We start from the raw sequence: 279,915 nt of genomic DNA, 5'->3' as shown, positions 1-279,915 counted from the left end.
TAGTGTGGCTCGTTCCCCTTTCCAACAGCGTAATGGGGCAGCACAGGGCAAGAACTACATACTTCCCCTGAAAAACTAAAGAGGGGACCCCTTTTCATTTCCCATGACTCCTTTCCCTAATCCTTGGGTCACCCTGAAGAAGTGGGCACCCTACTTGGACCCAGAAGGACCAGAATGCCCTTTCAAATTTGTGTCTGAGGGCTTTGCCTTGGGGATGGGGGCAGGTCCCTTTCCTGTTTGGTCCCTTTCTCCAAGAACACTTAGGGGAGTGAACCACCCCTGGGGGTTGGGGGGGCCTGTTTTCCAGGATGATCACTAGCTCTTCAGAGAATATTCTCCCCTCTTCATTTCTCTGGTGTCAGGCATATTGTCCAAGGTCTAACCTTCCTAGCCTGTAGCTGGAGGGATTGTTCTGCTCCTTGTCTTCCCCATGCCTAGGGCTTTCAGGGTGAGGCTAGGGTATCAGTGAAACATGGAGGGCTCTGCTGAATGATCACTCTCTGATTCTGTGCAGCCCTGGGACCAGAACTCCTGGGACAAGGTTAGGCCTGGTACCCAATTGGTATTTTTTTTTTAAGATTTTATTTACTTATTTTTAGAGAGAGGGGAAGGGAGGGAGAAAGAGAGGGAGAGAAACATCAATGTGTGGTTGCCTCTCACGTGCCCCCTACTGGGGACCTGGCCTGCAACCCAGGCATGTACCCTAGACTGGGAATCGAACCCACAACCCTTTGGTTTGCAGGCCCGCACTCAGTCCACTGAGCTACACCAGCCAGGGCCCAGCTGGTGTTAAATAAATGTTTACTAAAGAACAGGGAGGGAATCAGGAGCAGTAGGCAATGTGTCCCATGGGAGTGGGTCTAAAGAGGGGAGACAGGCCAGAGCCTGGTGAGTGGACTGTAGTGGCAGTGCCCAGACCCTTTTCTTAGGCCAATCGGCTTAGATAGCCCCCTCCTCCATCAAATCGTCAACGAAGGCAAGAAACTCGAGCCGGATGGTGGCAGCCACGCTGCCTTGTGGGTGACCCGAACCCGATCCTGGCCAGGCCAAGGTGCTCTTTTAAACCCCAGCCCCAAGCTGCCACCTCAGCCAACCTGGCCTATCTCTGGTTACAAAGTCGCTGCACACCTCCCGCACACTTCCTCCTCCCCACCAGGGACCCCCCAGGCTGGTGCTGGGTTCAATGTGTTTTGGGGCAACCCTGCTCTCTGTAGGCCTTAGTCTATCATCTGGTACCAATGGCCCTCTCTCCTCCCTCAGCCTCACCTTTAGGCACTCATCCCTCTCCCCATAGTGGGACCCACTGACCTGTATTCTGATTGAACCTCCCCCGTGGATGAAGGTTCTCCTCCCCCAGAATAAGGGTTCACCCTGCCCACAGAACCTGAAATGTTGGACCCTGACTCTTCGGGGGCCAGAGCATGCAGGCCAAGGTAGGGTGGATGTTATACGAGGGATGGAAGCAGGTTATACATAAGCAGGACTTCCCAGCAGTGAGACTGAACACGAGAAAACTTTCTCTCACCTCAGCGTCTTGCCTGCCTGCCTGGCCTGCTAGGGCAGGGAGAAGATGACTCCAGAGGGAGTCTGGCTCAAGGGCTTGTGGGATGGGGGACTCGGGCACCATTTAGCCAGCCCACAGTGCCTTTCTCCCTCCCCTTCTTGGAGGGGACAGCTTGGCACTCAGGTAGCCCAGCTGTCAGCTGGCTGAGCCTGCTGGACTTGTGTCCACAATCCTTCTTCTACTTTGGGCAGTAGCCCCCACTGGCTCTGCGGCCTGCCAGCCCTACCCCCAGCCCAACAGCAGCACAGAGGGGGGCAGCAGACATTGCCAGGGCACCAGGGGAAGTGAGGAGGCTGATCATCCATGCTGGTTCCCCCCACCCCAAGCTGGCTGGACAGAAGGCCGTCCAGGCAGCCTGAGTACCCCCCACGGCCACACCAGCTCCCTCACCCCCATGCTGTGTAGTCCAGCAGCGAGCTGTTGGCACCAAGCCTGGCGCAGCTGAGCAGTGATACCAAGACTCCTGCCATCACAAGCAAGCAGGGTTCCCTCCAACCTGGCAGTTGGGGCCATGGGGGCTGAGGGGAAAGGGCGCCTCCCATCCTCCTGGGCCTGAGATAGCTGGGGACAGGGCTGTTGTGAAGACTTCTTGGCGTTCCCTGGCTGCCCCTCCAACCCAGGGGGTTGGTCCTCAAGTAAGACCAATGGTTTCCAACTATGGCTGATTTTGCCTCCTAGGGGACATTGGGCCATGTCTGGAGACATTTCTGGTTGCCACAACTGTTGCTACTAGCATCTAATGGGTAGAGACCAAGGATGCTGCTAAACATTCTACAATGCACAGGACAAAGAATTAAATAACCCCAAATGTCAATAGTGCTGAGGTTGAAAAACCTTGGGAATAACTTCCCTGACTAATCTGAGTAGGAGGCAGGAGGTATTCTACACACATACACAAGGGCCAAGGCTCATCATTTCTCACCCCCACAGGCAGAGAGGGTCCTTTTACCACTCTGGCTTCAAAGGCCCCTTGTGGCCTGAGGAATGAGGTATGCAGCCTGCCTGCTTACCTACCTACCCACCAGCCTCTGAGCTTGTTAGAAAAAGTGTGCCCACGATGCAGGGGTTGGGGGTGGGTAGGAGGCAAGAGCTGTCAAAACACTTCACCTGCCATGGAGGGGGACTCAGGCATATCCCACCTACCAGGCAAGCTCTACAGAGCACTCTTCCCAAGAGGGTTCTGCCCTAGGGGCTGCCCTGCCCCTCCAGATCGATTCCCAGAGGGCTGTCCCAGCCTGTGGCTGATTGGAAGTTCTGGCCTCCTCCTCCTCATTTCCCCACCACCTCCCATTTCTATTTAGGAGGCAGCCATGGTGGCTCGGCTCCTGTCTCTGGTTTCCTAGGGAGCTCTGCTGAAGCAGCCCAGCCTCCGTGGGTCCATCTGTCAGGGAGGCTGTTCCGCCCCATCGATTGCTATTCCCAGGGGGCTGTGCTGCTTGAGGGACCCAATGTGTTGGCCAGATAGGAGGGAACCACACCGATAAGAGGGAGTGGGGGCAGCTTGGCAACAGGCAGAGCTGAGGGGGACTGACACTTCAATGAGAAGGAACAAAGCTAGACAGGCATGAGAAATGCAGAGGGCCAGCAGCAGCAAGGCAGGAGGCTGGCTGGAATGACCCCTGAACCAGCTGGTACCCTGGGACCCAGTTTTACCGAACTCCCACCTGCAAAAACAACAGCAATAATAGCTGGCATTTACTGAGCAGGAACAGACTGCCCAGCACAGGATTGGGGGCTTTGCACACCTCTTTCATTTGAGGTGACCACCCATCCAAAGCAGGTGCTATTATTTTCCTGATTGGGGAGAAAGAAGCCCAGAGAGGTTGCAACACTTGCCAGCAACCACACAGAGGAGCTGGAGCTAGACTTGGAGGCAGGTCAGCCTGGCCCATGGCTGTGCCCCAGCCCCAGACAGCCAGCCAGGCCTAGGGGGAGGAGGTGTTGTCTACCCAGGCAAGAGGCCCTGCCCACCCTCCTCATGGAGCCACCTCCTCCCCTGGGCACTGTGACATCTGCCCTGCTTCCCGGCACCAGACAGCTGCCCAGAGCCACGTCAGCACTTCCACTGGGGAGCCTGGAAACTGACTCTGGCCCCTGGGCAATGGGGGACCAGGCGGGGCTACCAGTCTCCGACTGGGTGGCTCTAAAATAAGAGAGGGTGACCCACTCAGCAGAGCAGGCAAAGGATCTTATGACCTTGGGCCATACCTCTCTGAGCCTCAGTTTCTTCTGCTTGCCTGTGCGTGAGTAGGTGGTTGGTAGCTGCAGCTTTGGGAAGGGGTTTAAAAGAGGATACAGTAGCATCCTGGGTAGAGAACAAACATTCCCACGCAGCCAGGGTGGTGGGATGAACTGGTTGAGTAATAGTGTGACCAACTGTATGGTTGTGTGGGACTACCCTGGGCAGCCTGTGGCCCTGCACTGTCCACTGGGGCCAGGTGGTCATGGGCGGGGCTGCTCAAGGGGGTGAGGGGGAGGGTGAGGAAGTGTCTGTACTACCCAGGCCCGCACATTGCAGGCTGAGGCCAGAGATAACCCGGCCTCCTGGAAAATCATTAGCATCTGTTTGGGACGCAACAAAGTTGATGGCCCAGCACCTCCCCTTCCACCCCTCCTGTTCCTAGGGCTCCCAGGACCCAGCTCAAACTGGTGTGGTGACAACATACACCCACCTGGAGAAGGAGGGGCCTGAGTGCCCGGCAGCTGTAGGAGTTGGGGGTGGGGGGGCGTCATGGCATGGTGTTGGTGCTCCAGTCCATGCCCCGGCTGATCCAGGCCGGCTCTTGGCGGTGCCCGCGCTGGCAGCAGCCCAGGGAGTGTGTGGAAATGACACCGCCAGGGCGGCAGAGATCCCCCCTCCTGACATTGGCTGGAAAGTGGAGCAGCTCGTCAGGGACAATCAATGGCGATCGATTGCTGCACGGCTCAGGCGGATGGTGCGGGGGAGGGGAGGCGGGGGCTGAGGTCAAACAACACACAGACCCGCAAAGGGGAACAGCAGCAAGAGGGGTCACATGGACACACAATCTCTACAGGGAAACACTACTGTGGGCCACCACCACCACAAAGGAAGCACACTCACCATACGTTACACCACACCACAACAGTGGGACACACAGTGGGATCAAACAAATGGTTCACATGGATACATTTCATAGGGTCACATACACACAATCATACAGTTGGTCACACCATCACACAGCCAGTAAATTTCACTAAAACAGGGCCTCATACCACAACAGATGACCCTACGCTAGACACCCGTATCACCAGGACACAAAATGAATCAATCATACATTCCACTAGCTGGTCTCACCCACACAACAGTAGGGAGGTATATACTATGGCTGCACAAGAAAGTCACACAACAAAGCAAAAAAGTCACACAGACAAATTATACATCACCACCACCATCTCAAAGAACTTTGTCAAATGGATATTAAACTGTGCAGGAACACAATTGTGCCCCATATAGGCAACACAATGAGATCAAGAGCCCAAGTATACAAAAGACACACATTCAAGTTGTACCCCAGCAACTAAAACATAGATGCAGCTGACACATCCCCCGACATGAATATAATGTTGCACAATAAACACTGGGGCACAGGCGAACCCGCATTAACTCACAGAGCCAGGTAGCCAGTGAGTGCTCAAAACAGAGGGTCTTGGGATTATTAATGGTTATATATATTAGTAAGTCATATCAACATGACTATCATTATTTATATCATAATAATCATTATACCACTACAAACACTTTGGAAACACAAGTGTCACGAACACAACTCACACTGCCATTACAAACACTTTGGAAACACAAGTGTCACGAACACAACTCACACTGCCGCACTCACCCACATAGTGGCCACGCACTATCACTTCCCCTAGTCAACAGCCATAACGGCCACATACACGCTCTTGAGACTCTGGTGGGGAAACCACCCCCCCTAATCTCTCACCAGGTGCATAGCCACTGCCCCTATTTCCTGACACTCTCGAAAAGTTGTAGAACACAAAGCACCTTCCACCCAACAGTGATCCAGTCACACAGGGTCCCAGAGCCTCCCACGTAAACTCCTTCAGGACCATCCCTCCTCAGTCCCTCTCTATTCCACTATTTCCCCATAATAAACTGAGGCATCAGTTCTAAAGCCTACGCCCTCCCTTGCTCAAATCCAAAGCAGAAAACAGGACTAGCTCCTGATCTCAGCCATTGCCTCATACCCCATTCCCAGAGGTGTGTGTGCAAGGGTGCAGGGCCAGATTGTCATTCCTTCAACACACCCTACAGGCCACTCCTGTGGTTCCCATGAAGGGCCAGCTGGGCTGTAGCCCTTTCTTCCTCCAGTGAAGGCCTGGGTCCTCTCAGGGGTTTCCAGGAATCCCTTGCAGCCAGGGAGCTCCCCCTGAAGGTTTCACCTGGGAAGACTTCCAACATTCCCTAGTTTTGCCAGGTTGTGTGACCTTGGCTAATTCCCAAACTCTGCTCCCGGGTCCCAAATCCTGCCTGCTGATCCAAGACTCCAACACCCCACCACCATGCACACATGCGCATACACAGAGGCACTCTTCAGAAGTGGAGGACCACTAGGTGGCCTGTGGCCTATGACGTGAGAAGCAAGGATCCTGGGCTGTGGGCAATGCTACAAATCACTCGTGGCTCATCCCTTACCTTCATCCTTCATGTAGACCTGGGAAACAAATGGGGGGCGTCTTGCCTCCCTTCACATTATCCCCCAAGAGTGGCCCACAGCTGAAGGCCACTCTTCCTACCACCAGCTCCAGGCTTTTATTTACCAGACAGGGTACCTGGACTCCCCTTTTGCCCCCCTCCTCAAGAAGCAGAAGGACAGATGGGCCCTGGGCAAGGACACACAGGCTGGCTAGGCATATCCATCCAAATGCCTACCCATTCCGTCTGTGGATACACTTACAAGCCTTGCCAAGTAGTTCCCAAAGGGGCCTGGACAACTTGCTGAGTCCCTGGTTATCCCAGGAGCCGGTCCAGCCCCAAGAGAAGCAAATCTCTAGCTTGTAGAGGAACCCAGGAAAAATGTCCCACTGTCCATGACTATTTCCCTGAACCCATAAGCATCCATAGCCACAACCCTCGAATTTGATAAGGATGTTTTCCACTAAGCATTACCTATGGGCTAAGAAGGAAGGGTGGCATTTCCTACAGGAGAAAACCAAGTAAAGGAAAAATAAATTGGTTGCCCAAGAATATACAACTGAAAAGTCATGGGCCTGTGATTCAAACCCAGACTTGACTTTTTTCCTCAAAGGCTATACAGCTTAGGCTCACACCCATATGCATAAACACTAAGGAATGTTCATGATCACAATTCTCACACTCTCACAAGTTCCTGCACACATGGGCAGCCCCCTCCTGCACACACACACACACACACACACACACACACACGCAGTCCTATACTCTCCCACGCCTGAGGCCTGTCAGCCACATTCTCCACGGCTCCCTCCCTCCAACAGGGACAAGGGCAGGCAGGAGTCCACATTCCCAGGTTTCCGCCCTGACCCTGACCCCCCTCCCCACTCAGAGCACACATTCCTCCTGCTGCAGCCAGATAACCAGCCCCAGGGGGAGGCCTGGAGGAAAGCAAGGCATTCTGGGGGCCAGGCTGCTGGCCCTACTCTGGGCTGCCTAAGCCCAGCTCTATTGCCTGTGTCTGGCATGGTACGAGCCAGCTTTCCCCACAAGGAGCCCCTGCTCCTCTCGCCAGGCTAGACTCAAAGCTGCCCTCCTTATTCCAGAGACTTTCTTAGGTCCAGAGCTTCATGCTACAGAAAGGGCCCCCAATAAGTTTCCCAACTCACCTTTTGGATATAAAGTCTCTCACAAAACTAGGAACTACAGCAGGACCTGGGGAGCCCCTAGGACCCATCTCTCCCTCACCTCTTAGTCTTTCAGCAGGAAAAGCCTGGGTTCCAGGCACCAACAGCCCCAAGGCAGCTTTCTCCATCTGGGGGTAGTGGGGGTTAATCCTCACAGCTCTGGTTGGGGTACAGCCACTTGGTGAACTCAGCAGATCTGGAGCTATTTGCATACCCAGATGGCCAAGTCTGGAATTTCAAAGAATTCCCCAAGAAGAGGCAGCTGGCTTAGGGGTAGTGGCTCTGGAGGCTCACAGCTGTTGGGTTGGAAGACTGAGGAGTTTGAGACCCCAAAACACAAGACAGATTGAGAAGGACAAGAACATGTCCCAGGCTCTATCACTAGCCCCCAGGCCTCCATCCCTCACGGTATAAGTCATGTTTCCCAGAGTAGGTGGGCAGGCAAATGAATTGGGCTAGTTGGCTGGGGTCACAGGGACTGCCTGCCTCTGGGGGAAATGCAACAGTGGGTACCAGGGAGAGAACTGCCAGAAATATGAGATCCCCTTGTTCACATAAAACAATGGAGAAATCTTTGCCCCCATGCAACCTGCAGCAAAGTGGGCAAAAGCCCTGGCCTGGACCTTACTGACCTGTCCACATACAGGAATATGGCTATACCAATTGAGGGGAGGGGGGATTGGTGGCTTGACATTTCTGGCAGGCCTTAGGCTGGAATACTAATCTGTTTCCCTCCTGTGAGTAAGGTTAGGATGGAGCCTCACTGAACTAGGCACTGGCCCATCCAGTTCTGAATAAACTGTAAACAAAGCCAAGCCCAAACAGGGCTCCACACCCCAACAAAAGCCCCTCTCAGGTTCTATCCAAGTGGATTTACTGACCACCCACCTCATAGTGTTATAGTTGTAGGTCACCACTGCCCTCTGCTGGCCACTCAGGCACTAGCATCCACTCCAAGCAAATGCACTTCAGATATTCTCCATCAGTGGACACAGAAGATTCAACCCATTTGCCCTGGCCATTTGCTCTGGCTGGTGTGGCTCGGTGGATTGAGCACCTGCCTGTGAATCAAAGGGATGCCAGTTTGATTCCCAGTCAGGGCACATGGGTTGAGGACCGGACTCCCAGAAGGTGGCGTGCGAGAGGCAACCACACATTCATGTTTACACGTGGATGTTCTCTCCCTTTCTCCCCTTCTCTCTCTAAAAATAAATAAATATGCTTTAAAAAAAAAAAGAAAAATCAGGGTAGGGAAAACAAGGATCAACCCATGGACAGTGTCAGAGGAGTAACCACTAAGAAACTCAGCACCCCTCACCAAAATTTATACCTGAGCTCAGTGGACTGAATGCCTACATGCAAACCTGCAAACCAAAGGGTTGCTTGGTTCCTAGTCAGGGCACATGCCTGGGTTGTGGGCCAGGCTCCCCCACCTCAGTAGGAGGCAAGATGCAACCACACATTGATGTTTCTCTTCCTCTCTCCCTCTCTCTAAAAATAAATTTTTTAAATAAATAAACAAACAAAAAAATTTATGCCTAAAACTTCAAAAGTGCCCTTTCTATCCAGCTTGGAAGTTGATTTGATCTCACCCTCAAGAAAACAGTACCTGACCCCATAACGTCCCCATACCCCTTTTTTATGCCCTCTTTGTTCTCAAAGGAGGCCAGACTGAGATGACCTGGAGTCATCCTTCCAAAAAGCATGAGAAAGCTTTGGTCTCCTTGGTTCTTTCTGTCACTGCAGCAGACTGAAGTCCTGCATGCCCTCTGAAACAGGATAAGCTCTCCTCAACTCTTAGTGTGACAACACCCTGCAAGCTCCCACACCTTAAATTTTTTTTTCTTTTATTGGTTTTAGAGAGGGGAAGGGAGAAAGAGGGAGACAAACATCGAAGTCAGAAACTTCAATTGACTGCCTTCAGGACATACCCTGATTGGACACCAAACCTGCAACCCAGTCATGTGTCCTGACCAGGAATTGAACCTGCAACCTTTAGGTTTGCAGGATGTGGCCCAAACCACTGAGCAATACCACCGAAGGCAAGCACTCGTACCTTTCAAAGACAGCAGTGATGTTGACTGGAGGTAGGGAAAATCACCGAGAAAGACCTGACCAGTATAGCCCCTTAATTAGCTAGGGGAAGTCCAGCCGCCCCTGCTGTCAGATGGTGCTAGGTCAGGGTGTATTTGTGAGCAGTTTCTAGAAGCCTCCAAGGGGCCCTAAGCTTTGGGGCTTCCAAAGTTGCCTTACTTTCATATGGAAAACTTCAAAGCTGAGAAAGCTGGTAATTTGTGAAGTGGTTGGTCCTGAGGTTGACAAAACTAAACTCTCCCTAATCATTCTCCATCTTTAGGGGCCCTACAATTTAGACCAGGGGCGTAACCTTTATGAATCAAGATTTTTCAGGACTTTGGAAGAAATTCAAATAGGAGAAAAAGTGGCTCAGGTCAGTGAGAGACTGGTGTCTGGGAAAATGGTAGCTAGTTACCACACCTCTTACCCTCAGAAGTCTGAAAGGAGCACACAGCACATTTACCAAGGCTGGCACTGACCTTCCCTGGACAGCAGTCACTGGTGGCTGGCTGGGCACTTAGTGGCTTCTTCTTGGCCTTTCCAAACATAGTCAACCATTTGCTTTCAGAGTACATTGTGTAGGGCAATCATGAGCCCTAGCCCCGAAAAGGCCATTCTACCAATAACAATTTCTACAGGAAGTTAAAAACAGTTTAAAACCTCACTGAATTGAAAACTGTTAAGCTGCTGTCTTGACGCTAAGATATTTATATAGCTCTAACATCTGCTAAGAGGCAGATTACACTTTGCCTCTGATCAGGTGCAGCTCCACAAACAATTCAAAGATGAAAAGTGATCCCTGTTAACAAAAACGTCTACTTCTGCCTCAACCATTCCAGGAGCGATCATTGAGAAAGGGCAAAGCTGATTGGTGATTGTTATATATTCAGCCACTGAGGCCTTAAAGATTTTAGTAGTCAGTCCAAACCTTCAAAATTTCCTGCTTATATTGACTAGGATAAAGTGATCCCATGGCCCGTTTTCATATTCTAAGCCCATCTCAGGAATTGGCCTGGAAATATTCAGAGGGGCGTGATTACTAAACACTTAACACCAGCTGGGGCTATGTATGGTTAGGAAAAGGATTTAAAGGAAGGCTTCTGTAAGGTAGAGAACTCAGAGCCACTTTTCATTTAAGTGCATACAAAGCTAAGGAAAAATTAAATAGGGAACAGGCTCCAGTAGTGTCCCCAAGGAAGTCTATTTTCTCCCCACAGATGTGTATGAATGTATATTTGATAGCTTACTACCTTCAGTTATTTTCATATTAAAAATATGCCTTCTCATATAACATCACACCCACCAAAATAACCCATCACTTGAAATAGACTATTCACAAATGGAATCAAAAGGAGATAATGGGTCCTTGACACTGGTGACAATTTTCTGCAGGGGTAATAAAGATGCTTATTCCAGAGTAGGAAGGAAGAAAAAAATATGTTCATAATCCAGAAGACCCAGGAACTAAAGAAAGCCCTTCTATTAAAACCTAGCCATTGAGTGGTAAGGGTTACAGTACAGCAGACTGAGACAAAACCCAGTTTCACCTTAATTGCAAACAAGGGACAGTTTATAGGCATTCCAACTGTAATTTAGAAATAATTCATTTCTCTTGACAATCTACCTAGGGATCAAAATAACTTGTTGAAACAAAGAATGACTGAAAAAGTGGAATACGGGATCAGAAGTAGAAAGATTGCTGCTACTGCTCAGGGCAGAAAACATGGGATCCCTCTCTCTGAGCACCACCATATCCTTTTCTCTGCAGACTTTCTTGCCACCCCCCACACCCCACCAGCCTTCCTTCCAAGTCTTTGTACTACAAAGTGCAGAAACCAGCAGGACAATGCTATCTTTGACCACTGGCCAGTAACAGAGCATGCAAGTACCTGACATCATGTAGTTTTACCAAAAGAAACTACTTCAACTATGACCAAGCACTCCACGTAATTAAAATGCAAAACAAACCCATACAATAGGCATTCCCTTGTAACCACTGCCTCACCAAGATAATCAGGGTTACTGCAAACGAGCTTTCACATGTGATAAAGTCAAGACACTCCTGTAAAAAGCAATGTGATCCCAGCTGAGAACTATCCTGAGTGACACTTTTTTGTGTGAGTAGGAAAGGTGGCCTCCCTGACTGAGACTCCATTCTGACTACGGTGTACGTGCACAAACTGGACCAAGTATGCTCCACACTCAAATGAGGAAAACTGCATTCAAGAGTCTAATGTTTGTCACCATATTAGCCCTTTCATTAGGCACTTGCACACCAGGATAATGGCTTTTACTTAGCCCTTAAAAAAAATACTTGAGCATTTTTGCAAAAATATTAAAATTATGACCTAATAAATGGTAATTAACTGGCTAGGTTTTAAGATGACAAAGAACCAGTCTTTAGGGTCTGTGCAACTGACCCATAGTCAACAATACAGTTAACAGCATGTCAAAAACGGATGAATTCCTACCTCCCCATGATACTGAGAATACAGGGTAATTTTAGGCTAGAGCTCAAACCTTTGCAAGGTCAAGAACACTATAAATACTAATAAGTAGCCAGCAGCTAAAAATGCAACACTTATAAGAATTTTCAGGTTATGTTACACTTTAGTCCAAGATGGAGGAGTAGTGGACACTGAGAGATAAGACAAGTTGAACAAGTTTAAAACCAAAAGCAGTGGACATTTATTCCTCAATTTTTGTGCAAGAGTGTAAAGATGCATTTGAAAGAACCTGATGGCTAGTGAGCACCAGCCATGGCCTTCAGGCTGGCCTGGTTTACAATTAGATTAGGAGGAGAGGGGGAAAAAAGGTAACTTGCCTAGTTCACATGAATGTTGTTTCTGGCAAACACAGTTGTTTACAAAGTTTTAAACTACATTTTACTAGAGTCAAAGGACGACTTCAAAAAGCTACATACAGTACAATTTGAAACTGAATGAACATCCTACAATGTTAGTGCAAAGTAATTATGTAGACTATCCGATACAAGATTGTGCTCATGTTTCCCAGGTTTGGTCAATGTTGCTCTTTTACAATCACAGAAGCTTAACTTATCAAAAGCAATGCCTTTGTTTTATGCTCTATGTACCACGGGAATGCCACAAGATTTTGGTGAAATGCAGCTTAGTTTCATTAATGAAGCAAATTTCTTATTTAGTTTAACAGTCATGTTCCTGGAATACTGCAACATGTAAGTTTCATGGCAAAGCTTTTAAGCTTATGCCCTCATCTTGTTCAGTAAAATTACTTTTAAGATATCCTTTTTACTATGTAAACTGGAATTGTTTCATGATTTTGAAATGCAACCAGTATAAATGAAAATATTTCAGGGGTGGGGGAAAATCCACCACTAATCTCACCTAGATAAAATTCATAAAATCAAAAAGCCTATTCACACAAAATTATATGTAATGACTGTAGTAATCAGTTTATTACACAGATTAATCATTCTTGAACGTACAAGCTCCAGAGGAGCAACGGGGTCTTTAAATATACACAAGTATTTCCATCAAATGAATTTTCACCCTTTTCCAGAGAGACCTAAGCAGTTAAAAACATAAGAAAAATAAGAGCTATTAGCTATGTATTAACTGAGAAACCACATACAAACCAAAGAATATGGAAGAGAAAAAGAGGGGTTGAAAGGATGAGGGTTAAAGGGTGGGGAGATGTAAGAGGAGGGAACAAAGCCCATCACACTTTATGTACTAATAGCTCCAATCCAGTTAAACTTAGACCTTAAAATGGTAGGTTTTAATTTGGCTGGTCATAACTTTCACCTAAGACGTAGGTCCTTCAGCATAAAATGAGTATAGAAACAGCTTCGTGTTCTTCGCCTTGTTTTTCGTATCTGTTTTGAGTTTAAAAGGATTCCACTTAAAAACCATCTCTAAGTCAGTAGAGCTTTTCTTCCCCATCCAAGCACACACCATACCCACCACCCCTCACCTTGCCGTCATCCAAATTTAAGTCAATAGGAAAGCTTTTAGTCTCACACCTAGGTTACGCCCGAAGAACTGGCTTGTCACACACACACTTCTCTGCTAGGAGGCAATGTTGGTACAGAAGTACAGTATTTCTAGTTTGTTGTTCCAAGTATGTACAACACGCAGAACTGCTGTATCAGGTAAACATGTGCACAGGGGAAGATGAGGCGTGGGCTCATAGAAAGCAGTCAAATGGAAATCAAAAGGACTTTCTCTTTCAGAGTTCCCCTATCTTTATTTGTAGAGGTTATCCAATAATTTCTTTAATTACATCGCATACTTCTGAGTCCATTCCCGAGCTATTCTGTTGTACCTGTACACACAAAGAAAAGCTTAGCTTAACACAGGTGAGGGGTCAGGAGGCAACAGATTTCACTTATTATCCCATCTAGTAACTTTTTACCCCCTCTCTGGTGTTCCTTCATTAAAAACCCATATAGTAACTTGAGGGCAAAGATGTATCATATGTTCAGACAAAGCTGTCTTTTTACCCCAAATTTCTAATAAGCATTTATTCAATGACAGTGGGAAAAGGCTGTAAAATGAAAAACAAGACCTGTAAATTCTACTAATAGAGGATTCTGATTAAATTTTAGCATTTGCTGTTATATCCTTGTTCTATACTTGACTGACCTTACTTCTAAGGAAGATCTTCCACCTATGTTCATATCTGGAGTTCTTTAAACTCTATACTTCTACATTATGATTCTTGAAATCATATATTAACAGTGATTGAATTGATATAATATTTTCCTGTCTTAATAAAATTAGCCCTGGCAAAATGTATTTTAACAATTTGGTTTCTAAAATGAAAGAGTCTATTGCTCCTGAAGAACATTCTAGTAGTAAAATAAGCAAGGCAAAGGGTTCTACAATTCTTTGATTTAAAAAGGGATACAGGCAAGTTCTTCTGAACATTATTACCACAATGTTCAAAAAATGCTTGGCTTAAAAAATGCCTTTTGAGCCCTGGCTGGCATAGCTCAGTGGATTGAGCGCGGGCTGCGAACCAAAGTGTCGCAGGTTTGACTCCCAGTCAGGGTACATGCCTGGGTTGCAGGCCATGACCCCCAGCAACCACACATTGATGTTTCTCTCTCTCTCTCTCTCTCTCTCTCTCTCTCTCTCTCTATTTCCCTCCCTTCTCTCTCTAAAAATAAATAAATAAAATCTTAAAAAAAATGCCTTTTGGTAGGCACTCACGCCCACAGTTCTAGGTATTTGACAAAATGGGACGCCAATCAAAAGATTTTATTTGAATAAAATCTCAAATAGAAAAAAACTTGAGATCTAATTTTATTCTTAATGCAGCCAAAAATACATGACTAAAGATATTATTCATACCTAAACACAGAAAAAACTAAACTTAAGAAACAACTGCTGTAGTAATAATCCCTCACTGCCCCATTTAAAAATACTGTATCTTGTCCTAGCTGGTGTGGCCCAGTGGACTGAGCACCAACCAGCCTGTGAACTGAAAGGTCACTGGTTCTTCCCCATCAGGGCACACGCCTGGGTTGCCCGCCAGGTTCCCAGCTGAGGGTGTGCCAGAGGCAACCGGTCAATATTTCTCTCCCTCTCCTTCTCTCTCCTTCCCCCTAAAATAAATAAATAAATAAAATCTTTTTAAAAAATAAAAACATTACATCTATATGTCTCTCTCTTCCAACAGAATTCAAATAATTCTTTAATCCTTTTAAAAAAGTTAAAATCCTAACTTTAACTTTAGAACATTATCCACTCTTTCCCACCTATTTCTTCCTATTTTACTGAATATACAAAATGAATAACAAAGATTAGAACACTTTTAGTTACTATTTCTTTTGCTATTCTGACTTTTAAAATTTTATTTATTTATTTTTAGAGAGAAGGGAAGGGAGGGAGAAAGAGAGGGAGAGAAATATCAATTTGTAGTTACCTCTCACATGCCCCCTACTGGGGACTTGACCTGGCCCAGAACCCAGGCACGTGCCCTGACTGGGAATTGGACCAGTGACCCTTTGGTTTGCAGGCTGGCACTCAATTCACTGAGCCACACTAGCCAGGGCCTGGCCATTTTTAATATTTCATAGAATTCTAAAATATGTAAATCCTCATCTTTTATTTTTGAAGGAAATTTGGGGTTTTTATGTCTTGTGGCATTTACTCACTTTCTTTTTTAGATTATACCAAATGGCAGAAAAACAATGTCCTTTTCCCATGAATTTTCAATAATCTAAGACAAACAGGCTCTTGATGCAATATGCTTTATATGTAAAAAGCCAAGAAGACATAAAACTCTTTATGTCTTTGACAGAAAAATATACTGTAGAAAAGTTTTCCTAGACAGGAAATAATTGAGATAATATCCATATCATCTACATATAATGATAATCAATACAAATACCTCTCTTTCTCATCCCCAGGACTTCATTTTAAGTATCTGACCCATACCTAGCCCTTAGTTCAGAAAAACTTGAGTCACAAACTTCTTCTCCCACCCCTGGCACTCTTCTGTCTGGAGGCCATACTTACTTTTCTCTATCTGTTTTGTAGATCCGAGCAATCTCAGGCACTAAGGGATCATCTGGATTAGGATCACACAACAGAGAACAGATGGACAAGAGTACTAGAATGAAAAACAAAAACAAAAACCCCTACAAATTAGCACAGAATAAAAGCAAAGGATTCAAAGAATCATGAGATGCCAACACATTAAAAAAATTCTAAGAATGTATTTATATTGCAGTTCCTAGCAGCTTTGTAAGCTCTTCCTAACTTTACAGGAACAGTAATCAACAAATATTCTACGATTTCTCTATGCTTAACTCCTTAAGGAAACTGGCCCAGGCTGGTGAATGAAGTGACTTGCTCAACGTCCCCAGTTAGTGAGTAATTAGAGTGGAATTAGAATCAGGTCTTCCAAATCCCAGACCAATAACACTTTTCATAGCCCATAAAATCCAATTTTTAGGAGCCCACATTCAGGGATAAATGGCTTTCAAAATTCCAAAGACAACCACACTATTGTGAATGTTCTTAGAAATGACAACCATGAAATCCAAGAATTGCTGCTTTCTCAAGGGCAGGTATTACATTCAGATGCAATGGATCTGTTTCATTTTTAGTTGAAAACAATTTAGTCTAAGACCATAAAGGCTAGTACTTGCCCCCAGATGGGGCTGGCCACACTTATTACAGAAGGTACAACATACTTCTACTAAGGTCTCAACTTCTTTTCAGTGATGATTTAGAATCTTATGTGAGCCATTTCCTCAGTGACAACCTGGAATATAGCAGACGAATCTCAAAAGTACAATTTCTTCTGTAAAATCTTGTTGTTAATTTATGTATTCCTCACTGAATGTAAAAAGGAAGCCAAGGCCACTAATTACATTAAATCCAGTGGTCTCTGACATACTGAAATAAACTCTAATCCTTCTATTCTGATGCTAACAGAACTCAGCTCTAATGTTCTCTAGTAAGAGACAATGAATGACTCTGATCCCACTTGACTCCCAAACCATCAAATTCAGCAGGAAAAAGATTTATTCATTTTCCTATCAAATCTGTTCTATAGAGATCAAGGGCTTCTGAGAGGTGAAGAAAAAGTTTACATGCCCTTTATCATTTGGTTTGTTAACAAAAAAGCTATTTCCTTGCCTTAAGAGTATATGGAAAATAAAAAACATCAGGAAAGATGTTTTCTGACTCTTCATTCCTGTTGCCCACAATTCTGGCAGATGGCATTCCCAAAACATCTTCTCTTCCCATTTGTCAGGTGTATCACCTGATGCCCTCTTCAAGCACAGAACATTCTAACAGCAATTAGGAATGATTTCATGTATATCCTGGAAATGACAACAGGGAGTTATAGATTTTTGAATGTTCATGAAATTACTGACTACAGAAAGAAGAAACCTGTCCAGTCTATCAAACTGGCAAGTGTACTATTGATTCTTCACCTAAAACCAGACATACTACCTAATTAGTATCAGTTACAAATTTCCTTTATTCATAATTCTGACTATTTCAATAAAGCTACTTTTAAAAGATAAAGTTTTAAGAAATAACTTGTCTTACTTTCTTTCCAGGAAAGTAAATTGGAGTAGTGGTTATCTGGACCTAGTGAAAGGATTTGTAGTATACTATTTAGTTCCTTTAATTCACAGAAAATTGATTTTGGCTTATAAAGTACTACACCTTCTTTTGCTGTGTAGAGAATAACTCCTATTTCTACAACCTGCATAGACTCTTCATTTTCATTAGTGTCATACAACCCACAGTCATTTTCAATTCTAAAAACATAACCAAGGGGCTTTACGGCACATTTATCTGCTTAAATTTTCTGTATATTTAGCTATATAACATATATACTCAAAGTGAAGGGAATTTTAGAGTCAAAATTATTGCCCTTGAAAATAGAATATGTTAAAGGAATAATTAATATTACACACAGAATTCAGGCCTTTCAAAGAACTGCTTGCCCATCTATTCAATTTACCAAAGAAGAGTCATTAAAACATTAAACCTAGATACTCTGATATAAACAAATCCAATAAAATGGCACTGCAATTATTTTAATAGACAGCTACACAAATAGAATGTAAGTCAAACTAACAGCACTTATGATTTCGAATAACTGAAAAAGCAACACTAGGCACAGAAGCAGAGGGGAAAAAATCTGTGGTAACAATTTCAGCAATCTAGACCTACCGATCCCCCTGCCCAGCCACCCCCCAAAATATTCCACTTCTCTTGGTCCCATTACTTTACTAGATTTATTTCTACTGCTAACTGCTATTTTGTGAAGGAAGAACAGGCAGGCCAGGAAATCACAAGAAGTATATGAACACTTTTACAAGTAGCCCATGAATTGCATGGGGCCTACAAAAAGAAAAGGGGCCACTTATCCGAAACTATTTCAGTCACAATTTTTAAAAATGTAGTCCTCTGGTTTTTTGTTTTTATTTTTGCCTAGAATCCCAGACATTTTTTTAATCTTATTTTTTTTAAATATATTTTTAAAAGGTTTTATTTATTTATTTTTTTTGAGAGGGAAGAGAGGGGGGAGAGAGAGGGAGGGAGGGAGGGAGGGAGGGAAGGAGGGAGGGAGAGACACATCAATATGTGATTGCTGGGGGTCATGGCCTGCAACCCAGGCATGTACCCTGACTGAGAATTGAACCTCTGGCACTTTGGTTTGTAGCCCATGCTCAATCCACTGAGCTATGGCAGCCAGGGCTGGATCCTGGAAATTTTAATTTAATGCCCCAGAGTTCTTATTTCCTTCAAAAAATTAATGTCAGAATATACAAATCTTATAATAGTTACAACAGGACAAACATACAACACTTTTTCAATATCTTTATCCCAGTTATTTGAGTGCCTACAAGAGACTAGTTAACTGTGCATTTTTGCTTTTTTACTTTCATAATAACAATGAAATAATTATTATCATCCCTATTCTACACATGAAAAAAAAGAGGAACAGAAGCTAATGTCTTAAATCTCATTTAGTAAAGAGGTAAAGCTGAAATCTGAATATAGGTAGTTAGAACCAGAATCCATGCTCTTTAGCATGAAACTATACTACCTACTGTCTACATGTATACATTAAAGGAATGATAAAATATAAGGAAAATATTTCCACTCACCAAATTTCACCACCCAAATAGCCAAACTGTCTATTTCTTTTTAGTTACTTAACATACTTATGTATAACTCAAGTTATATTGTACTCTAATTTTATCTTTTTTTCTTCTGCTTTGGGGGGGGGGGGGCTTTTTATTTTTTTTAACTTTTTAAAAAATTGTTGCTCAAGTACAGTTGTTTCCATTTCCCCCCACCACTGCTTTTTTCAAACATAGTATTCTTCCATTTTCCACAATATTTATAAGGATCAATATTCTAAATGCACGTGCTAGAACCAATTTATTTCTTCCTCTATGGTTGGCCCTGTAATTTTTGAAGGGAATTACTCGTGTAATTAGGTCTTATTTAGAAGAGCTGGATCTTTCATCACAAAATTAGCAATTAACTTGCTCTACACATTTTTCAAACAAACACATGTACACATAAAACCATATGCCAAAGATTGTTAAGATGCTCAAAAATTTATTTTCCAATCTATACCTGAGTAGCAAAATGGACATAATCACAACACAAAAGAATACATATGCTTGAAAATCCAACTCTCTCCAGTGGTCTCAAGATCTATTCAAGAATAAGGGAGATTGTTACCTCCTCGTAAAAAGACTATGAGTAATCTTTTCAAAAATAACCTTAAGACTTTTAAAACATAGCTGCTTTATCTTTGATATTGACACCCATTCCATTACCTTTTGAAATAGTTAGTGCTGGAGACCACTGTGACCGTAGAATATCAAGACAAATGCTGCCGTTACTGTTAATATTTGGATGATAAATTCTTGTTGTAAATGCAACCTATAGGAAAAAAAAATTTTTTTGTAAGCTGGTTTATTAGTATCATAGAAAGCATATTAAAAACAACCAACATATTCCAATTACCTTAGGTGGTTTGAAGGGGTAATCTGTTGGGAAATGAATTGTCAAGAAAAATACTCCACCCTGATAGGGACTGTCATTCTGTTAATAACAAGAAAAATGGGATTAAAATGAGTGCATTATATAAACTATTTATTTTGAAATTAATCTGAGTACTTACTGGCCCCATTATTGTAGCTTGCCAATGGAACACTGAAAAAGAACAAAAACATCACCATGAAGCAATATTCACACTGTACCTACATCATAACAACATAACATTCCCCATCCAATACCAGTTTACTTATAAGCAATATGATGAATCCTGGGCAGGGTGAGAAATCTAAATTAAGTTTGAGTCTGAAGAGAAAAAGGACTAGCAAGGGCTGGAACACTGAGAAGATGTTCAGTGAAAAAGTATTTGGACTAAAACATGAAAATTCACAACAGGGAAAAAGAATTCTTGACAAGTGTCCAAGTTCCACTTTTAAACAGGTATTTCCTCACCTCAAAGAGTAAAAAAGAACCAAAAAATTCACCTCTTTGATGTGTTATACCATTTCCCCAACACAATTTACTCCTTTTATAGTACTGGCATAGAGCAGAATGTGAAGTCCAAGGAGATAATACTCAAATTAGGAAAGAATGGTTTTTACAATGAGAAAAAATTTCTAAGAGCACTCTCCTGTGTGGGTCTTTAAAAATACTGGTTCCTCAATTACGAAAACATTAGCTGAAAGCTTGATTACAAGCTGTAAGGATAATCCAAATAAATTATAAAGTTGTTTAATAAGGAAATCTCTTCAAACTGCAAAAAATGATGCTTATCCCATTTCAAAGGTGGTATAACTAAGTACAATACAGAGACCAAAAAGACAGAGTTTTCTTATAAGCAAGCTACTCAGCACTTAACATTCATACTAGGATCTTGGCAAACTAAGGAAACTTGTCAATGAGATTGTATATGAAAAACCCAAACCAGCTAACTTTTGTCAGGAGGAAATGTGAATAAGAAGCCATATGAAAATGCACTGGAACGTCAGTCCAAATCCTTCTGACAAAAGAAGGATTGCATGTGAAGCTGTCCCCATGACTGTCTGGCTCCTCATTGAGGTCCGAACCAGCAAACAGCAGCCTGTTCATTAGGAATTAAAAATAAAGGATAGGTGTTGTTGAGGCTCCCCTTCTTAGAGCACCCAATTTCTGCCAATCAACTTTTTAATGGAGTAAGTAGCTTAAGGAGAAAGTTACTTTGAGCCACAATGATTACAAAGATCCTATAAAAGACCACTAATGTCCTGTTGAAAGAAATAAGAGAGTCTCACTGTTTTTTAATACAAACACAATTTGAGTAAACAAAGCATATTGCTATCTGGAGTAAACGACCCCCAAAACAAGGCTGAAAACCATGTTAGACAAAAGGATGACCAAACTTAGGGTCAAAGAACCCTGTTTTAAAACATGTCTTGTATGCTTGGCCAGGTAGCTCAATTAGTGCAGGGGTGTCAAACTCATTTTCACCATGGGCCATGTCAGCCTTGTGGTTGCCTTCAAACAGCCAGATGTAATTTAGGACTGTATAAATGTAACTACTCCTTAACTACGGGCAAGGAGCTCGGTACTGCTGCCAGGTAGAAACAAGGTGCTGGGCCGGATAAAACAAGGTGGAGGGTCAGATTCGGCCCTCAGGCCTTGTGTTTACCACCTGTGAAGTGGAGCATCATCCAATGTTTGATACCTGGTAAGGGCACATGCAAAAAATCAACAAATGAGTGCATAAGTAAGTGTCTCTAAAAAAAAAATCAATAAATAAAAATAAAAATGGGTCTTGTTTTTCCATTTAATCCTTTTATATTACTTAAAGTTGTGGCTATAAATGGGAGGCTATAATATACCTGCATTCTTGCTCAAGATTGCAAGGGTCAAAAAAGTGAAAGAATAAGAAAGCACTTGGATAATAAAATATACAAATACCAAGACATGTTAAAAAATTAAGTTAAATTTTCTATTACCTATTTAGAAGCCCTACTTTTTTCTTCTAAGTCTTTCCAAGATCAACCCTTTTCTTGTTAAAAATACTACCAGATTTAAGAGGTTACTAGCAAAATTTAAATTAGAACAAAAATTTCTAAAGGTAAAATACTATTTTTTGGTGATTTCCCATTCTTCCTCTGCAGAAAACAAAGCATGTTTTATGGTCTACGATTAAAGTTACATACAATTTCAACAACACAGAACCCCCAAGAGGTTTGGAGCAGAAAGTCTTGCAAACTGACAACTAGAACATTTATGATCAATATTTTCAAGTAACATTGCAATCTCTTTCATGTTTGGCACACCAGGAAGTTGAAGGCATTCTAGTGTATCTAAGTAAGATTCTTATATTGAGAACTTTCATAAGCAACATCAATATGCTATTTCATATGTATTTAGTTAATAAATCATATCTGTTTAACATTCTACAACAAAACTAAATTAACAGTTGGCATTTAAAACTCTAAATAAAAGCCTATTAACATTCAAGTGCTAACCTTTATTTAATGATTAACTATTTGTCTTCACCCTAGTAAACAAAGGTTTAATTATTGCTCCAGAAAAAAGAAAGAAAATACACATACATAGGGGCTACATCTCTACAATAGGTGAGAAAAGAATGAACAAAAACCTGCTAATGTAACGACTGAGATCAATAATATCTGTCCCTGTTGAAATAACCTAGAATCCACAAAAGGCAGGGAAAAACAAACCAAAAACACATTAAGACAAACTGAATTTGAAGATCTACCATTTAAATCTTAATTGAGTATTCTGCCATACTGGTTAAAAATAAGTGTATCTATTGGAATCATTGACTTAGGTCTGCCTCTAGAACTCTCCTAGACTCCTAGCTCTCCTAAGAGGAAGTATAGTATGAAAAAGGGAAAAGGGAGTGAGACAATATCTAACCTGCCTCAAATTACAATGATTTTGTAAATAGTTCAAGAATCACTACAGGTTCCAAGTAGAAGGAACTCCAGAAATCGTTTCCGGGTGAAATATTTGGACATAAGCATAAAATACTGCAATATTTCATATAAAAACTTTCAAACACATTTCCTTTAAGGATCAATCTCAGGGGCTGTTCAAAATAAAATTTTATGGTACTGAATTTAAAGTTTTGGTAGTCAAAAAACAAAAAACTTCCCACTACCACCTTGGTTTGCTGTTGTCAAATTAAATTACACATCTGAAAGCTATACTCTCTCTTATGAGAGTTAAAATGTGAAGTTCACATCTCGATGATTACTCTTCAGTACCCTCAAGGATGAAGCCTCAAGGCCAAAAAGGATAGTAAGATTATTTGTTATAGTCTGAGGCTAAATCTCAAGAGATTTACATTTGAATTCAAGTACAGACCTGTGGAGTTACATTCACAAAGTGTTCAAAAGAGAAAATGAAGTAGATTATATGACAGATAAATCTTCAGCATCTTTTCAGAAAATACAATTTTTCCTGCTTACCAGATCTTTGCAGAAAGAGGGAAAAAATGTAATGGTACTTTAAAATCTGAATATTTAAAAATGAAGCCTTTTATTATGAAATGTATTATTAAATATATATTATTTTAAATGTAAAATAAAGACTATTTTACTCTTTTTTAAAAAAATTTATTTATTTCTAGAGAGAGGGGAAGGGAGGGAGGAAGAGAAGGAGAGAAACATCAATGTGTGGTTGCCTCTCATGTGTCCCCCACTGGGGACCTGGTCCGTAACCTAGGCATATGCTCTGACTGAAAATCAAACCAGCGGCCCTCTGGATTGCGGCCCGTGCTCAATCCACTGAGCCATACCAGCCAGGGCAAGACTACTTTATTCTTACACTAAATATTAGTAACATGGTGCTGAGCAATTAAGACCTAAGATAGTCAACAGGAGTTTGGCTCAAAAAATTTCATTTTGGCCAAGTTTCTCTCTTCCTAGGATTAAATTCTACCTCCTTATGACAAAAGATGATGAAAGTACATTTAGCTATCTAATTATACTTTGTTTTATCCTTATGTGGTTCATCAGGAAGACTTAAGGCTTTTTGACAGTAATTCATCCTCAAATGTCTCAAACACCCACAAAAAATTTAACTGTAACATCAGCAAACACGATCTAGATGACCAAATGTTAAGAAAGTTATTTTGTCCCCCAGGAGATTTTCCATACTCTCTTTTAGAAAACAGGCACTGTTGACAGTTTAGTAGTATGTGACTCAAGACATCCAAAGTTGAATAGGAAGGCTAGGAGTTCAGGAAGAGGTTATTATTTTTTAAACAGCTTTCCTGAGAGACAAACTACACACCATACGATTCATCCATTGAAACCATGCAATTCAATGGTGTTTAGTACATTCAGAGTTGTATAACGACCACCACAATTAATTTTAGAACATTTCATCACCCCCCAAAGAAACTCTATATCCATTAGTAGTCACTCTCCATTCCCCTCCAAATCTTCAGTCCTGCACAACCATTATCTATGTTCTGTCTCTATGAATTTGTCTATTCTGGATATTTCATATAAATGAAATCAAGTATGTGGCCTTTTGTATCTGACTCCTCTCAGCATGTGTTTAAGGCTTACCCATGTTGCAGTATATATCAGTACTTCATTCTTTTTTATTGCCAAGTAATATTCCATTGTGTGTGTGTGTGTGTGTGTGTGTGTGTGTACATACATATATATATACACACACCACATATACATATACACACCACATTTTATTTATTCCTCCACCAGTTGTTGGGTATTTGGGTTATTTACACTTTTTGGCTATTATAAATAATGCTTCTATGAACATTCATGCAAAAGTTTTTGTGTGGACATATCCTTCTTTCATTTCACTTAGATATATACCTTAGAAGTAAACTCACTGGGTCATATGTTTAACTTTTGAGGACCTGCCAGACTGTTTTCCAAACTGGTTGTACTATTTTGTGTTCTTATCGGGAAAATATGAGGGTTCCAATTTCTCCACATGTTCATCAATACTTGGTGTTATTTGACATTTTGATTCTAGCCATCGTAGTGGGTGCAAAGTGGAATCTCTATATGATTTTGACTTGCATTTCCCAACTGACTAATGACGTTGAGCATTTTCCCATGTGCTTATTGGTCATTTGTTTATCTTCTTTGGAGAAATATCTATTCATCCTTTGCCCATTTTAAAATGGGGTTGTTTATATTGTTCATTTTTCATTTTTATAAATATATTTTGGATATTTCTTACCAGAAATTATAACCTGCAATTTTTTCTCTCATTTTACATGTCTTTTTGCTTAAAGTTATCATTTGCAGCACCTGGATTTTAAATTCTGATGAATTCTAATTTATCTATTTTTATTTTATTGCTTATACTTTGGGGGAGTTTTATTTAACTCTCCAGGGTAACAACTTTTCTATCTGAGAAATGTGATAGTATCAATTATAGAAACAAAGGCAAATGACTTTAGCACACTGAAGAGAACTTCAAAAATGAAATCTAATCCTCAGACTTCAAACACTTAAGACCAGCTACTCTCTAAGAAATTTGCTTGAAATAAAACCACTTTTTCAATTCAAAGCGTACACGAATACAGGTTGACTATATAATACTGTGGAATGACAAAACTAGAAACAGAAAACTTGAATGAGTCCACTTTGGGAACTTCCATAAGTTTCTCACTGTATTTTCCTCTAAAACATTTTACAACTTCTACTCCATTCACACAAAATAATTGTTATTGTGAAGCTTTAATGAGACAATGCTGTTTAAGTACTGGGCCTGTCCTATTTGGCATCAAATACTATAGTTACTCATACTGGACCAGTCTGAATGTAATAATGTAAATGGAATCTTTTATCACATGTACTTAAGTCTTATAATTTATAAAATCTGTTTTATCTATAAACCAATCCTTGTAATAGGCCCTTGCTTTGATTCCTAAGCATTTAACAAACTGAAAACACTATTCATAAGAAATATCAGGAAAATATAATTTTAAATACAAGCTAATATGACCTCATGTTTACTTGTCTTAATCTATATACCTCTTTTACACAAATGTTTCCAAGTATGCTCATTTTTTTCTATTTGCTAAATGTTACTTTTTAAAATTAGTTTTGTATAAAAAAGTCAATCTTATTAAAACATCTTCCTTTTAAAGAAGCTAGAAAAATGGTGTAAGGGGTTAAAAGTTATACTGAAACAAAGAACAAAAGGAAATCATCCAACGTGTGTCAGGATTTAATAAATTACTTTAGACAAGATTAAACAGATAAATTGGACTTTAAAAATAAGCAAATCATACTTGTCTTCATCACAAGTTATGGGCCAGTAGACAGGCACACACACATGCATCATTGTCTTTACTATTACCTTACTTAACGATACCTAGTTGTAGGTAAAAGCTCAAATATTCTACCCCAAAGTACCCAGACTGGGTGAAGGATAGGTAGGAAGGGGCCAGAACAATTGCACAGACAATATCTGGCAAAAGAGGTTCAAAATATAATGAGCAAGAAAGATGATGATGGGATACACATAGAACTGCACCTTTCATGGGCAAGTAAGGGTCAACACTGCCTCTGTCCTACAGTAAAATAATCTTAGGAGTATTTATTCATCATTTCCATAGTTCCCCAGAGGCAGATTGTTACGCTGTTTAACTCCATTACTCCTTTTAAATACTTACTATCATCTCCAACAGGACCTGCTGAACACTGTGCAGGGGGGTCCCGTGCCAGGTCATTCAATTCCTTAAGAGAGGAGAAAGAAGAAATGTATTCAACATAAATCTAACTGTTTATCCATTAATGTAATTTTTCACTGTTACCAATATTCTCTGTCTCATTAGTATAGCTTTTTTTAAAAGCATTCCTTCAGACTCAGAGAAGGATAGGTTTAAGTATTTTAGATTCTTGAACACAAATCTATGTTTTAAATAGTGGACCATTTTTACTTATAGTTTAATAGGTAAATATAAGGAAGGGAAATAGAATTATGTACTAAAGCACCACAAAAACAGTTTTAAAGTAAAAACTGCATTTATTAGTTTTTTAAAAAAGATTCACAGCCAATTTTTGTACCTCAAAACAATTGGGTTACACTCAAGACAACCTCTTGAAGTCATAGATATTCCAAATTATACAGGATCATCTAATAAAATGTTGACACGTTTTCAGATGATATCTACTACCAGGGTTCCAAAGGTAGTAGAAAAAAACTAAAAAACTAAAAAAATAAAAAAAAATTAAAAGGCTGGCTGAAGTAATAAAACCCATCATAAAGTTTTATAATCAGAAGTGGTTCTACCTATACTAACGCTCTACAACCAGATGCCAGCTTCTTAGCTATTTTAACATAAGAGCCCACAAACTTGAGATTTGCTCCTGAGTAGGGAAGTCTGAAAAACCCAAGGCAGGAAATCATATTATATTCCTCTCCCCTTAACTTGGCATTTGAGATAAAAATCAAGCTCTGGGGAAGGACTAGTTTTAGATTTTATTTTACAACCAAAACCGTAAAACCTAATATTTTAAAGTACAATAAAAACTACTCAGAATCTTATTGAGTTGATAAAGATAGGGTTTTAATATTCCAAAAATATACTTTTTAATTTGCAGTACCATAGTTAACTCTGTAAGTCTTTTCCTCTGAGTTAACTTATTCAACTAGTCATTTTGGTACATTAAATTATTCTGTTTCATTGTATCTGTAATTACGCTTGGAGGACAAAATATAAAAAGTACAGAAATAAAGTTTGCCTTTTTAAAGTGCTGAAACTGAGATAAAGATTTAACATATTTACTTTCTCTACTATTTCAATTTTTGGATTTTGTACCTCTCTACAACAGAGATTCCTTGCTCATCTCAAGAAAAAAATTACCTATATACAATGCCCATTCCCAAATGTTTTAATACAGTTCAGTGTAACTAATCATGCTTGCTTGATTTAAAACAGTCATCTATTTCCCTTTTCTTTTTTTAAAGATTTTATTTATTTTAGAGAGAGAGGAAGGGAGGGAGAAAGAGAAACATCAATGTGTGGTTGCCTCTCGCATGCCGCTTAATGGGGACCTGCCCTGCAACCCAGGCATGTGCCCTGACTGGGAATCGAACTGGTGACTCTTTGGTTCACAGGCTGGCACTCAATCCACTGAGCTACATCAGCCAGGGGAGTTACCTATTTCTTTTGACTAATACAGCAATAGATTGTTATTGAAATATAATCTGAATTAAACAAGCTGTGCTGAAGTCTTGACATGTTCATTAAATGAAAATTTACTTGTGATTTATCAGTAACATCTTCCTTCTTTCAAGTTAAATCATGGTGCTCTGGCTGGTATGGCTGAGTGGTTGAGTGCTGGCCTGCAAAACAAGAGGTTGCTGGTTCAATTCATGGTCAGGGCACATGCCTGGGTTGCAGGCCAGTCCCCACTTGGGGGCGTGTGATCAATGTTTCTCTCACACACTGATGTTTCTCTCCCTCTCCTTCCCCTTCCTTCCCCTCCCTAAAAATACATAAATAAAACCTTTTTTTTTAAAAAAAGGCATCATTCAAATTAAGTCACCCTTTTCCATGCTGAACGACATCAAAGTTTAACAATGAGAGCTAAATTTACTTAAGTTGAATATAAGATCCATGAGTCCATTTCATGAGTATGATATAATTAATTTTAAAAATCTAACCCAAACTTAGGCTAACAGACATTTAACACACTCATTAAACACTTCCTTGGTTCAAGGCATGGATATGGATTCATCTCACAAGCATAATACCAAGTAAAAGAAGTCAGACATAAAGGCTATGCTCTGGGGGGGAGGAAGATGTTCTGTATGGTTTTATTGATAATGACACTCTGGAAAAGGCAAATTTATATTAACAGAAAGCATCAACAGTAAGCTCCAGGGTAGGGAGGGAATTGGAGGGATGGGACTGACTACAAAAGAACATAATAAAAATGTGAGGGGTGATAGAAATGTTCTATATCATGACTTTGGTAGAGATTGTACAACTGTGTATATATTTATCAAAACTCAAACTGATACTTACAATTGTTGAATTTTATTGTATATTATGTATTTCAAAGTTGTTTATTTTAAAAAAGCATATATCCATTCATCTTTGTATGGATAAAAGATCTCTGAAGAATATGCAAGAAACTAGTTAACAGTACTTGTCTTCAAGAAGGAAAGCTTGCTTTCGGGGTGAAAATGGGAACTGTATATATTCTTTTATACTTTTTAAATTTTTTATATTTAAAAAAAATTTATTTATCTTTAGAGAGAGGAGAAGGGAGGGAGAAAGAGAGGAAGAGACGCATCATTGTGTGGATGCCTCTTGAACACCCCCCAGTGGGGACCTGGCCCGCAACCCAGGCATGTGTCCTGACTGGGAATTGAACCAGCAACCATTTGGTTTGCAGCCCACGCTCAGTCCATTGACTACACCAGCCAGGGCAAATTTTTAAAATTCTTTTAACAATTTTATTCATTTTGTTTTTAGAGAGGGAAAGGAAGAGACAAAGAGGGAAAGGAAGATCAATATGTGGTTACCTCTCACACACCCCTAACTGGGGACCTGGGACACAACCCAGACATGTATCCTGACTAGGAATTGAACCAGGGGCCATGTGGTCTGTAGACCGGCACTCGATCCACTGAACCACACCAGCCTGGGCTATACCTTTTAAATTCTGTAACAACTGTATTTACCTCCTTTTTGAAAAACAAATGACCAGTCCTTGGCTATAAATTTGGATTAAAATAAAATACCTATTAAAAGTAGTAAACATCTGCAGGATAATCGAAATAATGAAAACATAGACTGAATAAATACAAATTTGATGTCTCAGCATCAAGATGAAAAGTGAAGCTGAATCTTAAATTTTAATAAAGGCACTGACCTAGACAGATCACTTGGGCAGAAAAAATACCCCTATATATCAGCACTGTTTTTTGTTTAACAGTTGGCTTTATCAATTGGCTTTACATTTATATAGTATCTTTTTTACTCTAAAAGAAAAAAAACATTACTAGAATTGAGATTAGGGGCTATAAAACGAAAAATCAAGGAACTGTTCTATTTATTTAAAAACTTCTCTGTAGAAAGAGCAAGAGAAATAAAGTATACATAATTAAATTTAGAAAAGAGGGGCAATTAAGATAGAGAATCCTCCATTTTTTAAAAAACATGTTATTTACAAGCCCTGGCTGGTGTAGCTCAGTGGACTGAGCATGGGCTGCAAACCAAAGTGTTGCAGGTTCGATTCCCAGTCAGGGCACATGCCTGGGTTGCAGGCCATGACCCCCAGCAACCACACATTGATGTCTCTCTCTCTCTCTTTCTCCCTCCCTTCCCTCTCTAAAAATAAATAAATAAAATCTTAAAAAAACATGTTATTTACTTTTTAGAAAGAGGGGGAGGGAGAGAAATATCAATGTGTGAGAGATACATTGATAGGTTGCCTCTCACACACCCTCAACTGGGGAACCTGGCCTGCAACCCAGGAATGTGCCCTGACTGGGAAGCAAACTGATGACCTTCTGGTTCACAGCTCGGTGCTCAGTCCACTAAGCCACACCAGCCAAGGCAAGAATCCTCAATTTCTAGAAAGATTATATATTCTTTCTTTGAAATCTAAAAAAATAAAATAAATAAAATAAAATAAAGTAAAGTAAAACTTATTTTGGAGCAAATTATGGATTATACTGAATGATTCTCAATTTACAAATTTCCTACCCTGGCTGGTGTAGTTTAGTGGTTTGAGCACAGGCCTATGAACCAAAGGGTTGCCAGTTTGATGCCTGGTCAGGGCACATGCCTGGGTTGTGGGTCCAGGTCCCCAGTAGGGAGTGTGTGAGAGGCAACCACACACTGATGTTTCTCCCCCTTCTCCTCTCTCTAAAAATAAATAAAATCTTTAAAAATATTTTTTCCTTGATGCTGTACACTCTCCTTGTTTCTAGGTATACAGAATATATTTAAAGATTAAGGTTATAAACTTTCTCTGCAACTTTCCTGTTCCTCATCTTAGTTCAAAGTATGAGATCAAAGTAGCTCACCTTCGTTTGGCTCCCAAACCTTATACCCATTAATCTGAATTTTCTGTGAACTTTTTATTTTTAGATTTTATTAATTTATTGTTAGAAAGAGGGGAAGAAGGAAGAAAGAGAGGGAAAGAAACACATGTGTGAGAGGAACACTGACTGGCTGCCACCTGCACACCCCCAACTGGGGACCTGGCCAGAAACCCAGGCATGTGCCCTGACTGGGAATCGAACCAGGGGCCTTTCAGTTCACACACCGACGTTCAATCCACTGAGCCACACCAACTAGAGCTCTATGAACTTTTTTTTATATATTGCCTACTACTATCTTTTTGGCTCAGGTAATTGAACGGGTGACATTTCAGTTTGCAGGCCAGGGTTCGATCTACTACACCAGTCAAAGTAGGATGTTTTAAAAATTACTTTTGTCAAGTTCCTGGAAATCCTCACAAATGCTATTTATATGACAATGTAGATAGCTTCCAGTAGTGATCAAATATATAGTTGATGTGTCTGGCTTGAAACAGTTTTTCTAGGGAAAAAGGGGAAAAACAGCTTTCTTATGAAGCACATACCTTTTTATTTATTTTATATTACTATTAATATTTATTAATAAGATATACATATACACACATATATTCTTTTTCTCCAGGAGTTTACAATCTAGCCAGATGGAAAAGAAAAGCTTACTAATAATATGAGTACAAAGAAATATCTAAGTGCCCTGAGACACAAAGGCCCAAAAGAAGAAGTAACTTCAGGCTAGAAAGGTCTTATGAAAGAGGTGGCTTTTGAGTGGACAATGAAGCACAAATAGGGTTTCAACAGGCACAGGTTTTAAGCAGGGGCATTTCAAGTGTCTGGGATAGCATGAGTAAAGAAATGGAGATGAGCCCTGGCTTAGTGGCTCCGTTGGTTGGAGCATTGTCCTGTACACCAAAAAGTTGCAGATTCAATTCCCGGTTAGGATATTTACCTAGGTTGTGGGTTTAACCCCTAATCAAATGATGTTTCTCTTGCTGGGTTCAATTCCTAGTCAGGGCACATGCCTAGGTTGTGGGCCAGGTCCCCAGTACGGGGCGTGTGAGAGGCAACCACACACTGATGTTTCTCCCCCTCTTTCTCTCTCCCTTCCCCCTCTCTAAAAATAGTAAATAAAATCTTTTAAAAAATGGAGATGAGAAGAGAAACTATGTTTTGGAAGAAAGCAGTACAGACTCATTTGGCTGAGCAAAAGGAAGATGGTTTGTTTCTTCTGGTTCTTGACCCCAGAAGTTTATCCATCAAACTATCCCTACTTCTCAGAACAGCCCCATCACATTCATTGCCAAATTATGGCCAACACTTCATAGTGGCTGAGATCATTATTTACTTTGTGACTGTTATAAACCCAATACTTTTATTTTTGACTCATTTTAGTAGTGTGCTGGGATTAGGCAAGTACAGCTCAGATTTGTTACATAAGTTATTATCATACCCTAAGACAAAATGCCCTGCATCTTTTGGACTTAATTTGTCTCCGTACTTGAGTTTACAGATATTCTAAGATCATTAATGCAGAGACATCCTCCCCCATTCCTTCATAATATCCCAGATCCACAGAAATGGACATGGCTTCCAACAAGCAAAAGGAAAGAAAGCATTTTATCTTCTTTTCTGTGGAAATTCTACTAGAGAAAATCAACACAGTTATCAGAGCAGGCCTCCCATCTAATCTTTCTGCCATCTGCATCAAATGAGCAGGTGTTCCTTTGGGCTTTTTTTTTTAATTTAAGATTTTATTTATTTATTTTTAGAGAAAGGGGAAGGGAGGGCGAAAGAGAGGGAGAAAACATCAATGTGTGGTTGCGTCTTGCACGCCCTCAACTGGGGACCTGGCCTGCAACCCAGGCATGTGCTCTGAAAGCTTATACAATCCGTTCTCATAACCCAGAAAGTCAAGCCTGTTTATGAAATAAGTATGATCTAAAATTCTGCATAACAGAAGAGATCCCAATTAACCTAAGGTAAAACAGGAATTCAAAGAATTATAAAATCTTAAAGAAAATCCTTTCTCTAGACTCCTGTTGACTTTAATTATACAACCAGATTTACAGTTCAATAAGGGGGGGGGGGGGGGTCCCAGGAAGCCAGAGAATAATGAGGTCTGTCACTATTTGGCAAGTGGGAAAAAGTCAACAATAGGAAATAAAGTTTTAAGTAAAAATTAATGAGTTCAGATTTACAAGATTTTTCTATAAAATAAATTACAGTTGAATTATAAGACATTCAAATTAGCTTGGCACATTTTAAGTTTCACAAAGAAGAAACCAGTATGAAATTCTGACAATGCAACCCAATTATGAACCTGAGGTTAAAAATTGTTTTTAAAAGGCTAGAGCCCAGTTTGTTTTTTATCTATCTTCACAATAGCACAGTTATGGTTTAATATATATATATATATATATATATATATATATATGAGGGAGTGGAATGGAGGTAGAAAGACAGAGAGAGAAACATCAACGGGTTGTCTATCGCATGCCCCCAGCCAGGGACCTGGCCCAAAACCCAGGCATGTGCTCTCACAGGGAACCAAACTAGTAACTCTTCAGTTCACAGGCAAGCATTTGATCCGCTGAGCCACACCAGCCAAGGCATGGCACAGTTATGGTTCTAAAACACAACATAAATACTTACAATTTAAAAGATCAGTATTTACATACTACTTTTTGAAGATGAAAACAATCTTTTTTATTCCCCATGGACATCCTTCTTTCTCCAAGCAGCTACTGTATTCATTAATACACAAATCTGTATTATACAAATCTAGTATCATATGATACTATTACTATTTCATGTTCAATTTTTTTGTCCTCAACTGTCAAAAGTTAATTTTTGTATGCCCTCACCTCCCCCATGTAAATGCTTAATGATCAATTCCTTGAGTAGACAAAGTGCATCATATTCTCTACTGCATTTCCCAGACACTAGAACTAGAATGTAAAAGGCACTCATATGCCTGAATGAACAGATAAAATTCCTTTTCCTTTCAGTCAATGTTCTTCAACATTCTATGTTCAAATGGGGGTGGCACAAAGCCAGGTAAATGGGGAGAGTCCATGTGCTAACAGGTGATGAAGCACCTATGCTAAAAGATTCTACCACTCACTAAGTAAGCTCCTGAGAAAATACTGAACCTCTAGGAAAAGAGCTCTCTTCCTGGCATGTGGACAACCATCTGGGTAACCAGAATCTTTACACCAGCTGATTCCTTAGTTAACTACAGTTGACCCTTGGGAAACATAGGAATTAGTATAACTTCTGACTCCCCAAACCTTAACTACTAATAGTCTACTGCTGACTGGAAACATTACCTATAACATAAACAGTTGATAACACATTTTGTGTGTTATATATATCCTATACTGTATTCTTATAACAAAGTCAGCTAGCGAAAAGACAAATGTTATTAACGAAACCATAAGGAAATATGGTTTTCCATATTTCCTAATTTCCTCATTTACAGTACTTTATGTAGTTACTGGAAAAAATCCACACAGAAGTGGACCCCCACAGTTCAAACCTGTGTTGCTCAAGGGTCAACTCTAAGAAATGGAAACCTAAAAAACTTATTTTATCAACAATCACTGTCACACTCCTCTGTAACACTAATCACCACGTACCATAGTCCCAAAATTCAGAAAATGAGAAATAAATGAATTTTAATATTATCTTCTTGTGCTTCTGTGCTAGAGTGGTGAGACAATGGGGACCTCAAAAAGAGGTAAAAATAACATCCTATTTCCCATTGTATCCCATAAAACTGTACCTCTACCCCCTAAAAAAATCACACATACTGTTTTTAGTAAGTAGCATATGGTTAAGTTTTGGTATTCTGATGTTTTGAAACATATGAAAACTGTTAAACTATAACTGTAAATCCTTGAAACTTAGAAGTAATACTTCTCATGGACTTCACTCTTCTAAAGCAGTCAGTTTCTGTGTCACAAGTTCTCTAACACTAACCTAGGGAGTTCAAAATGATGAATCTTCCCAGTTACATCAGTCTTCTATAGACCAGGGGTGTCAAACTCATTTTCACCGGGGGCCACATCAGCCTTGCACCTGCCTTCAAAGGGCTGAATGTAATTTTAGGACTGTATAAAATGTAACTACTCCTTAACTAGGGGCAAGGAGTTCGGCGCTGCCACTGGGTGCTGAGCTGGATAAAATAAGGTGGAGGGCCAGATTCAGCCCACAGGCCTTGTGTTTGCCACCTGTGCTACAGACCAACAAACTCTACTATAGAAAGTTAGGTAGGTGACCAACAGTCAAGAAAGCCATTAAATCTTACTATGCTAGAAGACTGGCTACATATTTGCAAAGCTATTTCATATGATGAGTCAAAGCACAAAAAAATACAATTCAAGTAAAAAAAAAAAAAGCCTGAACCAAGTCTCAGGTCTGAGATTGTATTCTAGAATAATTATTCAAAACACCAGCTGACTTTAAAAAAAGATTTTTGCATCTCCCTAGAACAGCCCACTCTCTAAAACTAAACACTAGACAATAATAACAAGTGTAAATAGGTACATTGGAAGAAATGCCTTTTCAAAATTACCTTTTATGTAAGCTTAGAGATAGGAGCTCTTTGTCCATGTTGAAACCACTTGAGATGCTATCTAATCAAGTATTTTCTGCAAAGTAATAGAAGCATTTACTACTGTCTTGGGGGTGGATATTACAGTACCATGACAATAAGAAAAATGAACAGTTTCTGTTTTCCTAGGATAAAATTCACAATCTAAATGCACTTCCATTTTATTTGCAGCAAGAGCTGGGAGGGGATTAGACAGAAAATTCAAGTCTACAGTTAGGCTGGTAAAAGGTCTGGTACCACAACTAGCATTATCTGTTTCAAAAACATTTATAATTTCTGATATTAAGAACAAAGCATAGCACTTGTAAGCAGGTTTTTTAAAATTTTAATTTATTTTTAGAGAGAAGGGACGTGAGGGAGAAAGAGAGGGAGAGAAACATCAATGTGTGGTTGCCTCTCTCGTGTCCCCCACTGGAGACCTGGCCCACAACCCAGGCATGTGCCCTGATTGGGAATTGAACCAGTGACCCTTTGCTTCATAGTCTAGCACTCAATCCACTGAGCTGCATCAGTCAGGGCTGTAACCAGTTTTTACTATGGTAAATCTGACCAATTAACTCACAGGGAATGCTTAACTCAAATAATCACTACAGTGGTGCTACTTCAGAATTCTGAGATTTTTGAGATTAACAAAGAGGAGGTGGCAAGCAGAGAAGTTCTTTGGTATGAAAACATTCTGAATCAAGTTAAAAAAAAGAGTACAGCCCCGTCAGCTTCAAGTTTCCTAATATACGTGTGCTATCAATGAGTTAAGCAAGAGTTTTAGTAGGAACAAGGCTGACAGTAAGAAATTCTTTCTTCCTGTAACTCAATTTTGTCTGACATTTTCCAGAACAGGCAGACATGCAGGAAGAGGACCACCTCCTTGGTCATTAGACTAGTAATCTTATAGGGAAAACTAAATAACACAAGGTAAAAACTCAAAAGAACCTAGTGATTACATTTTAATGCTGCAAGAAATAATTTAATCCATGTACATATATGGCTTTTTTTAAAAATATATTTTATTGATTATGCTATTACAGTTGTCCCATTTCCCCCCTTCTCTCCCCTCCACCCTGTACCCCCCTCCCACCCACATTTCCCCCTTTAGTTCATGTCCATGTGTCATACTTATGAGTTCTTTAGTTTCTACATTTCCCGTACTATTCTTGCCCTCCCCCTATCTATTTTCAACCTACATTCTATGCTACTTATTCTCTATACCTTTTCCCCCTCTCTCCTCCTCCCACCCCCCTGCTGCTAACCCTCCATGTGCCCTCCATTTCTGTGGTTCTGTTCCTGTTCTAATTGTTTACTTAGTTTCTTTTGGTTTTGCTTTAGGTGTGGTTGTTAATATTTGTGAGTTTGCTGTCCTTTTACTATACATGTCTTTTCTTTATCTTCTTTTCTTAGATAAGTCCCTTTAGCATTTCATAAAATAAGGGCTTGGTGATGATGAACTCCTTTAACTTGACCTTATCTGAGAAACACTTTATCTGCTCTTCCATTCTAAATGAGAGCTTTGCTGGATAGAGCAATCTGGGATGTAGGTCCTTGTCTTTCATGACTTGGAATATTTCTTTCCAGCCCCTTCTTGCCTGTAAGGTCTCTTTGGAGAAATCAGCTGACAGTCTGATGGGAACTCCTTTGTAGGTTACTGTCCCCTTACCTTTTGCTGCTTCTAGGATTCTCTCCTTCGTTTTTACCTTGGCTAATGTAATTATGATGTGCCTTGGTGTGTTTCTTCTTGGGTCCAACTTCTTTGGGGCTCTCTGAGCTTCTTGGATTTCTTGGAAGACTGCTCCCTTTGCCAGATTGGGGAAGTTCTCCTTTATTATTTGTTCAAATACGTGCTCAATCTGTTGCTTTTCCCCTTCCGATTCTGGTACCCCTATAATTTGGATATTGGAACGTTTAAAGGTGTCTTGGATGCTCTTAATCTTTTCCTCAATTTTTTGAATTCTTATTTCATCATGCTTTCCTGCTTGGTTGATTCTATCTTCCTTCTGGTCCACTGTATTGTTTTGAGACTCATATTCCTTCCTTTCACTATTGGCTCTCCTCCGCGTGTCTTCCTGCATCTGTTTTATGGTAATCTGCATTCTTTCATCTAAATTTCGTCCAAAATCAACCAGCTCCGTGAGCTTTCTGATCACCAGTGTTTTGAACTGCGCATCTGATAGATTGGCTAATTCTTGGTCGCTCAAAAGGATGAGTCCTGGGGGACTGATCTGCTCTGTTGAAAACATATTTTTTTTTCCCCCTGTCTCTCCTTTTTTTTTTCCGGTCTGGTTGCTCTTGTTACGGTGGGGAGTGGAGCCTTAGGTGCTCACCGGGGCTGGGCACCCCGGTCGCTAGATTGTGACGTTATATGTGGGGGTGGGGAGGGAGCAGGACGGGAGAAAACAATGGCGGTAGTTCCGTTCCCCTGGACTCAGATCCTTGTCTGGGCTTCTGGGCCGCGAGCTCTGCCCTGGTCCACAATTGCTACCCCTCTGGGTCTGCCAGCCGCAGCTTGCGTACTCAGGGATCACCGCTGCCTTCTTGCGCCCCGGATGGCTTTTGCGCCGATTTCGCGCCAAACCTTCCCCCGACCTCCGCGCGCCGCCGACCCGAGCCAGCCCCGCGCCCGCCCGGCTGTCTTCTCCTACCAGTCCGGCTGAACGCGTCTACTTCAACTTCTTGGCTGTCCGACTTCCATTCAGATAAATCTTCTGCCGGATCTGGGTGTTATTCTGATAGTAAATTATTGTTGTAAATTATTGGTTTTCTAATCTTGGTTGTACGAGGAGGTACGGTGCGTCCACCTATTCCTCCATCTTGCCGGAAGTCCATATATAGCTTTTTAGAACACTTAGATCCTAAGATCTTTTATTGTTTTAATTCCTTATCCTTAGTCTCCTGGCAGTAGCCTGAACAAAGTAACTTGGGGGCAGGAGGGATCGGGGGAAGTGGGGCAATGCTGGTCAAAGATTACCATCTTCCACTTACAAGACAAGTAAGTTCTGGGGATCTAATTAATGTACAGCATGGCAATTATAGTTAGTAATACTGTATTATATACTTGAAACTTGCTGAGAATAGATCTTAAAACACACACACCAAAAAATGGTAATTGTGTGCAGTGATGGAGGTGTTAGCTAACACTACAGTGGTAATCACTCGGCAATGTGTAAGTGTACCAAATCAACACTATATACCTTAAGCTTAAACAATATTACATATCATTTATCTTTCAATGAAGCTGGAAAAAATAAAGCAATTTAGTAAGTTATTCTGACAGGGAAAGACCAAGCTGCAAGTAAATGGCTAGACTTCCTAAAAAAATCACACTTTTGGGTTTCACATCCAATGAGCCTTTCCCTTCCCCTCTACTCTTTCTTTTTCCCTTCTCCTACTGACTAGCCAAACAAATCTTCAGAAAAACTTATTTGAAATCAACATTTTGAAAATGCTAATTTAATATTACTTAACCATTAGAATTGTTTTTAATGAATCCAAAAAAGCAAAATTCTGCCACATAATTAAGTTTACAACACATGACCTTATCCAAGAAGAAAATACTATGTTATTAAGAAAACATTTAGTACATTTTCCCCTGTAACAAATCGTCTCCAGACAGTTGCCAACAATTTCTATCCTCCCTGCAAGGACGTACCACTCCTCTTACCAAGAAGTAGCCTAGCCCTGGGCAGTATGCCCTTTTGGTTGGAGAGAAGTCCTATAAATCAAAAGGTCACGGGTTTGATTCCTGGTCAGGACACTGTGCCTAGGCTGCAGGTTCAGTCTCTGGGGACACATACAAGAGGAAACCAATAGATGTTTTTCTTTCGCATCAATGTTTCTCTCCCCATCTCTCTCCCCCTCCCCCCCTCTCTAAAGTCAATAAGCATGTCCTTGGGTGAGGATTAAAAAAAAGTAGTCTACTTCTCTGCCAATTGACTCTAGGCTGGACATGCGTCTTGAGAAGTAAATATGGCACTGTATCAGTTACAAGTACAGTTTTTCTTCTTTTGCTCTCTCGGAGCTCTGAGCCACCAATGAGCCACCACACAGAAGGTACGCATTATCTTCTTGGAAAGGCCATTCAGGGGTAGGAGGTGCACATTCTAGCCAACAGTCATCATCAAAGCCCGGACAGGTGGGAAGGGTCTTCTTAGACCTTCTAACCCTGATGCCAGCAGAATACAACCACAGGAAAGACTCTGGCTGACAACATATGAAGCAAAACCGCTTGTCAATCCACAGAACCCTGTGACATAATAAATCATTTTTAAGGCACTAAATTTTGGGGTCATTTGTTAATACAGCAAAGCTAACTGATAAATGCCCCTATATGTCTCTAAAGAGGATAGGACTCTGAATAAACAAATTCTTCCAACAATTACCACCATAGCAGTTTCTCAGCAAAACAATGACAAATTTCTAATTCTGTTAAATACTAAAACAAACAAAAAAATCTACCCTGTTACTGAAAGCTATTAGCCCAAGAGAAATAGTTTTAATATTTTAAAATACTGTTAAGGAGGGAAAGTCATAATAAAAGTAGTTTATTTCAAGTGATCCATGTCCCTTCAAATTTAACATTCTAATATATTGCCCATGGTCCTTCACAGCAACACACAATATTTAATCTTAGCAGGTATAAGTATTTACCTTAAAGCTCAAATGAAGTAAATAAGTTACCCAACTTAGCTAAATTTAGAAGACAGTCATTTTAAAATGTTATGTATTAATGTATGAGAATATTACTATTTCCATAATATTTAATGTCCAATACTTTTTTCAGTTATATATAAGTAAATAGATCCACAGGGGTTCTGCATTTTATGACTTTTGAAGTACCTATTCTTTTAAAGCTACAATCCCTAGACACATGAATTTTGATGTAACACTATAGCATGTGTTAAAAAATATATACAGGAAAAACCATTGAAAGTATTTCAGACTTCCAAGCAAAGTGACAAATATTACTTTTACTCTCTCTCAAAATCCTATTACAGTAAGAGGAAACAGATTTTTTTTAAAGGTTTAACCCACCAGTATAAAAATGAGAAAGGAGACAACAGTATCAAAACTTTTAGAACCTAAAAAGCAGATTGATAACTGATAGTAGCTTATTAGCAGTCACAAAAAGGTGAATCCTAGTTCATGGGAAAAACTCAAGAAGGAACCAAATTTAATTTACAATGGCTCAGAAACTGACTGGGCAAGCAACCCCTGGAAGAAGGGCTAAAAACAGGAGGACTGCTTGCAAGTCTAAGCAGACGAGGATACAATCAGCAGTATCTACAGAATGTGGGACAGTATACAGAATACAGAACCTGTTTTATTCAACAAAAAAGTATATGAAAAGAGGGATAACTATATACTAACAAAGACTTAAAAGACATCAACCAATTAATTCACTTATTTATACATTGATTCAAACAAATCAAATGTAAAAAATCTAATTTGAAAGAAAAAATTTAACTAGGCATTTGCTATCAAGAAATTGTTTATATTTTTAGATGTAGTAATAGAATTGCGTGTGTAATTTAAAGAGTCCTTTCCTCCAGGTTTTTCAATCTGGGCACTATTGGCTTTCAGGACAGAAAATTGCTTTGTTTTGTTTTTTAAAGATTTTACTTATTTTTAGAGAGAGGAGAAGGGAAGAAGAAAGAGAGGGAGAGAAACAGTGATCAATTGCCTCTCTCAAGTCCTCAACAGGGAACCTGGCCAACAACCCAAGCAAGTGCCCTGACTGGGAATTGAACGTGACCTTTCGGTTTGCAGGATGACACCCAACCCACTGTGTCACATCAGAGTGGATAAGTCTTTGCATTGTAGGATGTTTAGCAGCTTGCTAACCTCTACCTACTAGATGCCAGTAGCACCTAGTAACCTTCCAGTTGCGAAAACCAAAAACATCTATAACAATGCCAAATGTCACCTGGTGGGCAAAATTGCCCCCAGCTGAGAACCACTGCCTTATCTTTTAGTAATACCTTCTGAATCAGTTACATATAAAAGATCATATGACACACCCTGGCTGGTGTGGCTCAGTGGACTGAGTGCCAGCCTGTGAACCAAAGGGTCAGCAGATCGATTCCCAGTCAGGGCACATGCCTGGGTTGTGGGCCAGGTCCCCAGTGGGGGGCATGTGGGAGGCAACCACACATTGATGTTAAAAAAAAAAAAAAAAAAGATCATATGACATTTGAGATGGGCTTCAAAATAAGCAAGTGAGGGTGGAAGAGAATCAAGAATTAACACAAAAGAACGGGTGATGGGGTACATGGAAATTTTTATAGAACATTCAATGTTTGTATGTGTTTGAAAATTTCACTGAAGTTTATCAGACATCTATTTTGTATCTTTTCCTATAGTGTGTTCTATTTGTCATAAGAGCTTTAAAAAAACCAGTCAGTTACAAATCCTCATATCCTGTAGTTGACTGCCTAAAAATTTTGGAAAACAATTTGCCAATATCTTTTTTTTTTTTTAATTTTATTTTATTTATTTATTTTTAGAGAGGGAAGGGAGGGAGGGAGGGAGTGGGGGAGAGAGAGAGAGAGAGAGAGAGAGAGAGAGAGAGAGAGAGAGAGAGAAACATCAATGTGCGGTTGCTGGGGGTTATGGCCTGCAACCCAGGAATGTACCCTGGCTGGGAATCGAACCTGGGACACTTTAGTTCCCAGCCCATGCTCAATCCACTGAGCTACGCCAGCCAGGTAATTTGCCAATATCTTACAAAAAATAAAAAGCTCACAATCCAGAACCAAACAATTCTACTTCTATATGTGCACTAAGAAACACATATGAGGAATAACAAAGCCTAACTATAGGGGAATACATTTTTAAAAATGTATCTTTGGTATATTTGCATTCAGCAAAAATGCATGTTATTTAAAATGTATACACATAATCCCTGACTTAAAATAGTTTGACTTATAATTTTTTATTTTACAGTGGTACAAAAGTGATACACATTTGGCAGAAACCGTACTTTGAATTTTGATCTTTTCTTTGGGCTACCAATATTTGCTATGAGTCTTGAGATGCTGGGTAGCAGCAGTAAGCTACGTGATCATGAGGGTGAACAACCAATATCTATAGTGTACCATGTTGTCAGCATTTTCTGAAAATTGTTTTGGGTTTTCACATCCCACCACATCTAAAAAACGCCCATCTGTGTCTCCTGCTTCTGGTGAATAGGAAGGAAATTATTCTTGAAATGAAATTCAAGATAACTGCGCCTAACTGTAGGCTAATGTGAGTGTTCTGAGCACGTATAAGGTAGGCGAGGCTAAGTAGGCTATGATATTCATTTCAGTAGGCCAGATGTATTACATGCATTTTTGACAAGGTATCTTCAGTTCACAGTGGGTTTATTAGAATATCATCCCACTGTAAGTTAGAAGCATCTGCACATTTCCATAACATCTATGTAAATTTTTAAAACAACCAAAAAAATGCTATATGTTGTGTATCGATAAAAATCTTAAAGCTTTACTCCCTGACTGGTGAGGCCAGTGAGTTGGGTGTTATCCTGCAAACTGAAAGGTCACTGGTTTAATTCCCAGTCAGGACACATGCCTGGCTTACCGGACAGGTCCCTGGTTGGGGGCTTTCAAGAGGCAACTAACTGATTGATGTTTCTCTCCCTCACTGAGCAATGTTTCTCTCACACATCAAAGTTTCTTTCCCTCTCTTTCTCCCTCCCTTCTCCTCTCTCTAAAAAGAGATCCTTTTAAAAAAATCTTAAAACTTTAAAATTTAAAACTAATAAAGTGATGTTTAGGGTACTTCCCTGACTCTGGACTCCTCCGTTGAATGCCCACTGTCCCAAGCAACAGGCTGGAAGTTTGTTCTCTGGAGAGCATAAAACAGAAGGTCTCAGGCCTGAGAGACCGTAGGCACAGTCAAGGGCATGGATGATGTATGGAAAACAGGAAAGTTAAGTGAACACTTCTATTCGTACTTTGTTCCCAGTGGTTCGGAGAACACTGGAAGCCTGTACCTGCCAGGCAGATTAGTAAATCCTCAGGAAAATCTGACCAATACGATGTAAAGAGCTACACAATTCAGTGGCATTAGCAGTTCATCTGGAGAAATAGCCAGGCCAAACTATATTGCCAAACCTTACCTCCATATGCTCAGACCTTTTAATCAGCTTTTAGTGCCCTCTTCTTAAATTTAAAAGGACGGGCAACTGATAATGAAGGAATCAATCCTATGAATCACCTACAACATGAATGACCAAAATAATGTGGAGAAAAAAAGCAGAAGAAAAAACAAAGACCATGCAAGGAGGAAACAGAGTCAAAACAAAGGAAAAACCATCATAAATACCCTTAAAGAGAAGCTATTGCTTCTATTAAACAAGAATAAAATCCTTAAAACAAACAAACATAGTTTCTGAGAATGAGAAAGTCTTTCAGAAAGTAGATAAAAGACTTCCAGTGTTATTTACAACAGCCAAGATAGAGAAGCAACCCAAGTACCTACCCAGCAACAGATGAAGAGATAAAAAAGCTGTGGCACAGGCCCTGGTCAGTGGCTCAGTTGGTTCAAATGTCATCTTTTACACCAAAAGGTTAAAGGTTCAAAGTCTGGTTAGGGCACACAACCTAGTTGAGGGTTCAATCCCTGGTTGAGGCACATACAGGGAGGCAACCAATCAATGTTTCTTTTTCACATCAATGTTTCTCTCTCCCTTTCCCTTCCCCTCTCTCTTGGAAAAAAAAAAAAAAAAAAGATCAATAAACATACCCTCAGGTGAGGATTCAAATATACAACAGCTGTGGTACATATACAGTAGAATATTACTTGGCCATAAAGAAAAAAAAAATGACCTGGCTGATGTGACTAAGTGGACTAAGTGCCAGCCTGCGAACCAAAGGGTGCTGGTTCAATACCAGTCAGGATATGTGCCTAGGTTGCAGGCCAGGTTCCCAGTAGGGGGTGTTTGAGAAACAACCACACAGTGATGTTTCTTTCTCCCTCCCTTCCCCTCTCTTAAAAATAAATAAAACCTTAAAAAAGAAGAATGAAATCTTATCATTTACAACAACATGGATGGACCTAAAGGGTATTACACTAAGTGAAATAAGTCAGAGAAAAATAAATACCACATGATTTCACTTATTTGTGAAGTATAAAGAGCAAAATAAACACCACAGAAACAGATTCACAGATACAGAGATCAGACTGATGGCTGCTGGAGAGGAGGAAAGTTGGGAGGCTGGATGAAAAAGATAAAGGAATTAAGTAACACAGATTGATGATCATAAAATAGTCATGGGAATGTAAATAAGAGCATAGGGAATATAGTCAATTACTGCGTGTGGTGCCAGGTGGTCACTTAAAATATCAGGAGGACCACTTTGTAAAGTATAATTGCCTAACCACTATGCCATACACCCAAAACTAATGTAAAATAATAATGAATGTAAATTGTAATTTTTTTATTTTTAAAGTAGATAATTTTTTTAATTTTTAAAGTAGATAAAAGACAAAGATGGAAAGTAGAAAATATAGGAGGTCTAGTCCAAATTCATGCAATTGCTATAAAAATTCCAACTGCTTTGTTTTTTGTTTTTACAGAAATGGCAAGCTGATCCTAAAGTTCATATGAGAATGCAGGGGACCCAAACAGCCAAAACAATTTGGAAAGAACAAAGTTGGAATTCTAGCATTTCCTGATTTCAAAACTTAATACAAAGCTACAGTATTCAAAACAATTTGGTAGTAGCATAAGAACAGACATATAGAGCAACAGAAAAGAATCGAGAGTCCAGAAATAAATCTATACATCAATGGCCAATTGGTTTTTGACACAGGTACCAAAATAATTCAATGGAGGAAAGAAGAGTCTTTTCAACAAATGCTAGGAGAACTAAATATTCACAGGCGAAAGATGAACTGAGACTCCTCCTACTTCACACCATATACAAAATTAACTTAAAAAATAAATCAAAAACCATCATTACACCCATCGAGATAGCTACTACCAGAAAAAAAAATCCCAAACAAAAACGGTAAGTGTTGGTGAGGATTTGGAGAAATTGGAACCCTTGTGCATTATTAGTGGGAATGTAAAATGACATAGCCACTGTGTAAAACAGTATGGCAGTTCCTCAAAAAATTAAAAATTACCATATGGTCTAGCAATTCCACTTCTAGGTATATACCCAAAATAGTTGATGGAAGGATCTCAAAGAGAATTTGCACACCCATGTTCATAGCAGCATTATTCAGAATACCTAAAAAGTGTAAGCAATCCAAGTGTCCACCAGCCGAAAAATGAGTAGGCAAAATGGAGTATATACATACAGTGGAATACTGTTTAGCCTAAAAAAAAAAAAAAAAGAAGGAAATTCTCACAATGTAAATGAACCTTGAGGACACTATGCTAAATGAAGTCAGTCAGTCACAAAAAGATAAATACTGTATGATTACACTTACAAGAAACCTAGTCAAAATGGAGACAGAAAATTGAATAGTGGTTGTCAGGGTTTGAGGAAAGAGAGGATGGGGAGTTATTATTTAATGGGTATACAGTTTCACTGGGTTGAACTTCCTCTGTTTTAAGTTATATTCTACATATCTAGCACTATTTTTTAAAGATTTTATTTATTTTCAGAGGGAGAGAGAGAGAAAGGGAGAAACATTGATCGGTGGCCTCTTGCACCCCACCCCCAACTGGGGACCCGATCCACAACCCAGGCATGTGTCCTGAGTGGGAATCAAAACAGTGACCCTTCAGTTCACAGGCTGGTGCCTGGTCCACTGAGCCATACCAGCCAGGGCAGCACTATTGTTTTAAATAGTTTTTATCGAATTTATGTCAAATATGTCCTGTATTTTACTTTTTTAAAAGATTTTATTTATTTTTAGAAAGGAGAAGGGAGAGAGAAAGAGAGGGAGAGAAACATCAATGTATGGTTGCCTCTTGCACACCCCCTACTGGGGACCTGGCCCATAACCCAGGCATGTGCCCTGACTGGGAATCAAACCAGCGACCATTTGGTTCACAGGCTGGCATTTGATCCACTGAGCCACACCAGCCAGGGCTTACTCTGTTTCCTTAAAATGATGAGGACATCCACAGAGGGATGGGCATGATCCAGTGCAGGATATTCTAGTCAGGGCAGAGTTAAGAAGGGTATCCCCAGGAAAGGGGGGGAGAAAGAATGGTATCTATGCAGGTCAGCCAAAGCAATGGGAGGTTGATTACATACAGGGGAACTGATCAAATGAGTAAATATATTAAGAATAATAAAAGCCAGGTTTCTCACTGTCAGAAAAAGAATGCCAATACTGAAAATATTGTTCCTGATCTTCAAATTTAACAAATCACTTATTGATTATAGAGGGAAAAGAAATGTTGGTAGACATCACTTTAGTCAAATAATGAATAAAAATTCTCAGTAACGGGTCAAAGTGAAACTGCATATTACCTGACAGGAAGTAATGAGAAGAATTCAATCAAATCCGTACACCACTTGATAGGATGCAAAGAGTGGGATACAGCACTGCTACTGTGACATTCCTGCCTAAGATGTATGGTCTAGATCTGATCTCAAGAAAACATCAGACAAACCTAAGTGGAAGGACATTCTCCAAAATAACTGGACTCTATTTTCAAAAGTATCGAGGTCATGGAGCCAAGGAAAAACTAAGCAACTGAAAGAAACTAAAGAAAGATAACTAAATGCAAGCTAACTCTAGACTGGATCCTTTCCTATTTAGAACATTATTAGAACAACTAGCAAAACCTGAATGGGATCTAAAGATTAGATGGCAGTAAGATCTCAATGAATTTCCTAATTTTGATGATTATACTGTGATTGTGTAGCAGCACGTCCTTATTTGTAAGAAATACACATTAAAATACTTGGGGTAGATGAGGAATCATGGTGACAACTTACTCTAAAATGGTTAAAGAAGAAATGTTCTATGTATTATATTTGCAACTTTTCTGTAGATTTGAGATTGTTTCAAAATTTTAGAAAGTTTAAAAAAATCAGAAGAGCCCAAAGGCAATTACAGCAGTCACTTTATTAGAATGTGATTATAGAGTATATTGGATTGAATGGTTCCCAAAAAGATATGTGGCACATCTTAATTCTTGGGACCTGTGAATATTATTTTATTAGAAAAAAGTGTCTTTGTAGAGGTAATTAAGGATCTTGACAAGATCATCCTGAATGACATGTGTGGGCCCTAAATTTAATATCAAGTGTCCTTGTAAGAGACAAAAAAGGGGAAGACATACAGAAAGGGAAAGGTAATGAAGATGAAAGCAGAGACTGGAGTGATGTGACCACAAATCTAGGAAGCCAAGGAATGCTGAAAAGAGGCAAGGAAGGACTCTGCTCCCACAGAGCCTCCAAAGGGAGTGTATCCCTACTAGCACACTGGTTTTGGACTTCTGGGTTCCAAAACTATGAGAGAATAAATTTCTGCTGTTTTAAGCCATTCAGGGTTTGGGTTTTGTTTTTGTTTTTTTTTGTAATTTATTATAACAGCCCTATGAAACTAATACAGAGGGTATAAATAAGAGGATGTTTAATCTAAAGAAAATCAATCACTTCCTTTAATATATTATTTTAAGGAATCTATTTCTTTTTAAAAAAATTTTTAAAGATTTCTTTTATTTCCAGAGAGAAGGAAAGAGAGGGAGAAAGAGAGGGAGAGAAACATCAATGTGTGGTTGCCTCTCACGTGCCCCCAAATAGGGACCTGATCTGCAACCCAGGCATGTGCCCTGACTGGGAATCAAACATTCGATCCACTGAGCCACACCAGCCAGGGCTATTTCTAAACTGATACCATTATGGTTTCTGTAAAACAACTCTGATTTCAAAAATGTCATCTGATATAAACCTTTAGGAAGTTGGCAAAGGAGTGCTCTCACTTATACTGGCATGATGCTCTCTCTATAAGCGGTAGGGGAAGTGCTCGAAGAACAACAGCAGATACTTCTACTACCAGATAATGCTAAAGAGAATTGTTTTCACTTCCAGACCAACAAAAATACCACATGTATTAGAAAGACATTCAGGTGACAATATTTTGAAGCTTGTTGAGGAAAAAAATGTGGAATTCAGTCCCTTTCTCCACTTAGAACTATTGTAAGACATTACTTTTACAATACCATGGTGTATGTTTTGCTGTTGTTGTTTTGGGGCTTTTGTTGTTGGGGTGGCGATGAAGTGAAATGCTAAACAGGTAACACTGACACCTAAGATTTCACGATTCTACCCATTTCATGGGGTCAACATTACTGGACAGTTAAACCACAGTGATAATATTAAAAACTACTACCTATTATGTGTTCACATTTCCTTTCAACTCGTTCCCGACAGGCTTGCAGGGTAGAACACTATCCCCATTCTATTGACAAGGGAGCTGAGGCTGAAGAAAATCAGTTAAGTGACTTGACTAAGGCACAGTAAATTAGAAACTGACTCAATAGGCATGACACTTCAAAATCCTACTATTTTTCCCCACCACACCACTTGCTGTTGGCATTTCCTGAACACTGTTGGCAAAAACTGAATACCTACTATGTATCAGACATCCAGTGATATTCAGGGAATATAATGAATAAGACAGGGACTTTGATCAGGAGAACTCAGTCTAGGGGGGGAAGAGTCAACCATGTCCACACACTAAACAGTTTTATAATGGAACCCTACTTAACTGCCTACATGCCTGGGACATACTTCACAGAGCTGCCTTTTCTGCTGGGTCTTCTAGGATGAATAAAGAATTAGAAGCAGGGGGTTAGGGTGGAAAGACATTCTCTGTATAAGGAAAAGTACAAAGACTACAGGAAAATGATTCTGGGTAGGATCAATTAGAACTGTTTCAATTATAGTAATATTTCTCTGGAAGTACTAATATGTAGTATAATAATAAAAGTGGCAATATTTTTGTCCTAAATTTTGTCCATGTTTAATATGTTTTTAAGAAATACTATATATTTCTGGAGATCTAAACTAATAATTTACCTCAAGAAACTTGCATACACAAAGTAAATGATAACCACTGTGTCTGATGCACAAGTAACACTTAACCACAGGCAATACTGTCTATGTGACTCCACTGATCTCCCGTTTCTTGTTACTTCGTACATCTGAGAAGTTATTTAATCAAAGATTATTGTATATTAAATATTTCTACTATACTAACCTATTCCCCATGGACTTATAGCTAGACTTCAAAAATTTTAAATAAAAATCAAAGTCCTTTGATTCTTAAGCCCCAAAATCAAATTATTTTAAAACAAACATGAGCACAGACTTTTTTTTTTAGTTAGGTGACCTGTCCATGAGACAATAATGTTGGTACTGGCCTATATGCATGAATATTGAAAATGTGCAATATTTTTTTGCTACAATGCAACAGTGTGAAACAAATTTTCATATATAATGAATATATACAATAATGTATTTAATGCAACACTTGATGAGGATCCTTTTATTATGGAAGAAAAATACTATTCTTAAAGTGTTACATTATAACAAAATAACAATGAATGATGTACCATCTGAATATATTTTTTTAATTTTGTGCTTGTGATATTTTGATTATATATTTTAATTAATTATATACCATCCATGCTGTCAATTTTAATCCAAGTGTGCTATCAATTTTAATCCAAATGTAAATTATTTCATGAACTCATTTGTATCCATCAATAATATTAGTCGTTTGAAAAGTGTTTTGCCCTGGCTGGTGTGGTTCAGTGGATTGAGTGGCAGCCTGCAAACCTAAAGGTCATGGTTCAATTCCCACTCAGGGCACATGCCTGGGTTGTAGGCCAGGTGTCTGGTCTATGTATTTCTCCCACATCAACATTTCTCTCCTTCTAATTCTCCTTCCTTCCCCCACTCTCTAAAAAGAAATAGATAAAAACCTTTTAAAAATCTTTTAAAAAAGTGTTCTAATGAAGTTGGGAAACATTAGATATAAGAAAGGAGGAGCCCTGGCTGGCGTAGCTCAGTGGATTGAGCGTGGGCTGCGAACCAAAGCATCGCAGGTTCGAATCCTAGTCAGGGCACATGCCTGGGTTGCAGGCCACGGCCCCCAGCAACCACACATTGATGTCTGTCTGTCTGTCTGTCTGTCTCTCTCTCTCTCTCTCTCTCCCTTCCCTCTCTAAAAATAAATAAATAAAATCTTTTAAAAAAATGTTCTCCTTTAAAAAAAATTTTAAAAAGTAAGAAAGAAAGAAGGAGACAATTTATCAAAGCTAAGGGAGCCCTGGCCAGGTAACTCAGCTGACTGGAGCATTGTATGGCACACCAAAAGGGTGCAGGTTTGATTCCTGGTCAGGGCACATGCAGAAGCAACCCACAGATGTGTCTCTCTCATATCAATGTTTCTCTCTGTCTACCCACCTCAACCCTGGTCTCTCTAAAATCAGTAATAAAATATCCTCAGGTGAGGACAGAAAAAAGGCTAAGGGAAATTAGTGATAACCATGTTAACTGTTACAAAAGTTAGATAAAAACTGAGGTATCCACTGAGTCTGGTAATTATCAATGACCTTACTAAACAGTCCCAGAACAGTGAACAGATTATTCTTTTAGTAACCATGGTGCTGAAATGCCATACATGGAAGGGATAAAGAAGAGGAAGGCATTGGCTCTAGTGAGCGAAGGGAGTTAAAGGGGGTTTTTTGTTTGTTTAGGATGAGGGAAATCTCCTGGATAACTTGGCATACTGAAGGGAATTAATAGAGAAGAGACTAGAACTAGGAGCACTGGGACAATTACTAGAGAGCAAGGATCTGGCAGCAAAAAAAGATGAAAAGCAAAAGTTATCCTGGCAAAGGGAAAAGTATAGCTTCTCCAGAGAAAAGAGGAGAGATGATGATTAAGGTAATTTGGAACAATGGCTCTGTAGTTAAGATTGCATATTTTTAAAATACGCTCTTTATAAATTTTGCATATTAACCCTTTATCAGATATATCTGCAAATATGTTCTCCCATTCAATGGGTTTTTTAATCCTGTAGATGGTTTTCTTTGTTGTGCAAGAACTTTTCAGTTTGATGTAGTCCTGTTTATTTTTTCTTGTTTCCCTTTCCTGAGGAGATACATCAGAAAAAATATTACTACGAGCAATGTCTAAGATTTTACACTTACGTTTTCTTCTAGGATTTCTAGGATTTTTATGGTTTTGGGTCTAACATTTGAGGCTTTAATCGATTTTGAATTTACTCTTATGTATGGTGTTAGAAGGTGACCTAGTTTCATTTTTCTGCATGTATCTGTCCAATTTTCCCAACACCATTTATTGAATAAACTATCTTTAGCCTATTATATGTGTGTGCTTCCTCTGTAAAATATTAGTTGACTATAAAGGTGTGGGTTTATGCCCTGGCTGGTGTGGGTCAATGGACTGAGCACCAGCATGTGGAGCAAAGGGTTGCTGATTCAATTCCTAGTCAGGGCACAAGCCTGGGTTATGGGCCAGGTCCCCAGTGAGGGGAGCTTGAAAGCCAGCCACACATTGATGTTTCTCTCCCTTTCTTTCTCCTTCCCTTCCCCCCTCTAAAAGTAAATATATAAAATCTTAAAAAAAAAGTGTGGATTTCTGGGCTCTCCATTCTGTTCCATTAAAAAATAGGCAAACAACCTAAATACACTTCTCCAAAGAGGACAGATGGCCAACAGACATATTAAAAGATGCACACAAGATCACTCATCATCAGAGAAACGCAAATTGAAACCTCACACAGATCAGAATGACTATCATCAATAAATCAATGAACAACAAGTGCTGGTGAGGATGTGGAGAAAGGGGAACCCTTCTGCACTGCTGGTGGGAATGCAGATTGGTGTAGCCACTGTGGAAAGCAGTATGCAGTTACCTCAAAACGTTAAAAATAGAACCCGGCCCGGTTGCTCAGTTGATTAGAGTGTCCTCCTGATATGCCAAGGTTGCTGACTTGATCCCCAGTCAGGACACATACAAGAATCAACCAATGAATGCACAAATAAGTGGAACAACACATTGGTGTTTCTCTTTCTCTCTCCCCTTTCCTCTAAGATCAATAAAAATAAATTAAAAAAAAAAAAAAAAGGAACTGCCTTACGACCCAGTGATTCCACTTCTGGGAATTTATCCGAAAAAACCCAAAACACTATTTTGAAAGAATATAAACACCCCTATGTTGATTGCAGTGACATTTACAATCACCAAGAGCTGGAAGCAGCCGAAGTGCTGAGTAGATGAGTGAATAAAACAACTATGATACAGTTACACAATGGAATACCACTTGGCTATAAAAAAAGAAGAAAATTTTACCTTTTGTGACAGTATAGATGGACCCAGAGAATATTATGTTAAGTAATAAGCCAGTCAGAATGAGACAAATACAATATGACTTCACTCATATGTAGAATCTAATGAACAAAAACTGAACTAATAAGCAAAGTAGAGACAGAGATTCATAGATAGAGAGCAGGCTGAGAGCTCTTGGGGAGGGCAGTTAGGCGGTGGAGGGATCAAGCCAAAAAAAAAAGGGGGGGGGGCTCGTGGACATGGACAACAGTGTGATGATTGGGGGGTGGGGGTGGAGGTGGAAGAGAGTATAAAGGGGATAAATGATAACGGGAAAAGTACAGGAAAAAAAAAACAAAAAAAAAGAATTGCTTACATCTAAATCCTGGCTCGTCTGACCATAACCATATAATCATAGGCAAGTTTGTTTACCTCTCCAAGTCTCCATTTTCTCATCTAACCAGGGAGTACAGAACTCTACTAGGGATGTTCACAAGATTCAGTAATTCTGATAGAGTTCTCTAGAGATGGTAGCTGTGAGGTTTTGTTTTGTTTTGAAAGGCTTCAAAGGAAATTTTTTTTATAATTCACAAATAAGATTTCTATTTTCTCTGTAAAAGAGGTACTTAGGACACCTACTGAGATTAGAGCAGTGTTTAAGGAGGTAGGGAAATGATTCTTAATCTTTTGAAGAGATTAAAAAACACAGCTGACTCTGATGAATATGGTATATGGAAGCACAAACATTCCAAATTTGCATAATTTTGAAGGAGTTAAAGACACCTACCTCTCCAACATAAAGAGACGAGAAAAGATCTTCCAGTTCCAGGGCATAGTTTTAAATACACAATTGTCTGAATAAAAGAAAACCACTGCATACGTAATAGCTCTATAAGGGTACAGGGCCTGCCAGAAAGACAGGATACAGTCAAGAAATCCTGGTTTTTGATCTAATCCTAGTTAGATCACATGACCTTTTCAGAAAATAGCTTCGAGATGTATTGCAGTGCTAAAATTTTTATGATTCTTGTATTTGGAATTTCAATTGACTCTGCAGACAAAAAAACAAATGATACTTTATTTTTCTGTGTCACTGTTTATTATGATTTTGAAGGTTAGCCTAGGAACCTAACCAGCAAAGCTGTATTTCTACAGAAAAAACAGGTGTGCTTCTGCATTTCTGGGATGAGGCTGCAGATGTTCCTGGCAGCATCAGGCATGAGTCAGGTATTCCTGTCCTGGAAATTACCTAGGATATTTTAGCAGCACTCTCTATGGACTAAAATATCCAAAACTGGACTTTGTCAACACTTTCTCTGTCCGTCAACACTACAGTAATACTCACAAGGAGACTTTAAAGAAAACCTGGATTTACTAATAGTTATTGTTCAATGATGGCTGTTTAAATTACATTTAAATAGCAAACTTGAAGAGGCAAAGAAAGTTTCTCGATTCAATGAATCTTTTATAAAGTAAAGCATCCTTTTCTTTAAAACAAAAACACTCTTCCTGAAGATTTCAACAAGCTTATCTTTTGGAGTAAGACCAGACCATGCATTTTGCTTTCCAAGACGGAACTAATTCAGGCATCTTCAGCCAACCATTCATTACATTAAAGTTCTCAGTACTCCACAGGACTATTTCCAAATGTTTCATCATTTTGACTGGAATTCACTCAATCCTTACCTCTGATTTGGTAAGGTTTGGTAAAAATATATGGTATCACACTTCTAGTATAGTATTTTAAAACAGTATCTTTTTAAAATTAGTAAATTAGTTACAGTGTTTCAGCTCCTTTCCCATATCCTTAAGAATCATTCTTTAGTAATTTCCCAGTCTTAGACATTATAAAAGTATGTAGTCTACAGAAAGATAATTCATAACATAAACACATCTTAAGATTAAGATGTAAATTTCTACTATGGGATCAATGCATCCACTAAATTTGCTTTCCCTATAACTACACACATAACCATACAGAAACTCAGTAAAGAATTGGAAGTTTATGTAAACTACCTAATCTTGTCCATCTACATAAAGCAATACTTTGGAACTTTTAAAAATATAGTAAATGTGATTTAAATGATTTAATCCTTATACTCCTGATTACTTATTGAACCTCAATCCTTTGCTACTTCCAATGCACATATTAAACTGGTGTCTATCAAAAAAGTATGGTGATTGTTTTAAAATTTGAATTGGCTGTCAAAAATCTGGATTTGTGGCTTCGAAGAAAGGAAGGGAAGGAGGGAGGGAGGGAGGGAGGTTAAGTGAAGAAAGGAAGAAAGAAAGAAAGATCGATCGATCGATCTGGCAACCCAGGGTCCACAGATTCTGGCAATAGCAACATTTGGAGAAAGCTAGGTAGCAGCTGCCCTCTTCTGATAGCACAAGCAATTTCTAGCTCTTCCACCCTGCCCCCGCCACCCCATTCTCTTAGCTCACTTTGGTTGCGTGCCTGGCTTTTATAGCCATCAGTTTGAAATATCTATTTACTGAGAAATTAATTAATTAATTTAGTTAGTTAGTTATTGTCTCTTAAAGGGCCTTCTTTTAAGAAGCTAGCCATAAAAATCTTTATCAGAGTTGAGAACAAATTGATGGTCGCTGGGAAGGACATTGGGGGAGAATGGGTGAAAAAAGGTTAAAGGGATTAAGAAATACAAATTGTCAGTTACAAAAATAGTCTCAAATATGTGAACTACATCATAGGGAATATAGACAATAATATTGTAATAATTATGTTTGGTGTCAGATACATACTAGACTTATCAGGGTGATCATTTTGTAAGGTATATAAATGTCTAGTCACTATGTTGTACACCTAACAAAAATATTGTATGTCACCTGTAACTGGAATTTTTTTAATCAAATCTTTACCATAAAAATAGACTAACTCAAGTGATGATCCTAGCATTAAAGCTGTGTATAACAAATGTTAACTACAGCTAGCAGGATACCATTAAAATGTACAAGGCACTATTACTGTTAAGAAAAGAGTTTCTAGTATCCTAACCAGTTTGTCTTCAACTCCTCAAAGAATCAAGATATCCAGCCTTTTAGTGTTCCCAAGAATAAAGGAATTAACCTTATATATTTCAATATTATGATACTGTAAGAGCACGAAAAAGCCTCCTGCATCTAACAAAAGTAAAGAAGAAAAACAGGAAGCGAGTTTAAAAGGTCTCTGATCAGCGAAAGAGACCGACCACACAGTTCACAGAATACATGAAGCTCTCCCTCTTCACTCAAGAGCCTACTGGATCTTATTTTAGACATAATTTTAATAAGCTCTGTGATCTGGTTTCCCAGCCCACAACAGATGAGATGCAGCCAACTGGAAAAAGACTGGGGGTGGTGCTGCTAGAGGCAAACACTCAAAGCATCAAAATCAAAGCTCAAGACCTATAAAGTCAGCAGAAAACCTCAAAATATAGCAGGGTGGGCCATTTGGTATACATACAAACAACCCCAGAGGGTCCCAATCCCTGCACAGTACTACACTGGATATTCATAACCACCCTTTCTGGTACGCTGTTAAAGCATAGATCAGGAGACTTTAAAGTGTATATAAAAGTGAAATCCATCAAAAGATTTTTCAAAAAAATACATGGCACTGTCAAATTCATAGAACACTATTTCCCTTTGTCAGAGAAACAAGATACTGAATTCCTCAAGACGTCACATGCCAAATGTACTTTTTCTTAGCAAAATCTTATTAAAACCCAGGTGCAACAGTTCATGATAGTTTAAAGTGTATTTAAGTAGAACTATTTTTTTCAGAGAATGGTAATTGGGAAGACTCAAGACCAAGGTCAATTACATAAGCCACCTAAGTCTTTTAGGGATTCCATTGTGAGTACATTAACAGGACTGAAGATAAGAAAGGATTGATCTCATCCATACCTAGGTAAGTCTGCAACTTAAAATTGGTGTCATATATAAAGTTTGGGGAGAAAAAAAATCTCCATTTTGTTTTCACAATCTTATTGACAAGTGTACCAAAAATAAACGTTACTTTTCTAATCCCTGGTAGTGTCAGAAATTGAACCACACTGAAGGAGGGTTCTGGGTAATACACCAGGGAGGTGGGGAGGTTAATACTGAGCTTCAAAAGTTCAATTTATCATTGTCTAAAGTTGATTTTCCTTATCAAAATGTTTATAAGGGCATATGCCAGAGAAAAATCCAGATTGAGTTACCCATGAGGAGGTGGGTAACTCAAAAGAAACCGTTACTACTGGGGGCAAGTATACTTAAAAATTAAAATGCATGTTTTGAATGCTATTCCCCTCTGAAAAAAACATAACACATGTATCAACCAATGTAGAGATTAAAGGCTACATTTCTTGACTAAATTATCACATTATACATACTCCTCTTAAGGTTTTAAAATAAGAGCACAATTTTCTACAGTAAATCTCCCAACTTCCCCATTATTCTCTATAAGAACCTAGTAACTCCTAAAAGCCTTTAAAATACATATATATTTTTACTTGGATTACCATTCCTCAGTGTGCTGTTGCTCCCTGAATGGTCCTTTTGAGATCTTTGCTTAAAGTTCAAGCTTCTTTTAACAAATAACTTCCTTCACTTCAGTACAAGATCTGCTCTTTCTCAAGTCTGCCTTTTTCAATTTGTTGTAAGTCAAAGGAGTTAAAAGAATTTGGTAAAGATCTAACCTAATTTACAGTAACCATTGGGATTAATTTCACATTAAAGGTCTTTCAACAAGAATGAAATGAGAACCAATTGCTGAGCTTAAGTGTTTAAACTGTCCAACAATCTACATTTTCATTTAGTTTAAGGCAAAGTGAAAATGGGTTCTCTTCCCCTTGCATCTCCATTCCATATTTCAGGGCAGACAGATAATCCCAGCATCTACTTCCAAGTGGCTAAGTTTAATACACCCAAGTGAAACACCAAACAAAAATCACCAGTGGCACTTCCCCACATCTAAAAAAAATTATAGTGAAAGGCACTAGAAAGTTATAACATTAGGGGAGGGAAACTCTAATTTTTAAGACAAGCCTGTATTCTAGAAGCAGTATCAGGAAAACTTCCGTATAAATAACTAAAAGAATAACTCTTCGTCTTAAAGGGCAAAGAAGGCCTTTCTAATGGAAAAATCTAACAAAATCCCTTCTAGGTTAAAAGGGTATCCCTGTAGAAGGGATACCTAATTTAAGCTGTAGAAGGAAATTGTGCGATTTCTCCAGTGGTTTACAATGTTCAGGATTCTACCTCTACCCCTGTCTATTTAACAGCTTTTCTATTACATTCATTCCTTTAAAAATGAAGTGTTAGTTTCTGACTACATTTGGCAACCTCAAGGAATAAATTGCTTCTCCCTCTATTTCCCTCCTCCCTCAAAAGACTCATGGTTTTTGTTGTTTTGGTTTTTTTTTCCTTCTAAACTTCCTACTCTAACAGTTTCTGGACAAGTAGAGTGGGCCGAAGTGTGCGGCCGCCAAGAGGTAAGAGAACTCAAGAAATACTTGTGGATCGGACAAAAAGGCGTCCTCCGTCACTGTGAGATAAGAGTAGCTCAGGCGGTTCTGTGGAAAGAGCAGGGAAAGGGGAGTGGGGAAGGAGAAGATACAGAGATGGGGCGAGCCCTCCCGACCTCTGTCGAAGTGGCCGCCCAATGCCCCGGTCCCAGCCCGCACTCCCGGCAGGCCGGGACAATGGCCCACTAGCGCAGCAGTCCCAGGCCGGAGAGAGGCCCTGGGACTCCATACCAGGCAGGGACCAGGAAGGAGACCCGGGAGGAACGCTGAGCGGACGAGCGCACCTCGGGCCTAGGTGCGGGCTGCGCGCCGGGGCCTCCACGGGCGCCATCACTGGGAGTGGAGTGTCTGAAGGCCGCCCAGCGAGGACATCGCCCGCAGCTGGGTCCGAAGAGGCCGCAAGCCCGGTTTGGCGACGGCGGAAAGTGCAGGCCGCAGCCCGCTCAGCTTGCCCGCCCAGCGACCCAAACGCACGGCCGACTTCCTACCGCTTACCTTGTGGATTCTCTTTAGAGCCATCGTGGGAGGCGGGTGGCGGCAGCCCCCAGGGCGGGGACGGGGACAGGGGAGGGACGGGGAAGGGGCGAGGGGGCGCGAGGCCGCCTCGGTGACCGCGGGTTGATCGGAGAAGATGGAGAGCTCGGAAGCGCGCGTTCAGCGGGACCTACTGAGGGCCGAGGCCCACTGGGCTCCTGCGCCTGCCGCAGCGGTCACCGCATCACCCGGCGGCGGCCCCTTTATGCGCCGCAGTTCGAGCAGCCGCCGCCGCCGCCGCGGTAGTGGCCTCTTCCTCTTTAACTCAGCACCGCCTCCTCAGCCGTCGCGAATCCCTCCGCCGGGGAGCCAGAGCCCAGGCCTCAGGCTGGGCCGGCGCCGCTCGGTCGGACAGCTGGAGGGACGGACTGCCTGCTGCAGGTGGACCGAGGGACTCGCGGGCGGGCGGGCGGGCGGCGCCGCCGGGGTGGGGCCGCCCGAGCGCGGGGTGGGCCCAGGCCGAGGGGCAGGTCGGGAGGCGCGGGGATTGGCGGACCGGAGGAAGGAGGGCTGGGCAGCGTCGGCGGCGGAGGGATACGAGCCGCTCCAGCGAAATCTTAAACGCGCCGTCGCGGCCTCGGCTGCCGAGAGGATAACGCCGCGAAGCTCAGAGGGGACTTCTCGCGAGAACCTTGGTGCGGGTGGAGGGTACTCTCGCGCAACGACCCTTGAGTCCTTTGCTTCTGGTCCCCCACGCAAGTGTCAGTGGAGGTCAAAAACGTTTGAAGGGGAATATTTTCCAGGTCATTTTACCACCCTCATAGCGAAGACCAACCCGAGAGGTGACACTTAGCCCCACTGCAGCGTTCGTGAAGGAGGAAGGGACTTGTCCAAGGTCACACAGCTCCACACTGGCAAAGTTGGGACTCGCCAGATCCCTTTCCCAAAACTGCGTGGTAACAGTCTGGGCACCTACGGGGAATGTGTACTCTCGCATAACGCGGGCAGTCTTGCGATCGGTTTTCCAAATCAAGGCCTCAGCTGGATAACAGCTTAAATGTCTCTCAGCCATTGAAGTGTGCAGACCTCACTTTGCTACGTGAATTGTTACAAACAAGTACTGCACCTATTACCTGGGGGCGGGGGAATTGGAGAGAAGGACTTGCACAGTGTATGCTCCAATAGTTAATACTATCCTTGTGGTTCAGCTCATCATCAGGGGCAGGCCTAGAACACCTATTCTGGAATTGTCTTTTAGGAGGTGAAAGCAAAGAGCTAATTTACCTAGCAACTACTCCGTCCAGCCCTGCACCAAGATCAGTGAGATATAAGGCCAGGCCTAGGCTGGGAGGCGCTTACTATCTGGCTGGAGACACTCATACGGGAGATTAGTAAGGAATATTTTCCTGGGAGTTGATGCCCACATTCTCAAGTGTACCCCGAGGTTTTCTGTGTTTTTTCCTTTGTCTGGTAGAGAACTTGAAGATCATTGATTCTAATTTATGAATTTTAAGAGGAGAAACTGGAGCCCCTAAGACAAGGATCTTGCCAAAAGTCACACAGTAGGGCAGTTAGAAAATTTATACTACCTCATCTTAGCAGAGAAGGTTAGGCCAATAGGCAGGGCCCCTGTGAACTCAGTGAGTCAGAGGAGGGAAAAACTGTATCCAGTCCTCCAGGATGGGTGTGTTCAAGGTTAGAAGTCAAAAAGGAACATTCCACAGCCCCACATTTTTTCGTCCTAATAAATATGAAGGGAGAAGTGGAAAAATGTCCATTGGTAATACTTTCATTTTTTTCTGCAACAATTTGTATTAGAAAAGCATCATATATTTGTGCAAGAAATACAGAGAAGCAAAAGGAAGGAAATAAAAGTCTACCATACTCTCATCACCCAATGATAATTTTTGACATTTGGTTTATGTCCTTCCAGTCTTTTTTCCTAACATATAAATATACATATTTTTCTTTGAAAAGCATCAAATCATAGTACTATTTGGTAACTTGCCTTTATTTAAAAATAAAAGTTGTATATATTTAAGATGTACAACATGATGACTTGATATACGTAAACACAGTGAAGTGATTTACTACAGTCAAGGTAACATATCCATCTCACTTTGGCAGAGGGGTAAGAGCACTTGTAATCTTTGGAATCTACTTTTTTTTCCCCCTAAAGCTATGGTGGCTTGATGTTGAGATTTTTTTTTTTGTAATTGATTTGTGAGAGAGAGAAACATCAATTTGTTGTTGCACTTATTTATGCATTTATTAGTTGATTCTTGTACGTTCCCAAACCCCCAACCTTGGGATATTGGGAGGATTCTCACCAACTGAGCAACCCAGTCAGGGCCCTAGAATCTACTTTTAAAATAAACAATATATATTGAGTTTTTCTTTTTCAATGCATGTTTCAATCATATTTTAATAGCTACATACTCTATCATATAAATGTACCATGTTTACTTAACTGGTCACACTTTGGTGATATTTTAAGTTGTTTCCAATTTTTACTATTAAAAATATTACTGTAGTGGATATTCTGTAGTTAATCTTTGTACAATTTCAAGGATGCTTCTTTAGGGTAAACTCTAGAAATGATATTGCTTCATCAAAGAGTGATCAGATTTTTGCATCTATGTTCATGAAAGAGATCAGTTTTAATTTTCTGTAATATCTTTATCAAATTTTTATGTCAAGGTTATTTTGGCCTCAATAAATTGGGAAGGCCCTAGCTGGGTGACTGGGTTGGTACATCAAAAGGTTGTGAGTTCAATTCCTGATCAGGGCACACACCTAGGTTGCAGGTTTGATCCTCAGTTGAAATGTGTAAGGGAGGTAACCAATAATGTTTATCTCTAACGTCAAGGTTTCTCTTTCTCTCCCTTCCTCTCTAAAATCAGTAAATATACCTTCAAGTGAGGATTTTTTTTAAGTAATACTAAAATGGAAAGTATTTCCTCCTCTGTGCTCTGAAGGACTTTGTATATGATAATTTTTTTTCTTCCTTAAATATGTGGTAGAGTTCACCAGTGAAGACAACTGATCCTGTAGTCTTCTTTTCTTTAAATTTTGCATGCCACCAAATGTGCTCAATTAATTTTTTTAACTTTTTTTTTTTTTTTTTTTTTTTGCTTTTTAGAGAGAGGGAGTGGGAGGGAGAAAGAGAAGGAGACATTGCTGTGAGAGAGAAACAGCAATCGGTTGCCTCTGGAACAGGCCCCTACTGAGACCAAACCTTCAACTCAGGCCAGTGCCCTGACCTAGGATCCAACCAGCAACCTTTCACTTTGAGGGAAGACGCACAACCAACTGAGCCACACAGGTCAGGGCTAGAATTTTCTTTGTGGAAAGTGCTAGATAATAAGTTCAATTTCTCTAATAAATATGGGGTATTTAGATTTTTCTTTTTGCTTCTTGTGCCCATTGTGATACTTTGTGTTTTTAAAGGAATTTCTCCATTTCATTTAAGTTGTTGATTTATTAGAATAAACTTACTCAGTGTCCCAGGTTCAATTCCCAGCCAGGGTACATTCCTGGGTTGCAGGCTATAACCCCCAACAACCGCACATTGATGTTTCTCTCTCTCTCTTTCTCTCCCTTTCTCTCTCCCCACCTCCCTTCCCTCTCTAAAAAAAAAATTAATTAATTTTAAAAAAAGTATCAGGTATTTCTTAAAAAAAAAAAAACTTATAATAATATCTTATTTTTCCTCTTATCATCTGTAGCATATAATGATGTCTCTTTTTGTATCTCTGATATTGGTTATTTGTGTTTTCTCTATTTTTTCCTTGATAAATCTTGGTAGAGATTTGTCAATTTTATTAATCCTCTAAGGAACCAAATTTTTACCTTGTATTTTCTCTATTTTCTATTTTATTGACTTCTGCCCTCATTTTCTCTCTTCTTATTTCGGACATAATTTGTTCTTTTTTTTTTTTTAGCTTCTTAAAGTAGGATCTTAGATCACCAATTTTACACTTTTCCTTTTTTCTAATATAAGCACTTTCTAGTAAAGCATTAAAAGCATACTGCTTTTGCTACATCCCACAATTTTATGTTTTGTTTTTATTTTCAGTCATTTTAAAATACTCATATACCCCCTGTGATCTATTCTTTGACCAAAGGTTATTTTCAAATACTTTGGAATTTGTTAGCCATCAGGGAAATACAAATTAAAATTATACATTTACTGGAATGGCTAAAATAAAAGACATTAACAACAGTAAGTGATAGCGAGGAAGTTCAGCGACTGGAACTCTCATACATTCCAGGTGAGAGCATAAAATGGAATAGCAGTTTGGAAAACCGTTTGGTAATTTCTAATAAAATTGAACATATACCTACCATATAACCCAGCGATTCTACTCTTACTTACTTAAGAAAATTGAAAAAATGTCCACAAAATGACTTGTACACAAATGTTTATAACAGCCTTATTCATATACAGCCCCAAAGTAGAGACAATCCAAATGTCCTTCCACAGAAGAATAGGATAACAAATTATGATATATTCATACAATGGAATTCTACAACAAAAAGAAAGATGAACTATTGATACACTCAACAACATGGATGAGTCTCAAAACAGTTATGTTAAGCAAAAGAAGAAAAACACAAAAGAATATAAAGTATATTATACAATTCCATTTGTATGAAGCCAAGAAACAGACAAAACTAATTTTTGGTGTTTGAAGTGGTTGCTGTTGTTGGGAAAATCATTTGTCCAGAAAGGGATCAAGGAAATTTTCTGGGATAATGGAAATGGTTTATATATTGTTTTGGGTGGATGTTACAAAAATATGAATATGATATATGAAGGCATACCAGAACTTTCTGTACAATTCTTGCTGCTTCCTGTGAATCTATAAATATTTTTAAAACATTAAACTTTAAAACAGTACATTTGTAGAAATTCTATGTAGTAAGAGTCCATACAAGTAAAAAAATTAAAATAGCAATTATTACTTATACTCATTTTATATTTGAGAAAACCGATGTTCAAGTTAAACGTTGATTGTCAAAGTCACCCTGGATTCTTAACCACTATATCATACCATATGTATTGTATGGATATTTATATGTACAATATTTACCTTAAAAAGTTTGGAGAGTCACATATCATTTGCTATGGAGGTTATTCCTGGGAAGTTAGAATTGGGAGGGAGCTTGAAGTTTTAGCACAATGGGTTTCTGTATTGTTTGACTCATTTACGACAAACACATTCCTTTTATAATCAGAGTAAAAATATTTTAAAATTTTTCACTTGAGGGAGGAAGGTAAAGCAAGACTTTCTTAACCCACAAAAAAAGAATTATATCAAACACATTTCACTGCAGTTGCTTTTAAAATTTTTTAAAAATTTATTATTGATTTGAGAGAGAGAGAAAGGGGGGAAGAGAGAGAGAAATGTTGATTTGTTATTCCACTCATTGATGCATTGATTGGTTAATTCTTGTATTTGCCCTGATCAGGGATTGAACCTGTGACCTTGGTGTATTGGGAGGACTTTCTAAACAACTGAGCCACCCAGCCAGGGCTTGCAGTTGTTTGTTGTTTGTTTTTTAATATTTTTTATTTTTAAATTACAGTGGACATACAGTACTATATTAGTTTCAGGTGTGCAGTTGCTCTTTTTTTTAACTTCAGTAATATTGTGATAGTTCTTCCACAGTAGTACATGTGGATCTCATCCTTTTCATGATGGCATAGTATTCTGTCGTGTGAATTACAGTACCCTCTATCTTTTCCCAATTGATGAGTAGTTAGACTCTGTCCAATTTTTTGCTATTACATGTAATTGGATTTTAAAACTTTACAATTTTATTTTTTATTGATATGAAAAGAATAGCTCAGGCTGGTGTGGCCCAGTGAATTGAGCACTGGCCTGCAGACTGAAAGGTCACTGGTTTGATTCCTAGTCAGGGCACATGCCTGGGTTGCTGGCCAGGTCCCCAGTTGGGGGCATGGGAGAGGCAACCAACTGATGTTTTTATCTTCCTCTCTTTCTCTGTCTTGACCCATCTACAATCTTTAAAAAAAATTAAAAATAGGGTGTTGCTTTAAAAAAAATAAAATAATACATATTCAGTATAAAACATTCAACATTTCAGAAATGTATGGCTTAGGAAGCAAAAGTCCTTCATAATCCCTCTCATATAGCCACCAAACAGAGGTGTTATTCTATGCATATACCACATATATCACTTATATTGTCTAGTCTCTATACACTATTGAAAATACAAGTGTGTTATACATTTTGTTTCCTGCTGAAGCCATTGAATTTTAAATTCTACATCCTTATATCTTTCCTAGTAGTGAAGAGGCTGGGCCTTTGTAGGCTATATACTGTGAGAACCACCAGCTTCTCAGAAATAAGGGCTCTGCTGTCTACACTGCTCTGCCACCTCATCTGCCTTATTGTCCTTAGACAGACCCTGCCTTTCCCCTGTGCAGGGCAACATCTCTGTCTTTCTCTCCAAAGGTCCCCTACTCCTCTGGGACTTGAAGTTCTTTTCCATTCTTTCTTTTTCAATTATTTTTTTGAAAGAGAGAGAAAGGAAGAGACAGAAAAATTGATTTGTTGTTCTACTTACTATTTACATATGCATTCATTGGTTCATTGTATGTGCTCTGACCAGGGACCAAACCCACAACCTTGGCGTAGTGGGACAATGCTCTAAACAACTGAGTTACCCACCCAGGGCTCCTTTTCTCTTCCTGTCTTTACAGATTCCACCCTCCCCCCCACCACACACACGATAAATACATGACTTGTCCATATCCTTTGCTATGTAAACCACTTTTACGGATAGGCAAATTCTTTCAAGCAGCAGGGTTAATAACTAACAGAATCACATTTTTAAATTGTTTAAACTTCCCCTTTGAATAGTACCAAATAATAGTAACAGATTTGGTGAACAATTTGTATATGCATAGCCTTCCACTCAAGTGTTTCTTGTCCTCCCACTTCCTCTCCAGGATCTAGAGGGAGCCTGGGGGTCTATCTTTAGGTTAAATAGCCAGACTGTTTGTTTTCCAGGCTGAAAGCCCCCAATATTTCTACCACATGGTGTGTGGGCTGAGCCTGCAGCGAAAGATCTGCCCCTTTGCTGAGGCACTCTCATCCCAGCCACAAGGTCCATGGGAAAGAGTAGTGGTTGAGGGCTCTGAAAATCCAAAGCAGAACACCATTCCCAACTTCACAGGTACTGATGTGGTAGACTTCTTTCAAGGGCAAACAGTTGGCTGGGACCAGCCTTTTCTAATAGAAAAATATCACTATCACCATTACAGGTAATATTTGAGGGGTACTTCCTTCAGGCCAGGAACATTTTACATGGATTTTGTTAATCTTACAGTCCTATGAAGATGCTAACATTATCCCTGTTTTACTGCTGAGAAAAACCTAGTCTTAAGAGGTCAAGTAACTTATGCAAACTTTAAACTATAAATAGCAGAATAGGGCTCAAACCTACTGATTGCAAAGCCCCAGTGCTAAACCACAATGTCACTTATCACATTACCTTTCAGCACTACTGACTTCAATAAGGGAAGAGGCACAAGTGTGCACAAACATCTCCTTCTCCTTTGCAAATGACTTCACCAGGAGGAAGTCCACATTTACACAACGGTATCTTCCCTGAGGACAGAGTAGAAGATGGTATTTCTTCTTTCTACTAGGTTTTGAACCCCTCTGTATTGGATTGAGACTGTAGTTCTGTGATGCAAAGTCTTGGAATCCCATAGAGTGGTTTTGTTTGTTTGTTTTAAAGATTTTATTTATTTTTGGAGAGAGGGGAAGGGAAGGAGAAAGATAAGGAAACAACAATGTGTGGTTGCCTCTCATACACCCTGTACTGGGGACATGGCTCACAACCCAGGCACATGCCCTGACTGGGAATCAAACCAGAGACCCTTTGGTTCACAGTCTGGCACACAATCCACTGCACCACACTAGCCAGGGCTGTTTGTTTGTTTGTTTGTTTGTTTGTTTTAAGGGAGCTTCTGTCTTATTCAATAATTTGTGAGTATAAAGGTTTTCTTGAGCTGCTCATTATTCAGCCAGTCATTTATAAATTCGTTCAACAAGTATCCTTCATGTGCCAGACATTGGGGATTAAAAGGAGGAACAAAAGAGGCAACATCTCTGCTCTCCAGAAACCGACAGTCTATTGAATGAGCCATTTGTGCAACCATTGCAATAAAGTGTGATCCCTCTCTGATGGCAGGACCCTGATCTAAAGGAACTTGACCTAATCTGGGTGGCTGGCAAGGAAAGTTTCCTGAAAGATGACTTTTAGGATAAAATCAGGCTGCCCACAAACATAAGAAAGAGTCAGGTGGCAAAGCTCATGTCATTTCTTTACTTAGCAATTTCTGTAAAGTAGGGCATGGACATGGGACCAGGTGTCCAAAGCAGAATAAAGGATGGTAGGCAGAACACACCCTGAATTGTATATAATGAGACAGAGTGGCTGGACAAAAAGAATGTAAAATTATGTACTATAATTCTTTTGGTAAACCACTGTTCTGATTTTTGACTGGGAAAAAAAAAAGAGCTACTTCAAACTCACAAAATCTGGCTTTCTACAGAACTAGATTAGCCTGTAACAAATATTGTATTTTTCTGTGCATAATGTGCACTTTTTTGCCCAAATTTTTGAGGGAAAAATAAGGATACATTATACATGGGTATAATGATTGCATACCATGGGCACAATAATCCACATATAATGCACACAGAAACATGGGTGCAAGTTATACACTGCAAATGCGGTAATCTCTAATAGCCTCTAATGGTGGTACTATGTTAAAGAGAGTGGAATGTTTGGGGACATTTTTATGTTTTACAATACAATTTACAAATAAAATGCACAGACTTTTAAATGTTCAGTTCCATGAGTTTTGACAATTCTGCATATATATACACATGGTCTGTCCGGAAAATAAGTCCAGTCATTGTTAATGTAATGAGAACAGTTTGCATAACATCAATGTAACCTGGCAGCCAAGGAGAGTGGACTGGAATGGGTATGCATGAACAATGACAACTTCACTGTACTAGTCAGTGGGAGGCAGCAAACGTTCTTGAGTGAGCATGGGTACAGTGTGGCAGTCACATTCAAAATGACTGAGCGAACAGAACAATAAATCCACATCAAATTTTGCATTAAGCTTGAACATTCCTCTACAGAAACGATTCAGATGATTCAGAAGGCTTTCGGGGATGATGGAATAAGTACAGTGCAAATAAAAGCATGGCACAAACATTTCAAACATGGTCTAGAATCTGTTGAAAGTGATCCACATTCTGGAAGGTCTGCAGCAAGCAGAATACCTGAGAATGTTGAACATGTACAGGCTGCAATCAACAAAGCTTGGTGACTGACAGTGTGAGAACTAGAAGCTGATTTGGGAATTCTGAAAACTGTGTCCAAGATATTGATGCAGGATCTTGGCATGAAATGTGTCATGGCGAAATTCATTCCGCATCTTCTGCTACCAGAGCGCAAGGAACATTGTGCTGCAGTTGCTAATGACTTGACTCAAACCGATACCAATGAACCAGATTTCCTCATGAAGGTCATAACCAGAGATGAACTATGGGCCTACAGCTATGATCTGGAAATGAAGGCCCAGTTGTCCCAGTAGAAGACACCTGGTTTTCCACACCCAAAGAAGGAGTAGCGAAGTCACAGCAAGATCAAGACCATGTTAACTGTTTTTTTGATTGGGAAGGTTTATGCCCATCACGAGTAGACCCCTCCAGGCCAAACAATAAGGAGTACTACCTCGATGTTCTTTGTCATTTGAAAGATGCAATATGACAAAAACGGCTGCAGCTATAGGCAACTGGTGATTGGCAGCTCCATGCATCAGATCTCCTGCAGAGTTGTTTTTTTTTTATAAAACATCAAATCACCCAGGTGACTCGGCCCTCACCCACCATAGTCCAGATTTGGTAACCTGTGACTTCTGGCTTTTCCCAAAACTAAAAACACCTATGAAAGGGAAGAGATTCCAGGCTGTTGATGACATTCAGGAAAATATGGCAGGGCAGCTGATGGTGGTTGGGAGAATGGTGTGAGGTCCCAAGGTGCCTACTTTGAAGGGGACTGATGTGTCATTGTCCTGTGTACGATGTTTCTTGTATCTTACATCTTCTTCAATAAATCTCTCTGTTTTTCATATTACATGGCTGGATAACTTCTGGATAAGACAAATCTCATATATTTTTAATATAAAATATATATTACACATATAAAGCTGTATGCTTAAGATTTTCAAGATTTATTCTAAGTTATACCTCAATAAAAGGGTGTTTATCTTCATGAAATTCCAGTTGTGTGTTATCTGTGTGTGTATGTGTGTTAGAATGTGCATAGAAAAAGATCTAGACAGATGAAGACCTAATTTTTAATAGTTTACTTAGTTATCCCTGGGGAATTTCATGGGAAGAGTGAGGAAAGGTTTTGCTTTAGATACTCCTACAGTATTTACATTGTAAAATAATAAGCATGATTTGCTTTTGTTATGAAAAATTCATCAAAAAAGAAATAGAAAAAATATATATACTCTAACAGGGAATTGGTTAATAAACATGCAAGGCTATGAATGTATTATTTGCCTTCTGTGGGGTTCCCTAAATCACTCCACTGGTTTCCAGGGCATTCTACTGCCTTCCCTTCCTCTTCATGGGTAAAGAAGACAAAGTGAGAACATTAAAAATGCTTCAGGCAAATTGTGTGCAGTCCAGATCATGGTATGGCTGATTTCCCTCTAATTTACATTAAGAAAATTAAACTTTTGGTTGAAGTCGATCCTGTTTAAGCGAGAAAGCAGACAAACCTTAATGCTATGTTTCACGACCTTGTAACATTTCCACTGAAATTAGGATTTGGTGACGAAGCTCCACGTGAACGTTATCACTTTTTAAACATCTATTTTTACCGATGCCCTAGAAGCGTTCCTTGGGAAAGGTTCCTGTTCCAGTAAACGTGAGCCAATGGGAAACAGGCAGAGGGGACCTGAGAGGTGGGGCTGGCTTTGAGAAGTGACAGTTGAGGGTGAGAAAGCAGCCTCTAACGCCCCGCCCCGCCCCATCCCTCCCTATTTCTTTCTGCTCGTCTGGGCCCTGCCGGGCGTCACCATCCTCGGGGCACGGAGTAGGGGGTGCCTCACCAGCTTTACCTTCCCCGCCTCCTCAAGTGAAAAAAAAATTAAATATTTTTACTCAGATTATAAAAGGAATGTGTTTTGTTGTAAATGAGTCAAACAATACAGAAACCTATAGAGCTAAAACTTCAAGTTCCCTCCCTTAATCCTAACTTCCCAGGAATAACCGCCATAACAAATGTGTGTCCCTCCAAACTTTTTAATGTAAATATTGTACACATAAATATCCATACAACACATATGGTATGACATTGTGGTTAAGAATCCAGGATGACTTTGACAATCGACACTTAACTTGGACATCAGTTGTCTCAAATATAAAATGAGCATAATAATAACTGCTATTACTACGTAGAAGGTTCTATGAATGTACTGTTTTAAGCTTTATTTTTTAAATATTTACAGATTCACAGGAAGCAGCAAGAATTGTACAAAAAGTTCCAGTGTGCCCTTCATCTAGCTCACTCACACAGTTGCATCACATAATTACAGTACAATATCAAAACCAGGAAACTGACGTTGGTACAATGTGTGTATATAATTTAATGCCATTTTATCACATGAGCAGATTCCGGTAGCCATTACCACAATCAAGAGGCAGAACTATTCCATCACCACAGAGATTTCCTTCGTGGTATCCCTTCATAGTCACATCTACCACTCCTCCATTCCAGCATCGCTACCTGATCTATTTTCCATCTCCATAATTCTGTCACTTTGAGAATGCTGTGTAAATGGAATCAGACAGTATGTGACATTTTGAGATTGGCTTTTCTCACTCTGCATAATGCCCTTGAGAGCCATCCAAGTTGTGTGTGTCATTTGTTCTTTGCTGGCTAGTATTCCACTCTGTGATGTACTTTTTAAACGTTTTAAATTGTGGTAAAATGTACATGACAAAAATCTCCCATTTTTTTTAAGATTTTATTTATTTATTTTTAGAGAGGGGAGGGAGGAAGGGACAGGGGGAGAGAGAGAGAGGGAGAGAGAGAAACATCAATGTGCGGTTGCTGGGGGTTATAGGGTTATGGCCCACAACCCAGGAATGTACCCTGGCTGGGAATCGAACCTGGGACACTTTGGTTCCCAGCCCGCACTCAATCCACTGAGCTATGCCAGCCAGGGCTAAAAATCTCCCATTTTAGTCGTTTTTAAATGTAGAGTTGAGTGGCATTAAGTACGTTGTTGTATGGCCATTACCACCATCCATCCACAGGAATGTTTTCATCTTACAAAGCTGAAACTCGATACCCATTAAACAGTACTCCCCATTCCCTTTACTCCAGCCCCTGACAACCACCATTTCACTTCTGTCTCTATGAATGTGGCTACTCTAGATAACCCAAATAAGTGGGATCATATAGTATGTGTTCTTTTGTGACCAATGTATTTCACATAACTTAATGTCCTCAAGGTTCATCCGTGTTGTAGATGAGTCAGAATTCCCTACATTTTTTTTAAAGATTTTATTTATTTATTTTTAGAGAGGGAAGGGAGGGAGATAGAGAGAGAGAGAGAGAAACAACAATGTGCAGTTGCTGGGGGTCATGGCCTGCAACCAAGGCATGTACCCTGGCTGGGAATCGAACCTGCAACACTTTGGTTCGCAGCCCGCGCCCAATCCACTGAGCTACACCAGCCAGGGCTAGAATTCCCTACATTTTTAAGGCTGAAGAATATCCCATTGTAGATATATTCATTCATCTGTCAACACTTGGGTGGCTTTTACCTTTCAGCTATTGTGAATTATGCTGCTATGAACATGGATGTTCCCTAATATATCTTTTTATCAAAACTATATCATGCCACTGGTTAACAAAACAGATAAGGGGAAGTTTCTTTTTATAGAATATTCCAGATAATATTTTAAGAAGGAATGATAGAATATCAGCATTATGCAACCTCTAGTGAATTAACTGATTGAGAAATGGAGTGTTATGCCGGGCACTGTGTGTCTTCTGGTAGCAGTCTACCACACCAACTATGAAGCAGTCTTGCCATCAGATCTCTACATCTAACTATGAAGTAACAGGAAATGCAAAGGAAAGCATGTCAAAACTACACTTTGGATATGCAACCAACAAAATCCAGATTTGGAGAAACTACATGACAAGCACCACAGTTTCTTCAGCAAACAGGTTGTAGTTAAGTTCTCATTCTCACATAAACACTCACACATACACACACAAGCACAGGCGGAGGAAACATAAATTAAGAGATACTTAAGAATCCACACCAAAAGCTTGTACAAAAATGTTCATAGCAGTATTATTCATAACAGTAAAAAAAAAGGAGACAACTCAAATGTTTACCAACTGATGAATGGCTAAATAAAATGGGATATATTTGTACAACAGAATATTATCTGGTCATAAAAAATGAAGTATTGATACATGCTACAACATGAACGAACCTTAAAAACATGCTCAGTAAAAAAAGCCAGTCACAAGGGACCACAAATGATATTATTTTATTTTATGAAATGTCCAGAATAGGCAAATTCATAGAGACAGAAAGTAGGTTTTTTTGCCCTGGCCAGGTAGCTCAGTTAGTTGGAGCATCGTCTCGATATCAAGTTTGGGGCCTCAGTCCCAGGTCAGGGACACATATAAGAATCAGTGAATAAATGCATAAATAAGTGAAACAACAAGTTGATTCTCTCTCCCCCCCTCAGCTTTCTGCCTCCTTTCTCTCTAAAATCAATAAACAAAAATTAAAAATTAATAAAAATAAAAACTATGACTTCTAGCCCTGGCTGGTGTGGCTCAGTGGATTGAGCACCAGCCTGCCAACCAAAGGGTTGCTGGTTCGATTCCCAGTCAGGGCACATGCATGGGTTGCGGGCCAGGTCCCCAGTTGGGGTTCCTGAGAGGCCAATGATCCATATTTCTCTCCCTCTCTATCTTCTCTCTCTAAAAGTATATAAATAAAACATTTAAAAAATAAAAAAACAAAAACTATGACTTCTTGGCCAAGAAGCTTTGCAGTCAATGACTCTCAAAAAAAAAAAAAAAAAAAAGCAGCTATAAAGGATGAGGGAATTGAAGGGGGTGATGCTTAAAGGGAGGCGGTTACTGTTAGGAGGATGAAAGTGTTCTAAAATTGTGGTGATAGATGCAAAGCTGCAAATACACTAAAATCTATTAACTTGTTCTCTTTAAGTGGGTGAATTGCATGGTATATGATTGTATATAATTGTATGGTATATGATTAAATCTGATAAATATTTAAGAAGTATATCAATCAACCACCACGTGTGGTCACTATTTATATTCTGATTCAAACAATTACAAGTTAAATTTATGATACAACTTAAAATTTGAACACTATCTAGATATTTGAGAATATTTAAAGATTTATTACTATTTTTAAAGTATATTGTGTTTTTTTAAATAGAATCTTTCTCTTTCAAATGTACATACTGAAGTTTTTACAGATGAAATTATGTCTAGGATTTGCTTCAAAATAACATAAGAAATAAGCAAGTAGAGGTACAAATAAAACAAGACTTCCATGATAGTAATTATTGAAGCTGAGTAATGGATGTGTGAGGGCTCGTTATAATCTGTTCTTTCTACCTTTGTATATTTTGAAAAATTCCATAATAATAAAAATACATATCAATGAACATATTTCCATGTTAATAGATGCAGATAAACTTTACCCCCCCCCCTTTTTAAAAGATTTTATTTAGTTATTTTTAGAGAGAGAGGAAGGGAGGGAGAAACAGAGGGAGAGAAACATCACTGTGTGATTGCCTCTCAAGCACCCCCTACTGGGGACCTGGCCGGAACCCAGGCCTGTGCCCTGACTGGGAATCAAACCAGAAACCCTTTGGTTCACAAGGCTGGCACTCAATCCACTGAGCCACACCAGCCAGGGCTATGCTCTTTTTAAAAAGATTTGTAAACATTTATTTATCTTTAGAGAAAGGGGAAGGGAGAGAGAAAGACAGGGAAAGAAACATCAATGTGTGGTTGCCTCTTACATGCCCTCAACTAGGGACCTGGCCCACAACCCAGGCATATACCCTGGCTGGGAGTCAAACTGGTGACCTTTCAATTCTCAGGCTGGCACTCAGTCCACTGAGCCACACCAGCCAGGACCCAACTCTATGCTCTTTAAGAACTTCACAGCCTTATATATTTATTAACCAATTCCTTATAAGAATATATTGGATTATTTCCAAATATTCAAAATTCTAAACAATACAGCAGGAAATATCCTTGTACAAATATCTCTGCCCAATTGCCTATGTCTTTAGAATAAATTCCTAGAAGTGAAAGTGCTGGGTCAAAGGTCGTGCATGTTTTAGATTTTTGTGTGTATGGAGAGATTGTTCTCTAGGAAAATCCTTGGGGTTAACTATTTTTCAATACTTTGAACAATATACTGGTCATTCACAATCCTTTTCTTCCTTTTTAAAAAGATTTTATTTTTATTTATTTTTAGAGAGAGGGGAAGGGAGGGAGAAAGAGAGGAAGAGAAACATTGATCAGTTGGTTGCCTCTTCCCCAACCGGGCACCTGGCCCACAACCCAGGCATGTGCCCTAACTGGGAATCAAACCAGCAACCTTTTCATTCACAGGGCAGCCCTTAGTCCACTGAGCCACGCCAGCCAGGGCTCTTCCTTTAAAAAAAATGTTTTATTGCAATATAACTTATCTGCCATCAAATTCACTCATTTCAGGTATACACATCGATGATTTTTTGTATATTTAGAATTATACAATCATCACCACAAACTAATTTTGGAGTATCTTTACCATCCCATTTATAGACTCTCAGTCCCACACCCCTCTGGATAACCACTAATCTCTCCCTTTTCTCTACATATTTGCATTTTCTGGACATTTCATAAAATGGAACCATACAATATTTGTTCTTTTGTGTCTGGAGTCCTTTACTGAGCATAATGTTTTTGAAGTTCATCAGTGTTGTAGTATGTATCAGTATTTTGTCCTTTTTGATTTCTTTTTATTGCTAAATAGCATTTCATTTTGAAATGAATTTTCATGAATTTGTTTTGAAATGAAATTTCATGAATTTATCAGTTGATTGATAAACAACCCAAATGTTGTCTCTACTTTCTGGCTATCGTGAATGATGCTGCTATGAACATTCACAAGCAAGTCTTTGTATGGGCTTGGTTTTGTTTCATTTTTTTTTTTTTTGTTTCTCCTGGGTAGGTATCTAGGCTCTCTGTTGGCTTTGAGTGTGCTTGAGAAGGAAGGCAAGGGTGAAAAGGCTGAGAACTATCGCTCAATGAATATTTAACATTGGGAAATAGAGTGGAGATTCTTCCTCCTTCCATTTCACTGAAATGGAGAATGATCTTATGGAGAGTACCTCAGTTTTCTGTCATTCTTTCAATAAGTACTTCCTGAGCCCTCAACACCTGTGCTATGCCTGGCACATGTTGGGTAATGGATCAATCATTATTTGTTCAATGAATGAATAAGTGATTGATAAATGTGCTTTGTGAGTGAGTCTAGGGATACAATGGATAATACTGAACTAAGTGTGCTCATGGTCAAGTGGGACCATGATAATATAGGAAATTATAATTTGTGGAATGAACCCTATAGCAAAAGCAAAAACTAACATCACCATTGCTACTGAACCCTGACTCTGAGCGTTGCCTCATTTAAATCCAACCAACCACCCTATAAGGTAGACACTCTTTTTTTTTTTTTACAGATAAGTAAACAGTTTCCAGATGAGGAAACTAGGGCTTTGTTAGGGATAGGCATAGGAGGATGTATCACATGAAGGAAGGGTGCAATCTAGATTGTGAGGCTCAGGGAAGGAGTCTTGGAAGGGCAGACATCTCATTTGAAACCTGAATGACAGGTAAGAGGTAATCAGCCTAATGAGGAAGGGCTGCCTTTTCAGGCAAAGGAAAATTGTGCACAAAAGCCTGGGAGTCAGGGGAGCAACTGTGGCCTCCCTTCCCCTGCACTAGCATCCGTGCTTCAAAAAATTCTAGAGCAAGTATCTGCCTTGGACAAATGGCTCGGTTGGTTGGAGCATCATCCCACATACCAAAGGGTTGCACGTTTGATCCCCAGTCAAGGCACATACCTAGGTTACAGGTTTGATTTCTGATCAGGGTGCATATGGGAGGCAACTGATCGATGTTTCTCTCTCTCTTTCTACCTTTATTGCTCCCTAAAATCAACAAGCATATCCTCTGGTGAGGAGATATATATATATATTCACAATATGTGAACATATGTATACACATATATACATTTATATGCACATATATACATATATGCACACATATACACATATTATGGTCTGTCCAGAAGGTATCCAGCAATGTAATATGAAAAATAGAGGCATTTATTGAAGAAGATACAAGATACAAGAAACATTGTACATACAACAATGGTGCCTCAGTCCCCTTCCAAGCAGGCACCTTGGGACCTCACACAGTTCTCCCGATTGCCATCAGCTGCCCCATTGTATTTTCCTGAATCTCATCAACAGTCTGAAATCTGAAATCTCTTCCCTTTCAAAGGTGATTTTAGTTCGGAGAAAAGCCAGAAGTTGCAGGGCATCAAATCTGGGCTATGGAGGGGGTGGTGCAAGGCTGAGTCACCTGGGTGATTTGCTGTTTAGTTGCCAAAAAAGTGTATGAGACCTGACGTATGAGTGGGCACATTTCCTGATGAAGCTGCCGGTCACCAGTTGCCCATAGCTGCAGCCTTCTGAATCATCTGAATACTTTCTGTGGAGAAATGTTCAAGCTTAACACAAAATTTGATGCAGATTCATTGCTCACTCAGTCATTTTGAATGCTACAGCCACACAGTACACATGCTAACTTAACAGCATCTACCACCCCCACTGACTAACACAGTGAAGTCATTATTGTTCACGCATGTGCATTCCAGTCCACTCTCCTCGGCTGCCAGGTTACATCAATGTCACACAAACCATTCTCATTATATTAACAATGGCTGGACTTTTCCCTGACAGACCTCATTTTATATATGTTATATATAAAATAATATATATATAGATGTTACATATATATGTGTGTAAAATTCTTGCCCTGGCTGGTGTGGCTCGGTGAATTGAGTGCTGGCCAGTGAACCAAAGGGTCTGAAATATCTATTTTGTGCCAGCTCTTCCCCTGTCCCTCTAAAGACCTCTTTGTCACCTTGTAGACCGGAGCCTGTGATCAAATTGCCCTTTGGGAGTACCAGGTCTCTCTAAATACTGTCAGATACCTGAGGATGGGTGGCTGGGCTGAGGCCTTACACACTCACTGGGTGGCCAGCTGCTGATACTAACACTAGACAGGAAGTCAAAAATGTGTACATGTGTGTGAGGCCCCCTTTGTGAGTCAAACTCTCACCTAACCCCTAAATCTCCACCCTGGGTTTTATTTCTGGGGATCAAGAATTCCCTTCTAACATGTAAATGGCCCTTGCAAAGGGGCATTTTGGCCCTTAACATCTTGGGACCAATTGTATCAGTTAGGAATGAAGAGAGAGATACATCCTTTCATTCAACAAATACTCATTGAGCAGCTAGTTTGTGCTGGCCCGCATGCTAGCTCCAAGGTGTAAACTAGATGAAGTTGAAGCCCTCATAGAACTCACATGCTAATAGAGCAGGATTCTGGGTCCTATGGCTGTGTGACTAATTGCCCCAAAATTCAGTGGTATCAAACAACAATTTATTATGCTCATGGGTTCCGTGGGTCGGAAATTTGGACCCGGCATTGTTACATGCAGAGCTATACTTTTCTCTTTAAGAACTTTAGAGTGTTTCATAAGGATTGCATCATAATTTATTTAACTGGCTCCCATCGAAGGATACTTAATTTGAGGTTAATTTTTAGCACACATGTAGGACACATTCCTAGATATATTATTTCTAGGTGAAAGGATATGCAAATTTAAGTTATCAGTAGGTATTGCCAGACCGCTTCTTAAGAAGGTTGTAAGACTTATTATACCTCCACCAACAAACAATGCATGAGACTCCCTGCTTCCCACATCCAAAGACATTTCTCATCACAGATGAACCCAGACACACTTTTTCTATGCTTTGTGGTCACTTATAGTATTGCTCAGAGACTTGCATGCCTATATCTTTCTGAACCTGGGTTTCCCAACTTGTGAAACTGGGACGTAGACTCCTGGGATGCCCAAGCACGAGAATGACAAGATGAATGAATGGCAATGCCTGTGCAGTTCCTGTCTCCCTCACTCCCGCTGCTGTGGGTGAGGACCCCACACACAGTGGCTCCTTTTCTGAAGAAGGCCTCTGGCCCTAAAGGGAGGACACTAAGGACTTCTGCTCTGAGAGGCTTTTGAGCCCTTTTTGTGATTCATGGAAACCCCCCAACCATGGTAGCCAGAGATTAACAGCATCCACGTCTACCAGTAATCCTAGGTGACAGCCGGGGGGTGGGGGGGATGGCCAGACACTATAAATTAAACACAAGAAGCCTTGAGAGCCATTATGGGAGGCTCTAAATTGGGCCCACCCAGCCCCTCCTTGAATGTTAATTTCCAAGAAGCAGAGTTGCCCAGTGGATGGAGGTTCTGGCACTGCCATTTATCTTGCTGAATAACACTGGGCACATGGCTTGCCAAACTCTAAGTGCAATTCCTTCATCTGTAGAAAAGGGTAATAATAGCACGTACTCAGTGAACTGTTGCAGGCACATATGAAGAGCATCTGGGAGCATAAAAACTAATTTTCCTTCCGCCTTTTAAGTTCTTCTTGCTGGACTGATCAAATTAACAGACAGATTGACAGTTTAACAGGAGACAATGTACAAAGCTGACTGCAGGTGTATGTGCAGGGGTGTCATAAGATATGAGACCTTAAACCCATGAGAAAGATGAGGCTGACATGCCCTTCTGGGCAAAGGAGAAGGGGGAAGGAGTCTGAGACTCCAAAAGGAGAGTAGGTAATTCTGCGCTAGGAGAAAGAGCAACCATTGGTAAACTATTCTTGCTGGGCCATCCAGAAACAATGGGACACAGAGGGAAACAGGCTTTGCTAGATGTCCTCCTGCGTCACGTATGTGCTAATTCACCTGTGCTGAGTGCACATGCTAAAGTTCCCTTCCTGGTGCAGGTTTTTCTAGCAGTTTTTTTGTTTTGTTTTGTTTTTTTTAGGCAGGAAGGGGGAGGGTCAAAGATTGACTTTTTTTCTGAGTCTTTTGTTTGTTAAGAATCAGTTTAAAATCAATATCCCAAAAGGCACAATTTGGGGTGGCAGATATTTGTTCTCCCTCAGGCACCAGTCACCTGACCAGGTAGTTATTGTTCTTACAGATTGCCAACAGAAGGTTCCCAACAGCTCTAAAAGCAGTTCACTTAACATTGCTGTCAGCAGATAAATAAACTCCCTCTTGCAGGCTCATCTAATCTCTCCTCTTGTCAGTTCGGTTTATTCAAGTGGGTTCTGTAGTGAGAGGAGGTAATGTTTTTTAAGGCCCTGTTTTTCTCTCTTGTTTCAGGTGCAGCCTGTCAAACTCTGTGGGGGAGAGAAGGTGGGTGGGGTAGTGCTCATGTGGGCACCTCCCAATCTTTCTTTGCCCTGAACCCATCTCTGGAGACCCAGGTGCTATCTGTTGGCATGGAGGCAGGAGGGGAACGTTTGCACCTGGCCCAACTTCTGTGCGTGGCTTTCTGGCCTACTTTCACCCAGGTCTTTATACTTCTCCGAGGGGGACTATTGACTCCTTCTAGAGATGGAGCGGGTGAGGGTGAATGGGCCAAGTTTGGGACTGGTCCCCTGCTAGCGCTTAATAATCATCATAAAGGCCCTCCTGGCCAGGGTAAGGAAACTTGGAGCCTCCTAAGGGGTTTTCACAGTCAGGATCCTTAGGCTTCCTTTGATCCCTGCTCCACACACTGCGCCCCCCCCCCCCCCCCCGCCGCCCCCAGCACCACCCCCCTGTGCAGATTTCTAGGCTGGGCCTGCAGGGTTGGCCTCATAATGCATAACAATGTCTTCTTGTTATGGAACACTTACCACACCCAAGACTTCACACTAGATAATAATAGCTAGCTTTTCTTGAGTGCTTATTAGTTACCAAACCCCTCACAACTGTTCTAGGTGAAAGATACTGTTACAGATGTGAAAAAGAAGGCTGAGGGTCCTTAACTACTCAAAGTGACAGGGCAACAAAAGGGCAGGGGGTGGGGGTTGGGGTGAGGTGGGGGCTGAAAGCTCGCTCCGGGACTCTGAAACCAGTACTTGCTACCTCCATGCCGGCTGCACTTCCAAACCTGTCCGTCCTTACCAGGACTGGTACTTCAGCTTCCCCTGACCTCCCATATCAGATTTTTGTACCCTATCTCACCTCCAGCTCACCCGCTGGGATTTTCAATACCCCCTTCATCACTCATTGTCCCTCCATTTATTACAGACCTTCCTGAAGTCATAAAGGATTAGCTCCCCAATCCCTCCCAATCCCTCCCAATCCAGCCATCCTCTCCATCCGTTCTGGGGCTAGCCAAACCCCTTAAGGATCACACATCGCCAGTGAGGGAAGGGGCTCTGTGGAAATCTCCCTCATCACCAGATCAGCTGCTGGTCCTGACCAAAGTATAGCTCCTGGAGAAGGTTGGGAGGTGGTCAGGCGAAGCTTCAATCCTCTTTTGTCAAGTTCCTCCTTCCCAGAGTAACCAAGTTTGGATCAGATCTAAGCAGCCCATGCAGCAGGGTTGAGGTTGGGGAAAATCCTAGTTTCTTCAGAACTCTCACTCTACCACCTGTCAGCTCTATAGCCTTGGCCAAATGCCTTAGCTCCTTTGTGCCTCACTGTCCTCATTCATAAATTGGAAATAAAAATAATACCTACTTTGGTGAGAATTAAATTACATAATGCCTATGAATCATTTAGTGCAATGCCTAAAATTAAATGCTGAGGAAGAGCAAAGTGGCTTAGGTCATCACTTTAGCACCATTGGCCCCCAGTGGAGACAATACTGTCCCTCAATCCCCTACTCCCTATGGCTAGGTTTCTCTCCTTTGGAAGGCCCTAGAGGATGGGGAGCTCTGGACTCCCGCAGGGAAGCTGGAGTGGGGGGAGGGGGCTTACTGGTTATTTTCATGGTTATTTTCTAGTTTTACCTCCCAGAGTTTTCTAAACCCGGCTCCTCCTGCCTCTCTCCACCTCCCCGCAGCGTTTTCTCCTCACTTGACTCCTAAAATCCAACATTAAACAGGCCCATTGTATTTTGGCAACACAGCTAAAAGTGTGTTCCCTTTGACCCAGCAAGTCCACATCTAGAGATGCATCTTGAAATAACTAAAGAGGCTAGCAAGGATTTTGTTGTAGGCCCATCCGGGCCTCTCTATGTTCCTTTTAAACAGAAACGACCTCCATGTCTAAGGATAGGAGACTAGCCACATACAAACACACACGTGCACGCACCTCCTCAACACAACAGTCTACGGCCACCAACAATCCTGCAGCAGGAGAAGGTTTTAATGACAGGAGCAAATGTTCAGAATGTATTTTATTTAACTTTTCATATTTTTGAGAAAAAAATGATAAAACATCACAGTACATAAAATATTTTTTGTTGCTTATCTGTGGTTTCTAATTTATTTGCAAATGAGCATGTATTTATGCTGTAAAAGGGGGAAAGGCCATATTTGGCAAAACTTGGGTAGAAATGGGAGTCAGTGGCCTTTGACTGGTTTTATATTTAGCCCCTGGATGGACCCCTGTCTTTCTGTGGCCCAGTGAACTCCAGAGTAAGAAGCCCCAGCAGATCTAAAAGTTGACATCAAAACAAAAGCTGTAGCAAGGAAAAAGACCTAAACACTCCTGTGGTCCCCCTTTCTAATACTCTTCAGCATCAACAGGAATGTCTTCAATGATCTGGATAGTAGGGGGCACAACCCTAGCAGCGCCATGCAGGGCTGGGAGCCCCTTCTCTTTCTCTGATACAGATAATTGATACAAGTGGATTTCCAGGACAAGTCCTCCAGGAACCCCTTCCACCAGATGGGCCCCTTGGTGTGCAGTACCCCAAAGATCTGAACTACTTCCTCTAGAGGTGGCAGTCCCTCCCCCAGTCTTTTTCCCATTGTCCTCTCCTCTCCATTGTCCTCTGTTCAGGTGATCAACCCAGGCTGTCTGTGAGGAGCGGGGCAGTGCTCACCCCTGCTCATGGGGCTGTGAATGATAACAAAGATTTAATGGGGGGGTGGTTCACATTTGTTGGGAGCATACAGAAGGCTTAGAGGATGAGCCGGACACTAGACCTTTGCATCTTCAATAGACTCTTGGGTAAAAAGCAGCAGGTAAATATTTTTGATCACGCCTTATATGTCATGTATGGCACTAGCACTTTAAGAGCATCATCTGATGCCAGTCTAGGCCTCTGACAACTCTAGTTCATTTAATCCTCACACAGGACTTGTCACATCTTATCTTCATGGTTTACCCATCTCCCCCACCAAGATGGCATGAGTGATATTGTTCTAGCTATGCCATCTGCCCAGCATTGCCCAGCCCTAATGTCTGGCATACACACTGACAGGTACTGGGGAAGGACTGAGATGGTTGGGAAGGGGTTTTTTATTCTGTGCCCCTCACCTCTGTGAAGTTGACCCCATTGAACAAAGGCTCTAGATGACCTGGTAAGGGAACTGAAGGAGTTTGGGTAGAGGTGTGGACATTTTGGGTTATTTACAGGGGTCTGTTGGGGTCTAGATTCCCCACAGAGGCTGCCAGCCCAAATCCTCCATCAGGGCTTGTATTGCCCCAGATCTTGCTGGTCTCCTCACATGAGCTTGTCTCTGGTTTTCAGGGTGCCAGATGCCAACAGACAGGTGACTAAGTGGCACCCATTCCCAAAACTCAAAAGGCTACTCAGATGGGTGAGCAGCATCTGCCTCTATGAAACTGTAAACCAGTTTTGTCTGGAAACCTGACCTGGTTCCTGGGGAGGTGGCCTCCTCAGGGCAGGGCACCTGGTGGGATAAGGGGTGGGGGAAGCTCTTTTTCTTTTCTCCTCCCTCATTCACTTCTTCTTTTTTTATTTTTTACTTATTTTTTTAAAGATTTTATTTATTCATTTTTAGAGAGAGGGGAAGAGAAGGAGAGAAATATCAATGTGTGGTTGCCTCTCACGTGCCCCATACTAGGGACCTGGACAGAAACCCAGGAATGTGCCCTGACTGGGAATCAAACTGGCGACCCTTTGGTTCACAGCCCGTGCTCAATCCACTGAGCTATACCAACCAGGGCCACTTCTCTTCTAATATCCCAGCTCAATCACCTCCCCAGCCATTGTTTGTCCCTAAAATAAGAATAGGGTACTCAAGCATGTCTATACTTGTGACATTCTGTTCCTTAATGTTTCCATTTTGTTTCTGATAATGCTAGTTCTGGGTATCTAAAAATTCAGGGGCATTTGACAGGAGGCTTTTGAGAAGAGTCTCAAATGGTGAGGAGAGTTTTTGGCAGGTAGAGAAAAGGGTATTCAGGCCGGGACACAGAGGAGTCTATGACAAAGCCAACAAAGGGTGTTGTGGAGCAAGAGGTGGTGAGTAACAGGAAATGAGACTGAAAGAGCCTTGTAGGCCAAGCTAAAGGTTTGGACCTGATTCTGAGGGCAGTCAGAAGCCATTGAAGAGTCTGGGCCAGTGAGTATATATTCCAGCACCACAGAAAGAAGTGTTAAAATAGCTGATATTAATTGACGACTTGCTTTGTAATTATAAAAAGATTATTTCTGCCCTGGCTGGTGTGGCTCAGCAGATTGAGTGTCCGCCTGCAAACAAAAAGGTTGCTTGTTTGATCCCCCGTCAGGGCACATGCCTGGGTTGCAGGCCAGGGTCCCCAGTTGGGGGCATGTGAAAAGCAACTGATCCATGTTTCTCTCCCTTTCTCTCTCCCTCCCTTCCCCTCTCTCTAAAAATAAATAAATAAAAATTTTTAAAAGATTATTATTTTTAGTCCTCCCAACAGTCTTATGAAGCAGTATTATTTCCTATTATTTCCATCTAATTTTAAAGAAAACGAGAATGGGGAAGATTGTTTCCTCAGTTACAGATAGGAGTTGATCCTGCAGTCTGTCATTTTCATCATCATGCTAGCGGCTTTGAGGGAGGGCACGGGTCGGGGGAGGGCTCTGCAGACAATTGGAAGAGAGAAAGGACACCAGACCCCACGACCGCCTGGATTGTGGGTGTGAGGATGATAACACTTTTAAGGATGGTGTTCAGGTTTCTGCTTGCACACCCAGAGAAGCATGCAAAAACACAAGCTCTCTGGGCAAAAGCGTAGAGAAGGAGCCAGGGCCCGCTAGCCAGTGGCCTCAGCATTGAAGCAGCGTTGACCGCTGCGGCAGGGCAGGTCCGGACCCACCGTCCCAGAGGCTCTGAAGCAGGAGCCGGCCTGCTGGCCGGCCGGACCGAGGCAGACTGCTGGGAGCAGTGCCATCTAGCGGAGCCCGTGGCCACGGCATCTGAGCCCCATGAAGTCACCGCCGGGAGGCATGCCGGGAATGGCGCCGCCGGGGGAGGGTCACCAGAGGGACAGAGGACCAGTTGCGCCCAACTGCGTGCGGCCTGGGCCTCTCTGGTCCAGCTGTGGACTCAGCTCCTCAAAATTACCAGGGCTCTCCGTCTTCCCAGCTTGTACACAGTTTCCGCTTGCCTAGCGACTAGACCTCCTCCACTCCTACATACTGAGTTGAAAAGTCACCCCTCTCCTGCTCTCCCGGAGCCCTAGGCTTACTCCTTAAAACAATCCTTCTTCTTCTTCTTCTTCTTCTTTTTTTTTTTTTTTTAAGATTTTATTTATTCAGCCCTGGCTGGCGTAGTTCAGTGGATTGAGCGCAGGCTGTGAACCAAAGTGTCGCAGGTTCGATTCCCAGTCAGGGCATATGCCTGGGTTGCAGGCCATGACCCCAGCAACCAAACATTGATGTTTCTCTCTCTCTCTCTCTTTCTCTCTCCCTTCCCTCTCTAAAAAATAAATAAATAAAATCTTAAAAAAAAAGATTTTATTTATTTATTTTGAGAGAGAGAGAGAGAGAGAGAAGATGGGAGGGAAAAAGAAACATCAGTTGGTTGCCTCTCGCGCGCCCCCTACTGGGGACCTGACCTACAACCCAGGTATGTGCTCCAGCGGGAATCCAACTAGCAATCTGTAGGTTTGCAGGCCAGTCTCAGTCCACTGAGCCACAACAGCCAGGTCTAAAACACCCCTTTTAGAGTGGAGTTTTACCTGTCTGCTTCTTTGTCTATCCCTACAACCACAATGCAAGTTTTATGGCAAGGTGACTGGCACAGAGAAGGGGCTCAATAAATACTTTATGAATACCGAATGAATGAATACCTTGGCAAATCCTTCGCATAATTCAATCCTTGCTTGGCATAAAGCAACTTTAGGACCTGGCGTGGTGTGAGAGATCAGAGCAACCCAGAATAAGTCAGCCCTGAAGTTGGAGGAGAGAGAGGACTGAGGGGTAGTGGGTTCTTTCAGTTCCCCTTAAGCTACCACCCACAGAGGTCTAGTTTAGGGACACACGACTTCCCGAGGATGACCAGGAGAACTTGTGCCTATATACCAGCTTTCGTCTCTGTGGCCTCGTGGACCTATCCCTGCTCCTGTGATGGAGGTTTTGAGTTCCTTCTGTGCAATCCAGGGCAGCTGGGGACAGCATCTTTGTACTCCAGCAGCACCTTGTCTCTCTTTGTTCTTTGACCTATCAGAGAAATCCCAAGCTCAGCCCAGACAAATGACTCATTACAGCCTCAAGAAATGAAAGCCAGAAATCCAGGCTCAGACAGCAGCACAGCCCATAGGAAAGGCTCTAAGGGAAACCAGCCAGCAGATGCCCTCTAGAACCAACAGAGACCACTGCCATATCCTCAGTCTTCTCTGGGTCCAAAGTCAAGGAATTCTGCCCTCTGCCCTGAAGGATGTCTCCATCTGCTTGGGGGTTGTGGGGAGAACTTGAATTGGGTCTTAATTACCATAGCAACAAAAATAACAGCTATGATTCTTATTGAATGCTTACCAGGTACCAAACACTGTTCTAAGCATTTGGTTTGCAGCCTCTCATACCTCAAACAATCCCTTTGCAGATTAGGAATCTGAGGCTCAGGGAGGTTAAGCCCATCCATACAGTTGAAGGGATGGATATAAAGCAGAGTTTGAGAGGAGGGCTCTGGGTGAGATTGGAGGTGATGCACATTCAGTTTGGGCAGACAGTGATGCAGCTCTTTAGTTGGAAGGAAAGGCTTGTGCTAGAGGTGTCATCAGTGATGGATAAGCCCTTTTTTGCTAGGCTAAAGTGCTTGTTCTTGCTCCTCTAGGCTCCACATCAATGGCTCCTTTCCACTGTGTTTCTATCTTAGGGTGTCAAGTGCTATGATTTGACCTAAGGAACTGGAGCTGGGAATTCTGGCTCTGCTACAGTCTGGCTGTAGGACCTTAGGCCTCCATGTCCTCTCTTGGAAAAAACCATTACTCAGATACTTCCTACCAAGCTCACGGTTCTCTATTCATAGCTCCAGGGCACAGTTAAGCTCAGATGCAGAAACAGTTTTTAATTAACTTCAGCCTTTTCCTTAAATAGCCCCCTTTCTCATCTCACAAGTGCCCCTAGGACACAGGACAGACACAGAGGAGGGAGGCAGGAGAAAGAGCAGAGGCCCTTCTGTCAGGGTATCCTTGAGTGGGTGAATTGTCTGTTTGGCCCCCTCCTGCAGTTCCAATTGATCCCCTGGTCAGATCTCAGACCCAGAGAGACAGCATCTCTTCTTCATCCTCCTCTTTACAGTCTGCATTCATTCATTCATTCATTAAATGTGCCTAGCTTTGTACTAGGCCCTGCTATATAGCCATGAACCAGAACAGGTAGGAGGTAAAGCTACCTCTGCTCAAGTCCAGTTGACCACCAGGTGTCACCAGTGCCAGTTACAAGGTCTCTCCAAGGTCTGAGAAAAAATGAACTGGAATGGGGAAGTGTGGATGAGTGAACCTGACCAGATCCTCTCAGCCAGCTTGAATCAGAAACAAGTTCCTCAAGTGGGGAAAAAACAAAAACAAAAAAACCCCAACCCAACTTCTTGCCCCTCTGCCACCAAAAAGACACCCTCATGACTTCCTCAATAGCCCAGTTTGCCTGGGACCTTGGGAACTCACAACCTTTGTCCAGTATGCAGCCCGTTCCTCACAGACAGTCAACCAGGCTTCTTGTAAACCCCTTTGGAGACTGTAGCTCATCTATAGGCAGCCTATACTATTATAAGATTCTTCCTGACTTAAAAACCAGAATTTGGCACTCACTTCAACTTGTCCTAATTCTGCCTTCTGTGGTCACAAAGAGGAAGACTTTTCTGCCTCATAAAGCCCTTCAGACACTCAAAGTTGCTTGGTTTCCTGAGTTGGTTTGTTCATTCATCATTCATGACTCTATACAGAGCATCTACTCTATGCCAGGCCTTGAGTCCACAGCAAAGAGCAAGCAAGGCTTATGCTTGTCCTCCCAAGGCTTTTCGTCAGTCCAAGAAACGAACAGCCAAACCAGCAGCAACAATAAAATATGCACAAGACCAAATAAGAGACATCTGGGCTGACACAGACCAGGAGGCAAGACCCTCAGCCAGCACAGGACCCACGGAGTCTTGCTGGGGAGGTCTCTCTGTGGTCAGGCAAAGGGTGAGCAACTTCAATGCTGTTTCAAATATCAAAATGTTTAAAGAAAACTTGGGAGAGTTTTGCAGGTACCCTGAGCTTAGTTTGCTCATTGGAAAATGCAGCATCATGGGGACAAGTGGGGCTCTTGGGGGACAGGGAAAGCCATCCAGATAGTGAGAGAGAGCATGGAGTATCAGGGGCCCTGCCAAGGCTCAGTCTTGCTAGAGTGTACAACTGAGGAAGGAACAGTGAGGCAAGGGGTCCCAGAAGAAGGAGGAGTCACCCTCAGGTCCTTCAGCAGCTTCTGGACACATGTGTCCAATGCCCAGATCTGGTCTGACGTGAGTTCTGGGAAACCATGAAGTCACTTCCCTTAATGCAGGCACTGCATTCCCACACACACAGCCAAGGAAGGCAGCAGCCTTTTGATGGTAGCTTACCGTGCACTTTTCATAGTGCTCCGGGGCCCTTGAAGACTCTTCACTCAAAGTGCTAGGAGGCCACAGTGTCCCCATCTAGGGGTCACACAGCTGAGTGAACGAACCTCAGACAGAGCTGTATTCCCATTGTTCTCTTGCTCATTCCCTTTTTCTCAGCTTTACTTTTTTTTTTTGTAATTTGTGCACTGCTTTATCAATTATGAAGCAGGCATTTTTATTTTATTAAAAATTTTTATCGGCCCTGGCTGGTGTAGCTCAGGGGATTGAGCGCAGGCTGCGAACCAAAGTGTCACAGGTTCGACTCCCAGTCAGGGTACATGCCTGGGTTGCAGGCCACGGCCCCCAGCAACTGCACATTGGTGTTCCTCTCTCTCTCTCTCTCTCTCTATCTCCCTCCCTTCCCTCTCTAAAAATAAATAAATAAAATCTTAAAATTTTTTTTTTTATTGATCAGACTTCCAGCCAAGATGGAGGTGTAGGTAGCTACACTGTGCCTCCTCGCACAAGAAGGACAACAACAAATTTAAAAACAAAAAAACAACCAGAACTGCCAGAAAATCAAACTGTATTGAAGTCTGACAACCAAGGAGTTAAAGAAACATTCATCCAGACCTGTAGGGGGGGCAGAGATGGGTAACAAGATGGAGAGGACGCCTGCAAGGTGATGGCTGGTGGACCAGGTGAGGCAGTGGCTGGCAGAGCAGGCAGTCCCACATTTGCATGTGGATAAACTGGGAGGAACAACTGGGGAGCAAGACAGACCGCACAACCAAGGGTTCCAGTGTGGAGAAAGAAATCCTCAAAATCTCTAACTGGAAAAACCTGTGTAGTTTGCGGTGGCAGGAGAAACTCCAAGCCTCACAGGAGAGTTCATTGTAGAGACCCACAGGGTCCTAGGGTGCACACAAACCCACCTACCCAGAAATCAGCACCAGAAGGGCCCAGTTTGCTTGTGGGTGGTGGAGGAAGTGACTGAAAGCCGGCCCAGAGCCAAACAAACAGCATTTGTTCCCTCTCTGACCCCTACCCCACATATAGCATCACATGCAGCAATGTGGGTTACCCTGCCCTGGCAAATATCTAAGGTTCCACCCCTTACTATGTAACTGGCATGCTGAGACAAAAAAAAAAAATGGCCCAAATGAAAGAACAGATCAAAGCTACAGAAAAAATACAACTAAGCATTGAAGCCAACCTATCAGATAAACAGTTCAAAACACTGGTAAGCAGGACATCCACAGAAGTGGTTGAGTATGGTCGAAAAATAGAGGAAAAGGTGAGGTCTACGAAAAGTGAAATAAAGAAAAATGTACAGGGAACCAACAGTGACAGGAAGGAAACTGGTACTCAAATCAACAGTGTGGAGCAGAAAGAAGAAATAAACATTCCACCAGAAAAAAATGAAGAAACAAGAATTTTTTAAAAATGAGGAGAGGCTTTGGAACCTCCTGGACAACTTGAAACATTCCAACATCCAAATCATAGGGTGCCAGAAGGAGAAGAGGAAGAGCAAGAAATTGAAAACTTATGTGAAAATGTAATGAGAGAGAACTTCCCCATTCTGGCAAAGGAAACAGACTTCCAGGAACTCCAGGAAGCTCAGAAAGTCCCAAAGAAGTTGGCCCCAAGGGAGCACACACCAAGACACATCATAATTACATTACCCAAGATGAAAGATAAGGAAGGAATCTTAAAAGCAGCAAGAGAAGAGGAGATAGTTACCTACAAAGCAGTTCCAATTAGACTATCAGCTGATTTCTCAAAAGAAACCTTGCAGGCAAGAACGTGCTGGAAAGACATATTCAAAGTTATGAAAGGCAAGGATCTACATCCAAGATTACTTGATCCAGCAAAGCTATCATTTAGAATGGAAGGGCAGATAAAGTGCCTCCCAGTAAGGTCAAGTTAAAGGAGTTCATCATCACTCAGTCCTTATTTTATGAAATGTTAAAGGGACTTATCTAAGAAAAAGAAGAAAATCAAGAATGAACAGTAAAATGACCACAAACTCACAACTATCAACAACTGAACTTAAAAAAAATCAAAAACAAAAAGAAACTAAGCAAACAAATAGACCAGGAACAGAATCACAGAAATGGAGATCACATGGAGGGATATTAGCAGGGAGGGGGAGAGAAGGGAATGGGGGGAAAGGTACAGGGAATAAGTAGCATACATTGTAGGTACAAAATAGACAGGGGGAAGTTAAGAATAGTATAAGAAATGTAGAAGCCAAATAACTTATATGTATGACCCATGAACATGAACTAAGGGGGGCAGGAAATACAGGTGAGAGGAGGGGTGCAGAGTGGAAAGGAATAAAGGGGGGAAATGGGACAACTGTAATAGTATAATCAATAAAATGTATTTTTTAAAGACTTTATTTATTTATTTTTAGAGAGAGGGGAAGAGAAGGAGAAAGAGAGGGAGAGAAACATCAGTGGGTGGTTGCCGTTCATGCACCCCCTACTGGGGGCCTGGCCTGAAACCCAGGCATGTGCCCTTACTGGGAATCAAACTGGCAACCCTTAGGTTCTCAGGCCAGCATTCAATCCACTAAGCAGGGCCATAATCAATAAAACATACTTAAATTTTTTTATTGACTGATTTTTTTTTAGAGAAAGAGAAGAAGGCAGGGGTGGGGGAGAGAGAGAGAGACATCTATCTGTTGTTCCACTTATTTATACATTCCTTTGTTGAGTCTTGTATGTGCCTTGACTGGGAATTGAACTAGCAACCTTGGCATATCAGTATGACCCTCTAACAAACTGAGCTACCCTGCCAGGGCTTATCTAGTTTTAATTACACAAATAATATGCATTAATTTTAATTAAAATGTATGGCTACAATAAACAAAAATCTAAATACCTGCACTACCTAAATACTTGCACTATTATATTTATTGCTGTGCAACAATTACCCCAAAACTTATTAGCTTCAAACAAGCACTTGTTCTCTCACCGTTCCTCAGACCCAGGAGTTTTGGAATGGCCGAACTGGGTTTCTCACGAGATGGTAATCAGGTTGTCAGCCAGAGCTGCAGTCATCTGAAGGTTTGGCAGGGGCTGGGGTTTCACTCGCAAGGTGTATGGTTTTCAGACCTGGCCAAATGTCCCTGATTGCTGATGACAGGCCTTGTAGCCCACCTCTTGGACCCCTCTGTAGCTTCTTGAGAGTCTCATGATACGGCAGCTGACTGTCCCCAGAGCAAGCGATCCAAAAAAGAAAACAGGGAAGAAGCCACAAAGCCTATTATGATCTAGTTAGTCCTACACTTTTTAAAAAATTGTTTTAAACTTCCTTGTTGATCTGAGAGGGAGAGAGGGAGAGAGAGAGAGAGAGAGAGAGAGAGAGAGAGAGAGAGGGAAATATTCACTTGTTGTTCTACTTATTTCTGCATTCAGTGGTTGACGCTGCACGAGCCCTGACCAGGGATGGAACCCACAACCCTGGCGCATCGGGATGACGCTCCAACCTGCCGGGCTACCCGGCCAGGGCAGTCCTACACGTTTGAAGGGAGGAGTATCAAATAATTGGTGGGTATATTTTTTAACCCCCAGAGAGCCTAAATCCCCTTCCAAAATAACCATTATGATTATTTTGTTGTATTTACAACCAGAATTTTTCTCATGCAAATGTCTACTTTAAAAATAAAAATGGTATCATAATATATATACTGTGGTGTATTACTATTTTATTTAATGTTCATATAGGTAATAATGCACACAATATAAAACTTCAAAGGTACAGAAGCACAAAAAGATAGTTAAAGTGAGTCTCCCTCCCTCACTTGCCCTCAGTCACTCAGTTCACCGCCCTCACTATGTTATAAAATATGCGTCTCTGTGCTTTTGTCTCCGCACTCACTGTTCAGCAACTGCTCTTTTCATTCACTATATCTTTCAGAGATTTCCACAGCAGCATATAAAGAGCTGTCTCGTTTTTTAAAAGAGCTGCAGAATATTTCCTTGAATGGAAGCATCAGAGTTTATTTAATATGGACTATTTTGTAACTAGTTCTGTGATTTAAAAATATACTATAAACGTCTTTCAGTGTCAGTAAATCTAGCATTACACTGTCATTTCTGTGGTTGCTCACTATGCACTGTCATTACATCATGATAACGCAGTAAGAAGACAGACACAATCACATATTGTATGATTTCATTTATATGAAATGCCCAGAATAGGCAAACCCACAGAAACAGAAGGTGGATTAGTGATTGCCTGAGGGTGGGGTGGGGGTGAGCATGGTTGAGGGGTGATGGCTAAGGGATATCTTTTGGGGGTGATGAAGATGTTCTGAAGTTGATTGTGAGAATGGTTGCACAACTATGTGAGTATACTAAAATTGCTTAATTGTGCGCTTTAAATAGGTGAGTTGTATGGTATATTAATTACATCTCAATAAAGCTGCTACCAAAAACAAACAAAAAACAACTGTAGATCTCTCTACCCTGCTGGATACCTGCTTCCCAGAGTGTGTGGTACATTATTCACTCCCTAGAGATACAGTAGCTCAGCCGGATGTGCTTCTGCACCCCAACCATGCATCATTCACCCCTTTTTTTTTCTATCACATCTACTAAGCTGTCATCTTATCCAGGAAAGACCGAGACACACTAGTTGACTCCCTCACGGTGCAATGAAATCATCACAAGGAAGTAGCTGGGGTCAGATTCAGAGCCACCCATGGATGAAATGTCGAATCTCTGTTGGAAAGGTGACTGGAGCCCATGGTAAAGGCCAAGATGACACGGTCTGGCAACCCTGGGAATATGACTGTTTTTTTTTTTAAGATTTTATTTATTTATTTTAGACAAGGGGGAAGGGAGGGAAAGAGGGAGAGAAACATCAATGTGTGGTTGCCTCTTGTGCGCCCCCTACTGGGGACCTGACCTGGCCTGCAACCCAGGCCTGTGGCCTGACTGGGAATCTAACCAGAGACCCTTTGGTTGGCAGGCCAGTGCTCAACCCACTGAGCCACACCAGCCAGGGCCAGGAGTGTGACCATTAATGGCAATGATGATAAAGGTGGTAGTGGAGGTGGTGACGAAGAGCAGCTACTGAGCACCTACAAGAAGTCAGGTCTACAACAGCATTATTTTCCATCCTCATGACAATCTTCTGAGATAAAAGGTGTTACCATTCCTATTTCAGGTGTGAGGAAACTGATGTACAAAGCAGTTAAATAACTGGGCCAAGGTCACATAGCTAGTAAAGGCAGAGGCCAAATTGGATCCATGGTCAGCTGCTATTAAAATCCCCCCAATGTCTTTTGTCCTAGCAGGATTCAGGGACCTTTGCACATTAATTTCAGAAACTTTTAAACATGAAAGAGGTTGCGTGAGCAAAGGCAGCTCCTTTGAGGCCACAGGCTTCCCTATCCCACACACACTCTCTCTCCGGACCAGCGTCTGCTGAAGAAATGCTTAGAAGTTTATTCCTCTCCCAGGCACGTTGATGATGAGGATGGAAGTTATAACTGGGCTGGATACAGAAATGAGAGCTGCCCTGGCTGGTGTGGCTCAGTGGTTGAGTGCTGGCCTGCAAGTCAAAGTGTCACTGGTTCGATTCCCAGTCAGAGCACATGCCTGGGTTGCAGGCCAGGTCCCCAGTTGGAGCAGGGTGGCACACGAGAGGCAAACACACATTGATGTTTCTCTCTCTTTCTTTCTCCCTCCCTTCCCCTCCCTAAAATAAATAAATAAATAAAATCTGTAAAAAGCTCTTTAAAAAAAAAGATACTAGTCATAATTGGATTACAGCCCACCTTAATGACTTCATTAGGATGAAGTCATTACATCCACAAGGACACTATCTCCAAATAAGGTCGCATTCACAGGTACTGGGGGGTTTAGGATTTCAACATATCTTTTTTTTATATTTTATTTATTTATTTTTAGAGAGAGGGGAAGAGAGGGAGAAAGAGAGGGAGAGAAACATCAGTCGATTGCCTCTCGCCTGCCTCCAACTGGGGACCTGGCCCACAACCCAGGCATGTGTCCTGACTGAGAACTGAACCAGTGACATTTCAGTTCGCAGGCCAGCACTCAGTCCACTGAGCCACACCAGCCAGGGCTTCAACATATCTTTTTAGGGAACACAATTCCACCCAGGGCCAGTGATGTAAGAAGGGGTCATAGAAAGGGATCTTGAGAGTGGTCGGAGCCCTGCAGACTGTGACCAAGGCCTCAGTTCCTGGAGAGCATCAAGACAGCTGCACACACGGGACTGTCTTCAACACTCAGGCAGATCAGCTCTTCCAGACTGACACTGTCATCTGAAGAGGAAGCTAAGGGCCACAGGGAGAAATTAGGCCTCAGTTCCAGGCTGTCTGTCTCACACGCTGCTGCGTGACATTGTGTGGTAGTTGCTTCTTCATTCCAGACACCTGTAAGTGCTCAGCTCTCATTTCTTTCTTTTTAAATTTATCTATTTTTAGAGAGGGGAAGGGAGGGAGAGAAGGAAAGAGACGTCAATGTGTTGTTGCCTCTTGTGCACCCCTCCACCTGGGGAGCTGGCCCGCAATCCAGGCATGTGCCCTGATTGGGAATTGAACCGATGACCCTTTGGTTCACAGGCCAGCACTCAATCCACTGAGCCACACTAGCCAGGACAACTGGTATCCTTATAAGAAGAGAAAACACCACATGAAGACAGAGACACACAAGTTGAAGCACATCATGTGATGGAGGCAGAGACTGGGGTGCTGCGGCTGCGAGCCAAGGAACACCTGGGGCTACCTCACCTAAGAGGCTTCCAAGGACATGTGGTCCTGTCAACACCTTGATTCGAGCCTTCCAGCCTCCAGAAGTGTGAGAGAATAAATTTCTGTTGGTTAAAGCCACTACATTTATGGAACTTTGTTATAGTAGCCCTAAGAAAATAATAAAGACCCCTACCACACTTACCTGCCTTAGCCACACCACCCATCTCTCTGCTCCTCTGCAGGCTAAGCTCCTTCTCACAGCTCCAGGGCCTTTACACCTGCTGCTCTTTCAGAGTGTTCTATACCAGCACCTTTCCCACATCCTGTCCCTTGCTCCTTTTGAACTTGGCTTAAATGGCACTCCTTCAGGAAAATTTGGACTAGGCTTTCCCTCAGAGCAGCAATAGGAATGCATTCTGCACAACTCTTAGCACATCTGTGGTTAATTACTTTCTCTTTCAGGGGTGTAATACCCATTGCTCTGGCCAGCGGCAGTTGTCATGACAACAGAGCCTGACACATTCACCAGCAGTCCTGTCTATTCCCAAAGCCCCAAGGCTGAGGCACTGTTAGATTTTTTTTCTCTTTACAGCATTCTCTAAACAGTAAACAACCAATTTATGTTCACTGACAGGAAAAGAAACCCCAGAAAACATCATGAACAAAAAGGGGAAAATATACTAAAAATCACTTATATTCCCATTGCACAGAGTAATCATTGTTAGCATTTTGTCATATACCCTTCCAGACCTTTTCATGTCATGTATATTTCTTTTTTTAAAGAACATTTTATTTATTTCTTTTTAGAGAAAGGAGAGAGGGTGGAGAAAGAGAAGGAGAGAAACATCAATCGGTTGCCTCTCCTGTGCTCCTGGACCAGGGGATCGAACCCACAACCCAGGCATATGCCTTGACCAGGAATTGAACCAGCAACCTTTTGCTTTGCGAGATGGTGCCCAACGAGCTGAGCCTCACCAATCAGGGCAGCCATGCATATTTCTTAAAATGCAATTATACTGTTTTGTGCACTACTTTTCTCCAGTAAGAAGCATATAATAAGTATATTTAAAGATCAGTACTACAAAATCACATCACCATTTTTAGTGGCTGCCCAACATTCTACTGTAAGATGAACCACAATTTATTTAGTTAACCAGTCTCCAATTGTTGGGCATTTACATAATTTTTAGTTTTTCTCTGGTGTGAATAATGCTACTACAAACATTTGAAAAATGGACCTTTTGTGCACTTGTCTGATCCTTCCTTCCTTCCTTCCTTCCTTCCTCCCTTCCTTCCTTCCTTCCTTCCTTCCTACCTTCCTTCCCTGGCCTCTTGGTGTCCATTTTTCCCTTGGTATTAACACATAGAAGGTTTGGGTGTGGCTTGGATGCTAAAGAACAGACTTTTTCAATTTCCTTTTTGGTGTTTTGCTGTTTTGATGTAAAAGAACCCAAGTGCTTGTGCTTGCTGCAACCTGCTTAGTCTATGAGGCAAGCAGGGTGGAGTGGGGAGGGGACAGATTCTGACAGTCCCAGTGCATCTGGAAGCCAGTGGCTGGGACTGGCTTTGTCAGGCTGGCTGCCAGGCTGCTTTCCGAAATGTGGCTCCCTGAGTCAGGTCACAGGTGATCATGCCGCTGGAGGCCGGGCAGAGCTTCTGATTGCTCTGGGGACTCCAACCCCATAGCCATGAATGAGATAGTGGGCTTCCAAACAGGAAGCTCACACACAAGTGACAGGAGTTGGCCTTGGGGACATTGGGGTGGTAGGGGATGGCTTTCCTGGGGTACCTGGCACTTCCACAACTGCTGTTACTGAAAGTGGAACCCAGGAGGCCCTTGGCTATGAGGAAGCTGGTGGCTTCCATGCTCTTGCTTGCCTGCTGGTGGAAACCTCGGGGGTGACCCCTTTCTTGCCTTGGTGAGAGATTGCAGGAGGTCGGGGCTAGGGCCATGGAGCCCATTTGCAGAGGGGACTGTGGGAGGCCTCTAGACTGAGATGCATGCATGGTGATTTTTTTCCTCTTTTAATTGAATGTATTGGGGTGACATTGGTTAATAAAATGATAGAGGTTTTGCCCTGGCCAGGTAGCACAGTTTTTTAGTGCATCATCCCAATACACAGAAGTTGCGGTTTGATCCCCGGTCAGGACACATACAGGAAGCAACCAATGAATGACGAAATAGGTGGAACAGCAGATCCGTGTTTCTCTCTCTTCCTGTAAAATAAATAATAAAGTAAAACTTTTAAAAATTATATCGATTTCAGGTTAAAGGTGATTATTTCTTGAGGAAGGATTCCTGGGGGTGAGGGGAGAGGGAGGAGGTCATGGGGGGGTCAGTGGTGGTGGACGCACAGCACAGTGCACAGATGATGTGTCATAGAATTGGGCACTTGAAACCTGTATGATTTTCTTAACCAATATCCATCCCCCAATAAATCCCATAGTAAGGAGAAAAATAAAAAGGATTCCTAGAAATGGATTGCTAGGTCCACGATTATGTGTGTGTTTTTAAGACTTCTGAAGCAGAGTGCCAACCTGGCCTATCAAGTAAAGGAGCTTCTGCCAGGGAAGGAAGAACAGGGTTTGGAGAAAAATCAGGCTTCAGAGGAAATGACAACCAGCGTGGAGCAGCCAAGCTGCCCACGGGAACTGGGGCTGGAAAGCAGGGCAGGATCCTGGGGGCTAGAGGCTGCTCGACACAGCTGGACCTGGGGCCCCTCCAGCAGGGCTCTGTGCGGGGCTTCTCTCAGGCAACCTCCGTTGTCTTTGGCCGTGAAACAGCTGAGACCTTGTCCACCTCAGTGAGCCCCTCTGTGAGCCAATTGTAAGGGAGAGAAAATGGAGGGAATAACTTCCATTCTTACGAAATGATTTTCAAAACCAAGAGAGTTTTCAGGAAGCCTCCTTGTGTCTTCCTGTGTCTGATTGTGATGTGGGGGAGGGTCAAAGCAAGGACTCTCTGGCCTGGGCAGGAATGAACTGCTGCTGCTCTGGGGGTCGCACCCCGATCCCACTCTCCAGGCCTGGCCACCCTCAAACCACATCAGCTCATCAGGCTGCCAGGAAGAGGCCAGAGGCACTTCCTACTCCAGCAGAAACTGTAAGCATGAAACTGGATCCTGGCACTTTCTGCCCTTTCCCAGAAAATCGAGGCACAAAGCAAGCTGCCCTTTGGAGCAACCCACCTGACTTCCAGTCCCCGCTCCTTCATTTACTATCTGTGGAATGTGGTAAGGTTAATTCACCTCACTGACCCTCAGATTTCCCATCTGTAAAATGGGGATAGTATTATAACTGTCTGACAGGGTAGCTGAGTTGATTAAATGGAATAAGATACACAACACTTGGTACAATTTATTATTATTATTATCCGTGCAACTTCCTTTTTGGCTGGAACCACCAGATTCTCTCTGAGAAGTCACAGGCGTGACCACTTCCTGTGAAGAGCCCAAATCCTACACTCCCCTGCTGGCTTTCTGCTCCTACCAAGCTCTTTACTCAAAAGGCTGGTCTTACAGGAAATAATTGCTCATTTTCCCCGCCTCCCTTCTGATATCACAGTCTTCAGAAAAAGAGAATCTCATCTGGAAATCAGAATAAAAATAATCAGGCAGGGCGGCATGGTGCAGCATGTGATGCCTTAGGCTGGGTGTGTGGAGTGCTGTGTGGGGATTGATAGAATGTGTTTACTTGTGCATAGCTTAAGGGGGAGCTGGTGTTAGGTTGTGGTTCAGGAGCGTGTGAGGCAATTTATGAAACTTGGCTTTGGGATAGCAAACTGCCGTGGAGTGGGGGCCTGCACAAGCTTTGCCAACCACACCCCCCAGGACTGCGGCATGACTCATCAGGGCCTTGGGAGGAGGGCTCTTCCTCTGTCCCTAGAGACCAGGAAATACCCTCCTCCCTAATGCACTCTGAGCTGTGGTCTGAGATGCCAGGGCTGCAGTGTTGTAGAGAAAGCTTCAACTTGTTTTTAACTTTCCATTTTCAGCCTACGCCTGGAGAGGCTGCCCTTAGTCCCTGCGAGCCATTGTATCGAGACTTCTCTTCCTGTTGACTGCCAGAAACAAGCTTCCATCTGGAGGTAGGAGGTAGGGTCAGGAGCAGCCCAGCCGAAGCTCCAAGGTTGAGACCTCTGGAGATATATATCTCTTTTGGCTGCCCTGCCCCCACTCCCTTAACTGTGGTTTTCAACTTTGCTGACTAAGAGCCTTTCTGGGTGGATTTTGGGGAGAGGGAAGCTCAGGTCCCCAAAGGGTCCCTAGGTGGATGGCACCTCACAGGTCTGGGCCTGGGACGGTAGCTGCCTTCTTTCTTCACCGCCCTGTGGTCTTCCTGGGGTTGGGTGGGGAGTATATGTGTGGACCCACTTCTCCACCTGTTCTGTTTTCAACAAATCTCTCCTGGACTGGAGCTCTGGGATGCTATATCCCCAGCCTGTCCCCCATGGGGGCCTCTAAGAGCAGCCCCTGGTTATGGCTGGGCCTCAGGAAAAGGGACAGTTGGGGAGAGGTGCCCAGTCAGGATATCAGTCGTGGAATGAAAGGAGAGGGACAGGAGCATAGCATGGATTCCTTGGTACCCACAGATGGCCTACTCCAGCTTGCACCCATCCATCCCTCAGCCCAGAGGTCCCAGGGCTAAGAAGGCAGCCCTTGTTTTGCTGAGTGTCTGCCTGGTAGCCCTTTGGCACTTAGGTGAGCAGCCAAAACACATTCTCCAGTGGCTGACACTCCACCTGGCCTCCGTGCAGCTGGGACTGTTGCTCAAGAGAGTGTGCCATCTGGCTGAGGAACTACGCCACATCCACTCCAGGTGAGTCCCTACAGTGCCCGTGGTGACTGGGCACTCACTCAGCACGTCTTAATCCCTTGACCCCCAGCCCTGCCCCTCCTAGAATGTCACTAGCCGAGTTGGAGTCTGGGGTTTGGCTCTCACCTCTAGGTACCAGGGCAGCTACTGGAAGGCTGTGCGGGCCTGCATGGGCTGCCCCATCCGCTGTGGGACTCTGCTGCTGCTGTCCTGCTATTTCATCGCCTCCCTCCCAAGTCCAGCTGACCCACCCTTCACTTGGATGCTTGTGCTCCTGAGCCTCTCAGAGGCCGTGAACATCCTCCTGGACCTCCAGGTGTGACACAGAGGGACGTGGGGGGCATGACCAAGTGGAAGCTGTGGCAGGAAGTGTGACCTGCTCTGAGCTCAGTACAGGGAGTGGGACTAATTTAGAGGTTGGTTCTTGGAGTGAAACCTATAATGCCCTGGAACAGCGGGGTCAGCAATGGCAGGGAAGGGAGAAAATCAGCAGTAGGTGGGGAAATCTTGGAGGAGGAGAGCCCTAGTTGTCCTTCATGGAGGCCCCCTGACCCCCACCCTGCTGTCCACAGTGCCTGGCCCCAGCTGAGGTCTCTGCAGTCTGTGAACAAAGGAAGCTCAACGTAGCCCATGGGCTGGCGTGGTCCTTTTACATCGGATACCTGAAGCTGATTCTGCCAGGTGGGCCACCCTCTATGTCCTCATTTCTAGATCTACAAGACACACAGACTTGGGTGGGTGGGCTGGAATGGGAGTAGGGGGGAGAAAACTGTACTTGAACAATGATTAAAAAAAAAAAAGACACACAGACATTAAGACATGTCATTTCCAGAAGTTGGTATATTTTTCAAAGTATTTTCATATCTAACAAATCACTTGATTCCCAAAGCAATCCTGTAGGCATGAAGAACGTTGTTATTGTGTCTGTGAGTATCAGGTGAATATCAAGTGACTTGTCCAAGGTCACCCATGAATTCTTTCAATACCTATTTACTGCATGCTGTGTGCCCTTCATGTGCATTTTCTCTTTTCATTCACCCCTGTGACGAAGGGGATAATCATTATTCTTGCTTAAGAGATAGGAAAATTTTGGTTCTGAGAGATAAAGTGACTTGTCCAAAGTCACACAGCTTAGTGAGAGAAGACAGGATCTGAGAGGAGACGGTGAGGGCAGAGCTTGGACCCTGAACCACCCTACTGCGAGTCTCTGTGCGGCGTCTCGCTCTTCCCACTTGCCCGCCCAAGCCGGGGTTCTCCCACATCTTGTTGCTGCCTTCCCTGAACACCTGGGCTTCTGCTAGGAAATGGCTCGTGCTGGAGGTCTGACTCTGTGCACCTGGGGGTGCTGGCAATGTCACCTTGCAGGGCTCTGCCTGCCTCTCAGAGCTCTGGAATCTGTGGGGGGAAGGAGTGGGGCTGACAGAAATCTGACAGGGGGAGAAAGCGGTGGTGGGAGTAGGTGGAAGGGAGGGTTCCTGGATGTACTGCTCCTCCTGGCCTCCTAGGCAATATGAGGGGACTGGACTCTCATTTTTCTTGAACCTACACATGGAGGGGACCAATGGCCCAGGTGGGAGACAGGGTTTGTGAGAATGTCTTCATGGGCCTCTCTACCTCAGAGCTTCCGGCCCGGATCCGCAGTTATAATCAGCACCACAACAACACGCTACAAGGCACAGCAAGCCACCGGCTGTACATTCTCATCCCATTGGACTGTGGGGTGCCTGACAGCCTGAGTGTGGTTGACTCCAATATTCGCTTCCTGCATGAGCTGCCCCCGCAGAAAGCTGACCGAGCCGGCATCAAGAGCCGGGTTTACACCAACAGCATCTATGAGCTTCTGGAGAACGGGAGACCGGTGAGTGTGCAGGAAGGTGGGTCCTGCTGGGAAGGCTCAGACCCAGGCTCCCAGAACTCTGGGCTCTAGCCAACCACTGATAAAAATGTACAGCCCTTCTCTGAGCCTCAGTTTACCCAATGAGTCCCAGGGCTGATCAAGATTCAGCACCGAATGAGGATAAGTAACATTTACTGAGCACTTATGCTTGCCATATGCTACTCTAGATGCTTCATCTAGCCACGCCATAAATCCTTACCATCACTCTGTGGGGTAGGGACTATTACGACCTCTACTCTACAGTTGATGAAAGCGATGCTCAGAGAACCAGGGAGAGAGTGGACAACTTCAACCTGAGTATACCATGTTTTTTACCATAAAGCTGCCCTAGATGAAGGCTGTGAGAACATCCGATGGATTTCACTTGGGGTAGGGGGAGACCCAGAGCAGGATTGAACCCCAGAGCCTGGCCCCCGGGTTGGATTTCAAACAAGAGCAGTTGACAGCCTAGCTCAGGGGGCCTTGCCCTGGGATCTTAGGAAGAGGATCTGTGAAGGGTAAATTTAGCCCAGTCCTGACCCTGATTTTTGGAGTTGGGTATCAGAGGCAAAGTCCAACTGGACAGCATAACCCCATCAGGGCGGCACCTCCCAGGACTCCATCTCTACAGACTGAGGGAGTGGGGTCCCTGTGAGGGTATTGGGGTCCAGAGTCTGCCTGCCCTGGTTTAGTCTGGTTTTCCTCTCACCTCCTCCAGGTGGGCACCTGTGTTCTGGAGTATGCCACCCCCTTGCAGACCCTGTTTGCCATGTCCCAGGATAGCCGAGCTGCCTTTAGCCGGGAGGATCGGCTTGAGCAGGCCAAACTCTTCTGCCAGACACTTGAGGACATCCTGGAAGATGCCCCTGAGTATCGGAAAAACTGTCGCTTCATCATCTATCAGGGTAAGGGACTGATGATAGTCTAGAAGGCAGGAGGAGTCAGGGGTCTCCCAGGGGTCAGAAGGAGATAATGACAGCATCACGCCCTAGGACTTCCCAAGTGGTCAGGCAGTCAAGCCCTGCCCCTTCCTCCCCCAGAGAAGTCCACCTCCCCAGGTTGGGATGCTTGGTTGCTCTAAGGTCTTTGACCATGGGTCTTGGGTAGAACATGAAAAGGTAGGCTCTAGGGGCTCCTCACCTCATCTAGGGAAGTAGAGGAAGCAAAAGAGCCCAGGCCAAGAACTGAGACTGAGAAGTGCTGCAGTCCCAGCTCGGACACTCCTTCGCTGCATGATCTCGGGCAGGTCTCTGCCCTTCTCTAAGCATTATCTCTAAAAGCAAGAGGGTAGAATTCCACTATCTCTAAAACCACTTCCATCTCTAGGAATCCATGAAACTCTAACCTCCATGAGCTAGATGGGGAAGGAGAGTAGGAAGGAGAGGAGGGAGAGTTGACGGATCTGCCTAGCAAGTCCTCTGGGTGTGTTGGAGTGGGAATGTGTGAGGTTCTCACTCCACTCCCCACCTGCATTCCAGAATCTGCAGAGGGAAGCAGCTTCTCCCTGTCACAGGAGATTCTCAGGCACCTGAAGCAGGAGGAAAAGGAGGAGGTTATTGTGGATAGTGCAAGAACCTCGGCGATGCCTGACTCTTCCACACTGTACCAAGAGCCCGAGCTCCTCATCAGTAGCACAGATCAGCCTCTCCCGCTCCGCACGGATGTCTACTGAGGTCCAGGGTCAGCTTGTCTGAGCCCCCAGAAATCCCCAAGACTCTCTGGATTGGGGGCTTTCTTTAGGGGCTAGATACTCAGCAAAGCCATTTCCTCCCCCAGGGGCATCTCAAAGAAGGCCCCGACATCTCAAGATGAGTCCTAGGACCTTGGGCAAGATGAGTCTCAGTGCCTTCATCTATGAAATGGGGTCATAATCACTGCCCTGCCTACCTCGGCACCCTCCCTGTGGTGTCAAGGTCACTATGAACTGTCTGCATGTCTTGATCAAACTTGCCCAGGAACCCTGTGTCTCTCTAGATCCCATGAACTGTTTCCTCCCCCTGGCCCTTCAGACCCAGCAGAGGTATGGCTCCCCACCGAGGGGCGTTGTGTCATACTCACTGTCACCTTTGGTTCCCTTATTCCTGCCTTTTCTAAATGGTCCCCTTTTTAAACACTCCCCACATTACACATTTGAGTGTGCCACCTTTCTTTGGCTGAACTCTGACTGATACAAGCTATTGGCATTTATCATCTGCAGTGTCCAAATTGGCTTGCACAGACATGCTTCTTCACACCCCTCCTCATCCCAGTGTAGGGCAGTGGGGGGGGGGGTATCAGTTCAATGTGGACAGGCAGGCTGAGGGCAGAGGGTTGGGCAGTACCCTCCCCTCCACCTGCCCTTTCAGTGCCCTTGTCTCCAATGGGAGACTTGGTGGGGAGCAGGGAGAGACCAGGGGCTGCCTGAGGGAGCATACCAATGCTGTGGGGGGCACATGGCCGTGCATGGGTAAGGGGTTGCTCAAAGAAGCAGGGGGCACTGAGTAAACATGCCCAGATGAGAGAGCCCACAAAGGGACAGGGGAAGAGGGTTTGTGTGAAGAGGTGGGACGTACTCTGGGGGACAGCACAGCCAGACACCTGCCATGCCTTATGGCATAAGGATGCTATTGCTGTTAGAACTGAGCCACTGCAGTGACACTTTGGTGGCAAAATTGCCCCCATCTGGGAGAGGAGGCAGCCCATTTCTACCAGTTCCATTCATTCCACCCAGCACTTGTTCCTTCCTTCCCTCCCACCTCTGTTTTTGACACAAATGCTCAATATGCACATCTGAGTACAGCATGCTGTAGAGAAGGGCTCCACACACAAACACACATTGGCCAGAGGGAACCAACTGCCCCTAAGGACGACACAGCCAAGAGAGTGAAGGGGAAATAGTCCCTTCCTCTCCCCAGCTGTCCCAGCCATTGTGTCTCCAAGCCCTGAGGACCCTCCCACATCACACCAGTCACTCCTATAGCTAGAAACCAGAGCAGGATCAAGGGCCTCCCCAACATGACTTTCTCCACCCATCTGGCCCCCAACATGGTGCTCAGGCTGTGGAGTCTGGCGGCCCCAGGTTTGAATCCTCCTCTACCACTTAGTACACGTATTCACCTGGGTGTCTTAATATCCCCAACTGTAAGATGGGGATAACAGTGGCTCCTCTTCCCAAAGGTGTTATGAGGAGTGAATGGTACAATATCTGCAGGCCCATGGAGGAAGCCAGTACCCAACACATAGCTGGCCTCCAGGAAGGGCAGCTATTAACCTTAGAGCTGCCTCTCATCAGCTCAAAGGTGGCAAGCTGGTCCTCTGCACACATTATAATCCCCATCTCTGTTCCTCTTTACCTTCTGTTACTTCCCAGGCTCCCTGACTGTGCTGGGGTCTCACCGAGGGCAATCCCCAGGGTTGACTTGTTATTCCTTCAGTTATTCCCCAGGTTAAAGCACGCAGAGGTGGCTCCATAAATGTCTGTCTGCATGTTCTTAACTGCACATAAATGAAACTCAGAGGTGTCAGGGAAAGAGGTACCTTTCCAGGAAGCCACTGGGAGGCTCAGCTCTGCCTTCCTGGCCTCCAGCCTCTTCCCAACCTCCATGTCCCTCCTTCTGTAGGTCTTCTCCCCACTCCTTTCTTCCTGCAAACAAGCTCCATGAAGTTCCTCTTCTTTTTCTTTCTGTTTCCCCACCAGGATTTGGGAAATGTCCTGGGGTAAATACTAGGCTAGTTCCAACAGTCCCATGCACACAGAGAGGAGAAGGTAGCGAGAGCTCCCAAATTTCCCCCATCGCATTGTGGGAAGGCAAGGCAGAGTCTTGCCCCAAGAGACTGGGGGCCATTCAAAGCCAATTTGGGGAGCTATAATTGGTGCCTGGAGGTTTGCAAGGGCCTTATGCAAGGGCCTTAAAAATTGTTAGCAAGTCCTGGGCCCTGAGAGTCAAAAGGATGTCCCCCCATTAGTGAAGGGCAACAGATTCTCCTTCCTCTCCTGAGTCCCAGAGAAGGCAGAGCCCTGGGTTCTTTGCCTTGGCACTCCTTGGCTGGATCTCATGGGCACCTGGGGACTGGGGCAGCAGGCCTTGACAGGGAGCCTCTGACATCCCTGCACAAAGGTAGGCTGGGTGGTGGAATCTCCCAAGATGAACTTACCTTGACACCCAAAGGAAAGAAGATTAGGGATGGGAGGAGGGGTGGGGACTCGGAGAAGGAGGCTCAGGGGGCTGGTGGTCCCTGGAGAAGAGAAAGAAGCTCTGTAAGGGCAGCCTTGGGCATGGGGACTGGACATAGCAGCATGTGTCTGGGCTGGGCTCTCAAGCTTCTTTTATTTTCTCCTGTCCACACAAGGCTTTCTCTGTACTCTGCAGAGAGGGCAGCTCCAGCTTAGTCTATATGTGCCCTTCCGAAGCTCTGACTGACGCCCAGGCCCCAGTTTGCTTTTGCCCTAGTTCTCTTCAGTTTCTTGTTCTGAGTCAGGTCACACCAGCTTTCCAAAGTCGCCCTCCTACAGATATGTGATTTCATCAGTGCTGAGCCTAGGTCCACCTGGCACAAGGCAGGAGCTAGAGACAGAAGGGCCCTCCTGGGTGTCTTCATGTCTGTCCTCAGGGCCCAGCACTCGCCAGTGGGTAAGGTAGACGCCATCCTTTGGCTTTGGGGCTGGTGGTTCTGTGGGGAGATTGGCACGGCCCTGGTGTAGACTTGGCCCAAAGTGGACTGCCACCACGATACAGACTGCCAGCAGGACAAACATAGCGGTGATGACGGTGAGCAGAGGCAGTCCATCCTCTGGAGGTGGTTCCCAGGCCCCACTCAGCACCTCTGGGAGCTGCCTCTGGGGCTCCTGCCCTGCTGAGCCGTTCACAGCTGGAGGAGGCCAGGAAGAGTGGTCAGCCTGGGAGGGGAGTGGCAGAGAGAGACGGTGACATGGGCAAGTACACACAGAAAAAGACTGAAGTAGACAGAAACAGACCCCCAAAGGGAACTGAAAGGGAGAGACAGAGAGCTTCAGGGGGAGAGTGAGAAGAACAGAAGCAAAGAGAGAGAGTAAAGACATGGAGAGAGCGAGACAGAATAGAGAGACTGAAACATAGAGGTGAATACAAACATAGCAACAGAAGAATAAAAAAGACAGAGGGGGATATGGGGAGAAAGAAAGACACAAAGAGAAAAAGAGAAAGAAGAAGAAATGAACAGAAAGCAATGAAAACAGACACAGAGAGACAGAGAAAAAGAAACAGAGAGGGAGATAAAGTTGTTTGGAAAGGGACAAAGAGAGGGGCTTGGTTACAGAGTTTGGTCCTGCAGGTTCCCTCCCACGGCCCTTCCTGCCCAGGTCTCCATCAAAATGCCTAAACAGACCCTGTGTCCTAGGTCAGGAATCTCAGCACACTATGGGCTGCTATCCCATGTCCTGGGCAGTGGGCAGTGAGCAACGCTTCTTAGAGTCCTGGGAAAAGGGAGTCACTGTGTCCAGCATCTTAGGTTCTCATGATGCACATAGAAGGGGGGATAGGGAAGGAGTGACCTGGGGGAAGGGAAAGAGGAAGGAGAAATAGGAACCCCAGAAACTTGTCAAGGGGAATATCTCTTTCATAATACCCTCTCAGGTCTCAGGATCAGAGTCTAGGCTTAGAGGGGTGGGGGTGCCCAGTGTGGGTTCCTGGCTCTGCCCAGGACAGACTGAGGAGATGCCATGGCAGCCTCTATCTACCTCCATCAGGGCCCCAGAGTTGTTTTGCCTAAAGCTGGAAGTCCTGACCCCTACCTCTGCCTGTCTCCACCCTGCTAAGTGTGGGGTTGTGGGGGTTGCCGTGAAGATAGCGAACCTCCAAACAATAAACCCCAGAGCCAGCAAGGTCATCACAGTCTCAAAAACTTTTTTCTACCTAGCCTCATGGTCCCCAGTTGGACCATCGCAAGTAGGCACTGTGAGGTGGAGCCCCTCCCTTAACTCTGAGCCTTCAGCCTGGCTTTTCTGACAGGTAGGCATTTGGGGTCCAGAAAAGGCTGTCCAGAACAAACCCACTCCCTTTAGTCTCTCAGTCACACTGTCCACCCCATCCCATCCCCCAACACGTGTCCCTGTGAATATGGAAAGCCCAATATCCCACCCCCACCTCCCTTGAAAGTCTGAGGCTCTCTGGGGCTCAGGCCACGGCTCCCAGGCAGCAGCTGGGTAAGCAGCTCCCCCGGATGTGCAGGGGGAAAAGGAAGCACAGGCTGGTGAAAGGCAAGGGGCCCCTTCAGGGAGTCAGGCTACCCTCGCAGGAGCGGGTGAGGGGAGAGTCTACCTGGAGCATTGTTCCCCAGCGCAAGATTCCCGCAAGACTGGTGGCCAGCTGGTCAAAGGAGAGCCTGCCGTCCCAGCTCGGCCCCTACCCGGAGCTGCCACGTCCCATAGGGCTCACGGAGCACACACCCTCTACACACACACCCTCGGTGCTCTCCCGCGCTTTCACTTCCTTGAACGTAGGGACAATACTGACAGCAGCCTTTAACTCTGACGATACCTTGATCTTACTCCTTGGCACCTCCTTTCATGCCCCCTGCCAGCTTCAGGAGCCTGGGTGGGTCTGCCTGCCCATCCCTCCTCTACCTGATCCCAGACACTTGGCCATTCATATTTCCTACCCAGCCCCGCCACCCACCAGGACGTACTGAGTCCCCACCGCAACCGATTTCCTGAAGTACTACCCTTAGATTTTTTTTTTTTTAGCAATATCTCAAACACACCAGAAAATCATAGACTATAATATAGTAAATCTGTCTGGCCCAACCACCAGCTCTGTCTGTCTCAATAGTTTGTCATTTATTTCAACACTTTTGGAGGACAGGAGGGTAGGTGGAGATGGAAGAGGATATAAGGGAGAGAAATGGTAATGGAAAATGTACAATAAAAAATTAAGAAAAAATTTTAAATATTTTATTTATTTATTTTTGGAAAGAGGGGAAAGGAGGAAGAGAGGGAGAGAAACATCAGTTGACTGCCTCTCGTACGCCCCCAACTGGGGATCCAACCCGCAAGACAGGCATGTACCCCGGCCAGTTCCAAACCATTGAGCTTTTGATCTGCAGGTGGGCACTCAATCTCCTGAGCCACACAAGCAAGGGTGAGAAAATAAATTTTTTTAAGAACCAAAATGTTACAAATAAAATAGAACCCCCCTCCTTCTCACCCCAGGGATAACCATCTTGTTGAATTTGATGTTTATCATTCCCATGCAAGGCATTCTTTTCTCTTTGGGTTGTTTTCTTCTTTGGTTTTTATGAATATGAATTCTGTACGTCTCTGCATTTGTCTGAATGCAGCGACTTCATTTGAGAAAGTGTGCGATTTAACATGTCTAAGTCACAAGAAGTGCTCACTGGGCTCTCCTCCCTCTGGAGACAGTTTACAAAGGGTAATATTTTGTCCCAGTTAACTCCCTGGGACCAGCCATCCCTCATGCTGTCCCTTGTTGTGCATGCATCACCTCCCTCTCATTCCAGCGTGGGGACCAAGAGGCTGCCAGCAACTTCCCTCCCCAGTGGCTTGACCCTGATTCCCTAGCTCTCAGCCAAGCTGCTCACACCCTGATATTCAGGAGCCCCACTCAGACCTCCAAACTCACTTAAGCCTAGGTCACTGGGCTGTTGACCCCCACCTGCAAAGTGAGTGAGACCAGCAGCTGGCTGGCATTGAACCCAACTAGGAGGCTCGCCCCTAGTTGCAATCCCGGGGGGACTGCACTCCTGATGCAATCAGAAGCTGCAGTCATTCTCTACCTCCCACCTTAGACCCCTTAGACATCAGCCAGAGGGAATCTGGATCCTACCACAGTGCAGAGCTCCAGCCACTTGCCCTCTGCCCCTGCCTCCTCAATGCACATGTCCCATTGCTCTCGCAGGCACCACCACCACGGGGGCTCCTGCCTTTGAGTCCAAAACCCAATTTCTGATCCTTCTGATGACTGATTTTTTTCTTCCCCTCCCTCATCAATCCTGGATTATCTCCTAAAGGGCTTCAGGAAGAGTAAGGGGTGGCACTTCAAGGACCAGATTATTGTCCCAGCCTTCTCTCTCTTCCCCATCTCCATGCTCACCCTTCCCCGAGTCCCACCATCCAAACACTAACCCCCTTTAATGGCTTAGTTCAAATGTCACCTCCTCCGGAATGTATACTGAAGTAGATTTCTCTTTTCCTTAAACCCTGTAGCAGTATGTTTCTTAACTTGCTCCTGACATTTGTCTTATGGTACAGGTGTGTGGGGGCTCATTTTTCTTCCCAGTCTGTGAACCCCATCAGGGCATTCCTGTCTGGGTCCCGGAGTCCATCACAGTAACTGGTACCCTACACAGGTGCTGGATAAGAGCTTGCTGAATAGAAGCAGAACCTTGACTAACCTCCCACCCTTGTCCTGTCCTTAGTACTGGAGGCTGGCAAGGAGCACCCTTCACCTGTGGGAGGCACTTCTGAGCCATGACAAGTGTTCACTGACTTGCTCCCTCTGTTTCTTTTTGGCTTTTGCTCTCAGGGAGCCTCTTAGATGTTTTCATGGGGCTGAAATGACTAAGAATCTGTTCTTGTTTTACAGAAGAAAAGTCATGTCTTTCAAGGCGTGAGCCCTGGGACCAAAGATAAGAGGACTCTGGGGCCCTCCCTACCATCACCCCTCTGGGCTGGAGTTCCCCGACTCAGTTCTGTATAGTGGGGTCACATCTGTTTTCCAACTCCCCATGGGAGGTGGAAGTGGCCCTTTGGCCTAAGTAAAACAAAGAGCAGTCCTTCTTCCCTCATTCTGTCCCCACTGAGGGCAGCCAAGGTTAGGTTTCTGCAAAGGAACCTGGAGAAGGACTGTGGGAACATCCTCAGCAGGCCAATGAGAGGTTGCTGATGTGGACTCCGACCAGCGGGGTCTATGTGTTATGGATGTGACAAGCAAATTCACACAGACTGCAGAAGTCCTGTGGAGAAAAAGGGATGGCATCCCATTCTCTAAGTGAAAGAGGGCCCCGACCCTTGCCTGGACAGGCTTTTATTGCTTTTCTGGGCACATTACATCAAGGATGGTCCTCATTTACTATGCACAGGTTCACTTTAAGTGGTTACCTTTTACAGATAACAAAGGAAAGGATGTTGCTAATGCAAGGGGAAAAGTGGTTGAACTGGTTACACTCCATCCTTGGGAGGTTTAGCACAGATTTTAGGAAGTTACTTTAAAGATATGCAGTAAACATTTTCTGCTTCAATTCAGGGTGAGGAAGTTTTAGCAAAAGCAAGCCTCAAGGCAGCCTAGGTAGAGTGCAGGCCTGGTTCCCCACAGGAAAACCGATGTGGACCTGGGTCCTGTGTGCCTCCTTGCTCCTGCCGGCTTTCTGAATCAGGAGCTGGGTTGCATTCGCCACTGCCACATGATCATTCCCTATAGGTTGCCATGACAGAGAGCCATTGAGAGCTGGCTGACTTCCAGAGCTCATCTTAAGCTCTGGGTCACCAGAGTAAGCCAAGAGTCAGGGCTGCCCATTTCAGCCACATCCTACTTCCAGCCTTCTTATTACAAGCTATAGCTCTATAAGGGGAATGGGGTATCTTTGTGGGGTAATAAAAATGTTCTAAAGTTATTTGTGGGAATGGTTATACAAGTCTGAATATACTAAAAGCCACTGAATTGTACACTTTTAACCAATAAATTGCATACTATGTGTCTTAGTCTGCTCAGGTTGCTATACCAAAATATCACAAACTGGGTGGTTTATAAACAACAGAGATTTTTTTCCTCACAGTTCTGTAGGCTGGGAAATCCAAGATCAAGCCACAAACAGATCTGGTCTCTTGATAAGAACCCACTTCCTGGTTCCCAGATAGTGCCTTCTTGCTGCATCCTCACATGGCAGAACAGGCAGGCCAGCTCTCTGGGCCTCTTTTATAAGGACACTCATCTCCATCATAAGGGCTCTGTCTTCATGACCTAATCACCTCCCAAAGGTTCCATGGCCTAATACCATCACCACTGGAGTTAGGATTTCAATATATGAATTTTCAGGAGACACGAACTTTCAGCCTATAGCAAGCAGTATGTGAGTGATATCTCAATAAAGCTGTTACACACACATCATGAGCCCTGACCAGTATGGATCAGTTAGTTGGGGTCATCCTGCAAAGCAAAAGGTTGCCAGTTCAGTTCCCTATCAGGGCTCGTGCCTGGGTTGTGGGTTCGGTCCTGATTGGGGCATGTATGGGAAGCGACCAGTGGATGCTTGTCTCTCACATCTATGTTTTTCTCCCTTTCTTCTTCTTTCCCCTCTCTCTAAAAACAAACAAACAAATAAAATCTTTTTTAAAAACCACAAATAAAAATCATTCTAAGAATGACTGAAAAAACAGTGTGAGTACTATAGCTGTTCATGCCAGAATCAGTCATAAAAGGGAAAAATGGAATCAGCTTAAATGTTCAAAAGCAGAAAGATGATTAGATAGACTACAGAATATTACATAAGTTGCCATTAAAGATAATCACTATGAAAACTGTGAGCCAGCAGAAAATGCATATAGTTTGAGAATAAGGAGAGGTTTCTTCTTCCTCTTCCTCTCCCTTCTGGAATAATTCAGTCCTAAAGGTCAGGCAGAACAAGGTTATCAATGGGAGTGGGGGTCGGGGAAGTCACAGTGGCCCAGAGCAGGGGTTCCAAGCCCACAAGGAGTAGGAAAGGTGGGGGAATGGCCCGGGGTGGAGGGTAGGAGCCTGGGTGGAGCGTGGAAGGCATCCGTGAGACAAGGACAGCGGTGGAGGTGGGAGCTAGGTTACAGAGGGAGTGATCAAACGAGGATAATGGGAGCCAAGTTTCAGAGAAGGGCCTTGGAGAAGCCACCCCCTCACAGCAGTGGGCACACCCACCACCTAGATCTCAGGTGTTTTCTTTCTTTCAATTACAGTTGACAGTCAATATTACTTTATACTAGTTTTAGGTGTATAGCATAGTGGTTGTCATTTATATAATTTACAAAGTGATCCCTCCCAATAAGTCTAGTGCCCACCTAGCACTATGCATAGTTATTACAATATTAATGATTATATTTCCTATGCTGTACTTTACATCCTCATGACTATTCTGTAACTACCCACTTGTACTTCTTAATCACTTTACCTTTTCACCTAGCCCCTCATCCCATCCCCTCCCATTCAGCAACCATCAGTTTGTTCTCTGTATCTATGATGTCTCACTTTCTTTTTTTAAGATTTTATTCATTTAGTTTTAGAGAGGGGAAAGGAGGGAGAAAGACAGGGAGAAAAACATCAGCGTGGTTGCCTCTTGAGCACCCCCTATTGGGCACCTGTCCTGCGGCCCAGGTATGCACCCTGACGGGGAATGGAACTGGCGACCCTTCAGTGTGCAGGCAGGCGTGATGTCTCAGCTTCTGAATATTATTTTCATTAAAAGGAAGTAGGGCCCCTTGGAGAAAGAGCTGATTTCAGGGCTGGGGCTGGTAAAGCAGGAGATGAAGCTGCATATCTTGCTATGCCAGAAAGTAAGGAAGTGTTCAAAGAATGATGGACACAGGTTGAAAGGACATGGAAGTCAGCCTGAAGGGGTCCCCAGTGGCCAAAATGGGGACAATTTGAGTATCAAAATAATAAATGCTTATAATATGTAATATTCACATAGTTTCAAAGTATCTCCCCACAAAATACTTATTAATTACAAAGGGAAAAGAGTAACTTTGAGGTGGAGAAAACTGGCTATAGCGGCCAAATGGTAGTTTCCAAAAAGATATGTCCGTATCTTAATCCTGAGAATATGTGAATATTACCTTACTTAGAAAAAGAGCCTTTGCAAATGTAACTAAGTTAAGGATCTTGGGATGAGCAAGTCACCCTGGATTATCTAGAAGGGCACTAGATTCAAGGACCACGGTCCTTGGAGAGAAACACAAAGGAGAAAGCGATGTGAAGACAGAGACAGAGACAGAGACCAAAGCAATGCAGCTACAAACCAAGGAATGCCAAGGCATGGCCAACAGCCACCAGAAGCTGGAAGAGGCCAGGAATGGATTCTTCCCTCCATCTTCAGAGTGGGTGTGGCTCTGTCAATACCTTCATTTTGACTTCTGGCCTCCAGAACTGTGAGAGAGTACATTTCTGTTGTTTTAAGTTCCCAGTTTATGGTCATTGGTACATGGCCACAGGAAACTAAGACAGTAGCAGACACCACCTTAAGCAAGTGGTCAAGTGACCATCCATGGAACAGATCAAAAACCGTGCACCAATTGATAGGATGCAAAGAGAGGAACACAGCACTGCTTCTGTGACATTCTTGCCAAAGATGCATGACCTGATGAACCCAAGTGAGGGAAACTCTGCAACACAGCTGGATTGTAACCTTTAAAAATGTCAAGGTCATGAAAATCATGGAACAACTGAAGAATTGTTCCAGATTGAAGGAGACAAAAGAGGTGTACGATGAGTGATTCTGGACTGGAACCTTTTAAAAATATATATCTATTTATTAATTGTCTATTTAGAGAGGAGAAAAACAGGGAGAGAAAATTGATGAGAGGTAGAAATATCGATTTTACCCCAATCAGGGACCGAACCCACAACCTAGGCAAGTGCCTCGACTGGGAATCCTACCAGTAGCCTTTTGCTTTGAGGGGGGACGAGAGCCACCCGAGCCACACTGGTCAGGACTAGACCAGACCGCTTTACTCTAAAGAACATTCTTGGGACAACTGTCAAAACTGGAATGAGGGGGAGGGAAGATGGCGGCTTTACTCTAGGCAGCGTTTTTCTCGGCTTCTGAGAAGAGGGGGGAAACTCACAGATCGGTGGAGAAAGAGAGCAAGTGGGCCAGGTTACCGAATCATTTTTGAAAGCAGGACATCAAAAATTATTGCACTCGCCAGAAAACCAGACGGTAAGGAGACGGCTACACGACAAAAGGGGCCCAGGGATCAGCGCAGGGTCTAGGGGTGTGCAAACCCCAGGACCGCCGGGCGCTCCGGGTTCTGCCCCAGGGCTCCTGGGAGAGGGAAGTTGCTGCTCCCTCCCCCAAATACGGGGGCGGGGGGCGGTGAGCAACTCCAGGGGAGAACGTGTTGCTAAAAGGAACAGATTGGCCAGTTGGACTCAGAAAAAATCGCCCATGGACTATGAACACCCGCCCAGAGACCTGGGAGGAGTGAGAGCCTCTAGCCAACAGGACCAGGGGCAGCCTGGAAGGGTGCCTGCTCCCCTAGCCCGGTGGAAGTGCAGATCGGTGGAGAGTACAGAGCCGGGCGGAGCTCGGCTCACACCCCATAGCGGGGGCCTGAATCGCTTGCTGCAATCCCGGGAGGGACGTGGCACTTGGTGCGTTCCTACAGTAGTGGCTCAGAGATTTCCAGCCAGCCTGACTGGGGGAGCAGGGAAAGGCGCCCACACCCGGTCGGAGTGCGGTTTGGTGGGGAACACGGAGCTGGAAACGGCTTGGCGCGAGCCCCATCAGGACGACTGACTCTCGCGCGCTTTGATCCCGGAAGGGTCGGGCGAGGGGCTTAGGGCAATCCTAGACCCCGAACCTCAAAAGTTTGGGGGAGGGGCGCGCCCTTTTACGATCCCCAGGGAGGGCGCAGTGAATCCCAAAACGTCGTGGGTGCCTCCTGAGATCATAGAGCTGGAAACCTGCAGGACCCCGGAGTCTGGAAGAATGTGGAAGTGAGATCCAAAGAGCCAGTGTGTTTGGGAGCGCCTAGGCTACCTGACAGACCAGCTGAGGTCTGGCTAGGAGAGAGAGAAGCATTTCAAAGGTCCCTCAGCCAGCTGAAGCCAGCAAGATCAGAAAAACTGGTCTGGCCAGTTAGAAACCAACAAGAGGTTTTTTTCCCCCCTTTTTTTTGTTTTTGTTTTTGTTTGTTTTTGGTTTTGTTTCGTTTTGTTTGGTTTCTCTGGCTGTTGTTGGTTGATTGATTTTATCTTGTGTTTTATGTGACATTTTATTTTTCAATTCTTATTATTTTTATCTTGCAATCCCTTATGTTTCTCTTCCATTCATCCTAATATTATTCTTTCCACTCCAAATTTATCTCTCCTGCACTACATCTTCTGCTTTTCTTTCCTTTTTTTTTCATCTTGTAAGTTACTGTAAATTTGTATTATCTTTTTCTCACTCTTCTGACATTTTTAATTTTAATAATATTTTGGTATTCTTTTTCTTTCTGTATAATTTTCTTTGCTTGGCTGGTTATACTGTCATTTGATAGGTTCCCCCTGGTAGCTCAGTCACAAGGTGTTAATAAGTTACTATCCTTCATCTGTGTTCCTTTAATACACCTCTCAAGGTTCTATACTCTTTATTCTTGTTATCTAGATCTCATCGATTCTGCCACAAGACTGTCACTTTACTATTACTACTAGTAAGACCTAGTCTATACAATTGTAATTGCTTCTCAATACCCCTACCTGATCTCAGCCCACTTTGCAATTTTCTGAACTATACTATTATGGGGGTTGTCTCTATTCTTTTACACACTACTCCTATTTACTAATCTTTATTCCAACCCGACCTCAGAATCTGACCTCCCACAGCCTCACAGCTTTCTAGATCCAATTAACAATCCTCTCGTCCCCAATAAGAGTCTTACCTTTTTTCCATCCTTTCTAAAACATGGATAGTGGGGTGGAGGATCACAGTTAACACTATAAGGAGTCAAAGGATAACCCATCTCTTCTCTACTGGCTGCTAAAGTAAATATCATAGTATACTGTCTTGCTGTTTTAAACCATTTTGCCTTACTCCTCCAACTGATCACGAAAAAGAATAGGGGGAAGCTGTGAGCACCAGGATACACGAAGGAGATTGCACCACTGAATCTCACAAATATTCTACCACAGAAGTTCACACCATAATTAAAGGGAATTAGAACAGATCAAATTAACAAAGAAGAAGAAAAAAAGAGAAACCCACAAACAATGAGAAAACAAAGAAACAACCCCCAATTGAAGGGAAAGGAGGAACCCTCAGGAAAAATGCTAAATGAAATAGAGGCAACTCAACTATCAGATAGTGAGTTCAAAACAATGATTACTAGGAAGTTCAATGAACTCACAATGAGCTTTCAGAAATTAGAGGGAAACTACATCAATCTCACTGCAAACTATATAAACATGAAAAAGGAAATAGAAACTCTCAACAAAGGTCAAGAGGAAATGAAGAATACAATTTCTGAACTGAAGAATACAGTAGAAGGAATGAAAAGCAGGCTTGATGAAGCAGAAGATCGGATTAGCGAGCTCGAGGACAAAGTAGAAAACAACATCCAAAAAGAGCAAGAAAAGGAAAAGAGGCTCAGAAAGAATGAAGAGGGATTAAGAGAAATGCAAGACAATATGAAACGTAATAATATCTGTATAATAGGGATACCAGAAGGAGAAGAAGAAAAGCAAGGGATCGAAAACCTAGTTGAACAAGTAATGAAGGAGAACTTCCCTAATTTGATGAGAGAAAAAGTCACACAAATCCAGGAAACACAGAGAGACCCAATCAAAGGGAACCCAAAGAGACCCACCCCAAGGCACATCATAATTAAAATGATAAAATTTCAAGACAAAGAGAGAATCTTAAAGGCAGCAAGGGAGAAAAAGGAAGTAACATACAAGGGAGCCCCAATAAGGCTAACAGCTGACTTCTCAATGGAAACACTTCAAGCCAGAAGAGAATGGCAAGAAATACTCCAGGTAATGAGAACCAGAGGGCTGCAACCAAGGCTACTATATCCAGCAAGGCTCTCGATCAAGATAGAAGGCCAAATAAGAAGCTTCCCAGACCAAAGAAGTCTAAAAGAATACACCTCGACCAAACCAGCTCTGCAAGAGATTCTAAAAGGACTGCTTTAAGGAGGAGAGAAGAAAGAGAGAGAGAGAGAGAGAGAGGAACACACGTACATAAAAGACAATGAATAAGTACCTATCAATAATAACCTTAAACGTAAATGGATTAAATGCTCCAATCAAAAGACATAGAATAGCTGATTGGATAAGAAAAAATGACCCACATTTTTTCTTATGCTGTCTTCTTGCTTCATCTTGCTGTCTACAAGAGACCCACCTCAGGATAAAAGATCTACACAGGCTGAAAGTGAAGGGCTGAAAGTGAAGGGCTGGAAACAAATCTTCCAAGCAAATGGACAGGAAAAAAAAGCCGGGGTAGCAATACTCATATCAGACAAAATAGATTTCCAAAAAAGGTCCATAAAGAGAGACCCAGAAGGTCACTTCATAATACTCCAGGGAAGAATCCATCAAGAAGACATAAATATTGTAAATATATATGCAACCAACATAGGACCGCCGAAATACATAAAGAAAATCTTAGAGGACTTCAAGAAAGAAATGGACAGCAACACAATTATAGTGGGAGATTTTAACAGCCCACTATCAAAAATGGACAGATCTTCTAAACAAAATATCAACAAAGATATTGTGGCATTGAACAATACCCTCGATGAAATGGACTTTACTGATATATACAGAGCCCTCCATCCAAAAGAAGCTAAACATACATTCTTTTCAAATGTACACGGAACATTCTCAAAGATAGACCACATGATAGGACACAAAACAAGCCTCAAGAATTTCAAGAAAATTGAAATCATACCAAGCATTTTCTCAGACCACAAGGGACTGAAGCTAGAAACCAAACCCAAGGGAAAAAAAGCAAAAACACTCAAAATCATGGAGATTAAATAGCATGCTATCAAACAATGAATGGGTCAAGAATGATATTAGGGAAGAAATCAAAAGGTTTCTGGAAACAAATGAAAACAAACTCACAACAACCCAAAACTTATGGGACACAGCCAAGGCAGTCCTGAGAGGGAAGTTCATAGCAATACAGGCCCACCTAAAAAGGTTAGAAACATTCCAAACAAACAACCTAACCCTACGTCTACAAGAACTCGAGGAACAACAACAAAGGCAGCCCAGAGCAAGCAGAAAGAAGGAAATAACCAAGATCAGAGCAGAATTAAATGACATAGAGACTAAAAGCACAATTCTAAGGATCAATGCATCCAAGAGCTGGTTCTTTGAAAAGATAAACAAAATCGACAAGCCTTTAAGCAGACTCATCAAGAAAAAAAGAGAGAAGACCCAAATAAACACAATCAGAAATGAAAGAGGAGAGATTACAACAGATACCACAGAAATACAAAGGATTGTAAGAAATTACTACAAAGAGCTGTATGCCAAGAAATTTGAAAACCTAGGTGAAATGGACAACTTTCTAGAAAAATATAATCCTCCAAAACTCAATGAAAAAGAAGCAGAAAGCCTGAACAGACCAATAACAACAAAAGAAATTGAAACAGTAATCAAAAAACTCCCAACACACAAAAGCCTGGGACCAGATGGTTTCACAGGAGAATTCTACAAAGCATTTAAGGAAGAGCTAACCCCTATCCTTCACAAACTGTTCCAAAAAATCCAAAAAGATGGGAGTCTCCCAAACTCTTTTTATGAGGCCAACATCATCCTAATTCCAAAACCAGATAAAGACACAACAAAGAAAGAAAACTTCAGGCCAGTATCACTGATGAACATTGACACTAAAATCCTCAACAAAATACTGGCAAACCGCATCCAACAATACATTAAAAAGATCATACACCATGACCAAGTGGGATTCATTCCAGGGATGCAAGGATGGTTCAATATCCGCAAGTCAGTAAATGTAATACATCACATAAACAAAAGCAAAGACAAAAACCACATGATCATATCAATTGATGCAGAAAAAGCATTTGATAAGGTACAGCACCCCTTCACGATAAAAACACTCGGCAAAGTGGGAATAGAGGGAGCATTCCTCAACATAATAAAGGCCATATATGAGAGACCTTCAGCCAACATCATACTCAATGGCCAAAAATTAAAATCTTTTCCACTAAGATCAGGAACAAGACAAGGCTGTCCACTTTCACCACTTCTATTCAATATAGTACTGGAAGTTTTAGCCACAGCAATCAGACAAGAAAAAGAAATAAAAGACATTCAAGTCGGAAAGGAGGAAACAAAACTGTCACTGTTTGCAGATGACATGACGGTGTACATAGAAAATCCTATAGACTCCACCAAAAAACTGCTTGACCTAATAAATGAATTTGGTAAAACAGTGGGATACAAAGTCAATATGCAGAAATCAAAGGCATTTCTGTACACCAACAATGAAACAGCAGAAACAGAGATCAAGGAAAAAATCCCATTTGAAATAGCAAAAAGAAAAATAAAATATCTAGGAATAAACCTAACCAAAGAGGTAAAAGACCTGTATTCAGAAAACTACACAACACTGAAGAAAGAAATCAAGGAAGACACAAACAAATGGAAACATATACCGTGTTCATGGATTGCAAGAATTAATATCATCAAAATGTCCATACTACCCAAAGCAATTTACACATTCAATGCAATACCTATTAAAGTACCAATGGCTTATTTCACAGACATAGAACAAACACTTCAAAAATTTATATGGAATTATAAACGACCCCGAATAGCTGCTGCAATTTTGAGAAAGAAGAGTAAAGTAGGAGGGATCACAATACCCAACACTAAACTATACTACAAGGCCACTGTAATCAAAACAGCCTGGTACTGGCATAAAAACAGGCACATAGACCAATGGAACAGAACAGAGAGCCCAGAAATAAGCCCAAGTCTCTATGGTCAATTAATATTTGACAAAGGAGGCAGCAACATTAAATGGAATAAAAATAGCCTCTTCAACAAATGGTGTTGGGAGAACTGGACAGCCATGTGCAAAAAAATGAAACTTGAGCACCAACTTACACCATATACAAAAATAAATTCAAGGTGGATAAAAGACTTAAATATAAAACGTGACACCATTAAAGTCCTAGAGGAGAACGTAGGTAGGAAAATCTCAGATATTTCACGAGGAAACTTTTTTACTGACGTGTCCCCTAGAGCAAGGGACATAAAGGAAAGAATAAACAAATGGGACCTCATCAAAATTAAAAGCTTCTGCACAGCTAAAGAAAACAGTATCAAAATTAAAAGAGAACCAACTGTATGGGAAAACATATTTGCCAATAATACCTCAGACAAGGGTTTAATCTCCAAAATATATAAAGAACTTACATGACTTCACTCTAAGAAGACAAGGAATCCAATTAAAAAGTGGGCAAAGGACTTGAACAGACACTTCTCCAAGGAGGACATACAGAAAATCCAGAGACACATGAAACGATGTTCAATATCACTAGCTATCAGAGAGATGCAAATTAAAACCACAATGAGATACCACTTCACACCAGACAGAATGGCCATCCTAAACAAAGCAACAAACAACAAGCATTGGAGAGGTTGTGGAGAAAAGGCGACCCTAGTGCACTGCTGGTGGGACTGCAGATTGGTACAACCACTATGGAAAGCAGTATGGAACTTCCTCAGAAAACTAAAAATGGATCTGTCTTTTGACCCTGCGATTCCACTGCTGGGACTCTATCCTAAGAATACTAAAACACCAATTCAAAAGAACCTATGCATCCCAATGTTCATAGCAGCACAATTTACAATAGCTAGATGCTGGAAGCAACCAAGATGCCCATCAGTAAATGAATGGATCAAAAAACTATGGTACATTTACACAATGGAATTCTATGCAGCAGAAAGAAAGAAGGAGCTCCTACCCTTTGCAACAGCGTGGATGGAGCTGGAAAACATTATGCTAAGCAAAACAAGCCAGGCAGTGAAAGACAAATACCATATGATCTCACCTTTAACGGGAACCTAAATAACAAAACAAAGAAACAAGCAAAATATAACCAAAGACACTGAAATAGAGGACAGGCTGACAGTGACCAGAGGGGAGAGAAGAGGGAATTTAAGGGGACAGTGGGAAGGGTTCACAGGAAAAAACTTAAAGGACACATGGTCAAAAACTAGGGGGAGGGTGGTAATGGGAGGGAAGTGGGGAGAGTGGGAGGGGGGACTGGATTGGGAGTAAAAAGGAGAAAACTGTATTTGAACAATGATTAAAATAAAAAAAATGAGAAAAAAACTGGAATGAAATCTGAGGATTAGATAGTAGTAATTATCAATATTAATTTTCTAATTTTGATGGCTGTATTGATTATATAGGAGAGTGTCCTTGTTTGTAGGCAATACATACTACAACACTCTGTGAGTGATTGGGCATTCTGTTGGCAATTTACTCTCAAAAGGTTCAAGGAAGAAAAGTTCTGTGTGATGTACTATCTGTACATTTGTGATTGCTTCAAAATGAAATATTCATAAAAAAACAAAAATAAGGGACAAAAGGACACCAATTATAAAATGATTACATATATATGCATATTATATCACAGGCTAGAAGAAAATTCACAATGATAATTATATTAAAGAGGATTGTGTGTTACATTGCTGTAAACCTTTTGAGTTTAGTTTAATAAATATGTGCTGAGGACCTACTATATGTCAGGCGTTGTGCCAGGTCCTAAGGATACTGAAAACAGTGACAATGTGTCTACAGGAGAGAGTACTGTGGGATGTATGGTGGCTGAATGCTAAGAATAAGAATACTGCTGGAGCACAGGGAGGGCCTGACCCCAGAGTACGGGTTGTGCCCAGAGGGAGGGATGCTTGGAATGTGGTTCTCTTGTTTTTTCCTTAAGAATAACAATAATAGCCTTGGCTGTCATGGCTCAGTGGATTGAGTGCCGGCCTGCAAACCAAAGGGTCATTCCCAGTCAGGGCACATGCCTGGGTTGTGGGCTGGGTTCCCAGTAGGGGGCGTGCAAGAGGCAACCAGACATTGATGTTCCTCTCCTTCTTTCTCCCTCCCTTCCCCTCTCTCTAAATATAAATAAAAACCTTAAAAATAAATAAAAATAATATGAAATTTGACTCTTACCAACAATAATATTTTTTAAAACTATAACAATAATAAGCCCCGGCTGGTGTGGCTCAGTGGTCTGAGTTCTGGCCTGCAAACCAAAGGGTCCCTGATTCGATTCCCAGTCAGGGCACATGCCTGGGTTGTGGACCAGATCCCCAGTAGGGGGCAAAAGAGAGGTAACCGCACATTGATGTTCCTCTCCCTCTCTTTCTCCCTCCTTACCCTTCTTTAAAAATAAATAAATAAAATCTTTAAAGTAAAAAAGAATAACAATAATAAGATATACTGGGAGCCCCATCTGCATTGGTAGTCCTGAGGAGAGAGAGGAATGTGAGGAATTCCGAGTATATACAGCATGGGCGGCTGGTGGGCTGAGCTTTAGAGCACAGTCACAGTCTGAAACAGAATGGGCTTGGGGGACTGGGTCACACTCCAGGAAATCTTCCAGGTGGTGTGTGGAGGTACCTGATGGATCCCTGGGAGGGGAAGGCAGGGGGCGAGGGTGGGGTGGGGAGGGGTGGGATGGTGTGTGGCTATCACTGGTCTTTGAGCACAGGCCCTGGAGGAGAGCACAACTGGCACTAGCCCAGGCTACTCAGAGTCCCGGAGCCCAGGGCGCAGTCGTCGATGTTTCAGCCTTACATCCTCGTCTGGGCTGTCAGGCTGAGCAGGGCCCCTGGAGTTAGTCCCAATCTGTTTCCTTCTATTCTTTGACAGGAAGCTCCTGGAGAGCCAGCCCCCAGCCCCTCCCCGCCCCAGCACTCCCTCTCTCTTCTCCACTATGGACAGAGCCTCCACGGAGCAGCTGCCTGCCCACTACAGACCCAGCTGACATGGGGACTGTCAGAGCAACTCGGCTGTGCTGGGTGATCCTCGGCTTCCTCCTAGTCCAAGGTAAGAGGCACTGGCCCCTCTCCTTCAGCAGTTCCCTCCCAGGGCTGGCGGTCCTATCCCTCTTCCAGGACACACACCGCACATCCAGCTCTTCATCCAGGGCTGTGCCCAAGGGAAATTCCAGAGCCTTTTGTGCAAGGGATCGGTTGGGTTTGGAGGTAGACATTACTAGGCAAGGGTAAAACAGCATATGGTTAAGGCTTTTTGTGGGAAAATTTCCAGGGTGAACTGGGGCCCCCATGAAAGGCTGGCCTTCTGAAATTCGGGAAAGGACTGTGTGGGTGTGAGGTTGAGGCCCCAAAGCTCCTTCCATGGTGTTCTACTAGCATGACATTGTCTGCACCTTGGGCTTTACGGGTGATCTTTTTTCTTCTTTAGTGTGGGGAGTAACAACCTGGGAATTCCAAATACTGACTCTAAGCTCACAGCAAGAGGGGTTCAAGTTAGATACAAAGAATTATTTCCCGAAGAGGAGGTACTCAACATCCTCACCCAGGGGCCCAGTTGAGATGAGCTTCGGAAGAGATGACTTGAGAACACCTCCCAGACAGAGCCCTGCCGACGATGAGTAGAGAAGTAGCTCAGAGGGGGTCCTCTAATTAGGGAGCAATTGCTGGGAACTAAGAGAAATCCAGGAGATTCTGACTCACGGGGCAGCAACTTCCCTTAGTTCATTTCTTCCCCACCCCCACAGCACCCTCCATGAGTCCTCCGTGGAGGGTGATGAGCCTGTGCCCAAAGCAGCAGTGGAGAGTGTGGGAGAGCTTGGATGGGAGGGAGGACGCCCTTCCTTGGTGGTGGGTGAGAAGGCCTGAGCACCAGAAGACTGCCTCCCGGGGAGGTCAGACATTTCTCTAAAAGTCCATGGCTTGGAAGTCAAACTCTGGTCACCCACCCCCCTCCTCCCCGATTCCTCCCACAGGATGGAGTCACACTTTTGATCTGGGGCTGGGGAACTAGGCTGTCGTAGAAATTGCGGAAATGGCAGAGAAGGTTGAAAGATGAGACTCATGAGGTGGGATTTTCATAGGCTTGGGCTTCTCCCAGCTTCCCTACACACTGCCTTGTCCGCAACGGGGGCCAGGACTAGGACTGCCCTGTGTAAACTCTATGGAAGCCGTGCTCACTGCTTGCATACCCTATCCTCTTCCCGAGTATCTCAGAGCACTTACTGTCTCCTTCATTTTGGTGGACCGAGGAATGCTTTGGAGGATATTCAGGACCGCAGAGGGACTTGACTGTGGATACATAAGTCAGGGCAGAGTAGGCTTGAGACTGGGAGAATTTGACACAATGGGAAAAAACTTTAAATGTCCAACATTTATTGAGCATGAACTATCTGTCAGACACTGCATTAAGTACTTTATATTCATTTTCTTATCCTCACAACCACGTATAAGGTACTAAAATCACTTGCATGTTATTTTATCACTATTTTTTATACTCATCCAAGGTCATGCCTATTGATTTTAGAGAGAGGGGGAGAGAAACATCAATCAGTAGCCTCTTGTGTGCACCCCAACCAACCGTATGCACCCTGACCAGGGACTGAACCCGACTGGGGACCAAACCCACAACCTACACATATGCCCTGACCAGGGATAGAACCTGCAACCTTTTGGTTTACAGGACAATGCTCCAACCAACTGAGCCACACTGCCCAGGGCTAAAATCACTTGTTTTTTGTTTTTTGTTTTTAGAGAGGGAAGGAAGGGAGGGAGAGAGAGAGAGAGAGAGAGAGAGAGAGAGAGCAAGGTTGCTGGGGGTTATGGCCTGCAACCCAGGAATGTACCCTGGCTGGGAATCGAACCTGGGACACTTTGGTTCCCAGCCTGCGCTCAATCCACTGAGCTACGCCAGCCAGGTGAAAATCACTTGTATTTTAATGAGGAGAAAACTAAGGCTCGGGTCAATAAGTGACAGGGTCAGGACTTGAACTCAGGCCTGCCAGATTCCGCACTCCATGATTTGTTAAGCACTAAAATATGCTGCTGAGGAACACTGGATGAGGTTGTGGAAGGGGAGGAGAGAGAGGCTGGGTGGAAATGGAGCAGGTGGGGATGAAGGAGAGGAGACAGGAAAATAAGAAATCCCCGTGGCCAGTGTGCTCTGGTTGTCTGAGTGCCCAGCGGTCAGAGGCACCCTGGCCTGTCAAAACAGACGCTCCCTAAATCCCTCCTCTACTCACAGAGGCATCTCCTGGTGACAAAAAGTTTCCGTAGGGGGAGGGGGCAGAAGACAAAGAGCAACCTACTGGAACTTGGCCCCTGGGACTTACTCATAGGTGTTTTCAGGACATGCCTTGGATTAAAAGGGTCATTCCCCAGCTGGGGAAAGTTCCCTTTAGCCTGGGGCACCCGTAACTTTTAACTCCCCTCTTGACCTGACCTACCACCCAGTGAGGGAATAAAGTATCGGAGATGCTGACCTGGAAAAACACCGCATGGCCTAGGGTTCGGGAAAGCGTGGGCTTGGAAACAATTAATTCCACGCCATCCAAGTGATAGCCCCATGGAGGAAGGCAGTGGCTAAGGAAAATAAACAGACCAGCAGGCTGCCCCAGGCTGGGCGGGCCCCTGGCCCCCAGCCGCCTCTGTTCGCCCAGGCCCGGCTTGGTGTTTCCCTGATGATGAGGGGCGGAGGGAACAGGAGAGCCCGACCAGCGGCTGTCGTCCCAGCAGAGTGGAGGGACGGGAACCCAGCTGGGCGGCTCCACTTCCCCACGTTTTCCTTTCACATTGTTCACAGGTTTTAAGAATGATTTCATTGTGGAAAATGAGCAAACACAACCTGACCTTTGAGGTCCCACAGACACGGGGGACACATATATGGCACACAAGCGCGTACACACACACACACACACACACACACACACACACATCTGCATGGAGGCTAACCGGCATACACACGTACTTACCAAACGATCTAATGTGGGCTTCTTACTGGGGCCTCCTAGTGACCTCCTCCCCGGGTTTGTCCAACAACAATCATTTCTGAGTAGGCTCTGCCTGTGAGAGTAAGCTGATCACTCGTTCTACAGCTTCCCTGTCTCCTGTACATATGCCAGGACTTGCTTCCGGTAGGCCCCTCCTCCTGCTGGAGGAGGGCAGAGATACAGCCCAGATACCAGCCCCAGGCCCAAACTCCATCTTATTCATTACATCTTTCCATCCCCTTCCTTTGGGGCAGGACTGGTGTGATGAGATCCGCAGAGGAAAATGGATGGCTCAATGGTGGTGTAGTGACATTAGCCTAGAGACCTGGAGTCTTTGTCTAGACTGGCAGGTCACTGGCCCTCTGTCCTTCGACGTCACTAATTTAAAATGACCTTCCCCTGACGTTGTGTCAGGTTGGTATAAAACCCATGTGAGACTGAAGAGACAGGAAAGGACTCCGGGATGCTGAATCATGAGGTGGTGGTGATGGTGCTATTCAATCACGGTCTCAGAGGAAGCCAGCCCCCTTAGCTGGAGCCACATCCTTTAGGCCTCTGTAGGCATGGGAGGCTTGGAAAGGCAAAAGGCCTCAGTTTTTCTGGGGCCTGTATGCGGGGCAGGAGCCTCACGAAGCTAGTCTGTGTTTTGCTTTCTTTTGCAGGCCACAACTCCCAGCCCACCACAACACAGCCCTCTAGCCTTCAGGGTAAGACCCAGCACACAGGACCTCCTCCAGCATTTAGGTCTGGGAGCTTGGTAAGGGTGAGAGGATCTCTAGGCCCTGTTTTATGCAGATCTCAAGGTGTCAACCCAGGGTGTCTTACCTGGCAGATCTCAAGTGATTAGGGGTGGGGCCAGACCTCAGGGCATTCAAGACTGAGCACTTCTAGGGACCTGTTTCAGCTTGGCCCAGTCTAACCTACCTTGAAAGTAGAGTGAGAGGAATTGTTGCAGGTGAGGGATGGGGTAGGAAGAAAGAGTAGAAAACGCCAGCTATAGGGCAAAAGAGGGAGACAGAGCAATAAGAGGCAACAAACAGCCTCAGATGATCTGTTTCAGGAGCCTTCAGTCTAAGTCTGACCACAGAGTCAACTCCCAACACAGGTGAGTGAGTGTGGTTGTCAAGGGGCCAATCCCGGCCCTCCACACAGTCCCCTGCCCATCCCTTCAGACTTGCTTGCGGCCCAAAGGTTCTCATATGGGTTAGAAGTGTGGTATCATCAAACCTGCCCCACCTTCACTTCCCATTCTGCGTCTGTCCTTGCAGAAGACAGTGCTTCCTCAGAGCCCAGTAGCCCAAGGTCTCTGTCCAGCGCCAGTGCCCCAGGTACTCTGCTACTCACACTACAAATTCCATCCAGGGAGGGCCCCATGAGGAGGCAGGCACAGTTTCTGCTCTAAAGGAGAATGCACACTCATGGGAGAGCAGACAAGTAAACAAGATGTAATGTCGCCAATCACAAAGCAGGGTGAGAAGGGCTGCGATGCGCATGGCAGAGTGCTGCTGGAGCCCAGACAAATGTCAGCAGCTTCTGACTTGAGGGCCAGCGAGTACATTCCAGAGTGAGGGAGAGCTGAAGCAGAGACCAAAGAAGGAGTTGACCAAATGAAGACTGGGAGGTGAAGGGTGGTAGGGTGTATTCCAGGCAGAGGGAACTGTGCGGGTGAAGACCCAGAGGTGTGAGAGAGGATGGCTCCTTCTGGAATGAAAGCAGTAATGAGAAGAACGATCTTGGACTAAAGAGCCTTTGCTGTGTGTGTGCTGGTTGGAGCCCCAAGCAGGCTCATACATGCTTCCTAATCCACAGCCACTCCAGGGAAGGCCTCACAGGTCCCCACACCTGTGACGCCGAGGTCAAGCACCATAGATGGTCACTTCCAGAGCTTGCCAGGCCTGACTCTGTCCCAGCCACAGCAACACATATCAGCCCTCGGTAAGTATGTGGGGCTGGCAGTAAAATACAATGGGTCATGTCTGGCTGGGTTCCTTCCTCTCCTCTTCAGGGGGCCCAGATCTTGCCCCACAATGAGGGGTCTCAGGGCCAGGATCCACATCAGCAGCACCCTGGTCTGGAAGGGAATGAGGTTTGGTGGGGAGTAGAGTCAGGGACCTGGGCCTGGTCACAGTGAAGGTAGAAAGAGTGTGGACTCGGGATCGATCAAGGCACAGAGAGAGAAAGAGAAGGCTAGGAGAACCAAACAGTGCAAAGGAAGGCAGACAAGGTTAGGAAAGGGTTGCACACTTCTCAGGGCAGGTTGGTCCTCACCCGGCAGTGCGGGAGAAGAGCTGGGCAGGGGTGGGTACCTGCCACCTTGGCCCGCTGTTCGTGGCACGAGCACGGTGTCCCAAGCAGCAGCAGCAGCAGTGGCAGCAGAAGTGGAGGGACGTCCTGTGTGGACTCCCGGCAAAGACTACCCTGACCCTTTCTCTCATCCTACCTCTTGGCTCTGGGATTTTTTTAAACTCCCAGACTTATTTAGGACAGAGGTGAGGACAAGGAAATGGAACAGCAGTCAGGCCTGCAATGAGTTCCAGAAGGGAAGAGATGAGTGACCATACCACTTTTTAAGGGGGCCAAAAACTTGGGTATCTTACCTGGCAGGCTGACATACTAGATCAGTCAGTGCCTGGGGACAAATTTTGGTGCCCTTCTTTCCTCCCTCTTCAACCCTTGGCAAAACACGATGACTCTACCTTGCCTAGTCTGTCTCCCTATATCTGCAGCATAAATCCTAATCTTGTCGACTCCAACGGGGTGGTGGGAAGAGCATAGTGAGGGAAGCATCCTGAACTTTCTGGAGTCCTTTGGAACTAGTAACACAAACAACCAGCCATCTAGTCATGTGATCCCACATCACCCAGTCCTGACCTCCATCCTCATGGGACCTGGTCAGAGGGGCAGGGAGGAAGTCTTTTCTGCAGGGCTTGAGCTGTGTCCGCAGTCCTTTACCTGGAGGAAGTGGGAGGGGAGCTAGCTCTCTCTGTAGGCTGAGTTCCTTCACTGATGCACCCACCACCACTCCATTGTAGACACTTCTCAAAATGTTACCACCAAATCAGCCACCATGAGCCTGAGGACCAGAGGAGACTCCACCATCCTGCCCAGCCCTACGTCAGAGACGGTGCTCACCGTGGCTGCATTTGGTGAGAGGGAGGAGACAGTGCGGTGTGGCAGGGACCCCCCCTGAACTGACTTGGACTCTGAGTCTGGAAACAAAAGTTCAGATCTCACTTATTTGTGCTGGGAGGGTTTGGCTGACCAAGAAGGCTCTGGTGGGAAAGAGTCTCCACTGGCTCTCTAGTCAGTTCGGCTGGGCTCTGCTGGGTTCCATGTTCTCATGGGAGGGTGGGGAAGGGCTGTGGAGCCCACCCTGGCCAGGGCAGCAGGCTGAGAGCTCGTTCCTCTTCTCAGCACAGAAGTGGAATTCACTTTGCTCCGGAGCCTGTCTACACAGCACTTAGCTGGGAAAAGAATTTAAACTCCTGTTACCCTCTTTTGTCCCTTCCTCTGCCTCCCCTTCACCCCAACCTTTTCTTTGTTCAGGTGTTATCAGCTTCATTGTCATCCTGGTGGTGGTTGTGATCATCCTGGTCAGCATGGTCAGTCTAAGGTTTAAGTGTCGGAAGAATAAGGAACCTGAAGGTACATGCCTGACCCTCAGGGCCCCCCTTTGCCTCTCTCTGCTGAGCACTCAGAGCTAGATCCTGGGACTGACATCCAGCCTGGAATTGAGGGCTGGAATGGCACATCCGCAACAGTAGATAAAATGGGAAGGTCCACTTTGGTGATCTTTGAAAGGCAGGTTGGACTTCTGAGTAACAGTATGTGATCCCCAGTCTGTGCCTTTGGATTTTTACAGATCCCCAGAAGCCTGGGAGTTCCGGGCTATCTGAAAGGTAAGACTGTCAGAGGTATAAGTTGGAGTCATCCATCTGACCTCAGCCTCCCCTCCAAAAGGGAGCCAACAGCCAACGCTTCCTGTCTTCTACACACACATACCCACGCAAGGAATTCTGACAGCCCCCTCTGAAGCCAGAGCTGGGGGCAAGCAGGACAGGAGCAGACCTGGACCTGAAAGGGATCAACTGATGATGGGGGATGAACTGGAACTCCTCAGTCCCAGGGCTAAACCCTTATTACCCTTCATGAAAAGTATAGGAATTCAGATTCTACTATACTCCTTAAATAAGAAGATACTCATTTAAGGAACCACTTACTGAATACCTTGTACGTCTTAAGCCCTGTGGTAGATATTTGGTAATATTATCTCAAATTCTTAGAGTAATTCTCTCAGGCAGATATTACTGAGGCAGATATTCTATTCAGGCAGATAAAACATTGAGACTCAAGGGAGGTCGTAACTTGGTCAAGACCACACAAGCAGTAGGTAGTAATACAAAGATTTAAATACAAGTCTTTTGGACTTCAAAACATTTCCATTTCATTAGGATCCACCACTGAAACAAAGGTCTACTTTTCAACAACCCCTACACAGTTCCTTGACCCCCACATTGCCCTCCCACTTTTCTTATCTATAACCCATGTTTCCTTCCTACCTCTAGCTGCTCCACAGCCAATGGAGAGAAAGATAGCATCACCCTCATCTCCATGAAGAATATCAACATGAATAACAGCAAAGGGTGCCGCTCAGCAGAGAAGGTGCATTTTTCCTGGTCCCCCTCTTCTCCTTTTCAGGCTCCTTTTTTTTCTAAAGTAACACTTATATTTACTTGGAATATTATAATGCATCCTCTAGGATACATAAATAGAAAATATGTTAAAGTAGTCAGGCTCTTGTTCCTTAACCAGAAATGAGATATTTTGAAAGACCCAGGCTTTTCTCTCCTCTTGCCTATTTTACCACTCCCGAGGAGTTCATCCTTCCTCATTAAGTATTTATTTTGCAGGTTCTTTAAAAGCAACCTTGGGTCCCTATGAGACCGAAGATGATGCAGCTGCCCTGTGACTGTAAGGAGGAAGGCAATGGGATCAATAGAGGCAATAAACCACATAAATTATTTTTTTGCTTCACATCTCCTCCATACTACATTACTGCAGATCTAAAGGATACTGACGTTCCTTCAGACTTAGGAGCAAGCTACCAACACAAAAGCCTCTCTCCCACATGGACAGACAGCCACTCTAGGAACACGGCCAGCTCCTCCCACCTTCTCAATGTCATAGGAAGGGGAAGTCTGTAGAGCAAAAGCAAGGAAAATGACAAAGTGGCTTGGTCCATTCTACTTGGCATTAAAATTATTTTCTGGCCTGCAGTCTCATTTCTTTTAAGATCTATGCTCCCATGCACATTTCTTAACAGAACATTCTAGCAGCTCTGGGGCCTCCTTTTCTAGGCAAGGCATGTATGCAAGTTTCTGCCCCTGCGGGGAACTCTCTGAGAGACCTGGGAGGTAGAGAGAACTTTTGTCAGGCCTGCCTCTGTCCGTCTAGTTTACTGAGTATGGGGATGAAGTGACTGACTAGCCTAGCCACTCTAACAGAGGGGCGAGAAGAGGAGCTGTAGCCAGTGAGCAATCGTCAGAGATGGCTAGAGAAATCTAAATCTGTAGAGAAATACTAAATCTGGAGAGTGAGAACATGGGAGACACAACAGCGTTCTGACTAGGAAACGCCGGTGGTATGAGCTGAATACTAAAAGGGCAAATGTCCTCCGCCTGCCCCAGGGCAGACCTCCCTCACTGTGGTTCTGGCTGTGGGAACAACACTGGGAAGGTCTGGGGCGAAGACAGGTCTGTGACTTTATACAGCAAAACCCACCCTCTTTACTCCATACAGCTTTATCTTTGTGTCCTAAAAATAAAGGATAACAAATAATGTAAAGTCATTTAAACAGAAGGAGGAAAAGAAAGCAATTATCTGTTTTCTTAGTAATCTGTGTTTGAAAATAATTCTTGGGAAGAGTCGACGGGAGAGTCGTCTGTGTATGTTTGCAGGCAGCCTTCAACTCTGTGTAAGCATCTGCTCGTTGGCGGTTTAAAACAGAGGGAGGACAGGGATTACCCATTCTGAAGCCAAAATAGGCTCTTTTCTTCTGGATTTAGACTCCTCAAGGTGATATGAGAGAGAAAGCCTAGAACAAAAAGTTTCATTTTCTCTGTGTTGCTAAAACAATTCACGTGCACTAAAGAAACAGCGGATTCTAAAATCCTCGGGGCAGCGCCTGCAGCCTGCTCACATCTGCAGCTCTCCTGCGGCTCGTTGGGCCCAGCATGTCAGAGGTCGTGAACACCGGCTCTTGAGTGCAGGAAGACTAGTCACAAGGTTGGGCTTTGCCACAGATGCACAGCTCAACATTGGAGAAATCAGCCCCCATCATGGATCCTGTTTGCTTTAAAAGTGAGGTGGCTGGACTACTTGCCTCTACTGACTTTTCTGATCCTTATGTTCTAAAGTCCTGTGAATTCTCAAAGTAGGAAAAAACAATCTTTTCAGTAGATATGTCTCTGAGTGGGAGCCAGAGACAAGTCTTAGGTAATTCTGGGCAAGTCTTTTACATCCCCTGTACCTAGATTTCCCTTTGTATTCACATGTACAAAGGAGAGAATGAACCTACCTGGCCCTGTCTACCTCATGGCCCTATAAAATGGGGTGGTAAATGTGGAGATACCTGGGAAGCACTAGTTGACAACTGCAGCAGAAAAACATGGTGTGCCACTTGTGTCTAGGTCCCCCACTTCAGGATCATGGCACTCGTTCCCCCACTGCTGGAAGTGTTGGCTGCTAAGGGCTCACAGCTGGTTGATGACTGGTTGATGGGAATGGGTGTGGGGATGAAGACCTGGACCCCTTGTCTCAACTTCTGCCCCAATCCTCTCCCCTTACGCCTCAGAGATGCTCCCGGAGGCACTCACCAATAAAATGTCAGCATGCAACTCTTAGTGTCTCAGAGTCTATTTCTTGGAGTACCCAACCCATGACAGCAATACTGTAGTATTTCTAAAAAATAATTCAGATATATTTTATTTGAGCCACACTGCCAAAAGCACCTGACTTCCCAGCCAGCTCCAGTACAAAAATCTGTCATTGGGATAGAACCCTCCGGGTGACATAACAATGGCTAGAAGTACTGGATTCTGTTTCAGTTGTTATTCTGACTATCATGGGCACCTAGTTCGGCTGCTTACCATACTGGACTAATTAGGTCAAGGACATGGAGTTACCTTCACTCTAGGTAACTCAGTTGATGTCTCCATTATAAGGCCATAAGCTTCCCCAACTCTGGACAATGTCCTGCAAACACAAGCTGTTAGTCATAAGGTATTTATATGCGGGGGAGAGGGGGTGAACTGATATTAATATGAGATTGAAAGGCTTTTACCCTAAAACTAGCACTGCAGTACCACATTAGCCATATTCATTTTCCAGCTGCTAAATAACTATCCTTTTGGAAGGGGTAGAGGATGAATTCACTTAATGGTGAATTCTGCTCTCTAGCAAACTATATAAGGGGGTTCTGCTATTTATGCAAAAACAAGACCCCACCTCTGACAGGAAATCCGAGTGCAGCCTTCTGCAGCTCCTGAAGCTTCCCTGAGACAATATCTCTTCCTTGATGTCTAGACAACAGGATGGTGGGCATTTACAAGCCAGCTTCCTCCCTATTCTAACCCAGAACTACAGACTTCCAAAGCAGGAACACGTGGTGGGGGTAGGGTGGTTGCTGTAGAGTGTCCTTTTTTCACTTCTCCCCCCATCCCACGCAAGGGCAACAAGCAAACCAGCTCTGGTGCACAGACCCAGTTGGACAGAGCAGTCATTTACTTGGCATCTTTCTTCCAGGTCTGGATGGAGTATCATCTCAACCATATAGGGCACATGGCCAACCTCAGAATCACCAGCAAAAATTCACTACAGTTCAACAAGCATTTCTAAAAGTTAGGAGAGAAAACTGATAGAAATCTGAGGCTGGCTCTAGGCAAAATAGTGTACAAAAGTCATGGCGCATCCCCTTGGCCTAGGTCCTGCACACAGTTTCCCAAAGTCAGGTCAGTACTACTTAATTCTATTTGAATCTGCTGGAAAACATGGTGTGTCTTTGCTCAGCGGTACCCCTGGATTAGCGGATGTCCTTTCTCACTTCTTTGAACTTCTTTCTGCACCTACCTTCTTATCTTTGTGAACTGCCTTACAGATCCCAATTTCCCTTCCCTTATTTCCTTCCCTGTGGCTCTCTCGCTCTTTCTGCTGTTGTTTTCCCTAACCCCGCCATCCTGAACCCTTTGAACCCACAGCTTTTTCTTTTACCAAACACGGGGATTAAATTTGACCGTGGGAATTATTTTGTTGAGTGTTTGGTGTGCTTAAACAAAAACTGGCATGGAAGTGCTCTAAATGCTGGGGTTTGGAGTTCTAAGTTAGTACTGGTGATAGAGCCATAGGAAAATTCATCTAGAAGAGTTAGTTGAGGCATAAATGAACGGAAGGGTACAGCTGCATGGCAATTATCTCAGAAGGTTGCAATTTTGAACCTCTTTTTTTTTTTCTGATTTGGAGTTAAATGAGTTGTCTAGAAAAAAAGGGGAAAGTGAGGTTTCAGAGGATGATGGGAAAGGCTGTTGAGGTACCATATATTTGTATTTCAAAGAGGCCCCAGTGTCCCAAATCTTGTCCAGCGTTCTTGAACCTGGACTCTACTTCTGAGTAGCCCCATAATTTAGTATGGCTTTTCAGTCCAGTCACCCCTACAGTTGTCTAGCACTCCCACTTTCAACTGATACCTCTAACTTCATGCAACTATGACATCTCTGAGTGTCTCCCCTGGACTCCAAGGCACACCCCACCTTTCCAACTTCTGGAGCAAAATGTCTAGTCTCCCCAAACTACCTAAGGCTTTTTGGTTTGGTTTGGGGATGACCATGATCATTTTTTCACTTTTACAGAATTGGATTTTTTTGGTTTGTTTGTTTGTTTTAAAGATTTTATTTATTTTTAGAGAGAGTAGAAGGGAGGGAGAAGAATCTATGTATGGTTGCCTATTGCACACCCAGTACTGGGGACCTGGCCTGCAACCCAGGCATGTGCCCTGATTTGTTCGCTGGCCGGCACTCAGTCCACTGAGTCACACCACTCAGGGCTGAAGAACTGGTTTTATTCTTTGCTAAAAGGCTCGGCTCCATGCAAACCTAAGTGAGGGAAAGCGGGAATATTTCTTCACTTTCTTTTTACTGATCTTCTAAGGTGTGGTCTTCAGATAAAAGGGAATGGGCTAAGGAAACTACTGGGGTAAAAGAGATGAGAACGGTCTCAGAAGGGTCCTGGAGTAGGATGAGATGGAAGATAAAGAAAACGAAGACAGGGGCTGTAATGCCGGCTGTAATATGCACCTGCCCTATTTTTCTTTCTCCACCCCTGACCTCCAGTGGTTCCTCTAATGACGCTGTGCCTGAAGGGCTGAGGGAGGAGGGGTAGACCCAGACTGCCCTCTATCCACATAAATTTACCCCACTTTTCTACTTTTCATGGCTCTTAACTTCCCAGGGTTGGGTTCAGCATCCCCAAAACCTGTCTCTGAGTCTCCTAACAGGCGTTAGTGTTTATTTGTTTTTTTTTTTAATTACTTATCAATCTCAAAGAGAGAGAGAGAGAGAGAGAGAGAGAGAGAGAGAGAGAGATCGACTTCCCCATTTATTCAATCATTGGTTGATTCTTGTATGTTCCCTGAAGGAGGATGAAACCCAAAACCTTGGCGTATGGGACCACGCTTTAATCAATTGAGTTGCCGGACCAGAGGGCATTCTTGTATATTTTGAAACGACCTCCCTGAGGAGAAAAATAGTCATACTGTCACACTCTAGCCCATAGTTTGCAAAGGCTTTCCCAGGCAGGATATCATCGCGCCTCCTTGAATGTCCCCAGTGTTAGGCGGGGACGAAGCCACTATCCCCATTCTTCAGAAGAACAGCGCTGCCCACAGTGGTCACAGTTCCCTACTGTGAGCCACTAGCCGCGCAGCAGTCAACTAGCAACAACGCACCTCTACAGGCCTCGCTTCCAAAGGAAGAGCCCCTTACTCCACTGCATCTCCAACTGTCCCTCTCGCGGAGACTGCCGGAAGTTGTAGTCCAATGTCCCGCTGCTTCAATGGGTTGGACTACAATGACCAGCATGCCCCACGCTTCTTGCCCCCTCCCCCAGGCCCCCCTCATCTTTTTTAGCCTCAGGCGCCGGAGAGGCTCGGCTGACCTGCTGACTGGGAACCAGAAATGGCAGCTACTCTGGGCAGCGGGGAGCGCTGGACGGAAGGTACCAGGTCCTGGCCACAGGGTGGGACAGAGCGGGGTTTGGGAGCGATCAGGGATGGGGCCCTTGAAGGTACCCGAGAGCTGAGATCCTGGGCTTGAGGTGAAGAATGCAGGCCTATGAGATGTTGAGCCTGAGCAGGGTTCCAAATGAGGAGGTGGTGGACCATTCAGGGCAGGGGCCGGGATCCCAAAACTGAGAACGCTGGCTCAAGCGGAGAAAGAGGCCCGGAGCCCAGAGTCATCTGTGATGCCTCGTAGCCTCCGGCCCCCAGCCCCGCCCCGGCCCGGCGCGGCCCCGCCCAGGGTCCTCTGGGCAATCAGACTCCGCCCGCACCAGGGTGGCCAAAGGGTCAGCGGGGCAATGCGGGTCTCCGGCAGTTTACTTACCCGGCCCCTTATGCTCGCTACCAAACTGGGCCACTTGATCCTTGGTCTCGGGTTGGTCTTGTCGCTGCAGCCCACACCAGGACCGGCAGGCCGTTTTTTTCCATCCTACAGTCAGGCAAAGAGTATTGATCCAATACCTATTATGTACCCTGCATTATGCTGATCTTGCAGCAGGAATTTGACAGGCGTGGGCTCCAGAGATCACAGAACTCTTAGTTCACTGAGGGAGTTTGACAGGTAAACAGTCAATTACAAAGCAGGGTCAATAAGTCCTGGGCTATACACAGTAAGGTCTAGTTTTGGAAACCACACTGACAAGGCAGTCAACACAGCCTGGATGTCAGAGGAGGCCTTATGGAGACAGTGTTACAATGATGACATAAAGAATGCATTGTAGTTAGTGCCTTGCAGGAGGAATGTGGTGGGCAGAAGGAGCAGAGAGAAGGGAAAGCATTGCTGGTCACAGAGCTTGGACTGGCTAAAGCATAGACTGCAAAGGAGCATGTGGTGAAATGAGGCAGGAGACAGCCCGGGCCCATGGTAAGAAATCTGGACAAGGGGCAATGTGTAGTCACTAAGGGATGTTAAACAGGAGAAGAATGTTTTCTTTTTAATATTCTATATATTTATTTTTAGAGAGGAAGAGAGAGAGAAGGAGAGGGAGAGAAACATCAGTGTGTGGTTGTCTCTCACGTGGCCCTCTCTAGGGACTTGGCCCACAACCAAGGCATGTGCCCTGACTGGGAATCGAACCCGTGACTCTTTGGTTCACAGCCCACGCTCAAGCCACTGAGCCACACCAGCCAGGGCAGGAAAAGAATGTTTTAAAAATATGTTCCATATCCTCCAGATGGGACATGAGTACTCTGCCTTTTTTTGACTGGGTTGCTATGGCCCTCTTTATATTCCGTAGGTGTTAAGATTAATTAAATTCTCTCCCTTTAAACTGTAATACTCATATGGTCAGGAGTAGATCTTACTCATACCTCTCCTTGATCTATCCAACCAGTGTCTTGTACATATTAGTTCTAACTACTGTTAGCTTAGAAAGAATTGAACTCATCTCTTCTTTAAATCTTAGTGGTGGGAGGCATTGCAACAAAAAAGTTATTTTATGAGCAATATCACTTCTGACCATGCACCATAGAAAACTAGGCCTTCCCCCTGCATTGCACTAAAGGCAAGGTATTGGGCAGACACCTCTTGAGCACCTTTTCTAGCTCTGAGCCAAAATTATTTGATGACTGACCACTGTAGGTATGATGGACATTATTAGGTATGGCTTCATGTTTCTGGAATTATAAGTATTTCATGGTTGCTTCCATATTTTCAGTATTGTTTTCTCAAGGAAGGTGTTTATTTGTTTTATGGATGCTTAAAAGTCATCACGATGTCAGTAGCCTCACCCTCACACTCAGCTCTCCTGCCTACAAGCAGCCTCCCAGATAGGTTAGGCAGGTAGCAAAATTGATTTGCAGGTCAGACTGAGGACTAATGGAGTAACTGTTGCTTTGCAGCTTACATTGATGCAGTTAGAAGAAACAAATACGCAGAGGACAGACCTGGTGAAACTCATGACCCCTGTGGCTGCTGTAACTGCATGAAGGCACAAAAGGAAAAGAAGTCTGAGAATGAGTGGAATCAGACCTGGCAGGGTGAGGGGAATGCCACTTACACTGAGGAGCAGCTGCTTGGGGTTCAAAGGTGAGCCTGAGGTGGGATTAGTTGAGTGATTTTATGTAGAGTGCCTGGCACAGACAATTTGCTATATAAGTATTGACTATTGTTGTTGTTGTTGTTGTTGTTGTTATTAAAGCAAAATAGCTTCTTAGCCTTAGGGGCAGGACTAGTAGAAGTCGAGTAATAGGGTGTAATCTGAGATATCTGTCCTGCTTCTACTGTAAGAGAGGCAGGGAAAATCAACTAGATATAACAGACATCTATACAACATTCTACCCCAAAGCAGCAGAATATATAGTCTTCTCAAGTATACATGGAACATTGTCCAGGATAGTCCATATGTTAGGTCATAAAACAAGCCTCAATAAATTTAGAAGGATTAAAATCATACAGTGTATGTTCTCTGAAATCAACAACAGAAGGAAAGTTGTGACATTCACAAATGTGAAAATTAAACAACATATTCCTAAATAACAAACAGGTCACAGAGGAAATCACAAGGAAAATTTGAAAATACTTTGAGATGATTGGCAATGAAAATACAACATATTGAAATGTATGGAATGCAACTACAACAATATTTAGAAGGAAATTTATGGCTATAAATATTTATATATATTCTTATATACACTCAATAACTTACTGTTCTTCTACCTTAACAAACTAAAACAAGAAGAGCAAATTAAATCTAAGCAAACAGAATGAAGGAAATAATACAGAGTAAAAATAAATGAAATAGAGGATAAAGGCAACAAGGCCAAAAGCTTTTTTTAAAATTAATTAATTAATTTTTAATTTTTTAAAAAATTATTTATTTTTAGAGAGGGAAGGGAGGGAGATAGACAGAGAGAGAGAAACATCAATGTGCGGTTGCTGGGGGTCATGGCCTGCAACCCAGGCATGTACCCTGACTGGGAATCGAACCTGCAACACTTTGGTTCTCAGCCTGTGCTCAATCCACTGAGCTACACCAGCCAGGGCGGGTTTTTTTTTAAATATTGACAAAATTGGAAATGTGCAAGAGGCAACTGATTGATGTTTTTCTCACAGATCTATGTTTCTCTCCCTCTCTTTCTCCCTCCCTTGCCCTGTCTTTAAAAAAACATCTAGAGCCCTGGCTGGCATAGCTCAGTGGATTGAGCGTGGGCTGCGAACCAAAGTGTCACAGGTTCGATTCCCAGTCAGGGCACATGCCTGGGTTGCAGGCCATGGCCCCCAGCAATCGCACATTGATGTTTCTCTCTCTCTCTCTTTCTCCCTCCCTTCCCTCTCTAAAAATAAATAAAATCTTTAAAAAATGGACAGATGATACTTTAAAAAAATAAAAATAAATAAAAAATAAAAAAACATCTAACACTTTCATAACAACAACATTCAACACAGTAGAAATAGAGGGGCACTTCCTCAACCTGGTAAAGGCCATCTACAAATAATCCACAGCTAGCATCATACTTAATGGTGAACAATGCAGTGTGTTCCAAGATCAGAAACAGGACAGGAACAAGACAAGCATGTTCACTCTAGCCACTTCTGTTGAACATTGTATTAGAGGCCCAAGCCAGGGCAGTTAGGGAACAAAAAGAAATAGAATTCACCCAGATTGGAAAGAAGAAGTAAAACTGTATTCACAGGTGATATGATCTAGTATAGAAAATCCTAAGGAATATATACACTAATACACACAAACAGAAGCTATTAGAAATGATAAATTAGTTCATCAAAGTTGCAAAGTACAAGATCAATATACAAAAATCATTGTCTCTGTATACAATAGCAATGAATAATCCAAAATGGAAAAGAAAACAATTAAAAAAAAAACCAGTTTCATTTATAACACCTTAAAAAAAATAAAATGCTTAGCAATAAATTTAACAAGAGTAAAACTGTACCTTGAAAACTACAAAACTTGATTAAAAGAAATTCAATATCTAAATAAATATGAAGATAGCCTGTGTTTATGGATTCTAAGGCATATTATTGGTAATATGTAATACTCACCAAATTGATGAACAGATTTCACACATCCCTATCAAATTCCCAGTTGCTCTTTGCAGAAATTGACAAGATGTTCCTAAAATTCATATGGAAACGCAAGGGACCAGAACAGCCAAAACAGTCTTGAAAAAGAATAAAATTGGAGGATTCACATTTTCCAATTTCAAAGCTTACTACAAAGTTACAGTAATGAAGACAGTGTAGACTAGGATAGGATAGCCATGTAGATCAATGGAATGGAATTTTGAGAGTCCATAAATAACCCTTTATGTTTATGGACAATTGATTTTTAAAAAGATTTTATTTATTTTTAGAGAGGGAAGGGAGGGAGAAAGAGAGTGAGAGAGAGAGAGAAACATCAATGTGTGGTTGCTGGGGGCCATGGCCTGCAACCCAGGCATGTGCCCTGACTGGGAATCGAACCTGCAACACTTTGGTCCTCAGCCTATGCTCAATCCACTGAGCTACACAAGCCAGGTCCGACAATTGATTTCTGACAAGAGCACCAAGACAATTTAATGGGGTGAAGAATCGTCTTTAACAAATGTTGGAACAACTGAGTAGCCATATACAAAAGAATGAACTTGGACCCTTTCCTCACACAAATACAAAAATTAACTCAAAGACCTAATGTAAGTCCTAAATTTAAGAGCTAAAACTATAAAACTGTTAGAAGAAAACATAAGCGTAAGTCTTTGTGACATTGGATTAGGCGATGATTCTTGACATGACACCCAAAGCACAAGCAAAAAAATAATAGATAAAGTGGATATTATAAAAATTTAAAACTTTTGTACTTCAAAAGATAACATCAAGGAAGTGAAAAATCAACCCACAGTACAGGAGAAAATATTTTCAAATTATATATCTGATAAGGGACTTATATCTAGAACATACAAAGTACTCTTACAACTCAATAATAGACAGTCCACTTGAAAAATGGGGAAATGACACCCTGGCTGGTATGGCTCAGTGGATTGAGTGCTGGCCTGCAAACTGAAAGGTCACCAGTTCAATTCCCAGTCAAGCACGTGCCTAGGCTGTGGGCCAGGTCCCCAGTTGGGGCATGCAAGGGGCAAATGAATCTCTCGCACATTGGTATTTCTCTTCCTCTTTTTCTCCTTCCCTTCCCATCTCTCTAAAAAAAATATATAAAATCTTTAAAAGATAATAATAAAAGAAAAATGGGCAAATGATCTGAATAGGCATTCCTCCAAAGAAGACAGACAAATGGCCAATAAGCACATGAAAAGTTGCTCAGTATCATTAGTCATGAGGAAAATGCAAATCAAAGTCACAATGAGATACCGTACTATCTTATATTCACTGGGATGGCTATAATCAAAAAGATGAACAATAACAAGTATTAATGAGAATGTGGAGAAATTGGAATCCTTGTACATTACTTGCAGGAATATAAAATGGTACAGCCAGTTTGGAAAATATGGCATTTCCTCAGAAGAGTAACCATAGAATATGACCTAGCAACCCACTACTAGGAATATACCAAGAGAAATAAAAATATATCTCCACACAAAAACCTATACATGAATGTTCATACAGCATTATTCATAATGCCCCTCAAACGGAAACAACCTGGAACAATCCATTAACTGATGAATGGATGAACAAAGTGGGGAATGTCCGTACAATGAATACTTTTCAGTAATAAAAAGGAATAAATACAATTACATGCTACAATGTGAATGAACCTTGAACATTATGCTAGTAAAGAAAGCCAGACACAAAAGGCCACATATTATATATTCCTTTTATATGAAATGTCCTGAATAGGCAAATTTATAGAGACAGGAAGTAGAGTAGTGGTTGCCAGAGGCTGGGGAGTGAGAGAGTGAGGGATGACTGTTAATGAGTACTGGGTTTCTTTATGGGGTGATGAGAATGTTCTGGAACTAGATAGTGGTGAGGGGTGCACAACTCTGAATATACTTTAAAAACCACTGAATTGTACATTTTAAGAGTGAACTTTGCAATATGTGAATTATAGCTTAATAAAGATTAAACAAGTACTTTATAGAACTTTATAGTACTTTATAGAGAGAGGGAGAGACAGAAGAGTATGGAGCACTGTGATGAGTTCTTCATTTAATAGTAACAACTCGGTGAAAACAGTTGTCATTATTAGCCCACTTCAGAAGACAACCCTGAGGCACAGAGGTCAACTACACAGCAAGATCAGATCCCAGTCAAGGCATTTTGACTCCCCATTTCATGCTCTAGTTCAGCAGTTCTCAGAGTGTGGTTTGGGAACTCCAAGACCCTTTTGGGGGATCTGCAAGTTTAAAACTTTTCATAGTAATACAAGCACATTATTTGCTTTTTCATTCTTATTCTTTCAGGATTGTACAGTGGAGTTTTTGAAAAGCTACCTGATTATATAATTATGTCATCATGCTGTGTTTTAAAAATTTTTGTTTTTATTCCACTATGGTAAATATTGATAGATATAACTCGCATGAACAAAAGCTTTTAAGAGTATAAAATATTTCTGAGATCAGAAGATTCAGAACTGCCACTCTAAACTCTTTCCCTATACTTCTCATCTCTATTTGTTATGGATCAATCTCTAAGATAAATTGTTAATTAAAAAAAACAAGATGTAGAAAGGTGATTATAACTATCTAAAACCTGCCATTTAGGTTAAAAAAAAATAGAAGTGCCCCTGTACATGTACTCTCACTCTGGGCATAGGGTTCGAGGAAAACTTCTAACAGCGGCTGCCCTTGGAGTGGGGCCCCGGGGGACAAGGAATGGGAGAGTGGAAAATGTTTTTACTGCATTCAGTTTAGTACTGTTGGATATTTTTCTCCTATCATGGGTATATACTCAGATTAACTTTAAAAAAAAAGTTTAAAAAGATGGCTGTAGGAATAAAGAGAGAGAAAGGGAAAATATAAACAAATAGGGTGGACAGGTGTTCCTTCTAGATCTGCTGGCTATGGTTCAACTCTCAGGACCTGAGCCTGCACCTTGACAGGGTGGGTTAGCATGCTTGCTTTGCTACCTGTAGGAACATAGAAAGAGTGAAATATCAGATGTGAAACTACTTTGAAAGACATTACACTCTCAGTGGAAGGACATTGTTAATGACTTTAAATGTTTCCTTCATGTGTTTGGCAATTTTCTTCTAGGTTTGTTTTGGGGCTCACAAGCTGGAAGGAAGATCAATATACTACTTTGTATTTAATTGTATAAAAGGGGCCTTTGTAGACATTTATGTTTCTGATGTGTGTTTTTAGGATTAAGAAATGCAGAAATTACTATGAAATCCTGGGAGTTTCTCGAGATGCCAGTGATGAAGAGCTTAAGAAAGCTTACCGAAAACTCGCCCTGAAATTTCACCCTGACAAGAACTGTGCTCCTGGAGCAACAGATGCTTTCAAAGGTCTGACCCTGAATTCATGCTTAATTCTGCCCTTCTTGTGATGATCTGTCATAACACCCTGTTTTCAGCCTCCCCTGTAACTGTTTTATGAAGCCATAGCAGGGATTTTTTCCTTGCCACACCTCTTAAACAGCAATTATCAGCCTAGCTCCCTCCTGTCTTCATTCACGTCACCTTAATTTCTTTTGGAAAAAATATTTTGTTTCTCTGTAATACCTTTTGGGACCACTTACCCATTGGTTCAGCAAATATTTGTGGAAGATCTATGTGCCAGGAGCCACGGTGAGTAAAACAAACGTGATTCCTTTTGTGGAACTTACAGGCTATTGGCCGCTTGCAAGCAGGGCCTAGACAGCATTCCTGAACTTCTCCGACCATGGGACCCTTCGTTCATTAAGCCTCTGTTAGCACCCAACATGTTCATGTGAGAAATCTGTGTAATCTTTTTTCCATTGATTTCCATGGTACTTTCAGAAATATCTTTTTTTTTTTTTTTTTTCCGAAGAAAGCTGGCTGATACCTTTATTGCTCTGGGGGGGAGGGGGGTGCTCAGAAGCTCTTGGTGGGGCGGGCCCGCTTTCTCTTCACCATCACGGTCTTCTGGCTGCGCGGGATGGCGCTGGCCCTGCGGATGGCGGCCATGCACAGGCCTGGGCGGTACTTGTTCTTGTGGATCATTTGCCGGATGCTGCTCAGGGTGGCCAGGGCGTTCTTGTTGATGGTGGTCCGCACGTAGGAGGTGGCCAACTTTCATTGGCCAGATCTCCGCGTCATGACGACCACCACACCTTTGCCATCGGCCGCTGGCTCCACGCCCACCGTCTTGCGGTGAATCAGCCCATTGTAGTGAAAGGAGTTGCGGGCCTTAAGATTATTGGGTTCGGTGCCGTACGTCTGCTTGTTCCTCTTGATCAGGAAACTGGAGCAGTTCCGGATGACCATCCATTGCAGGTGGGCAGACATGGCTGGAGCTCCTCTCGCAGCGGCAGCCAGAGCCAGAAAGAGCCAGAAATATATTCTTAAAAAATATTTCGAGTCCTAGCCAGGTGCCTTGGTTGGTTGGAGCATCCATCTGGTCCACCAAAAGTCTGCAGGTGTGATTACCAGTCAGGGCACATACCTAGGATGCAGGTTCAATCCATGGTTGCGGCGCATATGGGAGGCAACTGATCAACGGTGTTTCTCTCACATACATCTCTCTCTCTCTCTCCCTCTCGCCCTCGCTCTCGCTCTCCCCCTCCCTCTCTCTCTAAAATCAGTATACATATCCTTGGGTAAGGATTAAATTTTTAAAAATATTTTGGACCCAACACACAAATAAAATCTTACTTAAGAGCTTCACCCTCAGTGAAGTCATTAATTCAGACAATTATCAATGCTAAAACCATTGTGTGATAGTTGGTTGTTGAATAGGATATTTACATGGTGTCAAGTATCACCCCCCAGAATACTTATTGATTACAAACGGGGAGATTCCTTTATAATGGAGATGCCTAGCTGTCATCACTTTAATCAAATGATCCAACATCACCAATATTGAAACAGTCTTACATAATGTGGTATAGGATGTTGCCAAAATGTTTGACCTGAATATAATATTGAAGAAACAATGAAAATATGGGACATTCTACAAAAAAACACTGAACAACTCTTCAAAAAATTTAATATAACATAAAGCAAAAAAGTTAGAGAGACTATTCTATATTAAAAGAAACTAAAGAGTGCTGGCTGGTGTGGCTCAGTGGATTGAGCACTGGTCTGTGAACCAAAAGGTTGCTGGTTTGATTCCCAGTCAGGGCACATGCCTGGATTGCCAGCTAGGTCTTCAGTTGAGGGTGTGTAAGAGGCAACTGATTAATGTTTCTCTTTCACATTGATGTTTTTCTCCCTACCACTCTCTCTAAAAATAAATAAATAAGATCTTATAAATAAGTAAATAAATAAAAGAAACTAAGGAGATATGAAACCAAGTGTAAAATATATGGTAAACCTTGCCTGGGTGATAATTAATGTTCATTTTCTTGGCTGTCATAATGGTATTGGGGAAGGTCTTTTATTTATTCTTTTTTAGAGAGAAGGGAAGGGAGGAAGACAGAGAGGGAAACTTGGTTGTGTGAGAGAAACATTGAATTGGTTGCCTGTTGCATGTGTCCAGGGACCTGGCCCGCAACCCAGGCATGTGCCCTGACTGGGAATCGAACCAGCAACCTTTGGGCTCATGGGCTGGCACTCAATCCACTGTGCCATACCAGCCAGGGTAAAGAATGTCTTTCTTTTTAGGAGACATATGTTGAAATATTAGGGGTAAAGTGTTATAATATTTGCAGCCTACTTTCAAATGGCTCAGCAAAAGAAATAAAAATGTATTGTATGTATTTATGTATGTATAGAGAACTGAAGGAAGCAAAGTGTCAAAATGCTAACAGTTGGTGAGTCAAGGTAAAGGGTATACATGTGTTTATTGTACTATTTTTTCAACTCGTCTGTAGATTTGAAATTTTCAAAAGTAAAAAAATGATGGATCTGAGAAATTTTAAAAAGTCACCATTTACCTCAGATGATGTGCCATGGTGAATCTGGTTCTCCCCATGGTTTCTACAGAGAAACACACAGGAAACCCACATTCCTCATGTACAGATTCTCACAGACTGATGCCATTGCTTTCATGTATCTGCCAGATTTCAAGGGCTGTGAATGTTTAAGCAACTCTATTTAGGGTTTTTGTTTGTTTGTTTGCTTGCTTAGCTGTTTTATTGCTGTAAACATTCAACAATTCCCCTGGTAAAAGAATCATAAAGTAATGCTCTTTCTGTGTTTCTGATAGTGTTGACTGAATCAGAGATGGGGTGGGGATACCTTTAAAAGATTCGGGGGGTATTTAATTGGAGGTATGGATTATATGTTTGAAATAAATTGGACAAATAGAGAGGAGAGGTGATGATGACATTTGTAATCTATTCAGTCTTTGATCTTTCGTTGAGACATTAGAGATACATTTCTTGATTTCTAAAGACCACTTTCTTTTTTTACGATTTTATTTATTTATTGTTAGAAAGAGGGAAAGGGAGGGAGAAAGAAAGGGAGAGAAACATCAATGTATGGTTGCCTCTCATGCTCCCCCTCCTGGGGACCTGGCCTGCAACCCAGGCCTGTGCTCTGACTGGGAATTGAACCAGTGATGGTTTGGTTCACAGGCAGGTGCTCACTCTACTGAGCCACACCAGCCAGAGTTCTAAAGACCATTTTCTAAAGGAAGCTGAAAAAGATTGTGGTAAGGACTTTGCTTCTAGCCAAACAATAATTTTACTGGTTATTTTCTTCAGAAAATTGTTTCTAAACTTCAAATTAGAACACTACTACTTAATGTATGAACTATTCCCAACCATAAACTATTGCTCTCAAGTGAAATAAGAACACATTTTTATGAATGAAAGCAGTAGTTCTTAGTTCATCTGGAGTCCAGTGTCGTTTCTGGCTTTTCTAACTAGATCATGCAAAATTTCAAGGGCAAGCACTTTGGTGAATTTTCTAAGCCCAAGCACCTCTCTAGGTCCCTGTGAAGCTGCCCAGCACCAGTCAACTCCAGGCTCTTCATTGCTGCTACTGTGGTTACCTTCAGCTACAGCCAAGACTATGTATTCACGTGCTTTTCTGTTTGTTTGCAGCAATAGGAAATGCCTTTGCTGTGCTTAGCAATCCTGACAAGAGACTCCGCTATGATGAATATGGAGACGAACAGGTGACTTTCACTGCCCCTCGAGCCAGACCTTATGATTATTACAGGGACTTTGAAGCTGACATCACTCCAGAAGAGCTATTCAATGTCTTCTTTGGAGGACACTTTCCTACAGGTTAGTATCCCAGAATTGTCATGAAAAAAAAAAAAGAGTATGGTGAAAACAGCAAGAATTTGGAATCAGGTGAACTTGCATTTGAGGCGACTCTCCAGCCTCCAACTCTGCGTGATTCGAACCAAATAACTTAGTCTCTCTTACTCTGTTTCTTCACCTGAAAAATGGGGTTAATAATACCTACCTCACAGGGCTGCTGTGAGGAGTAGATATTTTTAAGTTCTTTATAAATTAGTAGCAAAATGCCTATTATTATTATCATTGCAAAATAGCAGCTGTAGAAAGATAAAAGTTAGAAAAGCACCCTCAGCAAGTTGGAAATTGGGATAATTAAATGCCCAGGAAGTAAGTTGAATTTCATGCGTTGCTGCTAAAGATTCTGATATTGGGCAAGGAAGCAAACATAGGATGTCAGACAGGACTCAGGGCCCAAATGCTCTTTCTTTAATTGCTTTTACGGTTCTCGCACTCACTGGTTACAAAGGACTATTTAAACAAAGGCAGGGAGCTAAGTACATTCCATCTCCAGGTAGTTCACTTGGTTTACCTATTGTCTTATTTTTCTGCGGGGTGAGATGGGACAATATTCTGCCTTCAGAGAACCTAATTTGGAGGAAGAAACTTGGGAAAGGCAAGGAAGGAGAGTTTACCATATCCCATACTAAAGGTTTTTCTTTCTTTTCCAGGAAATATTCATATGTTTTCCAATGTGACAGATGATGCCCACTATTACCACCGGCGGCACCGACATGAGAGGATGCAGACACGGAAGGAGGAGGAAGAAGATAAACCTCAGGTACGTAGGGAGGACAGGTGAAATGCTGCTCATAAACACTTGTACTAAGCTGGCCTTTATGGTAGATGATCGGGTGTTAGAAGTTCAAACTGAGCCCTGGCTGGCATAGTTCAGTGGATTGAGCATGGGCTGTGAACCAAAGCATCGCAGGTTCAATTCCTAGTCAGGGCACATGCCTGGGTTGCAGGCCATGGCCCCCAGCAACTGCACATTGATGTTTCTCTCTCTCTCTCTCTTTCTCCCTCCCTTCCCTCTCTAAAAATAAATAAATAAAATCTTAAAAAAAAAAGAAGTTCAAACTGAAGTTTGTTACTGAAATGAGCTTTAGGAAGGCAGGAGCTACGGTAAGAAGACCTGGATAGTTGGCCCAGATAGACCAGAAGGGTAATCCCCTTCCCCACCCATTCTTTAGTGGCTGTCCCAGGAAATCATTTCCCCTTTAGGGTGCCTTGACCAAGGTATTCTTTTTTTTTTTTTAAATATTTTATTTATTTATTTTTAGAGAGGGAAGAGAGGGAGAGAGAGAGAGAGAGAGAGAGAAACATCAATGTGCAGTTGCTGGGAGTTATGGCCTGCAACCCAGGAATGTACCCTGGCTGGGAATCGAACCTGGGACACTTTGGTTCCCAGCCCAGGGTATTCTTGACTGCAGAAAATAAGAACCCCCTTCACCCTGGCCAGTGTGGCTCAGTTGGCTGGGTGTTGTCCCACAAAGCAAAAGGTTGCAGGTTGATTCCTTGTCAGGGCACATGCCTGGGTTGTGGGCTTGGTCCCCAGTTGGGGCTCGTGCAAGAGGCAACTGATTGATGTTCCTCTCCCTCTTTCTCCTTCTCTTCCCCTCTCTAAAAATAAATAAATAAAATCTTTAACCTTCAAAATATTCAAAACTAAAGGGGGTTTAAGGTAAGGGATCAAAGGGGTTTCATGAAGCTCAAGGGTAAGAAGCACAGCTCAACCTCACGACAGATGGGAACCAGGAATGTGTGCTGCCGGGCACCCACACAACTGTGCTCCATGACTAGTTAAGGCCAGATTGTCTCCAGTTTCCCCACCTTTTTTCATCTGCTGTGTTCTCTCTAATCAGCCTGGCTTGTTCTACTTACCCTTGTAAACAGCCAGACCCCAGTGCCTAAGAGTATGTGTCCTTCATTTGAGTGACTGCCTAGCAGTAAATGATGATGAATCACAATCCCAAATTCCTAGGAGTGGGGAGAATGTGATTATCCCTGATAGAGTTAGTCGTCCCCTAGTCTGTTCAGCTGTGGCCGAAGCAACAAAGTGATATAGTATTGGGCGATACTAACATGGCCCCATGGGAGTCAGTCTGGGCAGACCCACCCAGAGGTGTCTACTTCACTGGTCTTAGAAAAGGGGAATGCAGGAGAATTACTGTGTGTCAATCAGATTGTGGGTGGGCCTCCTTTAGCTTTCTCAGCAGAAAGAACAAAGATTTGTTCGGTACTTCTCAGCAAACTGGTATTATGTATTTTCTTCAGGAAAACAATCCTATTTCCTATAAGCTTTATATTGATGAAGAACACTTACACCAGATATTTTTTCTTTTTCAGACTACGTATTCTGCATTTATCCAGTTACTTCCAGTTCTTGTGATTGTGATTATATCTGTCATTACTCAGCTGCTAGCTACTAATCCCCCATATAGTCTATTCTACAAATCGTAAGTCAAATATTTATAAATCTTAACAATCTGAATGGTGAAAGACTTGAAGTTTTTTCTTGTACATAACTAACATTTTATTTTACCTTTTGTTGTGGAAAACATGGTTTTGTGTTTAAAGCCAACAGCTGGATAATAATAGTGCATAGACTCAAAAATACTGTAGTTTTCTGTATACTCAGGACATGGATTGTTTTGTTTGACAGCGACATCATCTGGTCAGTTGCAGAACAGCAACAACTGATTTCTGAAATATTAATAGAAAGTAACTCCAGGTTCAGATTAAATCCTTATCATACGGTGTTCAAGTTAGAAAGGATCTGTTGAGCTTGTGATAGGATTGCTGGACTCCTGTGGCTCTGGGAACATAGTAGCTGAGATCACTGATTTTAAATTTAAGGAATTGCAATAGGACATTTATTTATGATAAGGTCGTATAATCAAACCATAGCTATCACATTTCTTTGCTTTTGCTGAAAATATAGAAATGCATTGTAATGCTTGTACTGCATGAAGATTATGAGCCCTGATAGGAATTTTTTAATTTCTTCATTAATTATTTCAATGAACTCAATTCTCAAAGTTGGTCCCCAGACCATCAGCATCAACTGGCAACATGTTTGAAATGCAGACTCTTAGGCCTCGCTCTCTATTTACTGAACCAGAAACTGGTGAGGGTGATAAAAATGAGGGTGAGAGCCAGCCGTCTGCCTTTGAAGAAGCACTCCAGGTTATTATTGGTCCATGCTAAAGTTCAAACATCATTATTTCTAAAAATTAATAATGAGAAAATGAGCCATTACTTATTATTATAGCTTAGTGGACAAAAACCTTAAAACATGCAGTCCATTGGGCAATACCTAGGAGGAAGAGTCTTTGCTGGTGACCACTGGAGACTGAAAACTATCCTTCTAAGTCAATATCCTCATTTCACAGAGAGGAAATCTGAGACTCACAGATAGGTCATTGCTATCAGATCACACTGGCCTGAAACCCTCATTTCCCGACTTCCCATGTTTCTCCATGTGCTACTGCCTCCTTTCCTGTCAGGCCAGTGGGGCAGTCAGGAAACTGCTAACGGTTCCCCAGGGGGAGGTGGGAGTGGTCTCGGCCTGAGCTCTTGGACACTCAGCAAGTTCCTGAAGGAGAGAGATCAAAGGAGGAGGCTGAGAAAAGGTCAAGTATAGCTCATATGAGATAGAATTTGTCCAGCTTGAGTAAAATCAGCTTGTATCTTGTACATTGCTGCTACATTATTTTACCTTGAATTTGAGTTCCCTTCTATACTTTTTTATGGTTAAAATTTAGTTAACCCAGACCTGTCAATGTTTCTAAGCACCAGATACCATTGGAGACCTTAGACCCACAGAAGTAGCCTAGATGCATCATTGGAATCTTGTGTTTTGTTGTTGTTGTTGTTGCAGTTCTCACTTAGCAGCTATGTGTGAAGTACTTTCTATTGTGTCCTACAGATTGATGCTGGGTGGGTGTGAGCTAATTGCTTATTTGTAAATAGTTTACTGTAACAGTTTATTCAACCAGCATTTGCTCGGTTGCACCAGGTACTACACTAGGTCCTACACAATATCCGAATTGAATTTTGAACATTAGCATTGTACTTTTAGCATAGAACACAGTATAAAAGAGAGGAATCCTTTAAGAGAATTCAGCTGAGGCTGAACCCACAGCGTGAAAATGTTCATGGAAGAGCAACAATGACAACATTACACTAACCACTTTGCTAGGGAAATTATCAACATTAGGTGCCTTAGACCATGATATCTACCTCTACCCTATGCAGAGGTCATTGTGATCATGACGTCTGTGAGGCCAGTGCTAAGTGATGCGGCCACATATAACAAGCTTACCTGAGCCTCTCTTTCCCGGTTTTAGGACCTTGGGCTATACCATTTCTAGAGAAACCCAGAACCTGCAGGTGCCTTACTTTGTGGATAAAAACTTCGACAAGGTCTACCGGGGAGCATCTCTGCGTGAGCTGGAGAAGACGATAGAGAAGGATTACATTGATTACATCCAGACGAGTTGCTGGAAGGAGAAACAACAAAGTAAGATGCTCTTAAAGAGGCTTTCGCTGGGGGCCATGCTTCCAACCTGCGGCACCCCCCAGCTTCCTGATCAGTCCTCTCTCCTTGTTTGAGCCGCACGTGTTTACGTGAACAGAGTCAGGACGGAGGCCCATTCAGGCTACTATAAAAAAGGGACGTTTATTGACGGGACACGTGTAGCCAGGACTTGGAAATCTTAGGAACTTAGGCTGGAAGCACTAGACGCCTCTGGATCCTTCTGTCTCTGAGCCTTTACCTCTCTCTGCCCATCTGCTCCCGCTCTGCTCTCTGCACCTGCCTTCCTTTGCTTCTTCAGGCTCTCCTCCTTCATAACCTTGTCTTCTGTGGTCGCTCTTCCAACTTCTCCAGTCCCACCGGTCACTGGCCCCTTTTTCTTTTATCACAAGCTTCCTCTGTAAGTTCTCGCTGCTAGCTGATTTGGTCCAATTTCCTAATTCCAACCACATTCCCGAGAGGGAAATCTGTTTGATCCAGCCTAACTTTTTGAGCTAGACCAAAGGTTTATAAGTTTTTGTTATTGAGACACATGCCCCCTCCCTCCCTCTCCTGTCAGCTATGGACACAGAGCAAAAGCCACCCTCCCTGGGTCTGCCCCTTCAGTGAGGGTGGGTGTGGGCAGGCCTGCCACTCTGTTTCCCTCTCTGGAGACAGTTTGGGCAACAGCAACAGCCACTTGGCTTACAGCTCCAATGAGTGTTAACGGGGAGTGCTGGTAGCAAGCGTAGCCCTGTTTCTCAGCTAACAGTTTCACTTTTATCCCACTTGACTTATACACACACACGCACTGTTAGTAACTTTCTTATAAAATGTGGCTTTCGTTAATTTTTTGAAAGCAAACTCTAACTCATTTTTTTAAAAACCTTAGTACTGGGTATTATTAAACATCTGAAAGTGTCTGATAAAATTAGCTCTTCTGTCACAGTGCTGCTAAGCCCTAGCTGACCCATCATGCATCCCAGCCCCGCCCTGAGCTAATCTCTCCTTCCTGTGTGTTGTCAAAGCACTTTGCTCATCCCCTTGACACAGAGCTGCTCTCACAGAACTAGTGTTCTGTAGGTACATGTCAGTCTCCGCACTGGACTGTGGGGTCTGAGGACAAGAACCACATCTTATGAATTTTGTGTCGCCAGAACCTGGCCCAGTCCTTATTTACAGAACAGATGCTCAACAAATGTCTTTGGAAGAGAAGAGTCTCAAGACTGGAAAACAATGAAAATGCTGAGGATTAGGACTCACAGAACAGGGTTAGTGTCCTAACCCTGGTCTTAGGGACCTTGTCTCTGCCCTCTACATCTGTAAGGCAAAGCCCAGCTGAACTCTTAGCTGCATTAGGAGCATGGTAGGCAATGACTCTGGGGCATAAGGGGGAATTAAGCAAAAGGAGAAAGTTGCTTTTTTTGTTGAAAAGTCAGAGGGTTCAGGAAGTATCCTACAAGTTTCCAAAAATCAGGAAAGAATTTGGATCAAGACAAAGGCCTCAGACAGAAAGGCCGTATATTTGTAGATCCAAATCTGATAAAGGCCACAGTGTGTGCCCTGAAAGCCCCCCTTGTTTTGGGCCCTGGGAGGGTTTTGAATTTGTTGCTTTCTACAAGAACTGGATGAAAATCTGCATTTGACATTCTTCAGACACACACACACCCGCGCACATACCCGAGCTGGAACTACCCAAGGAGCTCGTAATAAGGATTGCACCTAAGGCGGCCTCTAGACATTTGCCCTCACCCCCACAAGGCCTATTTTCAGGGCTTTTGCACTCTTGACGTATAAATAAAAATCCAGTGAGTAAACATGATGCATGTACCCACAGGTTCTAACCGGGGTTATCAGCACAAACCCCTTAAAAATCTATTTCTGGCATTTAAGGACGGCGGTGACTGTCCGTAGCCCCCACACAACCCAAATGCCATTCGAGAACGAGCAGCATCTGCCCTCCGGATCCAGCAGCAAGTGCAGCCAACAAGGTTAAATTTAGCCCTTGGAGGTGGTAAAAATAAACCCACTTGAGAACAAAGTTCACTCTTGGCAAAATACCGAATGGAAACCGGTTTTAGCAAAGTTACCCATTGTCTTTTTCAATCTTTTGTTCATTTCTTTTCTCTGCTCTCCCTTAGAATGCTTAATCTGAGTGAATTCTATGAGTAATTTTTTACTATGAACACTAATTGCCCTGTTTTCTCCTTCACAGCTGCGTCTAGAAAATAAACCTGACGCCAGGGGAAAGTGGCCATGCCAGTGGGCTGGGATGGGCAAAAGTAACAGGCAGGAGCCGCCTCCTGGCCCAGCTGAGCTGAGCTGAGCTCCTCGCCCTGTCTGGCGGAGGAGCACTTCTTTCTGTGCCCTGGAGCAGGGGAGCAGAGTGGGTCGAAGCTTAGGCTCCATAATGGGGGTAAATGAACTTCTTCCTAGAGACATCTTATGGATTACAGAAAATGGAATGGGTGCTTAGCACGGTGTCTGGCACATAGTAAGTGCCTCGTTCCTGGTAGAGTTCGGGCCTTGACTGGCCTTGCTAGACCGGATGCAGCGCTGTCTCATTAGGCTGGATCATAAGGGTGGCTGGGATCTGTTGGGGTCTTCCACCGTCAAGATTCTGATCTGGGTTTTAGCACAGAGTGTTCTCGGGAGAGGTTCTCTGGGACTTGATTCTCTTGGCACCTTGTCTAAGTCAGTTTACCTTGAAGGCTCAATGCTCTGCCCACCTATTATACTGGCATTCAGGGTACAGTAAACCTTTTACAAAGAAGAAAAGATGTTCTCTCGATCCTGTCCCTCCCAAAGATTTTTTCCCCTTAGAAGTTATTGAATATTAACCGAACCTGTCAAACATAACATAGTCACTGAGTTGACCTTTTGCTTCATTGAAAAGCAAAAGGGTTCACTAGCAATTTGGAGAGAAGTTTCTCTAAGCATGGTGGTGGGGGTTTGGGACATGGTTTGTTTTGAATCACTAACCTTGTGCAAAGTCGTTGCTCTGGGGCAGGAGTCTCAAGCTCTGGAGCACTGAAACACAGTTTCAATGAACTCTATGAAAAGCAGTGTGACGTTTTAAGAAAAGCATTCACATATGCATAATTATCTTTCACCAGCTTGTTACCGTGGTCTTCAATGTAGAAAATAGTACGAATCAATAGCCTTGACATTTTCTAGAATGAGATTTCAAGCAATGAAGTATTTAGATAAGCTTCGTAAGCAAAAAACCTAAGGAAATCAAAAAACAAAAAGATGAGAAGGAAGAAGGAGAAAAAATACCTACAGAAATCATTTCAGGGAAAAGCAAAGCCACAGAAGCTGTCCCATACACTGGTGTAACTGTGATTCCAGAGGACCAAAGGGACAGACTGATTTTATAGAGGCCTCCTAAACAGTTTTCCCACAAGCCAAAGAAGCCAGAGAAAGATGAGTTAGTGCTGCCCTCTGGGCAGGACGTAGGAGCGGAGGGCTTTCATTTGGGTGCAGCACATGTTCCTCCATGAAGCCCATCACCTGCAAGGAGACCGTGCCAAGGCAAGCTGTGGCTAGCAGGCACTGCAGGCACCCGCACCAAGGGAAGAGAGCACATTGTTCTGAAGCCTAGGAGACTCGCCGCTTGCCAAGCAACTGCTGAGCTAGGGCCCAGGCTCTGAGCCCTCATTGTAGGGGGAGGGTTTTCATGCATACCCACCCCTCACCCTGGAGTCCTGCACTTAATCTGCACTTTGGGCCTTACTTGGTGTAAATAGAATCATTGTGAGCAGAAATGCCAGACGGTGTTTTGTGTTGATAGAAGCTTATTCAGAAACCAATGCCCATTGTTCCCCTGTCTAAGTATTAATTCCTGTTTCCAGGCAGTTCACTGATTAATCAGACAGGTGTCTCTGGCTCCACCAAGAAAAACAAAATCTGTCAGCAAGATGATTAAGAATGGATAGCATACTTCCAAATGATTAAAATAGCATTTTCACAAGCATGGTCCCTTAAACATCGCGTAGCTGCCTGCTGTCGGGGGCTTTCGGAAGCGACGCAGCCCATCCAAGCATGCCATCCTGTGAATACACAGCATGTCTCTGGAGGCGCTTTTCAGGCCTTTCCTCCCAAGGCTGTCTTTGAAACTTTACGAAACAATAAAAAATAGAGGCCGCCAACTACTGTTGAGTTGGGGAAGACTGCGGAGATTATATTCTGGTTAAAAATAGAATGACCTTCTCCACCATTAAGAGAAAATGAAATTCATTTAGTCAAGGAGACAACGGTCACCAGATCCAGATGATTTCACTTTTAAAGGAGTTAGGCTGCCTCTGGCCTTTGAGTTAGGGACCCCACATGTGGGGAGGGAATGAAGGAAGCCGCGGGCAACCTGGCCTTCTATGGAAGGCCTACCCACCAGAAGCAGGCTCTGTGTCAGTGAGTGAGTGTGAGCTATGATCCAGCAACACAAGGGAAAGAATGAAGCAGCTGTCTTTGTTTCAGATGACAGGCACAGGCGACTGGAGTCCATTCTCTCCCAACTGCCATCTGAATACCATTCGTAGGAAGACTGTGAAACAGTCTCCTCTTACTGCACACATGCAGGCTTCCTAAGTCTGGTGCCAAATGTTCTGTTGATAAGAACTGAGTCTGGTGCTTTCATAGTAGAGCAGAGATACTGGAGGACTCCAGGCCCACAGGTGTCCTTTAATCCTTAGCGCCTCGTGGAGGATGGCTGCCTGATATGTGTTTCTTGAATAAATGAGTGGTTCTTAAATTTAATCGAAAGAGAAAACATTAAATAAAGTAAAAGGAACTTTGATTTCAGAACTATTCGAAATGACGCAAAGGAGCTTGAGTGTTTTTGATGAATTGGTTGCCTCTTTTATCTTTCAGAGTCGGAGCTGACAAACTTGGCAGGATTGTACAGAGATGAACGACTGAAAGAGAAAGCCGAGTCGCTGAAACTTGAAAACTGTGAAAAACTGTCCAAACTTATTGGCCTACGCAGAGGGGGCTGAGAGGATGATAGTTCTATGCAGGGTCGGGGTTTTGCTACTTGTTATTTATGTTCCTAATTCCATTTGATAATACAGAACTAGGAGATGATGAACATTTTACAATTTGCTAACTTTGGTGGGCTGAGTTAGAGGCACTTGAACATGGAGCCAGACTGGCCACAGAATCCTTCCTGGGATTGGCTCTAGGGGCCGGAAACAGTTCCTCTAAGTTGAATTAATGGCAACACGTTGGATTCAGCCTTCCCACCCTATACCTGCCGGGCCTTAGGAGTGTAGTTCAGGGCATCCCACAGCAGGTTCAAGTCTTCTTCCTTCCCTTCCTCACTAACCAGTCATTCCTAGGCATAGCCAAAGCAGCTGAATGTTAGTTGTTCACAAAGTGCACCAAGAATTATACCTCCCCCTACACGAGAGTCGTCGTCTTCCCCAGGGCCCAGCCTTTGGAACGTGTTCCTACTCACATTTCCATTTCCTAAGGGGAATGTGGAGAAAAGTAAACTATTACCGTCAGTAGTATTTGTCGAATCTCTATTCAGAAGTATTAGCAAAATGCCTGATTTGAGTTTCTTCTTCTACTTCCTTAACTCTCTCTCTCTCTTGCAGAGGGGTTCCAGAAATTAAAAGCAATTGAGTGAAACAGTTCAATGGAAGTAGGGGCCGGGGGTGAAGGTAAAAGGCAACACTTTGTCTCCACTTCTCAGTCCATCGTAGTACCCAGAGAATGTCCTTTTTGTCACTTCCTGTTGCCACATCACAGAAACTGGGCCCCCGCACCCCGCAGACGTACAGTGGTGAGACTGCAGAGGAGCTGGCACTGCCGGCTGACTGGGCTACTTGCTCGTGCCTAGAGATCGGGGGAGAGACCTTCTTTCCATGGCCGTGGGGGTCTGGTGTTGGCCCCAGCAGTCTCTTTGTCCAACCCAGTGCCCTGTAGTCCGTGATAGGAGATGTTTTTTCACCTAGTCAACATTTATTGAGTGCCTAGCATGAAGCAGGGGCTCTCACATGCCTTTTCTTACTTTCCCCTCCGCACAGCTCTGTGAAGTGGACATGTTATCCCCATTTTTATGAATGAGAATACTGGCCCAGAGGGGATGAATGGTTGGCCTGCGTCACACAAGTGATAGTGGCAGAGCTACATGGTAGTGTGATTATCAAGTAGAAAGTGTGAGATCATCCCAATTTCTCAGGTGATTCTAGCCAGACTGGTAAAGCAGAATCTCCCCCAAGAATGCTCCTGTCCCCCCAGATGGAGGGTCACCCTGTGACCCTGCATCCTTTCTGTGGCAGTCCTTCATCCATCAGGACATGTTTCCCCCAGTCATTAGGAACCAAGACTCTGTACCAACTTAGTATACAGAACACAAGGCCCCTCAAAGGCAGGCAGCCAGCCCTCCCCCTGGTGACGAGGAAGGGCTGCCCAGGCCACGTGGTGCTGGGCCTTCCTGCAGATGCAAGCCACCAGACTGAGCTGCCTAGATTACCAGGAATCTGAGCCTGGAAGGGTCAGTGGGCGGCGGCTGCCAGCACTCATCTTCCTCAGGATGGGAGAAAAGTCCCTGTTGGACGGAGATTCAACACGAAAGCTCATTTCCAGGGTGGAGCTTCTCCTTTCGGATACCCGGCCAGGACTCAGACAGATGTGTCTGGCATGGTTCACATGCCACTGGGTCAGGAGATGCCTCCAGAGGTAAAGAGTGGGGCGTTAGCAGCTGCTGGGGACAACCGCTCAGCTGTGGGGAAGGGGAGCAGCTCCAGAGACAGCCAGATTTTGCTGCCCAACTGTGTCTATCCTCCTGGGTTTTGGGGGCTTTCTCGATTCCCTCCGAATGACTGAAGGGACTTACATGGTAAAACGTGCCTGTGAGCCCATCAGGCTTATGGAAGGTTTTCCTGTGCACACAAAAATCAACGTTCTCTTCACCCCCAACCCCTGCTAGAAAGTGGGCCATAATTAAACTGACTTGACAGGCTAAAAAAGACCCTGCTCTCGATGCCCACGAAGCGCAGTCACACATTTTACGGATTTCGGGGCAGACATTAGTCATCTGTGATGGTACGACACAGAGGCAACACTAACTCCAATAAATGTCAGGCCTATCGCCTGTTTTTATAATGCTGAGGGTGCCGTTTTATTTACTGCCTAGTAGACCACCACACTCACATCTGGTTTCCTCAAGGGAATGCTATTTCATTTGGTTGAAGGATAGATGAATCTATTTGGTACGGTCCAGAATATTGTGAAACTATACTTTCCCGGGTTATAAGTTTAGATGGGTTGTCTGCATGGTGGTAAAAGTAAGCACTTTCCTCTTGCCTAATCTCTTGGGAGGTTTCCTAGTCATATATTTGCTCTCTAGGTGAGGCTTGTTCTTGCTGGCAGAACTTGGCATGCAGCTCTAGACTGGGCCTATGAGCATTAGCGCAGGTTGGAGATGTGTGCTGGGAGAGCGGCTAAGAAATAGGGCTTGAGGCTAAAGCAAACACTGAAGCTCTTGTCATTCAAGTGACAGTGCTTTTTGCATGATCAGCAGTGAGGAGGGGAGCATGAAAATCGTCACCACAAGGGACACCACAGCTGGAAGGCATCCGTGTCCCCAGATTAGCAACCCAGGGATTCATCTGCTCAAACCAGAAAGTGTGAACTTCCTTGATCAATCAGCTCCAGGCCTCACAGCCTGGAAGAAGTGACCAGTAAGAAAATACAATGGCTCTGCTTTCTGTTGGAAATTTAGAAATTACACCAAACTCCAAACCCCACTGGGACGTGGGGTCCAGCAGCCTGGCCAAGCTCTGTGTTATTCTCATGTTCACCCTCATGCTCAGGACTGGCTTTGTGAGAAGGCGCTGTTGGGATTGAGCAGCTTTCTGTTACAACCGGCCACACACACACAAGTTGTCTCTGCATGCACTGCTCCTCTCTGGAGCTAGCACTTAATCAGTGTTTATTTTGGATTCATTTAAGGTGTAACCTTAGTCTCCTAATACATCTGTTTTGGGGAAGGGCCAAGTTACTGTACATCTTATTCTTTGAGCCTGCATTGTTGATACCTCATGCAGTGACCACCAAGTAACTATGTACCATGTGTTAGGTATGATTACATCACTTGCATCCCATTCAGTATTTGGAATTAAAAATGTAAATGTTCTGTGACCAGAGCCAGGTTTGACATAGTTGGAATCAGCTCCTAGAGGAGTCCAAATCCTGAAAAATCTGGTCACCTGATCTGCATCTGGACTGAGTGTATTTTAGCCCAGAAAGAAATTAAATGATTTTATATTTAAAAAATGGCTTTATGTTTTTCCTTTGTCCCTTTACCTTTGCCCATGGCACCCTTGGGCACCGCATATTGCCTGACTCCTTTGGAGCCACTGAAGACTAGAGAACCTCTTTCCCGGTCCTCTCTCATCCTTCAGTGGGAATGGGCAGCCTTGGTGCCATCACTAGTTCTGTGCTTTCTATCAGAAAACAGCGGCTGCAGTATATTACAGCCAGTGGACAGGTCAAAACTACTTAGCATCTGAAAATCAGCTGTTATTTCAGTTCCTTGCTGGCTTTGTCCCTAATGGCCTGTATTTAGGAAACCTTTTGGTTAAAAGAAACAGTATATGTTTCAGTTGGGTTCTCCAGAGCCTAACTGGTCAGACTACCCTGTCATTTGGAGAAAGATTGAGTTGAGATTCAATTCAACAGAGATTTACACATGTCAGGTGAGCTGAGCTTCTGGGATGGGAATCAGGAACAAGTGAGACCAGCACCAAGGCTCCTGGAGCTCACATCTAATGGGGAACCTAACTTTTGACAATGCTCCCCAGAGGGTGAATATCAAAGGGGATACCAAGGGAACCTCAGGAATGTATAACAAAGAGATTTAATCCATTATGAGGGATCAGTGAAAGCAACTCTAATAAGGAAGAGAAACCTGGAGTATAGCCACCCTTCTCACAGAGTACGACAATTTATTTTTTTAATGGAGAAAATGGGAGCAACACGTCTTGAGTGCTCCCATTTCCATAAATAGTATCATCAGCCAAATACAAAAGCTAGAAGCTCAGGAAACTAGCAGATTTGATCTGCTGTCCCACAATGGATCACAGCTAATATTCAACCCCTTGCGTGGTTCACTTTCTGATCTGGGCTGGCCTTTGATCTTTAATCCACAGAATGTGGCAAAGCTAGCAGCTTCCATTTTTACACTTAGGGGAAGCCAGCTGCCATGTGAGTCCAAGCTCCCCGAGACCACCAAGCTAACCACATGAAGAAGGTATGCAAAGGAGAACCAAATGACTGAGCTAGCAGCAAGAACTAAGATCATGGACATATGAGCTATTTATGCCAGCTGATTGGGCAGAGCAAAAATTAGCTGTCCCAACAAGCCCTCTTCGAACTGCAGACTCATGAGCAAATAATAAAATGGTTGTCGTGTTAAGTCATTAATTACGTTTTGTGGTAGTCTGCAGCAATAAACTACCAAAACAGCCTTTTCACCACATCCCCTCCATCACTGCTAAGTCCCGACAGTATTACCTCCAGAACATCCTAAATCCATCTACACTCTCCATCTCCTCTGACACCATCTGCCTAAACTATCATCTGCTTCCTCCAATAAAAACTTGCAGTAGCCTCACGAGTATAAGTAGTCTCTGTACATCGACTTCCAGCCCCGCCAGCACGCACACCTTGCTGCAACTAGACAGATCATTTCACAGCATAAATTACATCACCCTCTTGCTTAAAATATTTCAGTAGCTTTCTTTTGCCCCCAGAATAATTACCAAAGTCCTTAGCATGGCCTAATACTTAATAAGGCTCTACCAAGTTTCTGGCCTCCACCCCTGCTTGCCCTGTACATCCTTTTCTTTTCTGCCTACCAGCCTTTTCACGACTATGCTCTGCTAACCCAGGGACTTGATGTGTACTGTTCCCTCTTTCTGGAGCCCTTTCCCACTCACCTGGCCCTCCTCCCCTCTTCACTAAGTGCCCCTAATAATCTTCCTAGGTTCCAGCTCAAAAATCACTTTCTCACAGAAGCCTTCCCTTTACCTTAGACTGGGTTAAATGTCCTTGTAAAATACTCTCATTCCTTTCTTAGCACCTGTCATAACTATAATGCTATTTATTTGAATAATGACTTAGCTTGAGATTTAAGTGTTTGATTATTGCCTGTGTCCCCTACTAGTCTCTAAGTTCCAGTCTAGTTTTATTCAAGCTGAATCCTGAAGGGAATGATATGCCATCTTTCAGGACTTCCTCTGGATGTGTAGCCCAAACTGAAACTCCTCCCATCAAAAGGTGGGATGTGTTCACTCTCCTGGAAGCTGCACTCTGTGGCTCCTTAATCAGTGGAATACAGCAGAAATAACACTATGCTGCTTTTGAGGCCCAGGCCTCAAGAAACTTGGCATCTTCCATTTCCTGTCAGTTTTAATACTTTCTCTTGAACCCTGTCACCAAGTCCATGGAGAGGAACAAGACCGTTGGTCCTCAGTCTCAGATGAGCTCCCAGCTGACAGCACCAATTTGCTAGTTATGTGAGGGAGCTATCTTGGTGGTGGAACTTCTAGCCTCCCTCCTTCCCTCAACAACCATACCAGCTGATACTACATGGAGCAGAGATGAGCTTTCACTATTGAACTCTGCCCAAATTGAAAATTCCTGAGCAAACTGACTTTTTTTAAGGTACAAATTTTGGGTGATGTGTTATATAGCAATAGAAAATGAGATCAATCATGATGATAACCCTGTGAAGAAAGCCACTCTTTCTCAGGCAGGATCACAGAGCTCATTGTGATGTCCTGTCATCCTGCCCCAATGAGCCCTGATTGGCCAGGAGCTCATGTTTGTGGACCTAGAGAGCGGGAGTCTGTGGTAGTCCCCAACCAAGCTGACTGTCCCCATCACTATGCTGGTATCCAGCATTCTCTCTTGCTCATTACTGTCCATCCCCAGGGAACCGGCTGCTGGAGCTTACTGTGCTCCAGGGTTTTCCCCCAAGTGTACAAGGTAGCCTGTTCCAGCTGGTGGAGGTAAATGGTAAATGGCAAGAGATACCAAGCAGCCCCTCATGAAAAACACTACAGAGGGGACAGAGTTCAAGGGAAGATTCAGGGATCACTGCCCCAGAGGAATGTGCAGCTTTGTCCAGGGTGATTCAGGTGAACATTCACATTTGATGGACAAAGTTCCAAGAAAGCTCTGTGCTGAGGCACACAACCTGTATAACTACATCCTCTAGGCCCTCATACGCTGTCCAAAACAGTAGCCAGTAGCCACATAAGGCTATTTATTTATTTTTTAAATATTTTATTTATTTTTAGAGAGAGGGGAAGGGAGACAGAAAGAGGGAGAGAAACATCGATGTGCTGGAGAAACATTGATCATTTGCCTCTTGCATGCCCCCAACCAGAGACCTAGCCCACAACCCAGGCGTGTGCCCTGACCAGGAATCGAACCCACGACCTTTCAGTTTTCAGGACAACTCCCAACTCTCTGAGCCATACCAGTCAGGGTCACATAAGGCTATTTTAATGTAAATTTTGAAGTTTTAAAAAATTTAAAAAGCAATTCCTTAGTTACATGAGCCATGTTTCAAGGTCCAAATAGCGCACATTAGCCAGTGGCTGCAGTACTGGGCAGTGCAGACGAGCATTTCCATCACAGAAGTCCTAGTGAACGGTATGCTCTGGGCCCTTTTAGACTGGCTGCCGGAAATAGCCTTGCTCTCAAGGACACGAGAACAGACACAAGCAACAAGGGAAGATAAAACAAGGGCTATCACCGACAGCCCCACAGGAATGACCATGTTTGTCAGGTCACAAAATCCAGCCAAAAAAACAGACCCCTCGGGAGCCCTGGGGAGCATCCTGAGTGGCTTACCTAAACTTTCAGCTTCCCTCCTGGACAATGATAACATTTTTTGCTAACTCCTTAATATAGCCATTTCCTGCTTCCATATCTTCAGTATCTATTATGTTCAATAAAAATGCAGCAAAACATCATGGTTAAGAACGTGGACTCTAGTGTGGGCTCAGTTGGCTGGGCAAAAGCTCATCGGGTCTGTTCCCAGTGAGGGCACATGGCTAGGTCGCCCGTTCATCCCTGGTCAGGATATGTACAAGATGCAGCCAATGGTGTTTCTCCCTCACACTGATCTTTCTCTCCCTCTCTTTCTCCCTCCCTTCCCCTCTCTCTAAAAATAAATTATTTTTTTTAAAGAATATGAAATCTGGAATCAAACTGCCCACCTGAAAACTGTTCCAAAGTTTAGTAGCTTGGGTGACTTTGGGCGAGTTATTCATTCTAGAGAACCTGCATTTCCTCATCTGTAAAATGTGGACATTAGAATCTATTTCCCAAAGTTATTATGAAGAGCAAGTGAAATAATACTAATGTGTCATAATTGTGCCATGAAATAGTGAATACTCGATCAATATTAGCTCTGATATTCCCTAAGCTTGATCTTAACTGAGTTTCAAAACAAAGGGGGATAGGGATTTGGTGAAGATGTGTGATCACTTTACCCTTCCCTACCCGTTTTAGAAGTCTCCTTCATGCTCCACTTCAGTTCCCATCTCTTCGGATTCTTTTTCAGTGCCCTCCGCAGCACTGATACGGTCGCATTTGGCTCCATTTGGCTGCAAAGAGCCTGGTACCAGATTACCAGGACTCATCTTGGATGAGACCACTCTCCTTTTCTATTCTTCAGCCTCGCCTTCATTTCTTAAGTTAGGGCCTCCTAAGTACTGCATATGTTGTAGGAGGAAGAGAGAACAGAGGAGGCTGGAGTCTCATACTCTGGGGTATATTTAGAGATTAGGGTGGGAGAGAGGCGTGTGAAGCTAAAGATACAGGTGTTGCTTTAAATGGCTCTTGCTTCACGGTCTTGCAGTTTCTGGGAGGAGGCTGAGGGCGGATGTGTTTCCTGTTCACTGGCTCATAAAGGAAATGTCAATATTAGCCCGTCCCCGCCTGCTCCTCAGGACTGCGTGAGAAACACAAGATAATACAGATGGGCAAATTCTCTATAAACTTCCATTCCTAAGGGTTTTAAATTCCCCGGGCGACTCCTTTAAGAGGCGGTCCGACCCTGGCTAGCAGCTAAAGTCCCCGCCCCCGGTTGCCAGGGTGCTCTGTGGCGTCTCATCTTCATTGGTGGGCGATGTGGTGAGCGACTCAGCAGCAGCCATTTCCAACGGGCTGGCGGGGGCAAAAGATGGCGACGCCCGCCGGGTGGTCGCAGGGGGGGTCAGGGTCGGTGTGTCTCGCCTTCGATCAACTGCGGGACGTGATTGAATCTCAGGAGGAACTGATCCATCAGCTGAGGAACGTGGTACGCAGCCAAAAGAGCTGAGGGAGAGGCTGCCTAAATGGTGGGGTAGGGGCCAGACCCTGTCCGGAAGCAAGGGGCGTGCCGAGAGCCCATTACAAATAGCGTCACCAGGAGGCGGGGCCTAGATGTGTTACAGCTTGTGGGGGTGGAGCCAAAGGGGAAGAATATCATGAATATTTTACAAGGGAATTTTAATTTAAATCAAGTTGTTCTCTACTCTCTTTGTCTGCTTGTGCAGGGCCCGGTAGATATGTCTCTATTCACTGAGCCTCATTTCCCCCATATCTAGTTGAGGATGACTTCACTGATTTCCCAAGACCCTCTGGTTCAAGGCATCCTTCCAAATAGGGACATCATCTCCCCAGTGTTTAATGAAGTGTCTGCCACGCTGAGTGCAGTAAGCACAGATTTGAACTTTGCACACGATAATTTAAGGACTTTGGTTTCTGACCCCTTTATGTCCCTTTGCTTTTGCTTTCTCAGTCAAACCCCAATTCATGGGAGCAAAGCTTGGAGCCCTAGATTATCTGGACAGGCATGGTAAAATCCTGGCCAGGTAGAGTTCATGGTTATTTTGTTTTTGTTTTCTATCTTGATAAAAAGGTGGGAGATAACTTTATCTCAGAAATAAGATGATTTACCTTTCTTTCTCATTCTAATGGCTGTATATGCAGCCCTAAGCATTGAATTATCTTCAGTTACCTGAAGGTACCCAACTCTTCCTCTTGGTTTCTTTAAGAGGCAGGCTCCAACCCTGGCCTTTTTCTCACAGTCTAGAACACTTTTCTCTTCCACCCCTCTTCTTCTGGCCCACCCCTACACAGCAGGCAGATCTCAGGTCTGATTTGATGTCCCCTTCTCCTGAAGCAGTTCTGACCCTTCCTTAGGGTCAGGACCCTCCTCTGAACACCACTTTGTGCTTCTCCATCATAGTACACACCATGTTACAAGTTCTGGCCGTGGGCTATCTCCTCTATAAGACTGGTTGCTCCTTGAGGGCAGGACCTAGAGCTGAGCCTCAGTGAATCTTGTGGAACCGAATTCTCCCTTCCCAGGGCCCCAACCTCATCCTGGATGCCATGGGCATCATCCCATTATCCATCCTTGCTCCTGGTCCCTGAGGACACCCCAGCCCCAGGCCCTTCCTGAGCCAGTGTCTATTGCAGATGGTTCTCCAGGATGAAAATTTTGTCAGTAAAGAAGAATTCCAGGCACTGGAAAAGAAGCTGGTGGTGAGTAATGGCCTCTGCAGGCTCCTAATCTTACCCCATGTCCCAGGATCTCTGTGGCTGAGCAGAGTCATTGAGTATTGGCTTCTGAGAGCCTCCAGCCTCAGTAATGAGGACAGAATCTTTCTGTGCCCTGGCTTCTGTGTGGCCCTTTGAGTAAGGGGCTGGTTGAGGGAGCCTAGGAGATCCAACGTGGTTGGGGTAATGAGGTTACTGGTGTTGCCCCTGTAGGACGAGAAAGCTGCTCATGCCAAGACCAAGGTCCTCCTGACTAAAGAAGAGGAGAAGTTGCAGTTTGCCCTCGGAGAGGTAGAAGTACTGTCTAAACAGCTGGAGAAAGAGAAGCTGGCCTTTGAAAAGGCGTAAGTGGGCTTTGGTAGGGGGGAAGGTTAGGGGTCCCATCTGCCTGTCAGTCTTCCCACCCTTTCTTATGTTTTCCACCCAGGCTCTCCACTGTCAAGAGTAGAGCCCTGCAGGAGTCCAGTAAGAAGGACCAGCTCATCACCAAGTGCAATGGTAGGCGGGAGGCCCGTGCTCCTTCCCACGCTTACATACACGGGCTCATCCCTAACTGCTCCATGCCCATGTCCAGGGCAGGGTTTCATCCCAACTTCTGTTCCCGGATGAGGATACAGGCAGGCCCAGGTGGGCCACAGCTTCGCAAAGGCCTTCAGGGACCAGGCAGGCCACGGAAATGAGGAAAGCAGTTGGTGTACAATATTCTTCGTGGCCATAAAGGAACGGGCTTGCTCCCATTTTTCTTGAAACATACAACCTTTCTTAGTCCACCTTTTGTTTTCCCTCTTTTGATGGATATTAGAACTAGTATACTTTGTTCATAACTCTGTTAAAAGAGAAACAACAGAGCAAGCACAGTACTACTTGGGAGCTGATCCCTAGTTTCCGGGTGGGGATTAGTAGGGCAGAGTGGGGACTGTGGTGATGCGGAGAGACGGGCCCTCCGGAGGGCTTAGCTACTCTGCTGTGGAAATAGGGGTCCAGTACTGTCAAGAGCTGTAAAGATTTTATTTTTTATTTATTTATTTTTTTGAGGGGAAGGGAAGGAGAACAAGGGAAAGAAACATCAATATGTGGTTGCCTCTCACACGCCCCCTACTGGGGACCTGGCCCACAACCCAGGCATGTGCCCTGATTGGGAATTGAACCGGGGACCATTTGGTTTACAGGCTGGCACTCAATCCACTGAGGCACAACAGCCAGGGCCTGTCAGAGCTTTAAAAAAGAAACCGGTTTTAATGGAAAGTTTTCTGACTTTTTAGTGGTGGCAACTAATTTAGAAATTTTATTTTATTTTATTTTATTTTTAAGAATGAAGGCAGAGTTTTATTTATTTATTTTTAGAGAGGGGGAGGGAGGGAGAATGAGAGGGAGAGAAACATCAATGTGTGGTTGTCTTTCACGTGTCCCCTAATGGGAACCTGGCCTGCAACCCAGGCCTGTGCCCTGACTGGGAATTGAACCTGTGACCCTTTGCTTCACAGTCCAGCGCTCAGTCCACTCAGTCATATCAGCTAGGGTGATTTAGAAATTTTAAAAATATTGTATGGGCCAATATGCCTGTGGGCCATTAGTTTTCAGCTCTGCTCCATGCAGATGCATGTAGCCACTTAGCTCAGCTGGTGCCGTGAGTTGCGGGGCACTTTCAATCAGCTGCCCATTTTCATTTTCCCAGAATGCTAAACTCCCATATTTTTTATTTTATACATATTTTAAGAAGTAGATATGAATTCCATATACAACATCTGCTTCATTCACTGCAGCAGATTTTGAATAGGGGCAGAGCCCAGAGCTCAAGCCCCAAAGAGGTTCAAAGAGTCTCTCTTGATGGGCCCTACCTGGAGCTTTGGGTACCCTCTACCTTCCAATCCAGACTTCTCTCTCCCTTGGTGAGTATTCTCACTGGTAAGTTGCCAGCAGGCTGCCATCTTGATCTGGCCAGGTGACCTGGCAGGCCTCATGGTTATTTGATCAAGGGCTCCCATTAGGGCCTCCTGGGGCCCAATAGGCAGTCACTGCCTTCTACCCAGGACACTGCTCCCTAGTCCTTTCCCTTTCTCTGGACATCCCCCACCCTCACTTCCCTGGCAGTGCTAGGAAAAGACATCCTTCCTTTAGGGTATTTCCTAGAGATTAGCCAAGGCCGCAGGGCTGGAAGGTGTGTGTGAGTCACAGGGATGGAGCCTGGCTGCCTCCTCCCAGAATGTCCCGAATCCCTCCAGTGGGGCACGAGCCCTCACCTGAGCAGATCTGGTGACCCGAACCACTGCCCCCTGGCCTCCTCTTGGTCTGCGCCTCCCCACTGCCTCTTCCTTTGTGTAGTTTCAGTTTGTTTTTACATGCACAGTTCCTGAATCTTTTCAAAGGGCTTTTCTAACCATTCCCTCACTGGGTGCTCTTTATTTTATATTTATCTCATTTACTTTAAAAGATTCACGCAAATTTCTGGTGCTTTTTCTCAAGAGAACTTCACAAGCAGTGAGTCTGGATTAGCTGCATGACCAGGGGAAGGAGTGCTGATCGTCCGGGGCCCGAGACCCCATGAGCTCATGTCTTCCTTCCCCTCCTTCACCTGTGCCTCCTCTTTTCTATGCTGTGCCTTAACTTGTTACCAGACCGTCTCTTCTGAAACCTTGAATGCTTCAGCGTTTCTGTATTTTCAGAGCTTCTGTTTTAGTTACTCTGTGTCTAACATTTAAAGGCAGTGGGATTTTCTTCCTGTGAGGATCAGAATTTTCCAGGGCTTCCTGAGAGAGTTATGTAAATGAAGCACCCCGCAGGTCCCTACAGCCTCACTGGATCCTGACCCAAGTCACAAAAATCATCCTGGCATCTAATGAGCCTTAACTAGCCTGTGAGCTTTGCAACCATTAATCTCCCTGGGTCCTCCCCACCCTGCAGGGGCTGTCTCTGCCCACATCTATAGAAATGAATGACACTGGTCTGAAAAGGAGGCAACTTGCCCAAAATGGTAATACTGTCCCACCAACATTCATTGAAATGTCACCTTGTTCTGTCCTCTGATCGGTTCCTGAATCTTAACACTCCTTTAAGGAGCTGTTGCCTCAATGGCAGGGACCCTGCCGAGGGCTGGACACACCTGGCTGGCCCTCAGTAGGTCTAATTGGCTTGAGATGACCTAACTAGGTGATGTTTCTAAGTCTGAAACCCCCAGGGGACATCCTGTTTGTTCATTCCATAAATGTATCGTGCACCTATTATGTGCCAGATACTATTTTAGGCCTTAGGGTTAAAACCATGAATGAAACAAAAATCCTTGTCCTTGCATCTTCAGGGAGAAGGTAAATGAGTAAAATACATGATATGTTAGATATACATGTTACAAAGGAAAATGAAGCAGGAGAAAGAGACAGAAAGTATTGGAAAGGGTTATAATTTTAGACCAGGGAGAGTCTCACTAAAGAGGCGACGTGTGCAAAGATCTGCGGGAGATCAGGCCAGGAGCCATTCATTCTTCTGCCTTTGGGCAGGGCTGCCACCTCTCTCCAAGGGCCTTTGCCTGCCCTCCTGTGAGTCACCTGGTCCAGAATAGAGTTGTGAAGTCACTGACACATTTATCAGACTTTGTGTCCCTACCACCCCATCAAGACTCCATAATAAACTCATTCTTACTAAAGTATTAGCAGCTACTCATGGAGAACCTCTGGGTGGCAGGAGCCAAGCTCTGAAAAGACCCACGATGGAATATCTTGTCTTAGAAAGGGGCCCGTGGGATGGAACCACCTCCTCCCTGCCTCTCTCCCCCACAGAAATTGAGTCTCACATTATAAAGCAAGAAGATATACTTAATGGCAAAGAGAATGAGATTAAGGAATTGCAGCAAGTTATCAGCCAACAGAAACAGATTTTCAGGTGAGGGGTCATGGACAGGCTGGGGGTTGTTAATGGATATGGGAGCCAGACCTCTGGCCCCTACCAGGGGCTGTCCCCAGCCCACGCCCAGCTGGCTCCTTGCAGGAATCACATGTCTGACTTCCGGATCCAGAGGCAGCAGGAGAACTACATGGCCCAGGTGCTGGACCAGAAGCATAAGAAAGCCTTGGGGACACGTCAGGCATGGAGCCACCAGCACCCCAGGGGAAAATAAAAATGGTCATCTGCTTTCTGTTTGTAACCTGAGCTCTGCCTTCTGTGCTGTGGGGATCCCCATCCTGATCCTTCTTATCCCTGTGGGTACCCCCTGAAGACTTACCAGTGGCCTGGCCCCCAGGAAAGGGACAGGTTAAGAGAAGACACTCCTGCCTGCCTGCCTGCCTCCTAGGCCTTGGTGATGTGAGAATTAAGTTATCAGGGACTGAGTGGGGAACAGGCCTTGGAGCACCACCTGCCAGGGGTCCATGGGATTATGGGGTTGCAGCCTAGGGGAGGACTGCTTTGTTGTCTAGTGGGCACTGTCCTTTCTTAGTCGGTATTTAATCCCTGCCTATATAAACAGCCCTGTGTGTGAGGGGGAGAGAAGAGAGAGGGAGAAAGAAAGCCCTGACCAGAGACTTCAAAGACAGTGGGTTCCTGGAGCACAGTCAGTCTGGGAAATCATCACAAAATGAAAATGTTACATTGTGAATTACATGTGCACCTTCTTAACCCTTCCCCCAAACAGAAACTCATCAGTGTTCACAAATGGGAGGAGGGAAAGGGAGAATGCCATGTCTCTTTTTAAGGTGGGGAAACAGTCTGTGAGGGGCTGTGACAGGCTTCATCCTCTCAGAAGTCATCACTTGACAGCTCAGTGATCACAGGGACTCATCCTGGCAGGAGATCCACTAGGGAAACTGAGTCAGATTCCTCAAGTCTAGCTTTTCCTGGGTCAGTGTGAAAGTAAGTGTAGAGGAGGGACCAGTGTTCTTGCTGCAGGGCCAGCTGAGACTGAATCATGCAGGACCTAGAAGTCAGAAGTATTAGGGCAAATAGTGCCCGTTGTCATTGCCCCAGAGCAACTTACAAATGGTGGCTGCTTACCCACCAGTGCCTGTCCCCAGGGCTAGTGCTGAAGTGGTGGGGGCTGAATGAGGGCCTTGTGAGTACCTGGGGGAGCACAGAGCTATGCCTGCCTCAGTGGGACTTTCCATGGCAACCCAAAATGTTCCTAAGAGAGCCCACATCAGCATCCCGGACTTGCTCTGGTTGCCCAAGCAGCCTATACAAGACCTGTCCACTCCAATTCCTTCCAGTAAGTTCCCACTAAAGGCAACGGGCCTAGCCAGGGACAGCAGCTTCCTGGGTCCCAAGCACAACTTTTGGAGTGGGGGTGGGGGGAAAGGGAGTCCTCCAAACAATTGGAGTTGACTGGCCAAGGTGGGGTGACTGGTCAAGGAAAGTGGGTGTACTCTTAGGAGCTCCAACTGGGATGGGATGACACAGCCAGGGAGCAGGGGTGCCCTGCTGTGATGGGAAGCCACTGAGGGCTGAGGGGAAGACAAAATTGCTGGCAAGACCTGAGTTGCCCGGCCTGAAAGTCTGTGCCCGTGGCTCACACACGGATCCACATGCACTGCGCTTGACCTCAGACGGGTCTCCCCATCAACCTGTTTCCTCTCCTCACCTTCCCGTCCGCCAAAACCTGGAGTGCTACCCCGGCGCTCCAAGCCGCGCCGGAGAAGGGGCTTGGGAGGGTAAGGCCCAGGGTCCAGGCCTCTCCTGCTGGCGATACCGCTGGGTCGCGATCGGCCGCGGCCACTTTAAGGAGCAGTGACCCCATGGCATCCGCGGGCGGGGCGGGGACAGTGCGGGCGTCCGCAGCAGCAGCGGAGGCGAGTGCGAGGGAGGTAGTGAGCGGTGTCCGGCCCCACCATGCTGATCGCGCTCGCCCCGCCAGCCGTGCCCGGGCTCACAGGGCGACTACCCTCGGCCCCTGCGCAGCGCCAGGACTCCTCCGGTTCGTCAGGCTCCTACCACACGGCTCCGGGTTCTCCAGAGCCCCCGGACATTGGGCCAGACGCGCAGGGCCGGGCGAATTGGCCCCGGGTGGCCCCTGCGCTGGGGGCGGGGGCGCAGCCTCGCCTGTCCGTCAGCGCCCAGAATAGCCTCCAGCAGCTCCCGCCCGGCTCGGGTTTCCCGCGAGGCCCGGGCTCAGGCCCGCGGCCGCCCCAGCCCCAGCTGCGCATGCTGCCGTCGGGGGAAATGGAAGTCATCTTCGGCGCGGGGGCCCTGTTCAGCCCCTCTGACTCCGCGGATGGTGAGGTGCAACAGATCACAGCGCGGGCTTTCCGAAGCCTCTCTCCACCAGGGCCCAGGTCTCCCTCCCCGGCCGCACCACAGCCCCAGCCCCCCGACGGTGGCTCCCGCTGGGCTACCTACCTGGAGCTGCGGCCCCGTGGGCCGGGTCCCGCCACCCCCGCGCAGTTCGAATGTGTGGAGGTGGCGCTGGAGGAGCGTGCGGCGCCCGCCAGGCCCCGGACGGTGCCCAAGCGTCAGATCCAGTTGCGCCCCCGGCCTCGGAGTCCCCCGCGGGAGGCTTGCGCGCCGCGCCCCCGACTGTTCCTGCGTACCGGCTCCCTGGACGAGTCCCTGGGCCGCCTGCAGGCCGCCGCGGGCATCGTGCAGGCGGCGCTGGCCAGAAAACTGAACCCCGTGGCTCCTGCCCCAAGCAGCGCCACCTTCGGGCCCACGGATCAACCAGAGCCCGAGACTCGGAAAACGGACAGCAGCACCCGAATGGTCCAGGAGGATGGCAGGTCTCGGCCACCCCGAGTGCAATATAATTCAGCCCCTGCCAGGGCCCCACGGCCGTGGCCCAGCCTCCGTGAACGCGCGATTCGGCGCGACAAGCCCGCTCCCGGGACCGAGCCACTGGGTCCGGTTAGTTCCAGCATCTTCCTGCAGTCAGTGGAGAAGACCCAGGAGACGCAGAACCAGGAACCCAAGACTAGGTTCCCGGGAGAGACTCCGGATCGAACCATTCTGAGGCCACAGAGTCCGCCTTTCGAATCCAGGGACCCCCGGGAAGTTCCAAGTAAGGCTGTGAGGCCGAGGAGCCCGGCCTCGCTGGGGCAAGCTCCAAATGGAGCCGTGCGGGGTTCTCACTGCCTGGCCCCGCAGAACCTGCCCCCGTGGGATCGGGCTATTCGGAAGGTGAGTAGCCCGTCCTTCCCCCAGGCATACTCCGCATGGGAAAGTCAGGATCCCACCGTCGAGGAAACTGTCAGCAGAAAAAGCTCTTCCCCTCTGACCCTTTCTCCGTGGAGGCCGGGTGTTGCCAGGGCAAGAAGCCCGTCCCCTGAGGCCCCTTCACGGTGGGAGGTTCCACATCCCGAAATCGGAGCTACAGTAGAGAGGAGTAGGAGCCCATCGCCGCCGGCCTTGATCTCAGGGGAGGCTCCAGCTCGTCCTGTTGGGACGAGGAGCCCATCGCCCCAAGAGACGTGGGCTCCCACAGTGCAGAGTTCTTCGGTAGTCTCTATGCGGGAAGCCGTGAACGGCGTGGTCCAGGGGAAGCTGGCGCCGCCTACGCCATCCTCACCCAGGACTCCAGAGCTAACGGAGGCTGGGAGTCCTTCCACGCGGGAGATGCTGGATCTTGCCTCCCGAGGCAGTCAGCGGTCGCCAGAGGTGGCTGCACCCGACCCGCCCTTCAGTCGCCTCGTGGGCACCGTGGATTCGGATGAGCGCCCAGAAGCCTTGGGCCCTGGAGAAGCGGCTCCGGAACGCCCGCGTGTGGCTATTCCACGGCCCCGCGACGTGCGCAAAATGGTGAAAACCACATACGCGCCGAGCTTCCCGGCTGGAATCCCAGGCTCAGGGCTGCCTGCGCCTCCTGCGGATTCCCGCTGGGAAGAGGGTGGTGCATCCAAGACGCAAGAGCTCCAAGTGCCGGGGACCCCCGCCCCGGCTCACTACACTTCTGTTTATCTCAAGGACTTTCTACCGGTGGTATCGCACCCCTACGAGTCCCCAGAACCACCCCCCAACACAGCCCCCCGGGACGCTTCTCAGCCCAACGGGGTCCTGCGGCGAAGGGCAGAGAACAGCACGGCGAAACCCTTCGCGCGCACTGAGATCCGCCTGCCTGGTGCCCTGGCATTGGGCCGCCGGCCAGAGGAAACCAGGGGAGTCCTGGTGCGCTGTTCTGGAGGGGGAAACCCGGTTACCGAGGCCCAGCGCCTTGTTCCGGATGGTGAGGGTACGACCAGCCCCCTAGGTGGAGCTCGCACCTTACCCCAACAGTCGTCCATAGGGCCAGCAGGGGTCCAACCGTCTGGACCACCCCGCCCCAGCTCCCCTCAGGTGCACCCTAGCTCGAGTCCTGGGAGAGCACCCAAATTGGAGACTCCCCCTTCGGCCCCCGAGCCTGCGACTGCGACCCAGGTGCCTGTCCTGCGGGAGCCCCAGGCATTGGCTGGCATAAAGGCTCCGCCCCAGCCCCGCGCAGCCTCTGCTCCTCCGATGGACCGGTCCCCTGACGGCCCCTCCCCGGGGTCACGCAGGCCACCTGGGGCCGCGCGCACGGGGAAGGTCCTCGTGGACCCTGAGAGTGGCCGCTACTACTTCGTGGAGGCGCCGCGGCAGCCTCGGCTGCGGCTGCTCTTTGACCCTGAGAGCGGGCAGTACGTGGAGGTGCTTCTGCCGCCCTCGCCCCCGGGGCTACCCCGACGCATCTACACCCCGCTGGCCCTAAACCCCAGCCTCTACCCGCCCGCCTATGGGCCTATCCCTGGCCTCTCACTGCCGCCATCCCCGGGCCCGCCACCCTTCAGCGGCACCCAGCTACCCTGGGCTTCCGAGGCGGGGTCCCTGGACGGGATGTACTACCTGCCCGTGAGTGGGACCCCCAGCCCTGCACCCCCTCTGTTCCTCTGTGCTCCTTCTACCAGCTTGGGTCCGAGTCCTGCCCAGGCCAGTAAGGGCTCCTTGTTCCCTGTGTGAGGCCCCCAGGACCTGATCCGCATGGTGTTGAGGCCTATTGATGGCCTTGAAAGAGTCAGGCATCCAATCCCCTGCCCGTCTTCTGTCACCTTTTTTGTCCATCTCATCTAGTCCTCAGACCGGAAGTTACCTTCAGAGAATGTAACTGAGCCCCTGGAGCTGATGGAGCTGGGGCTCAGGAAGTGACTGCCTTCCTTCCACAACAGCATTGTGTACCCCTTTCCCAAGCATTCCCAGAGTGTGGTGTGTGTGGGTGTGTGTGTGCGCGCGTGGGAAAGAGAGAAGTCTTGGGACCCGTCCCCAGGAGCCAGGCTGAGGGGGTGTTGGTGTTCCCTAGGAACTGCAGGAATTGGGAGCAGCAGGGGACAGGGCTGCCCGCAGAGGTAGTAGTTGTCCGTTCCTCCCTGGAGGTGGGCCCAGCTGAAGTGGAGCAGGCTAGTGAGCAACAGTGGGATGGAGGGAGAAGGACTCTGGCCATCAATCTGTTATGCTTTGGAAGAGAATCTAAGCCTTGGCCTGGGAGGCTGTGAGGGGAAGTGGCCAGTGCAGCCAGGTCAGGCTGTGTCCGAGAAAGGGAGTTGTAGGGACAGCAGGTGGAGGTGGAGCAGGGAAGTAGTACAGGAGGTGCTATGGGGTACTTGGAGGCAAGTGGGAAAGTGGCTGTAGTCCTTAGCTGGGGGCCCCACCCTGTATTCCCCCATCAACCCTGGCTTCTGACTTGGCTTCTCTAAGCCTTCAGAGCTGAGCTGGCTCATCCTGGGGCCAGGGATGGGGGCTTCAGCCATTCCCACCCTGAGTAGGGAGCAGATGAAGTGAGTCTTCAGGAAGGACTTACAAGCAGGAAAATGGTTGAACAGTTCTTCCAGAGGAGCCTCCTGACCCCTCTGGATGGAGCAGAGAGTGGGATAGGGCAGACAGTAGAAGGGACGCTTCTGTGTGGGTTTGGCCAGAGAGAACTTAGAGCCCTCAGCTGGTTTCACTCCCCCAGCGCAGATGTGACAACCACGCTGAGAGGCGCTGGCTCTGCAGGCTGCTCACAGCATAGTAAGGGACGGGCCCCAGAGCATGCGTTCCAGCTGCCCTGAGGTTCCAGCAGCCGCTGAGGAGGGCAGAGGAAGATGCGTGGAGTTAAGTGGAAGGTGCTCTGTGCGGGGGTCTGTGTGAGTTCTGAGCTTGAAGTGCCCGGACCTTGCTGCACAGGTATGTGACGTGATGAGTTTGGGGAAGAAGAGTGCCTGTTAGAAGCAGTATTCAGGGCGGAGATGGATGCCTTCGTTAAGTTTCATGCCCTTGGGAGACCCTGCCCCTGCCTTGAACTGGAAGCTGACTGTGAGAACTATGAACCAGAAAAAGCTGGACATCTTTTCATGGCCAGAGATGCTGTTTCCATAACATGGAGGGCCTTGGGCTTGTCACCTCATCCTGGTGAGCAATAAATCTCTGACCCAATGGGCTCTGATGGCTGGAACAACTGGTGTAAGGTGTCTGATTTCCTGCTGTGGCCCTTTAACACCCCCCCATGCCCTTTCATGCCTGGGCATGACACTAGGGCTTAGGGAAGGAGATCGTGTGTGTCTTTCATACATTGTGGTATCCCTGCCTCAGTGAGTTTGCCTCCCAGGGAGGGACCCCTAGGCTGGCAACCATGCCTGTGGCATCGTTCCTCCTGACGGCTGAGTAGCCAGTAGGCTTTGGGGTCAACAGGGTCTGGGCTCCAATTTCAGCATGGCCCCTCTAGATGCATGGCCTTGGATTTGTCACTTCTCTCCGAGCCTTCATGTGTCTGTGGTAGAATAAAGATTACAGTAACCAACCACCTCCTCCTAGAAGGTGCTCAGCACAGAGCCTGCCACACAGCCAGATCCCAGGACTTGGGAAGTGTCAGCCCCATGTGTCTTGCCCAGGCCCAGCCACTCTCCTTGCTAATTGTCCCCTACCCAAGAAATGGAGCTCAGTTGGCTGGTGCTGGTGTCCCACCAGAGGAGGTGCACGTGGGGCGTTTCTGGGCGAAAGGGAGAAAATGGGAGGGGTGAGGTGTCGGTTCCCCATTGGTCTGGGCCAGGTGCTCTGGGGAGGCCCCCACCGCACACTCGTACATCTGCATCCTGACCACAGCCCATGCTCACCGAGCTGGCTCCACGAACCATGAGGCTGTCACTGCCACTGCTACTGCTGCTGCTGGGGGCCTGGGCTATCCCAGGGGGCCTCGGGGACAGTGCTCCACTCATGGCCACTGCCCCACAGCTGGATGATGAGGAGAAGTACTCAGCTCACATGCCTGCACACTTTCGCTGTGATGCCTGCAGGGCGGTGGCCTACCAGGTGAGTCCCTTGCTGGAGTGGTTCCCCTGTCCAGGCCTCCTCAAGCCAGACCCCTCCATCTACCTCAGATGCCACCACTTGCCTTTGATGCCCAAACCCCATGCCCAGCCATCCAGCCGGGCTCAGCCTTCCATGATATTGCCATCTTTGCCTCATCTGAACCTCCGTGCCTCAGTTTACACATTTGTCTGTCCAAAGGAGACCGGAAATCTGGGATACCCCGCAGTATCTCGAGGTCCCGGGGAGTCACCACCTTGTGGTCTCAGGCTCTTCCAGTTCCAGGCCCATGCTCCGGTCTGGACTCCTTCCTAAAATAAGACCGAGGAGCGCTGGTATATGTGTGCATGTGTTCTGAGTGCATGGATATACGAGTGTGAGTGTGTGTATGTCTGTGTTCACACACAAGCCTGTCAAGCCTACCTGAGTACCTCTGTGGGGTGTGGGGGTAGGGAAGGGACCTATAAGTACACGTGTCACTGAAGAATGGGCTGGGTTTTTTTTTTCTTTCTTTGTGGTTTAAAATAGCATGGGCTGATGGGCAGGTGTGCCCTGGGGGAGGGACCCTGTGCCCTGGTCTAAACTTCCACCTCAGTGTTTCCCACCCACCCACCCCATCCCAGGAAAGTGGATCCTGCCTCAACTGGTCCAGTCCCAGCTTTCAGGACCTGGGGGAGGACCCTGAGGCCTGCCTCACAGGTGCTTCCTGCTCCGAAGTCTCCCTTGCCACCTCATTCTCCCCCAGAGACCCAGGCTCCTGTTCTCTCCCCCCCACACTGAGTGGTCCCTAAGCCCTGACTCTCAGCTCCTCCTTGTTCCAGATGGAGCAACATCTGGCAAAGGCAGAGGCCAAGCTTCACACCCACGGGGGGCATCAGGAGCTGAGCGAGTCGGCTTACACAGATGTCCTGGACAAGAGCTGCTCCCAGGCCTGGCAGGAGTGAGTTGAAAGTTTGGTCCCTTCTTTCCTCCAGGAGCAGGACTTGGTGGGTGGAGGTCCCCACTCTCCCTCTCACACACACTCCACTAGGGCTCTGGTCAAGGTAGAGGGTCAGTTGGGACCAAGTCTGAGTCCTGGAGCTGGGAGCAAGTCGAAGGGTAGGTGCCCAAGCAACAAGGTCATAGGGCCAGGAGCTTCCACTCTCTGGTCCTCAGTTTTCCATCAGGGAGGTTCAGAATCTGGGCACTGAACTCAGCAAAGGTCCAGTGTGCCAGCTTCATGTACAGACAGGTACCCCACTGACCAGGCCCTCACTAATGCTGTGTCTCTCTCCTCCAGCTACGGGGTTCGAGAAGTGAACCAGGTGAAACGTCTCACGGGCCCAGGACTTAGCAATGGGCCAGAGCCACACATCAGTGTGATGATCACAGGGGGCCCCTGGCCCATCAGGTATGATGGGAGCAGGGAGGCAGGATGGAACCCTGGGAACCTTAGTCTGCCCCCTATGGGCTGGCAGAGTCTGACGCTCCCGTTGGGATCCCCTAGGCTCTCTGTGACATGTCTGCACTACCTGGGGGAGTTTGGAGAAGACCAGATCTATGAAGCCCACCAACAAGGCCAAGAGGCTCTGAAGGCATTGCTGTGTGGAGGCCCCAGGGGGGCCTGCTCAGAGGAGGTGCCAGTCACAAGGGCAGAGCTCTAGTCCAACTCCTCCTTCCCCTTGGGGTCAGCCCCTGAGGACAGCGGGGCTTCTTCTGGATCTGCCCTGACTCCTTTCTGCAGGCTGCTGGAGGGCAGGGAGGCCTTGCTCTTCTGGGCTGCCACTCTCCCTGCTCCTCCAGCTTTGGAGCGCTGGGGCCTGGGAGGGGTCAGGCCTTCCCCTGTGGACTCAAATAAAACCCAGGGACCTCGATTCTTTCTCTCTGCAAAATGTGCTTGAGGGGCTGGGAGGACAGAGGTTGGTGTTTCTGCTGATGTCCCCCTAGAGGGCCAAACACAGCTCCCATCGTCTTCCAGAGGCGAGCGAGGTCTGTTGTGTTTGGGAATGTCAATGAGCAAAGGCATATGGATCCGGTTATGCGAACGGTGAAACCCCAGCTCCACCATGAGAAGAAGAAAAACCGTGGAAAACTCCATAAGCAGGGCACCTTGTAGACACACCTACTGCAACCACTGGGTGCTATTGGGACCGCACCTGGAATGCCAGTCTCACTAGGTCTACGCCCAGCTGCTGCTCACTCTCTGACCCCAGCTGGCATGGTTGAGCCCTGGGTGCCTGCCTGAAAGAAGGTGGGGCAGGGTTATTGGAACGGGCTGGATTCAGCATCTCAGCTCGAAGTCCTGCTCTCCCCAGAAACTGTTCGGCCGTGGGGCTCTTCCCTTAGCAAACAGAGTCAAGGGTCCTGCCTGGGGCCTACCTGGGTCTGGGAACCTGGGGTCAGGTGATGTTACAACTTGCAGTTTCCTCAGTGGGTATCTCTCTGATCCTCCGAAGCCCTGGGAGGAAGACAGAACAGACACTAATCCCCAGGTGACAGATGAGGAAACGAAGGCGTAGGCAGCAAAAGAGGCTCAGGACAAGTCCCAGGCTGAGCAGTGGAAGGGTTGGGAGGGGATTGAGATTTGGGAGGTGGGGAAAGGTCATTCCTAGAGGAATAGGGGTACACCAAGCTCACCCTGGCTCTCCAGCTTCCCTGAGCTACACTGCAGCCCAGCCCCCTATAATTTATCCCCTGTTCCTGACCTGCCTGAGCTCCCTCATCCCTGACCCTCCCCCCAGAAGAGAACCCCTAGGCACCAGGATGGGAGCCAGGGCCCAAGGAACTGCTGAGTCATATTAGGCATGGAGTTGGGAGCCTGTGATGTGCCCTGTGTTCCTGTGGGGTCTGAGTCTGGGTGTCGTGAGTCCTTTGTGTGACTGTATCTGAGACCCTGCACAATTTCAAGGCCTTGTCTGTGTAGCTGAATTGTCTAGAGGACAGGGAGAGGTAGGGCTCTGCCTCCATGGCCCCCTGGGCAGTACTGGGGAGGAGAGGGTGGAAGGAAAGTGTTGAGGAGCAGCTCTGAAGCTTCAAACTGGTCAGACGACTTTGGGAACCTGGGAGCAGAAGCCAAGAAGGGAGAGAAGAGGGCAGTTGGACGGAGGAACAGCCTGGAGGCTGAACAGGCCCAGGACGGACTCAGGGCTGTCATGAAGCTGTTTCCCAGCTGGAGAGCGGTGCTGCCTGTGAGCCCTCGGGCCAGGGTCTGGCCATGGGCACAGCAACCCAGAAGTAGGTGGGCCCTAGGAGGGCTGGGGCCGGGGCGGCACTGTGGGGAGCAGAAGCTTAGACCTAGACCCTACCGGCTGGGGGGCCTTAGCCTCTCAGACACCAGGTCCCTCTCAGCCAGCTCCAGGCCCCACGGCCAGGCTGGGCTGGATCTGCCAGGAAGGAAAGACAGGCTGAGCCCAGGGCTGGCTTCGGGAGCTGTGTGACTTGCACTCACACGGCCCAGTTCTTAGGCCCCAGACTATCCAGTGCTCTGCTGTTGCTGTCTTAAAATTCGCAGTACTTTTGGAACTGCATTTTCATTTTTCACTGGGCCCTGACTTGGGGCACAGGCAAGGCAGGGCCAGGCTTGGCAGCTCCTTCTGTTGTATACCCCAGTGACCCTGAGGGGGTGAGCAGCGGTGGTGGGGAGGGTACTGTCTTATCATATTCAATTCGGCATAAATGCGGGAGCTTGGGCCAGCCTGAATTTTAGCAATCGTTTTCTGTCATCTTGCTACCTGTGTGGCCTTGATGGGATCACATCTCTTAATCTGCTTCCTGAGCTGTAAAAGAGGTTACCACTGCCTAGCGCCTGGGCTTAAACACAACACATAGATGTTGCCTGGCACACAGTTATTCCTCAATAATGAGAGTGGTTATGACGACAATGATTAACTTGATATTAATATTCAGATGGTAACATAACAATGGCTGTTTCTACTCTTTTTCCTGTTGCTTCATCCAGAGCTTGGTAAACTTCCAAACTGTCCACGCCTCACCTCCAATCTGGCCCCCTCTTGGAAAACAAGAACAGGTCTCATGTCCAGGCTTAGGTGCGGGTGGTGGATGCGGCAGAGGCTTGGGCAGCCTTCGCCACTCCCTGTGACCAGAGTTAATACATTACCTCCACATGGGTCCTGCTTTCGCAATCTTGATCAGAGCTGGGGATCTGGTTACAGATTTACTTTGAACAATGTCTGATATGTGGAGTAAAGTCCTCCTTGGCCTTTCTATAGCTATCCCCTCTTCTCCTCAGGAACTGCTCATACCTGTGTCCCAAAGATGAGGGCCCAGGAGGAACCCGAGGGCCAGACACAGGTGCTGGGGGATGGGTGGGAGCTGGGTAGGGGCAGGGTGGGGCGGGGGTTGGAGGGCTGCACAGGCCTTCTCCCTGGGAGGGCAGAGACAAAGCTTCTGATAAACTTGATTGAGCGACTGTCCCAGGCTCAGCATGACAATTGGGGGATGGGGAGGGGGTGGCAGTGGGGGTGAAGAAGACTTCAGCTTGAGGGCCAGTAGGGGCACAACCTACCCCTACCTTAAAATGACATCCCAAGGACCTCCAAAGGGCAGAGGTGGGGCCAGATTGGGCCCAAAAGGGCCTGTCCAGTCTCCAGCCCTCTTTCTTGGCCCCAGGACTTCTGATGTAGGGGCCCATTCCCTTCGTTAGAAGGCCTGGGTCCTGAGGGCTTCAGGGGCCTGCACAGTGGACTCGGCCTGCACAGAGCAGTGTCAGGTGGGGGCCTAGTAGTCAGGCCCAGGGACAACTGGGTGGATGGACCGGGATGCAGGTGAGGACCCCAGGCTTAGACCCCATTCTGAGGAGCTGGCAGGCCATTTAGGCACCTGACTGATTCTGGGCAGAACTGACTTTGCCAGTGTCCACCTCTCCGCCCTGAGTTACTTGCTTTCTGCTGTCCCCAGCATGAGGACCTGGGCCTAGCAGGGACCTCCACGAGGGACCCTCCCGTGTCCCTGCCCACAGAACCCAAGTTTGACATGCTGTACAAGATCGAGGATGTGCCGCCCTGGTACCTGTGCATCCTGCTGGGCTTCCAGGTGGGCTTCCCCTATGGGTCTCCCCACTGCACACTCCCCAGGATCCCTGCCCCCTCCTTGGCTACCAAGGTTATCTTGGGTAACAGGAAGAGAAACCTAAGGTCAGCAACAGTGACCATCAGCAAGCAGGGGTGGGGAAGAGGCTTATGGTGCCCAAGAGAGGATTAACCCCCTGGGAGCAAGTGTCACCTGCCGGGTGGGGTGTCAGTGACAGGGAAGAGGGCCTGCTCCACATAAGATGCAGGAATAACTTGGGGGCAGATTAGGAATCCCCAGAGGTGAGCAGCAACCCTCTGGGAATTCCCTGTGGGAGTGGCCACTCTGGGCAGGTGTGTTTCCTAGGGCAGCATAGCTTCAGGCCCAATGAGGCTGGCTTGAGAACTGTTATGGGTCCCTGTTTCTCTCTAAGCCCTGTGGGCCTCATGCACACCCCCTCGACCCCTAGCATTACCTGACATGCTTCAGCGGCACCATCGCCGTGCCCTTCCTCCTGGCTGAGGCGCTGTGTGTGGGCCGTGACCAGCATGTGGTCAGCCAGCTCATTGGCACCATCTTCACCTGCGTGGGCATCACCACCCTCATCCAGACCACACTGGGCATCCGGTGAGCTGCCCCACTCCCACACAGACACACAGCACGAGCAGGTGGTCTCTCTCAGAGGACTCAAGGGACAAAGAAAGCTGGATTTGCCCACACCTGCTACTTCTTCTCCCAGGCACAGCCTTACAGCCAGGCAGCTGGGGTCCTACCCAGGCACCTGGCACTCCTCAAGGACTAGGAGTCTGTGTTTTTAATGGGATGTGCCTTAGCTGGACAAGGACCAGCCCTGGTGCCTGCTCACCAAGCTGATTAAGCCCTATTCAGGGTAAAGAGGACCACCTGCTTCCCTGCTTCAAGGGCTTGTGCAGGCCTCTTCAATAGTCTGTCTTCCTGGGGGCCCCACCCCCTTGTCACAACCCTAGGCCCAGGTGGCCAAAACATCGTTGGTTGTGTGGTGAGAAGAGGGAGGAAGGGTGTGAGTGGAGCTTGGATGCAAGAACTAAGCTGTCCACTTCTCGGCATGCGGCCCCTCACAGTGCAGGAACTGGTGTTGAGAAAGAAAGGGGACAGACAGGCTGTGGGCCAGGGGCTCCATTTGTTTTCCTCCCTGGTTTCCCAAGATGTTATAGAGTCCTGCCTGGGGCCTCAGTGACTGCCCTCTGCTATGCCCCTGCCCTTGTCCCTCTGTCTGTGTCCCTTTGTGTCACTCTTTCTCTCCCCCTCTCTCTGGTGTCCCTCTCCCCCGGCCTCAACTGTCTTTATGTCCCACCCCCACCCTCCCCCACTCTTACTGTTCTGTGCTTCCCCTTCCAGGCTGCCGCTGTTCCAGGCTAGTGCCTTTGCATTTCTGATCCCAGCCAAAGCCATCCTGGCCTTGGAGAGATGGAAATGTCCCCCAGAAGGTGAGCACACTTCTGGGGTCTGTGCTGGAGAGTTGGGGGACTAGAAGCCTGAGGTCTGGGAGACTGTCCCGAGTTCAGACACTGGGATGCACTCATGGCAGCACCTTCTCTCCCTATGTTTCTGTTCCCTGTTCACATGTATTTGTCCCCATCTCTGCCCCCAGAGGAGATCTATGGTAACTGGAGTCTGCCTCTGAACACCTCTCATATCTGGCACCCACGAATACGAGAGGTGGGTTCCCACGTGGAGTAAAAAGGACCTGGACCTGAGGAGGGGGCTAGATGGGAGTAAGGGCTATGCTGAATTAGGAGGTAGCCCAGAGGCCTTTTTTTTTTTTTTTTTTAAATGTAGAGGTCATGGCTTCTACATAGTAACTTATAGTTGATCTTTGCTCTTCCAGGTTCAGGGTGCAATCATGGTGTCCAGCATGGTGGAAGTGGTGATCGGGCTGATGGGGCTGCCTGGAGCCCTGCTCAGCTACATTGGGCCTCTCACGGTCACCCCCACCATTGCCCTTATTGGCCTCTCTGTCTTCCAAGCTGCTGGTGACCGAGCTGGTTCGCACTGGGGCATCTCAGCTTGGTGAGCAGACACCAGGACTGATCCTTGTCCAGCCCCAGCCCATTTGCCGCCTACCTTTTCTTCCCCCTTAGTCCTGTCTCCTGTCCCCAGCCTGTCCTACAAGCCATCTCTTTTTGTGCCTCTGCCCCCAGCTCCATTCTCCTGATCATCCTCTTCTCCCAGTACCTGCGCAACCTCACCTTCCTGCTGCCTATCTACCGCTGGGGCAAGGGCCTCAGTCTCCTCCGCGTTCAGATCTTCAAGATGTTTCCTGTGAGGAATTGGCAGGCAGCTGGGGCTGGGACTGGGGCGGGGCTGGACTTGTGTCCAGGGCCAAAGTAGGGGACAAGGGCTGGAATAGCAGGGGAACAAGAGCTAGAGCAGAGACTAGGTCCCAGACAGGGACTGGAGCAGGTGATGGGGGCTGGGATCTAGGGCTGGGGCAAAGGCTGGGGTTGGGGTTAGGGCTAGGGCTAGGGCTGAGGTAGAGGCTGGTTAGCCTGGAACAAGATCTCTAGGGCCCTCAGTGTGCGCCTCGTCCTTCCCCACTTCAGATTGTGCTGGCCATTATGACCATGTGGTTGCTCTGCTACGTCCTGACCCTGACAGATGTGCTGCCCACAGACCCTACAGCCTATGGCTTCCAGGCACGGACGGACGCCCGAGGGAACATCATGTCTATTGCACCCTGGATCCGAATCCCCTACCCCTGTGAGCAACCCTACCTGGGCCCCTCTGCTTCCAACTCAGACAATCTGTTAGGCTCCTGCTGATCCCAATCCAGCTGATGATAAAACTAGCATTAGCCACACATGTATCGTGTGCCAGGCAGAGTGGTTTAACTCAGATGAAGCCTTACTGCCGAGCTTTGTGACTGAGTGATCCCACCTAAGTTCCCACACCTCTGCAGCTTCCACTCCAGCTTGAGATCCCTTTATCCTCACCCCCCAACTACCTCACCTACCTCCTAGCCCATCCAGGGGCACTGCTCTTGTCTCCCCTCAACCCAGGTCAGTGGGGCTTGCCTACGGTGACTGCAGCTGCTGTCCTGGGAATGTTCAGTGCCACACTGGCGGGTATCATTGAATCCATTGGCGATTACTATGCTTGTGCCCGCCTGGCTGGTGCACCACCCCCTCCGGTACATGCTATCAATAGGTATGCCCATCTGTGCTCCCCAATATCTGATCCCTTCTGAGGCCACTCAGGAAGCAAACATAGTAATAGGGTTGAGTCCCAAAAATGTAGACTTGGGCAAGTCACTGATACTCTCCAGACTTCATTCTCATTTACGAAATGGGATGGATGTTCTCATCTCTTACTTACTCTGAGTATTTGTGAGGAGTTGAGGAGATAATGAATTCAAGGGATACTACAGTCATTGACAACCTTCCATGTACATAGCCCTTGCGGTGAGTTCTTTTATACATTCTGCCAATGACTCTGTGACATAGGTACCCTTAGTGTCCCCATTTTACAGGTGAGGAAATTGAAACCCAGAATCGCCTAAGGGAGTGAGTGCCAGAGCACTGGGACTAGTGCTCCGACCGGAGCTCCTGGCTCCCACACCTACCTTTGGCATGGAGTGGGGAGTCTACTACAGATAGTTGGCAGCTTTCACAGAAGGCGAGCATCCCAGCCAGGGTCATGGGGCAGAGCTTGGACCAAATCCCCCCATGCTCCATTTCTTTACAGGGGCATCTTCACGGAAGGCATCTGCTGCATTATCGCAGGGCTGTTGGGCACAGGCAACGGGTCCACCTCGTCCAGCCCCAACATTGGCGTGCTGGGGATTACCAAGGTACTTTGCTGAACAAGAGCAGCACAGAGCTCCACCCACTTTATTTGCTGCAGGCCTCTCCCCAGGCGGGTCTCAGCTTTGGCCTTGCCCCAGGCAGTTTTTGAAAGACTTTGAGCTGCATCCAGCCCTGACGCATTTGTGCGTCATCACAGGTCCCACCCACCGTGCCCCGCCCAGAACTCACCCCTGGATTATACAGCCCCGCCCTCTGACTCCCTGGCAGGTGGGCAGCCGGCGCGTGGTGCAGTACGGTGCGGGCATCATGCTGCTCCTGGGCACCATTGGCAAATTCACAGCCCTCTTTGCTTCGCTCCCTGACCCCATCCTGGGTGGCATGTTCTGCACCCTCTTCGGTGAGTGTTGCGCACGCGTGGATCCCAGGTAGCAGCGCGGTGGTGGAGTGGTGGAGCGCACCCAGCCCGCACAATGCCTCCAGAGGTTCTCCTGCGCCCTCAGGTATGATTACCGCTGTGGGGCTGTCCAACCTGCAGTTCGTGGACATGAACTCCTCCCGCAACCTCTTCGTACTTGGATTTTCCATGTTCTTCGGGCTTACACTGCCAAATTACCTGGAGTCTAACCCTGGCGCCATCAAAACAGGTGCCTGAACGTCACTGGGGGAGGGGGAGGTGTGGAGGGCCAGCCTCTGAGCACAGCTCCCTCCCTCAAACGCTCCACGCAGCTACAGCAATAAATCAGCTGGACTCTGGATGCTAATCAGCAGCTGAGAAGCTAATTAATTAACAAGTGTCCTTTACTAAGACAATTTCTGTGGACAGGTATTGAGCTTTACATATGCTCAATTTAACAACTCCATGAGACAGATACTGTTATCATGTCCATGTCACAGTGGAGGGAAGTGAGGCTTAAATGATTTGTCCCAAGACAAGTAGCAACTAGCAAAACTGTGATGTGAATCCAAGGGTGGGAGAGGCAGAGGTGCAGATAAGCTTGAAGGTCAGGGTTTGTGCGGTTCTACTTCCAACCTGCTCAAGAAAGTCAGGCTGCACAAGTAGAAGTCCCTGAGGTCTGTTCTCTAGATGGGGCCATGACACCCATTAGCCCCTGGCCTATTCCACAGGCAGTGCTGAAGCGGACCAGATTCTGACTGTGCTGCTGACCACGGAGATGTTCGTGGGTGGGTGCCTTGCTTTCATATTGGACAACACCGTGCCAGGTATGGGTCAGCCCTGGGAAGAAAAACAGAACGAGGCTGGGCTCATTTGCACTCCAACAGATGGTCCCTGAACCAGAGCTGTGATCTGGTCCAATGAAATGTAAGCCCTGCAGCAGGAAGAAGCAGGAACAGATGGGCTGGTGGAGTGCCCTCTAGTTGGAGGAAGAGACCACTGGCCAGAGGCACAGACATGCCTCACAGGTCTTGAAGAGGGCAGGGCTGGGAGAGTAATTCCAGGGCTCTTATCTTTTCTTCACTTCTGGATAGGCACCAGGGTGAGGGTTATCCTTTGGGTGCTTTTGCTTTGTTAGGAGAGACAGCAACACAGCACCGGTTTATTTGAAAAACCCACTCCAAATATGCCAGCAACCTGCAACAGTAGGTACTCAGAAGACCCCTAACTTTTCTCTTTGCTATTTTTGCAGGGATTGTGGATACTTAGTGGGGGTTCCACAGAACCCTCCTAGACCACATTTATGTGCCCAGCAATTATTTAAAACTAAATGTCACCAGATGCCTTAACTAGTAACAAGCATTGTTAACATTTATCAAACATCTTCTATGGGTCAGGCATGGAGCTGTGTCATCCTTGAAAACTCCTGTGAGGCAGAAACTATCAAGTGACTCACCAAAGGTCACAACTTCTGCAGATTTCTAATTTTGCAAATCTTGCATATTAACAAAGTCCATCTGACGCTATCTATGGCCTATGTCCCAGTCATTTTACCACACCACCTTTGCTGGAGGGTTTCAGGGGGACTGAGAGATCTGGAAAAGCTCCACAGAGACTGGAGTAAAGGCGGCATCACTCCTGGGAGATTAGAAATGGGAGTAACAGGATGGCCCCCTACCTCCTGCCACTTGACAGCTTGAACAGGGCTGCAGACCTCCACTTGCTTTTCCCTCTCTCTCAAGGTACGAGTTGAGTCTGGCTACACACAGCTGGTGGGTTGGAGTGTGGGCAAGGAAGAGCCAAAAACTCCCTGGCACTTTTAGGGATTTTAGACAGTATCAGATAATGAAGGAGCTCTTGGTAGCAGCTATTCCTTGGATCATGGTACCCACCTCCCCCCATTTAGAGGAAGCTGGGCTGGGGAGAAAATCAGAAGCCTCAATGCCTAGGGGATCTGGGGACACGGAGGGCATCAGGCATGCAGCTATGAACTGAGGGGCTTCTCCGTGACTTGGGTAGCTGGATTAAGCTCACCAGTTGTTAAGTCTCAGACTGCCTCGTGGAGTTCCTCACATCCTCATCCTTCAATCCAACTGTCCATCAGCAACCACCCCTGCCAGGGGATCATATATTATGCCACATAATCTTCAAGAGTCCTTCAATACACACTGGTGAGGAAGCTGAAGCTCAGAGTGGTGAAATCACTTGCTTAAGGTCATACAATCCGGATTCCAACCCAGATCTTGCTAGCTCAGAACTCAAGTCCTTACTAGCTTTCTTTTGTGGGATGGGAACACTTTGCTGATATATCACTTTGCATTTGCTTTCTCCATCCATCCATAACCCAACCTTAGAGGGACAATCAATTTAGTTCACAAAATGCTAGAGGAGTTTACCAGCTTGGCCTTTGGTTAGACACTAAAAGGGATGTGCAAAAGAAAAAGTGTTTAAGTCTCTGAGGAGCTCTTAGCACAAGGCAGGATGTAAAACTGAGCTTAAAGCAGTAAGGTCAATAGGACTAGGCCGGAGTCATCTGGAGGGTTTCCTGGATGAGATTGGTGGGGCTCGGAATGAAAGGGACTTGGAGAATCAGAGGCCTTGCAGGCAGGGAGGGAGGGATACAAGAGGTGGGTAAGGGAATTCTGGGCCAGCTGTCGTGTCCTGGCAGTGGTGATGGGGCAATCAGACAACAGAGCTGTGCGCCACACCAACAGCTCTTCCCTTCCACTTTTCCCACTTGTGCGGCCAGGCCCAACTCAGAGTACCTCCTCCAAGTAGTCTTCCCTGAAGACCTGAGCTCTCCCTCAGTGCCCTCTCTTCTGGCTCTGGGACTCATTTCATGTGCACCGCTCATGGGTTTTCAGGCTGGACTGCCAGCATATGGAAATCTCCCTCTTACCAATAGATTTATACTGTGCCACAGTCTTCATCCACCAGCTGCTTTGTGAAAACCTCAGAGAGCTCATGCACCCCTCTCCCACTTTGTAGGGCAAATTCCCCTAGTTGTAAAAAATCCTTACCACCACTACCAAAGATTTTACCGTATTTCTGGACCATAAGACACACACAGGTTTTAGAGGAAAATAGGAAAAAAATTTGAAAAAAAATGTGGTAAAATATTTAATAACATAAATAATATAACATTTCACCAATGTAAACGTAAACAGAACTCAACAGCAGCATTAACAACCATTACTCCTCCCAAATGGGGAGGGGGTGTGTGTCTTATAGTCCAAAAACATGGTACTTAGCTTGACTTTCTGAGGTTGCATTATAGAAACAAGAGTTTATTTTCCAAATACAAAATCATATGAATACTGATTATAGTGTTTCAATACACACCAACCTGTCCCCACAGCAGAGTCTGGGTACTTTTTGGTCCCCAACAGCCCAGCACACATTTGCCCCATATTCAAGGTGCAGGATGACAATTACTTAAACTTTTTCCCAGTCTCTTCATGATAAAATTTTGTGTAATAGTGCCTTCAGGTATATTTTGAAGAAATAAGATAATGAAGTTAAAGCACTTAGCACAGAACCTGGCACACTGCAGATACACAATAGACACTAATTATAACCTGTATCCTTTAGGGTTCCCTAGAACTCTGGCCAAGTCAGGAGCTGAAAAATTATGAATTCAACCCTTTTTAGAACCAGAGATACTTGAGAATCAAGACACTCATTCCAGAACTACATGGGAAGGGGAGGTGGCTGATAGTGGCTGGCCCTTGTAAGTGACCCCACTGTCCTTTTGCAGGGAGCCCAGAAGAACGAGGGCTGGTCCAGTGGAAAGCTGGGGCCCATGCCAACAGTGAGATGTCTATCAGTCTCAAGAGCTATGACTTCCCCATTGGAATGAACATGGTAAAAAGGTTTGCCTTTCTGAAATACATCCCTATCTGCCCAGTCTTCAAAGGATTTTCTTCAAGATCAGAAGATCAGCTTCCAGTTCCAGAAAATAGAGAGACTGAGCCTGTCTGCACCAAAGTCTGAAAAATTAGGTAAGGTAGGGTGTGTTAGTCTATGGCTTTGGTGAGAGGGTTGAAAAATCACACTTCTTCTGCTTTAACCAAAGAAATACCAAACCACTCAGTTTCCATTTTTGTGGTCTATTTGGGTGTCCTCAAGGGGAAGGTAAACTGGATAAAAAGTCAATATATGGATTTTAAGTGGAATTACTTAACAATTTTATAGTGAGAATGGAACTTCCCAACTGGTGTGGGCTAGTAGGACATTACAAGTATGCTGCAGTACTGATCCCTTCAGCCTTCTGGGTACCTGGGCAGAAGCTGGGTCAACTGGAAGCCAAGTGACATAACTCTAGCCACCTGCAGTCAGCCTCATCTCTGAACTCCAGTATGCTAAACAAATAACACTTTATGACGTGGAAAAGGCTAAGAAATGATATAGCACAAGAACCAAAAAAATCCTCTCATGTGCCTTGTTTTAATAATGGTCATAAAAAAAACAGGGTGACTTACTTTAGTTACCCTGGGGTGACCATCTGTCCCAAGGACTTCAAAATGAAGTAGTGGTGCTCTAAAACTTTCCATCTCTACCTGTAATGCAGATACCTGGCTCTCTAATAATTAAACATCAAAGTAGTTTTAATGTGCACGGTCCCTAAGAAAAGTTCCAACAAAATGAGAGCTCAGCCTAGGTGACTACTCAATAGTAATAACAACGTCTTATTTGAGAGAGAGGGAGAGGGAGAGAAACACCAATGTGTGGTTGCCTCTTGTGCACCCACCACTGGGGACCTGGCCCACAATCCAGGCATGTACCCTGACTGGGAATATAACCAGTGACTGTTTGGCTCACAGGCCGGCACTCAGTCTACTGAGCCACACCAGCCAGGGCATAACAACAATAATTTAAATAGAATTTTCTATGTGCCAGAGACTGTCTAAGTGCTTGATGTATATTAACTAATCACATAATCCTGAGATAAATACTGTTATTACTGCCATTTTAAAGAGGCAGAAGCGATCATAAAAAGGTCGAATGCCTTGTCCAAAATCACTGGATTCACATGAAGTCTGGCTAGTGTCTGCTTTCTCTCTCCTTTTAAGGTTTTATTTATTTGTTTAGAGAGGGGAAAGGAGGGAGAAAGAGAGGGACAGAAACACTGATGCATGAGAGAAACATTGATCGGTTCCATCCATTGCCTCTTGCATGCCCTCCACTGGGAAACCTGTCCCGCAACCCAGGCATATGCCCTGACTGGGAATTGAACTGGTGACCTTTCAGTTTGCAGGCTGGCACTAAGCCACACCAGCCAGGGCTGGTCTTTGCTCTTAATCATTAGTTTACAATGCCTAAGTTTATAATCTCCAAGAATACTGCACTATGATCATTTGGCAGGATATGGAAATATTTCTGAGCTGAGAAAGGATCTATAAGCCAGCAGTGCTACTTGTGGTACTGAGCTCTTAGGTAACAAAAAGGACTGGTTGTATCATGGCTCCAAAAAGAACAAGAACCATGGCAGGATCATCTCTACTTCAGCGTTTCTTTAAAAACCTACCTGATTATTAGTTTGTTACAATAGCTATTAAAAACCACCGGGGCATAGGTGCTCACACCCAGCTATCTCCCAGGAAGAATCTGAAACAGAACTGATTACATAGCTTTCCTAATCCTGACCCCCAACAAGCTCAAGGAAAGCACAGAGGACATTATTAACAGCTGAGTAGGGTCATGAGGAAGAAGTGTATGTAAAACCAGGAAATTGCTAGTTGATTGACAGACTATATCCTAAATTAAGATTTGCTATAAATAGCCCTGGCTGGTGTGGCTCAATGGATTGAATGCAAGCCTATGAACCAGGGGGTCACGGGTTCAATTCCCAGTCAGGGCACATGCCTGGGTTGTGGTGGGGGCTGTGCAAGAGGCAGCCACACATTGGTGTTTCTTTCTCTTTCTCCCTCCCTCCCTTCCCTCCTCTCTAAAAAAAAAATGTGCCATAAATATATTATAAATAAGCTTGTGACGGGGAAAAAGTGGTATCAAAATAGCAAACCAGTCCAGTTAGACCAGCAATGGCGTGTGAAGGGAAAAAGCCAATGAAGGTTATAGTCAAGTCAGGTCAAGTTTCTTAACATGGATATCCTACAATTGTTCTCACATTGTAGCCTGAGATCAGTGTGGCTTACAGAAGGGGCTTTGGGCTTCATTTTACTGTTGTACTTTAGAAAGATACTTAGATAGCAAGGTGTCTGACACAATGGGATCTAATAGTCTAGTCTGTTCTCTCAGCAAATCTTGCCAGCCGAGTTATCCTGAGGGACTGAGCCCACAACTAAGTGAGTATCACCACTGGAAAGTCTGCATTCAGTACCAAGAAACACAACCATCAGCTTAGTTCTACTATTATTTATTTTTTTAAATATTTTTGAAAAAATATAATTTTTTTACAATATTTTCAACTTAAACACTATTCACACTGAACACGTATGGCAGCTTAACCTACCCAAATATGAAGTTTAAGAAGCCAAAACTGTTCTAGCTTAGTTAAAAGAAAAGTTGTGCTGCAGACTATTGTAGTGATGGTTAACAAAGCAAGGAAAAGCACCACTCAAATCATATGTTATAATTTCTGTGTTCAATTGGATTAAGGGTTGGTCAAATGTTAGACTTTACAAAGGGGTAGCTACAATGAGAATTGCAGGAGATGCAGCTCTCAAATTACATACTTCCTTAGATATATTTTGACATGATAACATAGCACAAAAGCCAATACTAGTTCTAATCTGATCACTACCTCAGGAACTGAAGACGGATGTGTCTACAATGAATTATTTCAAATTAACAACATTCCTCAGAAGATTCTTTTTGATTGGGACAAATACAAATTTAAGTCTGAACTGAGAAATTTGCCTAGCAACTAGAACTTAATTTAAATTTACTCACTTAAAAAAAGCTTAGACAGTAATAAGTGTTAGTTAATCCTAAGGGACCAGTTTAGTCTCAAAAAAAGACAATTCACTAAGTTAAAGGTCATTAATCTGGTGCTTTGTCACAACTTGACTGGTGCTTCTTTCCTTGCTGTCTTCACATCAAGCATGGGGCCAATTCTGTTTTTTCAGTAAATGTTTGACAGCTTTTTACTTAATAACAGTCTCAGCACTTTTATTAAGCATGCAAGACTAACAAAACTTTGGCAATGCATAAGTGTAACACAGTGACAAGAGAGCTTTTACAATTAAGTCTTCTAATACTGCCTTCACAGTGTGGAAATTGTGCTACATCCACCAAAAGAGGGCCCCGTCTACTCAAATATTTCAGTACTTCACCCCAGGAACAAACTCCTTTGCATTTGGGTTCAGATTGCTCTTGACCTGGAAAATAAGTACATAAAAAAGCAAGTTCATTAACAGATGGCTTCATATACTCAGAAGCATTCAACCCACATGTACATGCAAAACACCTTCCAAAAAATACTAAACAAAAGCAAGAACTGAGATCAATAAACCCCAAAAAACCTGTGGCTGGGAAGGCAGGAACCAAATGTAAGGTATATGCATTATCAAATTTTATCAACTTTCTAAAGTAGGAATGGAAATTAAATTTGCTGAAGTGTAACTAGATACCCACTAACTTCACATAGACTAAGAAAGTATCACAGAGCCCTGGCTGGCATAGCTCAGTGGATCGAGCGCGGGCTTTGAACCAAAGCGTAGCAGGTTCGATTCCCAGTCAGGCCACATGCCTGGGTTGTAGGCCATGGCCCCCAGCAACCGCACATTGATGTTTCTCTCCCTCTCTCCCCTCTCTAAAAATAAATAAATAAAATCTGAAAAAAAAAAAAAAAAAAAAAAAAAAAAAAAAAAAAAGTATCACAGAACAAGGAATTTTGTTCCTTTAACTATATTTGACTTTCTTTAAACTTTCTTGTAAAAATATGTATTTTAAAGATTTTATTTATTTATTTTTAGGCATAGGGGAAGGGAGAAAGAGAGGGACAGAAACACCAATGTGTGGTGGCTTCTTACTCCCTTCCCCTGCCTGGGACCTGGCCTGAAACCTGGGCATGTGCCCTGACTGGGAACTGAACTGGAGGCCCTTTGGTTCACAGGCTGGCACTCAGTCCACTGAGCCGCACCAGACAGGGCTATCATAAGAATATTAAATAAGTGCTGAAATGATTAAAGTGATTGGGGAATTGTTTATAGATTAATTTTACTTTATGATATTCATTGAAAATGTGGAGTTGTCTTTCTACAATTGCTGTATTCTAATTCCCACAGGAAGCATGGTATATAATAGGAAAACCACATGGGGAGTCAGAAGACCTAAACTGGAACCCCAGCTATGCCCCTAACTAACTTCCCATGTGAGCTTGGCAAAGTCGCTCTCTCTCCGGGACTCCATTTTTCAATCAGTTAGGGGAAGAATGGGCCAAAGTCTCTGAGAGCCTTAGAGATTTGTACATTATTCTGTATCTCTGAATCTTTACTTTCCTAAGCAAATGTGTCAGCATATAGGGAACACCTAGAACATTTCCTCTACCACATCTTGGAATGCAAGTTGAAAAAGATGAAAAGAAATCAGAATGGATTCCAGGGCCGGACATGTAGGCACGCTGGAAAACTTTTATACTGATTCTAAGCCCCCTATGTCACTTACTTTAAGACCAAACCACATTAAACAACATGTTGGAGCAATAATTTAATTTTAGTTTCATAATTTATATACAACCATTTCCTTGCATGGGACATAGTCTTCCTTCTCTCAAGGGAAATATATATATAAACGTGTGAGGTTTAAATAAAAAGCAGTATTCTTGAATGTGCAATCTTTTGGTATAAGCAACCTTAAATAATCAAATTGAACAAACCAGTTTCTAGACAATGGATTTCTACTGGTTCCAGATTAGAGTTATACATTATCCCCAGCAAAGGGCTTAACTCATCAGAGCAACCAGGGTTATTTCGGGAGTAACTAATGTAGCATAAGCAAGCATATCCCAACAGACTATTCAGATCTCATACCTCCTCAAAAGGGTCATTTACTGTAACAAAGACTATACCAAAATTCAAATTTCAGTGTTCTCTATACAGCCCTTTAGAAGAATGGTTTCCAAGTAGCTGATAGGGGAGGTTGGTAGTATCTTCTGGGAGTGCTTTTTTTTTTTTTTTTTTTAAATGTGGCATTAAAAAATTATTTCTTTTTAGAGAGAGGGGAAGGGAAGGAAAAGGAGAGGGAGAGAAACATTAATGTATGGTTGCCTCTCTCACACCCCATACTGTAGACCTGGCCAGGAACCCTGGGATATGCCCTGACTGGGAATGGAAACAGCGACCCTTTGGTTTGCAGGTCAGCACTGAATTCACTGAGCCACCAGCCAGGGCTGGGAGTTCTTTTAAAAAAAATAAACATGTCTAGATGATTGATTCTGCAATTCTGGGATGTAGCTGAGGACTCTTTGTTTTGTTTTTAATACTTCATAAGTAATTATGATGTACAGCCAGGTTAGGAAGTCACAGCACAGTGAACAGAAGACAGTTTCAAGAAATACTTCAGAATATAGGGGTATAGGGGTAAATTTCAGAGACCTTGCAGAAGCAAATAGATATTATCAATAAGGACAGAAAGGTTAACTTTCTGACTTTAAATTATTTTATCTTATTTTTAGTGAAGAATTCATTAGGTTCTACTCTAGTACTGATGTCTAGTTATGACAATTCCTAAAAATACTTTTTATAACAAATATACCATCAGCAGTGAGACACTGAGAATAACTAAAGATGCAAATAAGCATTTTTAAGCTCTCTTCTGCCAAAAGCTTAATAGATATCGTTATTAAATCCCAGTTTCAAAAGGAGGCAAGGTTAACTCAATGAAAATCCTGGAGTTCCTGAATTCAGGGGGGAAAGATTTCCAAAATTTTACATTTCAGATAAAAATTTGTGAATTTCATCAAACTTTTAAGACAAAATTAAAGAACAAAACCTCTCCATCAAGGTACTTCTATATAGGCAGGTCACACGGACATACTGTGTACTTCTTTTGGATTTGCTTTAAGTCATTTACACATCCTAGGGCAAAAGTTATCAAAACTAAAAGCAGTGGCAATAAGTCTGTTAGTAATCTCAGACTAACTCCAGAGTGTTGCCAGAAGTCACTCCATGTCATAAGTGAGACTGAGAGGCCTCTGCTTCCATAGTAAAAAGCAGTACAATTTCAGAAGGGGAAGAGATGTAGAACTCTTCTTAAACAGATGGTTGCTGGCTTTTCCACTTATGGAAAAAATGAGCTAGGTTCTAAAAAGATGAAAAATAACTTTTTACCACAAGATCTTCCAGAGAAGAGCCATCACTGATAACAAGGTCATTAAATTGGTCTTGGATTTGGTCCATAGTTTGTGGAAGATCTCGAGCTGGAATAAACCATTCATGTTCTTCTTCCTCTTCCAGCATTTCTTGGAAACAGCGTTCAATAAACTCCTCTTCCCATAACTCCTCTTCTATCTGGATTTATAATAAATAAAGGATAATTTATAGCATACTTGGTAAAATATCACTAGAACAGCGTGAAATATCTTGAACTATTTAAAAGCACAATATCACACTTCCTCTTCTGTGCTAAGGAAGAAAAATGTTTACCTCATTAATACCTGGGAAGATCTGTTTAGGGTTTTGCTATGTCTTATCTTAAAAGAACATACTTTTTCCCATTGACAGTGGAGAGGAAGAAGTAACAAATAAAGGAGTATTCTCACTGAGGAATGCATGTCAGAATTACCTATTATACTTTACAACTACATAAACCCTAAACCTACTCAAAATGACTGAAATAACAACAACAACAACAACAACAAAAACACCTTTAGAGGGTAGGGCAGGGCAAGGGTAGTTACAAATAAACAATCAAAACTCCATCTGATTATTATTATTTTTTAAGATTTTGTTTATTTATTTTTAGAGAGGGGGGAAAGGAGGGAGAAACAGAGGGAGAGAAACATCAATGTGTGGTTGCCTCTCACATGGCCCCATCTGGGGACCTGGCCCACAACTCAGGCCTGTGCCCTGACTGGGAATCAAACTGGTGACCCTTTGGTTCGCAGCCCGCGCTCCATCCACTGAGCTACACCAGCAAGGGCTGCAACTGATTCTTAGCGAAATAAGACTACATTGTCTTGTTGTTTTAGATTTATTTATTTTCAGAGAGAGGAGGAGCGAGGGAGGGAGGGAGAAGGAAGGAAGGGAGGAAGGAAGGGAGGGAGGGAGGGAGGGAGGGAGGGAGGGAGGGTGAAACATCAATGTGCAAGAGAAACATTGATCAGTTTATCAGTTGCCTCTCACACACCTCCAACCAGGGACCTGGCCCACAACCCAGGCATGTGCCCTGACCGGGAATCTAACCAAGACCTTTTGGTTTGCAGGACAACACCCAAGCCCCTGAACCACACCAATCATCAGGGCAAGACTACATTGCATTTTTATTTTCGTTTTCTAAATTTAAAAACAAAACAAAACAAAAAAGCGCACACACATTTACTGATTCTAGAGAGAGAAAGAAAGGGAAGAGAAGAGAAACATTAATGTGAGAGAAATGCTGATTGATTGCCTCCCACATGGACCCCAATCAGGGACCAAACCTACAACCTAGGTGTGTACCCTGACCAGGAATTGAACCCGGCGACCTTTCGGTCTACGGGAGGATGCTCCAACCAAATGAGCCACTCGGCAGGACCACACCAACAGGGCAAGACTACATTATTCTACTCTTGAATATCCATCATCAGATATGACAAAATCAAGCTGGCTACTTGAGACAGTATTTATCAATGTAAAAGAGTTCTCTAACCCTAGTAGCTATGAGTGTCTGCTCCTGAATCCTATTCTCTTTACTTTCATTGCAATAAAGCAATATGATTGTTTCAAGGCAGTGGTTTCCACACCGAATTGCTCACTGGAACCATCTGGGAACTCTAAAAAAACAAGTTTCCCAGGCTACGCCCTAGTCTACTTGAATCAGAATCTCTGGGGCGGAACCCTGAAAAAAACCTCACTAACGTGGTAGTAATCAGCATCCAGATAATGCAGGAGTGGTGGCATATAAATCCACATATTTCACAGATAAGGGAACAGATAAAAAACATTCAAAGAACTAGGTACATTATTTGAGGGCTGTAGTGGGTACAAGAAAAGAAAGAAAAGAAAAGAACATGTTTGTACTCAAAACTAACTTGTCTGTTAAATTCCTCTTCATTTTCCATCCACATGTACTCTGCAAATGGATTGTCATCTTCATGAGAATGACCATTAATAATCACATCTTCATTGATGATGCTTGGGCTAGTACTGCTGCGACTTGGATCTTTCATGGTTGGAGTTAGTTGTCGTTTTTAACCTTAAAAGAAAAAAAAATAGGGTTAATTTAGTCATTTTTTCTTAGTAAGCATTTATTATCACCAGGCACCAGACACAGTTAGGTGTTAGATGCACACGATATATTAATGCACATGATAAATCAAGCGACTGGAAAGCTTCATTTCCCCCCAAATGATTTCAATGTTTATGAAATAGCCCAGAAAAACCTAAATCTATCAGCTAATAGTCAAAGTAATCAATTGCTTATGTAAATGGAGTACCCACACAATCCAATGTCATTATTTATTTTTAAAAGATTTTATTTATTTATTTTAGACAGAGGGAAAGGGAGGGAGAGAGGGAGAAAAACATCCATGTGTGGTGGCCTCTCACATACCCCCTACTGGGGACCTGGCCAGCAACCCAGGAAAGTGCCCTAGACTGGGAATTGAACCAGTGACCCTTTGGTTTGAGGGCTAGCACTCAATCCACTGAGCCACACCAGCCAGGGCAAAACTAACACATTTTTTAATAACCTTTTAGTTCCTCAGTCCCTAGATCTCATAGCCCACTCTACAGTTGATAGTTTTTCCCTTAGTAACATGGGTTTGAACTGTACAGGTTCAAATTTACATTTTTTTTTTTCAGTTTACTACAGTTCAACTGGACAGTGCAGTTCAAAGCTGTTGTTCAAGAGTCAAATCCAAGCCCTGGCTAGCGTAGCTCAGTGGATTGAGCGCGGGTTGCGAACCAAAGTGTCGCAGGTTCGATTCCCAGTCAGGGTACATGCCCAGGTTGCAGGCCACGGCCCCCAGCGGCCACACATGTCTCTGTCTCTCTCTCCCCCTCCCTCCCTTCCCTCTCTAGAAATAAATAAATAAATATTTTTAAAAAATCTTTAAAGAATGAGTAATTTTCTTTAGAGGAACTTATGCTTTTTAGTCAAAACATCAAAATAAAGAGTTTATTAATTAAAGTTTAATGATAAATAAAAATATCAAAGATATCCATGATCTGTTTTCTGTCTTGCTGGCTTTCACAGCGCCTCAAGTTCCTAACCCAAATCATGTTGTCTTTCTATCCACATCCTAGCACATACATAAATCTCAGAGTTTGTATGTGTGTGTGTATATATATACACACACACGATAACTGGGACAGATGTTCTCAGTAATTTATACTAGTTTGGGAACCTTTTAACTAAAAATGTCAATGCTATTTGTTAGTATTCAGAATTTGTGAATAATAATGAAAAGCTATTATAAATTGGGGTGTCTTTGAATGTAGTTTAATGATTGGTTCATACAACGAGTAAACAAAGTCCCATCCTCTTGCAAAGCAGGGTTAGCTTCTGCTTTTCATTATGTTTGAGATGGATCTAAAATGTAATTCATGTAAAGATGAACATGTAAATATTTGGTTGCTGACATAAGAATGAGTAATTTTCAGCCCTGAGAGGGAAGGGAGGGAGAAAGAGAGAGACAGAGAGAGAAACATCAATATGCGGTTGCTGGGGGCCGTGGCCTGCAATCCAGGTATGTGGCCTGACTGGGAATCGAACCTGCGACACTTTAGTTTGCAGCCCGTGCTCAATCCACTGAGCTACGCCAGCCAGGGCTGAAAATTACTCATTCTTATGTCAGCAACCAAATATTTACATGTTCATCTTTACATGAATTACATTTTAGATCCATCTCAAACATAATGAAAAGCAGAAGCTAACCCTGCTTTGCAAGAGGATGGGACTTTGTTTACTCGTTGTATGAACCAATCATTAAACTACATTCAAAGACACCCCAATTTATAATAGCTTTTCATTATTATTTTCCTAACATGCATCCTATCCCAACATGTACCCATTAAATCCTAGCTTTCAAAGACGAAAATAATAACAAGTGACTTATATCGCAATGAAAAACAGCAAAAATCATGTTTAGCAGAGTATAATCAATATTCAAACAGAACTGAATAGTTAAGTGGCAACTGTGTATGTGAGACATGTCCATTTAGAAATAGTTTTGTTTTAAAATTTGCTTTCAGGTGACTAAAGTAAATCTCTATATAAATGCAAACACTTAAAAAAAATAAAAGTGTATGCCATGCATTTTATGAACACAAGTTTTTGTAAAACAATGAAATATCTGCTTCAGCAAATTCTATAGTCTGGGAATCCCAAGGGGTTCCTTCCTCCTTATACGATACTAACCAGTACAAAATATAAACAGTGCTTAGTAAAAAGGACCCAATCCCTACATTTGACAAAGTCCCGGGCCAGCTTTTTGCCTGCCTGCATGTCATCAAACAACCTGTGGTTCTGCTCAAGATCCCAGTGAAGAGAGTCTATGAAGTCTAAGTAAATGGAATTACTTTGTCATGCAGTATTTGGGAAACAAATCATAACTGAAGCTAAAAGAATGAACTGGAGCCTGGACACTAATCTTATACTTTAGATAGTTAAAGGAAAAAAAAAAAAAAAACTGTTGGCCAGTTAAGTGAAAGTCAGAGGGGTAAGGATCATTTATTTTCAGAATATTGAGAGACATACAATTACTGAACTCAAAATGTTCTAATATAAGGCAATATACTGGGTTTTTAAGTTTCTTCTATGACCTGTTCTTGACCCTTCCTGGACCACACTCTTTACAGTGCTTCCTTTTTTTGTGTTTGCTATTTAAAAAATACTGAATATATAGTTCAAACACCGTAAGGTTTACAATTTTAAAAGATAAAATCGTAAAGTGATTGGCCTATGTTCAAATATAAAGCTACATGTAATAGTAGCCAATGCTGCCTAGGGCAAGAAATAACAGTTGGAACAAACAACAAATAAAAGTGAAAAGCCGGCCCTGGCTGGCGTAGCTCAGTGGATTGAGCGTGGGCTGCGAACCACAGTGTCGCAGGTTTGATCCCCAGTCAGGGTACATGCCTGGGTTGCAGGCCAGGACCCCCAGCAAACGCACATTGATGTCCCCCCCCCCCCTTTCTCTCCCTCTCCCTCTCTTCCCTCTCCGAAAATAAATAAAATCTTAAAAAAAAAAAAAAAAGTGAAAAGCCTAGGAGGAAAGCAGATGCTTTGGGGAAAGACCTGGGATGACCCTACAATCTCACCTCTGGATGACCTTCATGTTCTGCACATAAAATGGAAGCTAAGAAAGAGTTGCAATCTGTCTAAGTGTTGAAAGTATGCCTCAACATATACACAAGAGTCCATCTGCAAAGACTGGGAGGGTTTTGTTTTTGGTTTACAGGTATTTAAGGAAATCTCTTTTAAAAACATTTTATTTATTTTATTTTTAGAGATGGGGGAGAGAGAAAGGGAGAGAAACATCAAGGTGTGGTTGCCTCTCATGCACCCCCTTACTGGGGACCTGGCCTGCAACCCAAGCATGTGCCCTGACTGGGAATTGAACCAGCAACCCTTTGGTTCACAGGCCAGCACTCAACCCACTGAACTACATCAGCCAGGGCAGGAAATCTCTTTTAAATAACCAGTGGATCACTAAGCTAATGGAACAGTGACTTCATTGGCCACAGACACAAAAGACGGTGGAGTTTTACAAAATTAGTTCAGAAAAGTCACCAAACTAAAGCAGAACAAACCTGGGGAGAGGGAAGAATCTGGTTTCTGGAGCTTCAACATAATATTCAAAATGTCCAGTTTTCAATAAAAATTTTAAGGCAAGCAAAGAAATAAGAAAGTATGGCTTATACACAGGAAAAAAGACAAAGACTTTAAACAGGTATTTAAAATATGTTCAAAGAGCTAAATAAAGAAAACCATGTACAGAGAACTAAAGGAAACCACAAGAATGAGGTTTCATAAAAAAAAAAGAGAGAGAACATCAACACAGAAAAATTATAAGAAACTAAATAGAACTTCTGGAGTTGAAAACTACAATAACAAATAAAAAATTACTAGAGTAAGTTTTCTTATGCAATAGCACAATCCCCTTCCCCACCTTTTGAGGGAAAAGCTTGCATACTTATTTTTCATATGAACTTTAGAATCATTTTGTCTATAATAGTCTGATTAGAATTTTATTAAATTCTGCAACTTAATCAGCATTGATATTTTTATATTAAGTTTTTTGGCCAGTAAGACAGTGTATCTATTCTCTTGAAATTGTTTTAATTCTGTAATACATAAATAAATCAGGACTTTTTACCAATAATAGCTGGCTAGATTATTTGAACCAGTCTTTGTACTAAAAAATAAAATATTTTACAAGAAATCCTTAAAAGCAACAAAGGGTTGACAAGAAAGTAAAGTGGGAATTCAGGCAGCAAAGTACAACTTTTAAACAATGAAGCAGCCTTTTGTCTATTAGGTTTCTTTGGGGTTGCTCCTTGGATGCTTTATGGAACAAGAGGCACAGAAGTAGAGGTGGAAAAATGAATAGAAAATCTTACCCACTCTAAACCAAGAAGACCTTTAAGGGCTAGGCTGTAATTGCTCAGGGTAATTATATGCTCAGGGTAGAGTAAACCAAAAGTAACCCTCACTTCCTACCATGCAAATTGAGAAGAGATGGATGGGAACAAGGACACTGTGACTATAGCTGATTCTCCTGTGGATAGGAGGAAGCAAGTCTCCTCAACCTTGGGAGGTCGAGAACATCCTAGGTGGTGAACTAACTATGAAATGGTCCTGAAATGGCAGTGTCCCCAGTGCCAGTTACTGTTAAAAGCAAAGGTTAAACTCCCTGAGAGGAAGGCACATTCATTCTAGGCCTTAGGACCTCCACAAATAATTTTTTAAAAAATTATTTTTAAAGGTTTTATTTATTTGTTTTTAGAGAGAGAGAGAAATACAGGGGGAGAAACATCAATCAGTTGCCTCTCACATGCCCCCAACTGCAGACTTGGCCCACAGCCCAAGCACGTACCCTGATAAGGGACTGAAGAGGCGACCTTTCAGTTCCCAGGCTGGCACTCAATCCACTGAGCCACACCAGCCAGGGCTCCACAAATAATTTAAGGACAACAAGCAATATATGATTAAAGATAACCAAACCCAAAAGGTAAAAACAAGGCACAATGAGCAAGCAGCACAATTTATAGAGAGCATTGTCAGACCCATACCCAATTGCAAATATTGGGATTAAATAACACATGAGAAAACAAATGATTATTGCATGTAAATCTTGAAAATATCCCAGAGAAAAGCAAAGTATAAAAAGTGCATAGAAGACTGGGACAAAAGGCAATACGACATCTAGATATATAGAAATCACAATGTAAAAATACAGTAAGTTTGGCAGCAGATCAGATACAATAGAAGAACTGGAAGATAAAAGACTGTCCAGAAAACATCAAAGACAAAAAGACAGAAAATACAAAAAAGTTTTAAGCAATGCAGTGGACAGAATGTCAACTACCAAGTTCCAGAAGAGCACAAATGGGACAGAGGCACAATCTGATTATTCTAGATCTGATGAAAAATATCAACCAACATGTTTAAGAAGACCAAGAATCTCAAAGCTAGCTACAAATCACAATATAATATAAACTGCAGAAAATGAGAGAATTCTTAAAAGCAAAAAACCAACCATTAAAAAAATATATCTATGGGAATATATATTAAAAATATATTTTTTAGCCCCAGCTGGTATAGCTTAGTGGATTGAGCACGGGCCTTTGAATCAGAGGGTGGTTGCTGGTTCGATTCCCAGTCTAGGGCACATGCCTAGGTTGCAGGCTGGGTTCCCAGTGGGGGGCATGTGAGAGGCAACCACACATTCATGTTTGTATCCCTCTCTTTAGCCTTCCCTTCCCCTCTCCCTAAAAATAAATCTTAAAAAAAAAAGACTCAACCTAAAACACACACACACTTAAAATGAGATTCAACCTTTTAAAGTTTATTTATTGACTTTTTTTAAGAGAGAGAGGAAGGGTTGGGGTGGGGAAAGGCGGGGGGAAGGGCAGTGGTGGTGAGAGGGGGAGTGTGTGAAGGGGGGAGGGGGAGAGGGAGAGGGAGAGAGAGAAACAGTGATTTGTTAACGCTTATTTATGCATTTATTAGTTGACTCTTGTACGTGCCCTGACCAGGGACCAAACCCACAACCTTGGCATACTGGAACAATGCTCTAATCTACAGGTGGCAAACACAAGGCCCATGGCCGAATCTGGCCCTCAGCCTTGTTTCATCCGGCCCAGCACCTTGTTTCTTTCTACCCAGTGGCAGCACGGAACCCTCAGTTAACTGTTAAGGAGTTATGCAGTCTTAAAATTACATTTGGCCATTTGAAGGCAACTGCAAGGCTGATGTGGTCCCTGGTGAAAATGAGTTTGACACCCCTGATCTAACCAACTGAGCTAGCCAGCCAGAGCAGAAACATTTTTAAAATGAGACAAGAAAAATCAGCTGCTTTTCAACACAATAAAAAGTAAAACTAGCCCTGGCTGGAGTAGCTCAGTGGATTGAGCGTGGGCTGCGAACCAAAGCATCACAGGTTCGATTCCCAGTCAGGGCACATGCCTGGGTTGTGGGCCAGGTCCCCAGTGGGGGCCACATAAGAGGCAACCACACATTGATGTTTCTCTCTCCCCCCTCCCTTCACCTCTCTAAAAATAAATAAAATCTTAAAAAAAAAGTAAAACTACACTGAAAGAAAATAACTGCAACCCCCAGAATGTTATATCCCTGCAGAAAACTGCTTTCAAACAGAAATAAACCAGGAAATTTCCATCCTTATATTCAGGAATAATTTCAATAACAAGAACTATGTAATTCCTGAAGGTAAATAAATCTAAAATTATATGAGCTTGGCATGATTTAAACTAGTACATTTCTTTTAAAGAGAATTTTAATGACAGTTTCTTTAAGCCAAAACTGACAACAAATGCCAGGATAAAAATGGTAAAATAAATTTGTAAAATCTCAAATGCTTCAAAACTAGTCTTTAACAAGATTTATTTATTTTTTTCTTGTTATGATAGGTCTATTCAAGTTTTCTACCTCTTTGGTTAATGGTGATTTATATTTCATTAAAATGTTATTTTCTCCAGAATTTCAATTTTGTTATAAAATGACAAAGACTGTACTTTGCACAGAATGCCACTATTCTAATTTTCTTATTCTTTTTTTTTCACAGCTAATTTGATTTTATGTTTCTCTTTTCCTTGATTAGGCCTACCAGAGATTTAGGGGGGGAAAAAAATTCCAGCTTTGCAATTTGCAGAACAGTGAGTGTACTAAATTCATATATGTAAAAGAGGGGGATCTATGTGCATGTGTCTTCATGGTTTACAAATGCAGAAAATCTCTAAAAAGATATAAAAGAAACTGAGAAGCAAATCGTATCTGATTAGACTTGTATCTAGAATATATAAAGAACTATTGCTACTTGATAATAAAAATATAAACCACCCAATTTAAAAACGGGCAAAGGACTGAATAGATAGTTTTCCAAAGGACATATAAATGGCCAATAGATACATGAGGAGACGATCAACATCATTAACCAGTAGGGAAATTCAATGAAAACCACAATGAGCCCTGGTTGGTGTGGCGCAGTGGATTGAACACAGGCCTGCGAACCAAAAGGTGGATTCCCGGTCAGGGCACATGCCTGGGTTGCAGGCCAGGTCCCCGTAGGGGGTGTGTGAGAGGCAACCACATATTGATGTTTCTCTCCCTCTTTCGCCCTCCCTTCCCCTCTTTCTAAAAACAAATAAAATCTTAAAAAAACAACAACAACAACAAAAAAACCCCCAAACAAAACAACAACAAAACATACCCCAAACCCCACGAGACACCACTTTACACTAGAATGGCTAGAAAACATGTAAGTACACATAAACTTGTGCACAGCAGTATTATTTTCAATAGCCAAAAAGTAAATACAACCCAAAGGGACCTAGTAAATAAGTGGATAAATACAATGTGGTATGTCTACACAATGGAGTATTACTCATGAAAGACGTGATACATTATAACATGAATAATGAAAACATGTCAAGTGAAAAAAGCCACAAAGAACTACATGTTGCATGATGGTTAAAACTACATGTTGCATGATGGTTAAGGGGTATATGGTTTCTTTCTGAGGGTAATTAAAAATGTTCTAAAACTGATTGTGGTGATGAATGCATAACTGTGAATAGACTAAAAACACTCTACTGTATACTTTAAATGGGTAAAATGCATGGTATATCAATCATAGTTCACTAAGAGTTGTTTAAAAAACTATGAATATTGGTTTACCTACAGGGAGAACGAGGTGGCTGGAGATATTTTTCTTGTATCTTTTAAGTTTTGGATAGATTACCTATTAAATAATTCAACTTTAATAAACAAAACCCATGGTCTTGGTTGTATTCATCTTTTCTACTTATTTTTATTTAATTAACTTCAGTTTTCACACTTTATTTTTCCTTCCTTTCTACTTAATTTCAGCCAATTTGCTGCTCTTTGTGTTTCAAGTTGAATAATGTTTATTTTCAACCTTTCACTTAATGAAAGTTTTGTGCCTATAAATATTCCCTAGAAGTTTTTATATAGAGTATATTTCTTATCAATTTTAGTTAATTACAAATTACTCCTTAATTTATAACGAGCCACAGATTCGGAAGCATATTTTTCTTTGTTTTGGAAGATTTATTTATTTTTTAGGGAGAGGGGAAAGGAGAAAGAGAGGGAGAGAAACACTGATGTGTGAGAGATGTATCAACTGGCTGCCTCTCACACACACCTACCTGGGGACCTGGCTGGTAACCCAGGCATGTGCCCTGACTGGGAATCAAACCTGCAACCTTCCAGTTCGCAGGCTGGCACTCAATCCACTGAGCCACACCAGCCAGGGGTCCTTTTTTTTTTTTTTTTTTAAAGAATATTTTTCTTAATCTCCAAGCAGTTAAAGTTCTTTTGGTTATCTCTTGATGCCCTAATTCCTAGTTTTATTATGTTATAAAATGTAGACAAAAAAGCCTTTACTTTTGGGATTTATTAGTTTTGTTTGCAGGGAACTACAGTTGATTTTTGTAAAATATTCCTGGGGCCTTAAACGAAAAAATGATTTCTATTTCTAAGATACAAAGATGATGTGTGTATATACATATATATTAGGCTGATTTTTTAAATTCATCTGTTAAATTCTGAAAGTGATGAAATCAAATTCTCTACTCTAAGTTAGATTATTCGACCTAAATAATCTGTCTCGTAGGGAATTAACATTTTTGACAACTGATGTTTGGTTGGCTTTATGTCTTCCATCATAATTTTATATTTGGTTTATTTTCACATTGTATTCTGGCAATGATCACTGCCCTACTTTAAATGATTTTCTTAAAAAAAAAATTAAAAAAGCTTTATTTTTTATTTACTTACAGACTACTGAGGAATCAGTGTTTTTTCTTTTTCCAGTTTGAGATATAATTGACATCAGCACCATGTAAGTTTAAGGTGTACAGCATAATGATATGACTTACATCTATTGTGCAATTAAACTTTTGAATACTTTCCTGTCAATTAAAAATATATTCTATAAACCCATATCCAATTCAAGACATTCAGAATGCTTTTCCTTCTTCAGTATACCTAACCAAGTCCCTGATCCAAGACAAGGCAAGATTTTTCAAATGATTTTACTTACCAACTTCCTCCCCCACACCCATCTCCTAAGTTCTGTGGAAATAGATTAGCACTGTTAGATCCACATTATTAGGTTTTCCCTTACAGTATTTATCTTTCCATAGAATTTTTAAAATGCAGACTTAAATTTCATATGATCACCTGTTTATGTTTACTGCTTATCACTGTTTCCCTAACTTGACATCTGTTTTGGTTTAACAGTCCTACAGGTAACCTGATATCTATTTCTAAGCCACTTTAAGTCTTCTGCCTTTATATTTTAATAAGTGGGACAGATTTAGACTTTTGTCACTAATCTACAAACGTTACAGCTTTCACTATTATAAAAAAACTAATTTTTGTTCTTTTGTAAACATCCTGTTTAGGTGACAGCCTAACACTTAAATTCAGAAATGTCACCAGATTTTGGTTAGGGGAGAACATTTTTTCTTTTTTTTTAAATTGTTGCCTGGCACTTTTAATTTATAAACTCTTATCTTCAGCTGTTCTCCCCCAAATCTTGAAATGCCTCCTACCTACACATAATGCTTTCTAGCAATGTCCTTTCTTTCATATTCTGCATAAAAATTTAAAATATGTAAATCTTTTAAGTTTTTGAAACCCTCCCCTTTACCTTGTAAAAATTCTTATTAAAATTCTAATAAAATTCTCTTCCATCACTCTAGCCTGGTGGCTCAGTTGGTAGAACCATCGTCCTGTATATCAAAAACATTGCAGGGCTGCTCTCCGGTCAGGGCACATACATAAGCTGTGGTTCAATAACCTGTCGGTGTGTATGGGTGGCAACCCATCAATGTTTCTCACACTGACGTTTTTCTTTCTGTCTGTGTAAAATCGATAAACATGTCCTCAGGTTAGGGGTTAAAAAAGCTCCCTCCTGTCTCTTTCTTTAATGTGACTCCACAGTCACCATCTTTACTTCTGACAGACTCTACTTTGAACTACTGTGATTCCTTAACCTTACATACATATCTTGTATCTTAGCATACCAGTTGTAAGAGACCTTCAGCAGTTAGTAAGAAAGGATAAAGAAATTTTGTATCAACTGGTTTTCCACTCAGAAATTTGTGAGGAACCTTGAAATTCTGGTTTAATGTTGGGCAGTATAAAATAATGATTAAAAGTACGAGCTCTAGATCCCTTGGGCAAGTAATTTAAGTTCTCCGTGTCTCAGGTTCCCCATCTATAAAAAGGATAGCAATAAAAGTACCTAAGTAGAGAGCCTGGCAAAGGAAAGTATTATCTTAGTGCTCATTAACCATTTATAGCAATGAAAGGTTTTTAGAAAAGGTATTTGGTAAAAATTACATGTCCATAAACCTGTAGGTGAAATAATGTCACAGAAAAATCCCAAAGACTATACAACCCTAATCTAAACTGCGATGTAACAAGGGTGATGACGTAAAGGTACGAGTAAGGATTGCTCAGCACTACCTATCATCACTGGTGACAAAAATTCATAACAATAAGTTTTCTTATTATTATGCTCTCCAACAAGAGGATATATTCCTGGTAAATAAACATTTATGTACCCAACATAGGAGCACCTAAATATGTAAAGCAAATCTAAATGGACATAAAAAAAGGATAACAATTTACAGTCATAGTAGGGGATCTCAATACCCCATTGACATCAATGGATAGATCTTCCAGACAGAAAGTCAACAAGGAAATGGTGGACTTAAATGAGACACTATATCAGATGGATTTAATTGATATCTTTAGAGCATTTTGCCCCCCAAAAGCAGACTACACATTATTTTCAAGCACACATGGAACACTTTCTAGGGTAGACCATGTTAGGTAGGACACATAGTAGGTCTCAATAAATTTAAGACAACTGAAATCATATCAAGCACCTTCTCTGACCGTAATGGTATGAAACTAGAAATCAACCATAAGAAAAAAACTGAAACACACACAGTCATGGAAGCTAAATAATGTTACTAGAAGGTTAATAATGAGACCAAGGAAGAAATCAAAAGTTACCATGAAACAAATGAAAATGAGAACAAACCAAAATCTATGGGACACAGCAAAAGCAGTCCTAAGAGGAAAACTCATAGCATTATAGGCCTACTTCAGGAAACAAGAAAAACTAAAGTAAACTAACCTATCACTGAAAGAACTGGAAAAAAAACAAAACAAAACAATAAAATAAGATCAACAAACCTTTAACCAGACTCATCAAGAAAAAAAAGAGGGTCCACATAAATACAATAAAAAATGAAAGAGAAGTACAATGACACCAAAGAAATACAAAGAATTTCAAGAAAATATTACTAACAACTATATACTAACAAACTGGACAATCTAGGAAAAATGGGTAAATTCCTAGAAACATACAATCTTCCAAAACTGAATCAGGAAGAGTCAGAGAATCTTAATAGACAGATTACAACTAGTGAAACTGAAGCAGTAATAAAAACAAAACAAAACCCAAATAATAAAAGCTCCAGACTGGGTGGGTTCACAGGTGAATTTTACCAAACATTCAAAGAACTAACACCTACCCTTCTTAAACTATTTAAAAAAAAATCAAGAGGAGGGCAAACTCCCAGGCTCACTTTACAAGGCCAGCACTACCCTACTTCCAAAACCAGATAAAGACACTACAAAGAAAGAAAATATAGGCCAATATCCCTGATGAATATAGATGCTAAATTCTCAACAAAAATATTATCAAACTGGATCCAGCAATACATTAAAAAGTCACATACCACGATCAAGTGAGATTTATTCAGGGGATGCAAGCTTGGTACAGTATCCACAAATCAATAAATGTGATATACCACATAAACAAAATGAAGAACAAAAACCATATGATCGTATCAACAGATGCAGAAAAAGCATTTTATAAAATCCAGCTACCTGCCCCAACCAGGTAGCTCAGTTGATCAGAACATTGTCTGGATATGCAAAGGTTGCAGGTTCAATCCCCAGTCAGGGCATATACAAGAATCGAACAATGGGTCCTGGCTGGTGTGGCTCAGTGAATTGAGTGCCGGCCTGCAAACCATAGAGTCGCCAATTCAATTCACAGTCAGGGCACATGCCTGGGTTATGGGTCAGGTCCCCAGTAGGGGGCTTGTGAGAGGCAACCACACATTGATGTTTCTCTCCCTCTCTTTCTCACTCCCTTCCCCTCTCTCTGGGAATAAATAAAATCTTTAGGGAAAAACAACAACAACAACAAATTCAAACAATGAATGCACAAATAACTGGGACAACAAATTGATGCCTGTTTCTCTTTCTCTCTGCTCCCCTCTCCTCAAATCAATAAATAAAAATTAAAAAATAAAATAAAATAAAATCCCATTTATGACAAAATCTCTCATTAGAGTGGGAATAGAAGGTGCATATCTCAATGTAATAAAGGTCACACATGACAAACCCATCATACTCAATGGGCAAAAACTAAAAGCATTTATTTTAAGATCAGGAATAAGACAGGGAAGTCCACGTTCACCACTCTCATTCAACATAGTACTGTTAAGTCCTAGTCACAGCAATCAGAAAAAAATAAAAGGCACTGAAATAGGAAAGGAGGAAACAACATTGTCATTACTCACAGATGACATGATACTGTGCATGGAAAACCCTCAAGACTCCACTGAAAAGCTACTAGATCTAATAAATGAATTTGGCAAAGTAGCAGGGTACAAAATTAACATTCAGAAATCAGTAGCATTTCTATACACCAATAATGAATTGTCAGAAATAAAAATTAAGAAAATCCCATTTACTATTGCAACAAGAACAAAGAAAGAGGTACTTAGAAATAAATTTTTTTTATTTTTTTATTTTAATCATTGTTCAAGTACATTTTTCTCCCCCCTACTCCCATTCCAGCCCACCCACCCAACCCTCCCCTCTTCCCCCCATTACCAGAAATAAATTTAACCAAGGAGGTAAAAGACCTTTACTTGGAAAATTATAGGACAATAAAGCAATTGTAGAAGGTGCAAATAAGTGGATGCATACACTGTGTTCATGGATGGATAGAATGAACATCATAAAAATGTACATACTACTCAAAGCAATCTACAGATTCAACACAATTCCCATTTAAATACCAATGGCATATTTCACAGATCTAGAACATTCTAAAAATTTATATGGAGCCAGAAAAGATCCCAAATAGCCTCAGCAATCTTGAGAAAGAAGAACAAAGTTGGAGGGATAGCCACTGTAATCAGAACAGCCTGGTGCTAGCACAAGAACAGGCATATAAATCAATGGAACAGAACAGAGAGCACAGAAATAAACCCATGCCTACATGGGTCAATTAGTATTTGACAAAGGAGGCAAGAGCATAACAATGGAATGAGGTCAGTCTTCAATAAATGGTGCTAGGAAAACTAGAAAGCAACATGCAAAAAAAAAAAAAAAAAAAAAGAAACTAGACCACCAACTTACACCATTATACAAGAATAAACTTAAAATGGATAAAAGACTTAAATATAAGCAGTGAAAACAAAAATCCTAGAAGAAAAATCTCGTAACAATATTTTTTTGCCAATGTCTCCTAGAGCAAGGGAAATAAAGAAAAAAATAAGTAAATGACACTACATTAAACTACATAGTTTCTGCACAGCTAAAGAAACCATCAACAAAGTGAAAAGGGAACTCACATATAGCGCCACAAAGCTGTGAAGCAGGTTGCTTGACCCTGGCAAATACCTAAGCCTCCATCCACCCCTTACAATATAAACAGGTGCACCAAGAAAGGGAGTCAAAACAGCTCTACCTAATACACAGAAACTAACACAGGGAGGCTGCTAAACACAAAGAAATATGGCCCAAATGAAAGAACAGATCAAAACTCCAGAAAAAGAACTAAGCAAAACTAAGATAGCCAACTGATCAGATAGAGTTCAAAACACTGGTATAAGGATGCTCAGAAAACTCATTGAGTATGGCCAATGCATAAGGGAAGAAATAAAGGCTACACTAAGTGAAATAAAAAAATATCCACAGGGAGCCAACAGTGAAGGGAAGGAAATCAGGGCTCAAATCAATGATTTGGAACATAAGGAAGAAATAAACAGTCAACCAGTACAGAATGAAGAAACAAGAACTCAAAAAAACGAGGAGAGAATAAGATGACTCTGGGACACCTCCAAAAGTGCCAACATCCAAATCATAGGGATGCTACAAGGGGAAGAACAGCAAGGAATTGAAAACTTAGTTGAAAAATGAAAGAAAACTTCTCTAGTTAGGTGAAGGAATCAGACATACAAGTCCAGGAAGCATAGTCTCCCAAACGAGTTGGACCCAAAGAGGACCACATCAAGACATATCATAATTAAAATGCCTAAGGTTAAAAATAAAGAATCTTAAAAGCAGCAAGAGAAAAGGCAAAGTTACCTACAAAGGAGTTCCCATAAGACTGTCAGCTGACTTCTCAAAAGGCAAGAAGGGACTGGCAAGAAGTATTCCAAGTGGTGAAAAGCAAGGGCCTACAACCTAAATTACTATATCAAGCAAAGCTATCATTTAGAATGGAAGGGCAGATAAAGTTGCTTCTCAGACAAGATAAAGCTAAAGGAGTTCATCATCACCAAGCCCCTATTGTATGAAGTGTTAAAGGGACTTATTTAAGAAAAATAAGATAAAAACTATGAATATAAAACAACTCACAATTATCAACAACTGAATCTAAAAAACAAAAACAAACTAAGCAAACAACTAGAACACGAACAGAATCACAGAAATGGAATTATATGGAGGGTTATCAGCGGGAAGGGTAAAGGGGGAGAATGGGGTAGTACAGGGATTAAGAAGCACAATTGGCCCTGACTGGTGTGGCTCAATGTATTGAGTGCCGGCCTTTGAATTAAAGGGTGGCTGGTTTGATTCCCAGTCTAGGGCACCTGTCTGGGTTGTGGGCCACATGCCCAGTAGGGGGTGCATGAGAGGCAACCACACATTGATGTTTCCCTCTCTTTCTCCCTCCCTTCTCCTCTCTAAAAAAGAATTAAAAAAAGAAGCATAGTCGGTAGGTACAAAATTGACAAGGAGATGCTAAAAATAGTATAGGAAATGGAGAAGCCAAAAAACTTAAATGAATGACCCCTGGACATGAACTAAGGTGGGAAACTGTGGGAGGAAGGGAGGACATACCAGATGGAGGGAGGCAAAGGGGGAAAAAAATAGGGACAACTGTAATAGCATAATCAATAAAATATACTTAAAAGAAGGGAACCTACAGTATGGGAGAACATACTCGCCACTGATTTATAGAACAAGGGTTTGATTTCCAAAATATATACAAAAAAATTATACTACAACACCAAAAGACAAATAATCCAATTAAAAAAATGGGCAAAGGACCTAAATAGTCACTTGTCCAAAGAGGACATACAAATGGCCAACAGGCATATGAAAAAGTGCTCAATATCACTAATCATCGGAGAGATGCAAATAAAAACCACAATGAGATATCACCTCACGTCTGCCAGAATGGCTTACCATCAATAAATCAACTAACAACAAGTGCTGGTAAGGAGGTAGAGAAAAAGGAACCCTACTACAATACTGGTGGGAATGCAGTCTGGTGCAGCCACTGTAGAAAACAGTACTGAATTTCTTCAAAAAATTAAAAATTTTTTGAACTGCCTTTTGACCAGTAATCCCATTTCTGGGAATATATTCTAAGAATCCTGAAACATCAATTTATTTTTTTAAAGACTGTATTTATTTATTTTTAGAGAGGATAAGGGAGGGAGAAAGAGAGGGAGAGAAACATCAATGTATGGCTGCCCCTCATGCACCACCTACTGAGGACCTGGCCCACAACCCAGAAATGTGCCCAAGACTGGGAATTGAACCCACGACCCCTTGGTTCACAGGCCAGCATTCAACCTACTGAGCCACACCAGCTAGTGCTGAAACACCAATTTAAACCAATATGTACCCCTATGTTCATAGCAGTGTTATTTACCATAGCCAAGATCTGGACACAGTCCAAGTGCCCAGCAGTAGATGAGTAGATAAAAAAGCTGTGGTACATTTACACAATGCAATACTATGCAGCCGTAAAAAAGAAGGAAATCTTACCTTTTCCGACAGCACGAATGGACCTGGAGAATATTCTGCTAAGTGAAATAGGCCAGTCAGAGAAAGACAAATACCATATGATCTCCTTTATATGTGGAATCTAATGAACAAAATAAACTGACAAACTAGAAAAAGAGGCATGGACACATGGAATAGACTAACACCTGTTAGAGGGGAGGGGGAAGGGGGAACTAGATGAAAAAAGGTGAAAGGATTAGCCAAAGAACATATATGCATAACTCACAGATACAGACAACGCTGTGGTAATGGCGAGAGGGAAGGGGGCAGCAGGGAATGGGTGGAGGCAGGGGGAGGGGAGAATGGGTACATCTGTATTAGTGTCAACAATAAAAATAAAAGGAAAAAAACTCAAAGCACATCAGAAACACCACCCTTATTTATAAAAACTGACACAAAAAATAAGCACAGGCAATTCTAACTTCTGAACCACACCATGTAGTATAGTAACAACTGGCTAAGTGTGACTAATTTAAATTTAAATGAATTACAGTTCTATTAAAAATTTAGTTCTTTGGTTGCACATGCCACATTTCAAGTGCTCATCAAAGCTGCTTAGTAGCTATCTCACTGGGCACCACTGCTCTAAACAATGGCAAAATTAAGGGGAAAAAATTGAATTACTGGAATTGAACCTCAGGCTCTAACAATTGCAAACTATTAAGGCATCTGTACAACACCACAGATCACAAAGGCAATAACTTGGACAACTTTAGTCTTGGACTGGGTTCAAATCCCAAATACGCTACTATGTATCCTCAAGATCCTGGATTTGTCACTTAAAATCATGGGCAGCACATTATAATGGTTAAGAGCACATCATCTCTAGACTACTTGGATTTGAATTCCAGCTCTTACTAGCTGTGGAACACTGGGCAAGTTACTTCACATCTTCATTTGTTATCTTTAGTAGGTAGTACTACCACTTAGAGACATCAAAGATTAAATACTTGTAAAAGCACTTATTGAAATCGAATAATACCTAGCATTTCTAAGTGCTACAGAAATATGTGCCTAATAAAATAAAAATAATCTCTCAACCTTCTATCAGTTTCAAAGTGGGCAAGATAAAACTTGCTCTGCTTATTTCAAGGTTGTTATAACAAATTTGAAAAGTTTATAAATTACAAGAATATGTAAAAGCACAAAAGGAAAGAGGGGCCTTATTTTCAATCTTCTTGCTTCTCCCATAATATTGCTATGCTAACAGCAGACTTTTTATAAATGTTTATATTTTTTATTAAAACTGGAGCATCACACTCTAGAGTCATAAAGGGATAAAGCTGAATAAGATGCAGAGTACTTACTGAAAACAAAACAAACAAAAACAACCCACATACCATAAATTTACTCTGTTCCAAACAGGGTAGAGATTAACACCTACCACAATTTGAGCTCTTAAGGAACAATGTGTTACACACTATAATAAAAACAGCCAACCTTCCAAGCCTTGAAACCATTACCGTGAGTCTCCATCACCTAATTCTCATCCCTTAAAGAAACAAATGAATACACTATAATTTCTGTAAAGGTATCTATTTTCATTTGTCATAGACACATATTTGTGGGGGGAAATACATTTTGTTCAAGTTCACAAATAGCAAGTAATATAAACAGGCTGCTAATTTGCCTATTATTTTCGTTCATAAGCCGGAAACAGAAGCACAAACAGTAAGCACTGATCATCTTCATTTCAAATACTTATGGAGACCCCTTTCTTAATGGTGAACATAACCTGCAGGGGATGAAAATCCAAAGGCTACTGAATGAAAATGTAAACCAACATCTGATCAACTGCTCAAATGCAATTTGTGAAAAATCATGCCACCAAGGCACAAAACAAGACTACCCAGAACAGGCAAAATGGGAATTTTTTGTTGAAATAAATGCCAAAAGCTATTAGCTGCCACCGTCTCCCACGGCAAATTGGATGCCAAATTCTTTCTAGAAGTTGTGGTTTCCGTGAGATACTGGGGTGGGAAAAACAGGGAAAACAAGACAACAAAAGAAAACAGAAAAGGCCCCCTTCCGGAATCACTAGAAAATACTACTGGTTTGCTTCAACACATGTTTTCAAAAACCTTGCCATAAGCCATACATTTTTGGTGGAGGTGGGGAGTAAGGACAAAGTAAGAGAAATTAAAAGGTGACCAGAATCAAATAATGAATTGGACAGGCCCTTAGAGTTCATGGCTCAAAACCCCAATAACGAAAGGCTCTCCTATCAACATAAGAATACATAAGGGGTATCGGAAAACGAAAAAGTGGGAGAAAGAGAATCAGAACAGTACAGGCCGGTGGTCCGTTGCAAAAAGCTCCCTAGGACGTCTGCCAGCCCGCCAGACCCTCCATCCCTTTTTCTTCCCCCATTCTAGCTTCGGAAAAAGCGCGCACGCGCAGCAACTAGGGGCCGCGCGTGGCGACGCGCAGGCGTAAAGTAGGGGAGAAACAATGAGCTTTGTTGCCAGGCGGCCCAGGGGGGCAGAGGAAAAGGGTACCGGAGGGGTGTGTTCCAAGGGACTGGAGGGCGGGGGGTTGGGCAGAACGCGAGAAAGTGCCATCCCAGCAACCCTCGCGCGCCACGGAGGACCCGGATAAAGTGCAGCGAGATCCAAATCATAAATAATAATGACAATGAGAAAAAAAAGCGACGGCCATTTCTTAGAGTAAAAAGAGAGTAAGTCAGTTAAACATATCCCTCATACTCGGCTGAAATTGGCAAATAATAAAAAAGACGATATAGGGCTGGGAGACCAACAACCCAGGGGACCCTCTAGGCCCCTCGGCCGTCGCCGAGGTACCGTCCCTCGACCGCTAGTGCCGTCGCACCCTCTTCGCCGCTCCGCCCGAGGGAATCCCTCACCCAGTGCACGGCAGCGGGGACGGTAGCCAACGAGTCCGGTCGGCCTCTGCGGATCTCCACAGGCAGCGCCGCTCCCCCGCTCGACGCGCGCTTCGTCCGTCGCCTCCCTGCTCCAGTCCAAACAAACACCCCAGCCCGGAAGTGACTTAACTTCCGCCGCCGCGGGCCCCGCCCTCTCGTTCTGTCAACGCTGCCCTCCGAGGCCACTAGAGAGCGCGTGAGGGAACTCGCGACCTCAAAGGTTTTTCACCCAGGCTGCAAAAATGTGCGTGCGCAACAGCCTTTCCAGCGTAACCTGACGGCTGTGGGGTATGTTGAAAGGCTGGAGAGACTCTGCAACCGCCTTTCTGTAATGATGGGATGCAGTGAGTGGGGAAGCTGGGGACTGAAGTCCTTGAAAAGATACACGGACTTTGACTAACGTTCCTGCAGACCTTTTTATCATGTAAAACGCAGGGAGGGGCAAAAATAAGTATACAATGGTAAATACTCGAAAGACCATTCTTGTATTATTTATAATTAACCTACTTCTGTCCACCCGAGTGTAGATCTTCTGACTGAAACGCTTCACATACAGGCCTTTCCAAAGACACTGCACATATGTAAAGACATAAGGATATTCATAGCTGTTACAATCAAAAACACCTAAAAACCTATCAATAGGTAATTGGTTAAATGAATTTTGAAGTTATTAAAAAGATGTATATTCATTGATATGGAATGATATCCATAAATTCTTAAAAGCAGGCTACAAAACAGCATTTATAACCTAAAATTATATATATATGTGTATATATATGCATCTGTGGTATGAATGCAAATATTTGATAGAATAGTATCTATGTGGTCAGATCTTGAAGGACTGTCTCCTGTCCTATATACTTTATATTGTCTGAATCTCTATGAAAGCTTGAGTTGAATTCATAAAAAGAAAAATCACACTTGAAGTCTAACACATTTCTGTAATTTGGTAATAGCTTTTCCCTATGCTCACTTGTATGATGCACAGCATATGTACACCTCAGCATTACTGAGTCTTGAGTAAGAGCCTAGCACTATGCAGGGAAGCAATGGTCCCTGCTGTGAATGTTTATAATTCTGGTAAGGAGATAAAACTTCACTCACTCAACAGACTTTGAATGCATTCTATGTGCCAGCACTGTTACTCTGAGGATACTACACAAAGCAGTAACTGGCATAATCTTTTCCTAGAAAAGTTGTAGTAAACTTTAAATGATACCTCATTTTTACTATCAAATAAACAAAAAATAACAAATATAAGCGAGGATGTGAAATTGAACCCTTGTGCATTGTTGATAGGAACATAAAATGGTACAGCTGATATGGAAAACAGTACAGGGCTCCTCAAAAAATTAAAAATATAATTACTATATTACCCAGGAATTCTATTAGTATGTATTCACAAGAACTGGGAAGTAGAGTCTGGAGACATTTGTACATACATGTCCACAGCAGCATTACTGGCAATACTTCAACTGTGGCTGCAAATCGTCTTATCAATGGAGGAATAAGCAAATGTGGTATGAGGTCTGTCCAGAAAAAGTCCAGCCATTGTTAATGTAATGAGAATGGCTTGCATGACACAGATGTAACCTGGCAGCCCAGGAGAGTGGATTGGAACCCACATGCACGACCAATGACTTCAGTTTTCACTGTACTTGTCAGTGGTGGTGTTAGACGCCTTGAGTGAGCATGTATACTGTGGCTATCACACAACAGGCTAGAGCAAGGCATCTCTATCAAATTTTGCATTACACTTGAACATTCCTCTGCAAGAACTACTTGGATAATTCAGAAGGCCGCTGCTATGGATAACTGGTGATTGACTGGCAGCTTCACCGTAACAAGGCTCCCATTCACGCATTGTCTCAAGTGCATTTTGGCAAAACATCACCCAAGTGACTCAGCTGCCCTGCAGTCCAGATTTGGCACCCTGCAAATTCTGCCTTTTTCCCCAAACTAAAATCACCCTTGAAAGGGAAGAGATTTCAGACCATTGGTAAGATTCAGGAAAATTATGACAGGGTAGCTGATTGCGAGCACTGTGTGAGGTACCAAGGTGCCTAATGGGAAGAGGACTGAGGCATCATTGTTTCACATACAATGTTTCTTGTATTATCTTCAATAAATGTCTTTCATATTACCTGGCTGGATACCTTCTGCACAGACTTAATACATACAGTGAAGTATTATTCAGCCTTTAAGGAAGGAATTCTGCAGTATGTGGCTTACATCACATTAGGTGAGGTCACAAGAGACAAATACTTTCATTCCACCTACAAGGTAGTGAAAATTAGAGAAATTGTAATGGTTGTGAAGGGCTGGAAAAGTTGTTTAATGGGTCTAGTTTGTATTACAAGATGAAGTTACAGGTATGGTGATGGTCATACAATGTGTTATCACCAGTTAAAAATAGGATAAAACCCAAAACAAGAAAGTTGATTTAATAGGTAAAGGTTTTAGCAGAAGGGTGATGTGTGCCTATGTGTGAAATACTAGAGGGCATAGGCAATTCCTTTTCTCCAGCCTGAGCCAGGCCCTTTCCTGCTGCTTGTTTTATGTAGCTTAACAGCTGCTTAAAATGAGTTGGGGAAACACTTGGTTCTTGAGAGCCGAAGTAGCCAGCATCAGGGAAATGAATTAGGAGGTAATGAGTTTCAGCATTCCTTACACTAAAAATTACTTAAACTGCACCTCTTCTCCCACAGACACTCATGACACCACAAAATAAATTAGAATACAGATTTTCCCCAGACCTTTAGTTTTTGTGAAACCACATTCTGGGAAATTGCCCCCAAGATCATAGTGTTAGGACATACTGCTATCAGGGTGGGCACTTTTTTGGTCTACTATGCCCAACAGATTGCCCCTTTTCATATATTTGGCTTTTACATAGCTTATATTGTGGAAATTGTAGCTGTATTTCAAGGAAAGGCCAGGACTAAAAATTTTAAAGTGCTTTAAGTCTTAAAAAATTAGTGTTACCTTCTGAGTCATCATCCAATATTTTTCTATCTCAAGTAATTGGTATCTGTATCTTCGAACATTTACCTAATACGTATCTTTTAAAGGAAATCTGCATTTAATCAGGAGGGAGGGAAATGATCCATGCAGCTTTTCAGAGATCATTTACTAATGAGATGGTATGTGAGGGAGGTTTGGGGAACCACCACTGGAAAGCAGAAATGTGGTTTCTAAAATTCACCCACAGCAAGAACATTCTTCCTCCCTGGTAGTCCTCAAGAGAGCATTTGAATTACCCTTAATTACCTCTGAGGTACTATTCAATGAAAGTAACTCTCCAGAGCCTGGGACACATGGGACCCAATAACCACCAGATTGTATGTATGAAGCCCTTTGAGCTTGGTGTCTGATGTTATTTTTCTTTTGGCTTTTAATTACTCCCAATTGTTTGATGACCTGAGGAATATCGACCTCAAAGTCCTGGGTCCACAGTCTCTTTCCGCACACAGAATCCTAACTCAGTCTGTGCCTGACTTCTGCTTGAGCTTCTTTCCATGTACCTAGGTGTCAGATACCCACTGAAAAAGGTTGCTCCTGGCCAGGTTACAGCACTGGCAAATCTAGGCCTACCAGAGCCGGGAGCAATGGGGTACAATTCTGGAATGTTGATGGATGGAACCCAACCATCAGAAGTCCAAGCACAGCCTCAAGCTACTGGATTCAACCCAGGAGACAGAAGCTATAGTACTTTAATCAAGCCCTAGCCAATATCAATCAGCAGATTAACTGTACCTGATGAGAGGTAGTTATATCCTTCTTACTATTCACTTAAAACTTCAACAAACTGTTACCGCGCCTTTTCCTTAGCTCCTTTATTGTGATTAAGAGTGGTATGACAGAAAAGGAAAAATGAAAAGGAAAAAAACCTCTGGTCAGGCAAAATAGTGAATTCCCAAGACTTCACGTATCTGTTCCTTTCTTGCAATGTCTAGCTGCGTCAGGTCCCCAGAAAATTACAACTTTTTAAATATTCTGAGCAAAAAATAAACTTGGAAAAGCAGTACCCAGGATTCTAAAATGGGGTAATTTTAAAGAAATGCATTGCCCAGGCCCCCAAATGGTGATTTATTTTCATGGTTCCTAGTTAAAGATTTGGAAGAGTAGTAAAACCAGTTACTTCAGTAGTCTCTAAGCTAGACATCTGATTGCAATAGCCTAGCAAAAACACTTCAACTACAGGTAAACCAATTTCCTCTTCAGTGTGGCCTCTATCCTTGATGCCATTACTATCCATTAATTTGTTAAAAATGCAAATTAAGACCTACCTGAAACCTAACACATCAGAAATTCTACACGCACGGCCCAACGTTTCAAAGGAGCCTCCATGTAATATTGACACTTGCTAACATTGGAGAACCACTAGTATAAAGGAAAAATATCTCAGCCTTACCCCTGACATTCATAGGACGGGAATCAAAGTGAAGGAGCACTTTAACCCCAGCTCAACAAAAAGTCAGGTTCCTGCCAGGCACCACAATATCAAACTCATTACCATTCAACATCTGAGCTTTGAGCTATACTAAGCCCTATTTTAAGAAATACAGAGCTGCTCTGAGCACTACTGTAAATCATCTTAAATAGCCTATTGACACTACCATTTTTAAACTAATCTGATTTTCAAAAAATGTTTTGCTGTGTTCCAGCAGATTTCTACCACACACCATAAGCCTGTTTATTTTACTGTTTCAAGACACTGAAAATCCATTGTGAACAAAGCCAGGTAAAAACTACGTGTACTCTTCTGCTTCACAACCTTAATACCTTTCATAATACCTAATAGGTGTTTCTAAGCTTCCCTCAACAGGATTAAGATTACACTGAAGGCTAAAATGGAGATAGAAGATATTCTTAAACTCCACAACAGCCCTGGATGTGAACTGAAAGGTCACGGTTTGATTCCCAGTTTCAGGCCATGTCCCCAACTTAGGTATGTGCAAGAGGCAACTAACTGATCAACATTCTATTCTTTCACATCAAGGTTTGTTTTCTTTTTTCTTTCTCCCTTCCCCTCTCCAAAAATAAATAAATAAAATCTTTAAAAAAAATTTAAAAAGCTTTACAGCATGTATAAATAGAAAAATCTCTACTAAAGGTTTGCCATAATCTGGGAAATAGTTGTTACTGTTTTATCACTAGTAGTTTGAGAGTCCCACTTTCTAAATGCTCTCCAATGAATATATTAAACATTTTCTACAACTTGGTACTTTGACAAGTAGGACCTATGGGGAAAAAAGCTATTATTGACAAGAAACAATCAGGAATGCCATTGTACACATAAAGCTTTGTGTTGATGCTGTTAGTTAAAAGTTGAAATTGAACTAAAGTAGGTAATTAGTCAAGACCAAAATTAAACTGCAGAAGTAAACTGGCAAGGATTTTTTGTGCATGTTACATTAAAAAATTATTACCTGACCTTCAAAGGTAGACCTTAAAAGTTTATACAACTATTTGACATTTCCTTTAATACACTTGGATGTTTCAAAAAGGATTCCTGTAGCCATGGCTGGTGTGGTTCAGTCAGTCAAGTGTTGGCCTGTGCACTGAAAGGTCACTGGTTCAATTCCTGGTCAGGGCACAAGCCTGGGTTGTGAATCTGGTTCCCCCACTGGGGCTTGTGTGGGGGGCAGCCAATCAATGTTTCTCTCTCACACTGATGTTCCTCTCCCTTCCTCTCTCTCTAAAAATAAATTAAGATAAAAAAAAAAAACAACAAACAACTGTACACAGATAATCTGTTATACCAAGAAACCCAACATATAAGGCTGGTACAACTATCTTTTGTTATTTCTTGGTATAACTATTCCATGTTATTTCTAATCTTTCTGCTAAATACTGAAACATGTCTAAACTTCAGTGTTTGCTATTTCTTCATCCTTAGCATTCAACTCCCAAAGTTTTACAAAACCAGCCTCATTTTGTTAAATAACAGGAACAAGAAATCCACCAGCACCCAAAACTTTAAAACTCAGATCTTTAGTAGCACGCTTTAGAACACTCTAGATTAAAAATGTAATTTGTTAAAGCATGCAAAAAAGTGTAACAGTGAATAAAAACCACAAGCGACAAATATATTGGTTAACATTCCAAACATGTATAACCAATGAACATGACCTAAGTTTTTATTGTATTCACGTCAGAAACTTGAATCCACAGATATAAGCAGTATATAACCAGAAAGTTACAAGTAAACACAGATTATACATGCAAATTTCTGTTCACAAAGGTCACATGTGCAGGTATATGGATTAGAAGCGTGCATCTAGATTATAGCCAAACTGTTTTTTTAAAATGCTTAAGTGTAAAATTACATCTTGAAAATATGAAAAGATGGTCTACACACTTCAAGAATCAGATGTTGCTTATACCAGATGTATGACAGCTACAGGATTCAAGTGACAAGCAATAAGGTCTCAAAAAATTAATACTGGTCAAAGAGAATGGGATTTTTTTTTAAACGTTTCACCAAAAATACATTGACTACTAGAATACGAAATCTAGCAGAAACTTAGGGGGGGAAATTACAAAATCTAAAGCCAATTACTTAATATTTCTTATTACCTAAACAACAGCGTAACATTAAAAGAAAACTGCACCTGTATTTAAATTGCTACTCTTAGTTAATGAAGTTCTCCAAAAATGAAAAGCAATCAAAAAAGCTTCAAACTCAAAATGAAAAGTCTGCAAGGCTCAGATTGAAATGTGGAATGTTTCAGATGAAAGTAATAAAAATACAACTGGTTTTGTTCTTTATTGAACGGAATCAAAAGTTTTTGACATTTCTTTGAAGCTCAGAACTACTAAATTTCATTTCTTTGAATAGTTCTATGTATCTTTTTCTTAGTGGTGCAAGTTGTCTTAAGTAGATTACGAAGTCAGTCTCTACAAAGTACTGGTCTGTTACCATTCTGATAAAACAAAAACAATTCTTCATTAACTTAACCGTATATGTTTTTGCTATAACACCTAACACATGAACAGACATCTATTATTTTTCCACTAAAACAAAAAGAGTACAATGGTTTTCTTCTAACTATCAGTATTGTATTTAAAAAAGGTTAACATTAAAAACAAAGAACCATTATTTCCTTTGAAATCTTTAAGCTTCTTGCACATCTTAAGTTTCCTTCTTCTGTCTGCGTTCTTCTGCCAATTTATTCAGAAATTTCTGAAAAGACAAAAAAATTCAGGGATTGAGTCACTTAAGAAAAACAAATCAATTAACTCCAAAATAAAAGTCTATCCAACTTTGGAGATTTGAATATAATTTAGCCTATAATCATATCACTTTTTAAAAGACTCACAGTTATTCCTATTATAGTGTACAAAACTAATCTGGTTCACGATACCACAATAGGAAATGGGAGGAAAAAAATGGTAGAATGTGAAAAACAAGTCTTTCTATATGCAATTAACACTAACATAAAGACGAGAAAAATAAGACCATAGTCACGAAGTAGAATTGCTACTACTTCAAGAATATAGATTAGTTAAAATGACATGAATTTATTCAATGCTCCTTCCACTAAACCCAGTGGGCAACATTTTTTTAAAGGGTCAGCAGTAAATTTTTTTAGGTTTGTGGGCCATTTGAGCTTTGTCTCAACTATTCAATTCTGCCATTATAGGAATATAAGTGGCCATAAACAATACTTAATGAATGGTAGTAGCTGTAGCCCAAGAAAACTTGATTAAAAATGGTAGCTGGGCTAGAAGTGTAGCTTGCAGATCCCTGTATTAGGCCTGTAATTTCTAGAGGTCCCAACATCAGAGATTGGTTAAGACATTAATGAAAGTACAAAAACTATAAATAGTCTTGTCCTGGCTGGTGTGGCTCAGTATTCCCAGTAAGGGCAAGTGCCTGGACTGCGGGCCTGGTCCCTAGTTGGGGATGTGTGAAAGGCAACTAACTGATCAATGTGTCTCTTGCACACTGATGTTTCTCTTCCTTTTTCTTCCTCCCTTCCCTTCTCTCTCAAAATAAATAAAATCTTTAAAAAAAATTTAAATAAAAATCTAATCTAAAACATCAAAAGCTTTTTTGCTTTTGGCAGAAATTCATTAACTGTACAGTTAATGGAAATTGATGAGGTTAGAAGCCATTATAACCTTAAACAGTTAAAATAAAAAGATAAAAATAAGGCTGTTAGTAAAGTATCAAATAATTCATTGGCAAGATACTACTTAATAATTCTTTAATAAAGTCTACAAAGTTCTTTTAAAATAGGAAGAGCTACCTCCTAAAGTGTATCTAGAAAATATTAGAAAGCATGATGTTCTTTTTAAAGTATCAAGCACCCAGAGACCACATTTATAGATCTCTAATACAGTTTCTGCCACTGAATAGCTTAATATCAAATCAGATAAAATACAAAATTGCTTCTACTGTTGAAAATAACCATCATTCTTTTTACATATTCACGATGGTGAGGTACATGTAGACAGCAAAGAACACGTATCTAAAACAAGTGATACAGCCAAGAACTAGATTATTTCCTAAATTCATAATATCCATCTAGTCAACTCATAAAACATGTTTGATGACTACTTTTGTAGTTTTATATTATAAAGCAGTGTAAATAAACAAGTTATCTACAATTATGAGTTCAGTTCTTTAATTCTTCCTTAGATGTTGTTTTCCCATCATCTATTTCAATGCTCACTCCTTAAAAGCCACTAAATTACTAAATTTTAAATTATCAAAATAGAAATTTCTTAGTCTTTGTGCTTTATTAATTTATCCCATTAATCTTATATTCTATTGGTCATAAAAGTTACTGAAGACTATCATTATTAACAAATAATCATTTAAAGTCCATGTAAAAATCATTAAATATGACAGGACACAGCATTTTATAAAACTGAAGTTAATATTCAGCTTTATATTATGCCACTTGGTCTTCTGGCATCCAGTATTGTCCAAATTAGACAAATTATAATCCAGTACCCATTTGAGAATACTAAAAATAACTTTAATTTATGACATGGTTAAAAAATCACTAAATTACCATCATTTAATTAGTGTTATTATAGAAAGAGTCTGAATAAATGTTTCTAGAATTAAACTACTTATGGCCCATCAATAAAGACAGAAAACTGTTATCTCTGGGTCCACAGAAAGTACCATACACATTTTATTTTCCATAAACTTGTATGATTTGTTTTAACAAAGGAATTAAGGCTAAGATTTAGCCTTACCTTTAATTTCTGATAATGAGGAAGGCTGCTGCAATGAGTATTCTTTGCAACTTCTTCATTTGTATAAAAGAGTGAACACAGCTTACAGTAAAACCCTGTTTTAGGTATCACATAGTCTATACCTAGAACACAAACATACATTCTTACAAATTCAGTAAACTGAGTGTTGGTATTCTCAAAAAATTTTTTTTGTGTGAAGTCCAATAAAACCTAAGCTAAAAAAAAAAATCCAACAAAAAACATGACATTAGTGAGTTGCATTTAATTGATGTTCAAGGTCCCACCTAATAGTACTCTTAAAAAGGCACAAATATAACAGATACAAAAACAAGGTGAAATTGTCAGAAAGCTTTGAGGAGAGTCCATATTGTGTGTAATGGTAACAAAACATAATACAAAATAAGGTGACTTGAGTAAGAAAAGAGAATATATCAAGATTTACAAAAATGTTCTGTACAGAAATAAATGTAAAATGCTATCAGAGCTTATGTAAAACAATTTTAAAATCATGTAAGAGTTTGGGGAGGTTGAGAGGGAAAGAACAAAAGCCTTAAATCTCACCAACAGGAACATTGGGCTGATATGGTCCAATTCTATACTCATCTGGGATTGTATAGTCTTCCTTGTTTTCATCACTTTGGCCATCTGCATTTTCACTTGTGTCTTTGTTGGGATCATCAGCATTCTCAGCAGATTCAGCGCCTGGTTCTGCATTTTCCTCATTTTTAATTCCATTTTCCAACGCTGCTTCGTTGTCTTGATCAAGTTCCTCCATCTTGTCCACCTTAATTTCAACCAAACCATCATCATTTTTGTCACCAGATTTAAATGCCATGCCCGATTTACGAAGTTTCTGAAGTTCCGAATCTTCCTCATCACCAACCTCATCTAGAGTGACAAAACCTTCCATATTCCCTGGGAAACGACGCTGTTAAGAAAGACAAATTTACTCTGCAACAATTGTCCTGCAGTATCCCTTCCATTTGCTTTACTTGAAGGGAAAGGGATAGCGTCTTTGTCTTTATGCATTCTCTCAAAATACTGACCTTCCTTTCCCCCCAAAATCATTGAGGATTGGAAGAAAAAAAAAAATCAAAAACCAAAAAACCACACAAAAACTTAGCTTGTTTTAAAGCTAAATAATTGAAGGCTTGCCTTACACAAAAACTACAAAATAAATGAAACAAGGGCATTCATATTCTACACTTTGAGACTTTTACACTAATAGGGAATATATCAAAAACCTGATTAGTTACAAATAATTGAATGATGTCCTTTGGAAGGCAGTATCTTATGATACCACTGATGTTTAGAAAATAGTCTAAAACAGTGCAGTGGATTTAAGGGGGGGGAGGAGCAAGCTCTGGGGCATGACCCACTTAGATTTCAATTTTGGCCTGGTCACTTATAAGCAATACGATGATGGACAATTTACAATTTATGGAACTTCTCCATGCCTCAGTTTCCTCATTCATAAGACACAGATAACTAAGACATCTACTGCACACGGTTACTGTTAAGATTAAATTACTGTATATAAAGAGCTTAGAAAAATTTATAGCATGTAATAAATGCTAAATAATCACAAGCTCTTGACAATCTGGAAGTAAAAATTAGTTTTCCAATAGTTGAGTGCTGTTTAGAAGAAACTAATAAGCTAGGATTACAAAAGTCTCATTTCAAGAGCCACTTAACATAAGGGGCTTCAAAGGCATTTTAATGCTCGATTCCTTGATGTAGGCTGTTAGTATAACATAAGTCTTCACTGTTCTTTGCATCATGTATGTATCTTTTATATTCATATTCACCTGATATGCTCTTATTTGTAACGTGGTCTAAGAAAAATAAGTTATTCAAGTATCTGCCCTGGCTGGGTAGCTCAGTTGGTTGGAGCATCATCCTGTATACCAAAAAAAGGTTGTGGGTTCAACCCCAGGTCAGGGTACCTACAGGAGGCAATTGATGTTTCTATCGTTCTCCCTTTCTATCTCTCTAAATTCAATAAACACATCCTTGGTAAGGATTAAAAAAAGATTGTTTTAAAAAAGTTATTAAAGTATATGACCAAGCTCACATTTCTCAAATATAAAAAGTCTTTGACAGCCCTGGCTGGCGTAGCTCAGTGGATTGAACGCGGGCTGGGAACCAAAGTGTCCCAGGTTCGATTCCCAGCCAGGGTACATTCCTGGGTTGCAGGCCATAATCCCCAGCAACCACACATTGATGTCTCTCTCTCTCTCCCTCCCTCCCCTCTCTAAAAAATAAATAAAATCAAAAAAAAAAAAAAAAAAAAAAAAAAAAAGAAGTCTTTGACAATTTCTGAATGAGTAGAAAAATGTTTTAAGTATCTTTGGTTAGTTAAATCAATGCAAACTCACACCCCATTTTTTAAAAAACAGGATGAACTATATAGCTGCCTGTAAGTATTTACACACTACCACTACCATACAGAAAAATCTTTCTCCATTACTAAAAAGTTCTCTTTGTGAGTTGGCGTTTTTTTTTGGCAACTATAAGAGGTACTATTTAATCTATTTATTGCAGAGTTTAGACTTAAATGCTTGTATTATTGTTCATATCTGATTTTTTTCTAACAAATGACTAATTCTCTTTAATCTGATCCCGTCAGGGTAAGTAATTTGAAACACTGATCTTGTTTTCTGTTAGAATAGGTCAATGCACAATCTTCTTTACCTTTTTAAGCTTTTTCTTTGCAGCTGAAGCACTTGTACTTCCATCTTTTTTCACAGCTTTGTCCGAAGGTTCCTTTTTCCCATCAGAAGTCACATCACCTAAATTAGCAAGATCTGTCTCATCTCCCACTGAACTGCCACTTTCTAGAAGTGCTGCTGCTTCTTCTTCATCTACAAGTAGCTCATCTTCAGATTCAAGAAGCATGCTAGGTTCTTGTTCTGCCTGGTCATCTTTTTCACCTTTTTCACCATCTTCACCTGATTTCTCCTCTTGTTCTTTACCTTCAGTTGTATTTTCAGTCTTCTGGGAACCATCAGTTTTGGATTTCTTATCACTTGGAGATTCTTTGCCATCTGGAGAGTAAGACCTTTTTCTGAAATCAAGAAGGTACACTTCAATAAATTCTGAGTTGGAAAACAACAGTTTAATACAGTACTGTTTACACATACAGAGACACAATGAAATTACCGAGATTTATCTTTTTTCAGTAAGTCAATACCTCTGTTAGGAATCTAAAAGACAAAATTTTGCATTAGTTAAGTTAATGTATTAAAATATTCATTTACAGAATATATCTCATTAACTAATTGATAGCCATCCCTCATATAATCAAATAAGCTTCTTCAATCCCTACAAATATACCCAAGAATTTAAGCTACCTACAGTCAGCGGTTCATTACAAACAACATTTCACTAAAGCAGTAGATAATAAAGTATCTTCATAGCAGAAATGTTCAAGTAAAACCTAAAATACAATAAATGGATAAAAGCACAAAGGAGCTTTTATAGAACACTAGATAAAAAACACTTTTGCTACTGAAGAATACTGGGAAAGAAGAGGTAACTCTTTCAATAACCAAACCCTATATTCTTAATAATTACAAGCCAAGTACTACATACCCTTAGTACCAATTTTTTATATTTTTCAGAAAGGTCAACTTTCACACATCTCCCTTGAAACCAAAGGGCCTTTTTCAAACAGTGGTCGACCATTGCCATCGCATCTTCTCTGGTCTCCATCTCAATAAAGGCCTTAAAAAAAAGAAAAAGGAAAAAAAAAAAAAGAAACAACATTTTTCCCAAAGAATTATGTAGAACTCTAGTGCTTTTTATTCTTTTCATCCACTTGTTAGGGAAATTTTATCTTTAGCAGAGTCATTGGTAAGAGGTAAAAGTCACTCAATAAAATAAGGACAACTTAGATTTACAAAGTAGTACCAAATATTAAACCACGTATTTGAAGGCTTTCTGCAAAAAGTAATTAAAGTAAGCCTAGAAAATACTACTCAAAATACTGTAATAAAAAGAACAAAAAGTTAATGAAAATGCCTGAAAGGATATAACCTCAGAATGCTGTTAAGGATTCAGTCCTGGTCAGGGCACCTACAAGAGGCAACCAATCAATGCTCCTCGCCCCCACTCCCTTCCTCTCTCCCCAAAAATAATAAATAAAATGGGGGGGGGGGGGAGAACATCTATACACACACAAAGATTTTTGGAAGCAAACCCTGGAAACAAATAATGTTACTAGGCTGAGCAAGAGAGCTTTACTTCCCACTTACACTCTTTGGTATTTATTCAATGCTTTACTCTTAGCATCTAGTACAATGTGTGTGTGGGGGGGATGACAAGGGACCATCAACCCTGGCTGGTGTGGCTCAGCGGATTAAACACCAGACTGCAAACCAAAGGATAGCCCATTCGATTCCTAGGTCAGGGCACATGCCTGGGTTGCGGGCTAGGTCCCCAGTAGGGGGCATTCGAGAGGCAATTCCACAATGATGTTTCTCTCTCTAAAAATAAATAAAATCTTAAAAAAATGAAACTATTTATCATTGTTTGGCAAAGGAAATCTACTTATGAGACAATAAGGAAAATTACCTCCCCTTGCTTTATTAAAAATGAGGATATATACCAAAAAATTTTTAAGAAATAAATCTTTCTTAAAACTTCTACACATGTATTACCTGACTTTTCATTCTCATCAGTATGTAATTCTTTATTTTCCCATAAGGCTCAGCAAGCTTAAGGACAGCACTGTCAGAATAGCCAGAATGAGGTAAGTTGCTGAGATGTATCACACGTCCAAGCTCTTGCTTTTGATCAAACTTCTGGTCTGGCTTCCCTTCAGGTTTCTTTAATTTAATAAACAGGAAATAAGGTAATGTCAAATGTTGGTAGGGACGCAGTAATTGTTAATAGTTAATATTATCCTAGTTATTAGCAGCAATTTAAAGTAGCTAATTATTAAAATGTAATAAATGACTGGTAATACAAATCTAAAAAAAAAATAGGTAATACCTTTATTCTTTTGTACTTCTGGGATAAATGAACTCTCACTGGCTTGCCAAACACTAATGCTGGTGTTGTTGTATAATAATCCACTGCAGCCTGAGCATCTTCTGTGGTTGCCATTTCAATAAATGCCTGAAATTATAAACACACAAAAAACTATTTCAAACAATTATTGTTCAAAGTTTTTCCAGACATTTAACCAATAAGTGAAAAATACTTTCAAGAATCTAAAAGCAGAATTACCAACATTGCTGACTTGCTATTTTATTAATGGCCACCTCAGATTTTATTCATGCTACTAAAACTATCACTTATGCCTACTGGACTTGAAATACGATTTAGCACAATTTTGGTAAAAGTCTGAAATGGCTTTCCAAAGAATTATCCTTTTACAGAACTTACAGTAGTTTAAATAATGACAATTCACAGCTTAAGAAACACAATTTATAAATTATCCATTAGTACTAGAATTTACTATTTCAACAGGTTCTTGAATAATGTTTCATTGTTAACATTGTTGAGATGCTATCAGAACTTAACTCTTGTTTATACTAATTAGCTCGTGGTAAAAATGGTTTCATTTTATGTCATTTCACTTAAAGGACCTATTTAACACTTACTATATCAACACACTTCACTGGTTTTTCCTCTACTTCATTCCATATGGATGATTTAAGGTTACATTAAGTTCTTTTTCTTTGCATTTGTTCACATTCAGTTCTTTTACTAATACAAAACCATGTAATCTGTTTAGAAAATATATTAGTGATGAACATGTATTACATTTATTTCAACTCATACCTCATTAATTTTATTTAAAATGAGATGATTTGAAATGACTCCAAATGGTTCCACCAGCTGTAGTAATTGGTATCTCAAGTTTTTCCCTCGCTGAAAATCCATGATGTGAACAACTCGGCTAGTTTCCTATGCATTACAGAGAGAAAAAAAAAATCAAACCAACAAATCCCTTTAAAAGCAACGAGACAGGTTATGTGTTACAAATTTGGTAAGTCTAGTCTAATGTTAACCAGAATAGATTATTTAAAATCACAACTCATATAACATTCTAGAGAATTTAAAAACTAGACAGAAAATCAAATGTCAGTGGGGTAGAGTAGATCTCATTACTTCAGAAAACAGTCTCTACACTGATTTTTAAATCGAATACTGTGAATACTACTGGATAGCAAAGTTCTTAAGACCCTGAATCAAGGTAGGACCTCTCAACTGTAAGCATATTAAAGTTTTATGCCCTGGCTGGTGTGGCTCAGTGGACTGAGTGCTGGCCTATGAACCAAAGGGTCAACCAGTTTCATTACTGGTTTAGGGCACATTCCTGGGTTGCAGGCCGGGTCCCTAGGAGGGGGCATGACACACAACCATACATTGATGTTTTTCTCCCTTCTTTCCCTTCTCTAAAAATAAGTACAATCTTTAAAAAAAAAATTTTTTTTAGCTTAATCAAAGTCCTAGAAAAGTCTGATGGATTCAAACTCTAGCAGTTTTCTGAGTAAGGACTATGACATAAATTCAATTAGCAAGGATTTAAGTCAAATCACTCATACAGTGATTACAGCAAATACAGTAAAATCAAGAGCTGTGTTACTGACCACTCTGCCTTTTTGCATGTGTCTTGGTCCTTGCAGGTTCCCATTTCCAGCACCTTTATGGGGGAAAAATTACTTTTTTCAGTCTTATAGTAAACATAACTTGCTCTAACAGGTGATTTCAATAGAAAAACAACTTTCAAACACTGGAAGGATATTACAAATATCACGAATATCATGTCTTTTTGTGCAATGTTATTTCTGAGTAACAGTTTAATAATCCTTCTTTTGCCCATAATCACTATTTATTTTTACAATAAAGCTCTTAGGAAACAACAACAACATAAATTTTATAATCACCCAAATTTCCTCTTGGTCCAACTGCTGGTCCCCCAAGGTGAAATGAGGGAGGTGGAGGCCCCAGAATTCCTGGTGCTGGGTTTGTAGATTGCTGCAACATGAATGGGTCACCCCTAGTAATGTGAAGACAATATATAAGGAACTGACAAAGACATCTGTCAGAAATAATTAAGATTTATTGTTAAAACACTCCTTATATAGCTATGACTCTAATCTTTGGAGGCATTTGTGTGTGAAGCAACTAGGAAAAAATCTTAATAGTAATAAAATTAAAAGTACATAAAATAGTTTTTAACAATTCTTTCATTCATAGTGACTTTCCCCTCATATTTAATTTTAAAAAATTCAGAAAATATTTTGAAAGTTTAACCTGAATTCCTTACACTGATCTCCTTTACAAACAATAGCTTAAAATTTTTAACTTACATGGTGTGTCCTGTATCATTGTCAGGATTCCATTCTGGGTAGCTTTAAAAAGACCAGAAAATTAACTTTAAAATAAAACTATCCTTTTCACAAAGTAGCCTTGTTTGGCCTTTAAAATAGAGATTACTTATTAGTAAAGTTATATGAGAGTCTAAGTGTTAAAAATATTACAGTTTAAACATGTTCGATATAGTATAGATATTGCCCAAAGAAAAATTTCAAAACTCCAAATTAATCCAAATGAACAAAAATAAAACAAAAACTTGTTCTGTACTGCTTGAAAATGTAGGTAGTTAATGCTAAAATTAAAGTTCTCCATTATTTGTTAAGTCTTAAGTAGGAAAAAGATTGTATGAGGAACTGGAAGTATGGGCTATATGGAGAAGGGAGGACCCAACAACAGGTTTTTTCTCCATTTTAAGTACCAAGAGCACAGTGTAAAGGACAGCCCCCAACAGTGCTAGGTATGTATGAAAATTGCAATTCCAGGACAATGGATATTGTGTGCTGCTTAGGTAGGGAGATTCTTCAGAAATTCAACTTCATTGTAGTGTAAAATCAGAAAGGTATCGCAAAACCAAAAACTACATCCAGAAGGCTTTTGCTTAACAACTATTTTGTAAATGCTAACGACCTTCCCTCTTTTGTATATTGGTATTTTTAGAACATGTATTATAGCTACTGAAAATATTCTATGTATCAAAAGCTATCTTAAAAATTGTTTGTATAAAAAAAGACTGATAATTTAGTGTAGAAATATTAAGTAACAAAGTACCACTATCACTGAGTCTAATATTCCATATAAGATCTCTTGTAACTAGCATTGCCTGGGCAATATCAACCATGCAGTAATAACAATGTGGATATTACAAGTAAATAACCAACTTCCAAAAATCAATCAATGGCCTGTTTCTGATTCAGGATTAAGGATGCTTTAAAGGTATTTCAAACTCCTACATTTCAAGAAGAAGCTGGCATCGACGACTGTGACTTGCTCCATTGATATGTTGACTCCACTCCTGCAGCAAAGTAAATTAGTAGAATTAACAAAAATAAAGCTAAAATATTTTTATTTGAACCATTCAAACTCTTAGGATGTTAATCTATATGCAATATCATAGGCTGTACAAACACCTGCACATTCACTAATCATACTGAATTTAAAACCATTTCTCCGAAGCCACGTATCTTGATCCTGCCCTCAAATACGCCAAGCACATTCTTGGAAAAACTGGATTAATTTGGTTAATATACTAATAGACTTGACAGGGAAAAGATACAGAGTTAATAAAGATCAAGAATAGTAACTGACCTTGAGATCAGCGAGACATTAATTTGTGTAGACCAAACTAAATTATTCATGTCATTTTAGAAATGTTTTTTTACATCACTCTAAATATGACAAAAAAAGTCACGCTTATAGCTACTTTTCTAGGAAACAGATGCTTTAAATGTGAACAATTAAAGATATAAGCTTTAATTTCATCCAGCTTTTGGGGTATGATCCAAGTATGTTACAGATATAAAAAGCTAAGATGATTAAACAGAAATGGTTTTTCTAAGGAAATGCTCCCCATTTATCCAAAAATTAAGCCCCCATTGTATTTAGCAAAAATAAAGGAGCAAATTTCAATGCCTGTTTCCAACTTTTAATGAAGGAAACACTGTAGTCAATATTTGCTTTTGGTTATCTTAAATTTAATGAAATTAGTATTTTTCCTATTTCATATATAAATGATTGATGTTTTAGGTAACATAAGAAAAAGTTGTTAGGAAAAGTAGGCTGTGCTGCATACTGCCTGGATTCCACTTCCAAGGTTTCACTTACTTGCTAAATGTGAATCCCTGGTACAAAATAAATTCACTGTGATTCAGTACTTTCCTTTGGTCTTATTAAAAGTAAATAATGAAAGGTAAAATGCTTATCAGAACAGTGCCAAGCACACAAAAGTGCTCAAAAAGCGAACTATTTATTACACTGCTTATAAAAAGGTATCTTGTTTTACAATACCTGCTTTTCAAGTATTACTGTTTCATAAATTCCCACAAAATGAGGCAACAACTTCTGCAACACCCACACTACCTAATACAATTATATTTGGAATATAAAACATGGTCAGGCAATGTTTTTAAAAAGGGTCTCACTTAGAGCTGAATTAAAAGAAGGAACCAAATTACAAGAGATGCTTTTTTGAAAAGCTTTAGATTTGTATCTTATAAATGGGATCCTAATTTTAAAAACTGCTTTATATTACAAGTTTACATACATCCCATGCCGTAAGACAATTAACTAAAAAATCCTGTGAGAGCACTAAAATGGAATATATCCACACAGAACAGAACTTTTCAGAACTTGAAGATCTAGCTCTCAAATCTAGATTGTCTTCTGAAAATAATGGCTATTAACTAAGAAATTCAAAGAGATCTCTCCAGCTGTCTCAACATCCAGATATTTGGGATATAAAAAGGTTTTAATTGTAAAGTAACAGACCACTGACTTGGAGACCATTTTTAAAATGGCTGTAAGCAGGGGCACCATAAAGTTCACAAATCCAGAAGAGGGATTAAACAAGTAATTTAGAATTTTCTGAAAAACATTCTTGAAAAGTAGTATGTTGGGAGAGGAGTAAGACAGCCTATTAAGGCATGCTTCTAATACACAGGAGATGGAAAGGGTCTCTAGTTGAACAGAGAAATTAATATCCAATCCCCCATGCCCTTTAAAGGTTCAAACTTATGCTAAGTGTGGCTGATCTTTGTAAATACTCAAGTACCAGAAGGAAGGCCAAGATGAAAGAAGCAGTTACAAATCTCCCAAGCCCACCCATACTAATCTTTATTACCACACCTGATCTTTTACTGTTTGGTTTAAGGTGAAGATTAAGAGTCAAAGGGTTTTTTGAAAACCCCTTTCTTTGGATTCTACATTGAGGTAATTCTCACATCAGACTAATAAAGAAAAGGATTCATAGTTTGAATTCAGAAGTTCTGTCAGAAAACAGTTATATAAAGATAGGATAATTTGGAGAAGCAATTCTGGAATGGCAGAATAAAGAATAACATGTCTTCTAGTATAATACTAAAAGGAAAAGTATGAACTCAAGTGACAAGACAGCGAAAGGGCAGCTTTCTTTAAGTGAAAGAATTTGAGGTTGTGTAGAAAAGCAACTTGACATTCTAAAATGACCTAGAAAGAAAGAAAAGCAACACCATCACTGAAAGTCACTTAAAATAGCAAAAATAATGATGACTAATTAGGATGTTTTTCACCTAAAAGTTTCTCGTTTCATTTTACTGTTTTGATCTGTACATTATTTAATGCTACCACTAAATGAAAAAGAACAGATTTTCCAAGTTATGCAGCAATACCAGAGAGCAGGATTAAATGTTAAAAAAATTTTTCATTATCTACTTTCACCACAGGAATTTTTTCTGAAGTCATTGTTTCTTTATCAGCTATCAAATAAAGTAAGGACCACTGCTACATGTGAATATTTAGGTGTTTTTTCCCCCCCAATAATGCAGGTACCCAGAAAACATCAATTATATTAAGGAAACTAGAATATATTGAGAATCAATCCAGGTGCTTACACTTCATAAAATTGGTCCAATTTACAATTATAAATTTTGTAAATAAAAGAATCAAAGGGACTCTACAAACCAGTTCTTAAATATTCCCAATACTAAGAAAACCAAAACTAGCCAGGGCCTTAGCATTTTACAGGTTAAAAGTACCTCTTGCTCTAGAGTTAGGGTACCTTACTCGAGCCCAAAGTTTCACCAAAATTTTTAGACTGTTCTATGTTAATTAGACCTATTTACTATCGCTTATTAATATCATTGTCCAGGAACTAGAAGTAGCAAAATTTAGAGAAAAATTAATCATATCTATAAAAGAAAAATTTTTTTTGATTCAAGTCCTCCCACAGCTTCCTTTTTTGTTCCTTTACTCAATTGATTTTCTATATGCAAGCAACAAGGTTAAATTACTGCTCACAGTCAGGAAAAGGGGACTTCTAACAACAGGTTTTGGTTCATGATGGCTCTAGTAACAAAGATTTTAAATCCCTATACTTTCATTTGAGACACTTTAGTGATTTTCCTTGGAATTTAGAGATCCTACCTGAAAACACCGATCAATATTGCAATTACTGCAAATAGGCAAGAAGTTAACAAAAATATTGAGTCACGCAAGTTTAATGAACCTCGGTTAAATCAGCTGCCATCAGATCTAGAATTTGAAATTTAATACTGAACAAAACCTAAATTCCATGATATACAACATAGTATTATCCAACAGATTTGAAAAAGACAATACCAGAAACACCTACCAAGCAAAATTTTCCAAATTTCTATGACTTTTGGATTCTGTCTTAAATGAAAATCTATGAACTTAAATTTAGTATTTAATGTTACTGATTTTGGTATGAAACAAAGAATAATATATTCCTTGTTTGTCTATAAAATATTTTTTGTATAGTACTTAAAACTATACATGAAGATTTCTGTAATAAATAAATACATATTAAGAATTATGCTTCAGACATTTTTAAAGTACTCTAAATTCAAATATAAATAGTCTCTTAGTTATCTGAGACAAAATACTAAAATACAGATTATGGAACAAAATCTCGAATGTTAATTTATGATTTAGTTTACTCAAAAAACAATACTCACTAAAAATTCCATTTAAGAGGAATAAATAAGAAATGACCTTTCCAGATGTTACTGTAAATTAAAAAAACCCATGTAACAGTAAGCACCAATTTCATGGCAGCAACATGTTCCTGTTAGTTAAATAGAATTAACTATGTAGCACATCAGGAAAAACGGATGGTCAGATAATAGATCAAGCTAGTAGAGTGCTATAATGCTGACTTTTAAGTCAACTGCACTGTGTATTGAAAAAAAAAATCAGAGAGTAAGTAAAATAGTAATGTTGCAAGAGAAAGGACAACATATTTAAAAGGGCATTTTGAAAAAGTTCCCATTTTGCCAGATGTGATAATTAAAGCAAAGGAGAATTCGATACACCTTTGTTTATTTTTTGCTCAAATGACTATACCAGAAGTCTAACCCTAAGTCAGAAAAAGAATATGCTTATGAGGAACATAGAGCAGGATACTGCAGTAGTCGATTTTCCTAAGTCTTTAAAGGGATAGATGCAGTATGTGATAATAAAAAGTGAGTTCGGAAGTATGTTTAAGAAAGTTGTGGAAAAGGAGAAAAAAAAATGATGAAAAACTCCAGTCATAGGTCATAGTATGAGAATTTGTGTTAAAGGGAAATTAAAAAAGGAAGAATGAACTAATTTAAAATATAAAACACACTGAAACACACACCAGGGCTCTACATTAACTCTTTCCCTGTAGCCACAGATAAAGAAAAAAAGAGAATTGTTCAAGAATCCATCTTTACCACATACAAATCAGCAATCAAGACAGATGGAGAGCTAAAATCTAGCATCCTGAATGGCAGAGTGCATTGACTGCAAAAAACCAAAAATGCTTATAACAATTCAACAAAGCAGACAAAAAAACTGCTTAAATATGATTAAGAAGAATATACTGATGCCAAAAACCAACAAGATAATCCGAGTGGATGACAGCTTTGTGGCCAGAAGTAATCTAGGCAGATTGTATTAATGTAAAGCCCTGGTTTAAAATGCTCAAAAAACAATTAACCTTCCAAATAAAGTGTTCTCAAAAGTATAAAAATTCTTGATCAACTCAGTGTCACCAGACTACAGAATTAGAGTAAAAGATATAGGTAAATACAGAATAGACACTACAATGTAAAAGAAATTAGAAGCATCTGTTGCATTAACTCACCTTATTAGAATGAACTGGCAAGTCACATATAGAGCACAGATGGGGATAACCCTTCGGTAAGAGTCCATGGAAGTCTTCAATATTGCTACTTGGAGGAGCGCCCCTCTTTTTCTCAAAGAGAGATCTCTCTTGTAAGGGGCCAGGACCACGTCCCATTCTCTCATACTCACTGTCAAATTTATGATAGTTATGCGAAGTCTCGCCAAAAAAGGAATCATCCCTACACCTTTCTCCATCTCTTAATCTGTCATCTTCATAATCCATTCTGTCATAATAACCAGATTCTTGAGAACGACTTCCATGGTCATAATCAAGCACTGGGTTGAGACTAGGACCACGATCATCAAAACTATCTCTTCTAAAGTGCCTTTTATCTTCCCAATCATCCCTAGGTACTCTGTATGGTGGCTCCCGTGTAGCAGATCTGCCATCTCTACCATAACTCAATGTAGGGCCTTCTTCAGTTCTCCTCCTTTTAAGTTGTAGAAGGATTTGGGGCAAATTCTCAGGAGTAATCTTGTCCTCTGGATAACGACTCAGTTCATCTAAGTCTCTAGCAGACAAACCAAAGCTGGCCAAAATGTTACTGGCCTGGTCTGCATCTCCACGGTGTTGAGAAGACAAAGGGAGTGGACCTCTACTTCCAATGTTAAATATAGACTGCAAATTATGGGAAGAAGTACTAGCAGAAGACAGTGCACTATGAGCTCCTTGTTGATTCAATGAAGAACTCATTCCAAGATTCATTAAACTAGCAAGGCGTGCAGTACCCTGGTTCATCCTTCCAAGAGATGCTGGCATACTTAAAGACTGGGTAGCAGCAGCAAGAAGGCCTATTCCTGCTGCAGACAGGTCACGCCCATGACTCTGCGCGTCCCTACCGAGAGATGACTGCTGGAATGACTTGGACATTGTAGAACTATCTCTTGTCTAGCTTATAGATTAAAAAAAATTTTTTTTCAAGATGGCCAAAAAGAAAGCTCAAACTAGAAAACTAGGTTAACTGTGCTTCAAAAAATGGTAACGCCAAGAAAAAGGATCAATAAGGACTGTAGAATCTTCTTCAAGCTGAGAACCAGCAGACAACTCTGTAGAAAAATAAGCAATTTTAGTCATAAATCCCTTTAAAGTAGATGCCGTTTTTTAAAGAAAAAAACTTATGCATCATGTTGATTAAAAAAAAAAAAACATTCAAGATCTCAAACTTAACAAGGAATTTATTATATTTCTTAAACAGATTCCAGATGTATGCAGAGCCTGCATATATTTAAAAAGTAGTCTTTCATGCTACAGTTTTACTGTTAAAGGGAATTTCATACTAAATTTAAAAACATTTCAATTGAAGGGTTAGATGTCTGAGTACATCAAAATTTTGGTAAAAATATAGATGGGACTCTTCCTTCAGAAGAATAAAAATACACCCTATAGTATGATGCTTAAGTTCTAGAAGACTAAAAACAAACAAAAAAAAATCAATGTCAACAAGTCAAAGATGAATCAGTCGTATTCTGCTTTAGAAAATGAGACCTATTAAAAGTATCAGAAAGAACCAAGTAAAATCACAAGTGAAGTTTAGGTGTCAAGTACCTAGTATAAGATCTAAGACCAAACACAATAGCTGAGATCTTTATACAGCAAAACCAATTTGAGGTGAAGACAGATGGGAAGAAAATTAAGTGACTTCCTACAGTTCAAGGATTTCTGCACAAATTTAGGCCATATAAACTGCCTTTTCACTGTCTACCCTATATTAGGCAGTGCTTATTTATTTTCTAATCTTACAAGGTAAGAACTAAGTATGGTGAGTATAGAAATGAGAGACCTCCCAAGGGGGGGCGGGGGGAATATAGGAAGTGTAGGTGATTTAAAGTGAAACTCCCCAAATTAGCATCCACCAACACTTACTTAATGCTCAGGGCTTCAGCACCTCTAGAGCTCAAAACACGTTAAAAAATGAAAACAAGATCTTGCTTGCGTGGACTTCTGGAAACTTTCCCCAAGAATACCCATAATCAACTGAAAAATTTAAATTCTGAATACAATCATCTAAGTCGTGCTTCTAGATGAAATTATTTTCATTTTCTTTCTTATTTTTACCTCAGAAAGTTATGTAGGAATTTGCAAAGTTATTTATGCATGATTCTCATAAAATTATTAAATGATGTACATAACAAATGGCCTTGATGAAACAATTTTTTATAACCACAACTACATACAGAAGTTGAATTGTTTGCTGTGGAATTCTATGTAAAGGCTTTGTTCAGTCAAGTTTTATGTTTGATCATTAACTTTATTAGTAAACAGGCAATAGTCAATAGCTATGTCTATTATGGAACCAATTCCACCAATGATAGAATAAAGCAAGGAAACACTGGACAAATACAGTGGTAGAGGAAGCACTTTTCAAAAAGGTTACAGGCAGGACTACATTTTACAAAAAGATGTAAAAAAGTTAAAAAGACACAGAAATGCTATCAGAGGTGACTGGATTACAGATGTTTTTGCACACCAAGAAAGATGAACTTAAGAAAGGACATCAAAGAAACTAGTTCTGGATGAGATCCACTATATAAACTATGTACGTTACGCTTTAGATAAGATTAATAAAAATAAAGACAAGAATAAGTGGACTTCTTTGGATGAAAGTTTCTTTGATATGTCTTATAAATGCCATACAGAAAAGCATTTGAAATACTGTGTAAAAACATTGGTAGGACCTTCTAAATTTTCATATATAGTTTATTGTAAAAGATCAAAACTTTTTACAGGGTTTTCAAAATCAGTATTTCAAAGTACCAATGTTGTTATTAATTACAGGTTTGCTCTTCATGTTATAGTCAAAGCTTTGTATTACTGAAAAGCTAGTTTTTAAAAAACTATTCTTTTCCCTTAGGGAAATTATACAATAGTATTATGATCATGTGTAATAAAACTTTTAAATTCACCACACTTTAAGAAAATGCTTGTTGGATTAGAGATCTCAATTACTTTTCTTTGTAAGATACAATGAAAACAATGGATCTGCAAAAAAGAAAGGTTAAGAGAAGGTAGAAGATAACCTTAAAACAGAAAATGGATGTCAGAAAAAGGGCAAGACAAAAAAAAGTAAATTCCACAACAACTTGCAATTTCATTAAGAATAACCTTAAATATTTTTGCTCAGAGTTTCAACTTAAATACATCCTCACACAATGACATGAGAGTAATATTACTGAAAAGAAAATCAACCCAGACCCTTGAAACACAATTAAACAAAAGTCTTAAGTGGCTTTTTTAAAAATTAGAACAAAGAAACTAAGAGAAATCAGACATGACAACACTGTTTAAAGAGCTTTTATAAAAAGAATTCCTTTAGCATCTTTGGTCAATGATAAACACAAGACAAGCCATTTTAAAAGGCTCATTTAAGCGAAAACTACCGCCTATTAGCACAATACTGGATGTTTAGTAAAGACTTTTAAGAGAGTAGGTTCTTTTACTGTAAGTTTCCCCCATAATAATAAAATTGCCTTTTCATAGTACGCTAAAGGTTAATAAAAGTTTGAAAAATAGATCCTTGAAGAGGATTCTAAAATGTAGTATCAAAACCTCATTTACCTATTTTAGAACCTTTCACTTACGAAAAGTATCTTCACTCCCAAATCATGAAAACATTAAAAAAGAAGGGTTATCATTATTTATAATTAGGCTTCACAAATGCCACTTACTACAATCTTATACTCAAATTCATTTTTTCTTTTAAAATTTTGTTTGTAGAAAGAGGAAAATTGAGGGAGGGAGAGAAATATCAATGTGCAAGAGAAACATCTATCAGTTGCTTTTCACATACCTCCAACTGGGGACCTGGCATGCAACCCAGGCATGTGCCCTGACCTGGAATTGAACCAGTGACCTTTTGGTTCACAGGCCTGCATTCATTCCACCAGACTACACCAGCCAGGGTACACACTCATATTCTTACATTTTTTTTTAAGATTTTATTTTATCTTTAGACAGAGGGGAAGGGAGGGGGAAAGAAAGGGAGAGAAACATCTATGTGTGGTGGCCTCCTGTGCACCCCCTACTGGACGACTGGGTCTGCAACCCAAGCATGTGCTGTGACTGGGAACTTAACCTGCAACCCAGTGGTTTGCAGGCTGGTGCTCAATTCAGAGTCACAGTAGCCAGGTCAAATTCTTAACAAGCTTAAAACTCATTTTCATAGACAATTCTATTAAATAATTAACCTAGAACTTAAAGCTAGTTTATGGACTAATTGTAAATGCTACTAAATATGCTAGCTTCATATTCCACATCTGAACAAATATTACTTGTATGCATAGTTAAGAATTAACTTTGAGTCAGTAACATTCAATCCTCCCACTCCATGAATAGTTAGCTATCTAATAATCTTTACTAGATTTGTCTCCAATTAAAAGAAGTGGAATACTAAAATATTTCAGAAAACAAAGCTTAACACACTCAGGAAGTTCATAAAGAACAAAAGCAAATGGTTATTTTCTCCTATGTAAAGTAATATTACCCTTTAGTCCTATTACTCATTCCTTCAGAGGGTTATTTATTTAGCACAATTACTAAAGCAAGCATAAAGACTTTAGTTCTTCAACAGATGTTACAAAAGAAAATCTTTAGCTTCTAAATTCAAAATTTTAAAATGCTATGTTTTAATGGAATCTACTACCATATGGATCTTTAGCTATGCTCTTAACTATGTGAATTACTTCTTTAAAACAACTAATTTTAAGATGACAGAACCATAAAATCTGTAGAGATATTCAGGAAAAAACACCTTCATGCTGACATGATTTTGACCCCTTTCACATAAAAACTTATAAGCACCAGCCAAAAAACTACAGTTTCTTACAGTATTCTCCCTTCTGAATTAAAAAAACACAAATGGTACAAGAAAATTTTCAGACTTCCCAAATGTTTATCAAGGTCAAACATCCTTGATTTGTTAACTTACTCTTATGAAAATATGCCAAATATGTTTAAGGAAGCAACCAACAATACCAATGACAGTAAAAATGCCCTAATGTGTCAATCATAGAGAGCAAAGATTGATCACTATTAGTAATTTCAAAGAAGCATCATTTAGAAAGGCAGCTGCTTAATTTTTGTCAATCACACACAAAAAAGCATTGATTCCTGTGGTCAGAACTTTTAAACCAAGCACCTTAATCATTTCCAATTAAAAGTACAGGGTTAGGCCCTGGCCAGCTACCTCAGGTGGTTAGAGCGTCATCCCGATATACCAATGTTACAGGTTCAATCTCTGGCCACAGCACATACATGAAGCAACCAATGAATGAATGGGTGGAACAACAAATCTATGTTTCCTTCTCTTTTTCAAATCAATTTTTAAAAAAAGTATATATTGCTAGTATCCATGAGAAAACTACTGAATGCACTGGAAATGGTGCCTGGAACTTTGCATAAAGTCAGGGTTAGGTTAATAATTCCTTCAAGTTTTCTTACTAATTTTATAAATAGTTTAACACTTTCCATTGTAAAGTGTTAGTAAATTTTCATTTTAAAGTTAGTGACCACCAATTATTTTCTCAATATATCTTGTAACTTTTATTTCACTTAAGGGTTTTTCAAAAACCGTATTTGAGGAACTGCTCAGTTTTTTATATAGAGCTTAAGCTACTTTAAAACCTTATACTTTCTTATCTACTTTTCAGTGCTTAATTTCATATCACTACTGCATACTTAACAGTGACTTAAAAGGTTTAAAAACTAATTTAAATAGTAAACCCCTTAGGAAATAAAATCTCAGCTCTATTATTTTTAGTTTTGTATAAATCAATACATGCACTATGTGCCTCATCACACAATAGGAAACATGAACATTATAAAATGTAGTGCCAAAAAGGCTGTAAAACAACAAAAATTAGTATTTTTAAGCGTTTTAAGATTATTGCTCTTAAACCATCTTATAGACCTGGATTCAACTTCTAGACCACTTCTTGATTCTTAGCTACTGATCAAAGTGTTGCAAAGTGTCTTCAGCTGATAAGATAGAAAATATGTTAATCAGTAGAAGGAATTCCTATTCAGACTTGGAATATTTTTCTTCTTCCTAGCTTTAAATTTTTTCCTAGTGACTTTCAATTAGACATTAAATATTTTATTATTTAAGCAATAAAGGAAACTAATTAATAAGCCCATACTACAGGATAGAAAGTTATTCCACTTACTGGACAATTTTGACTCTTTATTTGATCTGATATTACTAACACGGCTTACTCTTTTCTTTACTTATAAATAGCAAAGTTAGTAGTTTTTATCAAGACACCATTCTGCATACTTTAGATTTTTCCCTATCCTCACTTTATGTTCTACTTTCCTGGCTTCCACAAACATTTATACAACTCTTTGATTTGGTATATACTGAGATTTTTGGAGCTCACAATACCTTGATTTAAATCCTGGTTCTATTACAAAATACCTGTGTGACCTTGGACAAATTACTTGCTTCTAATATGTAAAATGGGAATAAAACCAATAACTATTTCATAAGAGTGTTAAGGTTTAATAAATTAATCTATATAAAATACCTAGAATGGTGTCGGTCACATGGTAAGCTCACAATCTATGTAACCTGATCCTCAAGACCAAGGAGAAAACAAACTTTAGAGATAAAAGGATTGACCAAGAGATATATGCATAAAGAGCTTATAAACCTTTCACTTGTACTGTATTTTTATGTCCCATCTATTTCTATGGAAGTCAGAATTCATATTTCAACCTTGTTACCAAACCTGAATCAGCTTAAAAGACCAGATTTAAAGATTGGTAGTAACTTAGACAAGTAAAATCAAGAGAGAAGTGAATTCTAGTTAAAGTAGACAAATTAAACCTCTACCGTCTTCATTCTCCATGCCAGTCTACCTTTAGAAATTGCCTTCTAATTCTCCAGAACAAAGTCCTTACCTCTCTATTTCCTCTGCCACAACCTTACTGGAGATCTTCAGTCCTGCTGCCTTTTGGGTGGCCTCTTGCATGCATCCATCCATGTTCAGATTCCAATATAAACTTCCAAAAACATCACTCATTATCTTCCACTCTCCTGCTTAAAAACTGCACTACACACCTCACTACTTACCACATGAAGTTCACACTATGGTTTTCAATGCCTTTCATATGCTGGTTGCCTCCTACTTACCTAAACCTACTTTCCACCATACACCAACACCTTATGAGAGAGGTCATTTTATGAGCAGTCACAGAGGCTGCTCATTACCTGTACAAATTATTACCCAGAATGCCTCTCTCCTCTCACATTTTCACTGCAACAGCAGATACTATTATGATACATACACTTATTTATTCTGCAACTGATTAACATTGAGGCTGTTTCCAGTTTCTGGACTTACCAAGAGGATTATAAAAATTTCTTGGTGTCTCCTGCTGTTTAAGTGTAAAACTGCCTCCTTCATAGTGCTTTTTCAGAATACCACAGTCCATACAAGGGCACAGTTAAGCATTAAAGTTATTCTGAAGTTTCACAACTCACAGCAAGAACACTTTAAGTACTGGGTTGGCCAAAAAGTCCACTATGTTTTTTCTGTACAATGGTTCTAGTAGTGCTTAGTTGTGTTTATTCAAAACAATTGTGTTAGATTGTATTGCGACAGCTGTCATATCAGCGCATGTTAAAAAAAAAAAACACAAAAATCAGCCAATTTTTTGTAGCCATTTTAATTTTAGAGATGAAAGATACAAAACATTTTGGCATATTATGTTTTATTACTTCAAGAAAGATAACGCAACTGAAATGCAAAAAAAAAAAAAAAAAAAGATTTGTGCAGTGTTTGGAGGAGGTGCTGTGACCGATTGAATGTGTCAAAAGTGATTTGGGAAGTTTCTTGGTACTGCTGAAATCTCGCCAAATACTTCTTTGCTGGGGGGCTGCTTTAGGCATTGGAAGATGTTTAGCAGCACCCCTGGCCTCTACCCACTGGAATCGAATAGCAGGAAATAGCCAACATATTCAAAATATCCAAATTAATAGTTATTAGTGAAAATTAAAGAAAAATGCCATTTACTTTACAGAAAAAACCTAAATGGACCTTTTGGACAACCCAATACAAATGTTTGTATTTACTTGTTATTGCTATTCCTTTTCCAACCACTGACTGCTCAAACACCCAACTTTAAAATTTCACACTTGGTATAGGTTCTTCTATACTAAAGGAAGATATTTAATATCCTAGTAATCCCCACAAAGGGGGAAGGGAGGAAGAAAAACATACAAATCACCTTGAAAAACGAGAAAGTTCTTCATTAGCAATCTATGATACTGCAAATTAGAGATCCTATTTCAGACCCTAATTTACTAGTTTCTATGCCTGCTGCATTTACTACCTGCCCACTATGACATCCAATACAGGTGGGTCCCCCCCAACCCTTGCTCTTCTTATCCAGCAGTGTATCGAAGAGCAGTAGCTGGGAAGAACTATACCCAGCCCCCACCATGGCATCATTTTTTGTTTTCCCGCTAATGGATTTCTGCCTAAGATATGTACCACAGGCTAATTGGGACTCTAGATCAAAGAGAATGTCAAAGATACGCCATTTTAAAAACTTTCAAAAAAAAAAAAAAAAAAAAAAAAGCAGCAAGTATTTTATATCAATTAGCCTTTAAAGAGACTAGCTTTTTCAAAATCTTAGTTGATCTAGTGAGGACTCACCACACAGCTACAAATTAAAAGAGGAAAACTACACCATCTACAACCTTTCACCCCCCCGCCCAAGCTGAGCATCCTCTATGTGAAAGCCAGTCATGTACACTCAGAACACGCTGCCACAAGTATGGGAGACAATGCAATTCTAACTAAATGAAGCATATAAAAAAAGATGTGCTAAGAACATCTAATAAATCCTTATCCAATTCTTTGGTTTTCCTTATTTGTAAAATAATTAATGGCTACGATTCATGTTGTAAACTAAATAGCATTAGTCCCAGTAATAGCAAACTTAGTATTTTAAAATAAGAATGTTTTCTGATTCCTATGTATGTCTACATATAATAACCAGAGTTATCTTACAGGACAAGAACTACAACTTTTTGTCACTTGTAAACTGCATTTCAGACTTCAAGATGCTGGCTCACTTTTAACAATTCCCAGCAAAGATACACGAAGATCCTTAAAACAAAACAAAACAAAACAAAAAAACACACGACAAAACTCCGGTCTTTTTAGCAGTTCTAACATTTACAAAAATGTTTCCTTTCCCTCCCTTCATTACAAAAGTAACTATAATTTGAAGAAATTTCAGAAAAACACAAGGAAATACAAATCACACAATGCCAACATTCAGAGCTTTGAGGTATATTTCTATTTTATGCTTATTTACACATTCCTTTAAATAACAAATCATTAAATATGCCATCAGCTGAGTTTTATTACATTTCCTTTTTCCCAATTTGTGTTATATTCCGTTATCATTTCCCTGTCATTACTCTCCCTTTATAGATGTATATTTACATTTGATAGCCACACAATAATGAATCTCCAAATATTGAATCTTTCAAGTTTTTAATATGCTTAGTAACAGATTAACATTTATGTATATAAATCTATAATTTCCTTGGGCTTCGACCTATAAAATTAATGATATGAACCACATTTTATCTCTAAAATTATGCAACACATTTTCTTTGCACTCCTCCATTTGTTAAAATGTTATCATTAACTGACTTGTAATATTATTAGTGTTTACACTTCCCTAAAAGTATTACCAAAATAAATGTTTAAAGACTCTTTAACACATTATATTCAGATGAAGGGTAAAAACCCTTAATTAGTTCAAAACGCTACATAAAAACAACCCCACTTACACACTGCTGAGAAGAGAGGTATGTAAAGATGATAAAAAGAAAATTTCCTGTCTGGGTAAAGTATACACTAATATTAGAATATAATGTTGTATGTAAAGGAAGATAAAGCACTTCAACACAAACATCATCTGGCTAAAGATTGCTTTTCCAAAATGTTACGTAACCAAGCAGAAAAATCTGAATGTAGTACTTCAATTGTGTGTAATTTTCGAGTTTGCAGAAACATTCTTACAGTTTAGTAGACACCGCAGAGCTTTCTCCCAGTCAGTATTCCCTGCCTTCTTGATTACTAAAACAATACTAATGTTGGAAAACTTACGTCGACAGACTTCATAGGTGACTAACCTTTGAGTTTTTAAAAGGAAATTTTATTCGGAACATTTAAGCCTTAGATATTATTTTTGCCCGCAGAGTAGTTTACATTTACTTAGAAAATTATCTTACCATTTAAAAATCTTCATCCAAGCCCTTTTCGACAAACAAAACACAACATCAATACAAAATCTACTACGACCTGGGAAATCAACGACTCTCACATTACTCCAGCGCACTTGAAAAGACTAGAAATTTCGGAATCTCCATAACCATTCTGGAAATATCTGGATGGAAAAACTGTTAACTGGGCCAACAGAAATATTCCACAGAATAGGGCCACAGAACAGTATAAACACCAAGGAAATATTCCTCTACGGTAAATGGTAAAAATCCCTGTAGAACACAAAAAGAACATTGCACAGCGCTGGCAATGAAAAGAACAAGGATGCGAAGGCTACACCACGGTACTCCAAACCCTTTGTCTGGAAACCGGAAGGTCCCACACGACTGGATCCTCTCTAAAGGGACCTAGGTTTATAATATTTTAATAAAGGAGAAAGGAATGTGAGGTGACTCTTTAAACAAGAACAAATCTCGTGCCTTGCAGCGTACTGCAGATGGCTTTACCCACGACGCAATACGAAAAACAAGCGTTAACGTTTTATTTTTCGGCCATTTTTAAGCGCTTGGGGGTGGGGAGGAATTGTTTCTGAGGTCCGGCTAAAATAGCGCGCGCATGTGCGGGCGGGGGGAGGGGGGCAGCGGAGTCTTAGGAGATACTCTGAGGCGATGGGCGAGGAGCAAAGGCCTTGACACCGAAAAAAAGGAACACCAAAAAAACACGAGCTGCTTAAACCGCCGAGCTTTTCAGTCTGCGAAATCCTCCATTTTGGGGCACATTTTCAGGCCCAAAGTGCAGAAAACAAAGCAAACATGTGGAACTGGCACTACCCAAAGACTTCACTATCTTAATTATCCTCCCGAAACGGCAGGCCCCCGGAGGACAGTCGGTCCCTCAGGCCTCCAGTGCTCCTCCCTTCTCAACGCGGCAGCTCGCGTGTAACGGGCTTGTCGACCCGCCCCCGCCCACGAAAAGTCCAGGACGCGGGAAGCTCAGATGATCCGCTGCCCTCGGCGTCCCCCGACTATACCACCGCACCCTAAGCCCTTGGCTGGCCGCGTGTCTCCCTCCGGGACCGCTCACCTCAGCCGCCCGAGACTGGTTGCGCCGCCACTGCGCTCCTAACATGGCGGCCGCCGATGAGGCGGCTCACATACGCAGAGAGGAGGGAGGCAGAACGGGAGCGAGCGAGAAAGGCGCGCCGCCGGCTCCCCGCAGCCCCTGTCGCTGTTGCTGCCTCCTCCCGACGGATGAGGAGAGCCCCCGGCCACCCCACCCCGATTCTTACCCGCTTAACGCCTACCTTAAGAAAAGGGAGAGGGAAAAGGAGAGCTACCTCTCTCCTAGCAAGCGGGACGCGAAGGCTCCCACAATCCCTCGCAGCAACGGCGCTGGTAAGAGGTGGCGGCGGCGGGAGCAGCCAAAGAATCCACTCTCGCGAGAGAGTTTGCCCCCACCCACCTCGGATCTCAGTTTTGCGCGCGCCAGGCCCCTCCCCCTCCCCAGCGTTCGCTCTCTCGGCTACGGTCGTTGTTCTCTAATCCTGGAGCCCGCCGATGGCGATGGCGGGAAGTAGGGAAGGAGCCTTTTCTCCTTCGGGTTCGAGACCCATTGACCCCCCAAAACCTTTTTCCAAACCCTTAAATTGCATGGTGTAAAACTTAAATAGGATATGTGTTAGAATCGAGTCGCGGGAGTCCCTTAGACCTGATTTCTATCCTCAGGTAATTTTGATGATTCACCGAGGAATTGTAGGAAGGCGACACCATTTTGGCTGGTTTTTACTAGCAGGAATTCTGTGTAGTATGGTCTTTTGAGACAGCGGATCCATCCGGCCGAAAAGACCGCCATCGCCAATTGGTGAATTTGACTAAATGTAAAACACTCTTAAGACTGATAGGTTCTCTATGTGCAAAGGAATAGCACGTGTGAAAAACATGTAGCGGACTTTGATAAATAGATAGATCTATTGATTGCATAGATAAATCTGAGGGGAAATAGCCCTTGCCCTGGTGTTTCAAATGCAAAAGCAGAGGGACAATCGTCTTTTGAAGTATGAAGTCAGTGAATACAAGTCCTGATTTAATAGCATTCCAATTTTTGTAATCTTAAGTGTGCTTGGTCAAAGTCTTACCTTTGAAAAATTATTCTGGGTCCACTGTGAAGATAGTGGAGGGGCATACATAGATGGAGAAGAATAGAGACAAGCAGAAAATTGAGATCATTTAGGACAAAAAGTAGTTAGTTTTGTTAATTTGAATGGATATGGAAGATGAGGGAGAGAAGTGTCATGGATGAATGACTACTCCAAAGTTAGCGGTGCTATTGAGGGGACAAATGGAAAATGTTTCAGCTGAGAAGACAACAGGCAAGTTGAGTCTGGCATCAATTTTTAAAGTCAGGAGTGGTATTTATGGGTCTTGAGCTTGCAGAAAAGGGTTTGTGTTAGTGGCAAATTTGACTTGATATAAATCAAGCAATGGGAGTTGATAGTGTGGTGAATGGAGGCCTTAGGAACAAGCCTTGAAAAACGAACTAGGTGGAGTTGAATGGCAAAGGAGATCAAGTTGGGAGGGGGGTTGGGGGGAGCAATAAAAAAAATTATGGCAAAAGAGAGGAGGCACATAAATTTTGCTGCTTTGACAGCCAAAACACATAAAGGACAAAATGATCGACAGAGTCAAAGGCCATCAAGGTCAGACTAAGACTGAAACCATCTCCAAGAGTTACGAACATGGGCATCATTCTTAACATTGAATTGCTTCCATTAAAGCAGGAGAAATCAGACTGGAGGTGCTGAAGTTTATGGGAAGCAAAGGATGAAAACTACCCAATGCAGAAGAGGCTGGTTATTAAGAGGCTGGTTATTAAGAGACTGGAGGAGAAAGCAGGGTTAAGGGAGGTTTTTTGTTTCACTGTGGGAAATTTTGGGCACACTTAGGTTGGCAGGAAGGGCATCTTAGGTTCGAATTGGTTGAAAAAACAAGGAAGAGAAAGAATAGTTCATAATGAATGCTCCTAAAACAATGGGATTGGAAGGAAACATGTCTTTACTGTAACAGTAAATACGTAGCAGATGATGCTGTTTTCACTAAGTCTGATGATATGGGAATTATAGTCAGGTGACTTCAATCTTCTGTGACTAAGTTTTCTGTTGAGAGGTCTAGAGTTGTACCAATGAAAATTTTAAGTAGCCAATGTGAAGACTGGAATTACAATCCCACATCTCCAGGTATGCTGTATGATTTTCTACAGGTTTTGAAAAGGCATTTCAAGGTGTGGGGCTCCCCTGAATAAATGTTTAAGCCCATACTGCATATTCATTCAGCTTTGGGATGAAATTTCAGGGGATCCTAATTCTCCAGTGAATCTTGGGTCTTCTACTCAAAAGCAGATATGCTTTCTACTTTGAGCCTTTTGATTACAACTTATCTTGGCTAAGACATCCCTTTATGTTGTGCCCAGTTCTTAGAGGAAAAGCTTTACTCTGCTGTTCTGGAGACAGAAGCAAACATGAATGCATCTTAGTTCAGATTTGTACTTACTTACGCTTTTGTATAAGGCTGTAATGCCATCTGGTGATTGTAAGAAGAAAAGTTGTCCTGGCTGGTGTAGCTCAGTGGATTGAGTGCAGACTGCGAACTAGGCATCGCAGGTTTGATTCCCAGTCAGGGCACATGCCTAGGTTGCAGGCCATGGCCCCCAGCAACCACACATTAATCCTCCCCCCTTTCCTCTCTAAAAATAAATAAATAATAAAAAAATAAAGAAGAAAAGTCAAACTTTTTCAATTGAGTATTTATTTAGAATCTGATTAGTGGCTCATCAACAAAAAGATACATTGGAAACCCAAAACAAGATTTCAGTCATCAAGTGCCTATTTCATGAAGGACACTGTATAAAAGTGGGGATAGCCCTGGCTGGGTAGCTTAGTTGGTTGGAACATCATCCTGATGCACCAGGGTTGCAGGTTCTGTCCTGGTTGGGGCACATATAAGAGGCAGCCAACGGATGTATGAGTGGGTGGAAAAACAGAGCAATGTGTGCTTCTCTCTTTCTCTCTAAAAATCAATTAAAAAGAAAAAAAAAGTGGGGATATGCCTTGGCTGGTATGGCTCAGTTGGAGCATTGTCCCTTAACTGAAAGGTTGCAGGTTCACTTCCTGGTCAGGGCACATTCCTAGGTTGTGGGTTCTTTCCCAGGTGGAGGCCTAAATGGGACGCAACCAATTGATGTTTCTCTCTCCCTTCCTCTCTGTAAAAGCAATGAAAAAATATCCTCAGCTGAAGATTAAAATATATATATATATATATATATATATATATATATATATATTTAAACTGGGGATAAAATGATGGGTAAGAGCAATTGCCAACTTGACCATCATGGTCTGATGGAGTTTGGACAAGGAGTCTGGCCTCAAGGTGGACCTGTGTCTGAGAAGAGATGGATCAAGAGCTCTATTCATGTTTGTGTGTTACTGGAGAGTGGGTATGGTGGGCACCAGGATGGTAATGAATGTGGCTACAAAGCAAGAATATCTATTGAGACTTTGAAAGGTCTAAGTGAGTGACAAATTTACTATAGTTATATAAGCCTTTAAAAGTTTGTGTTTATTGATTTTAGAGAGAAACATAAATTTGTTGTCCCACTTATTTATGCATTCATTATTTTTAGAATAAGAAAGGAGGGAGAAAGAGAGGGAGAGAAACATTGGTTGGTTGTCTCTCACATGCACCTTGACTGAGGACTGAACCTGCAACATAGGCATGTGCTGTAACCAGGAAACAAACCAACCAGTGACCTTTCACTTTGCAGGTGACACCCAACCAACTGAGCCACACTGGTCAGGGCCATTGGTTGATTCTTGTATGTGCCCTGACCAGGGGTTAAACCTGCAACATTGGCGTATGGGTGCTCTAACCAAACTCAGCTGCCATGCCAGGGCCTATTACATAAGCCTTTAAATAACAGGATAATCACTTCTTGGCCTTTTGGCTCAATTCAAGTGTAAGTAACAGGACAGCATCTCAATTTGAGCTGATAATGAAGATGTTTGCAGTTTTGGGCACAGGAGACACTAAAGACACGGTTTGGGTTGACCAGAAAGTTTGTTAGGTTTTTTCCATAAGATGGCTATAGTAGTACTTAGTTGTCTTTATTTGAAACAATTTTGTTAGATTGTATAGTGACAGCTGTCATATCAGTATGCATAAAAAAACACACATCAAGATTGGTGAATTTTTGTGTAACCATTTTAATATTGAAGGTGGAAGATATGCAACATTTTATGCTTTATTATTTCAAGAAAAGTAAAAACACAACTGAAATGCAAAAAAGTTTTGTGCAGTGTATGGAGAAGGTGCTGTGGCTGATTGAAAATGATAAAAGTGGTTTGTGTCCTGGCTGGTGTGGCTCAGTGGATTGAGTTCTGGCTTGTGAACAGAAGGGTCGCTGGTTTGATTCCCAAATAGGGTACATGCCTGGGTTGCAGCCCAGATCCCCAGTTGGGGGCATGCGAGAGGCAACGGATTGATGTATCTCTCACACATTGATGTTTCTCTCCCTCTCTTTCTCTCTCCCTTCTCCTCTCTCTAAAAATAAATGAATAAAATATTAAACTTTGCAAAGTGTACTGCTAGAGATTTCTCTCTAGATGATGTTTCACAGTTGGTAGAACAGCTGAGGTTGACAGAGATCAAATAGAGATGTTACTGAGATCAACATTATACCATGAAGGAGATAGTTGACATACTCAAAATATCCGAATCAGTATATATTGGTGAAAATGAAAAATGTCTTTTATTGTATGGAAAAACTAAATGGACTTTTGGCAAACCCAATATTTTGACACCACACAATCACTAAGCAGGTGATAATGCATTATAATTTTCAGGGTCAAGTGCCATTATTCCTGTTTTACATAAGAGATTAAAAAGCTTGCCTAGCCCTGACTGGTGTGGTTCAGTGGGTTGGGCACTGTCCCCCAAACCAAAAGGTCTTCAGTTGATTCCTGGTCAGGGCACATGCTGGTTGGGGATGTTCAAGAGGCAACTGATGGGTGTTTCTCCCCTTTTCCTCTCTTCCTTCCTCTCTAAAAATAAATAAAACCTTAAAAAAACAAAACCAAAAACAACCCTTGCCTAAGGTCATGAAACTAAAAAGCCAGGATTTGAACCCAGTTCTATATAAATCTAAACCCAGCTTTTGAGCATTATACTGTACTGTCTTCAGCAGACCTGTGGTCTCAGAATCTCCTGGGAGTCTACCATCTTTTCAATACTCAGGCTATTTCAAAGCAGAAACTGTTAATCAGTGGTTCTTTCATCAGTGGAGGTAGAGAAGGAACTTAAAGAGGAGCTTTTGAATAGCGAATACATATAATAAAATTCAAAGAACACAACAAACTTTCTCTTCAACTTGTATTTCCCTATACAAAAGCAACCACTAGCAACCATTTCTTGTGTATTTAAGGATTTTCTATAAATATGTGAACATTAAAAATTGTCTTTATTTATTGATTTAGGGAAGGAGGGAGGGAGAAAAACATTGTTGTTCTACCCCTTTATGCATTCACTGGTTGACTCCTGTATGTGCCCTGACCCTGGATCGAACTCAAAACCTTGGCACATCAGGACAATGCCCCAACTGAGCCACCTGGCCAGGGTAAATATATAAACATTTTGCGTGTGTACATAATATGATGAATTAAAGACAGCCATGAATTCTACTCTTCTCATGGACTAGAGAAATCAATTTCCCCTCTACTCGAATCTGGAAGGTACCTATAATTGGTTTTGACCAACAGAATGCGTAATTGACTTTTAAGCTCTGCTTTCACCCACCTGGAACCCATTTGCCATGTGGTGAAAATTTCAACCAATATAAGAAGGCCACACATCAACAGAACCATGGCACACTGGTGCAGAGGCCCAGCTGAGCTCCTGGTGACTGCCAGGGCCAAATGCCAGGCAAACTGAAGCCACCAGATAGCTGTAGACCCAGCTAAGCCCAATTAACCCACATTAGTTTAATACCTGTTTGAACTAGTACAAAGTTTTAAGGTGCTTTGTTGTGCAGTGATACATTAAACAAAGCTTTAAGACTGTACACTATTCTCGTTTGGTTATCTTTCATTAAGTCTGTCTAGTATTCCATTATATGGATGGTATAAAATTTAACCAACGTTCTTCCAACTTACAATTTAGGAATTTTTCTGTTCTATTCAGAGTAGTGATAAAAAATCCATGCACATATTACTCTACACATGTAAAACTATGTGTAGTTCAAAATAAACCCTTTATTTTCTAGAGCTATGCTGTCCACTGTTTAACAGTCATAAGCTACACTCCCTTTCTCAACCTTACTATCTACACTTAGCGGACAACAGGGAGAACGTTTTTGTGATTGCAGAAATCTTTTTCATACATTGCTATTCTAGAGCAGGGAGCAGGCAAAGTTTCTGTAAAGGGACAAATGAAATTTTAGGCTTATGGGCCATATGGTCTGTCAGAAAAAGCAGTCAGACTGCTGTGTGTCTTTTAATCTATTGACTTTAGAGAGAAGGGAGAAACATCCATTTGTCCCACTTATTGATGCAATTCACTGGTTGATTCTTATATATGCCCGGAATGGGGATCGAACCCACAACTTTGGCAAATTGGGAGGCCGCTCTAACCAACTGAGCTACATGGCCAAGGCTGACTGTTCTTAACATTAAAATTGGAATATCATAATTTTAGTGTTACAAAACATTCTTTTGATTGCATTGGAATTGCTTAGTCAGAAAATCTTTTAAATACTAGATTGCAAGAAAGAAGGAGCTCCTACCCTTTGCAACAGCTTGGATGGAGCCAGGAAACATTATGCTAAGCGAAACAAGCCAGGCAGTGAAAGACAAATACCATATGATCTCACCTTTAACAGGAACCTAAACAACAAAACAAAGAAATAAGCAAAATATAACCAAAGACACTGAAATAGAGGACAGGCTGACAGTGACCACGGGGGAGAGAGAGGGAATTTCAGGGGACATTGGGAAGGGTTCACGGGAACAAACTTAAAGGACACATGGACAAAAACTAGGGGGAGAGTGGTAATGGGAGGGAACTGGGGAGGGTTGGGGGGCTGCTGAATTGGGAGTAAAAGGGAGAAAACTGTACTTGAATGACTAAAATAAAATAAAAAAAATACTAGATTGCCCTCCCTAATGATTATACCAATTTTCTCTGAACATATGAGTGCCTGTTTCTCCATTCCTTTAGTAGCTACTATTGAAATATATTTGAAAATTGACTGCTAGAGAATGGGATCTCAACTATGGATTTTACTTGCTTTAACTGAGGTTAAGCATCATCTTTCAACTGTTTGTATCTTTTGCCCATTTATCTATTGGGTTGTTGAGCTTTCACTTTTTGATTTATAGAAATTAAAGAAAAATTAACCTTTGGCAAACATTCTGTATGTTGTTTTTGCATACAGAGTCTTTAAGATCTAGTGATATCATCCATTCTTTTTAAATATTCTTCATTTTGTTTTTAACTTAGAAGGCAAAGCTACTACACAATTATATAAAGAACAAAACTGCCTGTTTTCTTCCTGTACTTTTGCAATTTGTATCAGGGTCTATCTCTAGACTGTATTCTTTTTAAAGATCTTTTTTCCTTAAAGATTTTATCTATTCATTTTTAGAGAAAGAAGGGAGGAAGAGAGGGAGAGAAGCATCAATTTGTGGTTGCCTTTTGTGTGCCCCCCAACTCGGATCGAATCAGCAACCCTTTGACTTGTAGGCCAGCACTCAATCCACCAAGCACCAGCCAGGTATTTCTAGACTTTCTTATCTGTTCCATTCATTGAGTAATGTATTCAGGTGCCAGGACTACCCCATTTTACTCTTTTTGCAATATTTTCATATGGCATAGGCCTAGTTTTCCTTTATGACTCATAATTCTGCATATTATAGTTTTCCAAATGCATGTTAGAATCAACTTATCCATTTCCAAAAATATTCCTGTTATTTTTACTCAGATTTCTTAAAACTTAGTTTTCTTTAGAATTGTTTTTATGTTGAGATTTCTTGGATATGGTATAGCTTACCATTTAAAGTTTCATTTGCCTATCAGTATTTTAATGTTTTCTTTGCATGTAACTTATACATGTCTCAAATATTCCAAGTTTTATTTTCCTTCCAGTTTATCTTCAAACTGATAACTTGCTAGTTCAATGAACTATTTTCAATGGACACTCAAAGTATTTAAGTAATTCACCATCTACAAATGATTTTTATCTTTTTTTTCCATTTACATGTTTACTTTCTTCTCTTGCCTGACTACCTCTGAATGAAGGTCTCTTTGTCAATAGGAATGCTTCTAGAGTTTCCCTATTATGCATCACATAGGCTTTTGGAGTAAGACACATTTTTTATCAGGTTAGGAACCTTGACTCTCAGCAGTTTTAGCAAATGCCATTTTAAAGCTATGGGGAGATTATGTAATTTTTTAGATTAACTGCAAATATTCTCAGCATGTTTTTTAAAATATTTTATTTATTTATGTATTCACTTTTAGAGAGGGAAGGGAGGGAGACAGAGAGAGAAACATCAATGTGTGGTTGCTGGGGGTTATGGCCTGCAACCCAAGCATGTACCCTGGCTGGGAATCGAACCTGCGACACTTTGAGCATATTCTTAAATAATCTGGAAATGACCTTCCTTTGTATTGTGTTGTTACAGAATGGTTTGTTTATAGTGTGTATCTACTGATGAAGTCTTTATCCCTTAATTTAGCAGGTATGTACCAGTATATACATGAAGTTAAAAGGAAACACAACATCACTCCCATCCTCTAAAAAAGTAAATCCTTGAAGAATTTAATAGGAAGTGATAAACCCTGTCATAGGTCAAGGCTAGGGGTAGGGATATGTGACCCATTCAGGCCTTCCAGAGGAACATTTATTTGTTTTTTAAAAGATTTGTTTATTTATGAGAGAGGGGAAGGAGGGAAGAGTGAGAAAAACATCGATGTGTGAGAGAAACATTGATTGGTTGTCTCTTGTATGTACCCCAACTGGGCACTGAATCCACAACCCAGGCATGCGCCCTGACTAGGAATTGAACTGCTGACCTTTCAGTTTGCAGGCTGGTGCTCAATCCATTGGGGGGGGTGGGGGTGGGGGGGGGAAGGAATCATCCTCAAGCTACATCAAGGGTTGGCTAAGATGCCAATGGCTTGAAAAAAGGTATTTGGAATTTTAACAGGTATAAAAACACTAGAAGACAGACATTTCAGTAGGCCCTGAATGATGTTAGTCTGAATGAGGTTGATGATGGTAAACACAAGTAGATATTTATAACAATTAATTGGGAAAACTTGGGGCACTATACATGAAAGCCCCAAACCAACCACTAGTTTTGGAGATTCACTGAATACCATATTAGTTCTCGGACCCACTAACTATGTGACCTTGGGTAAATAACAACATGTACCTTGTAAGGATTTGTTGAGAGGATTAAGATATGTATAGAATAAACTTATTAGCAGTTCTGGAACATGGTCGATATACAGTAAATGTTGTCAATTTTCTACACTGCCACATGTTTTGCAGAATATTTACATAAATATGCTAAAATGACAAAATCACAGATTCAAAGGTTATTCATTTTTATAGATCCCCAGAGTAAATATATTAAAATTATCCATTTAAATCTGGTTCTAAGTTTCATACTGGCACCTACTTGTCAGTTATAATTTATAAAAATGTTTCACAAATTTTCTTAATGATGAAGACCAAAACTGTATGTGTTACCAAAAGTAATAAAAGTCCACACATATAGTTAACAGATGTCTCAAATTTGAACAAATTCTCTGCAAATCCATTATTTTCATTTAATACTTTTTGCAACTAAATTTAGTTTCTTTTATTTTTTTAATCATTGTTCAAATACAGTTTTCTCCTTTTTACTCCCTAAATTTAGTTTCATATACACAATTATATAAAGAATAAAACTGCCTGTTTTCTTCCTGTACTTTTACAGTTTGTCTCAGGGTCTATCTCTAGACTGTATTCTATATATCTAAACCGTGCACTATGATATATCTTTAAGGTCCACTAGCAAATGACTTGAAAATCTGACACCTTTGTTTCTATATTTTGTATCAAAAAATAATTTTTTAAATCCTCACCCAAGGTTATATTTATTGATGTTAGAGAGAGGAGGGGAGAGAGAAACATAGATGTGAGAGAGAAACATTGATTAGTTGCCTCCTGTACATGCCCCAACCAGGAATCAAATCCACAACCTTTTGCGTTTTGGTGTACAGGATGATGCTCCAACCGAGCCACCTGGCCACGGCACAAAGTTTTTTAATAAGAACAAAACTAGCACTCCCATTACATTTACTTGGGTATTACTGAAAAGCAGGATATTCCTATGGCTTTCCTCTAGGGTACACTACACATAGATATTAATGTTTACTAGCTAAGGCTCTTTAGTTAGTTAGTCGGTAGAATTGAGGCTGCTTGGTTATATGGGAGTGAGATAAACCTTTAGAAGCTGGAGAATGCCTTTTCAAAGGACTCTTGCTTAACGTCTGATTCTGGTTCTGTGGTAAAACATGGTGCAATGACACATATATTGGGTGTTCAGAGAGTCAGGGAAGGTGGCTTCTCTGCAGATGTGCAGCTGAGATCTTAGACAAAGTGGAGAAGAAAAATGGAACCAGAAAGAGAAACAGTATGTGCAGAGACTTAGTCTCAAAAGGCTTCTTCTTCTTTTTTAGATTTTATTTATTTTTATAGACAAAGCAAAAGGGAGGGAGAAAGAGAGGGAGTGAAACATCCATGTGAAGTTGCCTCTCATGTGCCCCCCAACTGGGGACCTGGCCTGCAACCCAGGCATGGGCCCTTACCGGGATTCAAACCCACGACCCCTTGGTTTGCAAGCCTGTGTTCAATCCACTGAGCCACATCAGCCAGGGCTCGAAAAGCTTATTATAAAAGCCTAAAAGAAACCAGTGTGGCCAGAAGGTAATCTGAGGGTGATAGATTGGGTGAGAGTTAAGGGCTAGACTGTACAAGTCCTAGCATATTAAGTTAAGGTGAGTAGGGACTGTATCTTGTTCACTGTTTATCTCCCAAGTCTAGCATAGAGTTCAGTGGATAAAAGCCATGAAAAGGTATGAGTTAAATGACCAGTCTTCTGACAAGATGAGTAATTGGCATGGGTTATTTCTACCTCTAACATACTCATGAAGATATTATACAAAGGAGTTTGGGATGTGACAAATGTAACGTGAAACATCCTCTGGAGAAAGATTATGACTGGATCCTACTATACAAGGGCAAGAAATGGAAAACCCAGTGTGGAAAAGTGAGTAGAATGCCATGGGAGTAGTAGTATATATAGGCTGAGACAAAACTTTTCTATTCTGTCCTTTCCCTCTCCTGTTCATTGCCTCATGTCTAAACCATCACTGGCTGGGGTGGCCAATATGTCACAACTTTACTAAGCCCCTTGAGGTCTCCTCTAGAGAATTACAACTGAGAGGAAGTGGAGGAAATTCTACTATCTGCCACTGGTGAAGCCATGATTCTAATGCAGAGCCTCTGTGCCTTGAGGGCATCTCCCTTCTCCTTCAACTCATTAGAACACAAGGGCCTGGGCTTGGCTCCTTCTTTTTACCAGAAACTGGTAACAAAATTCCCATCCTTTACTGTAAGCTCCTAGGGTAAAAAATATCAGTCAGGACTTCTGGCCAAGATGGAAGTGTAGGTAGACACACTGTGCCTCCTCGCACAACCAAAATAAGGACAACAAAAATTTACAAACAAGCCCTGGCTGGCGTAGCTCAGTGGATTGAGCGTGGGCTGCGAACCAAAGTGTCACAGGTTCGATTCCCAGTCAGGGTACATGCCTGGGTTGCAGGCCACAACCCCCGGAAACTGCACATTGATGTTTCTCTCTCTCTCTTTCTCCCTCCCTTCCCTCTCCAAAAATAAATAAATAAAATCTTTAAAAAAAATTACAGACAAAAAGCAACCAGTACCGACAGAAAATTGGACTGTATGGAAGCCTGACAACCAAGGAGTTAAAGTAGACACATTCATCCAGATAGGTAGGAGGGGCAGAGTCAGGTGGCTGGGCGGAGGGAGGTCACTGCAAAGCTGTGGCTGGGGGACCCCGGGTACACAAGGCAGCAGCTGGCAGACCCAGCGAGGTAGCAGATTGTGAAGGGGCTTGGCAAGCAAGGTAGCTGGCAGACCAGGCGGTCCCACATTCGAGTGCAGATAAACCAGGCAAAACTGGGAGTGAGACCATGCAGCCCAGGGACCCAGTGCAGGGGGAATAAAGCCTCAAAACACCAATTGGAAACACCTGTGGGGGTTGAGGTGCTGGGAGAGACTCCCAGCCTCACAGGAGTGTTCCATGGAGAGACCCACAGGATCCTAGAACATACACAAACCCACCCACATAGGAATCAGCACCAGAAGGACCCAATTTGCTTGTGGGATGCGGGGGAAGTGACTGAAATCCAGTTGACAGCAGAGCAAGCACCATTGTTCTCTCTCCGACCCCTCTCCTACACACAGCATCACATCACAGTGATTGCGTTTCTCCACCTGGGCAAACACCTAAGGCGCTTCCCCTCACTACAAACAGGTGCATCAAGACCAAAAAACAAAACAAACAAACAAAAAAAACCCCAAATGGAAGCACAGATCAAAGCTCCAGAAAAAATACAACTAAGCTACAAAGAGATAGACAACCTACCAGATGCACAGTTCAAAACACTGGTAATCAGGATGCTCACAGAATTGGTTGAATTTGGTGGCAAATTAGATGAAAAAAATGAAGGCTATGCTAAGTGAAATAAAGGAGTACGTACAGGGAACCAATAGTGATGGGAAGAAAACTGGGACTCAAATCCATGGAGGGTTCCAGAAGGAAGAAAGAAATATCCAATCATAAAAGAATGAAGAAACAAGAATTCAAAAAAATGAGGAGAGGCTTAGGAACCTCCAGGACATCTTTAAACATTCAAAATCTGAATTATAGGGATATCAGAAGAAGAAGAAGAGCAACAAGTTGAAAAGTTATTTGAACAAATAATAAAGGAGAACTTCCCCATTCTGGCAAAGGAAATAGACTTCCGGGAAGTCCAAGAAGCTCAGAGAGTCCCAAAGAAGTTGGACCTAAGGAGGAACACACCAAGGCACATCATAATTACATTAGCCAAGATGAAAGATAAGGAGAGAATCTTAAAAGCAGTCAAGAGAAAAGGACAGAATTACCTACAAAGGAATTTCCATAAGACTGTCAGCTGATTTCTCAAAAGAGAACTTGCAGGCAAGAAGGGGATGGAAAGAAGTATTCCAAGTCATGAAAGGCAAGGACCTACATCCAAGATTACTCTATCCAGCCAAGCTTTCATTTAGAATGGAAGGGCAGATAAAGTGCTTCTCAAATAAGGTCAAGTTAAAGGAGTTCATCATCACCAAGCCCTTGTTTATGAAATGTTAAAGGGACTTATCTAAGAAAAAGAAGATAAAAAACATATATAGTAAAATGATAGCAAACTCACAATTATTAACAACCACACCTAAAACAAAAACAAAAACAAACTAATCAAACAACTAGAACAGGGACAGAACCACAGAAATGGAGATCACATAGAGGGCTAACAACAGGGGAGTGGGAGGACAGAGGGGGAAAAGGTAGAGTTAGTAGCATAAATGGTAGGTAGAAAATAGACAGGGGGAGGGTAACAATAGTATGGGAAAAGTAAAAGCTAAAGAACTTATAAGTATGATACATGGACATGAACTAAAGGGGGAGAATGTGGGTGGGAGGGGGCAGGGTGGAGGGGAGTGAAAGGGGAAAATGGGACAACTGTAATAACATCATCAATAATATATATTTGAAAAGGAAAAAAAATCAGCCACTTGGGGAATACAGTATTCACTATAAGAGAAAACAGGCTCAATCCCTATTCTAGAGTAAAGAGAATAAACAAAGGCAATGGGATAAAATGTATTGAATATTAAAAATAGAATGTAACATAAAGGAGGCAATGAACTATGGATCCTAGTTAGCATATACATATATTTCATTGTTCTATCTTCTAGACAGGGCCTAGAAGCAACACCTCAGCATCAAGAGGTGCTGTGTCCTACCATACAGGTGTTAGCACATCTGGCACCCAGATCTTGGTTCCTCAATGCCATTAAATTATAAAGGAACCAGGGCCCCTTCAATAACTGGTTGACACTGAAATTGGGACAGGAAAAATAAAAGATGAGCCTGGAGTATTCTGTAGTGCCATAATATGAGAAGTCCCCAAAAACAATAACCCCACAATGATGGGGGCATACTGAAAAGACACAGGAGACAACTGAAATAGCTCCAAATGGTCAGGGCTGGAATAATTTGAAAACAAACTATTACTGGATTATTTCCCCAAGTACACAGTAAGTATCCATGAGTCCATAGTTATATAAATAAGTTGCATAGGCCCTGGCTAGTGTGGCTCAGTGGATTGAGTGCTGGCCTGTGAACCAAAAGGTCACCAGTTCAATTCCCAGTCATGGCACATGCCTGGTTGGTGGGCCACGTCCCAGTGGGGGTGCATGCAAGAGGCAACTGATTGATGTATCTCTTGTACATCAGTGTTTCTCTCCCTCTCCTTTTCCCTTCCTTCCCCTCTCTAAAATTAAATAAGTAACATCTTTTTTTTTTTTAAAAAAAGTTGACTGAATAAGGGAGAAAAGATCAATTTCTTTCTAACAATTCTAAGTAACCTATGTACATATTCCACCTTTAAGGATGGCAAAAGTCCCCTCTTCTTAAGTGTAGGCTGCACACAGTGATTGCGGAGAGTACAGTATTAGGGCTCTGGCCACATAGCTCAATTGGTTAGAGCATCATCCCAATATGCCAAGCTTGTGGGTTATATCACGGGTGAGGGCACATACAGGAGTCAACCAATTAATACAAAAATAAGTGGAACAGATGTTTCTCTCTAAAATCAATAAAAAAAAAAAAGGAACAGTATTGGATGAAGGGGAGGAATTTTACAGTGGACAAACCTGGCAAATAAGACCTCAGCCAGGTGATCAAGGAAATCCTTTCACTTTGCAGGATGATGCCCCACTGACTGAGCCACAGCAGTTAGGGCTGATATATATATATATATATATATATACTTTTTTTTTTTTTAAAGATTTTCCCAAGCATGTGCCTGACTGGGAATCGAACCAGAGATCTGTCTCTCAATCCACTGGGCCACACCACCAAGGGGTATATTATTATGTGATGAAAAATGCACTTTTCCTCTGTGGTCTTCCTCTCAAAATCCCTTAAGCTCAAACTAATCATGAGAAAAGCTCCATCCTAACTGAAGGACTTTCTACGTAATACCTGACTCAAAACTTAAGGTGTCAAAAACAAGGAAAGTCTAAGAAGCTGTCATAGCAAAGAGGTACCTAAAGAGACATGATGACTAAATGTACCTTCAATGGGGTCATGGAACAAAGAAAGGACATTAGATAAAAACTACGGAAATCAGAATAAAGTATGGACTTCAGTTAATAATAATTTATGACACTGGCCCATTAATTGTCACAAACGTACTACTCTGGTGTACAATGTTAATATTAGTGGAAATTCCATGTGGGGTATGCAGGAATTCTTTGTACTATCCTTGCAAATTTTCTGTGTATCTACAACTATTCTAAAATAAAATAAATTTCAAGGTCCATTTTATTACTCCCTTCCCATGTAGTACAAGCAGTACAGAACATCCTCACACCCCTAAGGGATTTTACTGGAGAACAGGGAGGGCCAAAGTAAGTGTCCTCTTTAAACCAGGCCTTAACGTATTCAGTGGACAAATACATGACCCAACGTGCTGGCTTGTTAAAATAGCAATAAACCGAAAGATGTTTTTAAGCAGACATTCTAAGTATTAGAGTTGACTTGTTAATTCAGTAAAATTGTTCCCAAGATAATATTGACAGGACCATTAACTGGAGCAATTTATAAAGCCCCAGTTAAGCAGCAAGATTAAATTAACAGGAGTCATTGTCACCTTTTTTTTTTTTTTTTTTTTAATGAGAGCTTGAGTAGTTTAGCAAAGGTCATACAACTTGAAAGTGGTAGAGCCAAGGCAGTCTAGGGATTTTTTTAAACTTTTATTTTATTATTAGTTTTAAGACTCTATTTATTTATTTTTAGAGAGAGGAAGGGAAGGACAAGAGAGAGAGTGAAACATCAATGTATGGTTGCCTCTAGCACACCCATACTGGGGACATGGCCTGTAACCAAGCCATGTGCCCTGACTGGGAATCAAACCAGCGATGCTTTGGTTTGCGGGCTCATGCCCAATCCACTGAGCTATACACCATCCTGGGCTCACTGTCACTTTTTAAAGTTCTTAACTAGTTGCTCTTATCAGGTTGTTTTCCTTTGTGTAAATTCCTAGGTACTGAGCCTCCTTTCCATGTCCCTTTGGAGTCTGCAGAATTTATTCCTCTGGGATTTAGTTTTCCTGATTAAATAAGACATGTAATCCAATTTTTTAAAGATTTTTTAATTTTATTTATTTTTAGAGAGGGAAGGGAGGGAGATAGAGATAGAGAGAGAAACATCAACGTGTGGTTGCTGGGGGTCATGGCCTGCAACCCAGGCATGTACCCTGACTGGGAATCGAACCTGCGACACTTTGGTTCGCAGCCCGCGCTCAATCCACTGAGCTACACCAACCAGGGCTGACATGTAATCCAAACTTTCAATTCAAAAGTCCATTGACAAGTTTTTTCGACCCTGAAAGGGAAATAAATTGATAGGTGATGGGTTAGCATTCAATACTTGGGGCCCCCTATTCACCCTGCTTTAGTTTTTCCTCTTAATATGCAACAAAGAGGGGCACTTGTGTTTACTGATGGTCACGTATGGCCAAAGGTGGCAGCTTGGATGTTTACAGGCTGGTAAATCTGCCAATTCAATTTCAGCTTCCATTGCAACACAGAAAAAAATGAGGAATGAATAAAAAAAGCTCCTTTGAAATGTTTTATTTCATCTTCTTAGACTCACCAGGGGGTTAAAAAAATCAAGTCAACAGGGAGTAGTAGGTGACTAATTAACTTCACTTATCAAGTAGGAAATCCCATTAAATTACCTTAATGTGCATGATTAAGCCATTGAAACCTCTTAGGGTATTAAATATAGGCACAGATACCAAATAAATTATCCCTTTTTAAGTAGCAACATAGGGACCTCTCTCTGCACCTGGGTAGCATTACCATGGTCAGGAAGGCAACTTGCTCTGGGGAACTAAGATTCCCTGTTTTAAACCGTGGCTATTCATATAGGGGTACCAGAAGGGGAAGAGGAAGAGCAACAAGTGGAAAAGTTATTTGAACAAATAATAAAGGAGTACTTCCCAATTCTGGCAAAGGAAATAGACTTCCAGGAAGTCCAGGAAGCTCAGAGTCCCAAAGAAGTTGGACCCAAGGAGGAACACACCAAGGCACGTCATAATTACATTAGCCAAGGTAAAAATGAAGGAGAGAATTCTAGAAGCAGCAAGAGATAAGGAGATAGTAACCTACAAAGGAGTTCCCATCAGACTGTTAGCTGATTTCTCAAGAGACCTTACAGGCAAGAAGGGGCTGGAAAGAAGTATTCCAAGTCATGAAAGGCAAGGACCTACATCCAAGATTGCTTTATCCAGCCAAGCTTTCATTTAGAATGCAAGGGCAGATAAAGTGCTTCTCAGATAAGGTCAAGTTAAAGGAGTTCGTCATCACCAAGCCTTTATTTTATGGAATGTTAAAGGGACTTATCTAAGAAAAAGAAGATAAAAACATGTATAGTAAAATGACAGCAAACTCACAATTAACAACACCTAAAACAAAAATAAAAACAAACTAAGCAAACAACTAGAACAGGGACAGAACCACAGAAATGGAGATCACATGGAGGGCTAACAACAGGGGAGTGGGAGGAGAGAGGAGGAAAAGGTGCAGAGAATAAGTAACATAGATGGTAGGTAGAAAATTGACAGGAGGAGGGCAAGAACAGTATGAGAAAAGTAGAAGCTAAAGTACTTCTGACACATGGACATGAACTAAAGGGGGGGGAAGTGTGGGTGGGAGAGGGTGTGCAGGGTGGAGGGAATGAAGGGGGGAAATGGCACAACTGTAATAGCATAATCAATAAAATATACTTAAAAACAAACAAACAAACAAACAAATCAACCCTGGCTATTCATATGTATTTCCCCTTAGAAGCCATTTCTATTTCACTATTTAGGACTGAGGCTGTGATCAGGATCTGCAGGAAATTAAAGACTGCTCTTCTTTCTTAGGTGTACATTAAAAGTACTATGAAAAAAGTAATCCATGCAAAAGGTATACAGAGACCCCAAATACAAATAAGGACTATTCTGCCCTGGCTGGTGTAGCTCAGTGGATTGAGTGCCAGCCTATGAACCAAAGGGTCACTGGTTTGATTCCCAGTCAGGGCACATGCCTGGGTTGCAGGCCAGTCCCCAATTGGGGTGTGTGAACAATGTTTCTCACCCTGATGTTTCTCTCCTTCTCCCCCATGTAAATAAAATGAAATAAAACAAAATAATCATTTTTTAAAAAAGGACTATTCTACTACTAAAGTCACCTTGGTCTTCTAAAAGATGAAGAATTGAAGGTTATTATGGTAAAGTCTTGCTAACATGGAGTTTTTCACATTAGCACTAGCCCTGAATCTGTCACTGAGCTATCAAGTCTCAAGGCCTAAATTTCATTCTCTATAGTGTAGCAATTGCTACACTATAGCCTGTAGGCCAGTTCTGGCCTGCAATCTGTTTTTGAAAGACCCTTAAGCTTAAAATGGTTTGGGGGGAAATGTTTTTTTTGCAACACTGAAAATTTTATGTAATTTTAATTCCAGAACCCATAGGGTTTTTTAAAAAATTTTAATTGTTGTTCAAGTACAGTTTTATCTTTTACTCCCCCCCAACATTTTTGTCCATGTGTCCTTTATATTTGTTCCTGTAAACCCTTCCCCATTTCCCCTGAAATTCCCTCCCGTTTCTCCTCTGGCCACTGTCAGCCTGTTCTCTATTTCAGTGTCTTTGGTTATATTTTGCTTGTTTGTTTGTTTTGTTCTTTAGGTTCCTGCTAAAGGTGAGATCATATGGTATTTGTCTTTCACTGCCTGGCTTATTTTGCTTAGCATAATGCTTTTCAGTTCCATCCATGCTGTCCCAAAGGGTAGGAGCTCCTTCTTTCTTTCTGCTGCATAGAATTCCATTGTGTAAATGTACCAGTTTTTTGATCCATTCATTTACTGATGGGCACCTACGTTGCTTCCAGCACCTAGCTATTGTAAATTGTGCTGCTATGAACATCGGGGTGCAAAGGTTCTTTTGTATTGGTGTTTCAGGGTTCTTAGGATATAATCCTAGCAGTGGAATTGCTGGATCAAAAGGCAGACCCATTTTTAGTTTTCCGAGAAAATTCCATACTGGTTTCCATAGTGGTTGTACCCATAAAGTTCTATTGGAACACAATAATGCTCACTTGTTGCCATGGCGTCTATGGCTGCTTTTACAATGCAACTGCAGAGCTGAGTAGTTGCAACAGAGATTATGTGATGCACAAACCTAAAATATTATCTGGCTCTTTACAGGAAGATTGCCAACCCCTCCTCTAAAGTAATAGTGTGTAATAAAACGCTCTGTAGTGATGGAATTATTCTGAGCTTTCCAATATGGTAGTCACTAGATACTGAGATGGAGAAACTGATTTTATTTAATTTTTGACCATTCAAATAGCCACATATATTGCATAGCAGAGCTCTAGGTAATGAGAGCTTAGTTTAGGTTTAGTTTTCTACCTGAAAAAAAAAACCTCACTTGGGTTTTTCCTTTGCTGTCACACTACTACCACACTCTCAACACTTCTGACACCAGATATGTCATTTTTTTCCCCATACCAAGCATATCTGTGTCACCAGCTGGGTATCCTACAATTTAACTCAATTCTGACACTATCTACAGCTGGAGACAGCATCAGATACCACAGGTTAAGGACACATTCCCTATGACTGTCCCCTACCCACTGCTAAATCAGAAGTTCAGTTGTCTTCGTGCTTCTGACTGATAGGCTAAAAATTGGAGGTTCTGCACCAGCTGGGTGGCTTAGTTGGTTGGAGCATCCTCCCATACACCAAAGGTTGTGGGCTTGATTCCCCATTGGAGCACATACAGAAGGCAACCAACTGGTCAGTGCTTCTCTCTTTCTCTCTCAAATTAAAAAACAAAACACAAAACACAAAAAACAAACAAACAACAACAAAAAACATATATGGGGGTAAAGATTAAAACAAAACAAAACACAACAAAATACCACCCCCCCGGAGGTTCCCACAACCTCCTCCTCAGTTTGAACTAATTTGCTAGAGCAGCTCAGAGCTCAGGAAAACTGTGTACTTACTGTTTACCAAAGTATTATAAAAGGACATGATAAAAGACACAGAACTTCTGGATGGGAGAGGCCCAGGACAAGGTATATGGAAAGGGGTGCCAAGCTTCCATGACCTCCCTGGGTGCATTACTCTTCCAGCACCTCCATGTGTTCACCAGCCTGAATGTTCTCTGAATCCCATGGTACTGGGATTTTTATGGAGGCTTCATCACATAGGCATGATCAATTATCCACTCCATTTCCATCCCCTCAGCCCTCTCTGGAGAATGCAGGGGAGGGGATGGGACTGAAAATTCTAAGTTTCAGTCCTTGGTTTTTCTGGTGACCAGCCCCCATTAGAAGACACTCCTACCAGCTGGGAAATTCCATGGGATTTAGGAGCCCTAGTCAGGAACCAAAGTAAAAAAACTGAGTATTAAACACAAGGTGCTTGAAGTGCCCTAGAAAGTTATAAGTGTTTTAGGAGCTCTGGGCCAAGAACCAGGAGCAGAGACCAATATATTTCTATTATTTCATACCATCCATCAGAGCTGAAGCAAGTTAGTTAGAATCTATATGACAAAAGGACTACATACATTAATTATCTTGGTGCCACATAGGGCTGTCTGTCAGACATCTGAGGTCCTGATGGAGGCAGGTTGCTCACTCAGGTGAAGGCACCTAGGGTTCAGAGAAAAGGCATGATAGGCTGTCCCCAATGGGTCCTTTCCTAACAGAAAAAAATTGTTCGCACCCAGACTAGGACCAACTCCACAAGAGGAGTTATTCCACTCTCAGAGGTGCAAAACGCTGCCCAAAGGTACTTGGCTACAACACTAAAACAGTGATTGGAGCCAGACCTCATGAAAGGCAGTGCTTGTTCTTCCAACAGTGTAACACCATCCAAGGCATCACACTAGCCTGGATAGCTGACAACCGCTGGACAATTCTTAAAACAGCTTACTTGTTTCAGATACCCAGGCACCCAAGGCAAAAGACATGGATACAGGTATCTCCAGGAATTAAATCTTAACTACAAAACAGAGGCCTGGAAGCATTGATTGTAGACCCTGTTGCCAAATTCTTTAAATAAATAGGAAATGAGAATCCCTTTCTCATGCCTTCAGTCATTTTATCCAACATTAAGGGAACACTTGCCATGTGCCAGGCACTATGCGTGGGCTCTAGCAGTGAATAAGGCAAGATACAGTATTCTTTCTCTTATGGAATTTATTAATTTCCCTATAAATTCCTTAGATGGAATGATACAGATACTCTCAAAAGACTCCACATGCCTTCAGACCATAACCATCAAAATCATAATCAGGATTAATTTACTGGGGGCAAATGTAGGTAATTTTGCCTCCCAGTGTATTCTGATGGACACCAACTAACAGAGGCCTGATACATAGTCAGTGTTGGAATGAATAGGGACATTTACCTGAAAACTCCATAGACTGTCCACCTGCCACCAATTTCCTCTTTTCAAGATGACCAAGGATGCCCTACTTTCAAGTCATCCTAAAAAGGAAAAGATTTCACTGTTCAACAACCCAGACTAAAACAGCAGCTCCTAAGGCTGCTTTTCTGTACAGATATAAACAGAATGCCTCCTGCCATTTATGATTTAACCGTATTTTATATCCTCAGAAATCATTTTATTTTCCATTATTTGCCTTCTTCTTGCCTATGATTACCATTAAAACTAACCATCCCTCAAGCCCTCTAAATATCACTAGTCTAAAGATCCCATATATAAAAGGCTATATTCATGATGAATATTGGAGGTAGTCAAACAAGGCACTCAACTTTTAGCTAAGAGAACCCTTTTAAGAGGAAGCCAATTGATAGAACAAAACTAGCTTTGATAAATAACTTCCCTGCCTCCCAACATCCTTACCAGTTCCTCCTATGGAAACTAAAATGTTACTTTTCACAGAAGCAGCAACTAAGTTGGCCCTATTGGACAATCTCCAGCATCACCCAGAGTGGTGTCTGCTGAGAACTGAGAACCATCTCTTCTCAGAAAATTAGCATTCCAAAATGAAATCACTACCAAGGGGGCTCAAGATTTACTGTTCCAAAGAGGCAACAACTCTGTTCACTCCTGGAAAATCAGCAAGAAACCAACACACACATACTGTCAGCCTAAAGCAGAAATCAGTATGGTTGTAGCTAAGCCTAGTGTCTAGAGCCCCTCAATCTATGCTATTTTTTATTTTATTAATGAACTAAGCAATGCCTATAATTTTGAAGCAAATTCACATCAACATTTCCCTATAAGGCATTCTCATCGATAAACACAGCTACAAAATCCCTCTAGAAAGGGATCATTCCGTCTAGTTTTATGGTATGGGGGAGTGGGAGTCATGAACTTTGATTTCAGTGATATTAGCAAAAATCCCATGGACTTCCTCCCTGTATAAGGCATCCTTTGAACACTTGGTAGGTGCTCAAAAAATAAAAGCCCGACTTTTCTTCTGTACTTGTACATCCCTTCATGGCTTTATTACCTTTGTTGTTTCTAAAGTGTGATTCAAACAAATTAATACCAGCCCAACCTGTTAAAGTGAACCACTCAGAAAGATTTGAATTTTTAGGTTTCTCTCTACAAAGTCATGCTCTTACATATTTAACCTGAACAGATAAGCAACTATGCTGGCATTCTGGTATAGTTAACAACAGTGTTGGCATGAACCAGGCCCAGAATGCCAACCAGCTACTGGCTGCTATTCTCCCAGCAGTGGAACACTTGCCTAGGTACAAAGCAACCTAGGCAGTTGCCTACAGCTGGGGCCAAAAGTAGGTGAATGGAGTTGCACTCACCTGACATTGCATTTGTTCAAAGTCCAAAACTGCAATCAAAACATTCCAGGTTAGAGTCAGCCAACAGTTAGTTAACACTTGTGTGGAGTTCAAGACCACTGACCTCCAAACTCCATAACTGGTCCTGGCCAGCGTGGCTCACTTGGTTGGGTGCCAGCCAGCAAAGCTAGAGTTCCATTCCCGGTCAGGTCATATGCCTAGGTCACAGGCCCGGTCCCAGGTTGGGGTGCTTACAAGAAGCCACCAATCGATGTTTCTCTCCCTTTCTTTTTTCCCTACTTTCCCCTCTCTCTAAAAATAAATAAAATCTTAAAAAAGGAAAAATGAAAAGGTGAGGCCTGAGCCACAGAAATAATAGCAGGCAATAACTTGCTCTTGGCTAGTGTTATTTTCATGTTATTGTTACTTATGTCCCATAGCAGTTCAATGGAACAAATAAACAGTCTGGTGAGTAAGTAGCAGGAAGCTTAAGAGCCAAGAAACGGCTGACAAGTCTCTACCTCAATCTCATTTGTAAAATCAAAATGTTATTAATAGTACTCTGTATACAAGGTGGTTAGGAGGCTTAAATGGAATATGTATTATGCCCATAGGATGGTATCTGGTATAGAATGGGTGGGCATGCAGTAAACACTTATCAGGATCTGCATTGCAGGCAAGGAGATGATGGATACAAGTGTGCAGAAGGGAAAAGTTGCCCTGACTGGTGTGACTCTGAGTTGGGTGCTGACCTGCAAGCCCAAAGGTTCATTCAGGGTCCAGGTACATGCCTGGGTTTCAGTGATCCTGGGTTGGGGGCAAACAAGAGGCACTCAATCAATGTTTCTCTTCCTCTCTCTAAAAATAAATAAAAGCTAAAAAAGCGGGGGGGGGGGGGGGGGGGAGGCGGGGATGGTTACCATGGGAGAGCAATGGGCAGTGAAAATTGACAAGCTGATTAAAACTAGATTATGGAAGGCCTCAATTCTGGGATCTCATTAAGAAATATAAAAGCAGCCCTTTGGAAACATAATTGTTTGCAGTAATGGATGCAAAAGGGATCATCCTGACTAGCTTTGCAGTGGTGGGGGAGTAGGAGCTGTGAACTTTGAAAGGAACTTAAGACAAGTTGACATTATTGTCAAAGACCTCAACTATTGGTTGAAAAGAACCAAAATGTTTGCAATGTTAATATGCATTCCTACCCACTCACACTTATAATTTACCTTTTTTATATAAGGTTAGGGTATCTAAGACCATACCTTTTCCCAGCCATCTCTTAATTACACTAACTGCCTCCAAATAATGTTTTTAAAAGATTTTATATTTATTTTCAGAGAAAGGGAGGGAGAGAAACATCAATGTGTGGGTATTTCTCACGTGCCCCAAATGGGGACCTGGCCTACAACACAGGCATGTGCCCTGACTGGGAAATGAACAGGCAACCCTTTGGTTCGCAGGCCGGCACTCAATCCACTGAGCCACACTAGCCAGGAGGCCTCCAAATAATGTAGAGGAAAAGTAAATTACAGTGGGTTCATTGTCCAGGGCTAAAAACGAAATCTAAAAACGGCCTGCCCCTTTCATCGGTTTGGGTTGAAGTAACTGACAAACGCCACCGGACACGTGTTCCTCACAATCCTTCTCAAGCCTCTGGGCCTCGTGCCTGGGGAATGAGGCTCTCAGCGACCAGCTCTAGGCGACACTTCAGGGACAATAGGGATGGTAGAAAACGGGACGACTCTACGGCTACGAAGCCCCAGCGTCTCTTGAAGGTGCCCGCCAAACCCGAGGTCACGAGGAAACGAACCCCAATTTCGTCCCGTGCCTAGAAAGAAGCCTTCCCACAGTTGCCCCTCGTCGCGGCCTGGTACAACTCCAAGGCCTCTTCCTACCTGGCCTTTACTCACCCTCGAGTCCGGAGCTCCCTGGGGCCACTCCAGCACCTGCAGAGGCCGCAGGGAAAAGGGCTGTTGGACTCCGAGGGAAGTCCCGCCCCGGTGAGGCTTCCAGGCGGGGCCCCAGTGAGCGGACCCGGAAGCCCCGCCCAGGAAGGACCGAGTTGGCAAAAAAAAAAAAAAAAAAAAAAAAAAGCAATGCGGCAGCATAGGTGAGCATGCACGTTTTAGGAGTTAGACCCCAGAAGAGAAATGGTTGGAGTTCGAACTAGGACTACATTTATTTGACCGCCATCCTCTTTATTACTTATGGATGGAAGGGCCGCTGCGTTTGGAATGGCCAAAGAGAAAACCCGGTGTGTCCTACAGTGGCCGTGCTTTCTGCCTGCCTACACCACCCCCCGCCCCCGGAAGTCGGTTCTCACGCACCTGTCACCTTTTAGTTCCTGCAGGCTCAACCCACGCTTTTTCCATCTCCCACGCAGATCCTCTTTCTGGCTTTCTCCAGCAGTACTTTCATTCGGCTGATGGGTCGCCCACCCACGAAGGTCACCTTGGTTTTCAGAATCTCCCTAGTAGGTTTTTGTGTAGATTATGCCTGTCACTCCTACAGCCTAAACCTGCGGGACTACATCCCTGGTGACTGTGGTGGGATCCTTAGCTAAACTGCAGCAGCCAAAGAACACTGGTTTTCTCTGCCAGACTCCCACTGTGGCGCAATCAGCCAGAGAGGCCACATCCTTGGTCTGGACAGATTGCTCACCAAATTACCAGCATTTCTTTTGAACACTAAAACTTCCTTCCCCTCTAGCTGAAGTCAATATGATTCTGTCCTGCTGATCAGGTGGTGAAGCTGGGGCCCAGAGGAGCAAGTCTCAGCAGCAGTAATTCCTAAATCCATTCCCCAAATTCTAGAGCCCCTCCCGTCGTCTCTGCAGCATTCTACCAGCTCTACTGATCTATTGCACCTGGCACCTTTGCCAGGCGAGCCTTTGGGAATCAGCCAACATGTTTTATTTTATCAGCTTTTTCATAATGGAAAAAAATGTCCTTCCTGTGCACACAGACCTCTGCTGAGAAAGCCCAGAGCCCTACACTGATTCTAGCAAGTGACCCTATGTCAGAAGGCCAGAGAGTCACTGGAGAAGCAGCAAGCACAAATTCTCTCCAGTTTTGATGGAGTTGGACACAAGCTGTGGTTGGAAAAAGGCTTATATAAATAGAGTAATTAAAAAAGTCACATGAACTGTGCTGGCCTGATAGGCAGGAGCTCTGCTTTGCAGTTAAATAGGAATGTGGCTGAAGACTGCTGCCATAATCAATGTCCGCATCCAACTGTCATAGTGTGTTCATAAAGAAGGGTTATGAAAGCTATAAAACCAGGCAGATTGGGTGGGAAATTGTCCTGTGGAGCTCTGCTAAAGAAGAAATTGCATAAGCATCTCATATATTTTGCTTTCTTTCCTTCCAAGCACACAAAATGGAGAAGGCAGAGCTACCCTGAGGATTCAGGAAAAAGGAAAGATGAGGTTTGTGTGTATGTATGCATGTGTGCTTTCAGAGAAGAGACAGGAAGTAATTGAGGCTACAGAGATATCAAGGCCTTTGGGGAGAGATGAACCAATGACCTAGTATCAATAGGATTCACAGATTAGTCCTGGTAGAAGGCAGGATTGTGTGGAGGGAAGGCCATCCATTATGGTAAGTCTGAGCAATGGGCCATGTTCTCATGTTATATTGAAAAGATATGCCCTGGCTGGTGTAGGGCATATGCCCTCAGTGGATTGAGCGTGGGCCTGAGAACCAAAGGGTCACTGGTTTGATTCCCAGTCAGGGCACATGACTGGGTTGCG

General features: G+C 42.6%; 12 protein-coding genes and 1 non-coding gene across 34 annotated transcripts; 7 read left to right on the top strand and 6 right to left on the bottom strand.

The window, feature by feature from the left end:
* Window positions 1–12,163: 12,163 nt before the first annotated feature.
* UBE2D2 (ubiquitin conjugating enzyme E2 D2) lies at window positions 12,164–59,407 on the bottom strand. Its single transcript, XM_028527197.1, has 7 exons — window positions 58,947–59,407; window positions 26,675–26,738; window positions 20,159–20,190; window positions 20,002–20,079; window positions 19,812–19,917; window positions 16,006–16,099; window positions 12,164–13,804 (listed from the first exon to the last, which is right to left on the bottom strand). Exons 1-7 carry the CDS (start codon window positions 58,968–58,970, stop codon window positions 13,759–13,761), a joined length of 444 nt encoding a protein of 147 aa, XP_028382998.1. The 5' UTR covers window positions 58,971–59,407; the 3' UTR covers window positions 12,164–13,758.
* Window positions 59,408–98,429: 39,022 nt separating this feature from the next.
* STING1 (stimulator of interferon response cGAMP interactor 1) lies at window positions 98,430–103,769 on the top strand. Of its 2 annotated transcripts, none has more exons than XM_028528323.2 (7): window positions 98,430–99,004; window positions 99,502–99,728; window positions 99,858–100,041; window positions 100,298–100,406; window positions 101,345–101,583; window positions 102,320–102,506; window positions 103,080–103,769. In XM_028528323.2, exons 2-7 carry the CDS (start codon window positions 99,502–99,504, stop codon window positions 103,271–103,273), a joined length of 1,140 nt encoding a protein of 379 aa, XP_028384124.1. In that variant the 5' UTR covers window positions 98,430–99,004; the 3' UTR covers window positions 103,274–103,769. The 2 variants fall into 2 exon arrangements, with proteins under 2 accessions (XP_028384124.1, XP_035869677.1); XM_036013784.1 differs by having other exon boundaries at window positions 98,437–99,004; window positions 99,667–99,728.
* Window positions 103,770–105,253: 1,484 nt separating this feature from the next.
* Window positions 105,254–108,610, bottom strand: SMIM33 (small integral membrane protein 33). The gene is made up of 3 exons (XM_036013785.1): window positions 108,604–108,610; window positions 107,877–107,913; window positions 105,254–106,477 (listed from the first exon to the last, which is right to left on the bottom strand). Exons 2-3 carry the CDS (start codon window positions 107,883–107,885, stop codon window positions 106,088–106,090), a joined length of 399 nt encoding a protein of 132 aa, XP_035869678.1. The 5' UTR covers window positions 107,886–107,913; window positions 108,604–108,610; the 3' UTR covers window positions 105,254–106,087.
* Window positions 108,611–123,191: 14,581 nt separating this feature from the next.
* ECSCR (endothelial cell surface expressed chemotaxis and apoptosis regulator) lies at window positions 123,192–133,182 on the top strand. Of its 4 annotated transcripts, XR_004900563.1 has the most exons (11): window positions 123,192–123,351; window positions 126,949–126,993; window positions 127,347–127,391; window positions 127,555–127,614; window positions 128,096–128,221; window positions 129,319–129,432; window positions 129,833–129,931; window positions 130,149–130,185; window positions 130,852–130,948; window positions 131,197–131,257; window positions 131,348–133,182. XR_004900563.1 is itself a non-coding variant. In XM_036014762.1 (10 exons), the coding sequence occupies exons 1-10, from the start codon at window positions 123,291–123,293 to the stop codon at window positions 131,203–131,205; spliced, it is 693 nt and encodes a 230-aa protein (XP_035870655.1). In that variant the 5' UTR covers window positions 123,193–123,290; the 3' UTR covers window positions 131,206–133,182. The 4 variants fall into 4 exon arrangements, 3 of the variants coding, with proteins under 3 accessions (XP_035870655.1, XP_035870656.1, XP_028383932.1); XM_036014762.1 differs by having other exon boundaries at window positions 123,193–123,351; window positions 131,197–133,182; XM_036014763.1 differs by lacking the exon at window positions 127,555–127,614 and having other exon boundaries at window positions 123,195–123,351; window positions 131,197–133,182.
* A 3,116-nt stretch (window positions 133,183–136,298) lies between these two features.
* DNAJC18 (DnaJ heat shock protein family (Hsp40) member C18) lies at window positions 136,299–160,687 on the top strand. The gene is made up of 8 exons (XM_028528079.2): window positions 136,299–136,552; window positions 138,456–138,642; window positions 143,874–144,019; window positions 147,685–147,870; window positions 148,557–148,666; window positions 150,235–150,344; window positions 152,238–152,410; window positions 157,274–160,687. Exons 1-8 carry the CDS (start codon window positions 136,513–136,515, stop codon window positions 157,396–157,398), a joined length of 1,077 nt encoding a protein of 358 aa, XP_028383880.1. The 5' UTR covers window positions 136,299–136,512; the 3' UTR covers window positions 157,399–160,687.
* On the bottom strand, window positions 144,521–145,037 carry LOC114509646 (60S ribosomal protein L28-like). Its single transcript, XM_036014761.1, has one exon. It carries the CDS (start codon window positions 144,980–144,982, stop codon window positions 144,770–144,772), a length of 213 nt encoding a protein of 70 aa, XP_035870654.1. The 5' UTR covers window positions 144,983–145,037; the 3' UTR covers window positions 144,521–144,769.
* Window positions 160,688–165,565: 4,878 nt separating the features above from the next.
* SPATA24 (spermatogenesis associated 24) lies at window positions 165,566–171,195 on the top strand. Of its 2 annotated transcripts, XM_028528819.2 has the most exons (6): window positions 165,566–165,728; window positions 166,895–166,960; window positions 167,189–167,319; window positions 167,403–167,473; window positions 170,746–170,848; window positions 170,954–171,110. In XM_028528819.2, the coding sequence occupies exons 1-6, from the start codon at window positions 165,612–165,614 to the stop codon at window positions 171,081–171,083; spliced, it is 618 nt and encodes a 205-aa protein (XP_028384620.1). In that variant the 5' UTR covers window positions 165,566–165,611; the 3' UTR covers window positions 171,084–171,110. The 2 variants fall into 2 exon arrangements, with proteins under 2 accessions (XP_028384620.1, XP_035870653.1); XM_036014760.1 differs by lacking the exon at window positions 170,746–170,848 and having other exon boundaries at window positions 170,954–171,195.
* Window positions 171,196–171,736: 541 nt separating this feature from the next.
* Window positions 171,737–177,333, top strand: PROB1 (proline rich basic protein 1). Of its 2 annotated transcripts, XM_036014755.1 has the most exons (2): window positions 171,737–171,884; window positions 173,300–177,333. In XM_036014755.1, the coding sequence occupies exons 1-2, from the start codon at window positions 171,870–171,872 to the stop codon at window positions 175,856–175,858; spliced, it is 2,574 nt and encodes an 857-aa protein (XP_035870648.1). In that variant the 5' UTR covers window positions 171,737–171,869; the 3' UTR covers window positions 175,859–177,333. The 2 variants fall into 2 exon arrangements, with proteins under 2 accessions (XP_035870648.1, XP_028384317.1); XM_028528516.2 differs by lacking the exon at window positions 171,737–171,884 and having other exon boundaries at window positions 172,732–177,333.
* Window positions 177,334–177,945: 612 nt separating this feature from the next.
* Window positions 177,946–180,048, top strand: MZB1 (marginal zone B and B1 cell specific protein). The gene is made up of 4 exons (XM_028528599.2): window positions 177,946–178,180; window positions 178,999–179,117; window positions 179,457–179,567; window positions 179,664–180,048. Exons 1-4 carry the CDS (start codon window positions 177,977–177,979, stop codon window positions 179,818–179,820), a joined length of 591 nt encoding a protein of 196 aa, XP_028384400.1. The 5' UTR covers window positions 177,946–177,976; the 3' UTR covers window positions 179,821–180,048.
* Window positions 180,049–181,215: 1,167 nt separating this feature from the next.
* On the top strand, window positions 181,216–196,495 carry SLC23A1 (solute carrier family 23 member 1). 5 transcript variants are annotated; one of them, XM_036014757.1, is made up of 17 exons: window positions 181,219–181,390; window positions 182,406–182,467; window positions 183,074–183,208; window positions 183,654–183,811; window positions 184,562–184,650; window positions 184,815–184,882; window positions 185,052–185,233; window positions 185,365–185,485; window positions 185,767–185,923; window positions 186,223–186,370; window positions 186,908–187,013; window positions 187,237–187,366; window positions 187,470–187,613; window positions 188,095–188,190; window positions 191,121–191,360; window positions 193,304–193,311; window positions 195,611–196,495. In XM_036014757.1, the coding sequence occupies exons 1-15, from the start codon at window positions 181,309–181,311 to the stop codon at window positions 191,354–191,356; spliced, it is 1,914 nt and encodes a 637-aa protein (XP_035870650.1). In that variant the 5' UTR covers window positions 181,219–181,308; the 3' UTR covers window positions 191,357–191,360; window positions 193,304–193,311; window positions 195,611–196,495. The 5 variants fall into 5 exon arrangements, with proteins under 5 accessions (XP_035870651.1, XP_035870650.1, XP_035870649.1 ...); XM_036014756.1 differs by lacking the exons at window positions 193,304–193,311; window positions 195,611–196,495 and adding an exon at window positions 191,558–191,977 and having other exon boundaries at window positions 191,121–191,364; XM_028528859.2 differs by lacking the exon at window positions 193,304–193,311 and having other exon boundaries at window positions 181,220–181,390; window positions 191,121–191,363; window positions 195,606–196,495.
* Window positions 193,724–219,370, bottom strand: PAIP2 (poly(A) binding protein interacting protein 2). 2 transcript variants are annotated; one of them, XM_028527562.2, is made up of 5 exons: window positions 219,216–219,354; window positions 216,335–216,369; window positions 199,557–199,720; window positions 197,656–197,835; window positions 193,724–194,703 (listed from the first exon to the last, which is right to left on the bottom strand). In XM_028527562.2, exons 3-5 carry the CDS (start codon window positions 199,692–199,694, stop codon window positions 194,647–194,649), a joined length of 375 nt encoding a protein of 124 aa, XP_028383363.1. In that variant the 5' UTR covers window positions 199,695–199,720; window positions 216,335–216,369; window positions 219,216–219,354; the 3' UTR covers window positions 193,724–194,646. The 2 variants fall into 2 exon arrangements, with proteins under 2 accessions (XP_028383363.1, XP_028383362.1); XM_028527561.2 differs by lacking the exon at window positions 216,335–216,369 and having other exon boundaries at window positions 219,216–219,370.
* A 5,961-nt stretch (window positions 219,371–225,331) lies between these two features.
* On the bottom strand, window positions 225,332–278,163 carry MATR3 (matrin 3). 11 transcript variants are annotated; one of them, XM_036013733.1, is made up of 18 exons: window positions 278,075–278,163; window positions 276,186–276,214; window positions 274,801–274,880; window positions 273,956–274,040; window positions 241,612–242,699; window positions 236,738–236,799; window positions 235,781–235,822; window positions 235,355–235,467; window positions 235,058–235,110; window positions 234,246–234,371; window positions 233,451–233,576; window positions 233,117–233,284; window positions 232,050–232,181; window positions 231,618–231,661; window positions 231,150–231,522; window positions 229,017–229,383; window positions 228,456–228,577; window positions 225,332–226,425 (listed from the first exon to the last, which is right to left on the bottom strand). In XM_036013733.1, the coding sequence occupies exons 5-18, from the start codon at window positions 242,521–242,523 to the stop codon at window positions 226,375–226,377; spliced, it is 2,691 nt and encodes an 896-aa protein (XP_035869626.1). In that variant the 5' UTR covers window positions 242,524–242,699; window positions 273,956–274,040; window positions 274,801–274,880; window positions 276,186–276,214; window positions 278,075–278,163; the 3' UTR covers window positions 225,332–226,374. The 11 variants fall into 11 exon arrangements, with proteins under 11 accessions (XP_035869626.1, XP_028383014.1, XP_028383013.1 ...); XM_028527213.2 differs by having other exon boundaries at window positions 229,017–229,239; window positions 278,075–278,158; XM_028527212.2 differs by lacking the exon at window positions 276,186–276,214 and having other exon boundaries at window positions 229,017–229,239; window positions 278,075–278,162.
* Window positions 274,103–274,303, bottom strand: LOC114510462. The gene has a single exon (XR_003685644.1). It is a non-coding gene; the product is annotated as a small nucleolar RNA SNORA74 (small nucleolar RNA).
* Window positions 278,164–279,915: the final 1,752 nt, after the last annotated feature.

The sequence above is a fragment of the Phyllostomus discolor genome, chromosome 13 (genome assembly GCF_004126475.2).
Source record: "Phyllostomus discolor isolate MPI-MPIP mPhyDis1 chromosome 13, mPhyDis1.pri.v3, whole genome shotgun sequence".
Classification (NCBI taxonomy): domain Eukaryota; kingdom Metazoa; phylum Chordata; class Mammalia; order Chiroptera; family Phyllostomidae; genus Phyllostomus; species Phyllostomus discolor.
This window is presented reverse-complemented; position numbering and strand designations above follow the sequence as displayed.

Excerpts from the sequence above, each read along its gene's own strand:
- UBE2D2 (XM_028527197.1), bottom strand. The coding sequence starts at position 58,970 with ATGGCTCTAAAGAGAATCCACAAG. Across the intron at positions 19,918-20,001 it reads ACCCCTTCAAACCACCTAAG|GTTGCATTTACAACAAGAAT; the intron begins GTAATTGGAATA and ends TTTTTCCTATAG. Across the intron at positions 16,100-19,811 it reads AGCACTAACTATTTCAAAAG|TACTCTTGTCCATCTGTTCT; the intron begins GTAATGGAATGG and ends TTTTCATTCTAG.
- STING1 (XM_028528323.2), top strand. The coding sequence starts at position 99,502 with ATGGCCTACTCCAGCTTGCACCCATCCATCCCTCAGCCCAGAGGTCCC. Across the intron at positions 99,729-99,857 it reads CTACGCCACATCCACTCCAG|GTACCAGGGCAGCTACTGGA; the intron begins GTGAGTCCCTAC and ends TCTCACCTCTAG. Across the intron at positions 102,507-103,079 it reads TCGCTTCATCATCTATCAGG|AATCTGCAGAGGGAAGCAGC; the intron begins GTAAGGGACTGA and ends CCTGCATTCCAG.
- ECSCR (XM_036014762.1), top strand. The coding sequence starts at position 123,291 with ATGGGGACTGTCAGAGCAACTCGGCTGTGCTGGGTGATCCTCGGCTTC. Across the intron at positions 123,352-126,948 it reads CGGCTTCCTCCTAGTCCAAG|GCCACAACTCCCAGCCCACC; the intron begins GTAAGAGGCACT and ends TTTCTTTTGCAG. Across the intron at positions 127,615-128,095 it reads GTCCAGCGCCAGTGCCCCAG|CCACTCCAGGGAAGGCCTCA; the intron begins GTACTCTGCTAC and ends CCTAATCCACAG.
- DNAJC18 (XM_028528079.2), top strand. The coding sequence starts at position 136,513 with ATGGCAGCTACTCTGGGCAGCGGGGAGCGCTGGACGGAAG. Across the intron at positions 147,871-148,556 it reads TGGAGGACACTTTCCTACAG|GAAATATTCATATGTTTTCC; the intron begins GTTAGTATCCCA and ends TTTCTTTTCCAG. Across the intron at positions 148,667-150,234 it reads AGGAAGAAGATAAACCTCAG|ACTACGTATTCTGCATTTAT; the intron begins GTACGTAGGGAG and ends TTTCTTTTTCAG.
- LOC114509646 (XM_036014761.1), bottom strand. The coding sequence starts at position 144,982 with ATGTCTGCCCACCTGCAATGGATGGTCATCCGGAACTGCTCCAGTTTC.
- SPATA24 (XM_028528819.2), top strand. The coding sequence starts at position 165,612 with ATGGCGACGCCCGCCGGGTGGTCGCAGGGGGGGTCAGGGTCGGTGTGT. Across the intron at positions 166,961-167,188 it reads CACTGGAAAAGAAGCTGGTG|GACGAGAAAGCTGCTCATGC; the intron begins GTGAGTAATGGC and ends TTGCCCCTGTAG. Across the intron at positions 170,849-170,953 it reads CAACAGAAACAGATTTTCAG|GAATCACATGTCTGACTTCC; the intron begins GTGAGGGGTCAT and ends GGCTCCTTGCAG.
- PROB1 (XM_028528516.2), top strand. The coding sequence starts at position 172,787 with ATGCTGATCGCGCTCGCCCCGCCAGCCGTGCCCGGGCTCACAGGGCGA.
- MZB1 (XM_028528599.2), top strand. The coding sequence starts at position 177,977 with ATGCTCACCGAGCTGGCTCCACGAACCATGAGGCTGTCACTGCCACTG. Across the intron at positions 178,181-178,998 it reads GCAGGGCGGTGGCCTACCAG|ATGGAGCAACATCTGGCAAA; the intron begins GTGAGTCCCTTG and ends TCCTTGTTCCAG. Across the intron at positions 179,568-179,663 it reads GGGGGCCCCTGGCCCATCAG|GCTCTCTGTGACATGTCTGC; the intron begins GTATGATGGGAG and ends GGGATCCCCTAG.
- SLC23A1 (XM_036014757.1), top strand. The coding sequence starts at position 181,309 with ATGAAGCTGTTTCCCAGCTGGAGAGCGGTGCTGCCTGTGAGCCCTCGG. Across the intron at positions 184,883-185,051 it reads GGCACCCACGAATACGAGAG|GTTCAGGGTGCAATCATGGT; the intron begins GTGGGTTCCCAC and ends TTGCTCTTCCAG. Across the intron at positions 185,234-185,364 it reads CACTGGGGCATCTCAGCTTG|CTCCATTCTCCTGATCATCC; the intron begins GTGAGCAGACAC and ends CTCTGCCCCCAG.
- PAIP2 (XM_028527561.2), bottom strand. The coding sequence starts at position 199,694 with ATGAAAGATCCAAGTCGCAGCAGTACTAGCCCAAGCATCATCAATGAA. Across the intron at positions 197,836-199,556 it reads AAGAGGAATTTAACAGACAA|ATAGAAGAGGAGTTATGGGA; the intron begins GTTAGTTTTGAG and ends TTATAAATCCAG. Across the intron at positions 194,704-197,655 it reads CTTCTCTGGAAGATCTTGTG|GTCAAGAGCAATCTGAACCC; the intron begins GTAAAAAGTTAT and ends CTTATTTTCCAG.
- MATR3 (XM_036013733.1), bottom strand. The coding sequence starts at position 242,523 with ATGTCCAAGTCATTCCAGCAGTCATCTCTCGGTAGGGACGCGCAGAGT. Across the intron at positions 235,468-235,780 it reads AATGATACAGGACACACCAT|GGGTGACCCATTCATGTTGC; the intron begins GTAAGTTAAAAA and ends TCACATTACTAG. Across the intron at positions 226,426-228,455 it reads CTCATTATCAGAAATTAAAG|AAATTTCTGAATAAATTGGC; the intron begins GTAAGGCTAAAT and ends TTGTCTTTTCAG.